This window comes from Ranitomeya imitator, chromosome 1 (genome assembly GCF_032444005.1).
Source record: "Ranitomeya imitator isolate aRanImi1 chromosome 1, aRanImi1.pri, whole genome shotgun sequence".
NCBI lineage: Eukaryota > Metazoa > Chordata > Amphibia > Anura > Dendrobatidae > Ranitomeya > Ranitomeya imitator.
In genome coordinates, this window is record NC_091282.1 from 634,136,567 (window position 1) to 634,424,924 (window position 288,358).

Sequence of the window (288,358 nt, forward strand, 5' to 3'; positions counted from 1 at the left end):
ACCACTTCTCCTGTCCTGTATACTGGGTGTAATTCTCAGTATCTGTATTATTCTGTATATACAAACTGCACAGCACCACTTCTCCTGTCCTGTATACTGTGTGTAATTCTCAATATCTGTATTATTCTGTATATATACACTGCACAGTACCACTTCTCCTGTCCTGTATACTGGGTGTAATTCTCAGTATCTGTATTATTCTGTATATATACACTGCACAATACCACTTCTCCTGTCCTGTATACTGGGTGTAATTCTCAGTATCTGTACTATTCTGTATATAAACACTGCACAGTACCACTTCTCCTGTCCTGTATACTGGGTGTAATCCTCAGTATCTGCATTATTCTGTATATATACACTGCACAGTACCACTTCTCCTGTCCTGTATACTTGGTGTAATTCTCAGTATGTGTATTATTCTGTATATATACACTGCACAGTACCACTTCTCCTGTCCTGTATAATGGGTGTAATTCTCAGTATCTGTATTATTCTGTATATATACACTGCACAGTAGCACTTCTCCTGACCTGTATACTGGGTATAATCCTCAGTATCTGTATTATTCTGTATATACACACTGCACAGTACCACTTCTCCTGTCCTGTATACTGGGTGTAATTCTCAGTATCTGTACTATTCTGTATATATACACTGCACAGTACCACTTCTCCTGTCCTGTATACTGGGTGTAATTCTCAGTATCTGTACTATTCTGTATATATACACTGCACAGTACCACTTCTCCTGTCCTGTATACTGGGTGTAATTCTCAGTATCTGTATTATTCTGTATATATACACTGCACAGTACCACTTCTCCTGTCCTGTATACTGGGTGTAATTCTCAGTATCTGTATTATTTTGTATATATACACTGCACAGTACCACTTCTCCTGTCCTGTATACTGGGTGTAATTCTCAGTATCTGCATTATTCTGTATATATACATTGTACAGTACCACTTCCCCTGTCCTGTATACTGGGTGTAATTCCCAGTATCTGTATTATTCTGTATATATATACACTGCACAGTACCACTTCTCCTGTCATGTACAGTATACTGGATGTAATTCTCAGTATCTGTATTATTCTGTATATAAACACTGCACAGTACCACTTCTCCTGTCCTGTATAATGGGTGTAATTCTCAGTATCTGTATTATTCTGTATATATACACTGCACAGTAGCACTTCTCCTGACCTGTATACTGGGTATAATCCTCAGTATCTGTATTATTCTGTATATATACACTGTACAGTACCACTTCTCCTGTCCTGTATACTGGGTGTAACTCTCAGTATCTGTATTATTCTGTATATACACACTGCACAGTACCACTTCTCCTGTCCTGTATACTGGGTGTAATTCTCAGTATCTGTACTATTCTGTATATATACACTGCACAGTACCACTTCTCCTGTCCTGTATACTGGGTGTAATTCTCAGTATCTGTACTATTCTGTATATATACACTGCACAGTACCACTTCTCCTGTCCTGTATACTGGGTGTAATTCTCAGTATCTGTATTATTCTGTATATATACACTGCACAGTACCACTTCTCCTGTCCTGTATACTGGGTGTAATTCTCAGTATCTGTATTATTTTGTATATATACACTGCACAGTACCACTTCTCCTGTCCTGTATACTGGGTGTAATTCTCAGTATCTGCATTATTCTGTATATATACATTGTACAGTACCACTTCCCCTGTCCTGTATACTGGGTGTAATTCCCAGTATCTGTATTATTCTGTATATATATACACTGCACAGTACCACTTCTCCTGTCATGTACAGTATACTGGATGTAATTCCCAGTATCTGTATTATTCTGTATATATACACTGCACAGTACCACTTCTCCTGTTCTGTATACGGGGTGTAATTCTCAGTATCTGTATTATTCTGTATATATACAGTGCACAGTACCACTTCTCCTGTCCTGCATAATGAGTGTAATTCTCAGTATCTGTATTATTCTGTATATATACACTGCACAGTACCACTTCTCCTGTCCGGTATACTGGGTGTAATTCTCATTATCTGCATTATTCTGTATATATACACTGTACAGTACCACTTCTCCTGTCCTGTATACTGGGTGTAATCCTCAGTATCTGTATTATTCTGTATATATACACTGCACAGTACCACTTCTCCTGTCCTGTATACTGGGTGTAATTCTCAGTATCTATATTATTCTGTATATATACTCTGCACAGTACCACTTCTCCTGTCCTGTATACTGGGTGTAATTCTCAGTATCTGTATTATTCTGTATATATACACTGCACAGTACCACTCCTCCTGTCCTGTGTAATGGGTGTAATTCTCAGTATCTGTATTATTCTGTATATATACACTGCACAGCACCACTTCTCCTGTCCTGTATACTGGGTGTAATTCTCAGTATCTGTATTATTCTGTATATATACACTGCACAGTACCACTTCTCCTGTCCTGTATAATGGGTGTAATTCCCAATATCTGTATTATTCTGTATATAAACACTGCACAGTACCACTGCTTCTGTCCTGTATACTGCGTGTAATTCTCAGTATCTGTATTATTCTGTATATATACACTGCACAGTACCACTTCTCCTACCCTGTCTACTGGGTGTAATTCTCAATATCTGTATTATTCTGTATATACACACTGCACAGCACCACTTCTCCTGTCCTGTATACTGTGTGTAATTCTCAGTATCTGTATTATTCTGTATATACACTGCACAGTACCACTTCTTCTGTCCTGCATACTGGGTGTAATCCTCAGTATATGTATTATTCTGTATATATACACTGCACAGTACCACTTCTCCTGTCCTGTATACTGGGTGTAATTCTCAGTATCTGTACTATTCTGTATATATACACTGCACAGTACCACTTCTCCTGTCCTGTATACTGGGTGTAATTCTCAGAATCTGTACTATTCTGTATATATACACTGCACAGTACCACTTCTCCTGTCCTGTATACTGGGTGTAAACCTCAGTATCTGTATTATTCTGTATATATACACTGCACAGTACCACTTCTCCTGTCCTGTATACTGGGTGTAATTCTCAGTATGTGTATTATTCTGTATATATACACTGCACAGTACCACTTCTCCTGTCCTGTATACTGGGTGTAATTCTCAGTATGTGTATTATTCTGTATATATACACTGCAAAGTACCACTTCTCCTGTCTTGTATACTGGGTGTAATTCTCAGTATCTGTATTATTCTGTATAAACAATGCACAGTACCACTTCTCCTGTCATGTATACTGGGTGTAATTCTCAGTATGTGTATTATTCTGTATATATACACTGCACAGTACCACTTCTCCTGTCCTGTATACTGGGTGTAATTCTCAGTATCTGTATTATTCTGTATATATACACTGCACAGTACCACTTCTCCTGTCCTGTATACTGGGTGTAATTCTCAGTATGTGTATTATTCTGTATATATACACTGCACAGTACCACTTCTCCTGTCCTGTATAATGGGTGTAATTCTCAGTATCTGTATTATTCTGTATATACACTGCACAGTACCACTTCTCCTGTCCTGTATACTGGGTGTAATTCTCAGTATCTGCATTATTCTGTATATACACTGTACAGTACCACTTCTCCTGTCCTGTAGACTGGATGTAATTCTCAGTATCTGTATTATTCTGTATATATACACTGTACAGTACCACTTCTCCTGTCCTGTATAATGGGTGTAATTCTCAGTATCTGTATTATGCTGTATATATACACTGCACAGTACCACTTCTCCTGTCCTGTATACTGGGTGTAATTCTCAGTATGTGTATTATTCTGTATATATACACTGCACAGCACCACTTCTCCTGTCCTGTACACTGGGTGTAATTCTCAGTATGTGTATTATTCTGTACATATACACTGCACAGTACCACTTCTCCTGTCCTGTATACTGGGTGTAATTCTCAGTATGTGTATTATTCTGTATATATACACTGTACAGTACCACTTCTCCTGTCCTGTATAATGGGTGTAATTCTCAGTATCTGTATTAATCTGTATATATACACTGCACAGTACCACTTCTCCTGTCCTGTATACTGGGTGTAATTCTCAGTATCTGTTTTATTCTGTATATATACACTGTACAGTACCACTTCTCCTGTCCTGTATAATGGGTGTGATTCTCAGTATCTGTATTATTCTGTATATATACACTGCACAGTACCACTTCTCCTGTCCTGTATACTGGGTGTAATTCTCAGTATGTGTATTATTCTGTACATATACACTGCACAGTACCACTTCTCCTGTCCTGTACACTGGGTGTAATTCTCAGTATCTGTATTATTCTGTATATATACACTGCACAGTACCACTTCTCCTGTCCTGTATACTGGGTGTAATTCTCAGTATCTGTTTTATTCTGTATATATACACTGTACAGTACCACTTCTCCTGTCCTGTATAATGGGTGTAATTCTCAGTATCTTTATTATTCTGTATATGTACACTGCACAGTACCACTTCTCCTGTCCTGTATACTGGGTGTAATTCTCAGTATCTGTTTTATTCTGTATATATACACTGTACAGTACCACTTCTCCTGTCCTGTATAATGGGTGTAATTCTCAGTATCTGTATTAATCTGTATATATACACTGCACAGTACCACTTCTCCTGTCCTGTATACTGGGTGTAATTCTCAGTATGTGTATTATTCTGTATATATACACTGCACAGCACCACTTCTCCTGTCCTGTACACTGGGTGTAATTCTCAGTATGTGTATTATTCTGTACATATACACTGCACAGTACCACTTCTCCTGTCCTGTATACTGGGTGTAATTCTCAGTATGTGTATTATTCTGTATATATACACTGCACAGTACCACTTCTCCTGTCTTGTATACTGGGTGTAATTCTCAGTATCTGTATTATTCTGTATATATACACTGCACAGTACCACTTCTCCTGTCCTGTATACTGGGTGTAATTCTCAGTATCTGTATTATTCTGTATATATACACTGCAAAGTACCACTTCCCCTGTCCTGTATACTGGGTGTAATTCTCAGTATCTGTATTATTCTGTATATATACACTGCACAGTGCCACTTCTCCAGTCCTGCATACTGGGTGTAATTCTCAGTATCTGTATTATTCTGTATATATACACTGCACAGTACCACTTCTCCTGTCTTGTATACTGGGTGTAATTCTCAGTATCTGTATTATTCTGTATATATACACAGCACAGTAGCACTTCTCCTGTCCTGTATACTGGGTGTAATTTTCATTATCTGTATTATTCTGTATATATACACTGCAAAGTACCACTTCTCCTGTCCTGTACACTGGGTGTAATTCTCAGTATCTGTATTATTCTGTATATATACACTGCACAGTACCACTTCTCCTGTCCTGTATACTGGGTGTAATTCTCAGTATCTGTATTATTCTGTACATATACACTGCACAGTACCACTTCTCCTGTCCTGTATACTGGGTGTAATTCTCAGTATGTGTATTATTCTGTATATGTACACTGCACAGTACCACTTCTCCTGTCCTGTATACTGGGTGTAATTCTCAGTATCTGTATTATTCTGTATATATACACTGCACAGTACCACTTCTCCTGTCCTGTATACTGGGTGTAATTCTCGGTATCTGTATTATTCTGTATATATACACAGCACAGTAGCACTTCTCCTGTCCTGTATACTGGGTGTAATTCTCAGTATCTGTATTATTCTGTATATATACACTGCACAGTACCACTTCTCCTGTCCTGTATACTGTGTGTAATTCTCAGTATCTGTATTATTCTGTATATATACACTGCACAGTGCCACTTCTCCAGTCCTGCATACTGGGTGTAATTCTCAGTATCTGTATTATTCTGTATATATACACAGCACAGTAGCACTTCTCCTGTCCTGTATACTGGGTGTAATTCTCAGTATCTGTATTATTCTGTATATGTACACTGCACAGTACCACTTCTCCTGTCCTGTATACTGGGTGTAATTCTCATTATCTGTATTATTCTGTATATATACACTGCAAAGTACCACTTCTCCTGTCCTGTACACTGGGTGTAATTCTCAGTATCTGTATTAATCTGTATATATACACTGCACAGTACCACTTCTCCTGTCCTGTATACTGGGTGTAATTCTCAGTATCTGTATTATTCTGTACATATACACTGCACAGTACCACTTCTCCTGTCCTGTATACTGGGTGTAATTCTCAGTATGTGTATTATTCTGTATATATACACTGCACAGTACCACTTCTCCTGTCCTGTATACTGGGTGTAATTCTCAGTATCTGTATTATTCTGTATATATACACTGCACAGTACCACGTCTCCTGTCCTGTATACTGGGTGTAATTCTCGGTATCTGTATTATTCTGTATATATACACTGCACAGTACCACTTCTCCTGTCCTGTATACTGGGTGTAATTCTCAGTATCTGTATTATTCTGTATATACACACTGCACAGTACCACTTCTCCTGTCCTGTATACTGGGTGTAATTCTCAGTACCTATATTATTCTGTATATATACACTGCACAGTACCACTTCTCCTGTCCTGTATACTGGGTGTAATTCTCAGTATGTGTATTATTCTGTATATATACACTGCAAAGTACCACTTCTCCTGTCTTGTATACTGGGTGTAATTCTCAGTATCTGTATTATTCTGTATAAACAATGCACAGTACCACTTCTCCTGTCATGTATACTGGGTGTAATTCTCAGTATGTGTATTATTCTGTATATATACACTGCACAGTACCACTTCTCCTGTCCTGTATACTGGGTGTAATTCTCAGTATCTGTATTATTCTGTATATATACACTGCACAGTACCACTTCTCCTGTCCTGTATACTGGGTGTAATTCTCAGTATGTGTATTATTCTGTATATATACACTGCACAGTACCACTTCTCCTGTCCTGTATAATGGGTGTAATTCTCAGTATCTGTATTATTCTGTATATACACTGCACAGTACCACTTCTCCTGTCCTGTATACTGGGTGTAATTCTCAGTATCTGTATTATTCTGTATATACACTGCACAGTACCACTTCTCCTGTCCTGTATACTGGGTGTAATTCTCAGTATCTGTTTTATTCTGTATATATACACTGTACAGTACCACTTCTCCTGTCCTGTATAATGGGTGTAATTCTCAGTATCTGTATTATTCTGTATATATACACTGCACAGTACCACTTCTCCTGTCCTGTATACTGGGTGTAATTCTCAGTATGTGTATTATTCTGTATATATACACTGCACAGCACCAGTTCTCCTGTCCTGTACACTGGGTGTAATTCTCAGTATGTGTATTATTCTGTACATATACACTGCACAGTACCACTTCTCCTGTCCTGTATACTGGGTGTAATTCTCAGTATGTGTATTATTCTGTATATATACACTGCACAGCACCACTTCTCCTGTCCTGTACACTGGGTGTAATTCTCAGTATGTGTATTATTCTGTACATATACACTGCACAGTACCACTTCTCCTGTCCTGTATACTGGGTGTAATTCTCAGTATGTGTATTATTCTGTATATATACACTGCACAGTACCACTTCTCCTGTCTTGTATACTGGGTGTAATTCTCAGTATCTGTATTATTCTGTATATATACACTGCACAGTACCACTTCTCCTGTCCTGTATACTGGGTGTAATTCTCAGTATCTGTATTATTCTGTATATATACACTGCAAAGTACCACTTCCCCTGTCCTGTATACTGGGTGTAATTCTCAGTATCTGTATTATTCTGTATATATACACTGCACAGTGCCACTTCTCCAGTCCTGCATACTGGGTGTAATTCTCAGTATCTGTATTATTCTGTATATATACACTGCACAGTACCACTTCTCCTGTCTTGTATACTGGGTGTAATTCTCAGTATCTGTATTATTCTGTATATATACACAGCACAGTAGCACTTCTCCTGTCCTGTATACTGGGTGTAATTTTCATTATCTGTATTATTCTGTATATATACACTGCAAAGTACCACTTCTCCTGTCCTGTACACTGGGTGTAATTCTCAGTATCTGTATTATTCTGTATATATACACTGCACAGTACCACTTCTCCTGTCCTGTATACTGGGTGTAATTCTCAGTATCTGTATTATTCTGTACATATACACTGCACAGTACCACTTCTCCTGTCCTGTATACTGGGTGTAATTCTCAGTATGTGTATTATTCTGTATATGTACACTGCACAGTACCACTTCTCCTGTCCTGTATACTGGGTGTAATTCTCAGTATCTGTATTATTCTGTATATATACACTGCACAGTACCACTTCTCCTGTCCTGTATACTGGGTGTAATTCTCAGTATCTGTATTATTCTGTATATATACACTGCACAGTACCACTTCTCCTGTCCTGTATACTGTGTGTAATTCTCAGTATCTGTATTATTCTGTATATATACACTGCACAGTGCCACTTCTCCAGTCCTGCATACTGGGTGTAATTCTCAGTATCTGTATTATTCTGTATATATACACAGCACAGTAGCACTTCTCCTGTCCTGTATACTGGGTGTAATTCTCAGTATCTGTATTATTCTGTATATGTACACTGCACAGTACCACTTCTCCTGTCCTGTATACTGGGTGTAATTCTCATTATCTGTATTATTCTGTATATATACACTGCAAAGTACCACGTGAGTCCCAGGGGGGTGGCCTTTGAATGGGATGCTCCCCGGTTCCAACCAGACGGGTCCCGACAGGAGGGCTCCTACGTCATCAGGCTCACCTGGGATCAGTATAGACGAAGCTTGATTTCACAATGGGAAGACCGGGAACGAATGGAACTGACTGTCCGACCAGAGGAACGGGTGCCCCTCGTCAATTGCTGCACTGAGAGTTTGGTGAAACGGGATTGTGCTGGCCTTCCACCGGGGGAGGTGTTGCGGCTTCATATTAGAACCAGGGCTGCTGACTGAAGTCTTTGTGACCAGCTGCAATGTGGAACCCCAGTCCCACAGTGTACCTCCACTCCGAAACTTGTACAGAGGGGACCATGTGACCTACACCCGCCACTGGAGTGAGCGAGGGTGGTATGCCAAGAGAGTCAAACGCTGCGCGCTCGTGGTCGCGCCATCTACGGTCACGACCGAAACTGGTGGCGGAACTCCACTGACCCCTGACCCCACAGAACCCAGCACTACCACCCCAGCGTGTGGTGTCCTGCTTGCGGAGTCTTCCACCGGCATCACCGCTGCTGATCCGATGAAGACGGTGCTGGACGGCGACACAGAGCCAGACCTTCCCCGGCTGGGACGTGGTCGCCACCGGCTGATGTCGTGTCACCTATTACAGCACTAAACCTCGAAGAACCGAAAAAGATGTAAATAGTTTACTGTTTCTTGTCTCTGCTCTAAACCCGTCTAGGGTTATTTCTTAAAGGGGTCCCTTCGTTTACCTGGGATCCCTAATGTTTTGCATTTCTTTTTTGCCCAAGTTTATCATTGTTTTCAAAGACTTCCGGATCATGAACAGTGAATGATTCCAAAACTGTTTTGTACATAGTTTGCACCTTCTTAAAGGTGCTCCCTACTGGTTTTACAAAAGAAAGAAGACTTTGCGAAGATAATGCTTTTGGACATGACGCAGAAGGTCTTGCTTTCATTGGACTTGCAGACAGAGAGAATCTGCACTACCTCCTAGAGACTTGGCTCCCTCTTAAAGGGAATGTTTACATGTTGCCTTAGGAAAGGTTGAAATGTTGATGATGTTGAAATTTAGAAAAGTTTGACAATGTTAATAGAGATTGAGGACAGGAAAGATTGAAAGTGAACCCGTAGGGGTTAGAGAGACAGTCCTCCTGAGAACCGTAGAACGACAGTTGGTTGCTGAAAGAGAGACAATGACAATAGGCCCAGCCCAGGAGCAAGGCGGTCCTGCATTGGTGAAGCTAGAAATGAAAGAAAAGTTGAGTTATTTTTATAGTATTTTATAATAGGCCTTTAGTGGGTTCAGCTTATACGGCCTTAAAGGAAAAGTTAAATTATTGTTCAGAATTTGCACTTAGTAGAATACCCGGCTGGGTAATAAGAGTTATTTATAGTATGTAGAATAGGATGTTATTTAAAAATATTTAACCTTGTTTTGTTTGTAACGTTCAAGTGTCCTCACCTCCCATAAAGGGAAGCATTGTTCTATTTACTTGTTTTAAGCATTTCAAAAATTTTGTATGTCTTTTGCTGAAATGTATTGTTGTTCTTCTTCCCAGTCCAGGAGTACTGGATTTAACTGGGGGGGAGTGCAGCGCCCCAGAGATCTGGTCATTGCAGTATTATGCTCTGCCACTAAGGGGAGTGATGGTACATCTGATGGCACTGAAGGAATTCTACTGACCAGGTATCACCAGCACACATTACACTTAAAACTCCGGCCACTAGGGGGAGAAAAAGGCTTTATTTATTGGGCCACTCCTCACACTGGTAAAACTAGGGGTTGGATAGGAAGTTAGTCAGAAGCTGACTGGGTTGGATTCAGGCAACATCCCGTGGCAGGGGGTGTTTCAGGGAGAAGACACAGGGTGGTCCCTGTCAGGCGTGGGAACCTGGCAGGTGCCTAGCGAACAGAGCAGAATGTTACGGAACCACGCCTGCACACCCCACGGTGGTATCCTAAGAAAGTGACATGAAGGGAAGGATATTGTGGAACAGTGAGAAACGAGATCAAGCACAAAGTGTAATTCTCAGTATGTGTATTATTCTGTATATATACACTGCACATTACCACTTCTCCTGTCCTGTATACTTGGTGTAATTCTCAGTATCTGTATTATTCTGTATATATACACTGCACAATACCACTTCACCTGTTCTGTATACGGGGTGTAATTCTCAGTATCTGTATTATTCTGTATATATACAGTGCACAGTACCACTTCTCCTGTCCTGTATAATGGGTGTAATTCTCAGTATCTGTATTATTCTGTATATATACACTGCACAGTACCACTTCTCCTGTCCTGTATACTGGGTTTAATTCCCAGTATCTGTATTATTCTGTATATATACACTGCACAGCACCACTTCTCCTGTCCTGTATAATGGGTGTAATTCCCAGTATCTGTATTATTCTGTATATAAACACTGCACAGCACCACTTCTCCTGTCCTGTATATTGGGTGTAATTCTCAGTATCTGCATTATTCTGTATATATACACTGTACAGTACCACTTCTCTGGTCATGTACAGTATACTGGATGTAATTCTCAGTATCTGTATTATTCTGTATATATACACTGCACAGCACCACTTCTCCTGTCCTGTACACTGGGTGTAATTCTCAGTATCTGTATTATTCTGTATATATACACTGCACAATACCACTTCTCCGGTCCTGTATACTGGGTGTAATTCTCAGTATCTGCATTATTCTTTATATATACACTGCACAGTACCACTTCTCCTGTCCGGTATACTGGGTGTAATTCTCAGTATCACTATTATTTTGTATATATACACTGCACAGTACCACTTCTCCTGTCCTGTATACTGGGTGTAATCCTCAGTATCTGTATTATTCTGTATATATACACTGCACAGTACCACTTCTCCTGTCCTGTATACTGGGTGTAATTCTCAGTATCTGTATTATTCTGTATATATACACTGCACAGTACCACTTCTCCTGTCCTGTATACTGGGTGTAATTCTCAGTATCTGTATTATTCTGTATATATACACTGCACAGTACCACTTCTCCTGTCCTGTATACTGGGTGTAATTCTCAGTATCTGTATTATTCTGTATATATACATTGCACAGTACCACTTCTCCTGCCCTGTATACTGGGTGTAATTCTCAGTATCTGTATTATTCTGTATATATACACTGCACAGTACCACTTCTCCTGTCCTGTATACTGGGTGTAATTCTCAGTATCTGTATTATTCTGTATATACAAACTGCACAGCACCACTTCTCCTGTCCTGTATACTGTGTGTAATTCTCAATATCTGTATTATTCTGTATATATACACTGCACAGTACCACTTCTCCTGTCCTGTATACTGGGTGTAATTCTCAGTATCTGTATTATTCTGTATATATACACTGCACAATACCACTTCTCCTGTCCTGTATACTGGGTGTAATTCTCAGTATCTGTACTATTCTGTATATAAACACTGCACAGTACCACTTCTCCTGTCCTGTATACTGGGTGTAATCCTCAGTATCTGCATTATTCTGTATATATACACTGCACAGTACCACTTCTCCTGTCCTGTATACTTGGTGTAATTCTCAGTATGTGTATTATTCTGTATATATACACTGCACAGTACCACTTCTCCTGTCCTGTATAATGGGTGTAATTCTCAGTATCTGTATTATTCTGTATATATACACTGCACAGTAGCACTTCTCCTGACCTGTATACTGGGTATAATCCTCAGTATCTGTATTATTCTGTATATACACACTGCACAGTACCACTTCTCCTGTCCTGTATACTGGGTGTAATTCTCAGTATCTGTACTATTCTGTATATATACACTGCACAGTACCACTTCTCCTGTCCTGTATACTGGGTGTAATTCTCAGTATCTGTACTATTCTGTATATATACACTGCACAGTACCACTTCTCCTGTCCTGTATACTGGGTGTAATTCTCAGTATCTGTATTATTCTGTATATATACACTGCACAGTACCACTTCTCCTGTCCTGTATACTGGGTGTAATTCTCAGTATCTGTATTATTTTGTATATATACACTGCACAGTACCACTTCTCCTGTCCTGTATACTGGGTGTAATTCTCAGTATCTGCATTATTCTGTATATATACATTGTACAGTACCACTTCCCCTGTCCTGTATACTGGGTGTAATTCCCAGTATCTGTATTATTCTGTATATATATACACTGCACAGTACCACTTCTCCTGTCATGTACAGTATACTGGATGTAATTCTCAGTATCTGTATTATTCTGTATATAAACACTGCACAGTACCACTTCTCCTGTCCTGTATAATGGGTGTAATTCTCAGTATCTGTATTATTCTGTATATATACACTGCACAGTAGCACTTCTCCTGACCTGTATACTGGGTATAATCCTCAGTATCTGTATTATTCTGTATATATACACTGTACAGTACCACTTCTCCTGTCCTGTATACTGGGTGTAACTCTCAGTATCTGTATTATTCTGTATATACACACTGCACAGTACCACTTCTCCTGTCCTGTATACTGGGTGTAATTCTCAGTATCTGTACTATTCTGTATATATACACTGCACAGTACCACTTCTCCTGTCCTGTATACTGGGTGTAATTCTCAGTATCTGTACTATTCTGTATATATACACTGCACAGTACCACTTCTCCTGTCCTGTATACTGGGTGTAATTCTCAGTATCTGTATTATTCTGTATATATACACTGCACAGTACCACTTCTCCTGTCCTGTATACTGGGTGTAATTCTCAGTATCTGTATTATTTTGTATATATACACTGCACAGTACCACTTCTCCTGTCCTGTATACTGGGTGTAATTCTCAGTATCTGCATTATTCTGTATATATACATTGTACAGTACCACTTCCCCTGTCCTGTATACTGGGTGTAATTCCCAGTATCTGTATTATTCTGTATATATATACACTGCACAGTACCACTTCTCCTGTCATGTACAGTATACTGGATGTAATTCCCAGTATCTGTATTATTCTGTATATATACACTGCACAGTACCACTTCTCCTGTTCTGTATACGGGGTGTAATTCTCAGTATCTGTATTATTCTGTATATATACAGTGCACAGTACCACTTCTCCTGTCCTGCATAATGAGTGTAATTCTCAGTATCTGTATTATTCTGTATATATACACTGCACAGTACCACTTCTCCTGTCCGGTATACTGGGTGTAATTCTCATTATCTGCATTATTCTGTATATATACACTGTACAGTACCACTTCTCCTGTCCTGTATACTGGGTGTAATCCTCAGTATCTGTATTATTCTGTATATATACACTGCACAGTACCACTTCTCCTGTCCTGTATACTGGGTGTAATTCTCAGTATCTATATTATTCTGTATATATACTCTGCACAGTACCACTTCTCCTGTCCTGTATACTGGGTGTAATTCTCAGTATCTGTATTATTCTGTATATATACACTGCACAGTACCACTCCTCCTGTCCTGTGTAATGGGTGTAATTCTCAGTATCTGTATTATTCTGTATATATACACTGCACAGCACCACTTCTCCTGTCCTGTATACTGGGTGTAATTCTCAGTATCTGTATTATTCTGTATATATACACTGCACAGTACCACTTCTCCTGTCCTGTATAATGGGTGTAATTCCCAATATCTGTATTATTCTGTATATAAACACTGCACAGTACCACTGCTTCTGTCCTGTATACTGCGTGTAATTCTCAGTATCTGTATTATTCTGTATATATACACTGCACAGTACCACTTCTCCTACCCTGTCTACTGGGTGTAATTCTCAATATCTGTATTATTCTGTATATACACACTGCACAGCACCACTTCTCCTGTCCTGTATACTGTGTGTAATTCTCAGTATCTGTATTATTCTGTATATACACTGCACAGTACCACTTCTTCTGTCCTGCATACTGGGTGTAATCCTCAGTATATGTATTATTCTGTATATATACACTGCACAGTACCACTTCTCCTGTCCTGTATACTGGGTGTAATTCTCAGTATCTGTACTATTCTGTATATATACACTGCACAGTACCACTTCTCCTGTCCTGTATACTGGGTGTAATTCTCAGAATCTGTACTATTCTGTATATATACACTGCACAGTACCACTTCTCCTGTCCTGTATACTGGGTGTAAACCTCAGTATCTGTATTATTCTGTATATATACACTGCACAGTACCACTTCTCCTGTCCTGTATACTGGGTGTAATTCTCAGTATGTGTATTATTCTGTATATATACACTGCACAGTACCACTTCTCCTGTCCTGTATACTGGGTGTAATTCTCAGTATGTGTATTATTCTGTATATATACACTGCAAAGTACCACTTCTCCTGTCTTGTATACTGGGTGTAATTCTCAGTATCTGTATTATTCTGTATAAACAATGCACAGTACCACTTCTCCTGTCATGTATACTGGGTGTAATTCTCAGTATGTGTATTATTCTGTATATATACACTGCACAGTACCACTTCTCCTGTCCTGTATACTGGGTGTAATTCTCAGTATCTGTATTATTCTGTATATATACACTGCACAGTACCACTTCTCCTGTCCTGTATACTGGGTGTAATTCTCAGTATGTGTATTATTCTGTATATATACACTGCACAGTACCACTTCTCCTGTCCTGTATAATGGGTGTAATTCTCAGTATCTGTATTATTCTGTATATACACTGCACAGTACCACTTCTCCTGTCCTGTATACTGGGTGTAATTCTCAGTATCTGTATTATTCTGTATATACACTGCACAGTACCACTTCTCCTGTCCTGTATACTGGGTGTAATTCTCAGTATCTGTTTTATTCTGTATATATACACTGTACAGTACCACTTCTCCTGTCCTGTATAATGGGTGTAATTCTCAGTATCTGTATTATGCTGTATATATACACTGCACAGTACCACTTCTCCTGTCCTGTATACTGGGTGTAATTCTCAGTATGTGTATTATTCTGTATATATACACTGCACAGCACCACTTCTCCTGTCCTGTACACTGGGTGTAATTCTCAGTATGTGTATTATTCTGTACATATACACTGCACAGTACCACTTCTCCTGTCCTGTATACTGGGTGTAATTCTCAGTATGTGTATTATTCTGTATATATACACTGTACAGTACCACTTCTCCTGTCCTGTATAATGGGTGTAATTCTCAGTATCTGTATTAATCTGTATATATACACTGCACAGTACCACTTCTCCTGTCCTGTATACTGGGTGTAATTCTCAGTATCTGTTTTATTCTGTATATATACACTGTACAGTACCACTTCTCCTGTCCTGTATAATGGGTGTGATTCTCAGTATCTGTATTATTCTGTATATATACACTGCACAGTACCACTTCTCCTGTCCTGTATACTGGGTGTAATTCTCAGTATGTGTATTATTCTGTACATATACACTGCACAGTACCACTTCTCCTGTCCTGTACACTGGGTGTAATTCTCAGTATCTGTATTATTCTGTATATATACACTGCACAGTACCACTTCTCCTGTCCTGTATACTGGGTGTAATTCTCAGTATCTGTTTTATTCTGTATATATACACTGTACAGTACCACTTCTCCTGTCCTGTATAATGGGTGTAATTCTCAGTATCTTTATTATTCTGTATATGTACACTGCACAGTACCACTTCTCCTGTCCTGTATACTGGGTGTAATTCTCAGTATTTGTTTTATTCTGTATATATACACTGTACAGTACCACTTCTCCTGTCCTGTATAATGGGTGTAATTCTCAGTATCTGTATTAATCTGTATATATACACTGCACAGTACCACTTCTCCTGTCCTGTATACTGGGTGTAATTCTCAGTATGTGTATTATTCTGTATATATACACTGCACAGCACCACTTCTCCTGTCCTGTACACTGGGTGTAATTCTCAGTATGTGTATTATTCTGTACATATACACTGCACAGTACCACTTCTCCTGTCCTGTATACTGGGTGTAATTCTCAGTATGTGTATTATTCTGTATATATACACTGCACAGTACCACTTCTCCTGTCTTGTATACTGGGTGTAATTCTCAGTATCTGTATTATTCTGTATATATACACTGCACAGTACCACTTCTCCTGTCCTGTATACTGGGTGTAATTCTCAGTATCTGTATTATTCTGTATATATACACTGCAAAGTACCACTTCCCCTGTCCTGTATACTGGGTGTAATTCTCAGTATCTGTATTATTCTGTATATATACACTGCACAGTGCCACTTCTCCAGTCCTGCATACTGGGTGTAATTCTCAGTATCTGTATTATTCTGTATATATACACTGCACAGTACCACTTCTCCTGTCTTGTATACTGGGTGTAATTCTCAGTATCTGTATTATTCTGTATATATACACAGCACAGTAGCACTTCTCCTGTCCTGTATACTGGGTGTAATTTTCATTATCTGTATTATTCTGTATATATACACTGCAAAGTACCACTTCTCCTGTCCTGTACACTGGGTGTAATTCTCAGTATCTGTATTATTCTGTATATATACACTGCACAGTACCACTTCTCCTGTCCTGTATACTGGGTGTAATTCTCAGTATCTGTATTATTCTGTACATATACACTGCACAGTACCACTTCTCCTGTCCTGTATACTGGGTGTAATTCTCAGTATGTGTATTATTCTGTATATGTACACTGCACAGTACCACTTCTCCTGTCCTGTATACTGGGTGTAATTCTCAGTATCTGTATTATTCTGTATATATACACTGCACAGTACCACTTCTCCTGTCCTGTATACTGGGTGTAATTCTCGGTATCTGTATTATTCTGTATATATACACAGCACAGTAGCACTTCTCCTGTCCTGTATACTGGGTGTAATTCTCAGTATCTGTATTATTCTGTATATATACACTGCACAGTACCACTTCTCCTGTCCTGTATACTGTGTGTAATTCTCAGTATCTGTATTATTCTGTATATATACACTGCACAGTGCCACTTCTCCAGTCCTGCATACTGGGTGTAATTCTCAGTATCTGTATTATTCTGTATATATACACAGCACAGTAGCACTTCTCCTGTCCTGTATACTGGGTGTAATTCTCGGTATCTGTATTATTCTGTATATGTACACTGCACAGTACCACTTCTCCTGTCCTGTATACTGGGTGTAATTCTCATTATCTGTATTATTCTGTATATATACACTGCAAAGTACCACTTCTCCTGTCCTGTACACTGGGTGTAATTCTCAGTATCTGTATTAATCTGTATATATACACTGCACAGTACCACTTCTCCTGTCCTGTATACTGGGTGTAATTCTCAGTATCTGTATTATTCTGTACATATACACTGCACAGTACCACTTCTCCTGTCCTGTATACTGGGTGTAATTCTCAGTATGTGTATTATTCTGTATATATACACTGCACAGTACCACTTCTCCTGTCCTGTATACTGGGTGTAATTCTCAGTATCTGTATTATTCTGTATATATACACTGCACAGTACCACGTCTCCTGTCCTGTATACTGGGTGTAATTCTCGGTATCTGTATTATTCTGTATATATACACTGCACAGTACCACTTCTCCTGTCCTGTATACTGGGTGTAATTCTCAGTATCTGTATTATTCTGTATATACACACTGCACAGTACCACTTCTCCTGTCCTGTATACTGGGTGTAATTCTCAGTACCTATATTATTCTGTATATATACACTGCACAGTACCACTTCTCCTGTCCTGTATACTGGGTGTAATTCTCAGTATGTGTATTATTCTGTATATATACACTGCAAAGTACCACTTCTCCTGTCTTGTATACTGGGTGTAATTCTCAGTATCTGTATTATTCTGTATAAACAATGCACAGTACCACTTCTCCTGTCATGTATACTGGGTGTAATTCTCAGTATGTGTATTATTCTGTATATATACACTGCACAGTACCACTTCTCCTGTCCTGTATACTGGGTGTAATTCTCAGTATCTGTATTATTCTGTATATATACACTGCACAGTACCACTTCTCCTGTCCTGTATACTGGGTGTAATTCTCAGTATGTGTATTATTCTGTATATATACACTGCACAGTACCACTTCTCCTGTCCTGTATAATGGGTGTAATTCTCAGTATCTGTATTATTCTGTATATACACTGCACAGTACCACTTCTCCTGTCCTGTATACTGGGTGTAATTCTCAGTATCTGTATTATTCTGTATATACACTGCACAGTACCACTTCTCCTGTCCTGTATACTGGGTGTAATTCTCAGTATCTGTTTTATTCTGTATATATACACTGTACAGTACCACTTCTCCTGTCCTGTATAATGGGTGTAATTCTCAGTATCTGTATTATTCTGTATATATACACTGCACAGTACCACTTCTCCTGTCCTGTATACTGGGTGTAATTCTCAGTATGTGTATTATTCTGTATATATACACTGCACAGCACCACTTCTCCTGTCCTGTACACTGGGTGTAATTCTCAGTATGTGTATTATTCTGTACATATACACTGCACAGTACCACTTCTCCTGTCCTGTATACTGGGTGTAATTCTCAGTATGTGTATTATTCTGTATATATACACTGCACAGCACCACTTCTCCTGTCCTGTACACTGGGTGTAATTCTCAGTATGTGTATTATTCTGTACATATACACTGCACAGTACCACTTCTCCTGTCCTGTATACTGGGTGTAATTCTCAGTATGTGTATTATTCTGTATATATACACTGCACAGTACCACTTCTCCTGTCTTGTATACTGGGTGTAATTCTCAGTATCTGTATTATTCTGTATATATACACTGCACAGTACCACTTCTCCTGTCCTGTATACTGGGTGTAATTCTCAGTATCTGTATTATTCTGTATATATACACTGCAAAGTACCACTTCCCCTGTCCTGTATACTGGGTGTAATTCTCAGTATCTGTATTATTCTGTATATATACACTGCACAGTGCCACTTCTCCAGTCCTGCATACTGGGTGTAATTCTCAGTATCTGTATTATTCTGTATATATACACTGCACAGTACCACTTCTCCTGTCTTGTATACTGGGTGTAATTCTCAGTATCTGTATTATTCTGTATATATACACAGCACAGTAGCACTTCTCCTGTCCTGTATACTGGGTGTAATTTTCATTATCTGTATTATTCTGTATATATACACTGCAAAGTACCACTTCTCCTGTCCTGTACACTGGGTGTAATTCTCAGTATCTGTATTATTCTGTATATATACACTGCACAGTACCACTTCTCCTGTCCTGTATACTGGGTGTAATTCTCAGTATCTGTATTATTCTGTACATATACACTGCACAGTACCACTTCTCCTGTCCTGTATACTGGGTGTAATTCTCAGTATGTGTATTATTCTGTATATGTACACTGCACAGTACCACTTCTCCTGTCCTGTATACTGGGTGTAATTCTCAGTATCTGTATTATTCTGTATATATACACTGCACAGTACCACTTCTCCTGTCCTGTATACTGGGTGTAATTCTCGGTATCTGTATTATTCTGTATATATACACTGCACAGTACCACTTCTCCTGTCCTGTATGCTGGGTGTAATTCTCAGTATCTGTATTATTCTGTATATATACACTGCACAGTACCACTTCTCCTGTCCTGTATACTGGGTGTAATTCTCAGTATCTGTATTATTCTGTATATATACACTGCACAGTACCACTTCTCCTGTCCTGTATACTGTGTGTAATTCTCAGTATCTGTATTATTCTGTATATATACACTGCACAGTGCCACTTCTCCAGTCCTGCATACTGGGTGTAATTCTCAGTATCTGTATTATTCTGTATATATACACAGCACAGTAGCACTTCTCCTGTCCTGTATACTGGGTGTAATTCTCAGTATCTGTATTATTCTGTATATGTACACTGCACAGTACCACTTCTCCTGTCCTGTATACTGGGTGTAATTCTCATTATCTGTATTATTCTGTATATATACACTGCAAAGTACCACTTCTCCTGTCCTGTACACTGGGTGTAATTCTCAGTATGTGTATTAATCTGTATATATACACTGCACAGTACCACTTCTCCTGTCCTGTATACTGGGTGTAATTCTCAGTATCTGTATTATTCTGTACATATACACTGCACAGTACCACTTCTCCTGTCCTGTATACTGGGTGTAATTCTCAGTATGTGTATTATTCTGTATATATACACTGCACAGTACCACTTCTCCTGTCCTGTATACTGGGTGTAATTCTCAGTATCTGTATTATTCTGTATATATACACTGCACAGTACCACGTCTCCTGTCCTGTATACTGGGTGTAATTCTCGGTATCTGTATTATTCTGTATATATACACTGCACAGTACCACTTCTCCTGTCCTGTATACTGGGTGTAATTCTCAGTATCTGTATTATTCTGTATATACACACTGCACAGTACCACTTCTCCTGTCCTGTATACTGGGTGTAATTCTCAGTACCTATATTATTCTGTATATATACACTGCACAGTACCACTTCTCCAGTCCTGCATACTGGGTGTAATTCTCAGTATCTGTATTATTCTGTATATATACACTGCACAGTACCACGTCTCCTGTCCTGTATACTGGGTGTAATTCTCAGTATCTGTATTATTCTGTATATATACACTGCACAGTGCCACTTCTCCTGTCCTGTATACTGGGTGTAATTCTCAGTATCTGTATTATTCTAATATAAACAGGAGGACAGTGAGTCAAAGAAATATGCCAATAGTAACAAATGTGAAAAAGCTTTATTAATAGTGAGATAAACAAAAAAAAAAAAAACAGAACTGTTTAAAAAGTATCTATAGTTCAAATGAGCAATCAGCACAGAATATGGCAATATTAACAACAGGTGTCACGCGAGATTCCAATTAAAATAATGAACGGTACACCAAACCTAGATAACTGCATAGGATGTGACATGCTCTGTCAAAAAATGTCCATTACTACGGTACTGAAGGTTATATGCACAAGGAATATATCAAAGTGCATCCATAGACCAGACAGAAACGTATGTCCATGAATATGGGCAAAGAGTAAAGCAGTGAAGCAGGGGTGTATATGTGGAAGGAGTTAAACTAGTCCTTAAGGAATTCCAGAAGTGGGAAAAAGATATCTGTACCACTAAGACCACAAAATTTCAACGGGATGTCGGAGATAGACAATCCAATACAGTTTATAGATGGAACAAGAAATCACGGAGACATGTAAGGGGGTTTAGGAGGAGATCTACATCTGCCTCTATGACCTCTCAGGCATCCAGTGAAGAATCAATAAGAGTGCAGCCTAAAATATCTGAAGCCTTTAAGATGGTTCCCAATAAGGATACTCAAGTGGTGAAACGCAAAGTTGGATATTCCAACAAGCAAGATAAAAAATATAGATCCAACCAACTAGAGGTAATTAACCTATCAGAACATACCCTCACTCGGGCTCAGCTGGAAGTTCTTTCTAAGGGGTTAACTTTTTCACCAACTAATAATTTTGATTCTTTTACAGCCATAAAGGATTTATTTTTATTTTCAAGAAAATTGATACTCAAAAAATTACATAACAAAGGAACAAATGAGCAACCATCAGATGACCATACAGAATTGGAAGCCCTTGGGGCCTTGGAGGAACTTCTAGCTGAGCAAGAATCGACGGTTACAGGTACGTTCCCGCGTTTCATATATCCACGTTCCACTCGTTTTCCCCCCTTGTCGGTTTGTCCTGCTGTAGATATATTTACGAGGTTAGTAATGAAAGATTTTCAACACATGGCTTCCTTTCGTAAATCTGATAACCTGACAGCACAGCAGCGGTTGGCCCTAAAGGACCTTCTAAGCTATAAGGACATAGTGATAAAACCAGCCGACAAGGGGGGAAACATAGTGATATGGCCACAGTGGATGTATGAGAAGGAGGCCTATAGACAATTGAGAGATAAGAACACATATTGTCGTCTTGACCGTAATCCTACATTGGCATTTTTGGCAGAACTGGAACTGATCCTTCAGCAGGCATTTGAAAAAGGTATTATTTCAAAAAGAGTAATGGAAGGTCTGCTCACTAGAACCCCTAAAGTCCCGACCATTTACTTTACACCTAAAATACATAAGAATTCGCAGATTCCGCCAGGCCGGCCGATTGTGTCGGGCCTGGGCGGGCTCTGTGAACCAGTGTGCAAGTTCATCGATTATTACCTCAAGCCCCTTGTGGAGTCACTTCCTTCATATGCACGTGATACCATGGATGTTCTGTCTAGAATTGACGGTATGTCCCTGGATAGGGAAATGTTACTCGTCACTGCAGATATCGAGTCACTGTACACGTGCATCCGACACGATGATGGTCTTCGAGCTTGCCGATTTTTTCTGACTAACAGTAACTGGGATGGCCCTCTGTGTGAGTTTATCCTGCAGCTGCTTCATTACATCCTCACCCACAACTTTTTTGTTTTCCGCGATATTTTCTATCTGCAGCGGTGCGGCACTGCCATGGGGGCGGCCTGTGCGCCCTCTTTTGCTAACCTCTTCCTTGGGTTTTGGGAGAGGGAGGTCTTCAGCGGAGAGGGTGCTCAGGCCGCGGACCATGTGCAGTGCTGGCTACGTTATATTGACAACGTTTTTATCATGTGGCAGGGTGATGAGAGGCAACTGCAGGATTTCATGGAGGGCTTGAACTCTAATGCATTTAACCCTCCGTCACATACAATATTCGGACTAACGAGTTCACATACAATGTGCCTGTCAGGCGCCTGCTGGAAAAATACCTATAATATCTAATGTTTGCAATTTCAGTGCTCTAAAAGTGATTAGTGACCTTCATAGGGATGTAATAAAAGAGACTACACATAATCAGTTGCAAAAAAAAAACATTTACTTAAAACTAATAACTATGAAATACAAACTTTTCAAAACTCCCGCCAAATAGTCCCCAGTTCGACTCTCTCAAAAAAATGTACAAAGAAAATTTTTGAACACAAACTTAATTTTAAGGTACCTTAGGTACCTTAAGTACTATTAAAAACATAGTTTCCCCAGAAAAGTCACACTTGCAGAGCAAATAGCAAGAATTACACACCATTTTTGCATGTGTCAGGCAAATTGCTTTATGACATTTGAGACATTCATAATTTGAAAGCCTTCTGGTTCCGCTTTCCGTTTGGCAGGTGGTGCATTTCCTTCTTTTGTGATGTGGTGCAGATGGTGACTTTTTACCATCATCTTCTGGGCGGAACCTTTTGAGCTGAACTTGAAGGCGAGAGGGGATACCGATTGTTTTCACGCTTCTCCTGCGTAGCTCTCCAAGTACTAGTTCATGGGCCAATTTTTTCAGATACAATCGTCTACGGAGTGGTTCAAGCTTGTTTTCAAGATAAATTACTTGTGAATTTATACCACCCAAATTCAACATAGCAAAAAATATGACCATTGGCCAGCGTTTGATGTTTCTGCTGACGTTGAAAGTGGAGCATATCTGATCTGCTGTATCCACACCCCCTTTGGTGGCATTGTAAAATGTAATTATCTCCGGGTTTTTTTCTGCCCCAGTCCCAGGATCGATGGCAGCATCATCATGAAGTGTTGATAGAAGAAGTACGATTTTTTTGGCATGTGGTACATAGGAAACTAAAGCCTTTCCATTATGGAATGGAAACATACTGCTGTACTGTTGTCTCTCTTTCACACTTACAAACTGTGGCGGCAATTCCCTTTTGTTTTTTCTTACAGTTCCCACATATGACAGCTTCTGAATTTTCAGATAATCAATCAGATCACAACTTGTAAACCAATTGTCAGCTGTAATATTGCGACCCGATCCAAATAAGGGTTCAGCCAGTCTTTTTACAACATCAATGGGTTTGTTGCTCACACAGTAAGGACCTTCTGGTTGTTTTCCTGCATAAACTTCCAGGTTGTAAGTGTAGGTCTTACTGGCATCAACAAGGGCATACATTTTTATTCCATATTTGTTTGGCTTTGATGGAATATATTGACGAAAGGCACATCTACCACGAAAACCAGGGAGCATTTCGTCAATAGTGAGATTCTCTCCAGGGTAATAACTTTGTTTACAGTTTACAACAAATCTTTGAAATATATCACGAATTGGAGCAAGTCGGTCATGTGTTTTGCGTTCGGTTCGGGTAGTTCTGTCGTCAAACCGAAGGCAACGAATTAGAATCTTGAATCTGTTTATGGACATAACAAGGCTAAATTTTTCAACTCCATCCTCATCTTTACCCCAAAGTTCCTCCAAACCTTGTCTATTTGCCCTATAAGCTCCTGCAAGGTACAGTAATCCAAAAAAAGCACGCAGTTCTATTTCATCTGTGGGCTTGATGGTTCTGTTGCAGATGTACTTGTCCTTTATAATGTCTATATATTGGTTGGTATATGTGGCAATAGAGTCCAGAATGTCATCTGTAAATATACTGTTCCAGCATTCAACTGCAGTTTTTGCATTACGTGCAGTTCCTATTACTGCAGGAAGGTGAGTAATAATGTTTAAAGGTTCCCTACGTTTTTTCTGGAATGGCTTCTTGTTCCATTTAGTATTTTTATCTTTTCCAATATAATATGATCCAACTTCTTCATCCTCACCACTGTCACCATCTTGCTCTGTTTCAGAATCTAGGACACATTCTTCCACCTCATCATGAGAATCAATCTCACTTTCCTCTCCTAAATCCTCATTCAGTGTGAGGTCTCTATCATCTAACAGCATGTTTGTTACTTCCTCAACATCAAGTTGTTTGGATAAATTGTACATTTTCCTCTCCATTTCAGCAGATAATCTGAAGCAAGAGAAGGAATATGTTAGGGAACTACTGTATATGCCTGAGCAGCACACTTTCTTTTATAAAATCTCCCTTATTTCTATGAAATATCCTCACATTTTGTACTATACATTCATAAAACAAGCTAAATAAACTATTGTGATGAATAAAAACATAAAATACCAACCTTACTGAATGTGACGTATTCACATACAATGAGCCTGAGAGATCTGTGCAGCTATATCCTCTCCCCTGAAGCTCTGAAATCCAACTGTGATATCAGGTTTCACAGACCTTCAAGAGACAGGAGACTACCTGGAGGGAGGGGGTTTCCTCACAATCTGGTGAGGAAGGAGAAATGAAAGTAAAAGAGAAGCGCCTGTCAGATCAGTTGTATGTGACGGAGGGTTAACATCAAACTGACTTATAAGTACAGTAAGACTGAGGTGGACTTCCTTGATATCAAAATTTCAACTGATGAACATTTGCAAATACACACTGACGTGTATCGGAAGCCCACCTCGGTCAATGCACTGTTGCATGCGAGTTCGAGCCACCCCACAGCCACCATTAGGGCCATCCCAGTAGGCCAATTCCTCAGGATGAGACGAGTGTGCTCATCAGAGGAGAAATTTGAGGCCCAGTCGGCTGACCTTCGTGATAGATTTCGGATGCGCGGGTACAGTGAACGTTGCATAAAGCGAGGTTATCTTAGGGCAAAACATAGTAACCGCTCTACTCTATTACACGGCCAGTTTAAAACCAATAAGAAAGATGAAAACCATATCAGATTTATTTCTACATATAATGGCCAGTGGATGCAGATGAGGGAAAGTTTGAAACGCCACTGGAATGTACTTCAGACAGATCCCGTTTTGTCTAGATACTTACCTGTGGTTCCTCTAATGACAGCCAGACGAAGTCAGAATCTGGGAGACATGCTGGTTGGTAGTCATTATGTCCCGGAAGCCAAAAATCCCTTTAACTCACGTGGGCCACCCTTGGGTTGTTTCCCTTGCGGGAAATGTATGGCATGTAAAAACACGTTGAGAACTGCCACCTTCACCTCATCCGATGGGAAACAGAAATTTGACATCAGACATCATATCACCTGTGCGACAACACAGGTGATATACTATGCCACGTGTGGATGTCAAAAAATATATATAGGTTTGACATCTCGACAATTGAGAATACGCACACGTGAGCATGTGCGTGATATAGTAGCATCTGCTTCAGCTATAGATGTGACCCAGCTTAAAACTATACCCAAGCATTTTCGCATATTCCATCAGAGTGATCCCAAATCCTTCATGGTCAGAGGCATTCAGCACATTCAACTTGGGATTCGTGGTGGGGACATTAAACGGATACTTGCCCAGAATGAATGTCGGTGGATTACCGTCCTGGGTACAATGTCCCCCCACGGTCTAAATGAGTCACATGGATTTGCTTCGTTCCTCTGACCTTTTGTGGTATAGTGATACTGTACAGTGTATTATGTATCTTCGGTTGCCTCATGTGTCTCTATTGCCCTGTCCGTCGTTGTTTTGCTTTTTTACTTTTTTGGTTTTGTTTTTTATTGATTTTAATGGATATTCTTTTATCATTATCTCTTTAGCCAGTTGCTATATTGCAACATGTTGATTTCAATATCTATGATCGATCCGTTGAAGATGTATCCCCTTATCCGGCCTGTTGATGTCACGTTTTTTACATCTGAGGGAGCGGAGTTCCTGAAGAATACTCTAACTACTATTGCACTGAGGAATGTGGAATTCCGGCATGGACTGAGTACCTCACAGCTATTCATACACATTTTTGTACTATGCGCTATGTGATTAATTAGTTATTGTTTATGTTGTTATAATTTTTATGTTGTTTTATTTAATACTATGCGGACAATTGTAACACTCATGGGCACATATTATTCTGTTGACATATGGTTATACTTTTGGCTCTATTTAGATTCCTTTAAGCTCCCTGTTTTGGCTTGTTGCACGGGTGAGGTCTGGCGCCGGCCTCCCTGTTGTAACTGGCCGTCTCTAGGGTGGCTTATGGATAATTGCCCTAGTTTGGGCTGAGCCCTTCATATTGTAGTATTTATATGTATATGCATGTGTACATATATCTGTTATATTGATATACTTTGTAGTTATGGTGATTTGTGTTCATGTGCATATACATAAATATTTCATCAATTTTTTTTTTTTTTTTTTTTTTTTTATTATGTGCTGCTGTCTGTATATTACCCTGCATTTCACTTTGTATGCCAGTGTGCGACTATTCCCCTAGTACGGCCGCCCCACCTGCTAGGTCTATGGGCGGTTCTTGGCGCCGTCCGTCCTATGGGTCCGTGCGGTGATGCGTCTGTCAGGGGGGAGTGTCTGTGCACCATCATCGGTTTGTGAACTTTTTATCTAGATTGCGGGATTGTGATGGCGGTGTATGTGAGCCGCTATAGTGTATATATATAGATATTGGCCTGCACTCTAAATCGGGTCGGGGTGCTGGTGCGACAGACCCTAAGGTCAAATAGCAAAATGGTGTGTAATCCACCGCACTCCCTATGTGGAATATCTTTGGACAGAAATGTATTCTTTTTCAAATTTGCTAATTTATTCAAAAGGTGAAATCAATAACATTGGATCAAAACATAAGGCAATTGTTACAAAATTGTGTATGCGACTCAGTATGGTGACGTTTCGACCCTCCCGGGTCTTAATCTCAGGTCGCACTAAGTCCAGGTTTTGATAGGAAATAATAGAAAGAACGATATCCCTGTGGTATCCAGGGGCAGATAGAGCTTTCTAATGCGTGTAGCCTACTGAGAGATCCGTCTCTAAGTGCCACCTTGAAGAGAATTACCAGTAGTGCGGCAGCGCCAGGCTGATAATGTGGTGATGAATATGGTCCACGGGGCAAACGAATTATGGATTTATCCTTAAGAATAAATAATGAAGGTGCATCTATTTCTTGAAGATCATAGGACCATAAACACAGTCTACAGAAGGATCCGTATATGGGAATAGTCTTGATTGTAAAAGGCAGCGGCGCTTCTACGTCTAGCTGGCGTTTAAATGAAAGACACGGCCGAATGGAAGATCCGTTATGGGGTAAAGCCTTAGTGGGGAGGAACAGCGGCGCTATTGCGTCTTGCTGGTGCAAAAGGCATGAAACCCTGGGAGGAGAGAGCAGCGCTCATACGTCCTGTGTGTTGGCCCAATGTTATGATCCAATGTTATTGATTTCACCTTTTGAATAAATTAGCAAATTTGAAAAAGAATACATTTCTGTCCAAAGATATTCCACATAGGGAGTGCGGTGGATTACACACCATTTAGCCGCTATAGTGTGACACCACATGTGCCGCTCAGTTGCTCTAAGCTGTGCGGTTTCCCTTTTGTCAGTGATGGCATGGACTGGATGTCATCACTCGCTGCTTTATGTGATTTAGCCAGGGTAATATGGGGTTAATATGAGCGGCTGTGCATTTCTGTGTAATAGTGTTGGTATCTCACTGTGATTGGTGGAAACCGCACCATGTGACACCTAGGGCCGGATATATAGGGAGGGTCTTGTGTTACCTTCAAAACCACGCCCCCCGAGGAAGGTGTACCCGCACCGAAACGTGCGTTGGGGACATAGGATCGGTTTCACCTGCCTTCTAACACATGGGTAACTACTAGCTGCTATTTTTTACTTCTTTGTCTCTGCGGTTTAGCTGGAGGACATACACTGTTGGTCTAGACCGACTCTTTATGCTCTGGGAGTTGTTTGTGGGTGGATAAGATATGGACTAATGGAGGACACATTATTTATGCTGCCTTAGGACTAGTTTAACTCCTTCCACATATACACCCCTGCTTCACTGCTTTACTCTTTGCCCATATTCATGGACATACGTTTCTGTCTGGTCTATGGATGCACTTTGATATATTCCTTGTGCATATAACCTTCAGTACCGTAGTCATAGACATTTTTTGACAGAGCATGTTACATCCTATGCAGTTATCTAGGTTTGGTGTACCGTTCATTATTTTAATTGGAATCTCGCGTGACACCTGTTGTTAATATTGCCATATTCTGTGCTGATTGCTCATTTGAACTATAGATACTTTTTAAACAGTTCTGTTTTTTTTTTTTTTTTGTTTATCTCACTATTAATAATGCTTTTTCACATTTGTTACTATTGGCATATTTCTTTGACTCACTGTCCTCCTGTTTATATTAGTTATGTTTTGAGTCGTCTCTTGCCTGTTGTCAAATATGCTATTTAGCCTATACATGCCACTGTATGCATGGTATTATTATTAGACTATAATGACTTCCGGACTATTTTCTATATCTGTATTATTCTGTATATATACACTGCACAGTACCACTTTTCCTGTCCTGTATACTGGGTGTAATTCTCAGTATCTGTATTATTCTGTATATATACACTGCACAGTACCATTTCTCCTGTCCTGTATACTGGGTGTATTCTTCAGTATCGGCATTATTCTGTATATATACACTGCACAATACCACTTCTCCTGTCCTGTATACTGGGTGTAATTCTCAGTATCTGTATTATTCTGTATATACACTGTACAGTATCACTTCTCCTGTCCTGTATACTGGGTGTAATTCTCAGTATCTGCATTATTCTGTATATATACACTGCACAATACCACTTCTCCTGTCCTGTATACTGGGTGTAATTCTCAGTATCTGCATTATTCTGTATATATACACTGCACAGTACCACTTCTTCAGTCCGGTATACTGGGTGTAATCCTCAGTATATGTATTATTCTGTATATATACACTGCACAGTACCACTTCTCCTGTCCTGTATACTGGGTATAATTCTCATTATCTGTATTATTCTGTATATATACACTGTACAGTACCACTTCTCCTGTCCTGTATACTGGGTGTAATTCTCATTATCTGTATTATTCTGTATATACACTGCACAGTACCACTTCTCCTGTCCTGTATACTGGGTGTAATTCTCAGTATCTGTATTATTCTGTATATATACACTGCACATTACCACTTCTCCTGTCCTGTACACTGGGTGTAATTCTCAGTATCTGTATTATTCTGTGTATATACACTGCACAGTACCACTTCTCCTGTCCTGTATACTGGGTGTAATCCTCAGTATCTGTATTATTCTGTATATACACTGTACAGTATCACTTCTCCTGTCCTGTATACTGGGTGTAATTCTCAGTATCTGCATTATTCTGTATATATACACTGTACAGTACCACTTCTCCTGTCCTGTATACTGGGTGTAATTCTCAGTATCTATATTATTCTGTATATATACACTGCACAGTACCACTTCTCCTGTCCTGTATACTGGGTGTAATTCTCAGTACCTATATTATTCTGTATATATACACTACACAGTACCACTTCTCCTGTCCTGTACACTGGGTGTAATTCTCAGTATCTGTATTATTCTGTATATATACACTGCACAGTACCACTTCTCCTGTCCTGTGTACTGGGTGTAATTCTCAGTATCTGTATTATTCTGTATATATACACTACACAATACCACTTCTCCTGTCCTGTGTACTGGGTGTAATTCTCAGTATCTGTATTATTCTGTATATATACACTACACAATACCACTTCTCCTGTCTTGTATACTGGGTGTAATTCTCAGTATCTGTATTATTTTGTATATATACACTGCACAGTACCACTCCTCCTGTCCTGTATACTGGGTGTAATCCTCAGTATCTGTATTATTCTGTATATATATATATACACTGCACAATACCACTTCTCCTGTCCTGTATACTGGTTGTAATTCTCAGTATCTTTATTATTCTGTATATATACACTGCACAGTACCACTTCTCCTGTCCTATATACTGGGTGTAATTCTCAGTATCTGTATTATTCTGTATATATATATATATATATATATATATACACTTCACAATACCACTTCTCCTGTCCTGTATACTGGGTGTAATTTTCAGTATCTGTATTATTCTGTATATATACACTGCACAGTACCACTTCTCCTGTCCTGTATACTGGGTGTAATCCTCAGTATCTGTATTATTCTGTATATACACTGTACAGTATCACTTCTCCTGTACTGTATACTGGGTGTAATCCTCAGTATCTGCATTATTCTGTATATATACACTGCACAGTACCACTTCTCCTGTCCTGTATACTGGGTGTAATTCTCAGTATCTGTATTATTTTGTATATATACACTGCACAATACCACTTCTCCTGTCCTGTATACTGGGTGTAATTCTCAGTATCTGTATTATTCTGTATATACACTGTACAGTATCACTTCTCCTGTACTGTATACTGGGTGTAATTCTCAGTATCTGTATTATTCTGTGTATATATACACTGCACAGTACCACTTCTCCTGTCCTGTATACTGGGTGTAATTCTTAGTATCTGTATTATTCTGTATATATACACTGCACAGTACCACTTCTCCTGTCCTGTATACTGGGTGTAATTCTCAGTATCTGTTATTCTGTATATATACACTGCACAGTACCATTTCTCCTGTCCTGTATACTGGGTGTAATCTTCAGTATCGGCATTATTCTGTATATATACACTGCACAATACCACTTCTCCTGTCCTGTATACTGGGTGTAATTCTCAGTATCTGTATTATTCTGTATATACACTGTACAGTATCACTTCTCCTGTCCTGTATACTGGGTGTAATTCTCAGTATCTGCATTATTCTGTATATATACACTGCACAATACCACTTCTCCTGTCCTGTATACTGGGTGTAATTCTCAGTATCTGTATTATTCTGTATATACACTGTACAGTATCACTTCTCCTGTCCTGTATACTGGGTGTAATTCTCAGTATCTGCATTATTCTGTATATATACACTGCACAATACCACTTCTCCTGTCCTGTATACTGGGTGTAATTCTCAGTATCTGCATTATTCTGTATATATACACTGCACAGTACCACTTCTTCAGTCCGGTATACTGGGTGTAATCCTCAGTATATGTATTATTCTGTATATATATACACTGCACAGTACCACTTCTCCTGTCCTGTATACTGGGTATAATTCTCATTATCTGTATTATTCTGTATATATACACTGTACAGTACCACTTCTCCTGTCCTGTATACTGGGTGTAATTCTCATTATCTGTATTATTCTGTATATACACTGCACAGTACCACTTCTCCTGTCCTGTACACTGGGTGTAATTCTCAGTATCTGTATTATTCTGTGTATATACACTGCACAGTACCACTTCTCCTGTCCTGTATACTGGGTGTAATCCTCAGTATCTGTATTATTCTGTATATACACTGTACAGTATCACTTCTCCTGTCCTGTATACTGGGTGTAATTCTCAGTATCTGCATTATTCTGTATATATACACTGTACAGTACCACTTCTCCTGTCCTGTATACTGGGTGTAATTCTCAGTATCTATATTATTCTGTATATATACACTGCACAGTACCACTTCTCCTGTCCTGTATACTGGGTGTAATTCTCAGTATCTGTATTATTCTGTATATATACACTACACAATACCACTTCTCCTGTCCTGTGTACTGGGTGTAATTCTCAGTATCTGTATTATTCTGTATATATACACTGCACAGTACAACTTCTCCTGTCCTGTATACTGGGTGTAATTCTCAGTATCTGCATTTTTCCTATCGCCACGACAGCACCCACAACGAGAGAGGGGATCCGCCCACCTTCCGGACAGGAACCTACAGGTTAAAAAGGGGCGGTCCCCCTCGCCCTCCAGTTTGGGTTCCTGTCCGGACGGCGGGAGCCTACAGGTCGTTTCACCTACCCGGGTCCGCCAAGCCTCTGTGCGGTGTCCAGGTGAGAACGGCAGAGTCGGGGGCCCGGAAGCAGCGTCGGGGGAAGTCCTGTGTCCAGCTTCCCCCCTCGTCTGGCAAGGAGCGGCTGAATGCCGAAGTGGCATTCCCAGGGGAAGGCACGCCGCCCTGGGTCATCCACACGTGCGCGACGCTGCGGGAGCAGGTCGGCGCTTATGACCCGGAAGTGATTGATCGACTTCCGGAGGAGACCGGGAGGAGGAGCGCGGGACTTTTGAAAAGGAGCAGCGCTCAGGTGAGATGTGTGTGCGGCAATATGTCTTCAGCAGGAGACGCTGAACACCGACAGGCAGGAGAGCACAGGTCTCATAGCGGCGAACGTGGGCAGCAGGATCCTGGCAAACCAGCGTCACGTCGCGCCTCACCCCCTCAAAAACCGGTACTCTACATTTTTTCAGCAGTGGTGAGTGTAATATGTAAACCATTGCCTGATACAGCCGTTTTCTACGCTATGCTTTATTATAGGGTAAAAAGGTCTCCAAATCCAAGCATAAGCAGTGTGCTGTATGCACAGAGCCTCTACCTGACACCTATGTTAAAAAGTTATGCCAATTATGCATATGTCGTATGTTAGAAGAAGAGGCCCCTCTCCGGGTATCGGATCTGAGGGAAGTAATTAGGGAAGAAATAAAATCATCCCTTAAAACCAGACGGCATGAAAAAAGCAGTGTGGAGTTGGTGTCCGATTCCAGCCCTTCAGTACAAGAAGGCGAGTGTTCGGAAAGTTCTTCGGCATCCTCTTCAGATGAGGAGGGAAGACCTTGCTTTTCCATGGAGGGTATGAAAACCTTAATTAAGGCAGTCCGTGCAACTATGGGGGTTGCAGAGAGTAAAGAACCAAAAACAACCCAGGAGATCATGTTCGCAGGGCTGAGCCAGAGAAGTCGGAAAGCTTTCCCAGTGGTGGATTCTGTTAAAGATCTGGTCAAACGGGAGTGGGACAAGCTGGATAAAGGGTTTTTACCTTCAGCTGCAAAAAGAAGGTACCCCTTTGAAGATGACACTTTGTCACAGTGGATGAAGGTTCCTAAAATAGATGCGGCAGTAGCCTCTACTTCAAAAACAGCCTCACTTCCGTTAGAAGATGTAGGGCTCCTCAAGGATCCTTCAGACAGAAAGGCTGACATGCTCCTTAAAAAAACTATGGGAGTCATCATCTGGAGCCTTTAAGCCGGCTATTGCAGGCACCTGTACGGCCAGATCAATCATGGTCTGGGTGACTCAGCTGGAGGAGCAGCTTAAAGCGAAGGTACCCAGGGATAAGTTGCTGAATTCCCTGTCTCAGGTCAGAGAAGGAGCAGCTTATCTAGCAGACGCCTCAATTGATTCTCTGAAATTGGCTGCAAGATCGGCAGGTCTTTCGAATGCAGCCAGACGGGCTCTATGGCTAAAGACATGGAAGGGGGATGCCCAGGCTAAGGCCAAACTTTGCTCCATTCCATGTAGGGGTGAGTACCTATTCGGCCCGGTGCTGGATGACATCCTTGCAAAGGCAGAAGATAGGAAGAAGGGATTTCCTAAAACGTTTAATCCCACTTTTAGGAACGCCTTCCGAAGACGCATGCCCTTCCCAGCCAGACCAGCAGGGATATAATCGCGATTCGGAAACATCAGATCATGAGAAGAAAGGTGGATACTATAAGAACCCTTCATCTTTCTCAAGACGTAGACGTAACTACAGATAGAACAGATCTACCAGTAGGGGGAAGACTAAAGTTCTTCTCAGATAGATGGAAAAAGATTACTTCTAGTGCCTGGATAATGGGGGTGGTTGAGTCCGGATTAAAATTAGAAGTTTTGAGAACCCCCCCCCCCCCAGATCATTTTGTGATAACATCACTGGACACTCCGGCCCAACAACAGGCCTTAGAATTAGAGATTCAACAATTGCTTACAAAGCGAGTTATTGAAGAAGTACCAAAACATCAGGAGAAGACAGGCTTTTATTCTCCGCTATTCTTAATCTCTAAACCTGATGGGTCCTTTAGGACTATCATAAATTTACGTAAATTGAATAGATATCTTCAGTACCACGCTTTTAAGATGGAATCCATTAAGTCAACAACTAAGCTTTTGTTTCCTAGGTGCTACATGTCGGTCTTGGAGCTAAAAGATGCGTACTACCATCTTCCAGTTCACAGAAATCACCAGCAATTCCTCAGGATGGCAGTATGGGTAAACCATCAGATTAAACATTTTCAATTTTTGGCAATGCCCTTTGGCCTGTCCATGGCACCTAGAGTTTTTACTAAGGTTGTTTCTGAAGTAATGGCCCATATTAGGGAAAGAGGGCACCACAAGGGTTTCTATCTAGACGATTTTTTGATAGTAGGAAATTCAATTGACCAGTGTACGTCTAGGGTAAATGCCATAATATCATCCCTACAGGATCTCGGATGGATAATCAACTGGGAAAAGTCAAAACTGGAACCCACAAGACGTCAAATGTTCCTAGGGGTTCTTCTAGACTCAGAAGATCAGTCATCCTTCCTACCAGAAGAGAAGAAGCGGAAGATCGTTCAAAGGATCACGGCCGTAAGAAAAGCTCCAAACTTAAGTTTAAGAGACGCAATGTCTCTACTAGGATCTTTGACTGCGTGTATATCGGCGGTAAGATGGGCTCAGGCTCATACCCGAATACTTCAGTACGAAGTTCTTCGAGCAGAAAAAGATCTTCACGGTGCTCTGAGCAGATATTTCAAATTATCACCCGCCACTCTTCACGATCTGAGATGGTGGCTCAATCCAGCACATTTGTCAAAAGGAGTTCTCTGGATCATCACTCCGAACAATATAGTTACAACAGATGCCAGCCCGTTCGGTTGGGGAGCCCATATGGGAGACATTCTAACCCAAGGGCGATGGTCGAGTCAGGAGTCCCAGAATTCCTCGAATCTAAGAGAGCTTACTGCAGTTTATCAGGCTCTTCTTTCCTTACTACCATCCCTGAGGAATACGCATGTACAGATACAAACAGACAATATGACTGTGGTAGCTTACATCAATCATCAGGGGGGGACAAGGTCTCGATCCCTGATGACCACTACAGCACAGATATTGTCCCTGGCCGAGAAACACTTACAATCCCTGTCGGCAGTACATATAAGAGGGGAACTCAATATAGAGGCGGACTACCTAAGTCGCCATTCCCTTCGTCAGGGAGAGTGGTCCCTAAACCAACAGATATTCGATCAGATAGTCAATCTGTGGGGGTTGCCGACAATAGATCTGTTTGCTACGAGGAAGAACAGGAAGGTCAGGAAGTTCGCATCCTTACACATAACAGACCAACCATTTATAGTGGATTCCCTTCGTGTTCGTTGGGACTTCCAGCTGGCATATGCCTTTCCCCCAATGTGTCTGATTCCGATAGTTCTCAGGAAGATCCGGGAGGAAAGAGCCAGAGTGATCTTAATCGCCCCCTTCTGGCCCAGGAGGCCTTGGTTCTCTCTCCTCATGACAATGTCTGTGACCGATCCCTGGGTATTGCCAGTGGTTCCGGAACTCCTCTCTCAGGGTCCATTTCATCATCCAAATTTGGAGACTCTTCACTTAACGGCGTGGAATTTGAGAGGGAGCTTCTGAGGGAGAGGGGGTTCTCTAACGCTTTAATAGCTACTTTATTGAAAAGTAGGAAGGAGGTCACTACAAAGATCTACTCGAAAATTTGGAAAAAATTCCTTTTGTTTCATCAGCAACCATTAGGAGATAGGGCTCCGATTTCAGCTATTTTAGAATTCCTTCAGAAAGGCTGGGAATTGGGCTTAGCGGTCAACACTCTAAGAGTTCATGTTTCAGCCTTGGGAACTCTATATAACAGTGATATAGCTGGTAATAGAGGGGTTGCTAGATTTATTAAGGCATGTCAGCGTTCTAACCCAATCCATATTGTAAGAATACCCCCTTGGGATTTAAATTTGGTACTTGAGGCGTTGACTGAACCTCCGTTCGAGCCATTAGACTCTATTTCAATAAAAAATTTAACCTTAAAAACAGCTCTACTCTTAGCATTAACATCTGCCAGGAGGGTCAGTGATATACATGCGTTATCAGTAGATCCTCCCTATCTAATAATTCTCCAGGATAAGATTGTCTTAAAGCCTGATCCTGCATATTTACCAAAAGTAGCATCTAAATTTCATAGAAGTCAGGAGATTTATTTACCATCCTTCTATGAAGATCCAGGTTCAGAAGAGGAGAAAAAATATCATACTCTAGATGTAAAGAGGGCGATATTAGAATACCTGGATAGGACACAAAGCTGGAGACAGAGTAGGGCTCTGTTTGTTTCTTTCCAGAATCGGAAAAAGGGTTCTGGTGTCACGAAGAACTCTATCGCTAGATGGATTAGAGAAGCGATATGTCTTGCCTATTCTGCCAGGGGAGTAACACCACCAGAAGGCATCAGGGCGCACTCCACTCGGGCCATGGCATCATCCTGGGCGGAGAAGGCAGATGTCCCCATTGAAATGATATGTAAGGCGGCAACTTGGTCATCACCTTCCACCTTTTATAAGTACTATCGCCTTGATCTATCTGCTAATTCCAGCTTACAGTTTGGCCGTTCAGTACTTAGTGCTGTGGTCCCTCCCAGTTAAATAGTCTTTGAAAGTCTCTCGTTGTGGGTGCTGTCGTGGCGATACGAAAACCGGTTTTTACATACCGGTAACAGGATTTTACAGAGTCCACGACAGCACCCATACATTCCCCCCCGTATTTAGTTCTTATTCCTGCACTCTGTTGGAAGGTGTGCTGTAGAGTTCACTCTATAGAGGTGGTGGTATTTAGTATTGTTTAATATGATGTTGTCATGTACTGATTCATTGGCGGTAACCCTTGTACTCTGGAACACAAACTGGAGGGCGAGGGGGACCGCCCCTTTTTAACCTGTAGGTTCCTGTCCGGAAGGTGGGCGGATCCCCTCTCTCGTTGTGGGTGCTGTCGTGGACTCTGTAAAATCCTATTACCGGTACGTAAAAACCGGTATTCTGTATATATACAATGCACAGCACCACTTCTCCTGTCCTGTATACTGGGTGTAATTCTCAGTATCTGTATTATTCTGTATATACACTGCACAGTACCACTTCTCCTGTCCTGTACACTGGGTGTAATTCTCAGTATCTGTATTATTCTGTATATATACACTGCACAGTACCACTTCTCCTGTCCTGTATACTGGGTGTAATTCTCAGTATGTGTATTATTCTGTATATACACTGCACAGTACCACTTCTCCTGTCCTGTATATATACACTGCACAGTACCACTTCTCCTGTCCTGTATAATGGGTGTAATTCTCAGTATCTGTATTATTCTGTATATATACACTGCACAGTACCACTTCTCCTGTCCTGTACACTGGGTGTAATTCTCAGTATCTGTATTAATCTGTACATATACACTGCACAGTACCACTTCTCCTGTCCTGTATACTGGGTGTAATTCTCAGTATGTGTATTATTCTGTACATATACACTGCACAGTACCACTTCTCCTGTCCTGTATACTGGGTGTAATTTTCAGTATGTGTATTATTCTGTATATATACACTGCACAGTACCACTTCTCCTGTCCTGTATACTGGGTGTAATTCTCAGTATCTGTATTATTCTGTATATATACACTGCACAGTACCTCTTCTCCTGTCCTGTATACTGGGTGTAATTCTCAGTATCTGTATAATTCTGTATATATACACTGCAAAGTACCACTTCTCCTGTCCTGTATACTGGGTGTAATTCTCAGTATCTGTATTATTCTGTATATATACACTGCACAGTACCACTTCTCCTGTCCTGTATACTGGGTGTAATCCTCAGTATCTGTATTATTCTGTATATATATATATATATACACTGCACAATACCACTTCTCCTGTCCTGTATACTGGGTGTAATTCTCAGTATCTGTATTATTCTGTATATATATATACACTGCAAAGTACCACTTCTCCTGTCCTGTATACGGGGTGTAATTCTCAGTATCTGCATTATTCTGTATATATACACTGCACAATACCACTTCTCCTGTCCTGTATACTGGGTGTAATTCTCAGTATCTGTACTATTCTGTATATATACACTGTACAGTACCATTTCTCCTGTCCTGTATACTGGGTGTAATTCTCAGTATCTGTATTATTCTGTATATATACACTGCACAGTTCCACTTCTCCTGTCCTGTATACTGGGTGTAATTCTCAGTATCTGCATTATTCTGTATATATACACTGCACAGCACCACTTCTCCTGTCCTGTATACTGGGTGTAATTCTCAGTATCTGTACTATTCTGTATATATACACTGCACAGTACTACTTCTCCTGTCCTGTATACTGGGTGTAATTCTCAGTATCTGTATTATTCTGTATATATACACTGCACAGTTCCACTTCTCCTATCCTGTATACTGGGTGTAATTCTCAGTATATGTATTATTCTGTATATATACACTGCATAGTACCACTTCTCCTGTCCTGTATACGGGGTGTAATTCTCAGTATCTGTATTATTCTGTATATATACACTGCACAGTACCACTTCTCCTGTCCTGTATACTGGGTGTAATTCTCAGTATCTGTATTATTCTGTATATAAACACTGCACAGTACCACTTCTCCTGTCCTGTATACTGGGTGTAATTCTCAGTATCTGTATTATTCTGTATATAAACACTGCACAGTACCACTTCTCCTGTCCTGTATACTGGGTGTAATTCTCAGTATCTGTATTATTCTGTATATATACACTGCACAGTTCCACTTCTCCTGTCCTGTATACTGGGTGTAATTCTCAGTATCTGTATAATTCTGTATATACACTGCACAGTACCACTTCTCCTGTCCTGTATACTGGGTGTAATTCTCAGTATCTGTTTTATTCTGTATATATACACTGCACAGTACCTCTTCTCCTGTCCTGTATACTGGGTGTAATTCTCAGTATCTGTATAATTCTGTATATATACACTGCAAAGTACCACTTCTCCTGTCCTGTATACTGGGTGTAATTCTCAGTATCTGTATTATTCTGTATATATACACTGCACAGTTCCACTTCTCCTGTCCTGTATACTGGGTGTAATTCTCAGTATCTGCATTATTCTGTATATATACACTGCACAGCACCACTTCTCCTGTCCTGTATACTGGGTGTAATTCTCAGTATCTGTACTATTCTGTATATATACACTGCACAGTACTACTTCTCCTGTCCTGTATACTGGGTGTAATTCTCAGTATCTGTATTATTCTGTATATATACACTGCACAGTTCCACTTCTCCTATCCTGTATACTGGGTGTAATTCTCAGTATCTGTATTATTCTGTATATATACACTGCACAGTTCCACTTCTCCTGTCCTGTGTACTGGGTGTAATTCTCAGTATCTGTATTATTCTGTATATAAACACTGCACAGTACCACTTCTCCTGTCCTGTATACTGGGTGTAATTCTCAGTATCTGTATTATTCTGTATATATACACTGCACAGTACCACTTCTCCTGTCCTGTATACTGGGTGTAATTCTCAGTATCTGCATTATTCTGTATATATACACTGCACAGTTCCACTTCTCCTGTCCTGTATACTGGGTGTAATCCTCAGTATCTGTATTATTCTGTATATATACTCTGCACACCACCACTTCTCCTGTCCTGTATACTGGGTGTAATTCTCAGTATCTGTATTATTCTGTATATATACACTGCACAGTACCACTTCTCCTGTCCTGTGTACTGGGTGTAATCCTCAGTATCTGTATTATTCTGTATATATACTCTGCACACCACCACTTCTCCTGTCCTGTATACTGGGTGTAATCCTCAGTATCTGTATTATTCTGTATATATATATATATATATATACACTGCACAATACCACTTCTCCTGTCCTGTATACTGGGTGTAATTCTCAGTATCTGTATTATTCTGTATATATATATATACACTGCAAAGTACCACTTCTCCTGTCCTGTATACGGGGTGTAATTCTCAGTATCTGTATTATTATGTATATATACACTGCACAGTACCACTTCTCCTGTCCTGTATACTGGGTGTAATTCTCAGTATCTGTATTATTCTGTATATATACACTGCACAGTTCCACTTCTCCTGTCCTGTATACTGGGTGTAATTCTCAGTATCTGTGTTATTTTGTATATATACACTGCACAGTACAACTTCTCCTGTCCTGTATACGGGGTGTAATTCTCAGTATCTGTATTATTCTGTATATATACACTACACAGTACCACTTCTCCTGTCCTGTATACTGGGTGTAATTCTCAGTATCTGTATTATTCTGTATATATACTCTGCACACCACCACTTCTCCTGTCCTGTATACTGGGTGTAATCCTCAGTATCTGTATTATTCTGTATATATACACTGCACAGTACCAGTTCTCCTGTCCTGTATACTGGGTGTAATTCTCGGTATCTGTATTATTCTGTATATATACACTGCACAGTTCCACTTCTCCTGTCCTGTCTACTGGGTGTAATTCTCAGTATCTGTATTATTCTGTATATATACACTGCACAGTGCCACTTCTCCTGTCCTGTCTACTGGGTGTAATTCTCAGTATCTGTATTATTCTGTATATATACACTGCACAGTACCACTTCTCCTGTCCTGTATACTGGGTGTAATTCTCAGTATCTGTATTATTCTGTATATATACACTGAACAGTACCACTTCTCCTGTCCTGTATACTGGGTGTAATTCTCAGTATCTGTATTATTCTGTATATAAACACTGCACAGTACCACTTCTCCTGTCCTGTATACGGGGTGTAATTCTCAGTATCTGTATTATTCTGTATATATACACTGCACAGTGCCACTTCTCCTGTCCTGTCTACTGGGTGTAATTCTCAGTATCTGTATTATTCTGTATATATACACTGCACAGTACCACTTCTCCTGTCCTGTCTACTGGGTGTAATTCTCAGTATCTGTATTATTCTGTATATATACACTGCACAGTGCCACTTCTCCTGTCCTGTCTACTGGGTGTAATTCTCAGTATCTGTATTATTCTGTATATATACACTGCACAGTGCCACTTCTCCTGTCCTGTATACTGGGTGTAATTCTCAGTATCTGTATTATTCTGTATATATACACTGCACAGTACCACTTCTCCTGTCCTGTGTACTGGGTGTAATCCTCAGTATCTGTATTATTCTGTATATATACTCTGCACACCACCACTTCTCCTGTCCTGTATACTGGGTGTAATTCTCAGTATCTGTATTATTCTGTATATATACACTGCACAGCACCACTTCTCCTGTCCTGTATACTGGGTGTAATTCTCAGTATCTGTATTATTCTGTATATATATATATACACTGCAAAGTACCACTTCTCCTGTCCTGTATACTGGGTGTAATTCTCAGTATCTGTATTATTCTGTATATATACACTGCACAGCACCACTTCTCCTGTCCTGTATACTGGGTGTAATCCTCAGTATCTGTATTATTCTGTATATATATATAGACTGCAAAGTACCACTTCTCCTGTCCTGTATACTGGGTGTAATTCTCAGTATCTGTATTATTCTGTATATATACACTGCACAGCACCACTTCTCCTGTCCTGTGTACTGGGTGTAATCCTCAGTATCTGTATTATTCTGTATATATACTCTGCACACCACCACTTCTCCTGTCCTGTATACTGGGTGTAATCCTCAGTATCTGTATTATTCTGTATATATATATATATATATATATATATATATATATATATATATATATATATATATATATATATATATATATATATATACACTGCACAATACCACTTCTCCTGTCCTGTATACTGGGTGTAATTCTCAGTATCTGTATTATTCTGTATATATATATATACACTGCAAAGTACCACTTCTCCTGTCCTGTATACGGGGTGTAATTCTCAGTATCTGTATTATTCTGTATATATACACTGCACAGTACCACTTCTCCTGTCCTGTGCACTGGGTCTAATTCTCAGTATGTGTATTATTCTGTACATATACACTGCACAGTACCACTTCTCCTGTCCTGTATACTGGGTGTAATTCTCAGTATCTGTATTATTCTGTATATATACACTGCACAGTACCACTTCTCCTGACCTGTATACTGGGTATAATCCTCAGTATCTGTATTATTCTGTATATATACACTGTGCAGTACCACTTCTCCTGTCCTGTATACTGGGTGTAATTCTCAGTATCTATATTATTCTGTATATATACACTGCACAGTACCACTTCTCCTGTCCTGTATACTGGGTGTAATTCTCAGTATCTGTATTATTCTGTATATATACACTGCACAGTACCACTTCTCCTGACCTGTATACTGGGTATAATCCTCAGTATCTGTATTATTCTGTATATATACACTGTGCAGTACCACTTCTCCTGTCCTGTATACTGGGTGTAATCCTCAGTATCTGTATTATTCTGTATATATATATATATATATATATATATATATATATATATATATATATATATATATATATATATATATATATATATATATATATACACTGCACAGTACCACTTCTCCTGTCCTGTATACTTGGTGTAATTCTCAGTATCTGTATTATTCTGTATATATACACTGCACAGTACCACTTCTCCTGTCCTGTATACTTGGTGTAATTCTCAGTATCTGTATTATTCTGTATATATACACTGCACAGTACCACTTCTCCGGTCCTGTATACTGGGTGTAATTCTCAGTATCTGCATTATTCTTTATATATACACTGCACAGTACCACTTCTCCTGTCCTGTATACTGGGTGTAATTCTCAGTATCTGTATTATTCTGTATATATACACTGCACAGTACCACTTCTCCTGTCCTGTATACTGGGTGTAATTCTCAGTATCTGTATTATTCTGTATATACACTGCACAGTACCACTTCTCCTGTCCTGTATACTGGGTGTAATTCTCAGTATGTGTATTATTCTGTATATATACACTGCACAGTACCACTTCTCCTGTCCTGTATACTGGGTGTAATTCTCAGTATCTATATTATTCTGTGTGTAACACCTGCACTGGGAACTGTTAGGGCAGCTACTGGTATACTGGTATTTACAGACACTAAGAAGAGCTTTGCAGCTGCTGTTATACCAGGACCTACAGACATTAGCAGATTTTCCTCTGAGCTGCAGTGGACTACAATTCCCAAGGACCCCTGGACTACAATTCCCAGGGATCCTTGTTTGAGTCAGATGACACAGCTTGGATTGGAGGAGGAGGGACTTGGAGGCAGGAGCTGGGAAGAAAGTGAAACTAAAAATACACAGGAAGTAAAGAGCGTGGTATCTTGTTGGGAGAGACGGAGCACGGGGGACTTGCCTGGCCCCATGCTGCAGGGTTGCTGTCCTCCCGGATATACTCATGTTGCTGGAGAGAGTGCGACTTTGTGTTACCCTCTGGAGCAAGTTGCATGAAAAACTTGGAGATTTCTGCCTGCACTCCCACCGTATAAAGGACTGAATCCGGCCGCCCCCAGCTGGTGTCCAGAGAACCATCCGACCGTTAGAGACGTGCCGTGAGTGACTTTCTGAGACTTGTGGTCCTACCAGCGTTATTTACAGTGAGTACATTACAGCTCAGACTATTGCCAGTTATATTCGTCTAAGTGCACCAACTGTTTTAATTTGCGCGCCTGCATCCGCGGCAACTGGGCCCCAACGTTTGGACTGAGTTAAACTAGAAGAAACAAACAAAAAACCCTACTACGTTATACTTGCAGGGTTGAAGTAGAATTAGAGTGAGATGTGTATATGACCTTGACAGAGCACAGTTATTTGTATTTCATGTTATTCTTTTAAATCCATCTAATTTATGCTGCATAGCAATAAACCTGTTAAACTGTTTTACTCCTGATCCCTGTGAGTGTGTACTGAGAGTGGCAGTGGTTTCCCGAATCAGCCCCTGGCAGAAGATAATAGCCCTTCTGCAGTCCCAGAGAGAGAACTCCAATCAAGATTCGGGTGGAGGCACTGCGCCCTGGAGAGGTGAGACCCCCCATAACACCCAGTGTACCGTGGTAGCCCTAAAGGGGTGTTACAGTGGAGGCACTGCTGAGATCCAGAACTAACACAGGAGTATTTACTATGGAGACTTTAACAGAACGAGAAGTGTATTTATGGTGTGAAGAGATGGATGTTCCCGCCAAACAAAGCTTTGCAGTGAGTGGTGAGCTCTGTGATGCGTCTGATGAAGAGATACTGGAAATAGTTAACCGACTCACTGAACTTGCCCACCCTAAAGTGGTTGATCGCCGGAAGGAAAAGGGGGGACAGTTACCCACAGCCCTGATTTCAACCGGGCAGATCTTGAGGAAAGAATACTTCCCCTCTATGGTAGTTGTGTCTTCAGAGTATGGTCGACAATGGCAGATCACTTGGCCTACTGAGTCCGAAGTTGAGACCCGGCAACAGGAATCAACCACTCAGCCTAGAAAGACTAGTATATCTCCACCTTCTACTCCACCTAGATTCCGTCCTGAAGAGACAGCGGCCCCTGCTGATGTGCTTATGACAGCTATGGAAAAGTTAGTCAGTCAGTTTGCCAAGATACAGCCAGAAGGGAACTACCGTCGTCTAAGAATTTTCTCGGGTGCCCTCCCCACCCCTACTGGAGAAGAAGGATATGATACTTGGAGGGATGTCACTTTACAGTGCCTAGAAGAGTGGCAGTGCACTGATGCTGTAAAGAGGCAGAGAATAGTAGAGAGCTTGAAGGGTACTGCTATGGAGGTAGTGCAGGCTGCTTGGCGGAGCAAGCCTCTGGCAACTTATCAAGATTATATGAATGCTTTAGAAGATGCTTTTGGATCCCATGAAGATGCTACTGATCTACTCTTTAAACTCCGTACCACCTACCAACAGCCAGATGAGAAGATGTCCGACTATTTATACCGACTAGATAAGCTGGTTCATAGAATAGTAGCTAAAGGTGGCATCAGCCCTCAAGAAGTTGATCAGTGTCGCCTGGAACAAGTACTCAGAGGAGCTCTCACTCATGATCCAATTGCCCAGCGGATGAGGTCTTGTGATAGAGAGAAGATTCCTGGATCTTTTCATGAGTTGCTTAAGGAAGTTCGGAAGGAGGAGGTTATTTTGGCCGCAAGAGAGAAGGCATCCCCTCGGGTGACTACTGTTGCCTTGAAGCCAGAAGCCGAATGCCGACACATAGAACTGTTGAAAGTCATCGAGAAACAGGGGGAGCAGATTACACAACTGTTAAGTGCTCAGGCCAAGACAATACAGCGACTTCAAAGTGTTGCGGAGGTAGCCGAGCAGAAAACACTGGTTTCAGGAAGAGAGAAAGAAGATCTCGGTAGAGTGGAGAGTAGGAAACCAGAAGGGTGCTTCGTCTGTGGGAGTCCAGGCCATATAGCTCGTCAGTGTCCAAAGAGGTGGAGCTTAAAGAACTCTTCACAGCTTCCCCATCACCCTCAGAGGCAGTCGGGAAACGGGAAAGGGGGCCAGTAGAACCCCATACTGAGCCCCATCAGCAACTAGGACCTACTCTACCGCCCCATCTAATAGTGCATCATCGAAAACCCTGCCTGAAGGTTTAGTGGGACCATCCCCACATGTCCCCGCATATATCAATGGTCAACCTTGCACAGTATTACTGGATAGCGGGTCTCAAGTATCTATCATCTTTGAAGGATGGTATAAGAGATATTTATCCAAAGTGCCTCTGAAACCGTTGTCTGGACTCGTGGTGTGGGGACTGAGTGAGCACAGCTACCCCTACAGAGGATACGTGTCCGTGATGCTACGATTCTCAGAGACTGTTGTCCAGAGGCCGAGGCAGATGAGAGACAAACACCTGTCATAGTGGGAACAAATGCCAACATCTTCCGTACGTTAGCTCAGTGGTGTCGGGAAGTTGGGGGAGAAAATTACTCGCAGACCCTATCCATCCACCCAGTCTGCCTGGAGGCCTATGTGAGAACGGAGGAGGAGAAGAGGGAACTACGGCCTGAAGGCTTTGACCCTTGTTTTGAAGGAAGCGAGCTAAAAGGAGAAGAGAGGGGGTTGGTCATTGATGGCCTGATGATGCGAGGTGCAGTTTTTTCTCTAGGTGAATGGGACATGGGCCTCGCTCATGGAGTGGAGCATCGCATTCGGTTGAAGGATCAAAAGCCTTTTCGAGAGAGGTCCCGAAGATTGGCTCCAGCAGATATCGAAGATGTCAGGCAGCATCTACGCGGTATGTTAGACACAGGAGTCATCATAGAATCTAGTAGCCCTTATGCTTCCCCCATTGTGATAGCTCGAAAGAAAAATGGAGCTATTCGGATGTGTGTGGATTATCGAACCTTGAATAAGCGTACGATCCCCGACCAGTACACTGTGCCCAGAATCGATGAAGCTTTGGACTGCTTGCAAGGGAGCCAATGGTTTTCTGTGTTAGATCTCCGGAGTGGCTACTATCAGATACCCATGTCAAAAGAAGATCAAGAGAAGACTGCTTTTATCTGCCCCATTGGGTTCTTCGAGTTTCAGAGACTGCCTCAAGGACTGACAGGTGCTCCGGCCACTTTTCAGAGATGTATGGACAAAGTAGTGGGGGACATGCACTTATGTGAGGTCCTGGTTTATCTCGATGATCTAATTGTTTTTGGGAAGACTCTGGAAGAACACAACCAGCTGTTGTTCAAGGTGCTGGATCGGTTGAAGGAGGCTGGGTTGAAGTTGTCCCTTGATAAGTGCCGGATTTGCCAGACGACTGTGAAATATGTGGGGCACATAGTCAGCAGAGAAGGAATTTCCACCGACCCCGCCAAAGTGGAGGCTGTTGTAAACTGGCCAAAACCCACCAAACTGAAGGAGCTTAGGTCCTTTTTAGGATTTTGCGGATACTACCGAAGATTTGTACCCCAGTACTCTCGGATTGCGAAGCCATTAACTGCCCTTACTCAGGGGTATCCCCCTTCTGGGAGGACAGCCCATTCCTCAAGGTCAGGAAAGAAGGTCTACTTCAAAGTTAACGAACTTTTTGGGGATAGATGGACACCGGCATGCGATGAGGCATTTGAGAAATTGAAGTCATGCTTGACCCAAACCCCAGTGTTGGCCTATGCAGACCCCAGCAAACCATATGTGTTACATGTAGATGCTTCTCTTGACGGGCTAGGAGGGATTCTTTATCAAGACCATGAAGGCTGTCTGCGTCCCGTCTACTACATTAGTCGAGGATTGACTCCCAGTGAACGCAACTACCCAGCCCACAAACTGGAGTTTCTGGCCTTGAAATGGGCTGTAGTGGACACGCTGCATGACTACCTCTATGGGGTACCCTTTGTGGTTCATACCGACAACAATCCATTAACCTACGTGAGAACCACGGCAAAACTGGATGCCACGGGGTACCGGTGGCTTGCCGCACTCTCTTTGTACGATTTCAGCTTAAAATATCGACCGGGGATCAGTAACATCGATGCAGACACACTCTCTCGCCTGCCTAGGGAACCCTTAAATGAAGGAGGATGGATAGAGGTCCCTGCCCCTGAGGTGAAGACTCTGTGCCATAGACATCAAACTAATGCTCTCCCTATGCAGGGTTGTGCTGAATTCCTAGGAGTATCCAGTGAAGCGCTCCCGTTGTTGTACTGCCAAGTGACAAATGTAACCCCAGACTTTCTCCCTCAACTGACTCGTAATCAAGTCCAAAAGGCGCAGCAGGAGGATCGATCAGTGGGGGTGGTCCGATGGTGGGTTAAGAGGGGCTGGAGGCCCGAAAAGAATGCATTACGAACAGAGGAATCTGTCCTGCTGACGCGGCAGCTAGAGTGTTGTGAATTCTGTGGCTGAATTCACTCCTGTGGTCACAAGTGGTACTGCAGCTTCTGAGCTTCCTCCCTCAGGTGTTCTGGTGAGCTCGTTAACTGCTTCATTACTTAACTCCGCCTGATGCTGCTATCCTTGCTCCTTGTCAATGTTTCAGTGTTGGATCTGAGCTTCTCCTGATTGTTCCTGTGACCTGCTGCTCTGTATAGCGAAGTGCTTTTTGCTTTTTTGTTGCTTTTTTTCTGTCCAGCTTGTCTTTTGTTTTGCTGGAAGCTCTGAGACGCAAAGGGTGTACCGCCGTGCCGTTAGTTCGGCACGGTGGGTTTTTTTTGCCCCCTTTGCGTGGTTTTGCTTTAGGGTTTTTTGTAGACTGCAAAGTTCGCTTTACTGTCCTCACTCTGTCCTAGAATATCGGGCCCCACTTTGCTGAATCTATTTCATCCCTACGTTTTGTCTTTTCATCTTACTCACAGTCATTATATGTGGGGGGCTGCCTTTTCCTTTGGGGAATTTCTCTGGGGCAAGTCAGGCCTATTTTTCTATCTTCAGGCTAGCTAGTTTCTTAGGCTGTGCCGAGTTGCCTAGGTAGTTGTTAGGCGCAATCCACAGCCGCTTTTAGTTGTGTTTAGGATAGGATCAGGTGTGCAGTCTACAGAGTTTCCACGTCTCAGAGCTCGTTCTTGTATTTTTGGGTATTTGTCAGATCACTGTGTGCGCTCTGATCGCTAAGCACACTGTGTTTCTGGATTGCCTTCATTACACCTGTCATTAGCAAGCATAACAGTACAAGGAGCCAACTAATGATTCTCAATAGAGGGAAAGAAAAAGTTCTGACATCATTTTTTTTTTTTTTTTTTTTTTCTGCTCTGTGTTCACTTTTTTTTTTCCCCTAGACATTTGGGTGATTCTGGACACAGGTGTGGACATGGATATTCAGGGTCTGTGCTCTTCAATGGATAATCTCGTTATAAATGTACAAAAAATTCAAGATACTATTGATCAGAAATCTATGTTAGAACCAAGAATTCCTATTCCTGATTTGTTTTTTGGAGATAGAACTAAGTTTCTAAGTTTCAAAAATAATTGTAAGCTATTTCTGGCCTTGAAACCTCATTCTTCTGGTAATCCTATTCAACAGGTTTTGATTATTATTTCTTTTTTGCGCGGCGACCCTCAAGACTGGGCATTTTCTCTTGCGCCAGGAGACCCTGCATTGAGTAGTGTCGATGCGTTTTTCCTGGCGCTCGGATTGCTGTACGATGAGCCTAATTCAGTGGATCAGGCTGAGAAAAATTTGCTGGCTTTGTGCCAGGGTCAGGATGATATAGAAGTATATTGTCAGAAATTTAGGAAATGGTCAGTACTCACTCAGTGGAATGAATCTGCGCTGGCAGCTTTGTTCAGAAAGGGTCTCTCTGAGGCTCTTAAGGATGTCATGGTGGGATTTCCTATGCCTGCTGGTTTGAATGAGTCTTTGTCTTTGGCCATTCAGATCGGTCGACGCTTGCGCGAGCGTAAATCTGTGCACCATTTGGCGGTACTGCCTGAGGTTAAATCTGAGCCTATGCAGTGCGATAGGACTATGACTAGAGTTGAACGGCAGGAATACAGACGTCTGAATGGTCTGTGTTTCTACTGTGGTGATTCCACTCATGCTATTTCTGATTGTCCTAAGCGCACTAAGCGGTCCGCTAGGTCTGCCGTCATTGGTACTGTACAGTCCAAATTCCTTCTGTCCATTACCTTGATATGCTCTTTGTCGTCGTTTTCTGTCATGGCGTTTGTGGATTCGGGCGCTGCCCTGAATCTGATGGATTTGGATTATGCTAAACGTTGTGGGTTTTTCTTGGAGCCTTTGCGGTGTCCTATTCCATTGAGAGGAATTGATGCTACACCTATGGCTAAGAATAAACCTCAATACTGGGCCCAGCTGACCATGTGCATGGCTCCTGCACATCAGGAAGTTATTCGCTTTCTGGTGTTGCATAATCTGCATGATGTGGTCGTGTTGGGGTTGCCATGGCTACAAACCCATAATCCAGTATTGGATTGGAATTCCATGTCGGTATCCAGCTGGGGTTGTCAGGGGGTACATGGTGATGTTCCATTTTTGTCGATTTCGTCATCCACCCCTTCTGAGGTCCCAGAGTTCTTGTCTGATTATCAGGATGTATTTGAAGAGCCCAAGTCCGATGCTCTACCTCCGCATAGGGATTGTGATTGTGCTATCAATTTGATTCCTGGTAGTAAATTCCCTAAAGGTCGATTATTTAATTTATCCGTGCCCGAACACGCCGCTATGCGCAGTTATGTGAAGGAATACCTGGAGAAGGGACATATTCGCCCATCGTCATCACCACTGGGAGCAGGGTTCTTCTTTGTAGCCAAGAAGGATGGTTCGCTGAGACCGTGTATTGATTACCGCCTTCTTAATAAGATCACTGTTAAATTTCAGTATCCCTTGCCATTGTTATCTGACTTGTTTGCTCGGATTAAGGGGGCTAGTTGGTTCACTAAGATAGATCTTCGTGGTGCGTATAATCTGGTGAGAATCAGGCAAGGAGATGAATGGAAAACTGCATTCAATACGCCCGAGGGTCATTTTGAGTATCTAGTGATGCCGTTCGGACTTGCCAATGCTCCATCTGTGTTTCAGTCTTTTATGCATGACATCTTCCGTGAGTATCTGGATAAATTCCTGATTGTTTACTTGGATGACATTTTGATCTTCTCAGATGATTGGGAGTCTCATGTGAAGCAGGTAGGAATGGTTTTTCAGGTCCTGCGTGCTAACTCTTTGTTTGTGAAGGGATCAAAGTGTCTCTTCGGTGTGCAGAAAGTTTCATTTTTGGGGTTCATCTTTACCCCTTCTACTATCGAGATGGATCCAGTTAAGGTCCAAGCCATCCAGGATTGGATTCAGCCGACATCTCTGAAAAGTCTGCAAAAGTTCCTGGGCTTTGCTAATTTTTATCGTCGCTTCATCTGCAATTTTTCTAGCATTGCCAAACCATTGACCGATTTGACCAAGAAGGGTGCTGATTTGGTTAATTGGTCTACTGCTGTTGTGGAAGCTTTTCAGGAGTTGAAGCATCGTTTTTGTTCTGCCCCTGTGTTGTCAGCCAGATGTTTCTCTTCCGTTCCAGGTCGAGGTTGATGCTTCTGAGATTGGAGCAGGGGCGGTTTTGTCACAGAGAGGTTCTGATTGCTCAGTGATGAAACCATGTGCTTTCTTTTCCAGGAAGTTTTCGCCCGCTGAGCGTAATTATGATGTGGGCAATCGAGAGTTGCTGGCCATGAAGTGGGCATTCGAGGAGTGGCGTCATTGGCTTGAAGGAGCTAAGCATCGCGTGGTGGTATTGACTGATCATAAGAACTTGACTTATCTCGAGTCTGCCAAGCACTTGAATCCTAGACAGGCCCGTTGGTCGTTATTTTTTGCCCGCTTCGACTTTGTGATTTCGTACCTTCCGGGCTCTAAAAATGTGAAGGCGGATGCTCTGTCTAGGAGTTTTGTGGCCGACTCTCCGGGTTTATCTGAGCCAGCGGGTATCCTCAAGGAAGGAGTCATTGTGTCTGCCATCTCCCCTGATTTGCGGCGGGTGCTGCAAAAATTTCAGGCGAATAAACCTGATCGTTGTCCAGCAGAGAAACTGTTCGTTCCTGATAGGTGGACTAATAAACTTATCTCTGAACTTCATTGTTCGGTGTTGGCTGGTCATCCTGTAATCTTTGGTACCAGAGAGTTAGTGGCTAGATCCTTCTGGTGGCCATCTCTGTCACGGGATGTACGTACTTTTGTGCAGTCCTGTGGGATTTGTGCTAGGGCTAAGCCCTGCTGTTCTCGTGCCAGTGGGTTGCTTTTGCCCTTGCCGGTCCCAAAGAGGCCTTGGACACATATTTCGATGGATTTCATTTCTGACCTTCCCGTTTCTCAAAAGATGTCAGTCATTTGGGTGGTCTGTGATCGCTTTTCTAAAATGGTCCATCTGGTGCCCTTGGCTAAATTGCCTTCCTCCTCTGATTTGGTACCTTTGTTCTTTCAGCATGTGGTTCGGTTGCATGGCATTCCTGAGAATATTGTTTCTGACAGAGGTTCCCAGTTTGTTTCAAGGTTTTGGCGAGCCTTTTGTGGTAGGATGGGCATTGACCTATCCTTTTCCTCGGCTTTCCATCCTCAGACTAATGGCCAGACCGAACGAACCAATCAGACCTTGGAAACATATCTGAGATGTTTTGTTTCTGCAGACCAGGATGATTGGGTGTCCTTTTTGCCGTTGGCTGAGTTCGCCCTTAATAATCGGGCCAGCTCGGCTACCTTGGTTTCTCCATTTTTTTGCAATTCTGGGTTCCATCCTCGTTTCTCTTCAGGACAGGTTGAGTCTTCGGACTGTCCTGGTGTGGATTCTGTGGTGGATAGGTTGCAGCAGATCTGGACTCAGGTAGTGGACAATTTGATCTTGTCCCAGGAGAAAGCTCAACTTTTCGCTAATCGCAGACGCCGTGTGGGTCCCCGACTTCGTGTTGGGGATCTGGTTTGGTTATCTTCTCGTCATATTCCTATGAAGGTTTCCTCTCCTAAATTTAAACCTCGTTTTATTGGTCCGTATAGGATTTCTGAGGTTCTCAATCCTGTGTCTTTTCGTTTGACCCTCCCAGACTCCTTTTCCATACATAATGTATTCCATAGGTCGTTGTTGCGGAGATACGTGGCACCTATGGTTCCATCTGTTGAGCCTCCTGCCCCGGTTTTGGTGGAGGGGGAATTGGAGTATATTGTGGAGAAGATTTTGGATTCTCGTGTTTCTAGACGGAAACTCCAGTATCTGGTTAAATGGAAGGGTTATGCTCAGGAAGATAATTCCTGGGTTTTTGCCTCTGATGTTCATGCTTCCGATCTTGTTCGTGCCTTTCATGCGGCTCATCCTGGTCGGCCTGGGGGCTCTGGTGAGGGTTCGGTGACCCCTCCTCAAGGGGGGGGTACTGTTGTGAATTCTTTGGCTGAATTCACTCCTGTGGTCACAAGTGGTACTGCAGCTTCTGAGCTTCCTCCCTCAGGTGTTCTGGTGAGCTCGTTAACTGCTTCATTACTTAACTCCGCCTGATGCTGCTATCCTTGCTCCTTGTCAATGTTTCAGTGTTGGATCTGAGCTTCTCCTGATTGTTCCTGTGACCTGCTGCTCTGTATAGCGAAGTGCTTTTTGCTTTTTTGTTGCTTTTTTTCTGTCCAGCTTGTCTTTTGTTTTGCTGGAAGCTCTGAGACGCTAAGGGTGTACCGCCGTGCCGTTAGTTCGGCACGGTGGGTTTTTTTTGCCCCCTTTGCGTGGTTTTGCTTTAGGGTTTTTTGTAGACTGCAAAGTTCGCTTTACTGTCCTCGCTCTGTCCTAGAATATCGGGCCCCACTTTGCTGAATCTATTTCATCCCTACGTTTTGTCTTTTCATCTTACTCACAGTCATTATATGTGGGGGGCTGCCTTTTCCTTTGGGGAATTTCTCTGGGGCAAGTCAGGCCTATTTTTCTATCTTCAGGCTAGCTAGTTTCTTAGGCTGTGCCGAGTTGCCTAGGTAGTTGTTAGGCGCAATCCACAGCCGCTTTTAGTTGTGTTTAGGATAGGATCAGGTGTGCAGTCTACAGAGTTTCCACGTCTCAGAGCTCGTTCTTGTATTTTTGGGTATTTGTCAGATCACTGTGTGCGCTCTGATCGCTAAGCACACTGTGTTTCTGGATTGCCTTCATAACACCTGTCATTAGCAAACATAACACTAGAGTCTCTGGTAGTAAGAAATGGACTACTATACCGGGAGGCAAAGCGCCAGAAGGAAGGAGTCCACCGACAGCTGGTGTTACCCACCCGATTCCGGAGGATGGTCATGAAGTCCCTGCATGATGACCATGGACATCTTGGCATCGAAAAGACCACGAGTCTTGTGGCTGACCGATTTTACTGAACTCGGATGGAAGCGGATATTGAAGACTACTGCAAATCATGCTCCCGATGTGTGTTGAGAAAAACCTTGCCTTTGAGAACAGCCCCCCTTGTGAACATTACCAGTGATGGCCCACTTGAGCTAGTGTGCATTGATTTCCTCTCCATCGAGCCTGATGAAAGCAATGTCAGTAATGTGTTAGTGGTCACTGACCATTTCACCCGATATGCCCAAGCCTTCCCCACCAAACATCAAAGGGCAACTACTGTAGCAAAAACACTATGGGAAAAGTTCTTCGTGCATTATGGGCTGCCTGCCCGCATCCATACCGATCAAGGAAGAGATTTCGAAAGTAGACTAATCAAGGAGCTATGCGCTATCTGTGGGATCAAGAAATCCAGAACCACCCCATATCACCCCCAAGGGGACCCTCAACCTGAGAGGTTCAACCGTACCCTTCTGAACATGTTAGGCACTTTGGATCCCAGGAAGAAGGGACAATGGAGCAGGCATGTGAGTCAGTTGGTTCATGCCTACAATTGCACCACAAATGAGTCAACGGGATACTCGCCCTATTTTCTCATGTTTGGAAGAAAAGCTCGGCTACCAGTGGATATTAGTTTTGGGACATCCTTTGAAAATTCTAATGGGAAGACCTATTTAAAATGTGTCCCAGCTAAAAGAAGATTTGGAAAAAGCGTACAGATTGGCAGAGCAGGCCTCTGGTCGGTCAGGGAAGCGCAATAAGACTCGCTACGACTGTAGAGTTCGGGAACAAGTTTTACTGCCTGGAGATAGAGTTCTTATCCAACTTCTAGGTCTTCCTGGGAAGCATAAGCTTGCTGATCGGTGGTGTACTGACCCTTATGTGGTGATGGAGAAGCTGCCTGGTGTCCCGGCCTACAGAGTGAAGCCCGAGAAAGGTTTTGACAGCTCCACTCCCTATCATCGACACCATTTGTTGCCTGTGGGAAAAAACATCCTGTTACCGCCATTGCCAACCCAAGGAGGTCATACAAACCTTCCATGCAATAGGAGAAGTCGTAGGTGTCAACAACCACCCCAGCCTGGAGTTGCTTCAGGAGGAAGTGACAGCGAGTCTGGGGATGAATGGGGATCTGAAGGTCAATGGAGCTACAGGTGGACTGAGGACCCATGCCCCATAGGGGGGGCCCTGAAAACCAGACTTCTGACGTGGAAGCACAAAAAAAGGACATTCGTCAGGAGGCGAGTGCGCTCTGCCCACCATTGGGGGAGAGTTCAGAAGAGGGACATTTATTAAATGAAGAGATCCACCTGGAGGAGCCCGTTCTTGACCGACAAGAGTCGGGAGCTGAGGAGGGGGCCCCCTCAGTACACACTCGTCCCAAACGGGACACTAGGCCACCCATGATGCTGACCTATGATAGAATGGGACATACCACTGAGGTCCCCCGGCTGATACCCTTTAATTCAAAATCTGTTTGGCCTTATTTCCCAGTATCTCCTATGTGTCCAGGAGGTGGTTTGCGTGCATGTAAATTTGGTGTTAGTCAGGATGCTTTAACCCCCATTCATGTTTCAGGTGGTGAGTCCTCATGTCGTGATGGGACACTTTCAATGACTCACCAGGGGGAGAGTGTAACACCTGAACTGGGAACTGTTAGGGCAGCTACTGGTATACTGGGATTTACAGACACTAAGAAGAGCTTTGCAGCTGCTGTTATACCAGGACCTACAGACATTAGCAGATTTTCCTCTGAGCTGCAGTGGACTACAATTCCCAAGGACCCCTGGACTACAATTCCCAGGGATCCTTGTTTGAGTCAGATGACACAGCTTGGATTGGAGGAGGAGGGACTTGGAGGCAGGAGCTGGGGAGAAAGTGAAACTAAGAATACACAGGAAGGAAAGAGCATGGTATCTTGTTGGGAGAGACGGAGCACGGGGGACTTGCCTGGCCCCATGCTGCAGGGTTGCTGTCCTCCCGGATATACTTGTGTTGCTGGAGAGAGTGCGACTTTGTGTTACCCTCTGGAGCAAGTTGCATGAAAAACTTGGAGATTTCTGCCTGCACTCCCACCGTATAAAGGACTGAATCCGGCCGCCCCCAGCTGGTGTCCAGAGAACCATCCGACCGTTAGAGACGTGCCGTGAGTGACTTTCTGAGACTTGTGGTCCTACCAGCGTTATTTACAGTGAGTACATTACAGCTCAGACTATTGCCAGTTATATTCGTCTAAGTGCACCAACTGTTTTAATTTGCGCGCCTGCATCCGCGGCAACTGGGCCCCAACGTTTGGACTGAGTTAAACTAGAAGAAACAAACAAAAAACCCTACTACGTTATACTTGCAGGGTTGAAGTAGAATTAGAGTGAGATGTGTATATGACCTTGACAGAGCACAGTTATTTGTATTTCATGTTATTCTTTTAAATCCATCTAATTTATGCTGCATAGCAATAAACCTGTTAAACTGTTTTACTCCTGATCCCTGTGAGTGTGTACTGAGAGTGGCAGTGGTTTCCCGAATCAGCCCCTGGCAGAAGATAATAGCCCTTCTGCAGTCCCAGAGAGAGAACTCCAATCAAGATTCGGGTGGAGGCACTGTGCCCTGGAGAGGTGAGACCCCCCATAACACCCAGTGTACCGTGGTAGCCCTAAAGGGGTGTTACATGTATATATACACTGCACAGTACCACTTCTCCTGTCCTGTATACTGGGTGTAATTCTCAGTATGTGTATTATTCTGTATATACACACTGCACAGTACCACTTCTCCTGTCCTGTATACTGGGTGTAATTCTCAGTATCTGTATTATTCTGTATATATACACTGCACAGTACCACTTCTCCTGTCCTGTATACTGGGTGTAATTCTCAGTATCTGTATTATTCTGTATATACACTGCACAGCACCACTTCTCCTGTCCTGTATACTGGGTGTAATTCTCAGTATCTGTATTATTCTGTATATATACACTGCACAGTATCACTTCTCCTGTCCTGTATACTGGGTGTAATTCTCAGTATCTGTATTTTTCTGTATATATACACTGCACAGTACCACTTCTCCTGTCCTGTATACTTGGTGTAATTCTCAGTATCTGTATTATTCTGTATATATACACTGCACAGTACCACTTCTCCTGTCCTGTATACTGGGTGTAATTCTCAGTATCTGTATTATTCTGTATATACACTGCACAGTACCACTTCTCCTGTCCTGTATACTGGGTGTAATTCTCAGTATCTGTATTATTCTGTATATACACTGCACAGTACCACTTCTCCTGTCCTGTATACTGGGTGTAATTCTCAGTATCTGTATTATTCTGTATATACACACTGCACAGTACCACTTCTCCTGTCATGTATACTGGGTGTAATTCTCAGTATCTGTATTATTCTGTATATATACATTGCACAGTACCACTTCTCCTGTCCTGTATGCTGGGTGTAATTCTCAGTATCTGTATTATTCTGTATATACACTGCACAGCACCACTTCTCCTGTCCTGTATACTTGGTGTAATTCTCAGTATCTGTATTATTCTGTATATATACACTGCACAGTACCACTTCTCCTGTCCTGTATACTGGGTGTAATTCTCAGTATCTGTATTATTCTGTATATACACTGCACAGTACCACTTCTCCTGTCCTGTATACTGGGTGTAATTCTCAGTATCTGTATTATTCTGTATATACACTGCACAGTACCACTTCTCCTGTCCTGTATACTGGGTGTAATTCTCAGTATCTGTATTATTCTGTATATATATATACACTGCACAATACCACTTCTCCTGTCCTGTATACTGGGTATAATTCTCAGTATCTGTATTATTCTGTATATATACACTGCACAGTACCACTTCTCCTGTCCTGTATACTGGTTGTAATTCTCAGTATCTGTATTATTCTGTATATATACACTGCACAGTACCACTTCTCCTGTCCTGTATACTGGTTGTAATTCTCAGTATCTGTATTATTCTGTATATATACACTGCACAGTACCACTTCTCCTGTCCTGTATACTGGGTGTAATTCTCAGTATCTGTATTATTCTGTATATACACTGCACAGTACCACTTCTCCTGTCCTGTATACTGGGTGTAATTCTCAGTATCTGTATTATTCTGTATATATATATACACTGCACAATACCACTTCTCCTGTCCTGTATACTGGGTATAATTCTCAGTATCTGTATTATTCTGTATATATACACTGCACAGTACCACTTCTCCTGTCCTGTATACTGGTTGTAATTCTCAGTATCTGTATTATTCTGTATATATACACTGCACAGTACCACTTCTCCTGTCCTGTATACTGGGTGTAATTCTCAGTATCTGTATTATTCTGTATATATACACTGCACAGTACCACTTCTCCTGTCCTGTATACTGGTTGTAATTCTCAGTATCTGTATTATTCTGTATATATACACTGCACAGTACCACTTCTCCTGTCCTGTATACTGGGTATAATTCTCAGTATCTGTATTATTCTGTATATATACACTGCACAGTACCACTTCTCCTGTCCTGTATACTGGGTGTAATTCTCAGTATCTGTATTATTCTGTATATATACACTGCACAGTGCCACTTCTCCTGTCCTGTCTACTGGGTGTAATTCTCAGTATCTGTATTATTCTGTATATATACTCTGCACACCACCACTTCTCCTGTCCTGTATACTGGGTGTAATTCTCAGTATCTGTATTATTCTGTATATATACACTGCACAGTACCACTTCTCCTGTCCTGTATACTGGGTGTAATTCTCAGTATCTGTATTATTCTGTATATACACTGCACAGTACCACTTCTCCTGTCCTGTGTACTGGGTGTAATCCTCAGTATCTGTATTATTCTGTATATATACTCTGCACACCACCACTTCTCCTGTCCTGTATACTGGGTGTAATTCTCAGTATCTGTATTATTCTGTATATATACACTGCACAGCACCACTTCTCCTGTTCTCTATACTGGGTGTAATTCTCAGTATCTGTATTATTCTGTATATATTCAATGCACAGTACCACTTCTCCTGTCCTGTATACTGGGTGTAATTCTCAGTATCTGTATTATTCTGTATATATACACTGCACAGTACCACTTCTCCTGTCCTGTATACTTGGTGTAATTCTCATTATCTGTATTATTCTGTATATATACACTGCATATTACCACTTCTCCTGTCCTGTATACTGGGTGTAATTCTCAGTATCTGTATTATTCTGTATATATACACTGCACAGTACCACTTCTCCTGTCCTGTGTACTGGGTGTAATTCTCAGTATCTGTATTATTCTGTATATATACACTGTACAGTACCACTTCTCCTGTCCTGTATACTGGGTGTAATCCTCAGTATCTGTATTATTCTGTATATGTACACTGTACAGTATCACTTCTCCTGTCCTGTATACTGGGTGTAATTCTCAGTATCTGTATTATTCTGTATATATACACTGCACAGTACCACTTCTCCTGTCCTGTATACTGGGTGTAATTCTCAGTATCTGTATTATTCTGTATATGTACACTGCACAGTGCCACTTCTCCTGTCCTGTATACTGGGTGTAATCCTCAGTATCTGTATTATTCTGTATATGTACACTGCACAGCACCACTTCTCCTGTCCTGTATACTGGGTGTAATTCTCAGTATCTGTATTATTCTGTATATATACACTGCACAGTACCACTTCTCCTGTCCTGTATACTGGGTGTAATTCTCAGTATCTGTATTATTCTGTATATATACACTGCACAGTACCACTTCTCCTGTCCTGTATACTGGGTGTAATTCTCAGTATCTGTATTATTCTGTATATATACACTGCACAGTGCCACTTCTCCTGTCCTGTATACTGGGTGTAATCCTCAGTATCTGTATTATTCTGTATATATACACTGCACAGTACCACTTCTCCTGTCCTGTATACTGGGTGTAATTCTCAGTATGTGTATTATTCTGTATATACACACTGCACAGTACCACTTCTCCTGTTCTGTATACGGGGTGTAATTCTCAGTATCTGTATTATTCTGTATATATACACTGTACAGTATCACTTCTCCTGTCCTGTATACTGGGTGTAATTCTCAGTATCTGTATTATTCTGTATATATACACTGCACAGTACCACTTCTCCTGTCCTGTATACTGGGTGTAATTCTCAGTATCTGTATTATTCTGTATATATACACACTGCACAGTACCACTTCTCCTGTCCTGTATACTGGGTGTAATTCTCAGTATCTGTATTATTCTGTATATATACACTGCACAGTACCACTTCTCCTGTCCTGTATACTGGGTGTAATTCTCAGTATCTGTTTGTATTCTTGATGTTGTCATGTGGTGTGTTCTTTATAAGGTGTGGTTCTTTCTAGGGCATGGCATGTGTCCGTAAAAAATTTGGGCTGTCCATAAATTTTCATCCAGTTATCCAGAAAAAATTGAATAGTAGGCTGGCAACCCTGAATAAGGGTTAACAAGGTGTCTCATGTTCTTAAATAGGAAAAATTGCACAGTGCTTGTAAAACCAAGCAACTTTGCAATTTGCCCCTTGTTAAAAATCCTCTCCTTTCTAAGCAGAGAGATTTTTAATTCCACAGTTTCCTGCTGGTTGCTTAGGCTCTCGGCCACCATAGTGTGTCAGGGTTGACCGTTGTTTAGCTAAGCATAACGCTTACATAGTACACTCTGATGCTGCACCAGGCAAGCTAGCAACTTGACAATGTTGTTGGTCCAAACTGTCAACCAATTAGGAATGCACTGTCCCCAGCAAGGAGGAAGCCAGGAGGCAGGTGGCTGTGTGCTCCTGAAAACTAAGACTTGACTTATCCTAAAGGATTGTTTTCACTTTACATCTTCAGGAGCGCACTGTTGCCCTTACTACCGGCTTTCTTTTCCCCAGCTCAGTGTGTCAATTTTCAATGCAAAAATACAAGCTTACAGATTGATCCATAAACTGAGAAATAAAAAAACTTATAAAAATGGACTGAATTCATATGACATATGAGAAATATATTGTCCGAGTTATTGTGGATGATTTTTTTACACGTTTATGTAAATTGTCTGTGCCCGATGCTGCATCTTACCTGTATTCAGTTGTTTATTCTGCTGATCAGTTGATTAGATGCCTCCGATCCTACACTAAAAGGTCTACCCTAAAAATGTGGTCATAAATGTAAAATGCACTCGAGCGTGGGAAAATATTCTGAAAAGTTCCCAGGCTCGAATTCATATGAGGACATCCAGCAGAGGGCGCATCACCGCGACTGAAGGTAACTGCAGGTCATTGACCTACATTCCATTCATTCGTTGGGGTTTTACAGGCAGGAGCACAGCTGCATTAGCAGGCTTCTGCTTGTAAAATTAGTTAACCCCTTCAGATGGATTTACATCGTTGTACGTGACAGAACGACGGAAGGTATGGGATATTCAAGACAAAAACCGACACTGCGGACGTAATTAGTGGTAAGAAACTCCCTTCTATAGGACATGCCCATCGCATTCCACCGGGGATAAATAGGGGCAAAAACTCCCCAATACTATGAACCTACAAATTCAAAAGAGCATCATGCCCCAAGACAAGAGAATAAATACAAAAATACCATAAAAAATCAATAAATTTATTAGACAAAAAATAGAACATACGTACAAATATGAGGATAAGGTGTATGATACAAAGCAGGACACATACACCGGAGAGTGCACATACAAAAATAGGCACCAAGTGCCATATAAAATAGTAAACGCAAAGTGCAAATCCTGGGCTACATGCCACACACGTGTGTGCAATTACGCTAGACCGTGTACTACAATGGCAGGAACACTATGCAAATGCCGCTCAAAAGAGCTGTGTTATAGAAGAGCAGGAGAGCTGCATGAACGTACCCGTACAAATACACATAATACATCTATATACATATGCTAGGCTACAGTGCCAGACATGAGGGTAACATAACATGAAGCTTAGTATAAATACTAGCGCACAAATATAAGCGGCACCTATCTATGAAACACCTGCCTAGATACAGCAAGCTGCCATAAGAGAGAACCCGCAGTCTGTCCAGCGCTTACCCATATGTGCAACAGTCCCGATGTGTCCTCCCGAAAGCCCCGACATGAGGGTAACATAACATGAAGCTTAGTATAAATACTACCGCACAAATATAAGCGGCACCTATCTATGAAACACCTGCCTAGATACAGCAAGCTGCCATAAGAGAGAACCCGCAGTCTGTCCAGTGCTTACCCATATGTGCAACAGTCCCGATGTGTCCTCCCGAAAGCCCCGACGCGCGTTTCGCGTATTATGTTGCTTCCTCGGGGGGCTGTATGGTCGCTCTAATACTCCCAGTCTTTATACTGTTTGCGCGGCTGTAGCTGATTAGCCGCAGTGACGTGCGGCGCATGCGGGTGGAGACAGTGGAGAGCGCTGCGTCATATCCGGCCTTCCCAGCGGCGCCGAGCAGAGAGGGAAATCCCTCATGATGTCATTATAGCTCGGCGTCGCGGTAAGGAAGCCTTCAGAGGCGCGGCGTCACCAAAGTACCACTGCGCATGCGCGCCACCGCGGCAGCCATGATGAAGAAGAGCAAATCCTACTGGCAACAGACATTGCTGGTAACAAGCACCGGATCACATAGTAGCGATGACAGATAGCATATAACATAAATCCCAAGTGGGTAGCAGTGTCAATAACACCATTGAATAGTCCTTTCCCCTTTAGTGGAGTGTTCCTGAGGCTGTAACTTCGGCGTCCACGTTGTTTCATATCGGGAGATATCAGGTCAAAGCAATGTGCTCCAAATCTTCCAAGGATTGCAGCCAGTAGGCGAACCAGACTACAGCCGTTTGTTCCAGACTCGCATCACGATAGTAACACCAATATACACAAAATATGAAAAATAAAAAACTCTGAAAAACACATGAAAAAACACAAACAATTAAAAACAATGAATATAAAACCAAGCGAACAGAGGATATAGCCCCCACGCCTATAGAAAGGGGACAAATGATAACTGCTCATTAAGACCATTAGGGACCATGGTACCCAGTGCAACTATCCATCGGCACTCCATTTGTGCCAGGATACGCTTAAGGTCCCCTCCTCTATTCCCAGCATGTACCCTGTCAATCCCGCGTACTTTAAATGATGCCGGGTTACAGGCATGATGAAGCCTAAAATGTCTCGGAATGGTATTAAGTTCCGATATCTCAGGCGCATCCTTCGCCGCTACAATACCCCTAACGTGTTCCCGGACCCTGACACGAAGCTCCCGTGATGTGAGGCCAATGTAAATAAGATTACACGCACAGGTGGCGTAATACACTACAAAAGTGGTGCTACACGATATATAACTCGTGATACGAAAGTCCCTACCTCCCCCTGCCGCCGAAAAGTTTGTAGCTCTGATGATATTAGCACAGGCCTTGCACGACCCACAAGGGTAGCACCCCCATCTCTGAGGTCCTGATCCAAAAATGCCAGAGGTAACGGGAACATAATGGCTCCTCACCAGTTGGTCTTTTAAACTCCTCCCTCTTCTTGCAGTGAGAAGGGGGCGGTCAGGTAGAATTTTCTTCAAAGTTGGTTCCGTCTTTAGCACCGACTAATGTCTCTGCAGAATCTCCCTAATATCATCCCACCTATTATTAAAGGTGGAAATAAATCTCAACGGTTGAGTTTTTTTAGATGCCGTGAGTCTAGGAGGTCTACAGAGGAGCCGATTCCTGGGTGATGCTTTGGCTCTTAAATATCCCTTTTTGATGACTCTGTTACTATAGCCCCGATCCTGGAATCGTCCGGCAAGGTCCCGAGCCTGCCTCTCGAAGACCTCATCCGCAGAGCATATTCTTTTCATTCTAAGAAACTGACCCACAGGTATAGCACGTATAGTGGACCTAGTATGTGCCGATGTAGAATGTAGGAGAGCATTGACCGACGTCTCCTTTCGGAAGACGTCGGTCTGTATCTCCCCATCGTCACATCTAATGATTTTAATGTCCAAAAAATCAATAACATCCCTCGCTATCCTGTGGGTCAGCCTGATGTTACGATTATTCTGATTGAGGTCGCGGATGAAATCCACGAGTGCCCCCTCGGGACCCTGCCAGATCATCAACACATCATCAATATAACGGTACCAGCACTGCACACGGGAGGCGGCGCACGCGCCCCCGCCAAACACCTCCCTCTCCCAAAGTCCGAGAAACAGGTTGGCGTACGAGGGCGCACACGCTGCCCCCATGGCAGTGCCACGTTTCTGCAAGAAGAACCGATCCTTAAACAGAAAAAAATTATGTGTTAGGATAAAATGTAACAACTCCAGGATCAGGGCCTGCATCAAGGGATCCAAATTACTCATACCCAGGAACAGTTCGACCGCCTCCAGACCATCCTCATGTTGAATACTAGTGTAGAGAGATTCTACATCGACAGTGGCAAACACCATATCCGGTTCCAAAGTCAAACCATCCATTTTCCTCAGGACGTCCGTCGTGTCCCGGACATAGGAGGGGAGCGACTCGACCAAAGGGTGCAAGTAGTGTTCAATAAATTTACAAACAGAGTCGCAAAGCCCCCCTATGCCCGAGACAATCGGACGCCCCGGGGGTGTAACAGGGTCCTTGTGAACCTTCGGCAGGAGGTAGAAGATAGGGACTATCGGATGTTCCACAAACAGCCCCTCAAATACTTTTTTTGGGATAATACCCCGTGTCAGGGCCCGGTCCAGAATCTCAAATAACTCACCCGAGAATCTGGATAATGCATTATTCATCAGGGGGGTATAGGCCTCACGATCTTTCAACTGGCGAAAGGCCTCCCTTTCATATTTCACCGTTGGCCAGATGACCACGTTCCCCCCCTTATCTGCAGGTTTTATTACCACATCATGCATGGCTCTGAGTTCTTTTATAGCCCTACACTGTGCAGGCGTTAGGTTATTACCCCTCTTGTCACTCGGAATTTTCTTCAAGTCCTCCAATACCAGTCTATTAAAGATGTCAATTTGGGGACAGAGTGAGAAGGGGGGAAACGTGGTGCATCTACGTGCGACCGAGGTAGGAAAGGTACCTGTAGCTGGTAGAGCCGCATCCTCCGCCAGTTCCTCAAGTGTGGCCAACGTCTCCTGTTCCAAAATTGTGTCAGGGTTATAATCATCCCGAGATTTAAAATGGAGTTTACGTAAGATGACCTTCCTGAGGAACAGTTGTGTGTCCTTCATGGCTGTAAAATAATTAAAACAATTAGTGGGGACAAAAGTCAATCCTAAGCCAAGGACACTCAACTGATCCTCGGACAGTACATGATCAGACAGATTTATTACCTCCAAAGGATTGGTAGGCTTAGCCTTTTTCTCAAGGGACTGTGGAGGAGTAAAGCGGCGTTTATTCTTTCCTCTACGGTTTCCCATTTTTCCCAATCCCAGTCTATCATTAAATGTATTATTGAGATGGCTGCTACAGGCTTGCTCTTCATCCATGGAGGATGCTGATGAAAAGGAGCCACGTTGGGAGGGTTTCAATTGTGCAGACTGTCTCTTCTTCCATTTATACACATGATTGTTTTTATAATCAAGAACGTCTCTCTGATATTTCTTCGTTTTAAACGCCACAATATCCTTCTCCCACTTTTGAAACTCACCCTCCAGTTCATCATTTAATTTTTTCTCTGCGGTTGCTGAGAGAGTACTGCACAGAGATTCCTGTATGATACCAATCTCTTTCTCAATCTCTAATAAGGAGGTAGTATTAGACTTAACCAGCAGTTCCATATAACCCTTGGAGCAGTTAGAGGATAATTCCTCCCATTCCTTTCTAAGGGACTCATCCTCTATCGTGAAAGAGGGAAACACTTGTATCCTTAAACCTCTAGGGATTAATCCCTTCGCCATATACCGCTCCAAGAATGCCCTGTTCCACCATAGGCGCGTTTTCTTGTTTAATAGATGTTTCAGTTTAGTGACAGAATCCTCTGTTTCCCTTGTATTAAAAGCCACCACATTATCATCACCGAATACCTCATCCAATTTTGTGAGCCACTTTTTTTCCCGGGCTCTATGGTCCATACGGTCAGTTGGCGAAGCTGTGAAAATACACAGTAAAAATATGATTTCAAGACAAAAACCGACACTGCGGACGTAATTAGTGGTAAGAAACTCCCTTCTATAGGACATGCCCATCGCATTCCACCGGGGATAAATAGGGGCAAAAACTCCCCAATACTATGAACCTACAAATTCAAAAGAGCATCATGCCCCAAGACAAGAGAATAAATACAAAAATACCATAAAAAATCAATAAATTTATTAGACAAAAAATAGAGCATACGTACAAATATGAGGATAAGGTGTATGATACAAAGCAGGACACATACACCGGAGAGTGCACATACAAAAATAGGCACCAAGTGCCATATAAAATAGTAAACGCAAAGTGCAAATCCTGGGCTACATGCCACACACGTGTGTGCAATTACGCTAGACCGTGTACTACAATGGCAGGAACACTATGCAAATGCCGCTCAAAAGAGCTGTGTTCTAGAAGAGCAGGAGAGCTGCATGAACGTACCAGTACAAATACACATAATACATCTATATACATATGCTAGGCTACAGTGCCAGACATGAGGGTAACATAACATGAAGCTTAGTATAAATGTTACCCTCATGTCTGGCACTGTAGCCTAGCATATGTATATAGATGTATTATGTGTATTTGTACGGGTACGTTCATGCAGCTCTCCTGCTCTTCTATAACACAGCTCTTTTGAGCGGCATTTGCATAGTGTTCCTGCCATTGTAGTACACGGTCTAGCGTAATTGCACACACGTGTGTGGCATGTAGCCCAGGATTTGCACTTTGCGTTTACTATTTTATATGGCACTTGGTGCCTATTTTTGTATGTGCACTCTCCGGTGTATGTGTCCTGCTTTGTATCATACACCTTATCCTCATATTTGTACGTATGTTCTATTTTTTGTCTAATAAATTTATTGATTTTTTTTATGGTATTTTTGTATTTATTCTCTTGTCTTGGGGCATGATGCTCTTTTGAATTTGTAGGTTCAAGGTATGGGATATTGTTGTTTTTTTATTTTACCTTTTTTACAGAACGAGGGTCTTCAGGTGGATTACCAGTATAATAAAATATTACAAAAACCTGTGTATTTATTTCATTAAAAGACTTTGTAATAATGTGTGTGTGTGTGTGTGTGTGTGTGTGTGTGTGTGTGTGTGTGTGTGTGTGTGTGTGTGTGTGTTTTTTAACCATTTCATACTATTGGATTAATAATGGACAGGTGTCATAATTGACGCCTCTCCATTATTAATCTGGCTTAATGTCACTTTACAATAGCAAGGTGACATTAACCCTTCATTACCCCATATCCCACCGCTACACGGGAATGGGAAGAGAGTGGCCAAGTGCCAGAATAGGCGCATCTTCCAGATGTGCCTTTTCTGGGGTGGCTGGGGGCAGATGTTTTCAGCCAGGGGGGGCCAATAACCATGGACCCTCTCTAGGCTATTAATATCTGCCCTCAGTCACTGGCTTTACCATTCTGGCGGAGAAAATTGCGCGGGAGCCCACGCCAATTTTTTCCGCGATTTAACCCTTTAATTTAATAGCTAGAGCGCCCAAATTTTGCACATACACACTACTAACATTAGTAGTGTGGAATATGCAAAAAAAAGGGATATGAGATGGTTTACTGTATGTAAACCATGTCTCATATCATGTCGGGTTTGAGAAGGAGATAGGAAAAGCCGGCAATTGAATTACCGGCTTTTAAGCTATCTAGCGCTGTATGATATATTAATATATATATATATATGTGCCTCACTGACATATATATATAGAGACAGTATATATGTTTTTACGATTTTTTGAGAACATGGATCCATTGTATGTCCGTATGTCGGTTTTGCAAGCCTGCGAGAAAATCGCGCAGTAAGGATGCCATACGGATTACATACGGAGGATGCCATGCGCAAAATACGCTGACACACCCTGCCTACGGATGAGATATGGACCACTATTTTGGGGACTTTTCTGCGTATTATGGCTGCAAATTACGGACCGTATTTTTATACGCTGAGCGTGAGGCTGGCCTTTAAAGCTTGCAAATTAATACCTTGAAGCCCTAATTCTACTCTAAATACAAATATCACATTGTTTCATGCATACAGTAGATGGCTGTTACATGACACAAAACTGGGAAAGAGTAATGGTTAATTGCAATATTAAAATTAAAGCTTTATTAATGTACAAAATCAAAAGGACACAGAAAATTGCTAATAACAGGATGCAGTAAACATGTAAACTAATGTTATGGATTTAGACATTTTATTTAGGGCAAAACCACTATATGAAACGTTATCTCTTGAGCATTATACCGTTTTAAAAGTTTGGCACACTCCACAAGCAGACATCACCCCTTAGACTCCTATCAGAGGCCTCTCATCCAGCCAAATCAAACTTTTTTCTTTGCACTGATGAGAGGCAAACACCCCTAACCGAGTGTCTCTAAATAGTGTCTGGGGTGGTTTTCATCATAAGTCATGTTGCAAGGTTCATTAAAGGATTGATATTGACTTTTAGAATTGCTACATACAATAAGGGGCACTAGAATTCAAGTACTTCTCCTCTTTGAAGGGACAATGTTAAAGCCAGTTGGGCGCCACCTCCAAACTACACTGTCATATAGGGGGCTTAGCACCAATAAAAGCATACCGTTAGTACATTATTGCTAGCCTTTAGTGCCCAGTGTTTGATTAGTGTGCAAATTAGGGTGCTTAGTGCCTTTTTGGCATTACCAAGAGGTCAATGCACCATTCCACCCTCTAAATTAGCATAACCACAGTCTGTATCTCGATTGACAACGCTTGACTGACTGTCTAAACAGAATCCTTCTGCATCCACTCACAGTTCAGGAGTCAGCACACGTGCACATTGACAGCTCGGATGAGGCCACTTGTTCTTCCAGGTGTATCAGTTCAGTGAGCAGCAGCAGAAGGATTCTGTTCGGGCAGTGCTCACTCTAACCAAAGTGATGCCAATTCAGGGGAATTATGCACCAAGCCCTGGACCATGTCAAGCCTGCATGGGCACCCTAATTGGCATACTCATTAAAAACACTATTCATCAGTAGAACCAAGGACGTTACATAATGGGCATTTGCCTACGGTTATCAGGAGCAAACTTTATATTCCAGTAAATGATACCTTCATCAGTGAATAATCAACATTTTTCAGAATCTGAAACTATCTGGTCTAGAAACGTGGACCTTTTACTGTAATGATGCCTTTCTTACTCCTTGTGCCATATTGTACCTACTACAAATGATGGACCACACTCAAGATCTCTTGAAAGCTGAGCCATGGAAAAAACTCTTTTCCCTCCGAACTTCTCTATTGTACTATGTATTGCTTTTGTAGAGAGAGACCTGGGTTATTTGACTTACTGAGGAAGGCAAACTGGTTGCACAGGGGACATAGTTTGTTTAAAGATTGGGAAGAGTTTAGCTGAAGAGGTGATAGAATTTAGATATAGATTAGGAGGTTTAGATTAACAGGGACATAGTTTTGATAAAGAGGGAGAAGAGTGAAGATAAAGAGGGGGCACAGTTTAGATATTGAGGGAGAAGAGTGAAGATAAGTGAAGATAAAGAGGGACATAGTTTAAAGGGAACCTGTCACCCTACCCAGGCGTTTGAAACTAAAAGAGCCACCTTTTGTTCAGCAGTAATGCTGCATTCTGACAAGGTGGCTCTTTTAGTTATTGGTGCTGTAAATGTAGAAATAATCAGTTTTGTAATTTGTCCTAAATACCTGTCTTCAGTCCTGGAGGCAGGTCTTTCCCCCCCTGCTTCAGACGCCTCACAGCCATCACTCAAGTCTTCTTGGCGCCGAGCGCCGCCTCCTCGGCGCTGTTTGTTTTGAAATCTGCAGACGCCTGCGCTCTTTTGTCCTGCCTGTGGCAGGCGCAGTGAGCGCTGCCCGTCTGTCCTCATATGCAGTCTCGCTGACTGCGCCTGTGCGGCCGCCCTGCTTGTGAATCCCAGCCCCTCAGTGTCTTCTGATTTATTCACATTGCGGGGCTGGGATTCCTGGGCATGCGCACGGCGTGTCTAAGCCACTCACCCAGGCCGCAGTGCGCATGCCCAGGAATCCCAGCCACGGACCCAGACAGGCTGCGCTCACTGCGCCTGCCCCAGGCAAGACAAAAGCGCAGGCGCCGGCAGATTTCAAAACAAGACTTGAGTGACGGCTGTGTGGCGTCTGCAGCAGGGGGGGAAAGGCCTGCCTCCAGGACTGAAGACAGATATTTAGGACAAATTACAAAACCGATTATTTCTGCATTTACAGCACCAATAACTAAAAGAGCCACCTTGTCAGAATGCAGCATTACTGCTGCACAAGGTGGCTCTTTTAGTTTCAAACGCCTGGGGGGGTGACAGGTTCCCTTTAAATACAGAGGGAACAGACTTTAAGATAAAGAGGGGGCAGAGTTTGGATAAAGAGGGACAGAGTTTGTATAAACAGGGGCAGAGTCTAGATAAAGAGGGAGAGTCTAGATAAACAGGGACATAGTTTAGATAAAGAGGGGGACAAGTTTATAATGCCCAATTATATAAATTTGCAGACTTTAGTTAAACAGGGAAATAGTTTCGATAAACAAGGGGAAGAGATCAGATCACCAGGGACATAGCTAAGATAAAGAGGGGGAAAAATTGATATAAAGATGGGACACAGTTTAGATATAGATTGAAAAAAAGTTTAAATATAGAGCGAGCAGAGTTTAGATAAGGATGGGGCGAAACTTAAAAAAGGATTGAGAATAATTTAAATAGGGGAAGAGTTTAGCTAATGAGGAGGCAAATATTATATAAAAAGGGAAAGAGTTTAGATAAAGATGGGGCAAAGTTTAGGTTACAACATTGGAAGGTGTAAAATTTATGATTACACTGATCATTATGATTTTGATTTTGGAATATATTCATTAGACACAATTGTGAATATGAATAGTATATATTCAGGCAATCATGTAGGATAGGAGAAGCAGAATTCATTTTGTAGAACATTAGCATTTCCTCTTCTTTCATATTGATAATTTTTTGATGTAATAATATTTCCATTTATATCACCGTAGAAATAGAAATACTGTGTTAATTTTGCCGGCGACAGAACAAAATCCCACATATTGACCTCACATATTTCACCTACAAAAGACTGGACTGCCTCAAATGTACCACCATAAGTGTCCTGATCTTGCCCAAGGATGACATTCATTTGGGGACCAATGGGAGATCTGGTTTTAGTGACTCTTTTAGGGTAACATTTTCCATTGATCCACAGTTGGAGCAGTCCTGTAACAGAATCCCAAGTGACACAAGTATGCTTCCAGTCTAGAACCTCAGGATCCACCTTGAACCGAATATCTTCCTGATTGACTGTAACAGATATTATATTTGGGGGCATCGAATAAATAAGAAATGTGTTATCATTTTTTGAACCAGGGGTGGCTATAGAGAACAGGGCATAATGGCGGCTGAGTTCAGTGTAGGAGCGCAGACATACGGTAAGTTGTTTCAAGGCGCTAGACAGTCTTGGCTTCAGAATCACGTAGTCAGTAGCTGTTTGCCAGGGAAATAGGATTACATTTTTTCCCACATCTAAAGAAAAAAAAGAGAGTAATAATATAATAATTACGAGGAAATTCACTACCATCATCAACATAAACATTATCGTAATTATGACAAGTATTGGCTTAAAACTTGTGACTCTTTACAAATTATCCTATGCTTTTTCAGTCACTTGAGGCCTAGGCCTCAGAACTGAATCTATAATATAATGCTAGGAGCATCACTCTGTCCGAAGCCTTTAACCCCTTCAAGACCCAGCCTATTTTGACCTTAAAGACCTTGCCGTTTTTTGCAATTCTGACCAGTGTCCCTTTATGAGGTAATAACTCAGGAACGCTTCAACGGATCCTAGCGGTTCTGAGATTGTTTTTTCGTGACATATTGGGCTTCATGTTAGTGGTAAATTTAGGTCAATAAATTCTGCATTTATTTGTGATAAACACGGAAATTTGGCGAAAATTTTGAAAATTTCGCAATTTTCACATTTTGAATTTTTATTCTGTTAAACCAGAGAGATATGTGACACAAAATAGTTAATAAATAACATTTCCCACATGTTTACTTTACATCAGCACAATTTTGGAAACAAAATTTTTTTTTGTTAGGAAGTTATAAGGGTTAAAATTCGACCAGCGATTTGTCATTTTTACAACGAAATTTACAAAACCATTTTTTTTAGGGACCACCTCACATTTGAAGTCAGTTTGAGGGGTCTATATGGCTGAAAATACCCAAAAGTGACACCATTCTAAAAACTGCACCCCTCAAGGTACTCAAAACCACATTCAAGAAGTTTATTAACCCTTCAGGTGCTTCACAGCAGCAGAAGCAACATGGAAGGAAAAAATGAACATTTAACTTTTTAGTCACAAAAATTATCTTTTAGCAACAATTTTTTTATTTTCCCAATGGTAAAAGGAGAAACTGAACCACGAACGTTGTTGTCCAATTTGTCCTGAGTACGCTGATACCTCATATGTGGGGGTAAACCACTGTTTTGGCGCACGGCAGGGCTTGGAAGGGAAGGAGCGCCATTTGACTTTTTGAATCAAAAATTGGCTCCACTCTTTAGCGGACACCATGTCACGTTTGGAGAGCCCCCGTGTGCCTAAAAATTGGAGCTCCCCCACAAGTGACCCCATTTTGGAAACTAGACGCCCCAAGGAACTTATCTAGATGCATAGTGAGCACTTTGAACCCCCAGGTGCTTCACAAATTGATCCGTAAAAATGAAAAAGTACTTTTTTTTCACAAAAAAATTCTTTTAGCCTCAATTTTTTCATTTTCACATGGGCAACAGGATAAAATGGATCCTAAAATGTGTTGGGCAATTTCTCCTGAGTACACCAATACCTCACATGTGGAGGTAAACCACTGTTTGGGCACATGGTAAGGCTCGGAAGGGAAGGAGCGCCATTTGACTTTTTGAATGAAAAATTATTTCCATCGTTAGCGGACACCATGTCGCGTTTGGATAGCTCCTGTGTGCCTAAACATTGGCGCTCCCCCACAAGTGACCCCATTTTGGAAACTAGACCCCCCAAGGAACTAATTTAGATGCCTAGTGAGCACTTTAAACCCTCAGGTGCTTCACAAATTGATCTGTAAAAATGAAAAAGTAATTTTTTTTCACAAAAAAATTCTTTTCGCCTCAATTTTCTCATTTTCACATGGGCAGTAGGATAAAATGGATCATAAAATTTGTTGGGCAATTTCTCCCGAGTACGCCGATACCTCATATGTGGGGGTAAACCACTGTTTGGGCACTCGGCAGGGCTCGGAAGAGAAGGCGTGCCATTTGACTTTTTGAATGGAAAATTAGCTCCAATTGTTAGCGGACACCATGTCGCGTTTGGAGAGCCCCTGTGTGCCTAAACATTGGAGCTCCCCCACAAGTGACCCCATTTTGGAAACTAGACCCCCCAAGGAACTTATCTAGATGCATATTGAGCACTTTAAACCCCCAGGTGCTTCACAGAAGTTTATAACGCAGAGCCATGAAAATAAAAAATAATTTTTCTTTCCTCAAAAATGATTTTTTAGCCTGGAATTTCCTATTTTGCCAAGGATAATAGGAGAAATTGGACCCCAAATATTGTTGTCCAGTTTGTCCTGAGTACGCTGATACCCCATATGTGGGGGTAAACCACTGTTTGGGCGCACGGCAGGGCTCGGAAGGGATGGCACGCCATTTGGCTTTTTAAATGGAAAATTAGCTCCAATCATTAGCGGACACCATGTCACGTTTGGAGAGCCCCTGTGTGCCTAAACATTGGAGATCCCCCAGAAATGACACCATTTTAGAAACTAGACCCCCAAAGGAACTAATCTAGATGTGTGGTGAGGACTTTGAACCCCCAAGTGCTTCACAGAAGTTTATAACGCAGAGCCATGAAAATAAAAAAAAAAAATATTTTCTCAAAAATGATCTTTTAGCCTGCAATTTTTTATTTTCCCAAGGGTAACAGGAGAAATTTGACCCCAAAAGTTGTTGTCCAGTTTCTCCTGAGTACGCTGATACCCCATATGTGGGGGTAAACCACTGTTTGGGCACATGCCGGGGCTCGGAAGTGAAGTAGTGACGTTTTGAAATGCAGACTTTGATGGAATGCTCTGTGGGCGTCACGTTGCGTTTGCAGAGCCCCTGATGTGGCTTAACAGTAGAAACCCCCCACAAGTGACCCCATTTTGGAAACTAGACCCCCAAAGGAACTTATCTAGATGTGTGGTGAGCACTTTGAACCCCCAAGTGCTTCATAGAAGTTTATAATGCAGAGCCGTGAAAATAATAAATACGTTTTCTTTCCTCAAAAATAATTATTTAGCCCAGAATTTTTTAATTTTCCCAAGGGTAACAGGAGAAATTTGACCCCAATATTTGTTGTCCAGTTTCTCCTGAGTACGGTGATACCCCATATGTGGGGGTAAACTACTGTTTGGGCACATGCCGGGGCTTGGAATTGAAGTAGTGACGTTTTGAAATGCAGACTTTGATGGAATGCTCTGCGGGCGTCACGTTGCGTTTGCAGAGCCCCTGATGTGCCTAAACAGTAGAAACCCCCCACAAGTGACCCCATTTTGGAAACTAGACCCTGAAAGGAACTTATCTAGATGTGTGGTGAGCACTTTGAACCCCCAAGTGCTTCATAGAAGTTTATAATGCAGAGCCGTGAAAATAATAAATACGTTTTCTTTCCTCAAAAATAATTATTTAGCCCAGAATTTTTTATTTTCCCAAGGGTTACAGGAGAAATTGGACCCCAAAAGTTGTTGTCCAGTTTCTCCTGAGTACGCTGATACCCCATATGTGGGGGTAAACCACTGTTTGGGCACACGTCGGGGCTCAGAAGGGAAGTAGTGACTTTTGAAATGCAGACTTTGATGGAATGGTCTGCGGGTGTCACGTTGCGTTTGCAGAGCCCCTGGTGTGCCTAAACAGTAGAAACCCCCCACAAGTGACCCCATTTTAGAAACTAGACCCCCCAAGGAACTTATCTAGATATGTGGTGAGCACTTTGAACCCCCAAGTGCTTCACAGACGTTTACAACGCAGAGCCGTGAAAATAAAAAATCATTTTTCTTTCCTCAAAAATTATGTTTTAGCAAGCATTTTTTTAGATTCACAAGGGTAACAGGAGAAATTGGACCCCAGTAATTGTTGCGCAGTTTGTCCTGAGTATGCTGGTACCCCATATGTGGGGGTAAACCACTGTTTGGGCACACGTCAGGGCTCGGAAGTGAGGGAGCACCATTTGACTTTTTGAATACGAGATTGGCTGGAATCAATGGTGGCGCCATGTTGCGTTTGGAGACCCCTGATGTGCCTAAACAGTGGTAACCCCTCAATTCTACCTCCAACACTAACCCCAACACACCCCTAACCCTAATCCCAACTGTAGCCATAACCCTAATCACAGCCCTAACAGCAACACACCCCTAACCACAACCCTAACCCCAACACACCCCTAACCATAACCACAACCCTAATTCCAACCCTAACCCTAAGGCTATGTGCCCACGTTGCGGATTCGTGTGAGATATTTCCGCACCATTTTTGAAAAATCTGCAGGTAAAAGGCACTGTGTTTTACCTGCGGATTTTCCGCGGATTTCCAGTGTTTTTTGTGCGGATTTCACCTGCGGATTCCTATTGAGGAACAGGTGTAAAACGCTGCGGAATCCGCACAAAGAATTGACATGCTGCGGAAAATACAACGCAGCGTTCCCGCGCGGTATTTTCCGCACCATGGGCACAGCGGATTTGGTTTTTCATATGTTTACATGGTACTGTAAACCTGATGGAACACTGCTGCGAATCCGCAGCCAAATCCGCACCGTGTGCACATAGCCTAATTCTAAAGGTATGTGCACACGCTGCGGAAAACGCTGCGGATCCGCAGCAGTTTCCCATGAGTTTACAGTTCAATGTAAACCTATGGGAAACAAAAATCGCTGTACACATGCTGCGGAAAAACTGCACGGAAACGCAGCGGTTTACATTCCGCAGCATGTCACTTCTTTGTGCGGATTCGGCAGCGGTTTTACAACTGCTCCAATAGAAAATCGCAATTGTAAAACCGCAGTGAAATGCGCAGAAAAAAACGTGGTAAATCCGCCATAAATCCGCAGCGGTTTAGCACTGCGGATTTATCAAATCCGCAGCGGAAAAATCCGCAGAGGACCAGAATACGTGTGCACATTCCTAACCCTAACCCTAGCCCTAACCCTAACCCTACCCCTACCCCTACCCCTAACCCTACCCCTACCCCTAACCCTACCCCTACCCCTAACCCTACCCCTAACCCTAACCCTACCCCTAACCCTACCCCTAACCCTAACCCTACCCCTAACCCTACCCCTACCCCTAACCCTATTCTAACAGTGGAAAAAAAAAAATTTCTTTATTTTTTTATTGTCCCTACCTATGGGGGTGACAAAGGGGGGGGGGTCATTTATTATTTTTTTTATTTTGATCACTGAGATAGATTATATCTCAGTGATCAAAATGCACTTTGGAACGAATCTGCCGGCCGGCAGATTCGGCGGGCGCACTGCGCATGCGCCCGCCATTTTGGAAGATGGCGGCGCCCGGGAGAAGAAGGACGGGACCACGGCTGGATCGGTAAGTATGATAGGGTGGGGGGGGACCACGGGGGGGGGATCGGAGCACGGGGGGGGGAATCGGAGCGCGGGAGGGGTGGAACGGAGCGCGGGGGGCGTGGAACGGAGCACGGGGGGGCTGGAATGGAGCACGGGGGGGTGGAACGGAGCACGGGGGGGGGTGGATCGGAGTGCAGGGGGGGTGATTGGAGCACGGGGGGGTGATTGGAGCACGGGGGGAGCGGGCACGAGCACGGGGGGGGAGCGGAGCACAGGACGGAGGGGAGCCGGAGCAGTGTACCGGCCAGATCGGGGGGGTGGGGGGGCGATCGGAGGGGTGGGGTGGGGGCACACTAGTATTTCCAGCCATGGCCGATGATATTTCAGCATCGGCCATGGCTGGATTGTAATATTTCACCCGTTATAATGGGTGAAATATTACAAATCGCTCTGATTGGCAGTTTCACTTTCAACAGCCAATCAGAGCGATCGTAGCCACGAGGGGGTGAAGCCACCCCCCCTGGGCTAAACTACCACTCCCCCTGTCCCTGCAGATCGGGTGAAATGGGAGTTAACCCTTTCACCCGATCTGCAGGGACGCGATCTTTCCATGACGCCGCATAGGCGTCATGGGTCGGATTGGCACCGACTTTCATGACGCCTACGTGGCGTCAAAGGTCGGGAAGGGGTTAAAGACTGCGCAAGCGTGACGCATCTGTGCAGTCTGGACCCCACAGAGTTACTCATCCGGCAGCAGTGTAGCTACCGGGGGGCAGAGGGGGCCCACCCGGAGCTACTCTACTGTAACTGCATTGGCGTGCACAGTGCGCCGATGCAGTTACATTCTGCGGCAGAGCAGGGAGAATCAGAGAGGGGTTACGATCACAGGGGGTGTGACGACGTCACAGCCCGGCGCTCGTGGCCCGGAGGTGAGCGGAAGCAGGGAGCAGCGCAGGAACCAGAAAGAAGAGAGTTGAGTATTTATTTATTGTTTTTCTTTATGGGGGCTACCTTATATACAGAGTCTGCCTGTGGGGGGTGCTGCCTTATACTACAGAGTCTGCCTGTGGGGGGGTGCTGCCTTATACTACAGAAACTGCCTGTGGGGGAGATTCTGCCTTATACTACAGGGTCTGTCTGTAGGGGGTGCTGCCTTATACTACAGAGTCTGCCTATGGGGTGCTGCATTATGCTACAGAGTCTGCCTGTGGGATGCTGTCTTATACTACAGGGTCTGCCTATGGGGTGCTGTCTTATACTACAGGGTCTGCTTATGGGGTGCTGCCTTATACTGCAGAGTCTGCCTATGGGGTGCTACCTTATACTACAGGGTCTGCCTATGGGGAGTTGCCTTATGTTACAGAGTCTGCCTATGGGGGCTGCCTTATGCTATATAGCAGTGCTTCTCAACTCCAGTCCTCAAGACCCACCAACAGGTCATGTTTTCAGGATTTCCTTAGTATTGCACAGGTGATAATTTCATTACCTGCTCAAGCATTAATTCCATCACCTGGGCAATACTAAGGAAATCCTGAAAACAGATCTGTTGGTGGGTCTTGAGGACTGGAGTTGAGAAACACTGCTATAGAGTCTTCCAGGAACCAGGAAGAAGAGAGGTGAGTATTTATTTATTGTTTTTCTTTATGGGGGCTACCTTATATACAGAGTCTGCCTGTGGGGGGTGCTGCCTTATACTACAGAGTCTGCCTGTGGGGGGGGGTGCTGCCTTATACTACAGAGTCTGCCTGTGGGGGGATTCTGCCTTATACTACAGGGTCTGTCTGTGGGGGGTGCTGCCTTATACTACAGAGTCTGAGTGTGGGGGGGATTCTGCCTTATACTACAGGGTCTGTCTGTGGGGGGGGGGGGTGCTGCTGCATTATACTACAGAGTCTGCCTATGAGGTGCTGCCTTATACTACAGAGTCTGCCTATGGGGTGCTGTCTTATACTACAGAGTCTGCCTATGGCGTGCTGTCTTTTTTACAGAGTCTGCCTATTGGGAGCTGCCTTATATTATAGAGTCTGCCTGTGGGTGGCTGCCTTATACTACAGAGTCTGCCTATGGGGGCTGCCTTATGCTATAGAGTTGACAGATTGGGGGCGCAGAATGGGTGCAGCACATGACAGAATGGGGTGCAGGATGGGAGCAGCACATTACAGAATGGGGAGCAGGATGGGAGCAGCACATGACAGAATGGGGGCCCAGGATGGGAGCAGCATGACAGGATGGGGACGCAGGATGAGAGCACTACATGACAGGATGGGGACGCAGGATGAGAGCACTAGATGACAGGATGGGGACCCAGGATGAGAGCACCACATGACAGGATAGGGGTGCAAAATTGGAGTAGCACATACCTGGATGGGGGCAGCACATACCAGAATTGGGGCGCAGGGTGGGAGCACATGACAGGATGGGGGCACAGGAAGAGAGTAGCACATGACAAGATGGAGGCGCACAAAACAGGGTGATGGTGCAGGATGGGGCTGCACATGACAAGAAAGGGGTGCAGGATGGGGGCTGCACATGACAGGAAGGGGGCACAAGATGGTAGCAGCACATGACAAGATTTGCGCGCAGGATGGAAGCAGCACATACCAGGATGGAGACCATCTAATATATAAAGCTGAATGTGTGTGTATGTGTGTATGTCCGGGATTGGCATCTGCACCGTCGCAGCTACAGCCACAAAATTTTGCACAGTCACGTCTGGACCCCGAGAGCGTCATAGGCTATGTTGTGAGGTGAAATTTTAACCCCGCGCGTTCCAATTCACCAAACAATTTTGCTCCTATCTACATAATGGGGAAAAAGTGGAAGGAAAAGTGATGGAGGCAAATTGACAGCTGCCAGATGTGAACAAGGGGGACTTAAAGAGTGAGAGCGATGGCGCCAAAGAGTATATACTGTATAGTTGCTAAGGTGGACACCCAGGTATATACTATATACAGGAGGAGATGACACACAGGTATATACTATATACAGGGGAGATGACACACACATATATACTATATACAGGGGAGATGACACACAGGTATATACTATATACAGGAGGAGATGACATACAGGTATATACGATATACAGGAGATGACACACACATATATACTATACACAGGGGAGATGACACACAGGTATATACTATATACAGGAGGAGATGACACACTGGTATATACTATATACAGGGGAGATGATATACAGGTACATACTATATACAAGGGAGATGACACACAGGTATATACTATATACAGGGGAGATGACACACAGATATATACTATGTACAGGGGAGATGACACAGGTATATACTATATACAGGGGGAAATGACACACAGGTATATACTATATACAGGAGGAGATGACATACAGGTGCATACTATATACAGGACGAGATGACACACAGGTATATACTACATACAGGAGCAGATGCCACACAGGTATGTACTATATACAGGAGGAGATGACTTACCGGTATATACTATATACAGGAGGAGATGACACACGTATATACTATATACAGGAGGAGATGACATACAGGTATATACTATATAAAAGAGGAGATGACACATAGGTATATAGAGGAGATGACATACAGCAGGTATATACTATATACAGGGGAGATGACATACAGGTATATACTATATACAGGAGATGACATACAGGTATATGCTATATATAGGAGGAGATGACATACAGGTATATAGTATATACAGAAGAGATGACTTACAGGTATATACTATGTACAGGAGGAGATGACACATAGGTATATACAATATACAGGAGGAGATGACACAGCAGGTATATACTATTTACAGGGGAGATGACATACAGGTATATACTATATACAGGAGATGATATACAGGTGTATACTATATATATATAAGGGAGATGACAAACATGTATATACTGAGGGGAAAATGAGAGGTGTGAGGTGAAAATGAGGGGTGTGAGGTGAAAATGAAAAGGTGTGAGTGCAAAATGAGAGGAGTGAGGGAAAATAGTGGAGTGATCGGAAAATGACAGATGTGAGGTCGAAATGACAAGTGTTAGGGGGGAATGAGAGGAGTGAGGGGGACAATAAAAGGAGTGAGGGGGAAAATGAGAGGTGTAAGGGAGAAAATGAGAGATGTGAGGGGGAAAATGTGAGGCGTGATGGGAAAATAAGAGAAGTGAGGTGCTATAACTAACCACAGATGTTTACTATGCCCAGGCAACGCCGGGCTCTTCAGCTAGTATACCAATATAAATGCTCACCACCCGGGCGTAAAACGGGTTCAGTAGCTAGTCTTTACTATAAGATTCCAACTTAAAGTGGTCACCATCTCATTGGGAGGCTCACACACGTTGGTCAAAATGTCAGGATCAGTCACACTTGATTCTGTCTTACGGAAAAGAAGGCACATCATAATGGAATCTGTCTTCACAGAAAGACAGAACAAAAGGATCTTATTGGATTGAAAAGATGTAACGAATAGTCATACTAGATTCAGTCTGCGGGGGAAAGATGTAACATTCATACTGGATTCTGTCTTTTGGGAAAGAAGGATCAGTCATTGAATTCGGCTTTTGAAAAAAGAAGAATCCGTCATACTGGATTGTGCCTTTGAGGAAAGAAGGAATGGTAATATTGATTTCACCCATCGGGGAAAGTTGGAATGAACGGTCATACTGGATTCTGTCTTCTGAGAAAAAGGGAACATTCAGACTGGATTCTGTCTTTGGGGAAATATGGAAGAAAAGGTCATATTGGATTCTATTTTCAGGAAAAGATGTAACGGTCATTCTGGATTCTGTCTTTGGGGAAAAACAGAACTGTCAAACTGAATACTGTCTATGTGGAAAGATGAAACATTCAGACTAGAATCAGCCTTCATGTAAAGATGGAACAGTCATATTGTATTCAGCCTTTTTGAAAAAGAAAAATCAGTTTTATTGGATTCTGCTTTTGAAGAAAGTATGATCAGTCACACTGGATTGTGTTTTCGAGGAAAGAAGGAACAGTCATTTTGGATTCAGTCTTTGCAAAAAGATGTAAAGAATGGTCATCCTAGGCTCTGTCTTCGGGGAAAGAAGGAACATTTAGACTGGATTCTGTGTTTTACGAAAGATGGAACTGTCATATTGGATTAGATTCAGTCTTTGGAAAAAAAGGATTAGTCATTTTGGATTAGTTTTTTGGAGAAAGAAAGATCAGCCATACGAGATTTTGTGTTCAAGGAAAGAAGGAGTGGTCATATAGGATTAGGTCTTCAGTGAAATAAGATAAGGTCATATTGAATACAATCCCCTGTCTGTATACTTTCTATGTTGATCATTCAAATTGCTGAAAACTGGAGCACTTATATGATGCCCCCACCATATGTTCAACCTAGCAGACCGAAGGGGGACACAGTAACGGCAGTCTGGGATGTGTGTATCATTTTAGTGTGGTGGATAATTCCAACTTTTATTGTACTGCAGATTTGAGCATTTTGATTGGCAGGACTGACTATTAGGCCCCTGTATACAGTGGCGTATCCCGGGGGGCGGGGGGGCAGCCGGGCCGACAGGGGGGCACCAGCGGGGCCGCCTGATGATGCAGCATTGCGGCGGTCCAAGCCAGGCTCCTCGTCGGCGCATTCTGCTGCCCCCACAGTAAGATAATCCCGTTTGTTCTCTGAGCTGGCTGTCAAATTGACAGCCGGCTCAGAGAAAGTGCTGCTGCTGCGCGTCGCTAGTACCCAGTACGGCTTACCTTGTGAGACGACAGTCCCTTCCCTTCTCAGTTTAAGCCAGTGCCTGCGCCCCTGACAACCGCTGAGAGGCGCTGACCGCCGCTGGCACTTCCGCATCAGGGAAGCGCCAGCAGCGGCTGACGTCACTGAGCGTTTGACAGGCTGCTGCTTCATTCGTTGCGCCAGTGTTCGGTTCGGGTCTGTAGTGTTGCGTTGGATAGTAACGTCGGTGCCGGTGGTAAGTGCTCCAGACCGCGGCCGCGGGGACCGGGTAATGGAGCTGAAGTCTGAACTTTGAAGACACCGACCGACCGAGTCACTGAACTTTCAGAATCATTTCTGAATGATTAACTTTGAAATGAGCCTGCCTGCATGCATGATAGGGGGAGGGGGAGGGAGCAGCGGCCAGGGGCAACAACGCAAAATGGGTATGTGTCACTTGTGAGTCTGAGGACTGTGAAGCAAAGGCAAAGCCTGAGCCAGGGGGGGCAGCTGAATGAAAGACTGAGGGAACATATCATGATATGGGGGGATGCGGATGGGGCAGAAATCAGGACATTAAGGGGGCACAACAAATCAGAACGGTATGGGGGCACAAATCTGGACATTATGGGGGCACAAATCTGGACAGTATGGCCCATAAATTTACAGGAATGTACCTTGGCTTGGTCATACAGTTTCAATAGAGTTATGGTTCAAATGGGGGGGGAGGGGGAAGGCGCCAAAACTGATCCTTTGCCCCGGGTGCAGGAAAGGCTAGATACACCTCTGCCTGTATAGTAAACATCATGACATTGCAGGGCCTAATAAGGAGAATAGGATGCCCGGGAAGACAGCATGTAGTTGGAAGTTTGAGGTGCTATGGTTTGTTTGTCACAGGGCACAGATGTAGTCCCTGGACCAGGGTCCTGCAAATCTTTTTGCTCTAATCTAATGCACTACAATGTTGAAAATCACATAAAACCCAAGTGTAAACATGTACTTAATGGTCTATAGTAGTCTAATAAAAATAATCCCAGAATCTGTTATGTTATTGTAATAAAATTTCTGATAGAACTTTACATACTTCCCTGTGAGAAGCTTTCATGAAGGATCACAAGAAACAGCACTATGCTTTTCACCTCTCTAGAAAAAAATAATGTACATGTGATATATAGTGTGACCGACAAATTGTACAGTTTCATTATAAAACAATATCCATTATCGGACATTTGATTTACACCAGACCTAATATGAACTAAAGACTCAAGAGGCTATGGCTGGCAAGTAAGCCTATTTCACTGCTTTAATCTTTACACTTTAAAATGACCCAATATGACTCTTAAAAAACCTTTTCACTTCCTCCTTATTCCTAAATGTGGGTTACTACCACAAATCTCAGTGGTCAAGGCAGGACCACCGATTCAAAATTGGGCTTGAAATTAACACTCAGTACCCTAATAACATTGAACTTCCTCCCTCTTACATTTCCACTTCATCACTTTCAGCATTAAGGTACCGTCACACTAAGCGACGCTGCAGCGATACCGACAACGATGTCGATCGCTGCAGCGTCGCTGTTTGGTCGCTGGAGAGCTGTCACACAGACAGCTCTCCAGCGACCAACGATCCCGAGGTCCCTGGTAACCAGGGTAAACATTGGGTTACTAAGCGCAGGGCCGCACTTAGTAACCCGATGTTTACCCTCGTTACCAGCGTAAACATTAAAAAAACAAACACTACATACTTACCTTCAGCTGTCTGTCCTCCGGCGCTGTGCTTTCCTCTGCACTGTCAGCGCCGGTCAGCCGGAAAGCAGAGCGGTGACGTCACTGCTCTGCTTTCCGGCTGGCTGGCGCTGACACAGGATGCAGGAGGAGTGCAGAGAAGCACAGCACCGGGGACAGACAGCGGTAGGTAAGTATGTAGTGTTTGTTTTTTTAACGTTTACGCTGGTAACCAGGGTAAACATCGGGTTACTAAGCACGGCCCTGCGCTTAATAACCCGATGTTTACCCTGGTTACCAGTGAAGACATCGCTGGATCGGCGTCACACACGCCGATCCAGCGATGTCAGCGGGAGATCCAGTGACGAAATAAAGTTCTGGACTTTCCTCAGCGACCAACGATCTCCCAGCAGGGGCCTGATCGTTGGTCGCTGTCACACATAACGATTTCCTTAACGATATTGTTGCTACGTCACAAAAAGCAACGATATCGTTAACGATAGAGAATCGGTACTTCCACCACAAAGACTAAAGAACATCACACCCAGCCAGATAGACTCTGCTCTTTGCTGATGAGGGGTAAATATCCAGAAACAAGCTTTCTATAAATTAATTTCTGGCTTGGCATTTATCCCTGATCATGTTGCAAGGGTCCTTAAAGGGAATCTGTCACCCCAAAAATCGTATATGAGCAAAGGCCACCGGCATCAGTGGCTTATCTACAGCATTATCTACAGCATTCTGTAATGCTGTAAATAGGCCCCCGATGTAACCTGAAAGGTAAGAAAAACAGGTCGTATTTTTGAGGTGACAGATTCCCTTTAAAATATCAAACACTCACTTATAGGGTAACCGCCTCTCCTTGATGGTAATTTGTGAGACAGCTTTCTTGCAGAACACACACTAATTAACCGATCATTTACTGAGCACAGGTGAGGATGTAAACTAGAATTGGTTGCATTATATGACCAGGCGACAAAACTTTTGTCTTGCCAAAATCTGACCATGTCCATTAACTGATCAATATTTCTGCATTGATGCCAATTTATTTTCTTAGCCTAAACCACATTTTGGAGGGTTTCAGCTTTCAAAAGAATAATTTATACAACCAATGGATGAATTTAACCTCAGGTTATAAGCTTTTATTTACATAACATGGATAAACGAGATAACTTCTGTCAGGGAGTGTAATCTTCATACATCTTTCTATCTCAGCAATAGCAACAAAGCAGAGAACTTACCTCATCTTTAATATAATGCCAGACTTTGGAAGTGATTTTCTAGTAAATGTTAAAAAAAATGAGATTAGTAAAATATAAAAAAAAGAAACAACATAATAAAAAATTAAAATCTTGATTTCTTTTTCTAAATTTGTGTTAATGAATAGCTACCTTTCTTCCAGCGTTGCTTCCTCTTGTGTTAGATTGTTTAAATGCCTTGTCTTTATATACTTTAAAGTCTCATATAATAAATATATTGCTATTTATTTAAAAGGGAGTTTCATTATATCATTCAGTTATGCAAATTTTTTTTATGATATCTCTTAGATGTAAAAGATAACAGGTCTAGTTTACAGAAATCATTAACACTTGATTGTGCAGGGCCACAAAAATCTTCTTAATTCCTTCTATTTATGCATATTAACCCCTTCAAGACCCAACCTGTTTTCACATTTCTGACCCGGCCAATTTTTACAATTCTGACCACTGTCCCTTTATGAGGTAATAACTCTGGAACGCTTCAGTGGATCCCATTGATTCTGAGACTGTTTTCTTGTGAAATATTGTACTTTATGATAGCAGTAAAATTTCCTCAATATGATGTTAAGGACCGGCGGAACGCACTAAGTATAGATAATAAGAAACTAGGTGCGTTCGCAGTCCGAGGTCCACCATGCAGGTAAAAGACCCTGCTGCTAGTAAGACGGACTATATGGCGGTACTAAGTATACACACATGGGTTAACTTCACCCTGCGTGAAGGAAGCGATCCTGTTGCGTCACAGGACCGCAGTACCGCACATAAAGCGCGAGCAAGAAGTCAGCGGACTCAACCCCTACACAGGATTGAAGTCCGATTAGACACTTGCTGGCACAACACCGCAACTGGGTGTGTCAGAGGAACATAAATAATAATATAAAGGCACAAGAGTGCGTGCGGTGCCGCACTGACGGACGCCACTAACCACCCAGGCTTGGGTCAGGAAAGCGCAGAGCAAGCGCACGGCGCCGTACTGGCGGACACAGCAACTGGTAGCTGTAATGTGTGTTTCGTGCTGTTGGATAAATCGGGCGCTAGATAGCAAACATACACCTTCCGTGAACAGACATTCAATAGGGAGGGTTATTTAAAGAGCGACTTTCACTCACAACACACACACATATTTACAAGACAATACTAGCGCATGGCCGTGCGGTCATGCGCAGTTTATATAGTAGCAGCACAGGAAGCAGCTCCAGAAGTTTTGTGGATGTGCTGCAATACCTGAGCATGTGACCCTCGATCTCCAACGGGAGATCCTGCCCTGGGCATGCTCAGACAGAGAAAAGCAGGACTTAGATCCAGAAACGTCCACTCGCCGCTGCCCAGCACTGGCTTCAATGGCAGAAGCAGGAAAAGCAGCAGTAACTCTTCGCACAGAGTCAGACTGAGCGAGACGCTGGGATCGACGTCCCTGCTGAGCAGACTCCACCGCGGCTGGAGAAGAATGGGAGACCGCAGCGGAGACGGATCGAGATTCCCCCAGTGCAGCAGAGGAAACTCGACTCCTAACATTACCCCCCCTCCTAGGGCCCCCCCCTCCTTGGGCATCACCACGTTCGAAGGCAGCAATGAGCTGCGGGGCCCGAATGTGCTCAACAGGCTCCCAGGACCTGTCCTCGGGGCCATAACCCTTCCAGTCCACCAAATAAAATTTTTTGCCACGTATCACCTTGCACCCCAAAATAGCGTTCACCTCATAATCGTCCGTAGACGAACCCGATGTCCCAGCAGATGACTCGGAAAACCGGGACATATACACAGGTTTCAAGAGGGACACATGAAAGGTGTCGGTGATACCCAGGCGTGGCGGAAGGGCCAAACGATAGACCACAGGATTAACCTGCTCGAGGACCTTGAACGGACCCAAGTAGGGAGGAGCAAATTTAGTGGACTCAACTCGCAGCCTGATGTTACGGGCGGAGAGCCACACCAAGTCGCCAGGAGCAAAGGTCGGAGCGGGGCGCCGATGAGCATCGGCGGAGGACCTCATTCTCTCCTTAGAGGCCCGAATGGCATCCTGAGTGCAGTCCCAAATATCCCGTGCCTCCACAGCCCAGTCTGCCACCCTGGAGTCGGCGGAAGACACGGGCATAGGCACAGGTACCCGTGGATGCTGACCATAGTTGAGGAGGAATGGGGTTTGTCCAGTGGAGTCGGCTACGGCGTTGTTCAGTGCAAACTCTGCCCATTATAGCAAGGATGCCCAGTCATCCTGCCTGGCTGAAACAAAATGTCGCAGGTATGTGACCAAGGTCTGGTTGGCCCTCTCTACCAACCCATTCGTCTCGGGATGATAAGCGGAAGAGAGATTCAACTCAATACTGAGAAGACGACAAAGCTCTCTCCAGAACCGAGATGCAAACTGGGGACCCCGGTCACTGACAATTTTGTCAGGCATACCATGTAGGCGGAAGATGTGTTTGATGAACAACGCTGCCAAGGCCCGTGCAGAAGGTAACCGTGGTAGCGGCACCAAATGCACCATTTTTGAGAAATGATCGGTGATGACCCAAATGATGGTACAGCCGCGAGACTTGGGTAAACCCACAACAAAGTCCATCCCGACCATCTCCCAGGGCCTATCTGCCACCGGCAAGGGATAGAGCAACCCAGCTGGCCTTTGACGCGGAGATTTCTTTTTGGCGCAGGAGACACACGCCAGAATATAATCCCTGACATCCCGGACCATATGTGGCTACCAGTACGTCCTCGCCAGTAGCTCAGATGTCCTCTTTGTCCCAAAGTGTCCACCCACCCTGGATGAATGAGCCCAAGAGAGAACCTCCGGTCGCAAATTAATGGGCACAAAAGTCTTGCCCGGAGGCACAGACTCTAGCAAAACCGGCGCTACGGTTCTCAGGCTCTCGGAAGGGACAATAAGCCGAGGCTCCTCTTCCTCCTCCTCAGTTGACATAAGGGAGCGAGAGAGAGCGTCAGCACGGATATCCTTCTCCCCGGTGAGATAATGAAGGGAAAAGTGGAACCGGGAGAAGAACAGGGACCATCTGGCCTGGCGAGAATTTAGCCGCTGGGCTGTTTGTAAATAGACCAAATTTTTGTGGTCCGTGTAAACTTGGAAGGGAAACCGCGCACCCTCCAGAAGGTGTCTCCACTCCGAAAAGGCCAACTTCATTGCTAGCAACTCCCTGTCCCCGATGGAGTAGTTTCTCTCCGCTGGCGTGAAGGTCTTAGAGAAGAAGAAGCATGGATGCTTCCGACCTTGAGCATCCTTTTGATAGAGGACTGCTCCAGCACCAACGGACGAGGCATCCACCTCCATTAGGAATGGCTTATCCACGTCGGGACGATGTAAGATGGGAGCGCTAGCAAAGTGGGACTTAATAGAAGTGAAGGCCTTGGAGACCTCTTCCGACCACAATTTGGGATTCGCTCCCTTCTTGGTGAGGGCCACCAAGGGAGCTACCAGAGTTGAGAAGTGGGGAATGAACTGGCGGTAATAGTTTATGAACCCCATAAAGCGCTGCACCGCTTTAAGAGAATGGGGCTCTTGCCAGTCCATCACAGCCTGTAGCTTGGCAGGATCCATAGCCAATTCCTGGGCGGAGATGATATAGCCCAGGAAAGGTAAGGACTCCTGCTCAAACACACACTTCTCCAACTTCGCATAAAGAGAGTTTGCCCGTAGGAGGTCGAAGACTCTGCCAACATCTCTCCGGTGGGAGTCAATATCTGGAGAAAAGATGAGGATATCATCCAGATAGACTACAACCGAGGTGGAAAGCATATCCCGGAAGATGTCGTTGACAAAGTCTTGGAAAACGGCAGGTGCATTACAGAGCCCGAAGGGCATCACCAGATACTCATAGTGCCCATCTCTGGTGTTAAACGCCGTTTTCCATTCGTCCCCCTCACGGATGCGAAACATGTTATAAGCACCCCGCAGATCTAGTTTAGTAAACACTCTAGCTCCCCGAAGCCTATCGAAAAGCTCAGATATCAAAGGCAAAGGGTACTTGTTCTTAACTGTGATAGCATTAAGACCTCTGTAGTCTATGCATGGACGTAGTTCTCCACTCTTTTTCTGCACGAAAAAGAACCCTGCCCCAGCAGGTGACACTGACTTCCTGATGAACCCTCTTGCCAAATTCTCTTGAATGTACTGAGACATTGCCTCCGTTTCCGGGAGAGATAATGGATAGACTCGACCCCGGGGAGGCTCAGCACCAGGCAAGAGATCAATAGGACAGTCATAGGAGCGATGGGGCGGAAGGGTCTCCGCTGCCTTTTTGGAGAACACGTCTGCATAAGACCAATATTGCTTGGGGAGCGAGGAAAGATCTGCGGGTACCTCTATAGTAGCAACCTGAACGCACTCTCGATGACACCTGTTCCCACAAGATTCACCCCATCCCAGAATTCTGCCTGAGGACCACTCGATGTGAGGAGAGTGGTACCGTAACCAAGGTATCCCTAAGAGAACCTCATCAATTCCCTCAGGAATGACGAGTAGAGATATAACCTCCTGATGAGATGGTGACATGGACAGAGTAAAAGGGATAGTTTGATGTGTAATCTGTGCGGGCAGTGTCGACCCATTCACCACTCGTACCGTTACTGGTTGAGATAGCATGACCAGAGGAATTGCGTGACGTTGGGCGAAGGCTGAAGACATAAAATTGCCCTCCGCCCCAGAATCCACGCAGAGTTCTACCGAGTGAGAGGATGAGCCCAATGTTATTGTCCCCTTAAAGGACAATTTGGAGGCAAACGTCGCCATGTCTAGTGCACCTCCACCAACTACCACTAGACGCTGACGTTTCCTCGACCGCTGGAGACATCTGGAGGCAAGATGCCCTGACTGTTGGCAAAGATGACAAATCTGGAGTGCCCGAGCGGTCCAGGACTTAGATCCCGCTTGTGACTCTACCACAGGCTCATGGCGCTCAGGAGCCTGGTCTGGAGATTCCAAAGGTTTGGCGAAGGTGGGAGCCAGCCGAAACCTCTGCCTACACTGGGCTCGTTCTAACCTCCGCTCGTGAAAACGGAGATCAATACGAGTGGATAGAGTTATTAATTCCTCCAGTGTGGCGGGAATCTCCCTAGTGGCCAGGGCGTCCTTAACATGGTCAGCCAGCCCCCTCCAAAATATTGGAATGAGAGCTTTATCCGACCACTCCAGCTCAGATGCTAAGGTGCGGAAGTGGACGGCAAAATGACTGACCAAGGACGAGCCCTGAGTCAATGCCAACAATTGGAGCGCCGTATCATGGGTGACACGAGGTCCTAAAAAGACCTGTTTCAGAGTGCTCAGAAACAACGGAGCACTCTGTACCACATGATCGTTACGCTCCCATAGCGGCGTAGCCCACTGCAACGCCCTGTCCGATAGAAGAGACACTATAAATCCCACCTTAGCCCGCTCTGTAGGGAAACGAGAGGCCAGAAGCTCGAGATGGATAGAGCACTGACTCACGAAACCCCTACAAGACTTACTGTCACCAGAGAATTTCTCTGGAAGCGGGAGGCGAGTTAGAGTCGGGAGAGGAGCGGCAGTGGACAAGGTGGCTGCAGCAACACTAGCAGCCTGAACAGCGACAGCAGTGACATCCACAGCTGAGGTTGAACGCTCAAGAGCCGCCAACCTTCCCTCCAGCTGCTGGATGTACCAATGTGAACGCTGATCGTCCATCATTTACTAGCCAGACCTTGGCGCTAGTATTATGTTAAGGACCGGCGGAACGCACTAAGTATAGATAATAAGAAACTAGGTGCGTTCGCAGTCCGAGGTCCACCGTGCAGGTAAAAGACCCTGCTGCTAGTAAGACGGACTATATGGCGGTACTAAGTATACACACATGGGTTAACTTCACCCTGCGTGAAGGAAGCGATCCTGTTGCGTCACAGGACCGCAGTACCGCACATAAAGCGCGAGCAAGAAGTCAGCGGACTCAACCCCTACACAGGATTGAAGTCCGATTAGACACTTGCTGGCACAACACCGCAACTGGGTGTGTCAGAGGAACATAAATAATAATATAAAGGCACAAGAGTGCGTGCGGTGCCGCACTGACGGACGCCACTAACCACCCAGGCTTGGGTCAGGAAAGCGCAGAGCAAGCGCACGGCGCCGTACTGGCGGACACAGCAACTGGTAGCTGTAATGTGTGTTTCGTGCTGTTGGATAAGTCGGGCGCTAGATAGCAAACATACACCTTCCGTGAACAGACATTCAATAGGGAGGGTTATTTAAAAAGCGACTTTCACTCACAACACACACACATATTTACAAGACAATACTAGCGCATGGCCGTGCGGTCATGCGCAGTTTATATAGTAGCAGCACAGGAAGCAGCTCCAGAAGTTTTGCCCTTTCAGGACCTGCCAAGAGGACCAATGGGATGTGCTGCAATACCTGAGCATGTGACCCTCGATCTCCAATGGGAGATCCTGCCCTGGGCATGCTCAGACAGAGAAAAGCAGGACTTAGATCCAGAAACGTCCACTCGCCGCTGCCCAGCACTGGCTTCAATGGCAGAAGCAGGAAAAGCAGCAGTAACTCTTCGCACAGAGTCAGACTGAGCGAGATGCTGGGATCGACGTCCCTGCTGAGCAGACTCCACCGTGGCTGGAGAAGAATGGGAGACCGCAGCGGAGACGGATCGAGATTCCCCCAGTGCAGCAGAGGAAACTCGACTCCTAACATATGACTTGTGTTTTTTTGTGAAAAAAATGGAAATTTGGTGAAAATTTCGCAAATTTCCAAATTTTAATTTTTATGCCCTTAAATCAGAGAGTTATATGACACAAAATAGTTAATAAATAACATCTCCCACACATCTACTTTACATCAGCACAATTTTGAAACCAAATTTTTATTTTGTTAGGAAGTTATAAGGGTTAAAAGTTGACCTAATTTTTTCAACAAATTTTACAAAAACATTTTTTTAAGGACCACATCACATTTGAAGTCACTTTGAGGGGTCTATATGATAAAAAATACCCAAAAGTGAAACCATTCTAAAAACTGCACCCCTCAAGGTGCAAAAAACCACATTCAATAAGTTTATTAACCCTTTAGGTGCTTCACAGGAATTTTTGGAATGTTAAAAAAAATGAACATTTAACTTTTTTTCACAAAAAATTTACTTCAGATCCAATTTGTTTTATTTTACCAAGGGTAACAGGAGAAATTGGATGCCAAAAGCTGTTGTACAATTTGTCCTGAGTACACCGATACCTCATATGTGGGGGTAAACCACTTTTTGGGCGCATGGCAAAGCTCGGAAGGGAAGGAACGCCGTTTGACTTTTTTAGTGCAAAATTGGCTGGAATTGAGATCGACCACCATGACACATTTGGAGAGCCCCTGATGTGCCTAAACACTGGTAACCCCCACAAGTGACACCATTTTGGAAAGTAGACCCCCTAAGGAACTTATCTAGATGTGTGGTGAGCACTTTTAGCCCCCAAGTGCTTCATAGAAGTTTATAATGTAGAGCCGTAAAAGTAAAAAAATCAAATCTTTTTCACAAAGATTATTTTTACGCCCCTAATTTTTTATTTTCCCAAGGGTAACTGGAGAAATTGGACCCCAAAAGTTGTTGTGCAATTTGTCCTGAGTACACTGATAACCCATATGTGGGAGTAAACCACTTTTTGGGCGCATGGCAGAGCTTGGAAGGGAAGGAGCACGTTTGACCTTTTCAACGCAGAATTGGCTGGAATTGAGATCAGCCCCCATGTCGCGTTTGGAGAGCCCCTGATGTACCTACTCAGTGGAAACCTGCCACAAGTGACACCATTTTGGAAAGTAGACCCCCTAAGGAACTTATCTAGATGTGTGGTGAGTAACTTTAGCCCCAACCCTAACCCTAACTTTAGCCCTAACCTTACCCTTAGCCCTAACCCTAATGGGAAAATTGAAATAAATTAAATAAATTCATTTTTTGTATTTTATTATTTTTCCCTAAATAAGAGGTTGATAAAGGGGGGTTTGATTTACTATTTATAGTGGGCTGTATCATTTTCGGGCACATGACATTTTTTGATCGCTTTTTATTCCGATTTTTGTGAGGCAGAATGAACAAAAACCAGCAATTCATGAATTTCTTTGGGGGGGGGGGGGAACGTTTATACCATTCCGCGTTTGGTAAAATTGATAAAGCAGTTTTATTTTTCGGGTCAGTAAGATTACAGCGATACCTCATTTATTCATATTTTTTATGTTTTGGCACTTTATACAATAAAAACTATTTTATAGAAAAAATAATTATTTTTGTATCGCTTTATTCTGAGAGCTATAACTTTTTTATTCTTTTGCTGATGATGCTGTGTGATGGCTCATTTTTTGCGGGCAAGATGACATTTTTGGTGGTACCATGTTTATTTATATGTGTCTTTTTGTTCACGTGTTAGTCCACTTTTTGTTTGGCGGTATGATGATAAAGCCCTTTTTTTGCCTTTTTTTAAATGGTGTTCACTAAAGGGGTTAACTATTGGGACAGTTTTATAGGTCAGGTCATTACGGACGCGGCGATACCAAATATGTGTACTTTTATTGCTTTTATTATTATTTATATTTACATAAATAAATGGATTTATGGTAAAATATTTATTTATATTATTTAATTATTTATTTGGTGATTTTTAAAAAATATTTTTACACATCATATTTTTTTTTTCCTAACTTTATTACATTGTCCCAGGTTGGGTCATCACTATATAAGGTCAGATCGCTGATCTGACACTTTGCATAGCACAGGCAGTGTAGGAGGCTGGCTGGCGCCTGCTCTTAGCAGGCGCTCACAAGCCACCTCACTCCAGGACCTGAAAGGACCCCCGTGGCCATCTTGGCGATGATCGCGTTGTTCCGGTGGGAGAGCGCAGAGAGCCTCCGTCCCTGCGCGATTGTCCTCCCTGCCGCTGTCAGTACTGGGGGTTAAATGCCCGCGATCGGTGCTAGCACCGATCGTGGGCATTGCGGCGGGGTGTCAGCTGTCACATACAGCTGACACCCGCACACGATCACCGCTGCGCTCAGCGTGAGGCCGCGGTGATCGTGCCGCCATACACCGTACTAGTACTGCGCTGGTCAGAAATGCACCTCCCACAGCGCAGTACTAGTAGTAGCCCTTAAAGGGGCTGTTTGGGATTTTAAAAGATTACAGGGGTTTCCCTTGAGATAAACACCACTGACTTGATCACTGAGTGGTGGCTGTGTAGACCAAAACTGATGGTAAGAACACCATTGCTTTCATCCATAGTGGGGAGTCAATTTAAAGGTATAGCTTTTTTATATTGTTTTAGTACCATGACCCCCCCACTGTCAAATTGTGAAATAAAATGGAGAATCATTTAATCAATAACTTAGATGCACCCATACATTGGGTAACTGTGACAAACAGAAAGTAGTTCAAGCGACAAGACACAACAAAGCATACGGTGTTTGTTCTGCAACTACAAGTAAATATTGAAGGAGGTGGACACCAACTTTTTTTTTACTATAATTATTTCCCAGGAACATATAATGTTAGGCACACCGGCGCTCCCAAAAGTTTTAGATATGGGGTAAAGCTGCTGGTGCCTAGACAGCTGCTGTGCTCAGTCTGTCAATACCAAAGAAAAATGAATAAAGTTAAGACAAAGGTCAACGTGCTACCATATTCAGAATAGAATAAATAAATAGTTGGTTAAAAAGATCGTTTCTGTATTAACCTTGAGGCTTTGGTGCTTTGCATACATACCAATTAATAAATAACCAATCTTAATAGATATACTAATTACCAATCGCTAACAACCACCGGTAATAGCATTTATGCACCAAGAAAATAATAGCACAATGGGTCCCAGTAACAAAAAGTAAGAAAGAACACTTACTGGTGTTGCGCCGCTGCAGTGCTGGTGCTGTGTCTTTTTTGCATCATAATGTGCCAGCGAAAAGACCAGTAGGCTGAATCCAAGTGTGTGGAGACAATTAGTGCTTGAGAAGGACAAATGTGCACGCTGCTGCATGAAACACACTGACATGCAATGCCTCCGTGAGTCCAGAGTTGGGGGTCAAAGCGGCGATGCAGGGTGGTAGAAATCCGGGGAGCGTCCTCCACTATTGGAATTGTACCGCTGCGCTCGCCAGGAAGACCGACAAGAGGCGTGCCTCGGCCGAAGGCGCCGCTAGACTGTAGCGTTGTGTGAGGGGGGCGTGGTCTGGGTGACGTCACCTAGAGCTGAAAGCATGGAGCAGAGGACGGAAGCTGAACAGGGCCAATTGCCAACGCATTTCGAAGGTCACCGGACCTTCTTCGTCAGGGCTGTTGGACCTGGCTGTCATCTGCTCCTTATATAGAGCCCGCCCACCGCTACTAGTCATGAACTGAGCCAAAACGAACCCCCAAGGGAGAGGACTAGAGACCTAGTTGTAAATTGAATATGGCTGGGTTTGCATTGAAAATAAGTTACGTTATCTGATATAAAATCCCCCTTTGGGTTATAATTTCACCACTATTATATCCCAATTTACATCTTTTAAAATATGAAACATACATATATGAGACCTTTATTAAACTAATTTAAAAATTATGTGTAATTAAGCTAAAAGTTGGATTTCTTTACCTATAAAGAGTATGTAACCATACTTTATGGTAGAAGCTGGGTGGCCCAATAGGTAGTGAAATCCACCCAGGAACAAAAGGGAAGAAAGGAAAAGACAAAGAAGGAAAAACGCTACTATGAGCTGTGGAGTAAGTAAGAAACTATAATTTATTTATTCGTTAAAATGTACCTCGATTATTATTTAAAAGAATATAATTCTAACTCATGGTTAAGGCCCCTAGGGACTAAACTGTCCAGCATAAAAATCCACTTGGATCCAGTGCGTGACATTAATTTTAGTTAGTCACCTCCCCTCCAATTCTTATGCACCACTTGAATACCACAAAATGTCAACATTTTGTTGACCTCCCGTGGTGCTTCCTAAAATGCGTGGAGAGGGGATGGCTGAATTTTAGTCCCAGTCCGACCCTGGGGCTGTGCTGTATTACATTCTATGGGGGCTGTGCTGCATTACATTCTATGGGGGCTGTGCTATATTACATTCTATGGGGACTGAGCTGTAATGCTGGATACAGCTGTAATTATGTTATATAGTCGTGTTACACTCCCCTCACTTCTTGTAGCCTACAAGAGTACAAAGATATTATACAGTCACCATGCGACAAGTGGGCCTGTGTAACTTCAAATGCCAGGGCTGAATTTTAGTCCCAGTCCGGCCCTGCCTAGAGGTATTGGCAGGAGAGGTAGAGGAGACCCCGGCGATCCCTGAGCTGGAAGTATCACCTGATACATTTGAGACAGCTCAGCTCCAGGATCCCACCCTGGCCCGGGCACAAGTGAGGGTGGTGGAAATAAATGGGGTGGCTCAGCACCCGGGTGCAGAAATGTTTTTTCTCCACATGGCTGTCAACCAAAAATTGTTTTATAGGATTGATAAAATTCGAGATGAAGTGGTAGAACAGCTAGTGGTGCCCCAGTCATACCATCAGGCCTTGACAAAGATGGCACACACACACATGCTGGGGGGACACTTAGGGGTAAAGAAAACCCAAGAACGAATATTGCAGCAGTTCTTTTGGCCCGAGAATTATGCTGCGGTCCAGAGGTATTGTGAGTCATGTCCCGAGAGTCTGGTAGGGATGATAGTAAAGTCCTCCTGGGGCTACCAACATACAGTTAGGTCCATATATATTTGGACAGAGACAACATTTTTCTAATTTTGGTTATAGACATTACCACAATGAATATTAAACAAAACAATTCAGATGCAGTTGAAGTTCAGACTTTCAGCTTTCTTTTGAGGGTATCCACATTAAAATTGGATGAAGGGTTTGCAAGGTTAATCTATCTCCCCTCTCTCAGTCCAGCATTCAACCTCTGCCCTATGCTGTAAAAGGAGCATAAATCACACACTGACTCAGGCCACACACCCACTTGTCACACCGTTAACGGCGATAAAGGGGCAGGACGGCGTACTGGGACCTGCACCTGTCCCTGCCAATATAATGGGCTTTCCCTTATCTCAGGGGTACCTATTATAGTTAAACAGGTTTAACAAGCAACCAAAACAGCAGACAACAATCTCTGTAGATAAACCTCCAAGCTCCTAACACCACGCTCCTTCCCACTTCAAGCCAGGCAGCAGAACTGATCACTGACAACTGTTGTAGTCAAAGCTGAGTCTATATAGGAGCGGAGATTACAAAAACCAATTCAGCTGAGAGACCAAGTTCTCAGCAACTTCAGTAACAAGGTTTAACTCCTGCCCTGCTGGCACAAGACAGCCAGGTCAGAATTCAGAAGAGCTTCTGTTCATCGTGTGTGAACGAGGCCCAGAGTGCTACGGTTCTCTGAAACCTCTCTGTCGCGGTGGCCCCGTGACACCACTCATACATGCTGCCACCACTCACCGAACACACGGGTGAAATATTACTACTACTGTCTGCCAATCATAAGGCTCACGCAGTTTAAGGCAATGGATTCTTTTGAACATACAAGTTTCAACTAGTTAAAGTTTTATGCTTTAATACAAAAGGTACAGTGCTTACAATAAAAATGGTATAAAATATGGTAATAAAAAGACATACAAATATGAAAAACAGTTATAAAAATAAACAGGAGAAAACTTACAGAAATAGCTAACTTTGTAGTCTGCTTTCTGCTCCCTGAGGGGGAGTGGATCTGGACTGGAGCACATCAGCTTGGCTGCCCTCAATCTGTGAACAACTTTGTACGCGTAGAAGCCTAATTGATAGAGTTAAGGTAACTTCACACATAACGATTTTGTTAACGATATCGTTGCATTTTGTGACGTAGCAACGATATCGTTAACGAAATCGTTAAGCGTGACAGCGACCAACGATCAGGCCCCTGCTGGGAGATCGTTTGTCGCTGGGAGTGATCAGGACCTTTTTTTGGTCGCTGATCACCAGCTGTCATCGCTGAATCGGCATGTGTGACGCCGATCCAGCGATGTGTTCACTGGTAACCAGGGTAAATATCGGGTTACTAAGCGCAGGGCCACGCTTAGTAACCTGATATTTACCGTATTTTCTGGCGTATAACTTTTCCATATAAAATATGGAATTTGGGATATGCCCGCCGTATAAGACGGGGGTCATCTTATACGCCCAGTCATCTTATACGGCGTGTGGTTCCCAGGGTCTGGAGGAGAGGAGACTCCTTCAGGCCCTGGGATCCATATTCATGTTAAAAATAAAGAATAAAAATAAAAAACATGGATATACTCACGCTCGGACGGGCCCTGGATCACAGCGCTGCTAGCGTCTCCCTCTGTTCCTTAGAATGCGGTGAGTGAAGGACCTTCGATGATGTCGCGGTCCGAGGGTGAGTATATCTATGTTTTTTATTTTTATTCTTTATTTTTTACATGAATATGGATCCCAGGGCCTGAAGGAGAGTCTCCTCTCCTCCAGACCCTGGGAACCACACGCTGAAATGCAGGATCGCTCCCTGCACACGCCGTACCCGGTATATAAGACGACCCCCGACTTTTGGGACAATTTTTAGGGGTCAAAAAGTCGTCTTATACGCCGGGAAATACGGTACCCTGGTTACCATTGTAAAAGTTTAAAAAACCAAACAGTACATACTCACATTCCATTGTCTGTTACGTCCCCCGGCGTCAGCTTCCCGCACTGTGTCAGCGCCGGCCGGCCGTAAAGGAGAACACAGTGGTGACGTCATGACGTCACCGCTGTGCTCTGCTTTACGGCCGGCCGGCGCTGACACAGTCAGTGCGGGAAGCTGAAGCCGGGGGACGTGACAGACATCGGAATGTGAGTATGTACTGTTTTTTTTTTTTTTTACTTTTACAATGGTAACCAGGGTAAATATCGGGTTACTAAGCGCGGCCCTGTGCTTAGTAACCCGATATTTACCCTGGTTACCCGGGGACTTCGGCATCGTTGAAGACAGTTTCAATGATGCCGAAGTCTTTCCCCTGATCGTTGGTCGCTGGGAGAGCTGTCTGTGTGACAGCTCCCCAGCGACCACACAACGACTTACCAACGATCACGGCCAGGTCGTATCGCTGGTCGTGATCGTTGGTAAGTCGTTAAGTGTAACGGTACCTTTACTCTGGAGGTCAAATTTCTAGACCAGCCTCTCAGGTTAATATTATAATTGCTTGTTTTTGATTGGACCACAGCCGCTCCTCCAAATGAATATATTATTTTCCTCTGAACACTCTTTACCTAAATGTTCTCACAGATAGATAGTGTCAGGCTGCAATTGACGGTGCATTCATGCACTATTATTCGTGTACATTTATTCAAAGTACTTTTTCTAAGTACTGGCACTTATAACATGGATGAATATAACAAGCATCTCTTTTCTCTTCATACAGGTAAACTTATCATTCATTCTCTGAACTGAAATACCCTGCATGTCTATTGCTCCAGTCCCTGACAGCAAGCAGCCCGAATGGTAAACTTACCATTCATTCTCTGAACTGAAATACCCTGCATGTCTATTGCTTCAGTCCCTGACAGCAAGTAGCCCGAATGGTAAACTTATCATTCATTCTCTGAACTGAAATACCCTGCATGTCTATTGCTCCAGTCCCTGACAGCAAGCAGCCCGGATGTTTCTAGATTTGTTGGTACTAAGATGTAAGCACTTGTTTTTGTTTATAGATATTTAACTTACTTCTGCTTGTCCTCATGCAGAGAGATCACGTAACTATTTCAAAGCGATTTATGATCCATGTAGACCTGGACATTTGTTTATCTGTTCACTACATTTATTGTGTCCTGCTGTCTCAACTGAGTTAGATTGATTGCTAACGAGAGGGAAAAAAAAGTGAGATCTAAGAGCTAGCCTTCCTTAAATGTGGACATACTTTGGGGACGCATTCTTGCAGGGGTGCATTTGTGCACTATTATTCATGTACATTTATTCAAAGTACTTTTTCGAAGTACTGGCAATTATAGCATGGCAGTTAGACAGGGCAGGAGACAGGTATGACAATCTAAATCACTTAACCATCTGCTTACTCTTTCTATCCTCCTTCTCCTAGTCGCTGGAGACATCTCTCCCAACCCCGGCCCCCCATGTTATAGCCAGTCAAATCTCCCAACTGCTACACTCAGAAACCCCTCTAACCTTATTAATATTCCCTGCATGCCTTCTGTCTCTTTGAATTGTGCCCTTTGGAATTCTCGCTCTGTGTGTAATAAGCTCTCCTTCATCCATGGCTTCTTCCTTTCTAATTCTCTTAATCTCCTGGCTCTTACTGAAACCTGGATCCAGCAGTCAGACACCACCGCTGCTGCTGCTCTTTCATATGGTGGACTACACTTTTCTCATACCCCAAGATCGGACAACAGAGCAGGTGAAGGCGTTGGTCTGCTCCTTTCACCCAAATGTACCTTCCAAGTTATCCTCCAAGCACCCTCACTTGTATTTCCTTCCTTTGAGGTCCATGCTGTCAGACTCTACATCCCTTCTCCATGCGAGTGGCAGTGGTGTATCGTCCTTCTGGCCCCTCTCATCAGTTCCTGGATAACTTTGCCACCTGGCTTCCACAGTTTCTCTCCTGTGACACCCCCACCCTCATCACGGGTGATTTCGACATCCCCATTGCTTCTCCCCTCTCCCCATCTGCTTCTCACCTTTTATCTCTAACCTCCTCTTTCGGCCTCTCACAGCATACTAACTCTCCAACGCATGAAGATGGAAACTCCCTCGACTTGGTCTTCTCCCAGTTTTGCTCAGTGGATGATTTCACAAACTCCCCTCTCCCGCTCTCTGACCACAACCTTCTTTCATTCTCTATCAAGAACTGCCATCCTGCTCAGGTCACCCCCACTTTCCACACTTATAGAAACATACAGGCCATTAACACCCAGAAACTTATGAAGAACTTGCAGTCCTCATTGGCCCCATTCTCCTACATCTCATATCCTGATTCTGCTCTAAAGCATTACAATGAAACCCTGCAAAGTGCCCTAGATGAAGCTGCACCCCCTATACATAGAACAACTCGGCACAGACGGCGACAACCGTGGCACACGCTGCAAACACGTTTCCTGCAGCGGTGCTCCAGGTGCGCCGAACGTCTGTGGGCAAAATCTAATCTACCCGAAGATTTCATCCATTATAAGTTCATGCTAAAAACATACAGCCCTTCACCTCTCCAAACAAACCTATTTCAACACCCTCATCACCTCGCTATCCAATAACCCTAAACGTCTCTTTGACACTTTCCAGTCCCTACTCAACCCAAGAGTGCAGGCCCCAACAACGGATCTCCGCGCTGACAATCTGGCCAATTAATTCAAAGAAAAAATTGAGACCACATTTGACAGGAAATTATCTCCCAATCCCTTCATACCATGCACTGTCCTCCCTCCCCCACTGCATCTAGTTCACTCTCTGACTTTGAACCAGTTAAAGAAGAAGAAGTAATCAGGATCCTTGCATCTTCTGCCAACCACTTGCACCAGTGACCCCATTCTGTCACATCTCCTCCAGTCCCTTTCCCCGCCTGACACATCTCACCTATCAAAAATATTCAACCTTTCTCTCACTTCCGATATTTTTCCCTCCTCATATAAGCATGCCATCATAAATCCATTACTTAAAAAACCATCCCTCTATCAAAACTGTGCCGCTAATTATAGACCTGTCTCTAATCTTCCCTTCATCTCTAAACTCCTCGAACGCCTGGTCCACTCCCGTCTTACCCGCTATCTCTCAGATAACTCTGTTCTCGACCCTCTTCAATCTGGTTTCCGCTCTTTACACTCTACTGAAACTGCCCTCACTAAAGTCTCTAATGACCTACTAACAGCTAAATATAATGGTCACTACTCCATGCTAATTCTCTTGGATCTCTCCGCAGCATTCGACACTGTGGATGATCAGCTCCTCCTCACTATGCTCCGCTCCATCGGCCTCAAGGACACCATTCTCTCCTGGTTCTCCTCCTATCTCTCTGACCGATCCTTCACTGTATCTTTTGCTGGTTCCTCCTCCTCTCACCTTCCCCTTACTGTAGGGGTTCCTCAAGGATCAGTCCTAGGCCCCCTCCTCTTCTCTTTGTATACTGCCCCTATTGGACAAACAATCAGTAGATTTGGTTTCCAGTACCATCTCTATGCTGACGACACCCAATTATACACTTCTTCTCATGATATCACGCCAACCTTTTTAGAAAACACCAGTGATTACCTTACCGCTGTCTCTAACATCATGTCCTCCCTCTATCTGAAACTAAACCTGTCAAAAACTGAACTCCTCGTGTTTTCTCCCTCTACTAACCTACCTTTGCCTGACATTGCCATCTCCGTGTGCGGTTCCACCATTACTCCAAAGCAACATGCTCGCTGCCTTGGGGTCATACTTGGTTCCGAGCTTTCATTCACCCCCCACATCCGATCACTGGCTTGCTCTTCTTATCTGCATCTCAAAAACATTTCTAGAATTCGCCCTTTTCTTACTTTCGACTCTGCAAAAACTCTTACTGTTTCACTTATTCATTCTCATCTGGACTATTGTAACTCTCTACTAATCGCCTCCCTCTTACCAAACTCTCCCCGCTCCAATCTGTCCTGAATGCTGCTGCCAGGATCATATTCCTCACCAACCGTTACACCGATGCCTCTACCTTGTGCCATTCCACAAAGCACTCCATGGCTCAGCACCACCCTACATCTCCTCTCTGGTCTCAGTCTACCACTCTACGCGTGCCCTCTGCTCCGCTAATGACCTCTGGTTAGCATCCTCAATAATCAGAACCTCCCACTCCCATCTCCAAGACTTTACACGTGCTGCGTCGATTCTTTGGAATGCACTACCCCGGTTAATACGATGAATCCCCACAGTTTTAAGCGTGCCCTAAAAACTCATTTGTTCAGATTGGCCTACTGCCTCAATGCATTAACCTATCTATCCCTGTGTGGCCCATTCAAAAACAAACAAACAAAAAACCTTAAACCATAATCAGGTTCCTCGCATCATGTTCTCATACACTTTATACAGTTAATAGCCCTCTGTGTCGGTACTGCTACATACTTAGGCAGTTAACTGGTTCATGCATCTTTACATGAACACCCGAGCCTTACACTATGGCTGGTCCGAATAACTAAAGCAATTGTTACCATCCACCTCTCGTGTCTCCCCTTTTCCTCATAGTTTGTAAGCTTGCAAGCAGGGCCCTCATTCCTCTTGGTATCTATTTTGAACTGTGATTTCTGTTATGCTGTAATGTCTATTGTCTGTACAAGTCCCCTCTATAATTTGTAAAGCGCTGCGGAATATGTTGGCGCTATATAAATAAAATTATTATTATTAATTATTATTAAAAGAGCTAGGTGTGAAATGTTTCCCATTCTTCCTGGTTCCCAGCCAGACCCCCTGGTGAGATTGGAGACAGTAGACTGCCTTCTCAAGATACATATGTTGTGACCTTTGTGAGACCTGCAGTTTCAGGGCAGATGTTAAACTACTGCTGGTTACACATATAAACCTATGCATATTTCACTACAGACATCAAGGAAAATAGCAATCGTCATGATACATATCTCGCCTCACATACCTTGTCAGTGACCCTGTCACAAGTAGTTGAAGTTTATTCTTTATTTTTATATTCCTTTGTTTATTATAGGATTATTGTTTTTAGTAACTTTAGTGCTATGATGTTTTTAATTGTTTTTTTCTCTACGGAAGGTGATGGAAGTTTTTTAATTAGTTTAATCAGAACTGAATCTTTCTTAACATGTACCAGTATTTATTTAATATTTTTCTGATCACCTGATTTCTCCTATTCTGTGTTGTAGTGATAAAATTGTACTTCCATTGTATTATACTATTGGATCGATTAGCTTGATGCATCAGTCTATTTTAATTAGTAAAAGACTCCTCCGGTTTCAGGTAGAGATTATTTTCAAAGGCCATTTGTATTAATTCTTTAGGGTATCTTTTTTCGATGAACCTGTTTCTAAGAATTTCTGAATGATTGACATAATCTTCTCTGTAAGTACAATTTTTACTAATATGGCGGAATTGGCTTGGGGTGATATTTTTCTTCCATTTTAAGAAGTGTGCACTATAATAATCAAGGGATCCATTCACATCCACTGGTTTAAAATGTATTCTACTTTTGAAATAACGGTCCTCGTTATACAATTCCAAATCCAGATATACTATACTGACCCTGGCAATGTGTGCTGTGAATGATAGACCCCATATATTGCAGTTCAAAATTTTTACGAAAGATGCAGCTTTGACATCCGTACCATGCCAGATGAGAAATCGCTCCTGTCAAACCAATCTAATCAGTTTTTATGAAGAGGTAAGCTATAGGCTGGACCACGGTGAGTCATTGGACGTGGTATATCTCGATTTTTCCAAAGCGTTTGATACCGTGCCGCACAAGAGGTTGGTACACAAAATGAGAATGCTTGGTCTGGGGGAAAATGTGTGTAAATGGGTTAGTAACTCGCTTAGTGATAGAAAGCAGAGGGTGGTTATAAATGGTATAGTCTCTAACTGGGTCGCTGTGACCAGTGGGGTACCGCAGGGGTCAGTATTGGGACCTGTTCTCTTCAACATATTCATTAATGATCTGGTAGAAGGTTTACACAGTAAAATATCAATATTTGCAGATGATACAAAACTATGTAAAGCAGTTAATACAAGAGAAGATAGTATTCTGCTACAGATGGATCTGGATAAGTTGGAAACTTGGGCTGAAAGGTGGCAGATGAGGTTTAACAATGATAAATGTAAGGTTATACACATGGGAAGAAGTAATCAATATCACCATTACACACTGAATGGGAAACCACTGGGTAAATCTGACAGGGAGAAGGACTTGGGTATCCTAGTTAATGATAAACTTACCTGGAGCAGCCAGTGCCAGGCAGCAGCTGCCAAGGCAAACAGGATCATGGGGTGCATTAAAAGAGGTCTGGATACACATGATGAGAGCATTATACTGCCTCTGTACAAATCCCTAGTTAGACCGCACATGGAGTACTGTGTCCAGTTTTGGGCACCAGTGCTCAGGAAGGATATAATGGAACTAGAGAGAGTACAAAGGAGGGCAACAAAATTAATAAAGGGGATGGGAGAACTACAATACCCAGATAGATTAGCGAAATTAGGATTATTTAGTCTAGAAAAAAGACGACTGAGGGGCGATCCAATAACCATGTATAAGTATATAAGGGGACAATACAAATATCTCGCTGAGGATCTGTTTATACCAGGGAAGGTCACGGGCACAAGGGGGCATTCTTTGCGTTTGGAGGAGAGAAGGTTTTTCCACCAACATAGAAGAGGATTCTTTACTGTTAGGGCAGTGAGAATCTGGAATTGCTTGCCTGAGGAGGTGGTGATGGCAAACTCAGTCGAGGGGTTCAAGAGAGGCCTGGATGTCTTCCTGGAGCAGAACAATATTGTATCATACAATTATTAGGTTCTGTAGAAGGACGTAGATCTGGGGATTTATTATGATGGAATATAGGCTGAACTGGATGGACAAATGTCTTTTTTCGGCCTTACTATGTTACTATGTAGATGATAGAGCGGTCGTTTATGAAGCAGTGACTGTATTTTATATATTTTGTTTACATGTTGGACATAATCAGTGATAGGCACTCGAATCTCTCCATGAACAAATTAGCAAAACTAGGGGTGACCCGAGTCCCCATCACTGTATCAATCAATACAAAGCGTGTGAGAGACACTGCTAGCAGAGATGTAATTACAGAAAAGACTGTAGAAGTAATGAACGAGTGGACAAATGCAGAAGTGTGCCCTTTTACAGCATGGCCGAAGTGTGCTGCATTGACTATAAATATCTTGACTGTAATGTTTAAGTGAAGAACCTTAATATAGTACATAGTACAGTAAAAGTTTGTTCAGTGTTCCTTGGTCTCATCTCTTCTTCTGCACTGCCCAGAAAGAGGAATCTTCAGAAAACGCAAGTTATATATTAAAGGGGTCATTGTCATGATCCAGGTCGGGGTTTGCTTCTTGCTTTTCCTTCCCCGGCCTGGTTATGGTAGGGTTAACCTTTCCTGCCTCTCTTTGGTTCGTGGGTGGCTATTTATTGGTGCAACTCCTGGTAGCATTTGTCAGTGATAGTTCCAGTCCCTGGCTTGAGCAGCAGACCCGTATACCCTAGTGATCCTTCTGCCTCTGATTACCTGTACTTGTGCCTGACCCGTTCCCTGTCCCTGACTTAGTATGTGTTTGGTGGTTTCCTACAGTGTATGACTCGGCTTGTATTTTGAACCCAGCCTCCTGCTTTCCGTCTCTGTTACTACGTTTCCCATCTGGCTTGGACTCTCTGGCTTGTACCCCGACTACATCTTTAGTCTCACGTTTTGGATCCTGCACTTCCATCTGGTTCCGATTTCTAGCTCGTCTCTGACCTCGTGCATTGCCGTGACCTCTGGTACTTTGTCTTCCTGTTTATTGCTGACCTGCCTATCTGACTACTCTGCTGCCTCCTGTTGGCTCTCCTCAGTTTGCACTGTGGTGCTACACGGTCCTACCTTTTTCCCCTTACCTGCGCCCCCTGGTGGAGGTTGCGTGCAACTGCCTTACAGTTGCATTACAGTTATCCGCAACTTCTTTTTTTTCCTATTGGGGTAAGAACTTACAGGCCTGTTTTGTCCTATTCTGATTCAGATCAGTTATGGACTGCCGGCAATTCTCCATCTTCCAGTGACGTCTCATTGACAGAGCAGCTTCTTCTATTCCGCTCTGCTCTGTCGACGAGGCGTCTGGGCTGACATGCTGATTGACAGCCGACTTCTCGTAGTGATGCCCCGTCAACCGAATGGATTAGGAAGATCTGCTGTCACGAGCTTACTGTGTCAGAGAGGAGCCAGAAGACCGCAGCATCTAATTTCTCCTACGCCTGCACTTTGCCTTCAAATTAAACGGTGTAAATTTCATTTAGCAGTGCAGGGGTTAATCTGTTCAGTTGCGAGCTCCTGTAAGCTTCCCTGCATTAAGGCTCTGAGCTGTTCACTGTTAGCCACTCCCCTCTCCTATATGATCTTGGCCCTGGCTAGCACTCACTGTCAGAGAGATAGCTGATGCTACATCACTGTAGTTTGTTGGTTATTATTGGAGAAGGCGTTCGGTGGATTTATCTGTGACTGTTGCTAGATTTTGAGTGTGTCATAATTCCCTCTCTCCTACTTTGGTTTAACCCCATCTTTCACTCACCGCTGTACTCCTCTGTTATATGTGTGAGTATATTTGTATGTTTGGTATTTTTCGTTACCCTTGTTTGTATTACCTTGTTAGTCTGGTTGGTGTACTACAGTACACTACTACTACTATCCTCTTCCCTGGGTGGGAGAAGGTTACAGACTGAGGGAGGATTCAGGAGCTAAGGCAAGGTACATGGCCCCAGCGTCTTCACCATTAGAAGTAATCTGGAGAGCAAGGCGAAAAACAACGCCTCTAGCGTTAGGCACAGGGAAGTAGCCCCTGGTCCTGGTGGAGTGCTACCCTCAAAATTTCAAAGGGTTGTTGGAATGAATACCTGTAGATCTCAGTTATTTACACAGTTGCCGATATGTTTGTCAGACACTGTTATACCATATCGTCACAGCAGTGGCTACTGTCAGGGCTGCCATCAGGGCATTACTGCCCTGACTGGAGTTTGGGGCCCGGTGGGCAGAGGGGGCCCGCATCGGGTCCCGTCTCATCTGCGCATCGAGCCCAGGCCTCAGCGGCATGCATCTGGCGGTACACTGAACCTGTGTCTGAGACGCAAGATCAGTTAGTCTATTGCCTTGTGGGCCCACAAGACAGTAGTTAAAGCCGCCAGCCAACCAGAGGCTGGCTGCTGACGTCAGCGAGCACGTCGCCGGCGTATGACATCATTGTCATTCACTGGTGAGTCCGCGCCGAAATGCCTGGGAGGGACGTCGGTGCTGGACAGCGGCCAGGTAAGGAGAAAGGTGTTTTTTTTTACTGAATGTGGCAAGCCCGGGGCAGAATGGAGACACAGGGGCTTGATAGAGACATAGGGGCAGGAATGGAAACACAGGAGGCAGAAATGGAAACAACACGGGACAGGAATGGAAACACAGGAGGCAGGAATGGAAACAAACCAGGGGGCAGAAATGGAAACAACACAGGGGGCTGGAATGGAAACAACACAGGGGGCAGGAATAGAAACAACACAGGGGGCAAAATGTGAGACACAGGGGACAGGAATATAAACAACACAGTGGGCATAATGTGAGACACGGGGCAGGAATGGAAACAACACAGGGGGCAGAAATGGAAACAACACAGGGGGCAAAATATGAGACACAGGGGGCAGGAATGGAAACAACACAGTGGGCATAATGTGAGACACGGGGCAGGAATGGAAACAACACAGTGGGCAGAAATGGAAACAACACAGGGGGCTGGAATGGAAACAACACAGGGGGCAGGAATAGAAACAACACAGGGGGCAAAATGTGAGACACAGGGGACAGGAATGTAAACAACACAGAGGGCAGAATGTGAGACACGGGGCAGGAATGGAAACAACACAGGGGGCAGGAATGGAAACAACACAGGGGGCAGGAATGAAAACAACACAAGGGGCAGTATGTGAGACACAGGGGGCAGTATGTGAGACACAAGGGGCAGAATGGAGGCACGGGGCAGAATGTGAGACAAGGGGGCCATATGTGAGACACGGGGGCAGTATGTGAGACACTGGGCAGTATGTGAAACACAGGGGGCAGGATGTGAGACACGGGGCAGGATGTGAGACACAGGGGGCAGGATGGAGACACAGGGAAGAATGTGAGACACAGGGGCAGAATATGAGACACAGGGCAGAATATGAGACACAGGGCAGAATGTGAGTGTTATGGCTGGCAATCAGGCAACACAGCGTGCAGTAATCAGCGCACATACAGAGATCTGGCAATAACCAAAAACAATAGGACGAGCTCTGAGACGTGGAATCTCTGTAGACTGCAGTACCTGATCTATCCTCACACAACTATAAGCAGCAGTGGATTGCGCCTAACAACTACCTATGCAACTCGGCACTGCCTGAGGAGCTGACTAGCCTGAAGATAGAAATACAAGCCTGACTTACCTCAGAGAAATACCCCAAAGGAATAGGCAGCCCCCCACATATAATGACTGTTAGCAAGATGAAAAGACAAACGTAGGAATGAAATAGATTCAGCAAAGTGAGGCCCGATATTCTAGACAGAGCGAGGATAGCAAAGAGAACTATGCAGTCTACAAAAAACCCTAAAACGAAAACCACGCAAAGGGGCAAAAAGACCCACCGTGCCGAACTAACAGCACGGCGGTGCACCCCTCTGCTTCTCAGAGCTTCCAGCAAAAGACAATAGCAAGCTGGACAGAAAAAAACAGAAAACAAACTAGAAGCACTTATCTAGCAGAGCAGCAGGCCCAAGGAAAGATGCAGTAGCTCAGATCCAACACTGGAACATTGACAAGGAGCAAGGAAGACAGACTCAGGTGGAGCTAAATAGCAAGGCAGCCAACGAGCTCACCAAAACACCTGAGGGAGGAAGCCCAGAGACTGCAATACCACTTGTGACCACAGAAGTGAACTCAGCCACAGAATTCACAACAGTACCCCCCCCTTGAGGAGGGGTCACCGAACCCTCACCAGAACCCCCAGGCCGACCAGGATGAGCCACATGAAAGGCACGAACAAGATCTGGGGCATGGACATCAGAGGCAAAAACCCAGGAATTATCTTCCTGAGCATAACCCTTCCATTTGACCAGATACTGGAGTTTCCGTCTAGAGACACGAGAATCCAAAATCTTCTCCACAATATTCTCCAATTCCCCCTCCACCAAAACAGGGGCAGGAGGCTCCACAGATGGAACCATAGGTGCCACGTATCTCCTCAACAACGACCTATGGAATACATTATGTATGGAAAAGGAGTCTGGGAGGGTCAGACGAAAAGACACCGGATTGAGAATCTCAGAAATCCTATATGGACCAATAAAACGAGGTTTAAATTTAGGAGAGGAAACCTTCATAGGAATATGACGAGAAGATAACCAAACCAAATCCCCAACACGAAGTCGGGGTCCCACACGGCGTCTGCGATTAGCGAAAAGCTGAGCCTTCTCCTGGGACAAGGTGAAATTGTCCACTACCTGAGTCCAGATCTGCTGCAACCTGTCCACCACAGAATCCACACCAGGACAGTCCGAAGACTCAACCTGTCCTGATGAGAAACGAGGATGGAACCCAGAATTGCAGAAAAATGGAGAGACCAAGGTAGCCGAGCTGGCCCGATTATTAAGGGCGAACTCAGCCAACGGCAAAAATGACACCCAATCATCCTGGTCAGCGGAAACAAAACATCTCAGATATGTTTCCAAGGTCTGATTGGTTCGTTCGGTCTGGCCATTAGTCTGAGGATGGAAGGCCGAGGAGAAAGATAGGTCAATGCCCATCCTACCACAAAAGGCTCGCCAGAACCTCGAGACAAACTGGGAACCTCTGTCAGAAACAATATTCTCAGGAATGCCATGTAAACGAACCACATGCTGGAAGAACAAAGGCACCAAATCAGAGGAGGAAGGCAATTTAACCAAGGGCACCAGATGGACCATTTTAGAAAAGCGATCACAGACCACCCAAATGACCGACATTTTTTGAGAAACGGGAAGGTCAGAAATGAAATCCATCGAAATATGTGTCCAAGGCCTCTTCGGGACCGGCAAGGGCAAAAGCAACCCACTGGCACGTGAACAGCAGGGCTTAGCCCTAGCACAAATTCCACAGGACTGCACAAAAGCACGCACATCCCGTGACAGAGATGGCCACCAGAAGGATCTAGCAACCAACTCCCTGGTACCAAAGATTCCTGGATGACCGGCCAGCACCGAACAATGAAGTTCAGAGATAACTTTACTAGTCCACCTATCAGGGACGAACAGTTTCTCGGCCGGACAACGATCAGGTTTATTAGCCTGAAATTTCTGCAACACTCTCCGCAAATCAGGGGAGATGGCAGACACAATGACTCCTTCCTTGAGGATACTCGCCGGCTCAGATAACCCCGGAGAGTCGGGCACAAAACTCCTAGACAGAGCATCCGCCTTCACATTTTTAGAGCCCGGAAGGTATGAAATCACAAAATCAAAACGAGCAAAAAATAACGACCAACGGGCCTGTCTAGGATTCAAGCGCTTGGCAGACTCGAGATAAGTCAAGTTCTTATGATCAGTCAATACCACCACGCGATGCTTAGCACCCTCAAGCCAATGACGCCACTCCTCGAATGCCCACTTCATGGCCAGCAACTCTCGGTTGCCCACATCATAATTACGCTCAGCAGCAGAAAATTTCCTGGAAAAGAAAGCACATGGTTTGAACACTGAGCAACCAGAACCTCTCTGTGACAAAACCGCCCCTGCACCAATCTCAGAAGCATCAACCTCGACCTGGAACGGAAGAGAAACATCAGGTTGACACAACACAGGGGCACAGCAAAAACGACGCTTCAACTCCTGAAAAGCTTCCACGGCAGCAGAAGACCAATTAACCAAATCAGCACCCTTCTTGGTCAAATCGGTCAATGGTCTGGCAATGCTAGAAAAATTACAGATGAAGCGACGATAAAAATTAGCAAAGCCCAGGAATTTCTGCAGACTTTTTAGAGATGTCGGCTGAGTCCAATCCTGGATGGCCTGAACCTTAACCGGATCCATCTCGATAGTAGAAGGGGAAAAGATGAACCCCAAAAATGAAACTTTCTGCACACCGAAGAGACACTTTGATCCCTTCACGAACAAGGAATTAGCACGCAGTACCTGGAAAACCATTCTGACTTGCTTCACATGAGACTCCCAATCATCTGAGAAGATCAAAATGTCATCCAAGTAAACAATCAAGAATTTATCCAGATACTCACGGAAAATGTCATGCATAAAAGACTGAAAAACAGATGGAGCATTGGCAAGTCCGAACGGCATCACCAGATACTCAAAATGACCCTCGGGCGTATTAAATGCCGTTTTCCATTCATCTCCCTGCCTGATTCTCACCAGATTATACGCACCACGAAGATCAATCTTAGTAAACCAACTAGCCCCCTTAATCCGAGCAAACAAGTCAGAAATCAATGGCAAGGGATACTGAAACTTAACAGTGATCTTATTAAGAAGGCGGTAATCAATACACGGTCTTAGCGAACCATCCTTCTTGGCTACAAAAAAGAACCCTGCTCCCAATGGTGACGACGATGGGCGAATATGTCCCTTCTCCAGGGACTCCTTCACATAACTGCGCATAGCGGTGTGTTCAGGTACGGACAAATTAAATAAACGACCCTTAGGGAATTTACTACCAGGAATCAAATCGATAGCACAATCACAATTCCTATGCGGAGGTAGGGCATCAGACTTGGACTCTTCAAATACATCCTGAAAGTCCGACAAGAACTCTGGGATGTCAGAAGGAATGGATGACGAAATAGACAAAAATGGAACATCACCATGTACTCCCTGACAACCCCAGCTGGTTACCGACATAGAGTTCCAATCCAATACTGGATTATGGGTTTGTAGCCATGGCAACCCCAACACGACCACATCATGCAAATTATGCAGTACCAGAAAGCGAATAACTTCCTGATGTGCAGGAGCCATGCACATGGTCAGCTGGGCCCAGTACTGAGGCTTATTCTTGGCCAAAGGTGTAGCATCAATTCCTCTCAACGGAATAGGACACCGCAAAGGCTCCAAGAAAAATCCACAACGTTTAGCATAATCCAAATCCATCAGATTCAGGGCAGCGCCTGAATCCACAAACGCCATGACAGAATACGATGACAAAGAGCACATTAAGGTAATGGACAAAAGGAATTTGGACTGTACAGTACCAATAACGGCAGAGCTATCGAACCGCCTAGTGCGTTTAGGACAATTAGAAATAGCATGAGTAGAATCACCACAATAGAAACACAGTCTGTTCAGACGTCTGTGTTCTTGCCGTTCTACTTTAGTCATAGTCCTGTCGCACTGCATAGGCTCAGGTTTACTCTCAGGCAGTACCGCCAGATGGTGCACAGATTTACGCTCGCGCAAGCGACGACCGATCTGAATGGCCAAGGACATAGACTCATTCAAACCAGCAGGCATAGGAAATCCCACCATTACATCCTTAAGAGCTTCAGAGAGACCCTTTCTGAACAAAGCCGCTAGTGCAGATTCATTCCACAGAGTGAGTACTGACCATTTCCTAAATTTCTGACAATATACTTCTACATCATCCTGACCCTGGCATAAAGCCAGCAGATTTTGCTCAGCCTGATCCACTGAATTAGGCTCATCGTAAAGCAATCCCAGCGCCTGGAAAAATGCATCAACATTACTCAATGCAGAATCTCCTGGTGCAAGAGAAAACGCCCAGTCCTGTGGGTCGCCGCGCAAAAAAGAAATAATAATCAAAACCTGTTGAATAGGATTACCAGAAGAATGAGGTTTCAAGGCCAAAAATAGCTTACAATTATTTCTGAAGCTCAGGAACTTAGTTCTGTCACCAAAAAACAAATCAGGAATCGGAATTCTTGGTTCTAGCATCGATTTCTGATCAATAGTATCTTGAATCTTTTGTACATTTACAACGAGATTATCCATTGAGGAGCACAGAGCCTGAATATCCATGTCCACAGCTGTGTCCTGAAGCACTCTAATGTCTAGGGGAAAAAAAAGACTGAAGACAGAGCTAAGAAAAAAAAATGATGTCAGGATTTCTTTTTTCCCTCTATTGGAATCATTGGTGTGGCTCCTTGTACTGTTATGGCTGGCAATCAGGCAACACAGCGTGCAGTAATCAGCGCACATACAGAGATCTGGCAATAACCAAAAACAATAGGACGAGCTCTGAGACGTGGAATCTCTGTAGACTGCAGTACCTGATCTATCCTCACACAACTATAAGCAGCAGTGGATTGCGCCTAACAACTACCTATGCAACTCGGCACTGCCTGAGGAGCTGACTAGCCTGAAGATAGAAATACAAGCCTGACTTACCTCAGAGAAATACCCCAAAGGAATAGGCAGCCCCCCACATATAATGACTGTTAGCAAGATGAAAAGACAAACGTAGGAATGAAATAGATTCAGCAAAGTGAGGCCCGATATTCTAGACAGAGCGAGGATAGCAAAGAGAACTATGCAGTCTACAAAAAACCCTAAAACGAAAACCACGCAAAGGGGCAAAAAGACCCACCGTGCCGAACTAACAGCACGGCGGTGCACCCCTCTGCTTCTCAGAGCTTCCAGCAAAAGACAATAGCAAGCTGGACAGAAAAAAACAGAAAACAAACTAGAAGCACTTATCTAGCAGAGCAGCAGGCCCAAGGAAAGATGCAGTAGCTCAGATCCAACACTGGAACATTGACAAGGAGCAAGGAAGACAGACTCAGGTGGAGCTAAATAGCAAGGCAGCCAACGAGCTCACCAAAACACCTGAGGGAGGAAGCCCAGAGACTGCAATAACACTTGTGACCACAGAAGTGAACTCAGCCACAGAATTCACAACAGTGAGACACAGGGGGCAGAATGTGAGATGGGGCAGAATGTGAGACACAGGGGGCAGGATGTGAGACACAGGGGGCAGTATGTGAGACACAGGGGGCAGAATGTGGGACACAGGGGGCAGGATGGAGACACGGGGGCAGGATGGAGACACGGGGCAAAATGTGAGGCATGGGCAGAATGTGAGACATGGGGCAGAATGTGAGACAAAGGGGGGAGAATGTGAGACACAGGGGCAAAATGTGAGATACATGGGGCAGGATGTGAGACACAAGGGGCAGAATGTGAGACACGGGGGCAGGATGTGAGACACAGGGCAGGATGTGAGACACAGGGGGCAGGATGTGAGACACAGGGGGGCAGAATGTGAGATACATGGGGCAGGATGTGAGAGTACAGGAGCAGGATGTGAGACACGGGGCAGGATGTGAGACACAGGGGGCAGGATGTGAGACACAGGGGGCAGGATGGAGACACAGGGAAGAATGTGAGACAGGAGGCAGAATATGAGACACAGGGGGCAGAATGTGAGACACAGGGGGGCAGAATGTGAGACGGGGCAGAATGTGAGACACAGGGGGGCAGAATGTGAGACACAGGGGACAGAATGTGAGACACGGGAGGCAGAATGTGAGGCGGGGCAGAATATGAGACACAGGGGCCAGGATGTGAAACACAGGGGGCAGGATGTGAGACACAGGGGGCAGGATGGAGACACAGGGAAGAATGTGAGACAGGAGGCAGAATATGAGACACAGGGGGCAGAATGTGAGACACAGGGGGGCAGAATGTGAGACGGGGCAGAATGTGAGACACAGGGGGGCAGAATGTGAGACACAGGGGACAGAATGTGAGACACGGGAGGCAGAATGTGAGGCGGGGCAGAATATGAGACACAGGGGGCAGGATGTGAGACACATGGGTTAGGATGTGAGACACAGGGGGCAGGATGTGAGACACAAGGAGCAGAATTTGAGACACTGGGCAGATGTGAGACACAGGGGGCAGAATGTGAGACACAGGGGGCAAGATGGAGACACGGGGGCAGGATGGAGACATAGGGCAGAATGTGAGACACGGGGGGCATAATGTGAGACATGGGGGCAGAATGTGAGACAAGGGGGCAGAATGTGAGACGGGGCAGAATGTGAGACACAGGGGGTAGAATGTGAGACACAGGGGACAGAATGTGAGACACAGGGGGGCAGAATGTGAGGCGGGGCAGAATATGAGACAAAGGGGCCAGGATGTGAAACACAGGAGTTAGGATGTGAGACACAGGGGGCAGGATGTGACATAGGGGGGAGTATGTGAGACACAGGGGGCAGTATGTGAGACACAGGGGGCAGAATGTGAGACACAAGGCAGATGTGAGACACAGGGGGCAGAATGTGAGACACAGGAGAGGATGGAGACACGGGGGGCAGGATGGAGACATGGGGAAGAATGTGAGACACGGGGGGCAGAATGTGAGACATGGGGGGACAGAATGTGAGATGGGGCAGAATGTGAGACACGGAGCAGGATGGGAGACATGGGGCAGGATGGAGACAGATGGGGCAGGATCATGGTGCAGGATGGATACGATGGAGACAGATGGGGCGGTAGGATCATGGGACAGATTGGTCAGGATCATGGGACAGATGGGGCAGGATCATGGGACAGATGGGGCAGGATGGGGAGATCATATGGGGGCAGAATGGGAGAACATATGGCTGGAGCCAGGAATGAAATACATGGGGCCAGGATGGGAGATATTATTACCATATGGGCTAATTAAGGGATATTATTACTGCAGTGATGGATTTATTTTATTTTTTGAGGATACTGTTTTAAATGGGGGAGCGGTCCTGTTACTGTGCAGAGCGACACTATCTCGCCTTTTTTTCTTCATCTGGTGTAGTGTAGAAGTTGGGAAAAAATTAAGTAATGTGTTCTGCAAGCGGAGCTCTAGATAACTGTGTTATTTCCTGCAGAGTCAAGTCCTGGCTGGAAGACGTGATGGCGGTCTGTGCTGGATGAAGATGAAAAACGAAGCTGAAGGACTTCACCTAGAGATGTCAATGGTGAGTCAGTGTGTTACCTATACACTATATGCAGAGTTCCTGTGTACAATGTCACCAGTGATCACTGTATTACTTGTACACTGACACTATAAACAGAGCTCCTGTGTATATTGTCAATGGTGATCACTGTATTACCTGTACACTGTCACTATATACAGAGGTCCCGTGTATAATGGCACTGCTGATCACTATATTACCTGTACATTGGCACTATATATAGAGGTCCTGTGTATATTGTCACGGTGATCACTGTATTACCTGTACACAGACACTGCATAATTAATGATCAGTATTGTATTCAGTCACTATGTGGTGGTAATATGTTGTCCGGCCATGGTGTGGTGGTATTTGTCCCTTGTATGTGCTATTATTCAGTCAGTGTGGTTGTAATATGTAGTCTGGTCATGGTGTGGCAGTATTTGTTCCCTGTATGTGGTATGATTGGTCACCATGTGGTGGTAATATGTGGTCTGGCCATGGTGTGGCAGAATTTCTTCCTTGTATGTGGTATTATAGGTCACTATGTGGTGGTACTATGTGATCTGTTCATGGTGTCGTGGTATTTGTTCCCTATATGTGGTATCATTAGTCACCATGTGGTGGTAATATGTGATCTGGACATGGTGTGGCGGTATTTGTTCCTTGTATGTGGTATTATAGATCACTATGTGGTGGTAATATGGTGTCTGGTCATGGTGTGGTAGAAGTTGTCCCTTTTGGATGTGATATTATTGGTCACTTTAAAAATTGAAAAATAAATAAAAATATACCTAAATTGTATTGCATGTTTTAGCACATTTTTAATAGGTTAGAGTATAGTAGGGCTCAGCCAAAAAAGTCTACTTTGTTGTGGTGGCAGATTAGCAAAATCTTTTGGCCAAAACAAAAGCTGCTGGCTATGTATGTGGTGATGGGAACTGTTAATGTGTGATTGGTGAGAAGTGGAGTTTTTCCAAGAGAGAGCGGTGGGACTGTGGACAGTTCGAGGGGTGGAGGCGGGGCTGGGTTTGGAGTCTCAAGAGGGCCCCGAAAATTTTGCCAGTATGGGACCCCAAAATTCCTAGTGGCAGCCCTGGATATTGCAGAAGAAAAACTGTAACTGTTGTGTCTTATCACAGCAGATTTGGTGACTGAAACCCCTAATAGATAAGCTAAATCATATTACTTCCTATAAGTGAATACATTTTTCTCCTAATGTTAAAAAATTACAAAAATTGTACCAAGAAATGTAAACTGATAAAAAGCAAAGACCAAGCCGGAATCACAAGATAGCATCTGTTGTTTGTACTGCTAATGTCAGCAAATATTGATGGAGGTGGATACGGACATTTGTTCTTACGACATTAATTTCCAATGAACATCAAGTAAAAAACATGTACATACTGTATATTACACACTTTATGATATCTATCTTAGGCAAGATAAGCGCTGATTCCACAAAGCTCAATAAAATAACATTTGATTATGCAAAAAAATATTTTCTTTTCTGATTCCTTCTGTTTTTGCATGTTGAAGATCATCAACTAGAATTTTAAGTTGATGCCTTGTCAAAAAAACCCTTGTAAAAATTCTCTGTTAGGGTACCACTCTACCAGGCAGAATCTCAAAGACTCCCGTCATACAAATATTTCAAATATTTCATTGATGGCCATGGTTCTGTGGACATTACTCAATCATAGTTTTTATCCCATTTTATAAACAGAATTTCTCTTGAAGAATACCAATGGGTGTCCCTTGGTCGCCTCTACTTTTATCTCTATAGTGTAATTTTCTAAAAGCATGTGCTGAAATCATAAGGCTTCATAGCAGCTGAAACCCCAGAAGATCAGTGGTCAGCTAAATCAGCGGATCCATATTTACTTGCTACTGCAAAGAAGATAGAGACTGAAGACATAACCTGGCATGTGCCTTTGAGATGGACATTAAGGGGTATTCCTGTAGGTAGAAGTCATCACCAGTCCAAACGATGAGTGGCAAGATCTAGTTTAGTGAGGGTTCGACTGCTGGCAACCCCACTAATCACAACAATGGGCACTTTTATACAGGTTAGAATTGTTGGAAGCAGTCGGCAATTCAATATAGTATGAATGGAGCGCGCTCAGACATGCGCAGCACCACTCTCTTCTAACTTGGATAAAAGTGGCCCTGGACCCCCAACAAAAGTGCAATATAAAAACAATGAAGAACACAATCGGCGTTTGGTGGTAAAGATAAATATTTAAATTTCAAATTTTTGATCGAGTGCTGATGAAATAAAAAATAAAAAATAAAGGGAATTGACCCCTTTAGGTTAGATGTGTATGATTATCCCCTTGCATAATAGAGTACCAGGTAGCCATGACGATCAATCATATCAGTTTATGCTGTCTATATGATATTTTTACCGCCAGATATAACCATAAGCAGGGATTATCCCTGCCATCAATGAACATGGCATAGAGGATTTGTAGTACTCATCTGTATGCCACCCACCAGTTCCGTCACAGCACGTTTCGCCCCTCTGGCTCATCAGGAGGCCCGATATAAAGAATGTGTCCCAATCTGGATGTGATGTCTGGATGAGATCTAGTTTACTGAGGGTTCGATTGCTGGCAACCCCACTAATCACACCAATGGGCACTTTTATCCAGGTTAGAATTGTTGGAAGCATTTGGCAATTCGATATAGAATGAATGGAGCGCGCTCAGACATGCGCAGCACTGCTCTCTTCTAACTTGGATAAAAGTGCCATTTCTGGTAATTGATGTGGGTCTGACCCCAGAGTTAGGCTAAGTTAACACTTGCGTGTGGCTGGTCTGCGTATGGCTGCGTAGTTCTTTCCTTCCTCTGCCTACGGTCCGCCTACTTCCACATGCGTCCTGCGTGGTCCTGTGTACAACGCATGTCCCTGCGTACCCAATGTTAAGAATAGATATGCAGGACGCATGTGGAAGTAGGCGGAGCATAGGTGGAGCTTAAGGGAGGAACTACGCTGCCATACACAGACTAGCCACACGCAAGTGTGAACCCGGCCTTAGTAAGTGTGCTGTGAAAAGGTTGTAGGGATGTGGGCTGTCTTACCCCTTTCCTTCCCCTCAAGACCACAAACACACTATGTGAATACCGTTGTGCGGTTTTATATGTGAAAGTAATGTGTGTCTAATGTAATGTGATATATTGTATTATGGTGATGTACAAGATAAAAAGTGCTAATGCATAATGTGAATATAGCATAAGGGTAAGCTTAGGACAGCATAGAATATAGCATAATATAGGTTACCCTGTTAGATAGGAAATGGTTAAGGTTAAGATTAGCCCAGTGGGAGGGCACTAGGGCTGATAAGATGGGAGTGGGAATAACTGGTTAGAGGGAGTTCAGTGTAAGCCAGTGAAGTGTGCAGAGACATAAAGTTCAGGTGGGGTGGTGGGTTGCTGGGGGCAGCATGAGCCAAACGTTCAGGGCAGTGGGTGGCCAAATGGAGATGCCTGATGGACATTCCAAGGTCTGGAGCCTAGGGCTTGAGACATGTACCATAGATCTGGCCTGGTCTTCCGACATCACGAGGTTACATGGGGGGCAAGTGGCCAGTCCCGTGTGCACTGTCGGAGTGGACAACAAATCCCTGAGGCTGATGGAGTTAGCGGGCTTCAGGGCAGTGCAGGACAAATGGGTGGCAGAACAGAAGAGGAGGAAGGAGATGTGAATTGCTGTGCTGTATCCCACCTGTATCCACCTGATGAACTTGGACTGTTTAGTAAACATTTACCTGCTGCAAAGAACCTGGTGTCCCATGTATTGCGTGCAGCAGCTCCTGAGGACGGAAGCCTTGTAACAGGGCCAGTGTTAGGCAAAGTGGGACCCTGCGCAAAAGTTTAAAGTGGGGCCACAAATCCTCACATATTGGACCATCACACAGAAACATTTCTGTTGCATTTACATGCATTGACTTCAGGCTGCTACATGAGTGCAATCGACAATATTGAAGTTGTTCGATACTTGTTTCCTGGCCTCTTTACTCCAGCTGAGGAAGAAAGATGGGGACAGATAGTCCTCCATACAGTATAATGCAGGTCCCAAATAGTACACATAGTAGAATGCACTCCCCATGGTCCTTGATAGAGTATAATGTAGCCCCCTCTGTTATGACCTGGTGGTCAGGACAAAAATGGACCTCGTGGTTAAGAGCACACGGAATGACCTGATAGTTACTGATAATAAGGACGAGCTCTGGGACGTGGGAACTCTGCTGACCGCAATCCCTAAACCTATCAAACACACTAGAAATAGCCGTGGATTGCGCCTAACGCTCCCTATGCAACTCGGCACAGCCTAAGAAACTAGCTAGCCCTGAAGATAGAAAAATAAAGCCTACCTTGCCTCAGAGAAATTCCCCAAAGGAAAAGGCAGCCCCCCACATATAATGACTGTGAGTAAAGATGAAAATACAAACACAGAGATGAAATAGATTTAGCAAAGTGAGGCCTGACTTACTGAACAGACCGAGGATAGGAAAGGTTACTTTGCGGTCAGCACAAAAACCTACAAAAAGACCATGCAGAGGGCGCAAAAAGACCCTCCGCACCGACTCACGGTGCGGAGGCGCTCCCTCTGCGTCCCAGAGCTTCCAGCAAGCAAGACAACAAATTAAATAGCAAGCTGAACAGAAAAATAGCAAACCAAAGAAATACAAGCTGGAACTTAGCTTCTGATGGGAAGACAGGTCATAAGAACGATCCAGGAGTGAACAGACCAATACTGGAACATTGACAGGTGGCATGGAGCAAAGATCTAAGTGGAGTTAAATAGAGCAGCAGCTAACGAATTAACCTCGTCACCTGTGAAACTCAGAAACACCCACCAGGGGAAGTCCATGGACAGAACCAGCCGAAGTACCATTCATGACCACAGGAGGGAGCCCGACAACAGAATTCACAACAGTACCCCCCCTTGAGGAGGGGTCACCGAACCCTCACCAGAGCCCCCAGGCCGACCAGGATGAGCCAAATGAAAGGCACGAACCAGATCGGCAGCATGAACATCAGAGGCAAAACCCAGGAATTATCTTCCTGACCATAACCCTTCCACTTGACCAGGTACTGGAGTTTCCGTCTCGAAACACGATAATCCAAAATCTTCTCCACCACATACTCCAACTCCCCCTCAACTAACACCGGGGCAGGAGGATCAACGGATGGAACCACAGGCGCCACGTATCTCCGCAATAACGACCTATGGAACACATTATGGATGGCAAAAGAAGCAGGAAGGGCCAAACGAAATGACACAGGATTGATAACCTCAGAAATCTTATACGGACCAATGAAACGAGGCGTAAACTTAGGAGAGGAAACCTTCATAGGAACATAACGAGACGACAACCAAACCAAATCCCCAACACGAAGTCGGGGACCCACACAGCGCCGGCGGTTAGCGAAATGTTGAGCCTTCTCCTGGGACAATGTCAAATTGTCCACCACATGAGTCCAAATCTGCTGCAACCTATCCACCACAGTATCTACACCAGGACAGTCTGAAGACTCAACCTGCCCTGAAGAGAAACGAGGATGGAAACCAGAATTGCAGAAAAACGGCGAAACCAAAGTAGCCGAGCTGGCCCGATTATTAAGGGCGAACTCAGCCAACGGCAAAAAGGACACCCAATCATCCTGATCAGCAGAAACAAAGCATCTCAGATATGTTTCCAAAGTTTGATTAGTTCGTTCGGTTTGGCCATTTGTCTGAGGATGGAAAGCCGAGGAAAAAGACAAATCAATGCCCATCCTAGCACAAAAGGATCGCCAAAACCTTGAAACAAACTGGGAACCTCTGTCAGAAACGATGTTCTCCGGGATACCATGTAAACGAACCACATGCTGGAAAAATAATGGCACCAAATCAGAGGAGGAAGGCAATTTAGATAAAGGTACCAGATGGACCATCTTAGAAAAGCGATCACAAACCACCCAAATGACCAACATCTTTTGAGAGACGGGGAGATCCGAAATAAAATCCATAGAAATATGCGTCCAGGGCCTCTTCGGGACCGGCAAGGGCAAAAGCAACCCACTGGCACGAGAACAGCAGGGCTCAGCCCGAGCACAAGTCCCACAGGACTGCACAAAAGAACGCACACCCCGCGACAAAGATGGCCACCAGAAGGATCTAGCCACCAAATCTCTGGTACCAAAGATTCCAGGATGCCCAGCCAACACTGAACAATGAATCTCAGAGATAACTCTACTAGTCCATCTATCAGGGACAAACAGTTTCTCCGCTGGGCAACGGTCAGGTCTATCAGCCTGAAATTTTTGCAGCACCCGCCGCAAATCAGGGGAGATGGCAGACAAAATTACCCCCTCTTTGAGAATACCCGCCGGCTCAGGAACACCCGGAGAGTCAGGCACAAAACTCCTTGACAGGGCATCAGCCTTCACATTCTTAGAGCCCGGAAGGTACGAAACCACAAAATCAAAACGGGAGAAAAATAATGACCATCGAGCCTGTCTCGGATTCAACCGTTTGGCAGACTCAAGATAAGTCAAATTCTTGTGATCTGTCAAGACCACCACCCGATGCTTGGCTCCTTCAAGCCAATGACGCCACTCCTCGAATGCCCACTTCATGGCCAACAATTCACGATTACCAACATCATAGTTACGCTCAGCAGGCGAAAACTTTCTAGAAAAGAAAGCACATGGCTTCATCACCGAGCCCTCAGAACTTCTTTGCGACAAAACAGCCCCTGCTCCAATCTCAGAAGCATCAACCTCAACCTGAAACGGAAGCGAAACATCTGGCTGGCACAACACAGGGGCAGAAGAAAAACGACGCCAACTCCTGAAAAGCCTCTACAGCCGCAGAAGACCAATTGACCACATCAGCACCCTTCTTGGTCAAATCAGTCAACGGTTTAGCAACAGTAGAAAAATTAGCGATGAAGCACCGATAAAAATTAGCAAAGCCCAGGAACTTTTGCAGGCTCTTCACAGATGTCGGCTGAGTCCAATCGTAAATGGCCTGGACTTTAACAGGGTCCATCTCGATAGTAGAAGGGGAAAAAATGAACCCCAAAAATGAAACCTTCTGAACTCCAAAGAGACACTTTGACCCCTTCACAAACAAGGAATTCGCACGAAGGACCTGGAACACCATTCTGACCTGCTTCACATGAGACTCCCAATCATCCGAAAAGACCAAAATATCATCCAAATACACAATCAGGAATTTATCCAGGTACTCTCGGAAGATGTCATGCATAAAGGACTGAAATACTGATGGAGCATTGGAAAGCCCGAATGGCATAACCAGGTACTCAAAATGGCCCTCGGGCGTATTAAATGCAGTTTTCCATTCATCGCCTTGTTTAATACGCACAAGATTATACGCCCCTCGAAGATCTATCTTGGTGAACCAACTAGCCCCTTTAATACGAGCAAACAAATCAGACAGCAACGGCAAAGGATACTGAAATTTGACTGTAATTTTATTAAGAAGGTGGTAATCAATACAAGGTCTCAAAGAACCATCCTTCTTGGCCACAAAAAAGAACCCTGCTCCTAACGGTGATGACAACGGGCGAATATGGCCTTTCTCCAAGGATTCCTTTATATAACTCCGCATAGCGGCGTGTTCTGGCACAGATAAATTGAACAATCGGCCCTTAGGAAACTTACTACCAGGAATCAAATTAATTGCACAATCGCAATCCCTATGAGGAGGTAGGACACTGGCTTTGGGCTCATCAAATACATCCCGATAATCCGACAAAAACTCTGGAACTTCAGAAGGAGTGGAAGACGAAATAGACAAAAATGGAACATCACCATGTACCCCCTGGCAACCCCAGCTGGACACAGACATAGATTTCCAGTCCAATACTGGATTATGAACCTGTAGCCATGGCAACCCCAAGACGACCACATCATGCAGATTATGCAACACCAGAAAGCGGATATCCTCCTAATGTGCAGGAGCCATGCACATGGTCAATTGGGTCCAATACTGAGGCTTATTCTTGGCCGAAGGCGTAGCATCAATTCCTCTCAATGGAATAGGATACTGCAAGGGCTCCAAGAAAAAACCACAGCGCCTAGCATACTCCAAGTCCATCAAATTCAGGGCAGCGCCTGAATCCACAAATGCCATAACAGAATAGGATGACAAAGAGCAAATCAGAGTAACAGACAATAGAAATTTAGACTGTACCGTACCAATGGTGGCAGACCTAGCGAACCGCTTAGTGCGCTTAGGACAATCGGAGATAGCATGAGTGGAATCACCACAGTAAAAACATAGCCCATTCCGACGTCTGTGTTCTTGCCGTTCAGCTCTAGTCAAAGTCCTATCACATTGCATAGGCTCAGGCCCATGCTCAGATAGTACCGCCAAATGGTGCACAGCTTTACGCTCACGCAAGCGTCGATCGATCTGAATGGCCAAGGACATAGACTCATTCAGACCAGCAGGCATGGGAAACCCCACCATGACATCCTTAAGGGCTTCAGAGAGACCCTTTCTGAAGATTGCTGCCAGGGCACATTCATTCCACTGAGTGAGCACAGACCACTTTCTAAACTTCTGACAATATATCTCCGCTTCATCCTGACCCTGACACAGAGCCAGCAAGATTTTCTCTGCCTGATCCACTGAACTAGGTTCGTCATAAAGCAATCCAAGCGCCAGGAAAAACGCATCAACATCACGCAATGCCGGATCTCCTGGCATTAGGGAAAATGCCCAGTCTTGAGGGTCACCACGCAACAAAGAAATAATGATCCTTACTTGTTGAACAGGGTCACCTGAGGAGCGAGGTTTCAAGGCAAGAAACAATTTACAATTATTTTTGAAATTCAAGAACTTAGATCTATCACCAAAAAACAAATCAGGAATTGGAATCCTAGGCTCTGACATCGGATTCTGAACCACAAAATCTTGAATGTTTTGTATCCTTGTAGTGAGATTATCCATCCAAGAGGACAGACCTTGAATGTCCATGTTTACACCAGTGTCCTGAACCACCCAGAGGTAAAGGGGAAAATAGAGACAAAACACACTGCAAAGAAAAAAAAATGGTCTCAGAACTTCTCTTATCCCTCTATTGAGATGCATTAGTACTTTGGGCCACCTGTACTGTTATGACCTGGTGGTCAGGACAAAAATGGACCTGGTGGTTAAGAGCACACGGAATGACCTGATAGTTACTGATAATAAGGACGAGCTCTGGGACGTGGAAACTCTGCTGACCGCAATCCCTAAACCTATCAAACACACTAGAAATAGCCATGGATTGCGCCTAACGTTCCCTATGCAACTCGGCACAGCCTTAGAAACTAGCTAGCCCTGAAGATAGAAAAATAAAGCCTACCTTGCCTCAGAGAAATTCCCCAAAGGAAAAGGCAGCCCCCCACATATAATGACTGTGAGTAAAGATGAAAATACAAACACAGAGATGAAATAGATTTAGCAAAGTGAGGCCCGACTTACTGAACAGACCGAGGATAGGAAAGGTTACTTTGCGGTCAGCACAAAAACCTACAAAAAGACCACGCAGAGGGCGCAAAAAGACCCTCCGCACCGACTCACGGTGTGGAGGCGCTCCCTCTGCGTCCCAGAGCTTCCAGCAAGCAAGACAACAAATTAAATAGCAAGCTGGACAGAAAAATAGCAAACCAAAGAAATACAAGCTGGAACTTAGCTTCTGATGGGAAGACAGGTCACAAGAACGATCCAGGAGTGAACAGACCAATACTGGAACATTGACAGGTGGCATGGAGCAAAGATCTAAGTGGAGTTAAATAGAGCCGCAGCTAACGAATTAACCTCGTCACCTGTGAAACTCAGAAACACCCACCAGGGGAAGTCCATGGACAGAACCAGCCGAAGTACCATTCATGACCACAGGAGGGAGCCCGACAACAGAATTCACAACACCCCTCATAGGCTATAATGCAGCCCCCCTCATAGAGTATATTGCAGCCCCCCTCATAAAGTATATTGCAGCCCCCTCAGAGTATACTGCAGCCCCCTCAGAGTATAATGTAGTGTCCTCAGAGTATGATGCAGCCCCCCTCAGAGTATAATGCAGCCCCCCAAGTAGAAAGCAGCCCCCTCGGAATATAATGCAGCACTCTCAGAGTTTAATGCAGACAGTGTAATGCAACCCCTCAAACACACAGTATAATTCAGCCCCCCCCACAAACACACACAGTACCGTGCAGCCCCCACACAGTATAATGCAGCCCCCTCAGTATAATGCAGCCCCACACACAGTACAGTGCAGTCCACCCACACACAGTATTGTGAAGCCCACACACACAGTATAATGCAGCCCCCACATACACAGTGTAGGGCAGTCCCCCATACAGTATAATGCAGCCTCCCCACATACAGAGTACAACGCAGTTCCCCACACAGTATAATGCAGCCCACCCCCCAGAGAATAAAGCAGCCCCTCAGACTTTGGCTTTGAGAAAGAACAAGCTATTGTTCGAAACGCGTAACCTGTTACTCATTATCATGTGAATTCATTCTACTGGACTTCATGTTTTATTCACAATAAATTTGGAATTTTTTGGGAAGCTAGATTTTCCTTTTTTGCTATATATAATGCAGCCCACCCCCCAGAAAATAAAGCAGCTCCCTCAGAGTATAATTCAGCTTCCCCACACACACAGTACAGTGCAGCCCCCACACACAGTATAATGCAGCCCCCCATACACACAGTATAGTGCAGTCACCCCACAAACACACACAGTACAGTGCAGCCCCCCACACAGTATAATACAGCCCCCTCACAGTATAATGCAGCCCCCCCACACACAGTATTGTGCAATCCCCCCACACAGTATTGTGCAGCCGACACACAGTATAATGCAGCGCCCCACATACACAGTATAGCACAGCCCTCCACACAGAATAATGCAACCCCCCACAAACAGTATAGTGCAGTCCCCCCACACACAGTATAGTGCAGCCCCCACACACAGTAGGGTGCAGCCCCCAACACACAATATAATGCAGTCCCCACACACAGTGTAATGCAGTCCCCCAAACACACAGTATAATTCACCCCCGCACAAAAACACATACAGTACAGTGCAGGCCCCCACACACACACAGTATAATGCAGCCCCCCTCATTGTATAATGCAACCCCCACATACAGTATAGTGCAATCGCTCCACACACAATATAATGCAGCCTCCCTACATAAATAGTATAGCGCAGCCCCCCTCACTCAGTATAATGCAGCCCCACCCCACACACACAGAATAGTGCAGTCCCCCCACACAGTATAGTGCAGCCCCCACACAGTAGGGTGCAGCCGACACACAGTATAATGTAGCACCCCACATACACAGTATAGCACAGTCCCCCACACAGTATAATGCAGCCCCCCACACAGTATAGTGCAGTCCCCCCACACACAGTATAGTGCAGCCCCCACACATAGTAGGGTGCAGTCCCCACACACACAGTGTAATGCAGCCCCCCCAAACACACAGTATAATTCACCCCCCCACAAAAACACATACAGTACAGTGCAGGCCCCTCACACACACAGTATAATGCAGCCCCTCTCACAGTATAATGCAGCCCCTCCACACACAGTATTGTGCAGCCCACACACAGTATAATGCAGCCCCCTCATTGTGTAATGCAACCCCCCACATACACAGTACAGTATAGTGCAGTCCCTCCACACACAGTATAATGCAGCCTCCCTACATAAATAGTATAGCGCAGTCCCCCTCACACAGTATAATGCAGCCCCACCCCACACGCACATTATAGTGCATCTCCCCACGCACAGTATAGTGCAGCCCCCACACACAGTATAATGCAACCCGTTCACATACCAGTACAGTGCAGTCTCTCCACATACAGTATAATGCAGCCCCACAAAGAATAATGCAGACCCCCACACACAGTATAATGCAGCACTCCATACACACAGTATAATGCAGCCCCCCACACACAGTATAATGCAGCCCCGCACACAGTATAGTGCAGCCCCCCACATCCACAGTATAGTAGTACACTCACCCCACACACAGTAAAATACAGCCTCCACTCACAGTATAATGCAGCCTCCACACACACAGTATAGTCCAGTCCCCACACACACAATATAGTGCAGCAGCCACACACACACACACTATAATGCATGCACACACACTATAATGCATACACACACACACTATAATGCGCACATACACACACACTATAATGCATACACACAACACTTACCTCTCCTCATTCCCCCGCTGCTCTGGCTTCTGCAGAGTGTCTCAGCATCTCATCAGCTCCACTGCTGGCACACGCTGAGTCAGAGGGGGAGTGATGGGAGAAGGAGCGTCATGTGACACTCTCTCTTCCATCACTGCTTTCTACTGTATCGGCATCTATGATGCTGATAAGTTGAATGTGCAGGGGGGCTGCGCCAGGCCCCGCTTACTCACGAGCCTCATAGCGGTCGCATGGTGTGCCGCTATTAGTGGCATGCCACTGGCTGGGGGTCCCTGGAGGAGCAGGGGCCCTAGGCAGCTGCCTGGTCTCCCTGCCCCTGCCTGGAGGCAGCGGAGGCCTGCAACCTACAAGGGAGTGTGATGTACAGCAGCTCGGTCTCAACTTGGAAATCACAAGCTGTACATTCCTTACACTCAGGAGCCGTAAACTGAACCCCAAAAACATTTAAGTTGGCGTTATGACTGCTCTAACACATAACAATGTCACACCAGTCCCAGGAAACATGGTGCAACATCAGTGGAATAATGCCATTGGTGTTTTGACATTGCTGATTTTTTTTGCTGTTTAAATAGGGGAACCCAGCATTTAAGAAGTAATAGCTAAGTAGAATAATAATTCTACATATTCACATACTGCAGACAGTTTTTGTGCACAGCAAAAATAAAAGTCGAATCTTCTTACTGGCATATATATTCATATCCAGGAGTCTGATCCAGACGTAGTCTGATCCATGCATCTTTCAAATTCCATCTTTCCAATTACATACTTTTAATTACTTTGCATTAGACTGAATTGGACTGGAATTGACTGGAAGGAAACGGAATACCAAACCACTACAATTTTTCGGTTTCTTTTCTCTTTCACCCCCATACTAATTTCCTTCTTACAATCTCCTGCAAACCCTCCACCTAGTAAAGAACTACTCATTTCTCCCTCCATACTCCCTAGCCATCTCACCTTCTCAGAACTGTTCCTCCACATACAATCCTCTTTCTCAAGACACATACAGCCGCATCATTTCCTATCCTGCTCCCACCTTCTAACGCTCTGTCTGCTACTCTTCATCTCTGGTGATGTATCCCAAAATCCCGGCCCCCCTCAACACATCCCCACGCTCATTTCTAACCCCCCCGCCACGATCCTCATGCACATTTTCCCAACTATGATAACCTCATACCCATTCATCCAGCCCCCATTCCCCCGGTTCCCCGACGTGGAGCACTATGGAACGCACGCTCTATCTGCAACAAACTGCAATTTATCCATGACCTCTTTATCACCAACAAACTCTCCTTCCTTGGCATCACTGAAACCTGGCTCACCCACTCTGACTGAGCCTCTCCAGCCGCGCTTTCCTATGGTGGATGCCACCTCTCTCACACATCTCGCCCCAGCAACAAACGTGGTGGAGGATTACCCAACAAAAGAATGAATCACAGAGCACAATTCATATTAAATATGTTCATTTTTAATAAATAGTTAACCCCTTGCCGACCTGTGATGCCACGTAGGCGTCATGAAAGTCGGTGCCAATCTGACCTGTGACGCCTATGTGGCGTAATGGAGGGATTGCGTCCCTGCAGATCGGGTGAAAGGGTTAACTCCAATTTCACCCGATCTGCAGGGACAGGAGGAGTGGTACTTTAGCCCGGGGGGGTGGCTTTGCCCCCACGTGGCTACGATCGCTCTGATTGGCTGTTGAAAGTGCAACAGCCAATCAGAGCAATTTGTAATATTTCACCTATGTGATTTGGTGAAATATTACGATCCAGCCATGGCCGATGCTGCAATATCATCGGCCATGGCTGAAGACCGCCATCTGACCCCCCACCGACTGACAGCGGCGATCTGCCGCCGCTGTCAGTCTTTCTTCCCCTCCGTTTTGTGCTCCGCTGCCCTCCGCTGCTTTCCTCTCCCCTCCGGTGCCCACCCCGCTGTTCAATCCCACCCCCCGTACCGCTGGAGTCCCGGGGACCCTCCGGTGTCCGTCCGGCATCTTCGATGGGCGCTGCCATCTTCCAAAATGGTGGGCGCATGCGCAGTGCGCCCGCCGAATCTGCCATCCGGCAGATTCGTTACAGGTACATTTTGATCACTGTGATAGGTTATATCACAGTGATCAAAATAAAAAAAATAGTAAATAAAGCCCCACCTTATCACCTCCATAGGTAGGGAGAATAATTAAATAAATAAAATATATTTATTTTTCCACTAGGGTTAGGGTTAGAACTAGGGTTAGGGCTAGGGTTACGGCTAGGGTTGCAATTAGGGTTGGATTTAGGCTATGTGCACAGGGTGCGGATTTGGCTGTGGATCCGCAGCGGATTGGCTGCTGCGGATTCGTGGCAGTTTTCCATCATGTTTACAGTACCATCAGTAGCATAGCTACCGGGGGGGCAGAGGGGGCCATCGCCCCGGGCCCCGCGCTCTGAAGGGGCCCACCCGGAGCTGCGCTACTGTAACTGCATCGGCGCGCACAGCGCGCCGATGCAGTTACATTCTGCGACAGGGCAGGGAGAATCGATCTCCCTGCTCTGCCGCTATTGGGCCCCTGAGCAGGTGGGGGGGGGGGCCCGGTGCCAGCAGTGGGCCCCCCGCCCACTATCGTAATGTGAGCTGTATCGGCATCTAGCCGATACAGCTCACCTCAGTGATGAGGGATGGAGCGCTCCTTCTCCCATCATCCCCCACACTGACAGCGGGCGCGATGACGTCACTGTCCGGCGCCCGCTGTCAGTGTAGATGAGCGGGAGCAGGGAGTGCCGCTGGAAGAACAAGGAGGAAGACAGGTGAGTATTTGTTTATTTATAGGATTAGGATCTGTCTATTGGGGGGTGTGCTGCCTTATTTATAGGATCTGTCTCTTAGGGGGGGTGCTGCCTTATTTACAGGATCTGTCTATTGGGGGGTGTGCTGCCTTATTTATAGGATCTGTCTATTGGGGGGGTGTGCTGCCTTATTTATAGGATGTGTCTATTGGGGGGGTGCTGCCTTATTTATAGGATCTGTCTATTGGGGGGGGGGTGCTGCCTTATTTATAGGATCTGTCTATTGGGGGGTGCTGCCTTATTTATAGGATCTGTCTATTAGGGGGGGTGCTGCCCTATTTACAGGATCTGTCTATTGGGGGGGTGCTGCCTTATTTATAGGATCTGTCTATTGGGGGGGGTTGCTGCCTTATTTATAGGATCTGTCTATTGGGGGGGTGCTGCCTTATTTATAGGATCTGTCTATTGGGGGGGTGCTGCTTATTTATAGGATCTGTCTATTAGGGGGGGTGCTGCCTTATTTACAGGATCTGTCTATTGGGGGGGGTGCTGCCTTATTTATAGGATCTGTCTATTGGGGGGGAGTGCTGCCTTATTTACAGAATCTGCCTATTTGGGAGGGGTGCTGCCTTATTTACAGGATCTGCCTATTGGGGGGGTGTTGCCTTATTTATAGGATCTGTCTATTGGGGGGGTGCTGCCTTATTTATAGGATCTGTCTATTGGGGGGGTGTGCTGCCTTATTTATAGGATCTGTCTATTGGGGGGGGTGCTGCCTTATTTATAGGATCTGTCTATTGGGGGGGTGTGCTGCCTTATTTACAGGATCTGTCTATTGGGGGGGGGGGTGCTGCTTTATTTATAGGATCTGCCTATTGGGGGGTGCTGCCTTATTTATAGGATCTGTCTATTGGGGGGAGTGCTGCCTTATTTATAGGATCTGTCTATTGGGGGGGGGTGCTGCCTTATTTATAGGATCTGTCTATTGGGGGGGTGCTGCCTTATTTACAGGATCTGTCTATTGGGGGGGTGCTGCCTTATTTATAGGATCTGCCTATTGGGGGGGTGCTGCCTTATTTATAGGATCTGCCTATTGGGGGGGTGCTGCCTTATTTATAGGATCTGTCTATTGGGGGGAGTGCTGCCTTATTTATAGGATCTGTCTATTGGGGGGGTGTGCTGCCTTATTTATAGGATCTGTCTATTGGGGGGTGCTGCCTTATTTACAGGATCTGTCTATTGGGGGGGTGCTGCCTTATTTATAGGATCTGCCTATTGGGGGGGTTCTGCCTTATTTATAAGATCTGTCTATTGGGGGGGGTGCTGCCTTATTTATAGGATCTGTCTATTGGGGGGGTGTGCTGCCTTATTTATAGGATCTGCCTATTGGGGGGGTGCTGCCTTATTTATAGGATCTGTCTATTGGGGGGGTGTGCTGCCTTATTTACAGGATCTGTCTATTGGGGGGGGTGTGCAGCCTTATTTACAGGATCTGCCTATTGGGGGGTGCTTCCTTATATACGGGATCTGCCTATGGGGGTGCTGCCTTATATACGGGATCTGCCTATGGGGGGTGCTGCCTTATATACAGTATCTGCCTATGGGGGATTCTGCCTTATATACAGGATCTGCCTATAGCAGGGGGTGCTGCCTTTTTCTACAGGATCTGCTTATGGGGGGAGTGCTGCCTTATATACAGGATCTGCCTAGAGGGGGATTGCTGCCTTATTCTACAGGATCTACCTATAGGGGGGAGTACTGCCTTATTCTACAGGATCTGCCTATGGGGGGAGTACTGCCTTATATACAGGATCTGCCTATAGGGGGAGTGCTGCCTTATTATACACGATCTGCCTATGGGGGAGTGCTGCCTTATTCTGCAGGATCTGCCTATGGGGGGGTGCTGCCTTATACTACAGGGTCTGCCTATGGGGAGTGCTTTAAACTACAGGGTCTGCCTATAGGGGTGCTGCCTTGTGCTATATTGAGGACTATCTGACACATTATACTATATGGCGTTTATCTATGGGGCCATCATACAGTATGGGGATTACAGTGTTGGAGCCATCAAACAGTTTGAAGGCTACTAAGGCGTCAGTATACTGTGTCGGTGGTACTATACAGTTAGGGGGCATTATACTGTGTATAGGGGAGCTGTACGGGGGGGAGACTCGGGACATTATTAAATGTAAAGTGGGCACTTATTGAAATAGGGGAACTCAGGTTACTGTGACTATCAAAGGGGCACACAGAGGGCATTATTACTTTCTAGGGGGCAAAATGTGGGCTCTGTTTTCTAGGGCACTTGCACCCGGCATTACTATATTATAGAGGGGTGCTTTAGAATTTAGAGGGTACAGAGAACCACAGAGTAGGTGCAGTAATAGGGTTACATACGGCAGCAGCGGCTCAGTATTGGGGTATCAGGTGCAGTAATAGGGACACATACGGCAGCAGTGGCTCAGTATTGGGGTATCAGGTGCAGTAATAGGGACACATATGGCAGCAGCGGCTCAGTATTGGGCTATCAGGTGCAGTAATAGGGACACATACGGCAGCAGCGGCTCAGTATTGGGGTATCAGGTGCAGTAATAGGGACTCATGCGGCAGCAGAGGCTCAGTATTGGGGTATCAGGAGCAGTAATAGGGACACATACGGCAGCAGCGGCTCAGTATTGGGGTATTAGGTGCAGTAATAGGGACACATACCCCAATACTGAGCCGCTGCTGCCGTATGTGTCCCTATTACTGCACCTGATCCCCCAATACTGAGCCGCTGCTGCCGTATGTGTCCATATTACTGCACCTGATACCCCAATACTGAGCCGCTGCTGCCGTATGTGTCCCTATTACTGCACTTGATCCCCCAATACTGAGCCGCTGCTGCCGTATGTGTCCATATTACTGCACCTGATACCCCAATACTGAGCCGCTGCTGCCGTATGTGTCCATATTACAGCACCTGATACCCCAATACTGAGCCGCTGCTGCCGTATGTGTCCCTATTACTGCACCTGATACCCCAATACTGAGCCGCTGCTGCCGTATCAGGTGCAGTAATAGGGACACATATGGCACCAGCGGCTCAGTATTGGGGTATCAGGTGTAGTAATAGGGACACATATGGCAGCAGCAGCTCAGTATTGGGGTATCAGTTGCAGTAATAGGGACACATATGGCAGCAGCGGCTCAGAATTGGGGTATCGGGCAGTAATAGGGACAAATAGGGCAGCAGCGGCTCAGTATTGGGGTATCAGGTGTAGTAATAGGGACACATACGGCAGCAGGGGCTCAGTATTGGGGTATCAGGTGTAGTAATAGGGACACATACGGCAGCAGCGGCTCAGTATTGGGGTATCAGGTGCAGTAATAGGGACACATACGGCAGCAGCGGCTCAGTATTGGGCTATCGGGCAGTAATAGGGACACATAGGGCAGCAGCGGCTCAGTATTGGGGTATCAGGTGTAGTAATAGGGAAATATATGGCAGCAGGGGCTCAGTATTGGAGTATCAGCAGGATTAGGGGTTTGTGCAGGTTGAGAATAGATGGTGATGGCTGGAATGTGAGAAGTGAAACGTGTCTTTGTTGTTTTCTCTGCAGACAAGTTGTAGCTGGAAGAAGTTGTCATGTCGGTCTGGGCTAGATGGAAAAGACGGGCAAAGTGACGATTCCATCATAAAGAACGTCAATGGTAAGTCCTTATCTGTAACTGTGCTGTGATCTCTTATATGCTCTGTAGGGCTGGTATTTACCACTGACCATATGGCGGTAATATCCATGTTGGTCGTTATATAAAGATTATCTTCAGTAACAGCGCGGTCATCTGCTGAGGTTCTCCACTATTAGGGGGCGTCATCGAGTTGTAATCAAGGTTACCTGGTTAGGGGCCCACTCAGAAGCTTCGCCCCCCCCTGGACCAAAACCCTAGCTACGCCTCTGAGTACCATGTAAACCTATGGAAAACCAAATCCGCTGTGCCCATTGTGCGGAAAATACCGTGCGGAAACACTGCGTTGTATTTTCCGCAACATGTCAAATCTTTGTGCGGATTCCGCAACGTTTTACACCTGTTCCTCAATAGGAATCCGCAGCTGAAATCCGCACAAAAAACACTGGAAATCCACAGTAAATCCGCAAGTAAAATGCAGTGCGTTTTACCTGCAGATTTTTCAAAAACGGTGCGGAAAAAGCTGCAACGTGGGCACATAGCCTTAGGGTTAGGGCTGGAACTAGAGTTAGGGTTGGAATTAGGGTTAGGGTTGGAATTAGGGTTAAGATTAGGGTTAGGGGTGTGTTGAGGTTAGGCTTAGGCTTGTGGTTAGGGTTATGGTTAGGGTTGGGATTAGGGTTGGTTGTGTGTTGGGGTTAGGGTTGGGATTAGGGCTAGGGTTGGGATTAGGGTTAGGGGTGTGTTGTGGTTAGGGTTGTGGTTAGGGGTGTGTTGGGGTTAGGGTTGTGATTACGCTTATGGTTAGAGTTGGGATTAGAGTTAGGGGTGTGTTGGGGTTAGTGTTGAAGTTAGAATTGAGGGGTTTCCATTGTTTAGGCACATCAGGGGGTCTCCAATCACGACATGGCGCCACCATTGATTCCAGCCAATCTTGCATTCAAAAAGTCAAATGGTGCTCCCTCCCTTCCGAGCCCCAACGTGTGCCCAAACAGTGGTTTACCCAAACATATGGGGCATAAATACTCAGGAAAAATTGTACAACAATTATGGGGGTCTAATTTCTCCTGTTACCCTTGGAAAAATTAAAAAATGGGGATAAAATTATTTTTGTGGGGAAAAAAAAGATTTTTTTATTTTCACGGCTCTGCGTTATAAAATTCTGCGAAACACTTGGGGGTTTAAAGTGCTCACCACAAATCTAGATAAGTTCCTTGGGGGGGTCTAGTTTCCAAAATGGGGTCACTTGTGGAGGGTTTCTACTGTTTAGGCACATCAGGGGCTCTGCAAACGCAACGTGACGCCTGCAGACCATTCCATCAAAGTCTGCGTTTCAAAACGTCACTACTAGGGTTGAGCGGCTTTTACTTTTATAGGATCGGGTCGGGTTTCACGAAACCCGACTTTTTCAAAAGTCGGGTCGAGTGAAATCGGCCGATCCTATAAAAAACTCAGGGTCGGGGTCGGCCGAAACACGAAACCTAATGCAGTGCATTGGGTTTCCAATGGTTCCCGGGGTCTGAAGGAGAGGAAACTCTCCTTCAGGCCCTGGGATCCATATTTAAGTGTAAAATAAAGAATTAAAATAAAAAATATTGCTATACTCACCCTCTGACGCGCCCTGGTATTAACCGGCGGCCTTCCTTCCTTAGAATCAGCGCGTGAAGGACCTTAGATGACGTCACGGCTTGTGATTGGTCGCGCGACCGCCCATGTGACCGCTCGCGCGACCAATCACAAGCTGCGACGTCACCGAAGGTCCTTCAAGCGCTAATTCTTAGGAAGGAAGGCTGCCGGAAAGAAGCAGGGCGCGTCCGAGGGTGAGTATATTCCTATTAGGTATATACTCACCCTCGGACGCGCCCTGCTTCTTTCCGGCAGCCTTCCTTCCTAAGAATCAGCGCTTGAAGGACCTTCGGTGACGTCGCGGCTTGTGATTGGTCGCGCGAGCGGTCACATGGGCGGTCGCGCGACCAATCACAAGCCGCGACGTCATCTAAGGCCCTTCACGCGCTGATTCTAAGGAAGGAAGGCTGCCGGTTAGTACCAGGGCGCGTCAGAGGGTGAGTATAGCAATATTTTTTATTTTAATTCTTTATTTTTAACTTAAATATGGATTCCGATACCAACTTCCGATATTGCAAGCATATCGGAACTTGGTATCGGAATTCCGATACCAGATTCAGAAGATCGCCGACCTCATGGCCGACCCCACACAGGGGTCGGGTCGGGTTTCATGAAACCCGACTTTGCCAAAAGTCGGCGACTTCTGAAAATGGCCGACCCGTTTCGCTCAACCCTAATCACTACTTCCTTTCCGACCCTCGACGTGTGCCCAAACAGTGGTTTACCCCCACATATTGAGCTTCAGCGTACTCAGGACAAACTGGACAACAACTATTGGAGTTCAGTTTCTCGTGTTACCCTTGTGAAAATAAAGAATTGCGGGCTAAAAAATCATTTTTGAGGAAAAAAATTATTTTATGTTTTCATGGCTCTGCGTTAAAAACTTTTGTGAAGCACTTGGGGGTTCAAAGTGCTCACTACACATCTAGATAAGTTCCTTGGGGGTCTAGTTTCCAAAATGGGGTCACTTGTGGGGGATTTCTACTGTTTAGGTACATCTGGGGCTCTGCAAACGCAACATAACGCCCGCAGACCTTTCCATCAAAGTCTGCATTTCAAAACATCACTACTTCCTTTCCGAGCCCCGACGTGTGCCCCACAGTGGTTTACCCCCACATATTGGGCATCAGCGTACTCAGGACAAACTGGACAACAACTATTGGGGTTCAGTTTCTTGTGTTAACCTTGTGAAAATAAAAAATTGCAGGCTAAAAAAATCATTTTTGAGGAAAAAAAAATTATTTTTTATTTTTACGGCTCTGCGTTATAAACTTTTGTGAAGCACTTGGGGGTTCAAAATGCTCACCACACATCTAGATAAGATCCTTGGGGGTCTAGTTTCCAAAATGGGGTCACTTGTGGGGGGTTTCTACTGTTTAGGCACATCAGGGGCTCTGCAAACGTAACATGACACCCGCAGACAATTCCATCAAAGTCTGCATTTCAAAAAGTCACTACTTCCCTTCCGAGCTCTGCCATGCACCCAAACAGTGGTTTACCCCAACATATGGGGTATCAGCGTACTCAGGACAAACTGGACAACAACTTTTGGGGTCCAGTTTCTCCTGTTACCCTTGGAAAAATAAAAAATTGAAAAAAAAGAAAAATTATTTTTTATTTTCACGGCTCTGCGTTATAAACTTCTGTGAAGCACTTGGGGGTTCAAAGTGCTCACCACACATCTAGATGAGTTCCTTGGGGGTCTAGTTTCCAAAATGGTGTCACTTGTGGGGGAGTTCAAATGTTTAAGCACACAGGGGTTCTCCAAACACGACATAGTGACAGCTAACGATTGGAGCTAATTTTTCATTCAAAAAGTCAAATGGTGCTCCTTCCCTTCCAAGCCTTGCCGTGTGCCCAAACAGTGGTTTACCCCCACATATGACGTATCTGTGTACTCAGGAAAAATTGCCCAACAAATTTTAGGATCCATTTTATCCTGTTACACATGTGAAAACAAAAAAAATTGATGCTAAAAGAATTTTTTTGTGAAAAAATACTTTTCAATTTTTACGGATCAATTTGTGAAGCACCTGGGGGTTGAAAGTGCTCACTATGCATCTAGATAAGTTCCTTGGGGGGTCTAGTTTCCAAAATGGGGTCACTTGTGGGGGGAGCTCCAATCTTTAGGAACACAGGGGTTCTCCGAACGCGACATGGTGTCCGCTAAAGATTGGAACCAATTTTTCATTGAAAAAGTAAAACGGCGCTCATTCCCTTCCGAGCCCTGTCGTGCGCCCAAACAGTGGTCCCCCCACATATGGGGTATCGGCGTACTCATAACAAATTGTACAATATCTTTTGGGGTCCAGTTTCTCTTTTGACCCTTGGGAAAAGAAAAAAATTGTTGCTAAAACATTTTTGTGACTAAAAAGTTAAATGTTAATTTTTTCCTACCATGTTGCTTCTGCTGCTGTGAAGCACCTGAAGGGTTAATAAACTTCTTGAATGTGGTTTTGAGCACCTTGAGCGGTGCAGTTTTTAGAATGGTGTCACTTTGAGGTATTTTCAGCTATATAGACCCCTCAAAGTGACTTCAAATGTGAGGTGGTCCCTAAAAAAATGGTTTTGTAAAATCCGTTGTAAAAATGAGAAATCGCTGGTCAAATTTTAACCCTTATAACTTCCTAGCAAAAAAAATTTTGTTTCCAAAATTTTGCTGATGTAAAGTAGACATGTGGGAAATGTTATTTATTAACTATTTTGTGTCACATAACTCTCTGGTTTAACAGAATAAAAATTCAAAATTTGAAAATTGCTAAATTTTCAACATTTTCACCAAATTTCCATTTTTTTCACATATAAACGCAAAAATGATCGACCTTAATTTATCACTACCATGAAGCTCAATATGTCACAAAAAAAACTATCTCAGAATCGCTAGCATCCGTTGAAGCGTTCTTGAGTTATTACCTCATAAAGAGACACTGGTCAGAATTGCAAAAAATGGCCAGGTCATTAAGGTCAAAATAGGCTGGGTCATGAAGGGGTTAACAAAGAAAATGAAAAAAAAAAAATACATACAACAAATATCATAGAGGCTAGTGACACCTATAAACCATGTCAGGCAAGATTAGGGTACATTAATAATCATAAGCAAATCCCTCCACAACTATTCAGATAACTGTGTAGGTAGTATAAATAGGCAGACACTTAAACAGGTAAATCAATAAAAGGCCCAGAGATAAATACCAATGCATGAAAGCAATACAAAGTATTAAGGGAGCCAAAATGTACTTAAACGTGTCTAATGTAAATACCACCATCACAGATATACTATCCACAAAGTGAGAACGACGCAAGCAGTGAATAGCCAGGCCTTTCCCCGGGAAGGAAACTAAAACTTCCCGGGGAAAGGCCTGGCTATTCACTGCTTGCGTCGAGAAACACGTGATGGTGTCTCCGCAGCTTCTTTACTTGCATCTGCATATTTCCCATAAGGGATGGGGGCAGTGTTCTGGAATCACTGCGTTGAGAAACACGTGATGGTGTCTCCGCGGTGTTGGATGTTTTGGTCTCCCCGAGGCCAATCATCTGTGCCTTTATAGCCTTTTTACTAGGCACTGCTCCTAATAGCCAGATTCCTACTCCACACTGATGAGGGGCAAAAACCCCGAAACAGCTGTCTGTGGATGGATACCATGCTTGGCATAGGTGGCTTTCCTTCATAGGATGCTGCCCTTCCCGTGGTTGTTCCTTCCCGGGGAAAGGCCTGGCTATTCACTGCTTGCGTCGAGAAACACGTGATGGTGTCTCCGCAGCTTCTTTACATGCATTTTTAATAAATAGTTAACAAAGAAAATGAGACTTGTGCCTGTTTGAAAGACGCACACTGTCAGAAAAAAGTACAAGCGGAGTCCATTTGTGTCACTGCACTTTATGACTGTGTCAGAGGTCATATCTGAAACCTTTTTTGGGGTATTTGGATGGAACAGCCGATGCGAGGGTCAAAATGCAGTGTGAATGGGGCCCATCACAAGAAATCTACCAACTCTTCCTTTTTTTTCCAGTAACTTGCCTGACAGGGACATGAATAAAAATCTTGGGACACCCCACCATAGTCAAATTCGGGACCTCCATCTAACAACCAATCGGGTTGAAATTCTGTCTGAATCACTTTATTTTCAGGGTGATTCAGACCAATCACTGAGGGTAAAGAGTGTTAAATGGCCTTCAGAAAGATGGTTTGGGGCATCTGGCGCTCAATCATTCTGGTGCGTGTCTGAGGTGTGGAGGAGAGTGGTGTAAAAAAGGCTGCATTAAAGGGAACCTGTCACCCCGTTTTTTGAGATTGAGATATAAATACTGTTAAATAGGGCCTGTGCTGTGCGTTACTATGGTGTATGTAGTGTACCCTGATTCCCCATGTATGCCGAGAAATACATTACCAAAGTCGGCGTTTTCGCCTGTCAATCAGGCTGGTCTGGTCAGGTGGGCGTGTTCACAGCGTTCTTTTCTTCCCCAGGTTTCCGTTGGTGGCGTAGTGGTGTGCGCATGTCCAAGGTCCGGATTCCCTGTGCCCACGTGAAGACACAGCGCGCGATCTGCGCTGTCATTCCTTTCATCGGTGCGGGCGGCCATCTTCCTGGGGCCGCGCGTGCGCAGATGTAGTGCTCTGCTGCACGGGGCTTCAGGAAAATGGCCGCGGGATGCCGCGCGTGCGCAGAAGAGATCGCGGCGGCCATTTTCCCAAAGCCGAGTTTGCATCTCGGCTTTGGGAAAATGGCCGCCGCAATCTCTTCTGCGCACGCGCGGCATCCCGCGGCCATTTTCCTGAAGCCCCGTGCAGCAGAGCACTACATCTGCGCACGCGCGGCCCCAGGAAGATGGCCGCCCGCACCGATGAAAGGAATGACAGCGCAGATCGCGCGCTGTGTCTTCACGTGGGCACAGGGAATCCGGACCTTGGACATGCGCACACCACTACGCCACCAACGGAAACCTGGGGAAGAAAAGAACGCTGTGAACACGCCCACCTGACCAGACCAGCCTGATTGACAGGCGAAAACGCCGACTTTGGTAATGTATTTCTCGGCATACATGGGGAATCAGGGTACACTACATACACCATAGTAACGCACAGCACAGGCCCTATTTAACAGTATTTATATCTCAATCTCAAAAAACGGGGTGACAGGTTCCCTTTAAGGTAAAGTGATGTCCCCCATCAGCGTTCTCCTTTTACTATGAAGCGTTATAATTTTTTGTGCGCTTTCCTGAAAAGAAGTCATACCAGTTACTATGCGTGCTGTATATGTGTATAAATTATATCCAGATTTTTTATTATTATTTACAACAAAGCTCTCAGCTGCTTCCAAGACAAGCTACTTCCACTCCAGTCTGTCTTAACGTTTTATCAGCAATACTTAAAGATCAAACCATGTGTAACAGCCAAAAGGAAAAAAAAAAAACAACTATTTCCACTCTGACAGGACGCCATCTTGCGAGCTACACTACAACACAGCCAGCACCACGTGACCTCGCCTCATAGCAGCAGCTGTTTCCCGCCTTGTGAGAACCAGCGTCACGTGACCTGCTCTGTGACGCGGTCTCACCGCGCTACTGTGGCGACCTCTGCTTCACGCCTTGTGAGAAGGAGCAGCGGCGTCACGTGACCTGCTCCACAGCGCGACTTCGGCATCCTGCTTTGTGAGAAGACGCGCAGCGTCACGTGACCTGCTCTGTGGCCTCAGCTTCCCGCCTTGTTAAGGAAGCAGCGTCACGTGACGTCACCCGTCTTTGCTGACAACGTCGCTCCCCTCACACACAGCCTCTTTCTGCCGCCATTTTGAATCCAGTTAAGTAGAGTGTAAACTGCGTCATCGCCGTGCATAGGACCTCCCTGACTGGATTTCTATACTCTAGGAAGAGTCAGCTGCCTGTTTCTGAGGTGGACAGATCATTTTACACTGACTACACTAGAAATAAAAGTGATTTTCAAAGTGTTTTTTTATTTACAAGTAATAATTTACGTTGTTATTACCATAAATACAAGCATGAGGAAAAATAAGGGGTTCCATTGCATCTGCTGAAGGAAGCCCCTCTTGGACCCATTTGAAGGACACAATCGTAGCACTAAAGTGTCGCTGTGCGCACCAGCTGCCATATTGTTTGAAACGCTTGTGAAGGATGTGCATCAATTGCAAAAATTCTAACCAGTTGGTGTTCTCTTACAGCCTTCCCTGCCGGGCGATTTTTCTTTCTTGCACTTTCGTTTTTGATCCCTGTTTTCCCAAGAGCCGTCATTTTTTGTTTTTTTTCCGTCCTTAGAAGTCTCTTTTTTTTCCTGGACGTTGAATGACATTAATTTTACCATATAATGTACTGAGAAATGGTAAGAAAATTCGACTTGTGTAATAGTGAAAAAAGAGCACAAACCCACATTTTTTTTTTACCCGCTCATTGCCTGGAAACGTGATTATCCAGGACTTTATGATTACGCTGATACCTAATTTATACATTTTTATATATATTTTAATAATTAAAACACATTTGTAAAAAATATGTACAATTTTTGTTTTGTGTCACCATTTTCCGAGAGCCATAACTTTTTTATTTTTCTGTTGATGGAGCTTTTTTGTTTTTTTTAATTAAATGTACATTTTTTGTCTCCCTAATAAAAAAAATAAGTCTACAGGTCAAGTAATTGGTTGTACCATGTACCACGCACCACAATTGCAGTAAATTTAATAGTCAAAATAATGATCTCCAAGATGGCGGCGAGCCCTTCGGAAAGGCCACCAGCTGCCATTGTGACACATCAGCCTTGGAAATTATACATACATGCTGCAGAAAATCTGAATGAAATCTGCAATCGGTGCATTTAGCCAAAACACACCTTCCTACAGGAACGTTTTTAATGCGGAGGTTCTGCGGTGATATTGGATATCATTGAGAAGAAACCAGATATTTCACCCCTTGAATCTCACACACATCCATGATCTAAACCCACAGCTCTTTTTATATACGTTGTCATTTTTTTGAAATTTTGTTAAAATCTCGTACACTGTAAAACGCGTTGGCTTTCAAGCAGATGAATACGCTGCATTTTCGTTAGGTGGGAACATTGCCGATTTTCTCAACTTTCTTTTGCAACAACAATATTGAAATGAAGAATTGATTTTTCCCTCACAGAACTTTTCACAACAATTCCTAAAAGGGTGAAAAGAAAAATCGGCCCAGTGGGTCAATTTGGGCTTGATATAAAATTTGGCAGGACAGTAATGAGATTCGTTGTAATTGAGGTCCGTTGTGACGAGTTTCCATCTGCAAATTTGCATGAACAACCTTCATAACACAGTATTTTCAATTTCTATTTGGCAGCGTGAAATGCGTCAGAAAATATTTATTTTTATGACCATGCTCTTTCCAACTTGCCAGGCCCCATCTATGTCCATTGAATGGGTTTTTGGTACCTGGGCAAAGAAAACTATTGGGGATTCCCTGCTTTCTTGGGACTTTGTACCCTCTTCCCAAAGTTTTCTCTCATTTTTCCTGTAGACTTGACATGTATGCATTGCATGTGTATTTTACTATGCTGAATTGTAAAACATGTCCTGTACTTTCATATACAGCCAGGCACATCATAGATTTGTGATGGCTGTGTTTAGATGATGAGTTGCTGAAGGATTTTGCGGAAACCCGATAATATTGCTCTGTTTTTGCCGCATTTTAAAAACATGAGATAAAAAACGCAACGTGTGAAAAAGGCATAACACCCCTTTCTTCATTGCGGTACACAGGAGCCATGGTTGGCAGCAGCATACACCCATGGTTCCTGTGTCCCCCAATAAAGTATCTGAGAAATGCTGTTTTTCTTCACATTTGTGCTGGATTTGCTGACAATTTTTCCTGGTTCATTTTGAATCTTCAATAAAATCTATGATGTAAATCTGGAAGTTTCATAAGTTCCTCCGCTGACTTGTAAGCACAACCTTGACCGGACCGTGATTTACAAACTGGTCACAGTTCTCCCAACCCAAACTCATCATCCTCATCTATGCCTATGAGGCTATCAATTTCAGGTTGGGGGACCAAAAGGTCGGTCTGTACGTGGACTGTGTTTCACCGACGTCTGAATGAGATTTTAATGCTATGTGCACACGTGAATAAAGGGATGCTGAAATTTCTGCACCATTTCTGCATCTATTGGCGAGAAAAACGCAGCTGCAAAAATGTATTTTTGTTATGCGTTTTTGTCCTGCATTTTTTTTATTGACTTGAGTGAGGTCAATGCTGAAAAACGCTGTCAAAAAGGCACAGAGAATTGACATGCTGCAGATTATTTTCTTCATGAAATATGCAAGTCAAAAATACTCAATGTGTGCATGACATGTCAGGTCTCTCATTCATATTGCTGGCATCTGGATTGCTTTAGGTTTTGCTAGCAAATCTGCATAGCAAAAACGCACCAAATCTGCAACGTGTGTACAAGCTCTAATGTAGTATTTGGGTCTGTAAATTGCCAGCAGCTCTAATAATCTGGGTTTCATTTCAGGTTGTGGACAATAATTGGCAATGGCGACTGCTCAGATGCAGCGAAGCTCTGTGGTAAGTCAAATTTTCCTGCCATATGTACTGGTGTCTTCATATCCTTTTGTTTCTGTAACTGTAATCTATCCCATAGCTTATATGGGCTGTCGCATAATTATTTATAACGGGAAATCATAGTTTTAACCCCTTAGTGACGGAGCCAAATTTTTGAAATCTGACCAGTGTTCCTTTACGTGGTAATAACTCTGGAACGCTTCAACAAAGCCCAGTGATTTTGAGATTGTTTTTTCGTGACACATTATACTTTATGATAATGGTAAATTTAGGTTGATAGGTTTTGTGTTTATTTATAAAAAATATCAGAAATTTGAAAAAAATGTTAAAAAATTAGCAATTTTCAAACTTTGAATGATTATCCCTTTAATTCCGATAGTCATACCATAGCAAAACATTAATAAATAACATTTCCCACACGTCTGCTTTACATCAGCACCATTTGCAAAATGTTATTTTATTTTGTTAGCATTTTAGGAGGTTTAAAAATGTAGCAGCAATTTAAATTTTTTTCAAGGAAATTTACAAAATGTATTTTTTTAGGGACCTATCCATGTTTGAAGTGAATTTGGGGGTCCTATATGTAGGGAAACCCCTACAAGTGATACCATTTTAAAAACAGCACCCCATGACATATTGAAAACTGCAGTCAGGTAGTTTGTTAACCCTTCATGTGATTTTCAGGAATTAATGCAAAGTGGCGAGACAGAAATGAAAAAGTGTATTTTTACCACCTAAATGTCACTAACTTCTGAGCAGATTACTACAGCCGTCAGACTCTAAAGCCGCTATTAGGTCATGAATTGCCATGGCAAACATCAGGACCACACAATCATGATCTGAGACCACCAATTGGGATAAAGAGGAAGCCCCCACACTCTATTAACCATTTACAATGATGTAGTCACTACTGACAGCAGCAACTAAGGGGTTAAATAGATTTGGATGGTGCAAAAACTGATCATGGCTGATGCAGCAAGTTGTCAGCTATAATGTACAGCCGACAGCTGCTGGATTGTCACCTGTATGGGGATATAAGTCTCTTATATCTCAGGTCAGTTAAAAGGCGTATTGGCGGTCATTAAGGGGTTAAGGTTGAAGGTAGACAAGTCCATTGAGTTTAATCCATACGCTTTCACATCTACCGCGGTAAAATTATTCTAGCTGCACAAAGTCATCTTCATCTTTTGTCTTCAGAGTACAGTGACTTTACCAAACCGCGTCGCTACAGAGCAGCAGTCCATGGTTCTTGTGAAGAGGTTGCTTGCTGTCTCCGTGTCATGTATCACCTACTTGAGGGGCTTATTCCCTGAATATGCATATGGGACAAGATACCTTGAAGGTAAGATCCCTTAAAATGGGTATAAAGGGTGGATCATTTATATTTATACACCTAAATAAAATGGGAATGGTTGGTGATATCAACTTCCTGTTTGTGGCACATTAGTATATGGGAGGGGGAAAACTTTTCAAGATGGGTGGTGACCATGGCAGCCATTTTGAAGTCGGCCATTTTGGATCCAACTTTATTTTTTTCAATGGGAAGAGGGTCATGTGACACATCAAACTTATTGAGAATTTCACAAGAAAAACAATGGTGTGCTTGGTTTTAACGTAACTTTATTCTTTCATGAGTTATTTACAAGTTTATGACCACTTGTAAAATGTGTTCAAAGTGCTGCCCATTGTGTTGGATTGTCAATGCAACCCTCTTCTCCCACTCTTGACACACTGATAGCAACACCGCAGAAGAAATGCTAGCACAGGCTTCCAGTATCTGTTGTTTCAGATGCTGCACATCTCGTATCTTCACAGCATAGGCAATTGCCTTCAGATTACCCCAAAGATAAAAGTCTAAGGGGGTCAGATCGGGAGACCTTGGTGGCCATTCAACTGGCCCACGATGACCAATCCACTTTCCAGGAAACTGTTCATATAGGAATGCTTGGACCTGACACCCAAGATGGTGCACCACCATTAACTATGTTACTATGAACAATATTGTATCATACAATTATTAGGTTCTGTAGAAGGTCGTAGATCTGGGTATTTATTATGATGGAATATAGGCTGAACTGGATGGACAAATGTCTTTTTTCGGCCTTACTAACTATGTTACTATGTTACTATGTTACTATATTATGGGTGTCAGATCCAAAATGGCCAACTTCAAAATGGCCACCATGGTTACCACCCATCTTGAAAAGTTTTCTCCCTCCCATATACTAATGTGCCACAAACAGGAAGTTGATATCACCAACCATTCCCATTTTATTTAGGTGTATCCATATAAATAGCCCACCCTGTATATAACCCGATTTTGCAGTGTAGAAGTTCTTTGTGATGATTTTTCTTCTGCTCTTCCAGACATATGTGTGAAGATCTTGAGGGAAGATAAAAGCTGCCCTGGCTCCACTCAGCTTGTGAAATGGTGAGATATACAAGAAACAGGATTTCAGAACTTAAAAGCAAAAAAAACATAGTGATTTTCATTTTGTTCAATATTTTCCCCCTAATAGATGTACTAAACACCTAATAAAGTAGATTTTAAAAAATCTTGGAACCCTACATATATAGAATCATTTTGATGATATTTTTAGAGTTAGTCTTTTTAATTGAAAATTGCTCTCCAGAAATCAACATTAAAATAATACCAGTCTCCGTCATGCCTGGAAAAGAAAAGAACATGTTTTTAACATTTCGGGTCAGAATGGGTCTTACTTTCTTAATTAATGCACTGAATATCAAGACTGCCCTTACCTTAACATTTCTCCCCTATTCCCCCGACACCCGGAAAGAAAACACACAAAATTGATTCATAACTTTTATTTGGAGAGTACCATAAAAACATCTATCATCTTAAATCTTCAACAACCCTGTTTACCATCGGAAGTTGTGGGGATATGCCACCGGACTACCGGCACATGTTACCCAACTTACTCTTCCGACAAACACTGCGACTTCATAACTTCTATAACTCACTAAACAAATTCAACCATTTCATCCCTTGAATGAAAAAACCTTGGGAGGGTGGGCGGACAGCTAAATCAATCCTATATTGAAAGCGTCCGGAATCGCCTCAGGCACCACCTCGCACGCTGCCAGCTGACTCCGCTTAAACTGGCACCGGAAGTGACGCACACACAGCCGGAGGGGGGAGGAAACCACTGAATTGTTAACCCTTTCCGTGCATTCCGGAGAACAGGGGCAGGAAAACAATAACAACTTGGCCGGCCCGTCAGGGGGCCTCCGGCATATAAAAGCCGGGCCCCCGCATTTTGTCATCTTTTGCAACTTCGGTTAATGAACAAACCACTCAGACAAGACAAGCCAAAGATGAAATTGACAGAAAGACATTGCTTAATATGCACCTAAAAAATTAATTATGGATAAGTTTCAAGTGCGGCATGCCCTCTTCGCAGCCCTGGTGGAGAAGACCTTCCCGACCCTCACAGGTAAGGCCCCGTCTTGACCCTGACAGACAGGGCCCGCTTCCCAACCCCCACAGGCAAGGCCCCTGTCCCTACCCGCACAGACAAGGCCTCTGTCCCGACCCTCACAGACAAGGCCTCTGTCCTGACCCTCACAGACAAGGCCTCTGTCCTGACCCTCACAGACAAGTGCCTGTTCTGACCCTTACAGACAAGGTCTCCAGCTCAACCCTCACAGACAAGGCCTCTGTCCTGACCCTCACAGACAAGTGCCTGTTCTGACCCTCACAGACAATGTCCCCACCCCGACCCTCACTGACAAGGCCCTCATCCCGACCCTCATAGACAAGACCTCTGTCCTGACCCTCACAGACAAGGTCCCCATCTCAACCCTCACCCGCAAGGCCCCCATCCCGACCTTCACAGACAAGGGCCTTTTCTGACCATCACAGACAAGGTCCTCGTCCCGACGCTCACAGACAAGGCCTCTTTCCCGACCCTCACAGACAAGGCCCTGTTCTGACTCTCTCAGACAAGGTCCCCGTCCCTACCCGCACAGACAAGGCCTCCATCCCGACCCTCACAGACAAGGCCTCTGTCCCGACCCTCACAGGCAAGGCCCCGTTCTGACCTTCACAGATAAGGTCCCCATCCCGAAACTCACAGACAAGGCCTCTCTCCCGGCCCTCACAGACAAGGCCGCTATCCAGACTCTCACAGACAAGGCCCCTGCCCAGTCCCCACACACTAGTGGTGGGCAGTCCAGCTCTTTTTGGTGATCTGGATCACGTGGTTCTTCTCACCAAAAAGGTCTCCTATTAAATAGGTAACACATATTTAAGATGAAATGAATGCAGCTGAAACCCCGCATACCTGCTGCCAGCCATTGAAATCCCTGGGTGGACAAGGTTTTGGCTGCTGAAAACCATCATTTTACCCCCAGTGAGGGTCATTCAGAGACTTTTGGTGGCTACCATCATTTGCAGCAGGGAGTAGGCAGTTTATAAACGACTCATGACTTCCACATGCAAGTCTCCTGACCCAAGCAGACAGGGCCTCTGACCCGTCCTCGGTTGAGAAGGCCTCCGTCCCCAAGGCTCCTATCACAGCCTCAGTGGACAAGGCCCCCAGTCCTTAATTTGGCCCTGACAGACCGTGTACCAGGTGCTAATTGTATAAGGCCCGTGTCCTGGCCCTGACAGACATGGCCCCTGCAGAGAAAGCCCCAGGCCAAAATTGATGTCCTTTAGCTTAATACATTATCATACCTATTGCATAGTCTGCTAAAATGCATCAGATGGGGCTGACAATCTTTGTTTTGTTTTTTTAACGTAGATTGATCCATTGGAAGACCCCAAGCGCATCATATCAGCAAAGGATGCGATAGGGGGCTCTCCTGCATTCAACAAATTCTGCTCTGGCAAACTCAATGTGACCATGTATTAAGCTATGTGTTGCAGATGCACGGCGTTTTCCACCCTGTGCCTATATACTTCTGCAGTGTGAACACTGCCTTGCTTTCTTTGTAATGCTCAATTTTATCCCTAGCAGCTGCTTGAAGCTTATAAGGCCAGACTTGAGTAACAGTAATGCTACACGCATTTTTGTTAAATTTCACCTTTTGTTGCAGGATGCTGGGGTGTTACGATGCCTTACAGAAAAAGTATGTAAGTATTGATATCAGTATAGGAAACAAATCAGAAATATGACGAGCTCTGCCCTCTCCATGGCGATTGGTAGAACACAATCACCTAACAAGGGGCAATCGCACCTGAACCCTGGAGCCAAGGGGCCCATATGAGCAGACTATTACTGGTAAAGATGTGCCATAGTTGGGGCCCTTGCTAGATATTTTGCAACAAGTTGTGCTACTGGATCACAACAGGTGCATACTGTACATTGGTGGGGCACTCTTTACGCATTAGGAAGATGAGTCTTATGGATGTCTTCCCAGGCTTCAGAGTCTAAGCGTTACCGGCCATGCTGGCTGGGCTACTAGAACATACTGTACATGCATGATTTTCTAATGTAGTAATATAGTATAGTAACACAATTTAGTAACATATCATTCTGATCTTATTGCTTTGTACAGCTAAGAATGGTGGTATTGGCAGTAAGTATTGCAACTTGTTTTTGTTTTGCGTGTTTTTTTGCCTCAGAATTGCCATTTTATACTAGAACCAGTAACTTAAGGGTTAAATCAAGAGTGGACAAGCCCAGAATATAATAATATAACATGTAGAGGTGACACTATTTTTTTTGCTTCTGTTATACCTTGGTATTGTGTGGAATAAAGCCAAATTACATTTTTGAAGTAGCCCTAAAAAAATAATAATATTTATAAAAATTGTGTGTATGGAAATACTGTATATATATATATAAGGTACAGATCTGATGTCCGGAGAAGAGGGCATACTACTACTACTACCCACACTTGTTCTGGATTATTGCACCTGTTTATGATTTCTCATGGTTTTCTGAAATGTTTTGCAGTCAGCAGTACTAAAATGTGCGTTTTTATTGCATTTTTCAGCTATATACTAACATTGAAGATCCTCAGGTGGGTATTGTCAGCACTTACCATACAGCTTTGGCTCTGCTTCTCCAATGTGTAAAGAGTTGTGCAGAACAATGGAAAAGATTCATTGAAATGCACTGGATCTCCCTGACTTCACTTAAAGAAGAATCCTCATTAAAATCCCTCTTAATAACTAAATATTTAGAATTGAGAGTCCTCAGTGGTTGATACCTTTTAATGGCTAACTGAAAAGATGGTAACAAATTGCAAGCTTTCGAGACTACACAGGTCTCTTCATCAGGCAAAGACTAAAACAAATTCTGAAGATTATTTTTCTATCCACTGGCTAACACGGTACCAAGATATATTTCTTTCCTGTATCTTAATAACTATGCACTGATGTGTAAGTGCACTACTGATTGCCGTCTTCTCCCGTTTCCAGCGCAGCTCCAGTCTCCTTCTGAACCGCGTGACTGCTATTAGGCTTCTTTCACACTTGCGTCGGTACGCGGCCGTCGCTAAGCGTCAGCGCGACGTACCGACGGACGTTGTGAAAATTCGGCACAACGTGGGCAGCGGATGCAGTTTTTCAACGCATCCGCTGCCCATTGTAAAGTTCTGGGGAGGAGGGGGCGGAGTTCCGGCCGCGCATGCACGGTAGAAAATGGCGGATGCGACGTATGAAAAAACGTTCCCTTGAATGTTTTTTCATGACAAAGGTCCGCAAAACACGACGAATGCAGTGCACGATGGACGTGATGTATGGCCATACGTCACGATCCGTCGGCAATACAAGTCTATGGGAAAAAAACGCATCCTGCGAGCACATTTGCTGGATGCGTTTTTTTTTACTCCAAAATGACGCATTGCGACGGAGGCCAAACAACGCAAGTGTGAAAGTAGCCTTAGTTGGCTCACACAGCACCTACTGTGCAAAGAGGCAGATGCCTCCCTAATGTAAGTCTAGACTCCATAAACTCATAGTTAAGAGGCTAACAATGATGGCCTGTCCTTAGGACAGGTCATAAATGTCTTATCAGTGGGGCACCTCTACCACTCAGCAGTTCCCGGTATCTGCACAACTCCGCCTACTGTGTAGTGGCGGTAGCAGGGTACTGCACATCCACCCTTCAAATCAATACAGAGCAGATGTGCAGTAACCAGTTGTGGTCACCATGCTGTTGACGGAGCTATGCTGAGAAGTTCCAACTGTTGCCAACATCGGGAGCAGCTGATTGGTGGAGGTGCCCCACCGATCAGACATTGGTGACCTATCCTAAGGACAGGCCATCATTGCTAAAGTCTTGGACAGCCCCTTTAAAAAAGCTGCTCCTGGATGATACGCAAACCCCCATGTTTCCAGGTCACATGGGCCAAAAGAGGAATGGAGAAAAAGAATTGTAATGCACTTACACTTCATCACATAGGTAAAAAATAAGCAAAACGTTGTGCCCCCAAAATGGTGCTAATGAGAACGACGGATACAAAAATAAATATTTTTTTTTTGTAGTGGGTTAAGTGGCTCGTCATTCTCCATCAGTGACAGTGGAGAGCTGCACTGTTACAAGGTGTACACACCAACAGCCATAGTATATGATTGGCATTGGCAGGTTTTCCAGCAGTGGGACTTTCACGCTGTCCCCGATCCCTGATGGAGGGAGCACTGAAATAAAGAATTGTCAAAGGCTTTGTATTAGGGTGCAGTAAGACGGCAGAATAACACGGACGACTATCACATCGGACTGATCGGACTGACTCGCGGCTCTCCTGACCCTAGTATGACAGCTGCATAGGAGTACATGAATCTGTCAGACTCGGATCAGGAGAGCTTCTGGCCAGTCCGAGCATTGCGATGTGATAGTCGTCTGTGTTATATGACCGTCTCACCCAGTGTACCCAGGCATGTGCAGGGGCACTGAGCAGGCGGGGAGGACCCACTTGCCGTCGGGGATGCCAGTGCACTATGCGGGTCCGGTGCCAGCTCCTGCGAGTGGGCCCCACCCCGCTTGCCCAGGGCCCAAGTGCTTGCAATATTTACCTCTCCTGTTCCTCCGCAACTGAGGTGTCTTCTGACTCTGATGTTTCAGATCAGAGGGCACAATTACGTCACTACACTGCGCTCTCTGCTCTGAACAGTCACAGTACAGAGAGCCTGAAGACGGCGACGCTGAGGAGTCCGGACCCGCGGCCAGCGAAGAGAGGTGAGTATTTCATTTTTTTTTTTAAATGTTTGGAACAGTATATGGGGCCCATTCTGTATGGAACATTATATTGGGCCCTTTCATATACTGTATGGAGCATTATATGGGTCTCATTATATATGGAGCAATATATGGTGCCGATCATATACTGTATGGAGCATTATATGGAGTCCATTATGTGTGGAGCATTATATATGGGGCCCATCATATACTGTATGGAGCATTACATGAGTCCCATTATGTATGGATAATTATATGGGGCCCATTATGTATGGAGCAATACATGGGGCTCATTATTCTGTATGGAGCATTATGTGGTGTCCATAACACTGTATGGAGCAATATTTGGGGCTCATTATTCTGTATGGAACTTTATGAGGTGCCTATAATACTGTATGAAGCAATATATGGTGTTCCTACTGTATGGAGCTCTGTATGGTGCCCATAATACTGTATGGAACAAAATATGGGGCTCATTATCCTGTATGGAGAAATATGTGGTGTCCATAATACTGTATGAAGCAATATATAGGGCTCATTATTTTGTATGGAGCTCTATGTGATGCCCATAATACTTTATGGAGCAATTTATGGGGCTCACTATTCTGTTTGGAGAATTATGTGGTACCCATAATACTGTATGGAGCAATATATGAGTCTCATTGTTCTGTATGGAGTGCTATGTGGTGCCCATAATACTGTATGGAGGTTTATGTGGTGCCCATAACACTGTATGGAGCAGTATATGGTGCTCATTATTCTGTGTTGAGCACTATATGGTACCCATAATACCGTATGGAGCACTATGGTACTTGTGGTGCCCATAACACTGCATGGAGCAATATATGGGGCTCATTATACTGTATGGAGCTCTATGTTGTGTCCATAATACTGTATGGAGGAATATAATAGGGTGCTCATTTTTCTGTATGGAGCAATATGTGTTGCCCATAATACTGTATAGAGGACTATGTGGTGCCCATAATACTGTATGGAGCAATACATGGGGCTTATTATACTGTATGGAGCTCTATGTGGAGTCCATAATACTGCATGGAATAATATATGGGGCTTATTATTCTGTATTGAGCACTATGTGGTGCCCATAATACTCTATGAAGCAATATATGGTGCTTGTTATTCTACATTGAGCACTATGTGGTGCCCATAATGCTGTAAAAAACTATCTGGTGCCCATAATACTGTATGGAGGACTGTGCTGCCCATAATACTGTATGAAGCAATATATGGGGCTCATTATTCTGTATGGAGCAAAATGTGGTGCCCATAATACTGTATGGAGCAATATATGGGGCTCATTATAGTGTATGGAGCACTGTGTGGTGCCCATAATACTATATGGAGAAATATATGGGGCTTATTGTCCTGTATGGAGCAATATGTGGGGTCCATAATACTGTATGAAGCAATATGTAGAGCTCATTATTTTGAATGGAGCTCTATTTTGTGCCCATGATACCGTATGGAGCATTGTATTGGGCTCATTATACTGTACGGAGCACTATGTTGTGCCCATAACACTGTATGGAGGACTATATGGTGCCCATAATATTGTATGGAGCATTATAAGGGGCTCATTATTCTGTATGGAGTAATATGTGGTGTCCATAATACTGTATCAAGCAATATATAGAGCTCATTATTTTGAATGGAGCTCTATTTTGTGTCCATAATACTGTATGAAGCAATATATAGAGCTCATTATTTTGATTGGAGCTCTATTTTGTGCCCATAATACTGTATGGAGCAATATGTGGGGCTCATTATAGTGTATGGAGCACTGTGTGGTGCCCATAATACTGTATGGAGAAATATATGGGGCTTATAGTTCTGTATGGAGCACTATGTGGTGCTCATAAAACTGTATGGAGAACTATGTGGTACCCATAATACTGTACGGAGCAATATATGAGTCTCATTATTCTGTATGGAGTGCTATGTGGTGCCCATAATACTGTATGGAGGTTTATGTGGTGCCCATAACACTGTATGGAGCAGTATATGGTGCTCATTATTCTGTGTTGAGCACTATATGGTACCCATAATACCGTATGGAGCACTATGGTACTTGTGGTGCCCATAACACTGTATGGAGCAATATATGGGGCTCATTATACTGTATGGAGCTCTATGTTGTGTCCATAATACTGTATGGAGGAATATAATAGCATGCTCATTTTTCTGTATGGAGCAATATGTGTTGCCCATAATACTGTATAGAGGACTATGTGGTGCCCATAATACTGTATGGAGCATTGTATTGGACCCATTATACTGTATGGAGCACTATGTGGTGCCCATAATATTTGTATGGAGCAATATATGGGGCTAATTATTCTGTATGGGGCAATATGTGGTGTTCATAATACTGTATGAAGCAATACAGGTCCTTCTCAAAAAATTAGCATATAGTGTTAAATTTCATTATTTACCATAATGTAATGATTACAATTAAACTTTCATATATTATAGATTCATTATCCACCAACTGAAATTTGTCAGGTCTTTTATTGTTTTAATACTGATGATTTTGGCATACAACTCCTGATAACCCAAAAAACCTGTCTCAATAAATTAGCATATTTCACCCATCCAATCAAATAAAAGTGTTTTTTAATAACAAACAAAAAAACCATCAAATAATAATGTTCAGTTATGCACTCAATACTTGGTCGGGAATCCTTTGGCAGAAATGACTGCTTCAATGCGGCGTGGCATGGAGGCAATCAGCCTGTGACACTGCTGAGATGTTATGGAGGCCCAGGATGCTTCAATTGCGGCCTTAAGCTCATCCAGAGTGTTGGGTCTTGCGTCTCTCAACTTTCTCTTCACAATATCCCACAGATTCTCTATGGGGTTCAGGTCAGGAGAGTTGGCAGGCCAATTGAGCACAGTAATACCATGGTCAGTAAACCATTTACCAGTGGTTTTGGCACTGTGAGCAGGTGCCAGGTCGTGCTGAAAAATGAAATCTTCATCTCCATAAAGCATTTCAGCCGATGGAAGCATGAAGTGCTCCAAAATCTCCTGATAGCTAGCTGCATTGACCCTGCCCTTGATGAAACACAGTGGACCAACACCAGCAGCTGACATGGCACCCCACACCATCACTGACTGTGGGTACTTGACACTGGACTTCAGGCATTTTGGCATTTCCTTCTCCCCAGTCTTCCTCCAGACTCTGGCACCTTGATTTCCGAATGACATGCAAAATTTGCTTTCATCAGAAAAAAGTACTTGGGACCACTTAGCAACAGTCCAGTGCTGCTTCTCTGGAGCCCAGGTCAGGCGCCTCTGCCGCTGTTTATGGTTCAAAAGTGTCTTTACCTGGGGAATGCGGCACCTGTAGCCCATTTCCTGCACACGCCTGTGCAGGGTGGCTCTGGATGTTTCCACACCAGACTCAGTCCACTGCTTCCTCAGGTTCCCCAAGGTCTGGAATCGGTCCTTCTCCACAATCTTCCTCAGGGTCCGGTCTCCTCTTCTCGTTGTACAGCGTTTTCTGCCACATTGTTTCCTTCCAACAGACTTACCATTGAGGTGCCTTGATACAGCACTCTGGGAACAGCCTATTTGTTGAGAAATTTCTTTCTGGGTCTTACCCTCTTGCTTGAGGGTGTCAATGATGGCCTTCTTGACATCTGTCAGGTCGCTAGTCTTACCCATGATGGGGGTTTTGAGTAATGAACCAGGCAGGGAGTTTATAAAAGCCTCAGGTATCTTTTGCATGTGTTTAGAGTTAATTAGTTGATTCAGAAGATTAGGGTAATAGGTCGTTTAGAGAACCTTTTCTTGATATGCTAATTTATTGAGACAGGTTTTTTGGGTTATCAGGAGTTGTATGCCAAAATCATCAGTATTAAAACAATAAAAGACCTGACAAATTTCAGTTGGTGGATAATGAATCTATAATATATGAAAGTTTAATTGTAATCATTACATTATGGTAAATAATGAAATTTAACACTATATGCTAATTTTTTGAGAAGGACCTGTATATAGAGCTCATTATTTTGAATGGAGCTCTATTTTGTGCCAATAATACTGCATGAAGCAATATATGGGGCTCATTATTCTGTATGGAGCACTATGTGGTACCCATAATATTGTATGGAGCAATATATGGGGCTCATTATTCTGTATGGAGCACTATGTGGTGCCCATAATACTGTATGGAGTAATATATGGGACTCATTATAGTGTATGGAGCACTGTGTGGTGCCCATAATAATGTATGGAGAAATATATGGGGCTTATTGTTCTGTGTGGAGCACTATGTGGTGCTCATAAAACTGTATGGAGCACTATATGGGGCTCATTATTCTGTATGGAACACTCTGTGGTGCCCATAATACTGTATGGAGCACTATGTGGTACCCATAATACTGTATGGAGCAATATATGAATCTCATTATTCTGTATGGAGCACTATGTGGTGCCCATAATGCTGTATGGAACAGTATATGGCGCTCATTATTCTGTGTGGAGCACTATGTGATGTCCATTATGTGTGGAGCATTATATATGGGGCCCATCATATACTGTATGGAGCATTACATGAGTCCCATTATGTATGGAGCATTATATGGGGCTCGTTTTTCTGTATGGAGGACTATGTGGTACCCATAATACTGTATGGAGCAATGTATGTTGCTCATTATTCTGTATGGAGCACTACGTGGTGCCCATAATACTGTATGGAGGACTATGTGGTGCCCATAATACTGTATGGAGCAATGTATGGGGCTCATTATTCTGTAAGGAGCACTATGTGGTGCCCATAATACTGTATGCAGCACTATGTGGTGCCCATAATACTGTATGGAGGACTATATGGTGCCCATAATACTATATGGAGCAATATAAGGGGCTCATTATTCTGTATGGAGTAATATGTGGTGTCCATAATACTGTATGAAGCAATATAGAGAGCTCATTATTATGAATAGAGCTCTATTTTGTGCCCATAATACTTTATGAAGCAATATATAGAGTTCATTATTTTAATTGGAGCTATTTTTTGTGCCCATAATACTGTATGGAGCAATATATGGGGCTCATTATAGTGTATGGAGCACTGTGTGGTGCCCATAATACTGTATGGAGAAATATATGGGGCTTATTGTTCTGTATGGAGCACTATGTGGTGCTCATAAAACTGTATTGAGCACTATGTGGTACCCATAATACTGTACGGAGCAATATATGAGTCTCATTATTCTGTATGGAGAACTATGTGGTGCCCATAATACTGTATGGAGGTTTATGTGGTGCCCATAACACTGTATGGAGCAGTATATGGTGCTCATTATTCTGTGTTGAGCACTATATGGTGCCCATAATACCGTATGGAGCACTATGGTGCCCATAATACTGTATGGAGCAATATATGGGGCCCATTATACTGTATGGAGCTCTATGTGGTGTCCATAATACTGTATGGAGGAATATGATAGGGTGCTCATTATTCTGTATGGAGCAATATGTGTTGCCCATAATACTGTATAGATGACTATGTGGTGCTCATAATACTGTATGGAGCATTGTATTGGACCCATTATACTGTATGGAGCACTATGTGGTGCTCATAATATTGTATGGAGCAATATATGGGGCTCATTATTCTGTATGGGGCAATATGTGGTGTTCATAATACTGTATGAAGCAATATATAGAGCTCATTATTTTGAATGGAGCTCTATTTTGTGCCCATAATACTGTATGAAGCAATATATGGGGCTCATTATTCTGTATGGAGCAATATGTGGTGCGCATAATACTGTATGGAGTAATATATGGGGCTCATTACAGTGTGCGGAGCACTGTGTGGTGCCCATAACACTGTATGGAGGAATATATGGGGCACTATATGGTGCTCATAAAACTGTATGGAGCACTATATGGGGCTCATTATTCTGAATGGAGCACTATGTGGTGCCCATAATACTGTATGGACCACTATGTGGTACCCATAATACTATATGGAGCAATGTATGGGGCTCATTATTCTGTATGGAGCACTATGTGGTGCCCATAATACTGTATGGAGCAATGTATGGGGCTCATTATTCTGTATGGTGCACTATGTGGTGCCTATAATACTGTATGGAGGACTATACTGTCCGGTTTCTGAGCTATTGTAGAATTTACAGTAGATATCACTCAGGTTTTGTAAGAAGTGACTGAAATCTTTGGCATTGTACTATACCTACAGTATATTTCTCTGCCGTATCTGTGCATCATGAATCGTGGTAAGTGTTAAAGGGGCCCACTGAGACTCTTTCTCCCGGCGCCCACGAAAACCTGGAGCTGGCCCTGGTCTCACTGCCTCCTAACATACCGTAGATAAAGCAGTCGCAATTTTGTTCTTTTTTATGTTTGCTGCAAAACAGCAAAATGACTGCTACTGTATGTCTGAAAAAACACTAATGTGACTTGGAAGGTAAAATGATAAAATGAAGACAGTGTTCATTAATTGTGTATTTCTGTGTGTTTTAGACTATTACAGAGTGCTATCAGTTCAAGTTTAAGTACACCTCTAGCGGGCCCATCATGGACTTCACTAGGTATGGCTTTCCTAATGCTGATATTGTTTTTTAGGCTACTTTCTCACTTCTATCTTTTGTCCTCCGTCGGTTTGGGCAAAAAACGGATCCTGGAAATGTGCTTGCAGGATGCGTTTTTTGCCCATAGACTTGTATTAGTGACGGATCGAGACGGATGGATACACGTCGCATCCGTCGTGCGACGGATCCGTCATGTTTTGGCGGACGCGACACACAAAAAAAGTTCAATGTAACTTTTTTTATGCATCGCGTCCGCCATTTTCGACCGCGCATGCGCGGCCGAAACTCCGCCCCCTCCTCCCCTGACTGCAGAATGGGCAGCGGATGCGTTGAAAAACTGCATCCGCTGCCCACGTCGTGCAGTAATTTCACAACGTCCGTCGGTACGTTGGCCCGACGCATTGCGACAGGCCCGTACCGACAGAAGTGTGAAAGTAGCCTTAGGCCGGCGTCACACTACCGTGTTTTACGGACGTAAGAGAAGTGCTGAAAATACGGATTGCATATGGTACAATGCTTCTCTATGCCCCAGCTCCGTATTATACGGTCTTCTACGGCCGTAGAAAATCGCAGCATGCTGCGTTTGTCACCGTATTGCGCAATAAATACGCCAATGAAAGTCTATGGGGGCGAGAAAAATACGGATTACACACGGACCAGCAGTGTGACTTGCGAGAAATACGCAGCGGTGTTAGAGAGAAAAGCCAGCAACTCAGTGTGGTGTACAGTAAAATCACACTGACAGCCCCCCGAAGAAGCCTATTCTAAACGCGCGTAGGTGCTGGCGCTGCCACATACACACCACGACTAATATGGGTGAGGTCCAGTCCTGTATACTGTTGTAGATCTACACTTATCAAAGGGCCCGTAGTGGGACTTGTTATGTATTACCATTTATAATAGACTTTGTTTAAGGGCAGTCTCACACGTCCAGATAATTCCGGTACCGGAAAAAATCGGTACCGGAATTATTAGTTTTTGGGGCACATCAGTGTGGCACATGAGCGGCACACGTGTGCCGCCCGTGTGCCCACTGGGTACCACACGCACCGTGCTGGGTACCACACGTACCAGCATCTGGTGCTGAAGCCGCGATTCATATCTTCCCTGCAGCAGCGTTTGTTCTGAAAATACTCACCCGGCTCCCTTGTTGGCTGTCGCTTCTTCCTGTTCTGGCCGCATCTTCTCCTGTATGCGGTCACGTGGGGCCGCCGATTACAGTCATGAATATGCGGCTCCACCCCTATGGGAGGTGGAGCCGCATATTCATTACTGTAAATGAGCGGCCCCACGTAACCGCATACAGGAGAAGATGCGGCCAGGAGAGGAAGCAGCGCCGGCGAGGGAGCGAGCCGGGTGAGTATTTTCAGAACAGCGGGGGAAGGGGGGGGGGGGGTAGGAGGGCGGGGGGCACATAGATCTTTATTTTAAAACACTATTATTCATATCTTCTCTACGGCAAACGCTGCTGCAGGGAAGATATGAATCGCTTCAGCACCAGTGGGGGGGACAGCGCTTATATATATATATATATATATGTGTGTGTCTCACTGACATATATATATATATATATATATATATATATATAGACAGTATATATGTTTTTATGTTTTTGGGAGCACATGGATCCATTGTCCGTATGTCGGTTTTGCAAGCCTGCGAGAAAATCTCGCAGTACGGATGCCATACGGATTACATATGGAGGATGTCATGCGCAAAATACGCTGACACACCCTGCCTATGGAGGAGATGCGGACCACTATTTTAGGGACTTTTCTGCGTATTACGGCCGTAAATTACGGACCGTATTTTTATACGCTGAGTGTGACGCCGGCCTTAGACACAACATGCTGTCTGTTTGCTAATAGTTTTCCACACGGATCGATTATATGATCGTCTGTATGAGGCGACTCGAGATACAGTTTCATGTCATCTGGGGGGTTTATGCCTAGCAGCTATATGGGGTTTTGGGCTAATAATAAGGGGACCACAGGAGTGGTTAGATGTGTCAAGGACCCCGGGTCCGGGCACATGATATGGAAATGGCTTGGATCCTCAGGAGACAGCAAGGGAAAAGGACAGTAGGGGTTTAAGTAAGAAGAGTGCTTACATTTTTTATTTTTTTTCTAAAGATGCTTTTTTTGGGAAATGTGTTGTTGTACACACTATGGATTACCGAGGGTGACTTTTTAGTATTTCACTAATAGTCTTCAAGAGTTATGCTACATTTTTACATGACTTTACATTCAGTCTCCAGAAACAGAGCTGGAAGTCCGCAGCAGCCTGATACGTGTATATGTGGCTCCCGGACAACACGTGTTGGATGCGACTTTGCTTTAACTTTGTAATTTTTTTTACATATGTCATGCATTTTCATGTAATAAACCTGGCTGCTCAGTGACTCGTATCATCCTTTTTACCCACAGCAACAAAGGAAGCATTGTTTCTCCTTGCACAGATATAAAGAAGTCCAGTATCTTGCTGGTCCGCAAGCTGTACATATTGATGCAGAATTTGGGTCCTCTGCCAAATGACGTCTGTCTGACCATGAAGCTATTTTATTACGACGAAGGTAAATGTTAGTAATGAATTAAGTTCACATGGGGACGAAAGTCTCTGATACTGATGTAAAATACTGACCAAATACTAAGGCTGCCGTCACACTAGCAGTATTTGGTCAGTATTTTACATCAGTATTTGTAAGTCAAAACCAGGAGTGGGTGATAAATGCAGAAGTGGTGCATATGTTTATATTATACTTTTCCTCTATATGTTCCACTCCTGGTTTTGGATTACAAATACTGATGTAAAATACTGACCAAATACTGCTAGTGTGACTGCAGCCTAACTTTTAAGGGTCTTTTATATATTTTAGTGATCAAAAATTTTAACTTTGTAACAAAGAAAACTTACCTTATGTCTCCATTTTCTGAGACCCATAACATTTAATTGTTAATGGAGCTTCACAAGTGCTTGTTTTTATGCGCTGAGCTGTCATTTTTATTGATACCATTTTAACGTACATACAACTATTTTATCTCTTTTTATTGTATTTTTGTGGGGAGATCCGTGACCAATATAAAAGTCATTCTTGCATTTCAAGATATATAACAAAGATAGATATTTATACAGTATATATATATATATTTTTTTTTTTCTTTTACTTTATTTTTTAGTCCCCTCAGGGAACGTCAACCTGCGAACGTTTGATTGCTTATGCTATCTTGCAGTACAACAATGTGTAGCTGAGCCTCAGAGAAGGGCCAATATGGCAGTTGCCTGAGTGTTCAGCAAGCCTCCGTCCGGCGTGACAAACCATCAATTCTCCGTGGTCATCATGTAAATGCCACTATGAGTGATTGACAGCGGCACATATATAGTTGTACAACAGCGATATGAGCAAACTCTGTTTGCTGCTGTTGCTGGCAGATACCGGCTATACCGAAGTTCCTGATCCTGATCCATACTGTACATCTGCCTCACCCATATGACGTAAATTAACGATATCTGGTCACGAAAGGGTTATATGGCCAATTTCTGCTTGTTTTTTAAGAATATTTATTTATTTTATTCGTGGAGAAAACCTTTATTTATCTGCCAAATATTGTTTAAATGTGAATTTCGGTTACATTTGATTTTTTTTTCCCCTTAATTTCAGTTACCCCATTAGATTATCAGCCTCCGGGCTTCAAAGAAGGGACCTGTGATGGTATGATGTTTGAGGGGGAACCCATGTACCTGAATGTGGGCGAGGTGGCTACACCTTTTCATACCTTAAAAGTAAGAGTTACTACTGAAAAAGACAGGATAGAGAACATTGAAAAGAACATACTAAGGAATGCAGAAATCAAAACCCCCCTAGGAACCACCGAGATGGATGTGGATGAAACTCCAGAGGAAGCTTTAAGTGAAACCAGGGTAGGTATCGGTTTGGGATTGTTACACCTTTTTGAATAGCTGAGCTTCAGCAGGAGCTTACACCAGAGATGTACTCTAGTCCCCAAGTGGAGTAGATTTGTTTGCATCCAGAAGATGCAGCAAAAAAAGGCCCACCCGTCTTGATGAAACGTAGCCCGAGAGTATTATTTTTCTGATGATTTTTTTTTTATTTAATCAGAACTGTGGTGATTTGGCTTTTATTAATAGACAATTGTATTTTAATTGAGCTTCACATTTATTGAAGGCTGCATTTCTGTGAATTAAATAGTGAAACCTGGTTATTATCTTCCAGGCAATGTCCTGAAATTAGATTCCTCAAGCTTATTCCGTTCTACTAAACCAAAAAAAAAACCGAAATCAATAAAAGCCAAATGAAATCTGTTGCAGGAAGAATAAACTTGCTCTTTTTTCTTTTTACCTTCGTAAAGGACGAGACGCTTTGTGATTATTCGGTTGATTTGGAGAAAAATGACATCGCAGATTTGAAGGTTGACGGTAAGAAGTGCAAAATGGATGAATGTCATGGCGTCTGCGCTATTACGAAGGTGTCGGGTAGTTGTACTGTATGAGTGTTTTCTAGCTGGGATTAGTTGATCCTGCTTTTTCCTAGCTAATAAATGCAAGTAGTAATATGTATGCTTGGAAAGCCCACATAATGTGCATTATATAGCGTATAGGCTGATGAGTGGATGCTGTGTTTTCAGTTATTTTAATGGGTGGAAAAGGGAAAAATTGTTTGATTACCATCAAAATAAATATATATATTATCTCCTTTATAGCTCAGGGAAGAACTTGAATTGACTGCAAAATACACTGAACATGGTTAATGTCAATTTGCTCTTTTAACCCCTTCATGACCGGAGGTATTTTCGTTTTTGCGTTTTCCTTCTTTGCTCCCCTTCTTCCCAGAGCTATAACTTTTTTATTTTTCCGTCAATTTGGCCGTGTGAGGGCTTGTTTTTTGCGGGATGAGTTCTACTTTTGAACGACACCATTGGTTTTAACATATCACATACTGGAAAAGGGATAAATCCAAGTGCGGTGAAATTGCAAAAAAAGTGCAATCCCACAATTGGTTTTTGTTTTGCTTTTTCATTATGTTCAGTAAATGCTAAAACTGACCTGCCATTATGATTCTCCAGGTCATTACGAGTTCATGGACACCAAACATGTATAGGTTTTTTTTTATCTAAGAGGTGGACAAAAATTCCTAAGTTTGCTTAAAAAAAATTGTGCCATTTTCCGATACCCAGAGCGTCTCCATTTTTCGTGAGCTCGGGCTGGGTGAAGGTTTATTTTTTGCGTGCCGAGCTGACGTTTTTAATGATACTATTTTGACGCTGATAAGATCTTTTAATTGCCTGTTATTGCAACGGAATTCTGGCGTTTTTACTTTTTTTCTCGTTTAGCATCCAGATTTATTCTTTTTTTAATATCGATTGATAGATCGAACGATTCTGAACTAGGCGATACCAAATATGCGTATTTTTTTTTTTTATTGTTTTATTTTGAGTGGGGCGATGATTTTAACTTTTATATATTTTTCTTTTTTTTTATAGTTTTAAAAACATTTTCTTTTACTTTATTTTGCTTCAATAGTCTCCATGAGAGATTAGAAGCTGCCATAACCCGATCGGCTCTGCTGCATACAGGCGGCGCATGTCAGCTGTTAGCGGCGCATGTCAGCTGTTCAAAACAGAGCCAGAGCAGTAAATCCCTATAGAAATGGCTAGTACTGACGGCCTTTAACCCCTTTCTAATGCAGGATATAATGGGACAGCCTATGTTTGTTCCTCACTTATGAAGCGGATACAAGAGCTGAGCCCCACCATACTGGGCAATTGAGCCCACTGTTGCAACTGCAGCAAGCTCCAATCTCTGCATATTGCACTGACATTGGCATGCATGTGTAGCCAAGGCTTCATAGGAGAACGTCATTGTCTCTATATACAACAGTACTCTACAAAAACATACTATCACTGCCCCCTAATGTCAGCCAGCTGTCTGTGCGCTGCTGTAGGGGCCAGGGACTACGACAATACTGTACAAGAACACGTGGTCAGACCATACATGCCCTCCACAATGCTCCCTAATGTCAGCCAGCTCTCTGTGCACTGCTGTAGGGGCCGGGTATTACAACAATACTGTACAAGAACATGCGGTCAGACCATCCCGCTCCTCCGCAGTGCCCCCTAAAGTCATCCAGCTATCTGTGCACTGCTGTAGGGGCCAAGGACTACAACAGTACTGTACAAGAACACGTGGTCAGACTATGCCAGCCCTCTGCAGTGTCCAATAATTTCAGCCAGCTATCTGTTCACTGCTGTAGGGGCCGAGGACTACAACAGTACTGTACAAAAATAAACGGCCAGACCATCCCAGCCCTCCGCAGTGCCCCCTAATGTCAGCCAGCTGTCTGTGCACTGCTGAAGGGGTTGGGGACAGCTCAGTAGTAATGCCAGTGCCTGGGCTATCAGGACAAATATTTCACCAAGGTTTTCTGGAAAGAGCACAGAGCTAAATAATATAAAGCTCTTGTGTAATCTACTGCTATATTTCTGTATTCTCAGAACTTAACCTTACCTGCCAAGAAGATGACAGCATGAAGTGCGAGGAAACAACTAGTCAGAAATCACAGGTGCCTGTGCCATAATCTTATGTCATCAGAAAATAACTAATTGTTCAAATTAACGTTATGTAAAATGCATTTTTAGTTTGGATGATAGCACGATATCAGGCTGCGCTGCTGTAATAAAGAATCCTTGGGACCAAGATGAGTTAAACGGTTTCTTTTTCCACACCGCTTCTCAATGGTGGACTAACGTCTTTTTCGGATGCAATTGTTTTTCTTAGGCTGGTTTCACACTCAACGTAGGGAAATACGGTCCATTTTTTACAGGCGTAATACGCAGGAATGATCCCAAAACAGTGATCCGTATGTCATCCGTAGGCAGGGTTTGGCTGCGTATTTTACGCATGTCATCCTCCGTATGTAATCCGTATGGCATCCGTACTGCGAGATTTTCTTCCCGGCTTGCAAAATGGACATAGAATAGATTCATGGGCTCAAATATTTGTGAAAATATATATATACAGTACAGACCAAAAGTTTGGACACACCTCAGATTTTTCTGTATTTTCATGACTATGAAAATTGTACATTCACACTGAAGGCATCAAAACTATGAATTAACACATGTGGAAGAATATACTTAACAAAAAAGTATGAAACAACTGAAAATATGTCTTATATTCTAGGTTCTTCAAAGTAGCCACCTTTTGCTTTGATGACTGCTTTGCACACTCTTGGCATTCTCTTGATGAGCTTCAAGAGGTAGTCACCGGGAATTGTTTTCACTTCACAGGTGTGCCCTGTCAGGTTTAATAAGTGGGATTTCTTGCCTTATAAATGGGGATGGGACCATCAGTTGTGTTGTGCAGAAGTCTGGTAGATACACAGCTAATAGTCCTACTGAATAGACTGTTAGAATTTGTATTATGGCAAGAAAAAAGCAGCTAAGTAAAGAAAAACGAATGACCATCATTACTTTACAAAATGAAGGACAGTCAGTCCGAAAAATTGGGAAAACTTTGAAAGTGTCCCCAAGGGCAGTGGCAAAAACCATCAAGCGCTACAAAGAAACTGGCTCACATGAGGACCGCCCCAGGAAAGGAAGACCAAGAGTCACCTCTGCATCTGAGGATAAGTTTATCCGAGTCACCAGCCTCAGAAATCGCAGGTTAACAGCAGCTCAGATTAGAGACCAGGTCAATGCCACACAGAGTTCTAGCAGCAGACACATCTCTACAACAACTGTTAAGAGGAGACTTTGTGCAGCAAGCCTTCATGGTAAAATAGCTGCTATGAAACCACTGCTTAGGACAGGCAACAAGCAGAAGAGACTTGTTTGGGCTAAAGAACTCAAGGAATGGACATTAGACCAGTGGAAATCTGTGCTTTGGTCTGATGAGTCCAAATTTAAGATCTTTGGTTCCAACCACCGTGTCTTTGTGCCATGCAGAAAAGGTGAATGGATGGACTCTACATGCCTGCTTCCCACCGTAAAGCATGGAGAAGGCGGTGTGATGGTGTGGGGGTGCTTTGCTGGTGACACCGTTAGGGATTTATTCAAAATTGAAGGCATACTGAACCAGCATGGCTACCACAGCATCTTGCAGCGGCATGCTATTCCATCCGGTTTGCGTTTAGTTGGATCATCATTTATTTTTCAACAGGACAATGACCCCCAAACACACCTCCAGGCTGTGTAAGGGTTATTTGACCAAGAAGGAGAGTGATGGGGTGCTACGCCAGATGACCTGGCCTCCACAGTCACCAGACCTGAACCCAATTGAGATGGTTTGGGGTGAGCTGAACCGCAGAGTGAAGGCAAAAGGGCCAACAAGTGTTAAGCATCTCTGGGAACTTCTTCAAGATTGTTGGAAGACCATTCCCGGTGACTACCTCTTGAAGCTCATCAAGAGAATGCCAAGAGTGTGCAACGCAGTTATCAAAGCAAAAGGTGGCTACTTTGAAGAACTTAGAATATAAGACATAATTTCAGTTGTTTCACACTTTTTTGTTAAGTATATAATTCCTCTCACAGACATAAGTTCCATACACAATGCAGATGACGCTGCCGCTCTATATAACACCACAATAGCTGTAGCTTTGGAATCTGCTGCCCCACTTACACATACCAAAGCTCGCAAAATCAACAGACAGCCCTGGCACACCAGCCTGACCAAACAACTGAGGCGAGCTTCCAGGGCTGCTGAGCACAGATGGAAAAGATCCCACTCCTACGAGCACTTCATCGCATTCAAACAGTCCCTCACTACTTTCAAGACCACACTCCCCACAGCTAAACAAACCTACTTCTCATCTCTCATATGCTCTCACAACCCTAAACAGTTATTCAACACCTTCAATTCTCTCCTCCGTCCCCCAGCACCTCCCCCCTCCCCACTTATCTTTTCTAAAGACTTTGCCTCATTTTTCAAGCAGAAGATTGATAGCATCAGAGACAGTTTTGGCCTACAACCCCCAGAGCCCTTCCTCCCGACTTCCCAGCCCTCCACCTCCAAAACCAACTTCTCCACCATTACAGAAGATCAACTCTCCTCTCTACTCTCAAGATCGCATCTCACCACCTGTGCACTTGACCCGCTCCCATCCCACCTCATCCCAAACCTCACCACAGTCTTCATCCCAACCCTAACCCATCTCTTCAACCTATCACTAACAACTGGTGTTTTCCCCTCAAGCTTTAAACATGCCTCCATCACACCTATCCTCAAAAAGCCCTCTCTTGACCCATCCTCTGTATCTAGCTATCGCCCTATATCACTTCTCCCTTATGCCTCCAAACTAGTGGAACAACACGTTTACCTTGAACTGTCCTCCCATCTCTCTTCTTGCTCCCTCTTTGACCGCTTACAATATGGCTTCCGGTCACACCATTCCACTGAAACTGCCCTAACTAAGGTCACCAATGACCTCACCGCCAAGAGCAAGCGACACTACTCTGTCCTCCTCCTCCTCGACCTGTCGGCTGCCTTTGACACAGTGGACCATTCCCTATTATTACAGATCCTCTCATCCCTTGGCATCACAGACTTGGCCCTATCCTGGATCTCATCATACCTAACAGACCAGACATTTAGCGTCTCCCACTCACACACCACCTCATCACCTCGCCCCCTATCTGTCGGAGTCCCACAAGGTTCAGTCCTTGGGCCCCTGCTCTTCTCCATTTACACCTTTGGCCTGGGACAGCTCATAGAATCTCATGGCTTTCAGTATCACCTCTATGCTGATGACACACAGATCTACATCTCTGGGCCAGATATCACCTCCCTACTAACCAGAATCCTTCAATGCCTGTCCACTATTTCATCCTTCTTCTCCGCTAGATTTCTGAAACTTAACATGGACAAAACAGAATTCATCATCTTTCCCCCATCTCATGCGAGCCCCCCAACGAACCTATCCATTACAGTAAATGGCTGCCCACTCTCCCCAGTGCCACAAGCTGCCTCGGGGTAATCCTTGATGCTGATCTCTCCTTCAAACCACATATCCAAGCCCTTTCCACTTCCTGCCGACTTCAACTCAAAAATATTTCACAAATCCATTCATTCCTCAACCAAGAATCTGCAAAAACCCTAGTCCATGCCCTCATCATCTCTCGCCTTGACTACTGCAACCTCCTGCTCTGTGGCCTTCCCTCTAACACTCTCGCACCCCTCCAATCTATTCTAAACTCTGCTGCCCGACTAATCCACCTGTCCCCCGCTATTCCCCGGCCTCTCCCCTCTGTCAATCCCTTCACTGGCTCCCCATTGCCCAGAGACTCCACTACAAAACCCTAACCATGACGTACAAAGCCATCCTCAACCTGTCTCCTCCATACATCTGTGACCTCGTCTCCCGGTACTTACCTACACGCAACCTCCGATCCTCACAAGATCTCCTTCTCTACTCCCCCCTTATCTCCTCTTCCCACAATCGTATACAAGACTTCTCTCGCGTATCACCCCTACTCTGGAACCCTCTACAACAACACATCAGACTCTCGCCTACCATCGAAACCTTCAAAAAGAACCTGAAGACCCACCTCTTCCGACAAGCCTACAACCTGCAGTAACCACCGATCGACCAAACCGCTGCATGACCAGCTCTACCCTCGCCTATTGTATTCTCACCCATCCCTTGTAGATTGTGAGCCTTCGCGGGCAGGGTCCTCACTCCTCCTGTACCAGTTATGACTTGTATTGTTTAAGATTATTGTACTTGTTTTTATTATGTATACCCCTCCTCACATGTAAAGCACATTGGAATAAATGGCGCTATAACAATAAATAATAATAATAATAATAATTTCACATGTGCTAATTCATAGTTTTGATGCCTTCAGTGTGAATGTACAATTTTCATAGTCATGAAAATACAGAAAAATCTTTAAATGAGAACTTTTGGTCTGTACTATATATATATATATATATATATATATATATATATATATATATATATATATATATATCAGTGAGACACATACATATATGTATGTATATATATATATATATATATATATATATTTCAAACAGCGCTAGATAGCATAAAAGCCGGTAATTCAATTGCCAGCTTTTGCTATCTCCTTATTAAACCCGACAGGATATGAGACATGGTTTACATACAGTAAACCATTTCATATCCCTTATTTTTTTACATATCCCTCACTACTAATGTTAGTAGTGTGTATGTGCAAAATTTGGGGGCTCTAGCTGTTAAAATAAAGGGTTAAATGCTGGAAAAAACTGGCGTGGGCTCCCACGCAATTTTCTCCACCAGAGTGGGAAAGCCAGTGACTGAGGGCAGATATTAATAGCCTAGAGAGGGACCATGGTTATTGCCCCCCTCCCCCCGGCTAAAAACATCTGCCCTCAGCCACTCCAGAAAAGGCACATCTGTAAGATGCGCCTATTCTGGCACTTAGCCTCTCTCTTCCCACTCCCGAGTAGTGGTGGGATATGGGGTAATAAAGGGTTAATGTCCCCTTGCTATTGTAAGGTGACATTAAGCCTGGTTAATAATGGAGAGGTGTCAATGAGACACCTATCCATTATTAATCCTATATTAATAAAGGGTTAATAATACACACACACTGTGAATAAAGTATTCTAATGAAATAAATACACATGGGGTTGTAAAATCTTTATTATACGCTTAATCCACCTGAAGACCCTCGTTCTGTAAAAGAAAAAAAAGAAAAACGCAACAATATCCCATACCTCTCCTGCGTTTAGTCATGTCCTACTCTGTAAATCCATCTGAAGGGGTTAAATACATGTACAACCAGGAGCCTGCTAATGCAGCTGTGCCCCTGGCTGTAAAAAACTGGGAAATGAATTGAAAGCAGGGGAACGTAGCTACCTAGACTTGCGGTGCTGCTCCCCTGTTGGCATAACCTCATATGAACTCTAGTGTGGGAATTTTTCTGAATATTTTCTCATGCTAGAGTTCATATGAGTTTATGCCAGCAGGGGGCGCAGCACCGCAAGTCTACGATGCTACGTTCCCCTGCTTTCAATTCATTCCCCAGTTTTTACAGCCAGGGGCACAGCTGCATTAGCAGACTTCTGGTTGTAAATTATTTAACCCCTTCAGATGGATTTACAGTGTGGGACATGACTGCGTTCCAGAGAGGTATGGGATATTGTTGATTTTTTTCTTTTACAGAACGAGGATCTTCAGGTGGATTAAGCGTATAATAAAGATTTTACAACCCCACGTGTGTATTTATTTCATTAAAATACTTTATTCACAATGTGCGTTTATATTATTAATCCTTCATTAATATATGATTAATAATGGATAGGTGTCTTATTGACATCTCTCCATTATTAACCAGGCTTAATGTCACCTTACAATAGCAAGGTGACATTAACCCTTTATTACCCCATATCCCACCACTACTCGGGAGTGGGAAGAGAGTGGCCAAGTGCCAGAATAGGCGCATCTCACAGATGTGCCTTTTCTGGGGTGGCTTGGGGCAGATGTTTTTAGCCGGGGGGGGGTGGTGTAATAACCATGGTCCCACTCTAGGCTATTAATATCTGCCCTCAGTCACGGGCTTTCCCACTCTGGCGGAGAAAATTGCGCGGGAGCCCACGCCAGTTTTTTACGTGATTTAACCCTTTATTTTAACAGCTAGAGCCCCCAAATTTTGCACACATACACTTGTAACATAATTAGTGAGGAATATGTTAAAAAAATAAGGGATATGAAATGGTTTACTGTATGTAAACCATGTCTCATACCCTGTCGGGTTTGATAAGGAGATAGCAAAAGCCTGCAATTTAATTACCGGCTTTTAAGCTATCTAGTTCTGTATTAAATATATATATATATATATATATATATATATATATATACTGTACATATATATATATGTGTCTCAATGACACATATATATATACATATTTATATACCTATACCATGTGTAGACCTTTATTCTATCTATTCTATTCTAACCTGTCAGTGTGATTTTACTGTACACCGCACTGAATTACCGGCTTTTCTATAGAACACCGCTGCGTATTCCTTACAAGTCACACTGTTGGTCCGTGTGTAATCCGTATTTCTTTATCGCTTCATTGGGGGACACAGATAACCGTGGGTGTATGCTGCTGCTGCTAGGAAGCTGACACTATGCAAAAAGAAAAGAACCATAGCTCCTCCCCGGCAGTATACACCCCCGACAGGCACTGAGCATCCCAGTTTGTGCTTTGTGTCTGTAGGAGGCGGACCTGGATGTTGTTTTTTACTAATTGTTTATTTTGTTTTCCAGATTCAACTGGTAGGGAATCAGGGTGTTAATTCACTCTGCCTTCCCATTATTAGCGGCTGAGCTAATAATAGCCGAGTGTGGTGTCACCCGCATCGCAACACTCAGGCCTGCTGGCAGGACATTTCTCCCCTGCGCCTTCATTGGTGCCTCAGGGTGAGCTTGGTGGTCGGTCCTTGCTGAATTTCCTCCTCATCCCTCTCCTCGGACAGGGCTGAGAGGGAGACGGTAGTCACCAGCGGTGACCCTCCCCCCTTTTTTCCATAATGGGGTTGATGCCGTCTCCAGGAAGAGGGTTCTACTCTCCAGCGTCCCTGCCTTCCCTTGGGCCCCTGGCCGACCCTTACCATACAGCGCTGAAGAGCAAGGTAATGAAGATATACCGGGGGGAAGGGGATTGTGTTTGAATTACGCGGGATCCCTTCCCTCCCCTGGACCTGTCTGCGCTGCCCTGCCGTCTATTCCATGCGCGCAGGCTCTAGTAAATCATGGGCACCGCGGCTTCCCTTTTTTACTTTCACCTCAGTTCGGGCCGATCGGCCACACCTCCTAATCGCCCGCGTTTTCTTGGCGCCCAGCGATATTTTAATGCGGCTCCACCCCCCCCTTCTACAGCTGGACCTATCAGGGGTTTTCTTTCTCTTACCGGTCATTGGCTGTGCGCTTATCCACTCCCCCCTTCCCCACGAGGCCTCTATTCCTGCCTCCATCTTGGTTTCTGCTTCCTATCAGGACGCCACACCACTCGGGGGGCACAGATACCGGCTCGTCTGCAGCTCTTTCCTTCCTGTACGGTAGGCTCTCATCCGTACCCTAGCATCCTCCCCTGCAGTATGTCATTCTCCAGAGGCAGCGCTGCAGTAGTTTAGACTTACACAGGCAGGGCTTTCCAACCTTTTTTCTTACTATAAGCTCACTGCCTACATATGTCCAACTCTATTGGGGCTTCTGTTTCCAAACCCACCATCATTCATTACGCTTGCTCATGCTGCAAGAAAAAGTGGTCAGCAGGTCAGTCGTCACCCTTCTGCCAATCCTGTAGTCCGCCTACCATGTCTGCCCTGCAGGAAGCTTCCGAACCTCGGGATGAGTGCACTCCCCCTCCCCCAGAGTGGGCTGTTGCTATGTCTCAGTCAGTCTCCGACTTGACTAAAGTATCCCAATCTCTGGTCCAGGTGTTTAAACGTCTTCCGCATCTATCTACAGCCACCAGTGCGCCGACCGTCTCTCATGGCGAGTCGCACGCCCCTGTTATCGACCCTCAGAAGAACGCTCCGGCCGGCCGTTCTAGAAAGAGGTCCCTGTCTGACTCCTCTTCCAGCTCTCCTTGTCCCTCAGCAGTTCCCAAGCTGCTCACCTCTTCCCAATTCCCCTCTTCGGAGTAGGACCTTGGGTCGGACATATATTCCCAGTCCGGGTCTGACTCTGACTCAGACCAGACGTCCGGCATAAAGACTATTGTAGATAGCCAAGATAAGACTATCTCCCAAACTCTTAAACTTAAACAGGACGAGATTCCCTCACAGGATCCTTTTGTCTCCTTCAAACGGGTCAAGCGTTCTTCTCGCTCCTTTCCCAATCACGAGGAATTTGAGTCTACCCTGTCTACACACTGGGAACATCCTGAGAAGCGTTTCCCAGGTAGAAAACACCTGGACGTATTATACCCTTTTAGTGCTGACCTTCTTGCCAAATGGGCAGAATCCCCAAAGGTGGACCTGCCGGTTTCCCGTCTTTCATCCAAGACGGTCCTGTCCTTACCTGACGGTGCGTCTCTTAAAGACGCTACAGACAGACAGATTGAGACTCTAGCCAGATCAGCTTTTGAGGCATCAGGAGCTTCCCTCTGCCCCAGTTTCGCCTCCACCTGGGTGGCAAAGGCCATTTCCGCCTGGGCCAAGATTCTTCGATGAGGCATTTTGGCTTCGGCTTCCCCACAGGAACTGGCTGATTTGGCGGACCAGATTGGCCACGTGGGCAAATACGTTTTGGCTGCCTCCTTGGATACAGCGGCCTGCTCTGCAAGGGCAAGTAGCAACATCATTGCTATACGCCGCATTCTTTGGCTCAAAGCATGGAGCGCAGATACAACTTCTAAGAAGTCTCTTACCAACCTAGCCTTTCAGGGTTCCAGACTATTTGGCTCTCGGTTAGACCAGATCATTTCTGATGCCTCGGGAAGAAAAAGTACTTCCCTCCCTCAGTCTAGACCAAGACGTTTTTTCAACAAGAAGGGCCCTAGGCCTTTTAGGCACTTTCGTCAATTTCAGACCTCTGACTCCTCTTCCCAGCAGGAGCAACCTTCCGCTTCAGGAGAGCGGAGGAGACCCTCTTACAAGCCAGCCCCCAGATGGAGAACTAAGAGCCAACCTTTCAGGTCCTCTGGCTCCCGTTCCGATAGATTTCATTCCAAGTGACGGGTCGCCCCCACCTGGAATGATTTCCAGGGTGGGAGGCAGACTTCTTTCCTTCCGGGACCTGGTTGTCGGTAGTCAGCAACGCCTGGGTCAGAGAGATAGTTACCTTCGGTTACAAGATCGAATTTTCTTCCCTTCTGGAAAATCGTTTCTTCCTCACTCGTCCACAAAGGCAACCGTCTCAACTGCCCGGTTTTCTTAAGGCCGTCTCTTCCCTGGTCACAGCTGGTATAGTCATTCCTGTCCCTTCAAACGAGCATTTTTCGGGGTTCTACTCGAACCTCTTTGTAGTTCCCAAGAAGGACGGTTCCCTTCGCCCAATTCTGGATCTCAAGTTTTTGAACCGCCATGTTCGACTCCGCCACTTCAGGATGGAGTCCATGCGGTCTGTGATTGCCGTCATGGAGCCTGGGGAATTCCTGTGCTCGGTGGACATTCAGGATGCGTACCTTCATGTTCCTATCTGCGTACGGAACCAGAGGTACCTTCGGTTTGCTATCCAGGAAGAGCACTACCAATTCACGGCCCACCCGTTCGGCCTGGCGTCGGCCCCCAGGCTCTTCACCAAGATCATGGCGGCGGTCATGGCCATCCTTCGTTCCAGGGGGGTACTCATCATCCCCTACCTGGACGATCTTTTGATCAAGGGTTCATCTCATCGAGACTGTGCGCGAAGCCTCCAGATCTCTCTAGACACTCTGACTCGCCTCGGCTGGATCATCAACCGGGACAAGTCCTCTCTAATTCCCTGCCAGAGTCTGTCCTTCCTGGGCATGGAATTCGACACGAACTTGGCTCGGGTCTTCCTCCCACTGGACAAGTTCTCCGGTCTCCGCAAGGCAGCCCGATCTCTCAAACACCCAGCTCCTCGCTCGCTTCGGTTCTGCATGGCAGTCCTGGGAAAGATGGTTGCCTCCATGGAGGCCGTTCCCTTTGCCCAATTCCACACCCGTCCCCTCCAACTGTTTCTTCTCTCCACTTGGAACAGATCTACGACCTCACTGGACCGCCCCGTTCGTCTGCCTCTCCAAGTTCTGCAGTCACTGACCTGGTGGACCCTTTCTTCATCGCTCCTCAGAGGGAGGTCTTTCCTTCCGCTTCAGTGGCAGGTCATCACCACAGATGCCAGCCTGCTCGGTTGGGGAGCGGTCTTCCGACATCTCACAGCGCAGGGTCGCTGGACCCCTCAGGAGGCTCTTTTTCCTATCAACTTACTGGAGATCAGAGCAATCTTCCTTGCCCTACTCCACTGGCAATCACTCCTGGCGGGTCGTCCCGTCCGCATCCAGTCGGACAACGCCACGGCCGTGGCGTACTTAAACCACGAGGGCGGGACGCGCAGCAGTCAGGTGATGGCAGAAGCAGCAAAGATACTTCATTGGGCAGAACGTCACGTTCCGGTCATTTCAGCTGTCCACATTCCAGGGGTCGAAAATTGGGCAGCCGACTTCCTCAGCCGTCAGGGCCTGGCGGCGGGCGAGTGGTCTCTCCATCCCTCAGTATTCGACCAGATTTGTCTTCGTTGGGGAACCCCAGACGTCCACCTCATGGCGTCTCGGATGAACCACAAGGTTCCTTTATTCGTGGCCAGATTCCTTGATCCTCTGGCCATCAGCCACAACGCCCTGGTAATCCCATGGTCGCAGGTTCAGTTTCCTTACCTGTTTCCCCCTCTCCCCTTGATCCCAAGGGTAGTGAAAAAGATAAAGTTAGAGGTGATTCCGGTCATACTCATAGCTCCAAACTGGCCAAGGCGCCCCTGGTACGCGGAGCTCGTCAACATGCTCTCGGATACCCCTTGGAGACTCCCAGACCGCCCAGATCTTCTCTCACAGGGCCCACTCTTCCACCATAGTTCTCAGTCCCTGCATTTAACGGCATGGCTGTTGAGGCCGCGGTTCTGAGCGAGTCTGGTTTTTCTCATCACGTCATACAGACCATGATCAGAGCCAGTAAGCCAGCTTCTTCTCGCATTTACCACAGGTACTGGAAGGCTTTTTTCTGGTGGTGTGAGACACACAACGTCTTTCCGATGATTTTTTCCCTTCCGGACTTTCTGGGTTTCCTGCAGTCGGGTCTCGACTCGGGTTTGTCCTTCAGTACCCTAAAGGGTCAAGTTTCCGCCTTGTCCATTCTTTTCCAAAGGGACTTGGCTTCCATCTCTCAAGTGAAGACCTTTCTGCAAGGAGTTGCTCATCTTGCTCCTCCTTTTCGTCCTCCGCTGGAACCTTGGGACCTTAATTTGGTTCTCAGTGCCCTTCAGACCATTCCTTTTGAACCGCTTCAGGACGTCGCTTTTTCCTTTCTTTCCTGGAAGGTGGCCTTCCTCATTGCCATCACTTCAATTAGAAGAGTTTCCGAGTTGGCAGCATTATCCTGCCGCTCCCCTTTCCTGATTCTTCATCAGGACAAGGTCGTTTTAAGACCTGTCCCCGAGTTTCTTCCCAAGGTGGTTTCCACTTTCAACATCAATGAGGATATCATTCTTCCTTCTTTTTGCCCTTCTCCTGTTTACCCCTTGGAGAAGTCTCTCCACAAGCTTGACATGTCAGGGCCGTTCGGATCTATCTTTCTAGAACTGCCCATTTTCGCAAATCCGACTCTCTGTTTGTCATTGCTGAGGATCGCCGGAAAGGCCTTCAAGCGTCCAAATCCACAATTTCTCGCTGGATTTGTTCTGCTATAACGAAATCCTACCGTGCTCGAGAGACACAGCCCCCTCCTGGGGTACGGTCCCACTCCACCAGAGCTGTCGGTGCTTCCTGGGCTGTTCGTCACCAAGCCTCCTCTTTGCAGGTTTGCAAGGCTGCCACCTGGTCGTCTTTGCATACGTTCACGAGGTTCTACAGGGTTCATACCCAGACCTCGTCAGATGCAGGTTTTGGTAGGAAGGTACTGCAGGCGGCGGTCGCACATCGGCCAACCTGAGACCTTTTCTCATTTCCTTTCTACCCACCCTTTTCTGGGACTCCTTTTGGATGTCCCACGGTTATCTGTGTCCCCCAATGAAGCGATAAAGAAAGAGGGATTTTTGGTACTCACCGTAAAATCTCTTTCTTGGAGCCTTCATTGGGGGACATGGCACCGTCCCTGGTTATTTGTTCTTGGTACCGTTTTTTGGGCCTACAAGCCCCGATTGAGTTGGTACGCATGTGTTTTAAGTCATAGTTGTTTCTCCTACTGCTTTTTTTCACCAACTGGGATGCTCAGTACCTGTCGGGGGTGTATACTGCCGGGGAGGCACTATTGTTCTTTTCCTTTTTGCATAGTGTCAGCCTCCTAGCAGCAGCAGCATACACCCACGGTTATCTGTGTCCCCCAATGAAGGCTTCAAGAAAGAGATGTTACGGTGAGTACCAAAAATCCCTCTTTTTCTGACCCCCATAGACTTTCATTGGCAGATTTTTTGTGCAATAAGCTGACAAACGCAGCATGCTGTGATTTTCTACGCGCGTAAAATACGGCAAAAAAATATACGGCAGATAGGACCTGCCCCATAGAGAATCATTGGTCCGTGTTTAATGTGTTGTTTTTGCGCCTCTTATACGTCCGTAAAACTCTCTAGTGTGACCCCGGACTTACTTGAAAAAGAAGCTAGTCCAGCGTTGGTACGCGTTGTGGAAATACACACCATTTAACTCATCTTGTTCCCAAGGATTCTTTATTATAGCCGCACAGCCTGATATCGTGTTATCATCCAAACTGGTCAACTATCCTGGAGGAGATAATCCCCCAGCCACTAGGCGGCAACAGCTGATATCATCAGGTGTTCATAGTAGTTGTGCCACCTTCCTTTTCTTTTCCTTTGTAGCTCAAAGGGTAGGATGGTTTTGTGTGCTTATTCTTCCCCCACAGCTTTTATACCAAATGTATTTTTGAAATATTTTTGATATACGATATGCATTTTTTACTACACCTAATATTAGTATAGAGTATAGAGTGTTTTTTCTACAGAAGCCTTTGGAGCATGCTCCGAATTGGACAAACGTAATAGAGAAGGGAGGGGGTGGAGGTGAGCTGTAACATCACCTATTGTGAATGGTGGCTCCTGTGTTATCAGCTGTATATACACTGTGTGCATAATTATTAGGCAAGTTGTATTTTGATCACATGATGCTTTTTATACATGTTGTACTACTCCAAGCTGTTCAGGCTTGAGAGCCAACTACCAATTAAGTAAATCAGGTGATGTGCATCTATGTAATGAGGAGGGGTGTTGTCTAATGACTTCAAAACCCTATATAAGGTGTGCTTAATTATTAGGCAGCTTCCTTTCCTTTGGCAAAATGGATCAGAAGAGAGATTTGACGGGCTCTGAAAAGTCCAAAATTGTGAGATCTCTTGCAGAGGGATGCAGTAGCCTTGAAATTGCCAAACTTTTGAAGCGTGATCACTGAACAATCAAGTGTTTCATGGCAAATAGCCAACAGGGTCGAAAGAAGCATGTTGGGCAAAAAAGGCGCAAAATAACTGCCCATGAATTGAGGAGAATCAAGTGTTGTAACAAAAAGCACAAGGTGTGCGATACTCAGTGACATGGCCAAGGTAAGGAAGGCTGAAAAACGACTACCTTTGAACAAGAAACATAAGATAAAACGTCAAGACTGGGCCAAGAAATATCTTATGACTGACTTTTCAAAGGTTTTATGGACTGATGAAATGAGAGTGACTCTTAATGGGCCAGATGGATGGGCCAGAGGCTGGATCAGTAAAGGGCAGAGAGCTCCACTCCGACTCAGACGCCAGCAAGGTGGAGGTGGGGTACTGGTATGGGCTGCTATCATCAAAGATGAACTTGTGCGACCTTTTCGGGTTGAGGATGGAGTGAAGTTCAACTCCCAGTCCTACTGCCAGTTTCTGGAAGACAACTTCTTCAAGCAGTGGTACAGGAAGAAGTTGGTATCGTTCAAGAAAAACATGATTTTCATGCAGGACAATGCTCCATCACATGCCTCCAACTACCCCACACTGTGGCTGGCCAGTAAAGGTCTCAAAGAAGAAAAAATAATGACATGGCCCCCTTGTTCATCTTATCTGAAGCCCATAGAGAACCTGTGGTCCCTCATAAAATGTGAGGTCTACAGAGAGGGAAAACAGTACACCTCTCGGAACAGTGTCTGGGAGGCTGTGGTGGCTGCTGCACGCAGTGTTGATCGTAAACAGATCAAGTAACTGACAGAATCTATGGATGGAAGGCTGTTGAGTGTCATCATAAAGAAAGGTGGCTATATTGGTCACTAATTTTTGGGGGTTTTGTTTTTGCATGTCAGAAATGTTTATTTCTAAATTTTGTGCAGTTACATTGGTTTACCTGGTGAAAATAAACAAGTGAAATGGGAATATATTTGGTTTTTATTAAGTTGCCTAATAATTCTGCACAGTAATAGTTACCTGCACAAACAGATATCCTCTTAAGATTGCAAAATCTAAAAAAAAACACTCCAGCTTCCAAAAATATTAAGCTTTGACATTTATGAGTCTTTTTGGTTGATTGAGAACATAGTTGTTGATCAATAATAAAAATAATCCTCTAAAATACAACTTGCCTAATAATTCTGCACACAGTGTAGAGGTGTTATCAGTCGTTATACAGGAGGAGGAGGTGAGCTTTGACATTACCTATTGTGAATGGTGGATCCTGTGCAGTCCTCTGTATTTACAGTTGTTATCAGTCATTGTACAGGAGGAGGTGAGCTGTGATATCACCTATTGTGGATCCTGTATATTGTGACGCTGGTGGATGTGGACCCACTGCGCCACTCTGGAGGGGTGTAACTAAGCGACTACCTGGTCTTCACTAGAGCCTCTGATGGTGAGATTAGACTTGAGCTGCAGGTAGCTGCCAGGTACCACTCCAGGGCAGTCCCCGATACTAAGGCAGGACCGGATACTCATGCTGGTTCAAACAGTACATATTCGGGAACACTAAACAGGATGTACACTGGTGCTGATTCAGACAGTGCATGTTTTGATACAGGTATTAAAAGGACAGATAACAGTTTTAGGTGCTGACTTTAGGTTCAGACTAGACAGGTTGCATAAGGCAGTACTGGTTTAGGTCCAGAGTAATAGATGTTAGCACCACGCCGGATCCCTGCTGTGACAGGCAGGGTCTCCGGCATGTCACTTCACTCACCTGCGCTGCGGTCGGGTCTCCCCTTTCTAGTGCGCCGCATGCTTCCAGCAGTGCTTCCAACCAGGCCTCTTGCCATGTCCTTAGAGCATGCGCGCGCTCCTACCCTCTTAAAGGGCCAGCTCATGTACTTGCTATTTCCTTCCCAGCCAATGGCTGTGGGGCAGTATGTATATATTGCTTCCTCCCCACTGGAGAGGTGCCTGAGTAAACTTCCTGTTTTGCAGTCTAAGTTGCGTAAGGTTGCGTACCAGTCCTTTCTGCACTCTGGTGCAGATCCGGCCTGCTGCACTCTGATACGAACTCTGCCTACTGCACTCTTCAAGCTTGAGGAGGCTAATTTGCATATTCCAGGTGCCTTCTGGGAGAAGCGAAGTCTCCCTAAGCTAGAAGATCGTTGGGTACAGCCGGGACCAGCTGCTTCGAAAGCATCACCAAACCAGGGATTCAAGCTTCAGGAGGCTAATTTGCATATTCCAGGTGCCTTCTGGGAGAAGCGAAGTCTCCCTAAGCTAGAAGATCGTTGGGTACAGCCGGGACCAGCTGCTTCGAAAGCATCACCAAACCAGGGATTCAAGCTTCAGGAGGCTAATTTGCATATTCCAGGTGCCTTCTGGGAGAAGCGAAGTCTCCCTAAGCTAGAAGATCGTTGGGTACAGCCGGGACCAGCTGCTTCGAAAGCATCACCAAACCAGGGATTCAAGCTTCAGGAGGCTAATTTGCATATTCCAGGTGCCTTCTGGGAGAAGCGAAGTCTCCCTAAGCTAGAAGATCGTTGGGTACAGCCGGGACCAGCTGCTTCGAAAGCATCACCAAACCAGGGATTCAAGCTTCAGGAGGCTAATTTGCATATTCCAGGTGCCTTCTGGGAGAAGCGAAGTCTCCCTAAGCTAGAAGATCGTTGGGTACAGCCGGGACCAGCTGCTTCGAAAGCATCACCAAACCAGGGATTCAAGCTTCAGGAGGCTAATTTGCATATTCCAGGTGCCTTCTGGGAGAAGCGAAGTCTCCCTAAGCTAGAAGATCGTTGGGTACAGCCGGGACCAGCTGCTTCGAAAGCATCACCAAACCAGGGATTCAAGCTTCAGGAGGCTAATTTGCATATTCCAGGTGCCTTCTGGGAGAAGCGAAGTCTCCCTAAGCTAGAAGATCGTTGGGTACAGCCGGGACCAGCTGCTTCGAAAGCATCACCAAACCAGGGATTCAAGCTTCAGGAGGCTAATTTGCATATTCCAGGTGCCTTCTGGGAGAAGCGAAGTCTCCCTAAGCTAGAAGATCGTTGGGTACAGCCGGGACCAGCTGTTTCGAAAGCATCACCAAACCAGGGATTCAAGCTTCAGGAGGCTAATTTGCATATTCCAGGTGCCTTCTGGGAGAAGCGAAGTCTCCCTAAGCTAGAAGATCGTTGGGTACAGCCGGGACCAGCTGCTTCGAAAGCATCACCAAACCGCGCGCCGTAATTTTTGCCTGTAGGACATTATTGCAAGAGAGCTTGGCTGAGTAGATTACACAAGAAGTCAAACACACAGCAAGTCAGCAGGATCTAGGAGCAACATGGCAGATGTGACAACCTACATGGTGAGCTGCAGCATGTGCTACATGTTCACAGATCGACCAGAAGAAGAATCCAATTTCACCTGTCAGAAGTGTAGACTAGTGGCCCTTTTAGAAGAAAAGGTGCGGGGTCTGGAAGAAAGAATAGCAACTTTGAAACTCATCAAAGAGAATGAAGACTTTCTAGACAGAACAGAAGCATCTCTACTGGTCACAGAAGGTGCAAAAAGTGTCAGAGAACCTCCAAAAGCAGATGAGTGGAAGCATGTGACCAAAAGAAGCAAGAAGACCATGGAGAAATCACCAACCACACAACTGAAGAACCGATATCAAATCTTTGTAGAGGATGAAGATGGCACACCTAAGAATGAAGCAATACCAGCAAGCAAAAAAGAAAAGGGCACACAGCAACAAGTGACAGCAAAAAGTACAGCCAAGAAGCAACGAAGAGTGGTGGTGGTGGGAGACTCACTACTGAGAGGCACCGAAGCAGCCATCTGCAGACCGGACATAACTGCAAGAGAAGTATGCTGCCTTCCAGGTGCGATGATCAAGGATGTGACCGATAGGATACCAAAGCTCTTCAGCTCCAAGGACGTCCACCCATTTCTTCTGATACATGTTGGCACCAATGACACGGCAAGGAAGGACCTACCGACAATCTGCAAGGACTTTGAAGAGTTGGGGAAGAAAGTAAAGGAACTGGATGCACAGGTAGTTTTTTCTTCTATCCTTCCAGTAGACGGGCATGGCACCAGGAGATGGAACAGGATCCTTGATGCAAACAACTGGCTAAGACGATGGTGCAGACAACAAGGATTTGGATTCCTGGACCACGGTGTGAATTACTGGTATGATGGACTCCTCGCCAGAGACGGACTACACCTCAACAAACCTGGGAAACACACATTCGCCAGAAGACTCGCTACACTCATCAGGAGGGCGTTAAACTAGAAGAAGAGGGGACGGGAAGAAAAACATTAGACTCGAACAAAGACGACCCAGGAAAACATACTCAGAAGGGAGGTAAGAACATTTCTAAAACAATCCACAGTGAGGAGATTGGAACAAAACAAAATCCTCTAAACTGCATGCTCGCAAACGCCAGAAGCCTGACAAACAAGATGGAAGAACTAGAAGCAGAAATATCTACAGGTAACTTTGACATAGTGGGAATAACCGAGACATGGTTAGATGAAAGCTATGACTGGGCAGTTAACTTACAGGGTTACAGTCTGTTTAGAAAGGATCGTAAAAATCGGAGAGGAGGAGGGGTTTGTCTCTATGTAAAGTCTTGTCTAAAGTCCACTTTAAGGGAGGATATTAGCGAAGGGAATGAGGATGTCGAGTCCATATGGGTTGAAATTCATGGAGGGAAAAATGGTAACAAAATTCTCATTGGGGTCTGTTACAAACCCCCAAATATAACAGAAAGCATGGAAAGTCTACTTCTAAAGCAGATAGATGAAGCTGCAACCCATAATGAGGTCCTGGTTATGGGGGACTTTAACTACCCGGATATTAACTGGGAAACAGAAACCTGTGAAACCCATAAAGGCAACAGGTTTCTGCTAATAACCAAGAAAAATTATCTTTCACAATTGGTGCAGAATCCAACCAGAGGAGCAGCACTTTTAGACCTAATACTATCTAATAGACCTGACAGAATAACAAATCTGCAGGTGGTTGGGCATTTAGGAAATAGCGACCACAATATTGTGCAGTTTCACCTGTCTTTCGCTAGGGGGACTTGTCAGGGAGTCACAAAAACACTGAACTTTAGGAAGGCAAAGTTTGACCAGCTTAGAGATGCCCTTAATCTGGTAGACTGGGACAATATCCTCAGAAATAAGAATACAGATAATAAATGGGAAATGTTTAAGAACATCCTAAATAGGCAGTGTAAGCGGTTTATACCTTGTGGGAATAAAAGGACTAGAAATAGGAAAAACCCAATGTGGCTAAACAAAGAAGTAAGACAGGCAATTAACAGTAAAAAGAAAGCATTTGCACTACTAAAGCAGGATGGCACCATTGAAGCTCTAAAAAACTATAGGGAGAAAAATACTTTATCTAAAAAACTAATTAAAGCTGCCAAAAAGGAAACAGAGAAGCACATTGCTAAGGAGAGTAAAACTAATCCCAAACTGTTCTTCAACTATATCAATAGTAAAAGAATAAAAACTGAAAATGTAGGCCCCTTAAAAAATAGTGAGGAAAGAATGGTTGTAGATGACGAGGAAAAAGCTAACATATTAAACACCTTCTTCTCCACGGTATTCACGGTGGAAAATGAAATGCTAGGTGAAATCCCAAGAAACAATGAAAACCCTATATTAAGGGTCACCAATCTAACCCAAGAAGAGGTGCGAAACCGGCTAAATAAGATTAAAATAGATAAATCTCCGGGTCCGGATGGCATACACCCACGAGTACTAAGGGAACTAAGTAATGTAATAGATAAACCATTATTTCTTATTTTTAGTGACTCTATAGCGACAGGGTCTGTTCCGCAGGACTGGCGCATAGCAAATGTGGTGCCAATATTCAAAAAGGGCTCTAAAAGTGAACCTGGAAATTATAGGCCAGTAAGTCTAACCTCTATTGTTGGTAAAATATTTGAAGGGTTTCTGAGGGATGTTATTCTGGATTATCTCAATGAGAATAACTGTTTAACTCCATATCAGCATGGGTTTATGAGAAATCGCTCCTGTCAAACCAATCTAATCAGTTTTTATGAAGAGGTAAGCTATAGACTGGACCACGGTGAGTCATTGGACGTGGTATATCTCGATTTTTCCAAAGCGTTTGATACCGTGCCGCACAAGAGGCTGGTACACAAAATGAGAATGCTTGGTCTGGGGGAAAATGTGTGTAAATGGGTTAGTAACTGGCTTAGTGATAGAAAGCAGAGGGTGGTTATAAATGGTATAGTCTCTAACTGGGTCGCTGTGACCAGTGGGGTACCGCAGGGGTCAGTATTGGGACCTGTTCTCTTCAACATATTCATTAATGATCTGGTAGAAGGTTTACACAGTAAAATATCGATATTTGCAGATGATACAAAACTATGTAAAGCAGTTAATACAAGAGAAGATAGTATTCTGCTACAGATGGATCTGGATAAGTTGGAAACTTGGGCTGAAAGGTGGCAGATGAGGTTTAACAATGATAAATGTAAGGTTATACACATGGGAAGAAGGAATCAATGTCACCATTACACACTGAACGGGAAACCACTGGGTAAATCTGACAGGGAGAAGGACTTGGGGATCCTAGTTAATGATAAACTTACCTGGAGCAGCCAGTGCCAGGCAGCAGCTGCCAAGGCAAACAGGATCATGGGGTGCATTAAAAGAGGTCTGGATACACATGATGAGAGCATTATACTGCCTCTGTACAAATCCCTAGTTAGACCGCACATGGAGTACTGTGTCCAGTTTTGGGCACCGGTGCTCAGGAAGGATATAATGGAACTAGAGAGAGTACAAAGGAGGGCAACAAAATTAATAAAGGGGATGGGAGAACTACAATACCCAGATAGATTAGCGAAATTAGGATTATTTAGTCTAGAAAAAAGACGACTGAGGGGCGATCTAATAACCATGTATAAGTATATAAGGGGACAATACAAATATCTCGCTGAGGATCTGTTTATACCAAGGAAGGTGACGGGCACAAGGGGGCATTCTTTGCGTCTGGAGGAGAGAAGGTTTTTCCACCAACATAGAAGAGGATTCTTTACTGTTAGGGCAGTGAGAATCTGGAATTGCTTGCCTGAGGAGGTGGTGATGGCGAACTCAGTCGAGGGGTTCAAGAGAGGCCTGGATGTCTTCCTGGAGCAGAACAATATTGTATCATACAATTATTAGGTTCTGTAGAAGGACGTAGATCTGGGTATTTATTATGATGGAATATAGGCTGAACTGGATGGACAAATGTCTTTTTTCGGCCTTACTAACTATGTTACTATGTTACTATGTTACTCTGATATGAACTCTGCCAGCCGCACCATCCAGTCTGTCCTTGCGGGTCCAGCTGCCGAGTGTCCGTTGGTCTGTCCTGGAGTGGCACCTAGCATGCATCGGGAGCCAAGCCTAACCTCACCATCAGTGGCTCTAGTGAACAGTCCAGTGCTCAGTCACTCCCCTCTAGGCTCTCCGTGGTCCGAGGTACAGTGGTTCCTCAACCACGTCCATGACAGTAGGACAGGTACAAGAACAGGGAGCTGACAATTGACAACAGACTTAGCAGCTTGCTGACAATGCAGTTACTCAGGCACCTCCCTACAGGCGATGATGCCTTAAATACCTAGCACCTCCCAGCTATTAGTTGGGGACACATCAGGACTGCACGCTACCTCTTTAAGAAGCAGAGAGCGCACGGTCCCTTAGCATGCTACTAGGAGATCTGCGCAGCGTTCACAGGCCTTTGGAACGGGAGCCGGAGCAGAGCACAAAGCTGGGTGGTTGAGGCAGTGAGCAGACATGAACCATGCAGGGATACTGGTGTTACAGTACTTCCCCCGTACGCCTCCTTTTCAAGCCAGTAAGGAATCTTTCCAGAATCAGTGGGGCATGAATACTCTCCTTGGGCTCCGACTATCTCTTTAAGAGACTGAACCCGTTTCACTCCACATGAAAAAAGGTCTTACCTATCATCCATTGCCAGAATGCTCTCTGTTATGACCTGGTGGTTAAGAGGCCACACTGAAATGACCTGGTGGCTAAAACGCAACATGGAACGAGCTCTGAGAAGGTGGTATCTCTACTGACCGCAGTCCCTAATCCTAACAACACAACTAGAAATAGCCGTGGGATGTTCCTGACACTCCCTAGACACCTCGTCACAGCCTAAGATATAACTACCCCTAAAGAAGGAAATAGAAAGCAATCTTGCCTCAGAGAAAACCCCCAAAAGGAAAGATAGCCCCCCACAAATATTGACTGTGAATGGAGAGGGAAATGACGTACAAAGAAATGAAATTAGAATTCAGCAAAGGGGAGGCCAATACTAAACTAGATAGACAGAGAGCAAAGGATACTGTGCGGTCAGTATTAAAAACTACAAAATCCACACAGAGTTTACAAAAATGAACTCCACACCGACTCACGGTGTGGAGGGGCAAATCTGCTTTCCCAGAACTTCCAGCTAGCCTAAATAAGACATAGTGACAAGCTGGACAAAAGAGACAAAATGCAAAGCAATAGAGTCCAAACAAATGGACAAACAAACTAGCAAAACTTATCTTTTGCAGACAAGGACTGGCCATATGAGAAATCCAAGGGAAGAATCAAATCCAACCAAGAACATTGACAGCAGGCATGGACTAAAGCCCAGAGCAGGTTTAAATAACAAACCCAGGCAAGGCGATTAGTGAAGGCAGCTGCTACAGCTACCTAACGGAGCAGCAGTTCCTCTCGAAACCACCAGAGGGAGCCCAAGGGCAGAGCTCGCAAACATACCATTAGCAACCGCAGGAGGGAGCTCCAGAACGGAACTCACAACAGCTCTCCATCTCAAAGAGATCCTCAGAGCTGACTGCTGCAGGAGTAGAACCAGGATCCTTGAAGAAGTGGCTTAAGACGACTGGTTTGAGGAGAGATACAGTACGTGAAAAGAGTTAGGCACGTTTATTGAGGGACAGATAAAGCGAGGACCCAACTTATAAGATGGAACCTTGAGACAGATGTTCTTAAAGGAGAGCCACACCTTATCTCCTGCCTGATAACATGGTGGATCCATGTGTCTTTTGTCGCCATGTTTTTCATGACAAAAAACAGTGACCACCTAGCTTGGTGCGGGTTCTGCCTTTGTGCAGACTACAGGTAGGACAAGTTCTTATAGTCGGAGGATATGACAACTGGTTGGATTGCCCCCTTGAGTAAGTAAGGCCATTCCTTTAGAGCCATCTTAATTGGCAATAACTCTTGATCGCCTATCGAGTAGTTAAGTTCAGGGGCAGAGAAGGCCTTGGAGAAGAAAAAGCAAGTTACCATTCGATCAGAGGAAGGCTTCTACGTCAGAACTCCACCTGCTCCAGAGAATGAAGCATCTAGTTCCAGAAAGAACTGTTTGCTGATCTTAGGTCTGTATAGCACTGAAGCTGAAGAGAAGGCCTATATTAGAGAGAGAAATGCATCCTCAGCCTCCAAAGTCCAGATTCTCAGATTGGCCCCTTGCAGATTATTGCTGAAATGGGAGCGGTACGACGGTACGAGATGAGAAATGAGAAATAAATTGGCTGTAATAGTTGGCAAATCCCAAAAATCGCTAAATTGCCTTAGCGCCAGATAGACTCGGCCATTTGAGAATAGAAAACAACTTCTCAGGATCCATCTTCAATCCTGTGGCAGAGATGATATAACCTAGGAAAGGTAGAGTGGACTGTTGAACGATGCATTTTTAACATTTCGTGTACAGGCGATTCTCCCTACATCTTTGCAAGACCTGGCGAACGTTCCTTCTAGGAGAGGGCAGATATGAAGAAAAGATCAAGATTAGAGTTGAGCGAATTTGCTCGGGTCCCTGCTTTTTCGGCAAGCTATAGCGCTTATCAGCTGTTCGGCTCCATAGCTGCATGTGTCTCTGCTGTGTGACAGTCACGAAACATGCATGGAGAGCCCAACAAACAGGCTCTCCATGCATGTGTTTGACTGTCACACAGCCACGAGTCCACGACACATGCAGCTGCAGTGCCGAACAGCTGATCGGCCAGAGCGATCCAGGAAGCCTGGCCACCTCTGCAGCTTATTCGGTAAGCGCTATATCTTGCCAAATAAGCAGGGACACGAGCAAATTCACTTAACTCTAATCAAGATATCACCAAGCTAAACCACCACAGAACAGTAAAGGAGATCTCTGAAGATGTCATTCTTGTATTCTTGGACATAACACAGTACTCGTAGTGACAATCTCACGTGTTGAAAGTGGTTTTCCATTCATCTCCTTGGTGTATGCGGATTAGGTTGTATGCTCCTCTTAGATCGAGCTTGGTGAAGATCTTAGCACCCCCCCTAAGAAGATCATACAATTCCAGAATCAGTGGCAACGGATATTTGTTTTTGCTCATGTTCTGGTTAAAACCTTTGTAATCTGTACAAGGCCGGAGAGTTCCATCATTCTTCTTGACAAAGAAGAAACCAACTCCTACTGGTGAGGACGACTTCTGGATGAATCCCCTTGCCAGATTCTCTTTAATGTAATCGGATATTGCTCGAGTTTCAGCCTGAGACAAAGTGTAGATACAGCTTCGATAAGGCGAAGATCCCGGTAGGAAGTCAATGGGACAATCATACAGCCTGTGTAGATGTAACATCTCTGCTTCTTTGTTATCAAAGACATCAGCATACGATCAGTTAGCAGGTAGCAAGCTCAGCAGGCTAGATGGAGTCACCATCAGCTTAACTGGACGTATAGGGGCAAGACACATCTCGTAGCAAGACTTTCCCCGAGGAGGCACTTCACTGGATCTCCAGTCTAGGACAAGTTTGTGGAGACATAACCATGCCAGGCCCAGGAAAAGAGAATGCGACAGGCTAGGAAGCATATAGAAAGCGATTCTCTGCATATGCAGAATTCATACCCAAAGCTCCACCTACTCAGTAACAAAATGAACGACTTCAGATGCCGCCCTTCCATCGACAGACAACATCATCAAAGGATTCTGAATTCTTCAGACAGGAATCTGGTGCCAATCCACCACAACCTGCTATATGAAGTTTCCAGCCAATGCAAAATCTAGGTAGGCCGTCTCAGTGAACTGGGTATCTCCACTTGACATGGATACGAACAGAGTCAATGGAAAAGAGGAATTACTTTCACCTTGGGTAGCCTCTCCAACAAAGCCTAGACTACCCTAGGACAAGAGCGGATCATGTGTCCCGTGCTACCACAGTAGTGGCACTATCCCTTGGCTCAACAGATCTCCTGCCTTTGCTTGTCGAGCTTTACATGGTCAACTTGTATAGCTTCAGGGGAGACAGCTGACGCAGACTGCTGATGAAAGAGAGGCCTCTGGAAAGACGGAGCCAGACATAGCGTTTTTCTCTCACGTGCCATCTCTCTGGAGTGTCCTTGGAACTTGAGGTTGATAGGGATAGCCAGTTTCGGAAACGGACTGCACTGATTGATGAACAAATGGCATTGCTTGGGATCTCCATCATATTGTGGTGGAGCAGATAGACCAGGACCAGCTCCGGGTGCATTGGTTGCTGGCTGCTCAGTCACTGCTGCAACTCGGGCTGGAGCAGATGAAGCAATCGATGTCTGGGTGTACAAACAGGTGTTAAAAGACTGTAAGTAGGCCAAGATTTTATCCTGCTGATCCCTTTGATGGGTTATCTCCTGGAATAACTCAAAGCGCAGGGGGTACGGGGGGGGGGGGTATTGGGGTCAGCGGGGTCCATGGCCTGAGCAAACTGTCGTGCTGGTGGAAGTGGGCCCACTGAGCCACGGGCCGAGCTTATCTTGGAAGAGTGTAACTAAGCAACTACCTTGTCTTCACTAGAGCCTCTGATGATGAGGTTAGAATTGAGCTGCAGGTAGCCAGTAAATACCTCTCCAGGGCAGTCCCTGGTACTAAGGCAGGACCAGATACTGATGCTGGTTCAGATTCAAGACCACTAGACAGACGGACATTGGTGCTGGTTCAGACGGTAAGGATTCTGGTACAGGTGTTGAATGGACAGGTAAAAGGTTCAGGTGCTCCTTCAGACTGGATGGATTCAGGAAGGCAAAACTGGTTTAGGTTCAGAGTAACAGGACAGGTACGAGAACAGGGACCTGATAGAGGACTTAGCAGCTTTGCAGACAAGCTAAACACTGATGTTCTCAGGCACCTCCCAACAGGTGAAGGTGCTTTAAATACTTATGCTGCCAGGAGACCTGCGCATCGTGCACATGCATACCCAGGCCCTGGGACACGGGAGCGGCAGCGTGAGCTGGAGAAGAGGACACAGCTGGGCGGTCGAAGTGGTGAGCATGTCAGGAGGAGGGAGGGTAACCATGCAGGAACACCGGCGTTACATATATAGATGTGTTATCAGTCATTGAACAGGAGGAAGAGGTGAGCTGTGACATCACCTATTCTTAATGATGGCATAAGTGTTATCTACTGTATATAGAGGTGTTATTAATCATTGTATAGGAGGAGGTGAACTGTGACCATCTATTGTGAATGGTGGATCCTGTACTATCTACTGTATATAGAGGTGTTATCAGTCATTGTACAGGAGGAGGAGGTGAGCTGTGACATCACCTATTCTTAATGATGGCATAAGTGTTATCTACTGTATATAGAGGTGTTATCAATCATTGTACAGGAGGAGGTGAGCTGTGACCATCTATTGTGAAAGGTGGATTCTGTGTTATCTAGTGGAGCACCCCGTCAGGTCAAGGGGGTACTCGGTACCGGGTCCTGCAGTTCACAGGGGGATGTCATGGTGGCTGACCCGGTCCGTGGCACTGGGACATCCGTGTAAAAGGGAAAGGTCTTTAAAGGGATAGAGTTTATGTTCGTGACGCCACCTGTGGTATTCGGTCAGGGTGACCGATGCTGCACTAAGGGGTCCGCCGGGGTGATGTTATGGCAGCTAGATGGTATACCTTCCCACAGGTGAAGTATGGCGTCCCAGTGTGTAGACGGTGGATGGTGAGAGGCGTAGAGAAGAACTAGGACACAAGATTGCAGTCTCTTTACCTTTACTGAAGACTTCAGCATCCCCAGTCCAGGGCACCAGATCACAGGGCAGGCAGAGTCCGGCCAGTTTGGAGGCAAGTCCGGAGTCCCACGTCCAGGTGGAAATCAGTAGCCTTCCTTTGCGCTGCGGTGGTGTAGTCCCTTACTGCCTATGGCTTCACATAAGGGTCTCACAGATGTGGTGTTTCATTCTCTCTGTCCCCCATATAGGATAGGACAATACCCGTATTACTGGTGACTTGAGCCTGTTTATAGGGTCTCTTAGATAACCCGGCTCTGTAGGTGTCACCGTGCCTCCTGGGTGTAGGTGCGGACAGGTAACCTGCAATTAGCTGTCCTGACGGTCTCTGAAATAAGGTGTAGAGGTTCTTACTCCCTCGGTGTTCTGGCTACCGGGATGTTGTGCCTCAGAAGGAGCCAGCTTGAGCGGGGCTGGTCCCCTTCTGGTATCCTCTCCTTTGCTTTGACTTCCTTCACGCTCGCTGCAATACAGTTCTGTCTTTCAATGTCTCTTTCTGGGAGCTGCAGCTCTGAGGGCATGCACAGCTCCTTTAACCTTCCATCCTCCTCAGACTCTGGTCTGGAACTACAGAACTCCTGTCTGGAGCTCTGCTAGGAACTGACTCCTGTCTGGAACTTACTAACTTTCCCTACAGACTACCAGTTATATCTATATATGGGGAGTGACCTAATAAATAGGAGAAGAAGCTCCCCCTGGTGGTCTGAAGTAACATAGTAACATAGTTAGTAAGGCCGAAAAAAGACATTTGTCCATCCAGTTCAGCCTATATTCCATCATAATAAATACCCAGATCTACGTCCTTCTACAGAACCTAATAATTGTATGATACAATATTGTTCTGCTCCAGGAAGACATCCAGGCCTCTCTTGAACCCCTCGACTGAGTTCGCCATCACCACCTCCTCAGGCAAGCAATTCCAGATTCTCACTGCCCTAACAGTAAAGAATCCTCTTCTATGTTGGTGGAAAAACCTTCTCTCCTCCAGACGCAAAGAATGCCCCCTTGTGCCCGTCACCTTCCTTGGTATAAACAGATCCTCAGCGAGATATTTGTATTGTCCCCTTATATACTTATACATGGTTATTAGATCGCCCCTCAGTCGTCTTTTTTCTAGACTAAATAATCCTAATTTCGCTAATCTATCTGGGTATTGTAGTTCTCCCATCCCCTTTATTAATTTTGTTGCCCTCCTTTGTACTCTCTCTAGTTCCATTATATCCTTCCTGAGCACCGGTGCCCAAAACTGGACACAGTACTCCATGTGCGGTCTAACTAGGGATTTGTACAGAGGCAGTATAATGCTCTCATCATGTGTATCCAGACCTCTTTTAATGCACCCCATGATCCTGTTTGCCTTGGCAGCTGCTGCCTGGCACTGGCTGCTCCAGGTAAGTTTATCATTAACTAGGATCCCCAAGTCCTTCTCCCTGTCAGATTTACCCAGTGGTTTCCCGTTCAGTGTGTAATGGTGATATTGATTCCCTCTTCCCATGTGTATAACCTTACATTTATCATTGTTAAACCTCATCTGCCACCTTTCAGCCCAAGTTTCCAACTTATCCAGATCCATCTGTAGCAGAATACTATCTTCTCTTGTATTAACTGCTTTACATAGTTTTGTATCATCTGCAAATATCGATATTTTACTGTGTAAACCTTCTACCAGATCATTAATGAATATGTTGAAGAGAACAGGTCCCAATACTGACCCCTGCGGTACCCCACTGGTCACAGCGACCCAGTTAGAGACTATACCATTTATAACCACCCTCTGCTTTCTATCACTAAGCCAGTTACTAACCCATTTACACACATTTTCCCCCAGACCAAGCATTCTCATTTTGTGTACCAACCTCTTGTGCGGCACGGTATCAAACGCTTTGGAAAAATCGAGATATACCACGTCCAATGACTCACCGTGGTCCAGCCTATAGCTTACCTCTTCATAAAAACTGATTAGATTGGTTTGACAGGAGCGATTTCTCATAAACCCATGCTGATATGGAGTTAAACAGTTATTCTCATTGAGATAATCCAGAATAACATCCCTCAGAAACCCTTCAAATATTTTACCAACAATAGAGGTTAGACTTACTGGCCTATAATTTCCAGGTTCACTTTTAGAGCCCTTTTTGAATATTGGCACCACATTTGCTATGCGCCAGTCCTGCGGAACAGACCCTGTCGCTATAGAGTCACTAAAAATAAGAAATAATGGTTTATCTATTACATTACTTAGTTCTCTTAGTACTCGTGGGTGTATGCCATCCGGACCCGGAGATTTATCTATTTTAATCTTATTTAGCCGGTTTCGCACCTCTTCTTGGGTTAGATTGGTGACCCTTAATATAAAGTTTTCATTGTTTCTTGGGATTTCACCTAGCATTTCATTTTCCACCGTGAATACCGTGGAGAAGAAGGTGTTTAATATGTTAGCTTTTTCCTCGTCATCTACAACCATTCTTTCCTCACTATTTTTTAAGGGGCCTACATTTTCAGTTTTTATTCTTTTACTATTGATATAGTTGAAAAACAGTTTGGGATTAGTTTTACTCTCCTTAGCAATGTGCTTCTCTGTTTCCTTTTTGGCAGCTTTAATTAGTTTTTTAGATAAAGTATTTTTCTCCCTATAGTTTTTTAGAGCTTCAATGGTGCCATCCTGCTTTAGTAGTGCAAATGCTTTCTTTTTACTGTTAATTGCCTGTCTTACTTCTTTGTTTAGCCACATTGGGTTTTTCCTATTTCTAGTCCTTTTATTCCCACAAGGTATAAACCGCTTACACTGCCTATTTAGGATGTTCTTAAACATTTCCCATTTATTATCTGTATTCTTATTTCTGAGGATATTGTCCCAGTCTACCAGATTAAGGGCATCTCTAAGCTGTTCAAACTTTGCCTTCCTAAAGTTCAATGTTTTTGTGACTCCCTGACAAGTCCCCCTAGTGAAAGACAGGTGAAACTGCACAATATTGTGGTCGCTATTTCCTAAATGCCCAACCACCTGCAGATTTGTTATTCTGTCAGGTCTATTAGATAGTATTAGGTCTAAAAGTGCTGCTCCTCTGGTTGGATTCTGCACCAATTGTGAAAGATAATTTTTCTTGGTTATTAGCAGAAACCTGTTGCCTTTATGGGTTTCACAGGTTTCTGTTTCCCAGTTAATATCCGGGTAGTTAAAGTCCCCCATAACCAGGACCTCATTATGGGTTGCAGCTTCATCTATCTGCTTTAGAAGTAGACTTTCCATGCTTTCTGTTATATTTGGGGGTTTGTAACAGACCCCAATGAGAATTTTGTTACCATTTTTCCCTCCATGAATTTCAACCCATATGGACTCGACATCCTCATTCCCTTCGCTAATATCCTCCCTTAAAGTGGACTTTAGACAAGACTTTACATAGAGACAAACCCCTCCTCCTCTCCGATTTTTACGATCCTTTCTAAACAGACTGTAACCCTGTAAGTTAACTGCCCAGTCATAGCTTTCATCTAACCATGTCTCGGTTATTCCCACTATGTCAAAGTTACCTGTAGATATTTCTGCTTCTAGTTCTTCCATCTTGTTTGTCAGGCTTCTGGCGTTTGCGAGCATGCAGTTTAGAGGATTTTGTTTTGTTCCAATCTCCTCACTGTGGATTGTTTTAGAAATGTTCTTACCTCCCTTCTGAGTATGTTTTCCTGGGTCGTCTTTGTTCGAGTCTAATGTTTTTCTTCCCGTCCCCTCTTCTTCTAGTTTAACGCCCTCCTGATGAGTGTAGCGAGTCTTCTGGCGAATGTGTGTTTCCCAGGTTTGTTGAGGTGTAGTCCGTCTCTGGCGAGGAGTCCATCATACCAGTAATTCACACCGTGGTCCAGGAATCCAAATCCTTGTTGTCTGCACCATCGTCTTAGCCAGTTGTTTGCATCAAGGATCCTGTTCCATCTCCTGGTGCCATGCCCGTCTACTGGAAGGATAGAAGAAAAAAAGTGTGAAATGTGTTGTATGTTTGTGATACTTGGATGCAGGTATCCTTCTTTGCCTCCAAACGTAGCATCACTCTCCCCGAGAGGAAAGCAATACCACTGCGACGATCAGGACCCTGGGGAGCCGCACTAGTGTATAGAGATTTTATCAGTCATTGTGCAGGAGGAGGGGGGAGGTGAGCTGTGACATACACCCGGCACCTTCTAGTCCAGTCAAAATACGATGAAAAAAATACTTTACCCTGAACAAATTCCAAGAAAGCGTTTTATTGTGTTTTTTTTGGTAGTATTACATGTAGGGAAAAACATACTAAAAGTTTACCAAGATAGGGTTACCACAAAGGGTCCAAATGTGACGTCAAAGAATATGGCCACCAAAGCTGTAAAATGTTAAATGCGACTCGCCTTTCAGTGTCTATCAAATTGTCCACCTCTTGTCCACCAAAAGAAACGGATTATCCGCTCACTCTCGCACCAGTAAACTATGGCTGAATTACCAACAGATGGTTGGAATTGCAAGTGAGCTTATCGAGGACGATCGTACAGGATCCTGGCTGATGCACCTTTATGCTGCAGCCGAATGTTTGCCCATTCTTGCAGCTGCTGGGCATGGGAACTATGTGAAGACCGCCTACCTTTACCTCCAGTCTATGACCACTCTGGAAGATGATATGCCATCAGTCTTCCATAGATTTATGAATGGCTTACATGTTGTAAGGCGGACTGATCAGTACTGGGCAGGCCTGGGTTGCGACCTAGTCATCGAGCAAGCTCTGACGCGCTCCCTAAAAACTGCAGGAGGACTCACCAGAGGAAGTGGAGTGTCCGAACATCAGAGGGCCTTGTGGACTCTGTCTGTACCAGTGTCCTCTTCCTACAGTGATGCAATGCAGGGTTTCACTCACCAGAGCTTTGTCACCAGTGAACAACACAAGGAGGCAAGAACGTCAAGGACGAGAAGAGATCGTGAAGACCTGGAGAAAATTGCAGATAAACTCAAGACCTTTTCACCTTTCTCTGATGAAGTGTCTCTTCGCAACATTATCACCGGTGTCAATGCAAATAAGGATGTGAATGTCCATAACCTGTTCACCACTGGCAGAGAAATAGTGGCAACAATGGAGGGTCAATCACTGTTTTCAGTTAAGTACAAGCGGTCAATGAAAGGACAAAACAATAGACCCCGCTCTTTTGTTCCAAAGGTTTCTTGTGGTGTCTCAAACTGCTGATCTTTCCCTTGATGAGGTGATGGCCTATGAACTTTCACCATACCCACCATCCCTCTTTGAGGCAAAACATCTCTTACGCAAACCAAACAAAGCACAACTGATGGCTGCTATAAAAGAACAGAGTTCAGATGATGCAGTACTCAAGGATGTACCAGAAGTGGAACATTATGTTCTTGACGGAGGTTCTCTTCTCCATCGACTGAAGTGGTCAGAAAGAAAGACATATTGTTCAACCGCTGAAGACTATGCATCTTTCACGCTAAAGCGCTATGGTAAGGCTACGATAGTATTTCATGGTTACATTGGAGGACCAAACACAAAGGACATTACCCATCAGCGACAGCGCAAAAAACGAACAAGTAACAAAGTGAACATTGCTGAAGGAACGAAATTTGTCGGGAAAAGGAGGACTTCCTTTCGAATGTGGAGAACAAACAGTCTCTTATCAATCTCGTTTCACAGCGCATGAATGACAGAGGTTGCCACGTAATACAATCAGAGGGGGATGCAGATGTGGAGATTGTTAAGGCAGCAGTATCAATGTCATTCAACAAAAGTACTAGTCTCATTGGCGAAGATACAGATCTTTTGGTGTTGTTACGTCATCACGCGTCAACCAGCGATGGCAACAAGCTTTATTTCTACTCGGATAAAGGGAGTCCTGCAACAGTATATGACATTAAGGTTATGAGGAAGTTCCTGGGAAACCATGTCTGCAGCAGTCTTCTGTTCCCTCATGCATTCACAGGTTGCGATACTGTTACACCACTCAAAACTTACCCCTCCGGCCGGCGCGCTCCCGACGCTCCTCCTCGCTCCTCTCCGTCTGGATTCCCTGGTGTTCGTCCCTTCGGCGGTCCGCGCATGCACAGATGTGCTCCTCTCACCGCCGGGGCTTCTGGGAGGTCGTGACCCACTGGCTCCGCCCCCAATATGGCGGCACCCGTCGGGTATTTCTCTCCTGCATCTGACCAGGTAAGACGCCTTTGCGTCTATTGCATTTGCTGGTTATTACCAACATCACCTTAGGTTCCTAGGCTCCGTTCATCTCTTGCTTTGTCTCTAGATTGTCTCTGTTTGCTGTGCCTTCCAGTCCCGCGTTCCTGCTGTGCCTTCCAGTTCCGTATTCCTGCTGTGCCTTCCAGTTCCATGTTCCTGCTGTGCCTTCCAGTCCCGTGTTCCTGCTGTGCCTTCCAGTTCTGTGTTCCTGCCGTGCCTTCCAGTTCCGTGTTCTTGCTGTGCCTGCTAGTTCTAAGTCTTCGTTGTTTTCGTCTACGTGTGCCTTCATCCTTCCGGTCAGTACTTTGTCGTTTGCTGCCTCTATCTGTCCAGTGCCTCCGCCATTCTAGCCTCTTCAGTAGCTCCATCTTCCCTCCGTCCTCCGTTCTCTCTCTGTTCTATCTTCAGTCGTCCCTTTGGCTCCGGCAGTTGGGGCTTCACCCTCCTTGGGCCTGTCCCTAACACTCCCTGTACAGGGGGTGGCACCATCTGGTTCACTCACCCTCGGGGGGCTCTGAAGTCGTGACCCAGAGGGTCCACTTCCTAGTCCTGATAGATACCTCTTCCACGGTTTTTGGAATCGGAAAAAAACTCGGTCTACACAAGGTTTTGAAGGGAGACTCGGTCTTAAATAGCTGTGCTAAAATCTTTTCCACACCTAACAAAAACGGAGCTGAGATTGAAGACGCTGGGTGTAAAGCGATGGTGGCATTGTTCGGGGGCAAACCTAGAGACAATCTGTCTGCAATGAGGTATTCTATTCTCTGCAAAAAAAGTTGGTTCAGCCAAAATCTTTGTTACACCTGAACGACTGCCACCGACCTCCTCTGCAACAAAGTATCATGCCCTTCGGAGTTACCTCCAAGTGATGCTTTGGGTGGACAATGGTGAGGCCATGGACACTACTGAATGGGGATGGGAATTGCAGAACAACAGTCTAGCTCCAGTGATGATGGATACACCCGTGCCAGAAACACTTCTGAAAATAATTCACTGCAATTGTTCTCGTGGTTGTAGTACACTTCGGTGCACTTGCAAAAGACACGGACTTACCTGTTCACGGGTATGCGGACCATGTCAAGAAGGGCATTGTGACAATATGAGTGAGGAAGCAGTGTCTGATGATGAAAATAGTGACTATTAACCTGACACGCTTATTCAGTGATGAAGTAGGTCTTAAAATGCACTGTGTATTCTATAATTTCTAGAAATGTACATATACTGTATGTCATAACGTCATTGATGACGTCATGATCTTTCCTGTCCATGTAGTTAGTATAAAACTTTGTGTAAAAATTGTTATATGAAAATATATAGTATCCAAAATGCAAACTCTCCTGTAACCTAAAGCTACAGCTTTGAAATAGGGAAATATTCGTTATTTTTAGTGCGATTGCTGTCATCGTCTTATGACGTCATAGTTAGGACCTTTGTGGTGATCAATTTTTGGAAAACTTTTAATATGTTGTTCCCCACATATAATAGTAATAAAAAAAAATCATAAAACGCTTTCTTGGAATTTGTTCCAGGTCAAACCGTATTTTGACTGGACTAAAAGACATACTGATAGCGAATCTAGATTGTGAGCTTCATTGGGGACAGTGATGATAATGTATGTAAAGTGCTGCAGGATAAGAGTGCAATATAAGCAAAGCATCATAAATAAAAAAAATAGATCCGCAGTGACCGGAGCTACCTCTGGTCTGATCTCTCCCGTTTTACCTGTAAACGAGCGCCATTTAGAAGTGCAATTCAGGTGTCATGCCATTTCAGGTGTCAGCTGTGGGAAAGTTGTGAGGTGCCCATAGATTTCCATGGTAGCTGGATGCTTGCTGTGGCCCACCACTCCACGGCTGCTGCCTTGGCACTACTATGTGGCTGGGCTTCTGCTATTGTGTATTCTCCAACAAATGATAATATCTAATAAGTCTTTACTATGGTTTCTTTAGCAAAATGTGTCCATGCCAGCCGCTTCCACCTCAACCACGGATGGCCGAAAGACTCGGAGCGGACGAATTGTTCCAGACACGGTCAGTCAAAGTCACAGTAATCAAAGGAAGCTTAGTGATTTCTTATTGATCACAATCAATGAATGGGTTTTTGATAAATTAGTCTGGTACGTGAATATCACTATTGATAGATCAAGCAAAATGTGGGAAACATATTCTAAATATTGCCAGAGGAGTTCAAGATATAGGCCGGCGTGTGCAAAATCAGTCCGAGTCTCCCTCCCGAAAGTCACACGAGTGTTCTCCGTATGGTCATCCGTGTGTAATGCGTTTGCACAGCAGTGATGCAATTTTCTCACACCCATGTATCTGTATGACATCCGTATGACATGCTTATGGCTTTACATTTCTCACTGATTTTCCCCATTTAATTATAATGCTCAGTGGGCTGAAATGAAGAAAATGTGTGCATATTTGTCGCCACCTGGAAGGATGGTCCGTGTGGTGTCTGAGGTTTTCTTGCACCCACAGGCTTGCATGGGCAAGTACAATTGCAGCATGCTGTGATTTTACACTCACGTCAAATATGCCTGAGGAAAAATACGGTGATGTGCGCTGCCCCATAGATTAACACTGGTCCGAGTGCTATGCGATATTTTCTCGCATAGCACTCGCCCATATTCTACGGTAGTGTGACACCTACCTTAAAGAAAGTACCTCTCCTAAATATGTAAGTGCTCTGCGCTGGACCCTGGCATATGGAGGCTGAAAATAATACCTGTAAAAAACAAAAGCCATAAAATAATGAAAGAGGCAATAACAGTTAATCAACATTTCCCAATTTTTTTTTCTTCCAATGCACGGTCTATAATATTCCTGCAAAATCAGATTGATCCAAACCTAGACAAAATACTACATTACGCACATTCTATTTTTGTGTTTCGTGTTCTGCCACAACATGCTTTTCCTCTTAAGTGTAAAATATTTACACCCAACTATTCTACACCCATGTACACTGATAGTGAGTGGGACGGGCTTAGAAACGTCATGGGGGTTATTGTTCTCGTCAAATGCCTGACAGTGATATCATACTGTTTATAGGAGCTCTAACATTGCAGACTTGGATCCTGACTGCACTGGCAGTCCCATCAGACCAAGATGGAGCACCACCATATTATGGGTGTCAGGTCCGAGCATTCCTACATGAGCAGTTTCCTGGAAAGTGGATTGGTTGTCGTGGGCCAGTTCAATGGCCACCAAGGTCTCCCGATGTGACTCCCTTAGACTTTCCAACAATCCAACACAATGGGCAGCACTTTGAACACATTTTACAAGTGGTCATAAACTTGTAAATAACTCATGAAAGAAAAAAGTAATGTTAAAACCAAGCACACCATTGTTTTTCTTGTGAAATTCTCAATAAGTTTGATCTTTCACATGACCCTCTTCCCATTGAAAAAAATAATGTTGAATCCAAAATGGCTGATGTCAAAATGGCCTCTGTGGTCACCACCCATCTTGAAAAGTTTTCCCCCTCCCATATACTAATGTGTCACAAACAGGAAGTTGATATCACCAACCATTCCCATTTTATTTAGGTGTATCCATATACAACCGTACTAGTATGGCGGCACGATCGCGCGGTCTCACTAGCTAGCGCCGATCGTGGGCATTTAATTCCTCTGATGCTGCTGTCAGTAGTGACAGCAGCACAGAGAACAATCGCGCAGGGAGGGGGCTCCCTGCGCTCTGCTACCGGAACAACGAAATGAGATCGCGTTGTTCCTGTAGTCTCCATGGAGACCCCGGATCCAAAATGGCCACGAGGCTCCTTCCTGGTCCTTCACTGAGGTGGCATGCCATCAAGCCTCCTGCACTGCCTGTCAGATCGCAGATCTGACACAATGCTATGCAAAGTGTCAGATCAGCGATTTGACTTTATATAGTAATGTCCCAACCTGAGACAATGTTATAGTGTGAGAGAGGCTTTAGGCTACTTTCACACTTGCAATGACAGAATAACGACTGGCACATCCAAACTAGTGTGAATAGGTGCTTACCAGGAGCAGCTAACTCCATATACAAAAAAAGGTTGCACTCTATCGTGCCAAAGCATTGTCTAATATGAAATACATGAAATATGAATAGCAAAATGGCTTTTGAACATTAGGAAAAATATTTGAGAGACGCTTTGCACAGGATTTGGCCAAATAGTGTGAGCCAATCAACCATCGTCAAGGTGGTCTCATTAGACTGATGGGTCCCTGACCTCCCTGTCCAAATGTGAACAATATTTTTCCTAATGTTCAAAAGCCATTTTGCTATTCATATTTCATGTATTTCCTATTAGACAATGCTTTGGCACGATAGTATACAAGAAAAGGTTGCACTCTTTCACACTTGCGTCGGTACGGGTCCGTCGCTAAGCGTCGGGGCGACGTACCGACGCACGTTGTGAAAATTATGCACGACATGGGCAGCGGATGCAGTTTTTCGAAGCATCCACTGCCCATTCTAAGGTCCGGGGAGGAGGGGGCAGAGTTCTGGCTGCGCATGCGCAGTAGAAAATGGCGGACGCGACGTACGAAAAAATGTTACATTGAATGTTTTTTCGTGCCAACGGTCTGCCAAAACACGACGGATCCATTGCACGACGGATGCGACGGATGGCCATACAATGCGATCCGTCGGCAATACAAGTCTATGGGGAAAAAACGCATCCTGCGGACACATTTGCAGGATCCGTTTTTTCCCAAAACGGCGGATTGCGACGTACGTCACAAGACGCAAGTTTGAAAGAAGCCTTAGACCTCAGTCCAGAGCCTCTCACCTAGCCAAATCAGTTCTCATACTTCGCCCTGATGAGGGCCAACAGCCGAAACACCACGTCTGCAAACTGAGATACTGATTTGGCTTTTGTCCTAAGTCATAGTACAAGACTCATGACATTGCTCCAGCCCTGGCTAATCAAATGCCGCGAAGTTAAGAGATTCGCTGCTTCCCTCCAGCCGCCAGGACACTGGACCTAGACACTGGACCAGAACCCGTAAATCCATTCCGCTCATCTCTAGTCCCTACTGTCCTAGATGCAGCGGACAGACCCAGATTTGGGTCTACGCCATGCAGTCTCAGGCGTCTGCTGAAAGTCCCTCACTGCCAGCGCCCCTCTGACAACTCCTCCTGCCAGGGGAGAAAGAAATGGTAAATTAGCGTGGATTAAGATGTGGCAAAATGTTGCCTCAGAGGGCGTAGCACTCCTCATAATTTGGTCCCTCTTTCTGTTTTGTAAAGTTTGGGAGTTTTAGTGAATGGTGTCAAGTACTTTCAAAGTTAAGGCTATCGGGAAAAGGAGGGAAATAAAGAAAGCGCAAAATAAAAAATTGGATTACCGGTAAATTTTCAAGTGATAAACAAAAGAGGCAGCTGTCAAGAAAATCTTGTTTTAAATAGTTTCCACAAGGGGGCAATGCTGTGCCTCTTTGTATAATTACTAGCTTCTGGCATTCACGTTCTAGAAGTCATAGATAACATTGTGTTGTGAAAATTTATTCTCTTCTTCCTTCTTTATAACAATGCATCCACACCCAGGCAGAGAGAAAGTGTCTTCTGCTGTAACGTAACCTGGGTTATTGCAGAAGGCTCAGGACTAACAATGAAGCAAGATTTCATGTTTCACCTGACTTTGGAAAGTACCTCATTGGAGAACCTGAAATGAAAGAAGAAGACATATCAGAAAATATCGAATTTTGACATTTCATTTACTCGCTTATATAGCGCCATAGGCTCACAGTATTAATACCCTCAAAGCTGTAGGAGAGATAAGCGCAACATAGGGCCTTAGGCCGGAGTCACACTAAGGCTACGTTCACATTAGCGTTGCGCGACGGTGCAACGGCGACGCAACGCACGATGCACAAAAAACGCGCGCAAACGCACGCAAAAACGCTGCGTTTTGCGACGCGTGCGTCGTTTTTTGACGAAAATCGGACGCACGAAAAATGCAACTTGTTGCATTTTCTTGCGTCCGACGCTAGCGTCGGAAACGACGCACGTGTCGGAAAATGCGACAAAAAAACGCACGCGTCCCCCATGTTAAACATAGGGGCGCGTCGCCGCTGCGTCGCCGACGCAACAGCGACGCACATTAGCGGAACGCTAATGTGAACGTAGCCTTAAACGTATGAAAAAATCTTTACGAGATTCCCTGCTGAGAGTCGCACAAGTGTAATGCGAGTGTCATGCGAGTACAATCCGATTTTTCTCACCAAGCATCCGATTAACATCCGAGTGCAGTGTGATTGCTATCTGATTTTAACATGAGCTTTTACATACTGCAATTCTCTGTCATTTACACATCGTTTTCAAAGGAAATATTCGTCAAAACACACTATATATACACAGTGAGAACGGAAAGTATTCAGACCCCCTGTCTGTATAAGACCTCACAGCTCACAGTGCATGTCAGACCAAATGAGAATCAAGAAGTCAAAGGAACTGGCCAATGAGCTCAGAGAATTGTGGCAAGGCGCAGATCTGGCCAAGGTTAAGGTACCTTCACACTGAACAACATTACAACGATAACGATAGCGATCCGTGACGTTGCAGCGTTCTGGATAGCGATCTCGTTGTGTTTGACATGCAGCAGCGATCTGGATCCTGCTGTGACATCACTGGTCGGAGCTAGAAGGCCAGAACTTTATTTCGTCGCTGGATCACCCGCTGACATCGCTGAATCGGCATGTGTGAAGCCGATCCAGCGATGTGTTCACTGGTAACCAGGGTAACCAGGGCCGCGCTTAGTAACCCGATGTTTACCCTGATTACCATTGTAAATGTAAAAAAAAAAAACAAAAAAACATTCCGGTGCCTGTCACGTCCCCGGCGTCCGCTTCCCTGCACTGCTCCTGCATCCTGTGTGAGCGCCAGCCGGCCGTAAAGCAGAGCACAGCGGTGACGTCACCGCTCTGCTTTACGGCCGGCTGGCGCTTATACAGGATGCAGGAAGAGTGCAGGGAAGCGGACGCCGGGGACGTGACAGGCACCGGAATGTGAGTATGTGGTTTTTTTTTTACATTTACAATGGTAACCAGGGTAAACATGGGGTTACTAAGCGCGGCCCTGCGCTTAGTAACCCGATGTTTACCCTGGTTACCCGGGGACTTCGGCATCGTTGGTCGCTGTGACAGCTCTCCAGCGACCACACAAGGACTTTCCAACGATCACGGCCAGGTCATATCGCTGGTCGTGATCGTTGGAAAGTTGCTGAGTGTGACGGTACCTTTACAAAAGAATTTCTGCAATAATCAAGGTTCCTAAGAGCACAGTGGCCTCTATAATCCTTAAATGGAAGAAGTTTGGGACCACCAGAAGTCTTCCTAGACCTGACTAGGAGCCCATGCCATTTTTTTTTTTTTTTCAAAAAAATAATCTTTTAATAATTAAATACATGTACAGTAAATTGCACACACACTGTACGAATTGTATTTGTCACTGACATCTATATATCTATTTATTCTACATGTATTTACTGTATGTAATCCATCTCTTCTATCCTGACGGCTTCTGCAGTGATTTTACAGTACACGGCAGATGAATTGCCGGCTTTTCTTCTATCTAAGTAATATATATTGTAGTGTCGCGGTAGCGCACTTATGCAGTGAGGAGGCAGTGACCCAACAAAGTTTCAGCATAAACTCTTTAACGCGGTTACTTCTCAGCATCAACTTCATTCACACAAGTATGTATCATTAATGTCCAATTCACAGCACTACATAGTACCCGGTATCCTCCAGATTGCTGCCAGGAACCATAGTCTCCAGATTACAGTCACCAAACACACCAGTCCTCCTTCAGGCACAGGAGAGTCCACCCCCGAGACTTGTTGACGTGGGCGACTTGCACCACCGTGTTACTGCCTCTTTACTCACAGCTTTCCACAGTACACGATATCCTTCAGTTTACAGTCACTAAACACTCCAGTCCTTCTCTGACTAGTTACCGTGGGCGATTGCACCGCTGTGCAGGCTGTGGGTGTCAGGCGTCTCAGCTCCCTTGGCTGTTTGGCTCCGTTTGTTTGTGTTGCCTCACATGTGTTGCCTCACATGTGTTCTGCAGAGCCGCTTGCTCTGCCCTCTAGCATACACCTCACTGATACAGACTTTGACCCTGACACACCCAAACCCTTTACAGCAGGGGTTTTAACTGGGATCTGTGGCCTTCAGCCGCATGGAGAACCAAGGCCTGGAATGAAATGGACTGCACGACTATCATCCGGCAGTCTGTTTCAGAATACAAAAACCCCATAGCAGGTTTTCCCTAAATTTGCCTTGGACAACCAGCGTGTCCAAGACTAACACTTATTTTTAGTCTGCATTGCCATCACAGCTATGCCTGTGACTGCAATGCACCCCCATGGCCTCCATACGCTTCCATGCGCATCCTGCGGAGAACATACAGTGACCCCTACCTGTGACACCGGTCACTGCCTCACAATATACATACAGTATATAGATGTCAGTGGCACACACATATATACATCTATATATATATATATATATATATATATATATATATACATATAAATATATATATATATATCTACTGTATTCTATCTATTCTAACCTGTCAGTGTGATGTTACTGTATGCGGCACATGAATTGCCGGCTTTTGAAAGGACACCGGTGCGTAAAAATCTGACAGCACTCGCATGGTCCAATTGCTGTGCGATTTTTTTTTCTCGCTCCCATAGGCTTGCATTGGCGAGTCTCGGACGATATACGCGTACAATCGCAGCATGCTGTGATTTTACATGCACGTCGAATACGCTGGAGAAAATAAATGGTGATGTGAGCTTCCCCATAAATTAACACTGGTCCGAGTGCTAAGCGATGTTTTCTCACATAGCACGCGCCCGTATTCTACAGTAAGGTGACACAGCCTTATCCAAGAAGTATGCCAGGTGATAAAAATCAAAATTACACTCACATTTTATGAGTTGCAGCAGATCCCCGGGTCAGTAAATGACCAAACGATATCCAGGAAAGAAAGGAGAGTTTTGTGGATGATTTCAGGTCATTCCTGATGAAGAAGTCTTTTGTACTTTGAAACATGTAGAATAAACCACTATCCATTTGACAATCTGGGATATATGTCTCATCATTGATCAGCAAGTGCTGAAATCATCCACAAAACTCTTCTTTCTTTCCAGTATAAATACCCTATCAGTATTTCTTTGGAGCAAAACACGGAGAACGTAGACACTCCTTGCAGATGTTGTCCTTGGTAGGATATAAACCCAGGACCCCAGCACTGCAAACCCACAGTGATAACCACTGATCCACTGTATACAGTGCTAACCACTGAGCCACTGTATATAGTGTTAACCACTGAGCCACTGTGCTGTCCTTAGTGATGATGTAATATGCCCACTGTAATATGTGTTATATAGCTGAGGAGAACAGTAGTCTCTACACAATACTCAGCTGATATTTCAGCCCCCATGTGCAACAACGGTGACTGTACAGTGTGCATGAGGATCACTGATCTCATTTACTTCCTAGAAGCGTGCAGCAGTATCTGAGAAGAAACAGAATAAAGGAGGCAAGAAACGACAGCAGCTCAAAAACCAGGTAACATAAGACAACTGTGATAGGAATGACAAGCCCTGGCATATATCCAGTATGTGTAAATATGGGGTAACACCAGCCGGTTTGCACTGATCAATAAATATTTACCGATTGTGTAATAGATCATTCAGGGCACATAAACTGCTATTGTTCTCTGCAGCACAGGTCCTGTTTACACAGGATGATCTTTTCTGCAGCACAAAAGATCCTTTCACCCAAGGAATGGCTGTTTTAAATTTAGGTGTTTGTATTGGGAGTGTGTCCCAACATGCTGTGACACTGTCCGATCTGTGATGCTAATACAGACTCCCTATGTTAGCTCATTCTAGTCATCCACTGTACGTCAAAAGGAAATCTACTGGAATTTCTAAGCTACATTATATTGATCAATTGATTTTCATTCCTTACATTTTATGTTCTCCTTCCACTTGGCCATAGATTTTATGTTTTAATCATCCTCTCACTCTCTTTTACCTTTTTACAATATAACTATATGTAAATAGCCTATAGCCTCGCTAGAAAGAAGAAAACCAAAACTCTAGTGCCACCTAGTGGAGAAATCAATCATATAAATCAATATTGACCACTTAACAAGCCTTGCCGCATGACATAGAATTATACTCCTCGTCATCAGTGTAAAGTACTGGGAAGTCTAAAGTGGCTAGGTGAAAGATCTCTGACAGGTTGTTCAAGGGTGAAAGTGTCTCCTTATGGAGAGTGCAAAGACAGCATGAGGAGACTTACTTGCCAAGCAATGCTCCTCTGAGAAATTAAATATGCAAATCGCCTATTCAGAAAGAAAGAAAACAAACTAGTGGTACCTATTGAAGGTATAAATCCTAATAATCAATATTGACCTTTTAACAAACCTTGCCAAATGACTTAAGGTACCTTCACACATAACGATATCGTTAACGATATCGTTGCAACATCACGCTTTGTGACGTAGCAACGATCTCGCTAACGATCTCCTTATGTGTGACAGCGACCAACGATCAGGCCCCTGCTGGGAGATCGTTGGTCATGGGGAATGATCAGGACCTTTTTTTGGTCGCTGATAACCAGCTGTCATCGCTGGATCGGCGTGTGTGACGCCGATTCAGCGATGTGTTCACTTGTAACCAGGGTAAATATCGGGTTACTAAGCGCAGGGCCTCGCTTAGTAACCCGATATTTACCCTGGTTACCATTGTAAAAGTAAAAGTCAGTGCGGGAAGCTGACGGCGGGGGACGTGACAGACATCAGAATGTGAGTATGTAGTGTTTGTTTTTTTTTTTTTTACTTTTACAATGGTAACCAGGGTAAATATCGGGTTACTAAGCACGGCCCTGCGCTTAGTAACCCGATGGTTACCCGGGTGCTGCAGGGGGACTTCGGCATCGTTGAAGACAGTTTCAACGATGCCGAAGTCTTTCCCCTGATCGTTGGTCGCTGGAGAGAGCTGTCTGTGTGACCGCTCCCCAGCGACCACACAACGACTTACAACGATCATGGCCAGGTCGTATCGCTGTTCGTGATCGTTGGTAAGTCGTTTAGTGTAATGGTACCTTTAGGGTGGTTTTACATTGTGTTAAACACCATGCAATACTACTGTGGGAAATTAAATATGCAAGTAAGGCTATTTGCATATTTAAGAGGACAAAGACTTGAACTGTATTTCCACCTTTTGGAGGTAATAATCCTAGAAGTCAATATTGACCTTTTCACATACATCATGTAACTCAAGTTAAAAAGCCAAACCACACTCTACATTTAAGGTACCTTCACACATAACGATATTGTTAACGATATCGTTGCTATTTGTGACGTAGCAACGATATCGTTAATGAAATCGTTCTGTGTGACAGCGACCAACGATCAGGCCCCTGCTGGGAGATCGTTGGTCGCTAAACAAAGTCCAGAACTTTATTTCGTCGCTGGACTCCCTGGAGACATCGCTGGATCGGCGTGTGTGACACCGATCCAGCGATGTCTTCACTGGTAACCAGGGTAAACATCGGGTAACTAAGCGCAGGGCCGCGCTTAGTAACCCGATGTTTACCCTGGTTACCATGCTAAAAGTAAAAAAAAACAAACACTAGATACTTACCTACCGCTGTCTGTCCTCCAGCGCTGTGCTCTGCTCTCCTCCTGTACTGGCTGTGAGCCGGAAAGCAGAGCGGTGACGTCACCGCTCTGCTTTCCGGCTCACAGACAGTACAGGAGGAGAGCAGAGAAGCAGAGCGCAGCGCTGGAGGACAGACAGCGGTAGGTAAGTATGTAGTGTTTTTTTTTTTTTACTTTAAGCATGGTATCCAGGGTAAACATCGGGTTACTAAGCGCGGCCCTGCGCTTAGTTACCCGATGTTTACCCTGGTTACCGGCATAGTTGGTCGCTGGAGAGCTGTCTGTGTGACAGCTCTCCAGCGACCAAACAGCGACGCTGCAGCGATCCGAATCGTTGTCGGTATCGCTGCAGCGTCGCTTAATGTGAAGGGGCCTTTAGGCTATGTGCACACAGCGCGGATTTGGCTGCGGATTGGCAGCCGTTTTCCATGCGGTTTACAGTACCATTTAAACCTATGGAAAACCAAATCCGCAGTGCACATGCTGCGGAAAATACCGTGCGGAAACGCTGCGTTGTATTTTCCGCAGCATATAAATTCTTTGTGCGGATTCCGCAGCGGTTTACACCTATTCCATTTTAGGAATCCGCAGGTGTAAAACCGCAGATGGAATACGCAGAAAAACTGCAGGAAATACGCAGTGCGTTTTACCTGCGGATTTAGCAAAAATGGTGCGGAAAAGTCTGCACACGAATCTGCACCGTGTGCAAATAGCCTTATAGACACATGTTTTCATGTTTTACCCCTCATCAATGCAGAACAAAGATTTGATTTGGCCAGGTGAAAGGCCTCTAACCAAAAATCTAACTGGGAACATTTCTCCTTATTCAGGGTGTTTGTCACTTAGCAGTGTAGTAAAGGTACCGTCACACTAAGCGACGCTGCAGCGATACCAACAACGATCCGGATCGCTGCAGCGTCGCTGTTTGGTCACTGGAGAGCTGTCACAAAGACAGCTCTCCAGCGACCAACTATGCCGGTAACCAGGGTAAACGTCGGGTTACTAAGCGCAGGGCCGCGCTTAGTAACCCGATGTTTACCCTGGTTACCAGCGTAAAAGTGAAAAAAAAAAACCACTACATACTTACCTTCCGCTGTCTGTCCCTCGGCGCTCTGCTTCTCTGCCCTGTGTAAGCACAGCGGCCGGAAAGCACAGCGGTGCTTACACAGGGCAGAGAAGCAGAGCGCCGAGGGACAGACAGCGGAAGGTAAGTATGTAGTGTTTTTTTTTTTTTACTTTTACGCTGGTAACCAGGGTAAACATCGGGTTACTAAGCGCGGCCCTGCGCTTAGTAACCCGATGTTTACCCTGGTTACCAGCGAAGACATCGCTGAATCGGCGTCACACACGCCGATTCAGCGATGTCAGCAGGAAGTCCAGCGACGAAATAAAGTGCTGGACTTTCTGCAGCGACCAACGACATCACAGCAGGATTCTGATCGCTGCTGTGTGTCAAACTGAACGATATCGCTAGCCAGGACGCTGCAACGTCACGGATCGCTAGCGATATCGTTTAGTGTGACGGTACCTTTAGTCTGATTTGTATCAGTGAGAGGCCTCTGATATGAGGTTAAGGGGGGGAACATTTTTCCTCATCATGCACCATGTTCAAAATTATTATGCAAATTGGATTTAAGTGTCATAGATTTAATTTTTGTTTTTCAAATAAACTCGTGGATGGTATTGTGTCTCAGGGCTCAATGAATCACTGAAATCAATCTTAAACACATGTGATAATTAGTTTTCCAGGTGATTCTAATTAAAAGAAAACTACTTAAAATGATGTTCCACATTATTAAGCAGGCCACAGGTTTCAAGCAACATGGGAAATAAAAAGTATCTCTCTGCTGCTGAAAAGCTTTAACCCCTTAGTGACGGAGCCAAATTTTTGAAATCTGACCAGTGTCACTTTATGTGGTAATAACTCTAGAACGCTTCAATAAATCCCAGTGATTTTGAGACTGTTTTTTCATGACACATTATACTTTATGATAATGGTAAATTTAGGTCAATATGTTTAGTGTTTATTTATAACAAATATCTAAAATTTGAGAAAAATGTAAAAAAATTTAGCAATTTTCTACATTTGAATAATTATCCCTTTAATCCAGATGGTCATACCACAGCAGACCATGAATAAATAACATTTCCCACATGTCGGCTTTACATCAGCACCATTTGTAAAATGTTATTTTATTTTGTTAGCATTTTAGGAGGTTTAAAAATGTAGCAGCAATTTTTCATTTTTTCAAGTAAATTTACAAAATTTATTTTTTTAGGGACTTATCCATGTTTGAAGTGACTTTAGGGGTCTCATATATTGGTAAACCACCAAACGTGATACCATTTTAAAAACAGCACCCCCTGACATATCGAAAACTGCTGTCAGGTAGTTTATTAACCCTTCAGGTGCTTTACAGGAATTAATGCAAAGTGGTATGACAGAAATGAAAATGTGTATTTTTACCACCTAAGGCCGGCGTCACACACAGCGTAAAACAATACGGTCCGTATATTACGGCCGTAATACACTGAAAAGTCCCGAAAAAAGTGGTCCGTAGCTCCTCCGTAGGCAGGGTGTGTCAGCGTTTTTTGCGCATGGCATCCTCCGTATGTAATCCGTATGGCATCCGTACTGCGTGGTTTTCTCGCAGGCTAGCAAAACCAACATACCGCTATAGAAGTGATCCATGTGTCCCAAAAAGAAAAGAAAATATATATATACTGTCTATATATATATATATATATATATATATATATATATATATATATGTCAGTAGACACATATATTAGAGAGAAAAGCCGGTAATTCAGTGCGGTGTACAGTAAAATCACACTGACAGCTTACAGTAGAATAGGTAGAATAAATGTGTACACATAGAATAGGTATATATATATATATATGTCAGTGAGACACATATATGTATATATATTAATATTTATTCCAGCGCTAGACAGCTTGAAAGCCGGTAATTCAATTACCGGCTTTTTCCTTCTCCTTCCTAAAACCCGACATGATTTGAGACATGGTTTACATACAGTAAACCATGTCTTCTCTCCATTTTTTTTGCAGATTCCACACTACTAATGTCAGTAGTGTGTATCTGCAAAATTTGGCCGTTCTAGCTCTTAAAATAAAGGGTTAAATGGCGGAAAAAATTGGCGTGGGCTCCCGCGCAATTTTCTCCGCCAGAGTAGTAAAGCCAGTGACTGAGGGCAGATATTAATAGCCTGGAGAGGGTCCATGGTTATTGGCCCCCCCCTGGCTAAAAATATCTGCCCCCAGCCACCCCAGAAAAGGCACATCTGGAAGATGCGCCTATTCTGGCACTTGGCCACTCTCTTCCCATTCCCGTGTAGCGGTGGGATATGGGGTAATGAAGGGTTAATGCCACCTTGCTATTGTAAGGGGACATTAAGCCTAATTAATAATGGAGAGGCGTCAATTATGACACCTATCCATTATTAATCCAATTGTAGTGAAGGGTTAAATAAAACACAAACACATTATTTAAAATTATTTTAATGAAATAAAAACAATGGGTGTTGCAGTATTTTATTCAACGCCCAATCCAGTCACTGAAGACCCTCGTTCTGTGAGTAAAAAAACATAATAAACCAACAATATACTTACCCTCCGCAGATCTGTAACGTCCAACGATGTAAATCCTTCTGAAGGGGTTAAAACATTTTGCAGCAAGGAGCTGTGCTAATGCAGGCTGCTCCTCGCTGCAAAACCCCAGGGAATAAGGCTAAAAATAGATCAATGATCTATATTTAGCCAGGGAAAGCCAGGGAGCTTTCTAGGTAATTTCCCACGATCTATGAACAGCCAGCAGAGGGCGCCTCACCGCAAATAAAGCTAAATATAGATCATTGATCTATTTTTAGCCTTATTCCCTGGGGTTTTGCAGCGAGGAGCAGCCTGCATTAGCACAGCTCCTTGCTGCAAAATGTTTTAACCCCTTCAGAAGGATTTACATCGTTGGACGTTACAGATCTGCGGAGGGTAAGTATATTGTTGGTTTATTATGTTTTTTTACTCACAGAACGAGGGTCTTCAGTGACTGGATTGGGCGTTGAATAAAATACTGCAACACCCATTGTTTTTATTTCATTAAAATATTTTTAAATAATGTGTTTGTGTTTTATTTAACCCTTCACTACAATTGGATTAATAATGGATAGGTGTCATAATTGACGCCTCTCCATTATTAATTAGGCTTAATGTCCCCTTACAATAGCAAGGTGGCATTAACCCTTCATTACCCCATATCCCACCGCTACACGGGAATGGGAAGAGAGTGGCCAAGTGCCAGAATAGGCGCATCTTCCAGATGTGCCTTTTCTGGGGTGGCTGGGGGCAGATATTTTTAGCCAGGGGGGGGCCAATAACCGTGGACCCTCTCCAGGCTATTAATATCTGCCCTCAGTCACTGGCTTTACTACTCTGGCGGAGAAAATTGCGCGGGAGCCCACGTCAATTTTTTCCGCCATTTAACCCTTTATTTTAAGAGCTAGAACGGCCAAATTTTGCAGATACACACTACTGACATTAGTAGTGTGGAATCTGCAAAAAAAATGGAGAGAAGACATGGTTTACTGTATGTAAACCATGTCTCAAATCATGTCGGGTTTTAGGAAGGAGAAGGAAAAAGCCGGTAATTGAATTACCGGCTTTCAAGCTGTCTAGCGCTGGAATAAATATTAATATATATACATATATGTGTCTCACTGACATATATATATATATATATATACCTATTCTATGTGTACACATTTATTCTACCTATTTTACTGTAAGCTGTCAGTGTGATTTTACTGTACACCGCACTGAATTACCGGCTTTTCTCTCTAACAGCGCTGCGTATTTCTCGCAAGTCACACTGCTTGTCCGTGTGTAATCCGTATTTTTCACGCTTCCATAGACTTTCATTGGCGTATTTCTTGCGCAGTACGGTGACAAACGCAGCATGCTGCGATTTTGTACGGCCGTAGAAAGCCGTATAATACTGATCAGTAAAATACGGCAGATAGGAGCAGGGGCATAGAGAATAATTGTGCCGTATTTTTTGCGAGTTTTACGGACGTAGATTCTGCGCTCTTACGTCCGTAAAACTCGCATGTGTGACGCCGGCCTAAATGCCGCTAACTTCTGAACAGATTACTTCAGCCGTCAGACTCTAAGGCCGCTATTTGGTGATGAATTGCCATCGCAAACATCAGGACCACACAATCATTATCTGAGGGCACCAATTTAGATAAAGTGGAAGCTCTCACACTCTGTTAACCATTTATAATGATGTAGTCACTATTTACAGCAGCATCCAAGGGGTTAAACAGATTTGGGTGGTGCAAACACTGATCATGTACAAGTCCCCTCTATAATTTGTAAAGCGCTGCGGAATATGTTGGCGCTATATAAATAAAAATTATTATTATTATTATTATCATGGCTGACACAGCAAGTTGTCAGCTATAGTGTACAACTGACAGATGCTAGATTGTTACCTGTATGGGGAGGCTATTCTCTTATATCTCAGGTCAGATAAAAGACGTATTGGCTGTCATTAAGGGGTTAAATAGTGCATTGCCTTGGACAAGGTATGAAAACATTAGATATTTCATGAAAACTTAAGAGTGATCATCATACTGTGAAGAGATTTGTGACTGAAGCAGAGCACAGACAGAGTTCATGCAGATAAAGTCATAATGAGGAAGGTTTCTGCCAGACAAATTCATTGGATTAAGACGGTGTTCCCCAACTCCGGTCCTCAAGAGCCACCAACAGGTCATGTTTTCAGTATTTCCTTAGTATTGCATCACCTGTACAGGCAATAATTCCATCACCTGTGCAATACTAAGGAAATCCTGAAAACATGACCTGTTGGTGGCTCTTGAGGACCGGAGTTGGGGAACACTGGATTAAGAGAACAGCTGCCAAAATACCGTTGCAAAGCAGCAAACAGTTATTTGAAGCTGCTGGTGCCTCTGGAGTTCCTTGAACCAAAAGGTGTGGGATCCTTCAAAGGCTTGCTGTGGTTCATAAACGTACTATTCGGTCACCCCTAAACAGTGTTCACAAGCAGAAATGGTTGCAGTGGGCCCAGACATACATGAACACTAATTTTCAAACAGTCTTGTTTACTGATGAGTGTCGGTCCAGATAGATGGAGAAGTGGATGGTTGGTGGATGGCTACCATGTCCCAACAAGGCTGCAACATCAGCAAGGAGGTGGAGGAGTCTTGTTTTGGGCCGGAATCATGGGGAAACAGCTGGTAGGGCCCTTTAAGGTTCCTGAAGGTGTGAAAACGACCTCTGCAAAGTATATGGAGTTTCTGACTGACAACTTTCTTCCATGGTATAAAAAGCAGAAACGTGCCTTCAGAAGCAAAATCATCTTCATGCATGACAATGCACCATCTCATGCTGCAAAGAATACCTTTCATATTTGATATCACCTTCACAATTCTTGCATCCATTGAACTTATGAGTTTTTGGAGAGTCTCTGCTTGTATTTCTTTGCATGAAGTCAGAATAGCCTCCCAGAGCTGCTGTTTTGATGTGAACTGCCTCCCACCCTCATAGATCTTTTGCTTGATGATACTCCAAAGGTTCTCTATAGGATTGAGGTCAGGGGAAGATGGTGGCTACACCACGAGTTTCTCCTTTAATACCCATAGCAGCCAATGGCTCAGAGGTAATATAAATTACAGAGATCTTTCCTGGTTCAGGCTTTGATTTTCTTGCTTTTTTTGACCTCACAGCAACAATGCAGGTGTCATGGCTCTGTTGTCGGGTGTCCCAGAACCAGGGGCTCCTTCCCTGTCTTTAACACTAGGGATGGCCTAACTCGCCTTGCTCCCTGGATTACTTCTGATGGTGAAGACGCTGGGACCACGTATCTTGACTTATCTCCTGAATCCGCCTTCAGTCTGTATGGAGAGTAGTAGTGTACTGTATTAGACAAAATAAGGTAATATGAACAGGGATTCAAATATACACATAAACAGAGGTAAATCACAGATAAATCCACTAAACGCCTTCTCCAATAATAACCATCGACAACCTCCAGCCATGCAGCAAAAGCTATTTCTGACAATGAGTGCAAGACAGGACCCAGATTATATAGGAGAGGGGAGTGGCTAACAGTGCGCAGCTGACAGCCTTAATGCAGGAAAGCTTCCAGGAGCTCTCAACTGAACAGATTAACCCCTGCACTGCTAAAAGAAACCTGCACCATTTAATATGAAGGTGAAGGGCTTCTAATCAGTGCAGGAGTAGGAGAAATCAGACGCTGCAGTCCTCTCGCGGCAAACCTCTGACAATGCATCTGTAAGGGTACGTTCACACTAGCGTTGCGCCGCCCTGCGTCGGCGACGCAACGCGCGACGCATCGAAAAACGCGCGCAAACGCGCGCAAAAACGCGCGCGTTTTGCGACGCGTGCGTCGTTTTTGACCAAAATCGGACGCACAGAAAATGCAACTTGTAGCGTTTTCGTGCGTCCGACGCCAGCGTCGGAAACGACGCACGTGGCGAAAAACGCAACCAAAAAGACGCACGCGTCCCCTATGTTAAACATAGGGGCGCGTCGCCGCTGCGTCGCCGACGCAACAGCGGCGCAACGCTAATGTGAACTTAGACTAAATGTAGTGTGTGGTTTGGCTTTTTATTGTAACTCATATGGCAGTTTGTTAAAAGGTCAATATTAACTATTAGGATTTCTACCTCAAATACAGCAGGTGGTGCTAGAGTCCAAGTCTTGTTTCTCTTGGAATAAGCAATTTGCATTTTTAAATTCCTAGAGGAACATTGCATGGCCTATTAGTCTCCTTATACCATCTTCACTTTCTCCATAAGGAGAAACGTTCTCCCTTGAACTGCCTGTCAGAGGCCTTCCACCTACCTAAATTAGATCTCCTACCTTACACTGATGAGGAATACATTTCTAGAGTCATGTGCTTGTAAATGCAATGTTTGCTTTGGCTTCTAATTCTAGGTCATGTGCCAAGTCTTGTTAAAGAGTCAATAATGTTTTCTTGGATTCTTCCTCCAATAGGTTGGACTAGAGTTCAAGTGCTGTGACTCTCTAAAGCGCTGTGAGGGGTAAACACCTTGAATTATGTGTCTGCATATTGCGTGTTTGGTTTGACTTTTTATCCTAAATGATGAGACAAGTCGCATTATAGGATCAATATTATTGTTTAAGATAAGTGACATTAAAGTTCAAGTACTCTTCCTCTTTGAAGAGGCTATTTGCATATTTAAATTAGCAGATAAGCATTACATGGCATATCCAGTAAGTCTCCTTACTAATGAGCTGTGAAAACCCTGAAACACCTGTCTGCAAATGCATATCGTAACGCTAGTCACTTCTCACGGTCAAGCCGTGAGGCAGAGTGGTCAAGGAGTCCAAGGTGAGAAGCCAGGAGGGTACCTCATAAACAGAAGGAAGAGACAAAAGCATAGGCAGGTAACGTTCCGAGGTCAGAGTTTCTGGAGGATAACAGATCAGAGCTGAAGAGGTTAAACAGGCAGGTAGTAAGAACAAAGCCCAAGGCCAGGCAAGTGGCAACAGATCAAACATATAGAACTCAAGGCACAGAGAGCACAGCACAAACCTCACAGGCTGAATGTATGTCTGGCAGTGTTCTGGGAAACTCAGAGCTCAGTTAAAGGGAACCTGTCACCCCGAAAATCGCGGGTGAGCTAAGCCCACCGGCATCAGGGGCTTATCTACAGCATTCTGTAATGCTGTAGATAAGCCCCCGATGTTACCTGAAAGAGGAGAAAAAGACGTTAGAATATACTCACCCAGGGGCAGTCCCGCTGCTGGTCAGGTCGGATGGGCGTCTCTGGTCCGCTGCGGCGCCTCCCATCTTCATTACAAGACGTCCTCTTCTGATCTTCAGCCACGGCTCCGGCGCAGGCGTACTTTGCTCTGCCCTGTTGAGGGCAAAGTACTGCAGTGCGCAGGCGCCGGGCCTCTGACCTTTCCGGCGCCTGCGCACTGCAGTACTATCCTCTGCCCTCAAGAGGGCAGAGCAAAGTACGCCTGCGCCGGAGCCGTGGCTGAAGATTAGAAGAGGACGTCTTGTAATGAAGATGGGAGACGCCGCAGCGGACCGGAGACGCCCATCCGACCTGACCAGCAGCGGGACCGCCCCTGGGTGAGTATAATCTAACGTCTTTTTCTCCTCTTTCAGGTAACATCGGGGGCTTATCTACAAGCATTACAGAATTCTGCAGATAAGCCCCTTATACCGGTGGGCTTACCTCACCCGCGATTTTCGGGGTGACAGGTTCCCTTTAAGAGGCATGGTCATTAACTGGAATAATGAACACATGGAGACAGCCGACGCCTCACAGTCTCAGATTGGTTAGTCGAGCTAACACACAGCTTCAGCACACTCCTATACCAGATTGGACGGCCAAGCTGTCAGTAACTGCATCCCAGACACCCTGAGAGTATGTGCACACGTTCAGGTTTTTTTGTGTTTTTTTTCGCGTCTTTTCACGATAAAAATGTATTAAAAACGCAGACATATGCATCCTATCATTTAGAATGCATTCTGCAATTTCTGTGCACATGATGCGTTTTTTCCGCAAAAAAAACTCATTGCGGTAAAAAAAGCAGCATGTTCATTAATTTTGCGGATTTTCCGTGTTTTTCCCACTTTTTAATGCATTGGGAAAAAACGGTCAAAAAGGCGCAAAAAACGCGTCAAAACGCATAAAAAAACACAAAAAAAACGACTGCGGATTTCTGGCAGAAATGTCCGTTTTTTGTCAGGAAATTTCTGCAAGAAATCCTGGCGTGTGCACATACCTTGATGGGTGGAACCATGCCACATATATTTCCAAGCAATTCATTGTATGGTATGTAAGTATCCTTAAAGATTGGCACTCCATAAGGAGAAATGTTCCCCCCTTAAGCCTTATGTCAGAGGCTTCTAACTGAGCAAACTTTCATTTAGCCAAATTAGATCTCTAGTCTGGATGGATGAGAAGTGAAACATGGAACTACATGTCTGTAAAGGTAGAGTGTGGTTCGTCTTTTCATCCTTAGGCTGCGGTCACACTAGCAGTATTTGGTCAGTATTTTACATCAATATTTGCAAGCCAAAACCAGGAGTGGGTGATAAATGCAGAAGTGGTGCATATGTTTCTGTTATACTTTTCCTCTAATTGTTCCACTCCTGGTTTTCGCTTACAAAAACTGATGTAAAATACTGACCAAATACTGCTAGTGTGACCGCAGCCTTAGTCATATGGCAAGGTTTGTTAAAAGGGTACTATTGACCAATACTATTGTTATCTCCAGTAGGTGGCACTAGAGTTCAAGTACCGTGTCTTTCTAAAGAGGATATGAGGGGAAAACACCTTGAAACATGTGTCTGCATATGGTGTGTCTGTTTTAGCTGTACAGTGGGGGAAATAAGTATTTGATCCCTTGCTGATTTTGTAAGTTTGCCCACTGACAATTCTATAATTTTAACCCCTTTCCGGCATTGGGCGAAATAGTACGCCGATGTCAGACTCCCTGCCTGCCTATAAAAAAGTTATAGTCCTCAGAATAAAGCGATGCACAAATAATTATTTTTTCTATAAAATAGTTTTTATCGTATAAAAGCGCCAAAACATTAAAAAAATGATATAAATGAGGTATCGCTGTAATCGTACTGACCCGAAGAATAAAACTGCTTTATCCATTTTACCAAACGCGGAACGGTATAAACGCCACCCCCCAAAAGAAATTCTTGAATAGCTGGTTTTTGGTCATTCTGCCTCACAAAAATCGGAATAAAAAGCGATCAAAAAATGTCACGTGCCCGAAAATGTTACCAATAAAAACTCGTCCCGCAAAAAACAAGACCTCACATGACTCTGTGAACCAAAATATGGAAAAATTATAGCTCTCAAAATTTGGTAACGCAAAAAATATTTTTTGCAATAATAAGCGTCTTTTAGTGTGTGACGGCTGCCAATCATAAAAATCCACTAGAAAACCCACTAGAAAAGTAAATCAAACCCCCCTTTATCACCCCCTTAGTTAGGGAAAAATTAAAAAAATGTATTTCAATTTTCCCATTAGGGTTAGGGTTAGGGCTAGGTTTAGGGTTAGGGCTAGGGTTAGGGTTGGGCCTACGGTTAGGGTTGGGGCTAGGGTTTGGATTACATTTACGGTTGGGATTAGGGTTAGGGGTGTGTCAGGGTTAGGGGTGTGGTTAGGGTTATGGTTGGGATTAGGGTTAGGAGTGTGGTTAGGGTTGGGATTAGGGTTAGGGGTGTGTTGGGGTTAGGGGTGTGTTTGGGGTTAGGGGTGTGTTTGGATTAGGGTTTCAGTTATAATTGGGGGGTTTCCACTATTTAGGCACATCAGGGGCTCTCCAAACGCAACATGGTGTCCCATCTCAATTCCAGTCAATTTTGCATTGAAAAAGTCAAATGGCGCTCCTTCCCTTCCGAGCTCTGCCATGCGCCCAAACAGTGGTTTACACCCACATCTGGGGTATCAGCGTACTCAGGACAAATTGCACAACAACTTTTGGGGTCCAATTTCTCCTGTTACCCTTGGTAAAATAAAACAAATTGGAGCTGAAGTAAATTTTTTGTGAAAAAAAGTTAAATGTTCATTTTTTTAAACATTCCAAAAATTCCTGTGAAACACCTGAAGGGTTAATAAACTTCTTGAATGTGGTTGTGACGCTATCAGAGGCAAGAACAAGAGTGGACCCTCTGGACCGTGGAAAAGACCTATCCCTGGGCGAGCTGACCTAGTGTTAACCAACCCCTATACAGGGGCCGTCAGGAGCAGGCCCAGAGGTCACCTGTCCACAGTAGCAGATACCAAGAGGGACGGCTCAGAAGGAGGAGAAACAAAAGAAGAAAAACACAAAAACCAGAGACTTAGGAACGAGGAAGGTGGGACCAACAGCGCGCCGGGACCCAGAAGAAGAGCGGCCAAGGTGAGCAGGGAGAGCAGCCACAGCAGCGGAAACAGGAACAGCGCGCCGGGAGCCAGGAGCGGAGCGACGAAGGTGAGCAGCAGCGGTAACAGTACCCTCCTCCTTAAAATCCCCTCTCCCAAAACTGGAGAGGAATTTGTTTAGAAGACGAGGTGCATTGATATTCTCTAACGGCTCCCACGATCTCTCTTCAGGACCAAAACCCTTCCAATCCACCAAGAAAAAATCTCTCCCACAAACCTTTTTCATGGCTAAAATATCCCTCACCTCAAAAATGTTATCGGCACGGACAGGCTGAGGAGAGGTACAGGAAGAATGATGGAAGCAGTTAAGGATAACGGGTTTGAGCAGAGACACATGAAAGGTATTGGGAATACGGAGCGAGGCAGGCAACTTCAGCTTGTAGGCGGCATCGATGACTCGACTCAGAATCTCAAAAGGACTGATGTAGCGAGGAGCAAGTTTATAAGATGGTATCTTGAGTCTAATGTAACGTGAGGAGAGCCAGACCTTGTCGCCGGGTAAAAACGGAGAAGAATCTAAACGCCTCTTGTCAGCATGTCTTTTCATCCTAAGGCTAGGTTCCCATTGCGATAATGGGACTGCGCTAACGGACAGCGTTGCACGGCGAAATTAACGCCGTGCAACGCGTCCGTTAGCGCGTCCATTAACAGCAATAGGGACACGCATCACTAGCACGTGCCATTTTCGGCACGCGCTAGCGATGTGCCGGTGTTTTGTGGCGCGCCGCGGATGCTGCTTGCAGCGTCCGAGGTGCGCCCGCGCTCCGTTCCCCGCTCTCGCAGATCGTAGATCTGCGAGAGCGGGGACGTTTAACGCGACCCCTTTACAACACATTGCTAGCGCTAGGCACTAAACGGATTGCACTAACGCAATCTGAACCTAGCCTAACAGATGCCTTTTTGAGTGCTTCTTTAACCTCTCCCCATATTGTAGAAAAGTCCGAAGTCAAAGAATCAGCTGCCGGTACTCCAGAAGTTGAGGAAATCGGAAGAGGCATATTCGGATGCTGTCCAAACACGATGAAGAAAGGAGACTTTGCTGAGGATTCATTGGAATGATTATTATAGGCAAACTCAGCCCAAGGCAGAAGACTGACCCAATCATTTTGGTGGGCATTAGTGAAGTGTCGAAGATAGGCAGCCACAATTTGATTCGTTCGCTCAGCTTGACCATTGCTTTGAGGGTGGTAGGCTGATGAAAAATCTAGAGAAACCTTCAAGAGTTTGCATAACGCCCTCCAAAAATGAGACGTAAATTGTACTCCTCTGTCGGACACGATGTGTTGAGGAAAACCGTGAAGTTTGAAGATATTCGAAATAAAAATTTTCGCCAATTCTGGAGCCGAGGGTATACCGGGCAGGGAAACAAAATGGGCCATTTTGGAGAACCGATCTACTACCGTAAGGATGACTATACAACCTGAGGAACTCGGTAGATCGGTAATAAAGTCCATGGTGATATGCTGCCACGGGACAGAAGGAACTGGAAAAGGAAGCAGGCCTCCACGAGGTAACTGTCTTGGCACTTTGTTCTTGGAACAGGAAGGACAAGAGGCGACAAACTCTTCGATATCTTGACGTAACATAGGCCACCAATAGTAGCGGGCGATGAGAAGGAAGGTCTTCTTAATCCCCGCATGGCCTGCCAATTTCGAAGAATGACCCCAGCGAAGCACCCTCTCTCTGTCACCCTCTGCCACTAGGGTCTTACCCGAAGGAGGACAGATCATCCTTAAAGGGGCCACCGTGACGATCTTGGAGGGATCCAAGATATGTGCTGGTTCTTCGTCGACATCCTCCGGTTGGGAAAGCCTAGACAGTGCGTCGGCTTTGACATTCTTGTCGCATGGCCGAAAACAAAGCTCGAAGTCGAAGCGGGCAAAAAACAAGGACCAACAAGCCTGCCGTGGATTAAGTCTCTGCGCAGTCTGAAGATAGGCCAAATTCTTGTGGTCAGAGAAAATTACAAATGGATGAGCAGCTCCTTCTAGAAGATACCTCCATTCTTCCAGAGCCAGCTTTATGGCCAAGAGTTCTCGGTCTCCAATGGTATAATTGCGTTCTGATGCAGAAAATGCTTTAGAAAAGAATCCACAAGGAACCATTCGACCCACAGGGGAGAGAGCACCGCTCCGGCACCCGTGTAGGAGGCATCCACCTCGAGAACAAATGGCTTGTTAATCTCAGGATGTTGGAATACAGGGACGGAGGAAAAAGACTGCTTCAGGAATCAGGAGCACAAAGGCATTTTCGGCCTCCGGGGTCCAAATCTTCGGGTTGGAACCTTTATGAGTGAGAGATGAGTGAGAGATGAAAGAGGTTGAATTACAGAGGAGAAATGAGATATGACCTGCCTGTAGTAGTTAGCGAATCCAAGAAACTGCTGGATGGCTTTTACTCCGTAGGATCGCGGCACATTGAGAATGGCATTCACTTTTTCAGGGTCCATCTTAAGTCCAGAATCCAAGATGATGTATCCAAGAAAGTGCAGAGAAGTTTGCTCGAAGTGACATTTCTCGTACTTAGCATAAAGACGATTTTCTGTCAAACGTTGCAAAGCCAAACAGACACTTCTTCTGTGGGTCGGTAAATCTGCCGAAAAAACTAAGATGTCATCTAAATACACCACAACACAGGAGTAGAGGAGGTCTCGGAAAATGTAATTGACGAATTCTTGGAAGACTGCGGGAGCATTGCAGAGGCCGAACGGCATGACCAAGTATTCATAATGACCGTCCCGGGTGTTAAAGGCGGTCTTCCATTCATCACCGATGCGGATACGGACGAGACTGTAAGCACCCCGATCAAAGAGCTCTGGAATGAGAGGTAGAGGGTACTTGTTTTTGACCGTGATGTTATTCAAACCTCTGTAGTCAATGCAAGGACGAAGCGAACCGTCCTTCTTCTTGACGAAGAAAAATCCTGCACCTGCAGGTGAAGATCTCCGAATGAATCCTTTAGTTAAATTTTCTTGGATGTATTCAGACATTGCCAGGGTCTCAGCAGGAGAAAGTGGGTAAATTCTCCCTCTAGGTGGTGTGGAACCGGGAAGAAGTTCGATCGGGCAATCATAGGAACGACGTGGAGGAAGACTCTCAGCTTCTTTCTTATCAAAAACATAAAACATCAATGAAGGACCAGTAAGGAGAAGGTAACATAGTAACATAGTAACATAGTTAGTAAGGCCGAAAAAAGACATTTGTCCATCCAGTTCAGCCTATATTCCATCATAATAAATCCCCAGATCTACGTCCTTCTACAGAACCTAATTGTATGATACAATATTGTTCTGCTCCAGGAAGACATCCAGGCCTCTCTTGAACCCCTCGACTGAGTTCGCCATCACCACCTCCTCAGGCAAGCAATTCCAGATTCTCACCGCCCTAACAGTAAAGAATCCTCTTCTATGTTGGTGGAAAAACCTTCTCTCCTCCAGACGCAAAGAATGCCCCCTTGTGCCCGTCACCTTCCTTGGTATAAACAGATCCTCAGCGAGATATTTGTATTGTCCCCTTATATACTTATACATGGTTATTAGATCGCCCCTCAGTCGTCTTTTTTCTAGACTAAATAATCCTAATTTCGCTAATCTATCTGGGTATTGTAGTTCTCCCATCCCCTTTATTAATTTTGTTGCCCTCCTTTGTACTCTCTCTAGTTCCATTATATCCTTTCTGAGCACCGGTGCCCAAAACTGGACACAGTACTCCATGTGCGGTCTAACTAGGGATTTGTACAGAGGCAGTATAATGCTCTCATCATGTGTATCCAGACCTCTTTTAATGCACCCCATGATCATGTTTGCCTTGGCAGCTGCTGCCTGTCACTGGCTGCTCCAGGTAAGTTTATCATTAACATTAGGTAATCCGGAGGGAACAGAAACCGCCAGTGGAGGGACAACAGGACAAACGGACTGTAAGCATTGTTTTTGACAAGTGGATCCCCAACGAAGCACGTCTCCCGAACGCCAGTCAAGAGTAGGTTCATGAGCTCGGAGCCACGGTAACCCAAGCAACAGAGCATGGGCGAGGTTAGGCAGGACGTAAAAAGTGATCTTTTCACGATGTAGAGCCCCGAACTGCATTTCAACCTCTTCCGTAACCATGGTGATGGCGTCTTGCAAAGGTCTCCCATCTACGGAGGCAATCAGACGTGGAGTGTCCAAAGAGAGAACTGGAACGCGAAGCCTCCAAACCACCTCAAGACTGATAAAATTGCCTGCCGCGCCGGAATCCACATACGCGACCTCGGAAAAACGCTTCAGATTAAGAACTAGTATGACAGACAGAAACAAAGGTTGAGAGGAATCAGGAACACCTAGGTGGCCTCTCTTACCTGTCCTAGGCGGAGGAGTTTTCCGGTCTCTCAGAGCAAGACTGCAACAAGTGAGAAGCGCTACCGCAGTAGAAACAGAGTCCTTGGGAACGTCTCTCCCGACGACGTTGCTCCGCCACCTTGACACGATCTACTTGCATAGGCTCAGGAACGGATGCAGTAGGAGACATCAAAGGCCGCGGACTTCCAGACCTGCGGACAGATGGTGTGGAACGAATAGGCCTCCTCTCTCTAGCGAACTCACGAGATCGCTCTTGGAAGCGTAGGTCAATGCGCGCAGACAGGGATATGAGATCTTCTAAAGAGGTTGGGGTATCCCGTCCAGCCAGCTTATCCTTTATCCGACTAGACAGGCCTAGCCAGAAGGTGCCAACCAAAGCCTCATTGTTCCACCCTAGCTCAGAGGCTAGGGTGCGAAAGCGGATGGCATATTGGCCACCAGTTAGAGAGCCTTGTTGAAGGTTGAAGAGAGATTCCATCATGGAGGCTAAGCGTCCGGGCTCATCAAAAACCCTGCAAAAGGTCTCCAGGAAAAATGCCAATTGAGAGACTATGGGATCCTCCCGCTCCCACAGGGGATTGATCCAAGCCAAAGCCTCCCCCTCTAAATGGGACACTATAAAAGCCACCTTAGCCCGATCGGTGGGGTATTGTTGGGGAAGAAGCTCGAAGTGGAGACGGCACTGGTTCAGGAACCCCCTACAGAGTTTGAAATCCCCGCTAAACCTAGGAGGTTTGTCAAGGTGAGGTGGCAGATGGGGCAAAAAAGTAGAATTAGAGTCTTGTGAGACTACCTGAGTGGAGGCTGCTGAGACGGAGGGCAATCACGGTATCACGCTGCTGGAGGAGCTCTGGCTGAAGACCCGCTAATTGAGTAGCATTAACTGGGTCGGCTGCCTGTAACGAAGTCAGATGAGACTCTATGATCTTCATAAAGGACATAATGCGCGGCTGGTTGTTGCGCAAGTGCGCCAATTCCTTCTGGTCAGAAAACGCGGTACCTGCGGGGTCCATGGCCTGATTGTACTGTGATGCTATCAGAGGCAAGATACAAGAGTGGACCCTCTGGATCGTGGAACGTGGAAAAGACCTACCCCTGGGCGAGCTGACCTAGTGTTAACCAACCCCTATACAGGGGCCGTCAGGAGCAGGCCCAGAGGTCACCAGTCCACAGTAGCAGATACCAAGAGGGACGGCTCAGAAGGAGGAGAAACAAAGAAGAAAACAAAAACCAGAGACTCGGGAACGAGGAAGGTGGGACCAACAGCGGCGGACACGGAGAATGGACGTCAGACTTGAACTGTAGGGAAGCTGAGATGGAGGAGAAACTGTAGGGAGAGAGAGAGAGAGCAAGATAAGCGGAGGCACATAAAAGCGCAAGACAAAGTGTAGAGCACAGGGGTGCCAAACACGGAGCGGAAAGTGGGGGGAGACAGAAGCAAAAGCTAATGACAATCAGGCACCTCTTAGCAGGGGAGGTGGCCTGAAATATCGTAGGCCTTACCCGGATTGGCTACTGAGGCTCTCTGGATCCAAGCATCCGGAAGCAGAAGGTCCAGGACTGGTGCACATGCGTCTACTGATGAACCCAGCGCGCCTGCGCAGAATCCGGACTCCTCCAGCAGAGTGAGAAGCAGGAAGTGGAGGAGGAGCCTGCCGAGGATGAACGCGCCGCCTCCCGGAAGCAGGACAGCGGGGACGGGCAGCGGCAGAAGGAGCTGGTGCCGCTAAAGAGGAGAAGAGAACAGTGCATCGGGACCCAGAAGAAGAGCAGCCAAGGCGAGCAGGGAGAGCAGCCGCAGCAGGGGAAACAGGAACAGTGCGCCGGGAGCCAGGAGCTGAGCGACGAAGGTGAGCAGCAGCGCTAACAGTGGTTTTGAGCACCTTGAGGGGTGCGGTTTTTAGAATGCTGTCACACTTGGTTAGTTTCTATCATATTGACCATACCATTTGTTCGATGGGGTCCTCTGACATGAGGTCTCTCATGGATTGTCATGGTAATCTAGTGATGCATCATATTTCGCATCTTTATTTATCTTTTAATATTGACCATACCATTTGTTTGATGGGATCCTTTGATATGAGGTCTCTCATGGATTGTCATGGTAATCTAGTGATGCATCATATTTCACATCTTTATTTATCTTTTAATATTGACCATACCATTTGTTCGATGGGGTCCTCTGATATGAGGTCTCTCATGGATTGTCATGGTAATCTAGTGATGCATCATATTTTGCATCTTTATTTATCTTTTAATAGTTTCTATCATATAGACCCCTCAAAATGACTTCAAATGTGATGTGGTCCCTAAAATAAAAAATGGTGTTGTAAAAATGAGAAATTGCTGGTCAACTTTTAACCCTTATAACTCCCTAACAAAAAAAAATGTTGGCTCCAAAATTGTGCTGATGTAAAGTAGACATGTGGGAAATGTTACTTATTAAGTTTTTTGTGTGACATAACTCTGTGATGTAAGGGCATAAAAATTCAAATTTGGAAAATTGCAACATTTTCCAAATTTTCGCAAAATTGCCGTTTTTTTCACAAATAAACGCAGGTAATATCAATGAAATTTTACCACTATCATGAAGTACAATATGTCACGAAAAAACAGTGTCAGAATCACCAGGATCCGTTGAAGCGTTCCAGAGTTATAACCTCATAAAGGGACAGTGGTCAGAATTGTAAAAATTGGCCTGGTCATTAACGTGCAAACCACCCTTGGGAGTAAAGGAGTTAATGTCCTGGCAGAGGGAAAGAGGTTTTCACTCAGGATTTTATGGTACATGGCTCCATCCATTCTCCTATTGATGTAATGAAGTAGTCCTGTGCCTTTAGCAGAGAAACACCCCCACAACATAATGTTTCCACCTCCATGCTTGACAGTGGGGATGGTATTTGGGTCATAGGCAGCATTTCTCTTCCTGCAAACACGGCGAGTTGAGTTAATGCTAAAGACCTCAATTTTTGTCTCATCTGACCACAGCACCTTCTCCCAATCACTCACAGAATCATCCATGTGTTCATTGGCAAACTTCAGACGGGCCTGCACATGTGCCTTCTTGAGCAGGGGGACCTTGTGGGCACTGCAGGATTTTAAACCTTTACGGCGTAATGTGCTACTAGTGGTTTTCTTGGTGACTGTGGTTCCAGCTGCCTTGAGATCATTAACAAGTTCCCCCATGTGTTGTTTTAGGGCTCATACTCACCTGTGAGAAACTTGGATGAGTCTCGCACGTGAATACCCGGCACTGCACCCGGCACTCAGGAGCGGAGCGTGCGGCCGCGTAGCAATACATGCAGCCGCACGCTCCGCTCCTGAGTGCCGGGTGAAGTGCCGGGTATTGACATGCAAGACTCATCCGAGTTTCTCGCAGGTGAGTATGAGCCCTTAGACTGATCTCTCACCTTCCTCATGATCAATGATACGCCATGAGGCTTTCAGTAAGCTATCCCCAGAGCTCCTGCCCATACAAGGGCAGTCCACAGCTACCCCTGTATCAACATGCCCTGCACTCTTCCTGTGGTCAGTCCCTTACTGATAGCCCCATAGGGAATGACAGGGTATTGTCATCTCTTTTCATCAAACTCCGGAGTATTCCCTGACCAGAGGTTTTCTGGTGCTCCTGCTCATGCATCTTGGAATCGGTGAGATCGTTCCTTTTCCATTTTTACTCTAACAATTATTAGTGACACCGTTCTATAGGTGCCATACTTTGTCATTTAGTGATAATTGTTTCACATGCAACCAATTGTATGGAGTTTTGCTCTGCTATTCATATAAATTTGTTTCTGGCAGTTATTGTTTGAACCATACCTTGGTCTGCTTTCTTTCCGCAAGTGCCTCTGCAGGCGGAGTTTTTGAATCCTAAAGGGGGTCTCTTAGGTTTCATGGTGGAGACCTTACCCCATGTGTTTTATATCACTTTGGGTGACTTCGTTTTGACTTTTATCCATTTATTATTAGTAAAAGTTATGTTTTATTTTCACTTATGCTGTATTTTCTGGTCTGTAGGAGCCAGAACTCTTAGGCTGCTGTCACACTAGCAGTATTTGGTCAGTATTTTACATCAGTATTTGTAAGCCAAACCCAGGAGTGGAACAAATAGAGGTAAAGTATAATAGAAACATATGCACCACTTCTGTATTTATCACCCACTCCTGGTTTTGGCTTACAAATACTGATGTAAAATACTGACCAAATACTGCTAGTGTGACGGCAGCCTTAATGGTTGGTAGGGGATCAAATTCTTATTTCTCACTGCAAAATGCAAATAAATTTATATAATTTATACAATGTGGTTTTCTGAATTTTATTTTTGATATTCTATCTCTCAATGTTAAAATTAACCTACCCTTCTATAATTACAGACTGTTCATGTCTTTGTCAGTGGGCAAACTTACAAAATCAGTAAGGGATCAAATACTTATTTCCAGCAGTGTATGTCCTAAAAAATTTGATGACTCCTGTCAGAGGGTAAATATTGTTGTTTAGGATTGTTACCCCAATGGGGGTGCTAGAGTTTAAATTCTCTTCCTCGCTGAAGAGGCTATTTGCATATTTAAATTTGCAGATAATCGTTGCATGGCCCATGATAAGTCTTCTTACTAATGAGGGTTAAAAATCCTTGAATAAGTGTCTTTAAGTGCAATAATTTCACAACGGCGCATTGTATGATATATAAGTATTCTTACACCAGATTAGCTCTCTCCATAAGGAGAATCGTTCCCCATTAAGCTGCATGTCAGATTTTTTTCTGTGCTCAGTTGCAAGCATCTGAGAAATGAGAAATGTTTCCTGATCAACCCTAGGTTGGAGGGCTTTTATCTAACCATAGTAGATTTCTGACTTGCGTTGATAAGAGGAATTTCATGGAAACTGGAGACCAGTGTCTGTAAATTTAGTGCATGGTTTTGGATTTAGTGTATGGTTTGGCTTATTATCCCAAGTCATATAGCGAGGTATTTTAAAAGGTCAATATTGACTTTCAGGATTGCTACCTTCAATAGGTGGCGATAAAGTACAAGTCTTTTTACACTTTGAAAAGGTTATTTGCATATTTAAAGTTCCAGAGGAACATTGTATGCCATGTAAATCTCTATACATCAGCTTTGTACTCTCCAAAAGGAAAAACGTTCCCTCTAATCCAGTCAGAGACCTCTCACATAGCCAAATCAGATCTTCTGTGCACTGATAAGGGTCCAATACCTTGAAACGCATGTCAGTCAGTGTGTTATTTGGTTTGGCTTTGTGCCCTAAGGTATGTAGCAAGTTTTGTTAAAGGATCATGAATATTTATGTTTAGGATTGTTACCCCAAAAGGTGGTGCTAGGGTTCAAGTTTATCTTTCTTTTTTGAAGGGGCTGTCTGCATAATTAAATTCCCTGAGGAGCATTTAATTGCCTATATGTCTTATTACGCTTGACACCATTTAAAGGGACAAATGTTCCCTTTAATATCCATTATAACTGTGTGACGGGAGCTGTCTAGTTATCATGTGCAACTGAGAAAGGAGTTTCTGTTGTCCTTGTGATGCAATATATGTACTGTATGCCTAAGATGGTGGTCTGCTTCAGAGAACATACATGCTTGTAATCCCCATGAAATAAACATATATACAGTGTATGAAAATTTATGGTATACTTCTTTACATCTGGGTCCTGTGATACAACAGGGATTACATGAATTTATTTTGTCACCATCTCAGTAACCCGACCTGTATATATGATGACACTGCCAGAGAATTTCCTATCACAGTTGCAGATGTGATGATTACATAGCTCCTGTGACACCGTTATTATGAGCTGCCCTGACCGTATACGTATTATCTATTAAATTATTTAGATGACTATAGCAGGAAGATCGGTAAGAAGCAGTGGCAGCGAACTATTCACACTATGAATTGGGGCACAGTGGTAACAACTTCCATATTTTTCTTGCAGACTCAGGTTTTGGAACTTTCCTGTAGTCAGGATGAACCAACTGTACCAAAAAGAAAAAGATTCAGCGAGCCGAAAGATCCGATATAGATGATCTGCCTCCTCCCATCACCACTGTTCCTAAGGCTCGTTACAAGTTATCCCAACCCACAGTTAATTCAATGTTAAATTTAATTTGTTAGTTCTGACACCTTTTTCCTTAATGAATGAAATAATATTCTGTTATTGTCAGGAGAAGTCACTGATGTGCTGCGACTCAAGATTGAAAAAGAAAAATATTAAAAGTGGAGTAGCTGCACAGTGAGCCATTCGTGTCCCTCCTTGATTGTCTAATCTCCATTCCCTTCTGCATTGTGGTTTCTCTTATAGACAGAAACCACAAATCTGTACCCAAGCCTTTGGCTAACAAAGCCTCCAGCACAAGTGTGAACATAGCCCAAGACACTGAAATGTATAAGGATCTCAGGGAAACCCTCTTGGCCATATACTGCTCTTTGTTATCCTCATATGTGCCTTTGTATGAGTTCCTATCACCGTGTACATTAGTGATTACGTGTGTGAGTGTGTGTGTGTGTGTGTGTGTGTGTGAGCATATTGTTGTGAATGGTGATTTAAGTGTACACAGTGTCCTTATCAGAAAGATGAGCAAAGACAGAACAGGCAGTTGATGTCATGAAAATTTGCCTGCAGTGTAGCACCTGAAGGAACCTGGTATCACTCACCTGTCCTGGTTCTACACTAATAGCTACATCGTGTCCCCTCTTCGATTGGTCTTGTCACGTCTTTTGATCACCGAGCTAGGAGGGCAACCCAATAAGCACCGATGACATTATCCTTTTGAGCCAATTCAACCTGACTACGACAACAGGACGTTACACTTTGCCACCACTGCAGACACAAATCTGCTATGCAGCTATTTATTGTTCCAGCACTGCTTCATCACACATAATTGGTACAACTGATATTTCAGTTACTGTTGTTCCAACTTTGCTATATCAGTCATTGCTGTTCCAGTTCTGCTAAACCCGTTTTGTATCTCCTTTATAACCCGTCACATCTTAAACAACACTTCATCCCCGTCTCTGCTGTCCCGCTGAAACACTACCACATTTTTTTGTGAATCCACCTCACTAAGTAAGATGTATCACATTACTGTAGTGTAGGGTCTGTCATAAGGACTTAGCAATAGTGTAGGACAAGTCACAAGTGTCACTGCACAGCTGTCGGGTGACCTGGGACCAGGGGTTCCTTCCCTGTCCCTAACACTAGGCTCCCTAGCTGGGCCTGCTCCCCGGGATACTTCAGATGGCGAATATGCCAGGGCCTCAGCCTTTGCTTAATTTCCTGAGTTAGCCCTCCATCTGTTCTCTTCCCCCACTCAGGGAAGAGGAGGTGCTACTGTACACTGTAGTACACCAACCCGACAAACAAGGCAACAGGGACAAGGGTTAACAGAAAACTCCAGACATACAAAATATTCACTCACATGTAACAGAGGAATACACCAGGGTGTGAAAGTAGGTATCAGGACAAAGGAAGTGGACCCTTGCAATAGTGTATGATCAGTAATGAGATCCTAGCAGTAGTTTAAGACCAGCCATGATAATCTTGTAACAGTGTGGGGCCAGTCATGAGAACCTTGCAGTAGTGTAGGACCTGTCAGGAGAACCTGACAGTAATGTGAGACCAGTCACGAGAACCTGACAGTAGTGTGGGACCAGTCATGAGAACCTTGCAATAGTGTGGGACCAATCGTGAGATCCTAGCAGTAGTGTACGTCCAGTGATGAGAATCTGACAGTGGCATCCTAGCTACATGTAGTGGAAAAAATCTACATGGAAATGTATATGCTGAATTGGTGGAATGGTTCCTTTATTCTCAGTATTGGTGGAGGTCCCAGAGGTCAGATCGCTACTGATCTAAGCAGTAGTTCATCACTTTTAGTGATGAGCGAGTGTATTCGTTGCTCGGGTTTTCCCGAGCACGCTCGGGTGGTTCTGAGTATTTGTTAGTGTTCGGAGATTAAGTTTTCATCACCGCAGCTGAATGATTTACAGCTATTAGCCAGTTTGATTACATGTGGGGGTTCCCTAGCAACCAGCTAGAAAAACCCGAGCAACTAGTATACTCGCTCATCACTAATCATTTTGTGTTCTGTGCTCTACCCCTCTAAAGACTAATGCAGGGACTGGTGATCTCATGAGATAAAAATAACTTAGAAAACCAGTTTCACTTGTCCACCAGAACCGGTTACCGTAATTGACCTGGAAAACAAAAGAAAGGAGTTCCTATGTGCAGGTGACAAATGCTTGACTCCAGTCCACCACATTATTTCTATGAACAATTTATTACACAGGACTGTGATAAACTGGGAATAAAAGACTGTCCTCCAGATGCTATAATAAGTAAGATATCAGGTAGCTATCTCACTGAATAAGTGAACCTGGCAGTAGTGTAGGACCAGTCACAAGAACCTGGCAGTATTGTAGGACCAGTCACAGGAACCTGGCAGAACTGTAGAACCAGTCACAAGAACCTGACAGTAGTGCAAGACCAGTCACAAGAACCTGGCAGTTGTGTAGGACCAGTCACTAGAACCTGGCAGTAGTGTAGGATAAGTCATGAGGACCTGGCAGTAGTGTAAGACCAGTCACAAGAACCTGGCAGAAGTTGAGGAACAGTCACAAGAACCTCGCAGTATTGTAGGACCGGACACAAGAACTTAGCAGTAGTGTAGGATCAGTCATGAGGACCTGGCAGTAGTGTTGCACCAGTCACAAGAACCTGGCAATAGTGTAGGTCCAGTTACAATAACCTAGCAGTAGTGTAGGACCAGTCAAGGATGGATATCAGGAATGCAGCAAGCAAAGTGTATGCCTGTGTACACAACAAAATATAGGTCGGCACCACCGTCAGGGATCACCTATAACATGCTACAAAAGAGCTAAGACCAACAACAAAAGAAAAAGAGTAGCATGCATGATAAAGGGATCACCACAAAATATATAAGAAAATATAACAAATTTATTGAAACACACTTGAGTACACCACAAAAAAGTTTAAAAACACTTAAAATAGCAGCATAGAGCAAATATGAAAAACATGGCCCATAATAGGGTCAAGCCACAGTGTCACCCCACACACACTACCAGGGAAAATTGCAAGTATAGGAGATATAGGGATATAATGGAACCCAGCAAATAGGGCCTCTGTAGCTATAAATAGCCAAACAGATAACCCATCCTATACTACCTGACGTGAATAGACCAGGCCTCCTAGGTAGCGTTCCTGCATAATAAATCAGGGCTGATGAAAGATGACAATAGACAGGGGTGGCACCGGGCTAAGATGCCCAACGCGTGTCGCCAGTAAACTGGCTTCTTCAGGGGCAGTATCAGCAGTGTCCCAAGTATACGGTTTAATTACCTTGATAATGGTGTGCAAAATCAATACAGCTGGAGACCAGGGGGGGTCGAGAACGCGGTATGTGCAGGTGAAACCGGAAGTATAGAACAACGCCGGCGCCTGCGCAGTGAAAGGGCAGAGCCGGGGTCCCCGCCTCAAAGCGTCCGTCCAGACGCAAGCGCGCAAGCTCCAAGAGCGGCGTCTGCGCACTGCAGTCCAGGCAGGCGCCTGGCAGAGACAGGACACCGCGCCACCATCCCCCAACACGCCGGCGCCTGCGCAGTATGAGGCATGAAGGCCGAGCCACCCGTTCCAAGATGGCCGCCCGAAGCTCAGTGCGCACGCGCAAGTGCGCAAATAGAGCAAGGGGCGGGCATCCAGCGAGCAGGGTGCCCGGTGACGTAAATGCCAGCGAAGGAAGCCAGAGGGGGAAGGAGGGAAGGAGGGAACTGAGAGAGGGGTGGGAAGGAACAGAGATCTCCATATTGCGTAGCAGATCCCCACCACCCATATATCTAGAGGCCAGACAGTGGAGTCTCAAAAAGGGGGGGGGGGTGCCCTGAAAGTATGCAAGGGTATATTAAACCAACTAAAGGTCTCAAAGAGGTTATGTACAGAAAAAAAATATATATAAAGAAAAATATAAACAATAACACTTCAAGTATAATGAACATATATATAATAGCAAAAAAGCATTAGTTAAAGAGACAAAAATATATATAATACTTGAAAAAAAAAAAAATTCAAATACACCCTTTACGAAAACCATGGTTTTCACGGATAGAAACTAGTTCATCCGTATTTGGACATATATATAACGAGGTACAGATATAGGTCACAGAAAAAGAATTAAAGTAAACAAACAGCATTAACATATTCTATAGTTGTTTATAGTAGCCAGTGAAAAGTAATTCCTCATTCAGTCCATGTGGAGTGAGGGTGTTGAGATTATGAATCCACTTGGACTCACATCTTAGCAATTTTCTTGCCACATCACCACCTCGGATATTCTGTAAGACTCCCTCTAGTCCCATGACCTTTAACCCCCTTGGCTTTCCATTATGACAGTCCAAAAAATGCGCAGCCACAGATGAGATGCCCCTGCCCCTTGCACGATCCCTTGACGCCATAGCGATATTGGATAAATGTTGCTGAGTTCTTCTACGCAATTCCTGCGTGGTCTGTCCCACGTAGATCAACGGACAGTCACAGATTAAAGCATAAACAAGGCAGCGAGTTTTGCAGTTGAAAAAGGCTTTTTTCGGTGTAACCTGAAAAGGAGAGGCAATGAGCGTGAGTCCATCCTGTGCCACCATATATTGGCACACATTACATCCGCCACATGGGAATGTTCCAACAATCCTCACTCCCCTATTCAGTCTAACCGTAGGGCGTACATAATGGCTATGGCAAAGCAAATCCTTAAAGGGACACTGTCACCTGAATTTGGAGGGAACAATCTTCAGCCATGGAGGCGGGGTTTTTGGGTTTTTGATTCACCCTTTCCTTACCCGCTGGCTGCATGCTGGCTGCAATATTGGATTGAAGTTCATTCTCTGTCTTCCATAGTACACGCCTGTGCAAGGCAAGATTGCCTTGTGCAGGCATGTACTACGGAGGACAAAGAATGAACTTCAATCCAATATTGCAGCCAGCATGCAGCCAGCGGGTAAGGAAAGGGTGAATGAAAAACCCAAAAACCCCGCCTCCATGGCTGAAGATTGTTCCCTCCAAATTCAGGTGACAGTGTCCTGTTATGTTTGCTAATGACAGGTGTTATGAAGGCAATCCAGAAACACAGTGTGCTTAGCGATCAGAGCGCACACAGTGATCTGACAAATACCCAAAAATACAAGAACGAGCTCTGAGACGTGGAAACTCTGTAGACTGCACACCTGATCCTATCCTAAACACAACTAAAAGCGGCTGTGGATTGCGCCTAACAACTACCTAGGCAACTCGGCACAGCCTAAGAAACTAGCTAGCCTGAAGATAGAAAAATAGGCCTGACTTGCCCCAGAGAAATTCCCCAAAGGAAAAGGCAGCCCCCCACATATAATGACTGTGAGTAAGATGAAAAGACAAAACGTAGGGATGAAATAGATTCAGCAAAGTGGGGCCCGATATTCTAGGACAGAGCGAGGACAGTAAAGCGAACTTTGCAGTCTACAAAAAACCCTAAAGCAAAACCACGCAAAGGGGGCAAAAAAAACCCACCGTGCCGAACTAACGGCACGGCGGTACACCCTTTGCGTCTCAGAGCTTCCAGCAAAACAAAAGACAAGCTGGACAGAAAAAAAGCAACAAAAAAGCAAAAGGCACTTAGCTATACAGAGCAGCAGGTCACAGGAACAATCAGGAGAAGCTCAGATCCAACACTGAAACATTGACAAGGAGCAAGGATAGCAGCATCAGGCGGAGTTAAGTAATGAAGCAGTTAACGAGCTCACCAGAACACCTGAGGAAGGAAGCTCAGAAGCTGCAGTACCACTTGTGACCACAGGAGTGAATTCAGCCACAGAATTCACAACAGTACCCCCCCCTTGAGGAGGGGTCACCGAACCCTCACCAGAGCCCCCAGGCCGACCAGGATGAGCCGCATGAAAGGCACGAACAAGATCGGAAGCATGAACATCAGAGGCAAAAACCCAGGAATTATCTTCCTGAGCATAACCCTTCCATTTAACCAGATACTGGAGTTTCCGTCTAGAAACACGAGAATCCAAAATCTTCTCCACAATATACTCCAATTCCCCCTCCACCAAAACCGGGGCAGGAGGCTCAACAGATGGAACCATAGGTGCCACGTATCTCCGCAACAACGACCTATGGAATACATTATGTATGGAAAAGGAGTCTGGGAGGGTCAAACGAAAAGACACAGGATTGAGAACCTCAGAAATCCTATACGGACCAATAAAACGAGGTTTAAATTTAGGAGAGGAAACCTTCATAGGAATATGACGAGAAGATAACCAAACCAGATCCCCAACACGAAGTCGGGGACCCACACGGCGTCTGCGATTAGCGAAACGTTGAGCCTTCTCCTGGGACAAGGTCAAATTGTCCACTACCTGAGTCCAGATCTGCTGCAACCTATCCACCACAGAATCCACACCAGGACAGTCCGAAGACTCAACCTGTCCTGAAGAGAAACGAGGATGGAACCCAGAATTGCAAAAAAATGGAGAAACCAAGGTAGCCGAGCTGGCCCGATTATTAAGGGCGAACTCAGCCAACGGCAAAAAGGACACCCAATCATCCTGGTCTGCAGAAACAAAACATCTCAGATATGTTTCCAAGGTCTGATTGGTTCGTTCGGTCTGGCCATTAGTCTGAGGATGGAAAGCCGAGGAAAAGGATAGGTCAATGCCCATCCTACCACAAAAGGCTCGCCAAAACCTTGAAACAAACTGGGAACCTCTGTCAGAAACAATATTCTCAGGAATGCCATGCAACCGAACCACATGCTGAAGGAACAAAGGTACCAAATCAGAGGAGGAAGGCAATTTAGCCAAGGGCACCAGATGGACCATTTTAGGAAAGCGATCACAGACCACCCAAATGACTGACATCTTTTGAGAAACGGGAAGGTCAGAAATGAAATCCATCGAAATATGTGTCCAAGGCCTCTTTGGGACCGGCAAGGGCAAAAGCAACCCACTGGCATGAGAACAGCAGGGCTTAGCCCTAGCACAAATCCCACAGGACTGCACAAAAGTACGTACATCCCGTGACAGAGATGGCCACCAGAAGGATCTAGCCACTAACTCTCTGGTACCAAAGATTCCAGGATGACCAGCCAACACCGAACAATGAAGTTCAGAGATAAGTTTATTAGTCCACCTATCAGGGACGAACAGTTTCTCTGCTGGACAACGATCAGGTTTATTCGCCTGAAATTTTTGCAGCACCCGCCGCAAATCAGGGGAGATGGCAGACACAATGACTCCTTCCTTGAGGATACCCGCTGGCTCAGATAAACCCGGAGAGTCGGGCACAAAACTCCTAGACAGAGCATCCGCCTTCACATTTTTAGAGCCCGGAAGGTACGAAATCACAAAGTCGAAGCGGGCAAAAAATAACGACCAACGGGCCTGTCTAGGATTCAAGCGCTTGGCAGACTCGAGATAAGTCAAGTTCTTATGATCAGTCAATACCACCACGCGATGCTTAGCTCCTTCAAGCCAATGACGCCACTCCTCGAATGCCCACTTCATGGCCAGCAACTCTCGATTGCCCACATCATAATTACGCTCAGCGGGCGAAAACTTCCTGGAAAAGAAAGCACATGGTTTCATCACTGAGCAATCAGAACCTCTCTGTGACAAAACCGCCCCTGCTCCAATCTCAGAAGCATCAACCTCGACCTGGAACGGAAGAGAAACATCTGGCTGACACAACACAGGGGCAGAACAAAAACGACGCTTCAACTCCTGAAAAGCTTCCACAGCAGCAGAAGACCAATTAACCAAATCAGCACCCTTCTTGGTCAAATCGGTCAATGGTTTGGCAATGCTAGAAAAATTACAGATGAAGCGACGATAAAAATTAGCAAAGCCCAGGAACTTTTGCAGACTTTTCAGAGATGTCGGCTGAATCCAATCCTGGATGGCTTGGACCTTAACTGGATCCATCTCGATAGTAGAAGGGGTAAAGATGAACCCTAAAAATGAAACTTTTTGCACACCGAAGAGACACTTTGATCCCTTCACAAACAAAGAGTTAGCACGCAGGACCTGAAAAACCATTCTGACCTGCTTCACATGAGACTCCCAATCATCTGAGAAGATCAAAATGTCATCCAAGTAAACAATCAGGAATTTATCCAGATACTCACGGAAGATGTCATGCATAAAAGACTGAAACACAGATGGAGCATTGGCAAGTCCGAACGGCATCACTAGATACTCAAAATGACCCTCGGGCGTATTGAATGCAGTTTTCCATTCATCTCCTTGCCTGATTCTCACCAGATTATACGCACCACGAAGATCTATCTTAGTGAACCAACTAGCCCCCTTAATCCGAGCAAACAAGTCAGATAACAATGGCAAGGGATACTGAAATTTAACAGTGATCTTATTAAGAAGGCGGTAATCAATACACGGTCTCAGCGAACCATCCTTCTTGGCTACAAAGAAGAACCCTGCTCCCAGTGGTGATGACGATGGGCGAATATATCCCTTCTCCAGGGATTCCTTCACATAACTGCGCATAGCGGCGTGTTCGGGCACGGATAAATTAAATAATCGACCTTTAGGGAATTTACTACCAGGAATCAAATTGATAGCACAATCACAATCCCTATGCAGAGGTAGAGCATCGGACTTGGGCTCTTCAAATACATCCTGATAATCAGACAAGAACTCTGGGACCTCAGAAGGGGTGGATGACGAAATCGACAAAAATGGAACATCACCATGTACCCCCTGACAACCCCAGCTGGATACCGACATGGAATTCCAATCCAATACTGGATTATGGGTTTGTAGCCATGGCAACCCCAACACGACCACATCATGCAGATTATGCAACACCAGAAAGCGAATAACTTCCTGATGTGCAGGAGCCATGCACATGGTCAGCTGGGCCCAGTATTGAGGTTTATTCTTGGCCAAAGGTGTAGCATCAATTCCTCTCAATGGAATAGGACACCGCAAAGGCTCCAAGAAAAACCCACAACGTTTAGCATAATCCAAATCCATCAGATTCAGGGCAGCGCCCGAATCCACAAACGCCATGACAGAAAACGACGACAAAGAGCATATCAAGGTAATGGACAGAAGGAATTTGGACTGTACAGTACCAATGACGGCAGACCTAGCGGACCGCTTAGTGCGCTTAGGACAATCAGAAATAGCATGAGTGGAATCACCACAGTAGAAACACAGACCATTCAGACGTCTGTATTCCTGCCGTTCAACTCTAGTCATAGTCCTATCGCACTGCATAGGCTCAGGTTTAACCTCAGGCAGTACCGCCAAATGGTGCACAGATTTACGCTCGCGCAAGCGTCGACCGATCTGAATGGCCAAAGACAAAGACTCATTCAAACCAGCAGGCATAGGAAATCCCACCATGACATCCTTAAGAGCCTCAGAGAGACCCTTTCTGAACAAAGCTGCCAGCGCAGATTCATTCCACTGAGTGAGTACTGACCATTTCCTAAATTTCTGACAATATACTTCTATATCATCCTGACCCTGGCACAAAGCCAGCAAATTTTTCTCAGCCTGATCCACTGAATTAGGCTCATCGTACAGCAATCCGAGCGCCAGGAAAAACGCATCGACACTACTCAATGCAGGGTCTCCTGGCGCAAGAGAAAATGCCCAGTCTTGAGGGTCGCCGCGCAAAAAAGAAATAATAATCAAAACCTGTTGAATAGGATTACCAGAAGAATGAGGTTTCAAGGCCAGAAATAGCTTACAATTATTTTTGAAACTTAGAAACTTAGTTCTATCTCCAAAAAACAAATCAGAAATAGGAATTCTTGGTTCTAACATAGATTTCTGATCAATAGTATCTTGAATTTTTTGTACATTTATAACGAGATTATCCATTGAAGAGCACAGACCCTGAATATCCATGTCCACACCTGTGTCCAGAATCACCCAAATGTCTAGGGGAAAAAAAAAGTGAACACATAGCAGAAAAAAAAAAAAAATGATGTCAGAACTTTTTCTTTCCCTCTATTGAGAATCATTAGTTTGGCTCCTTGTACTGTTATGTTTGCTAATGACAGGTGTTATGAAGGCAATCCAGAAACACAGTGTGCTTAGCGATCAGAGCGCACACAGTGATCTGACAAATACCCAAAAATACAAGAACGAGCTCTGAGACGTGGAAACTCTGTAGACTGCACACCTGATCCTATCCTAAACACAACTAAAAGCGGCTGTGGATTGCGCCTAACAACTACCTAGGCAACTCGGCACAGCCTAAGAAACTAGCTAGCCTGAAGATAGAAAAATAGGCCTGACTTGCCCCAGAGAAATTCCCCAAAGGAAAAGGCAGCCCCCCACATATAATGACTGTGAGTAAGATGAAAAGACAAAACGTAGGGATGAAATAGATTCAGCAAAGTGGGGCCCGATATTCTAGGACAGAGCGAGGACAGTAAAGCGAACTTTGCAGTCTACAAAAAACCCTAAAGCAAAACCACGCAAAGGGGGCAAAAAAACCCACCGTGCCGAACTAACGGCACGGCGGTACACCCTTTGCGTCTCAGAGCTTCCAGCAAAACAAAAGACAAGCTGGACAGAAAAAAAGCAACAAAAAAGCAAAAGGCACTTAGCTATACAGAGCAGCAGGTCACAGGAACAATCAGGAGAAGCTCAGATCCAACACTGAAACATTGACAAGGAGCAAGGATAGCAGCATCAGGCGGAGTTAAGTAATGAAGCAGTTAACGAGCTCACCAGAACACCTGAGGGAGGAAGCTCAGAAGCTGCAGTACCACTTGTGACCACAGGAGTGAATTCAGCCACAGAATTCACAACAGTGTCCCTTTAAGATTTTTCGCCCGTCGCGCAATCAATTTAGGCATAGCCGAGATATGTGATGTCAACCTCGGTTCACTTAATAATATGCCCCAACTGCGGTCAAGAATCTTATAGATGTCCCGCCACTGATTGTTAAAAGTAGTCACAATACCAAGTGGTATATTGGACTCACGTGCCTGTCTCTGAAGCAGATCTGGTCGTGCACTAGTCCGGGCCCTCTGGTATGCAGACCAGATTACCTTCTTGGGATAGCCACGATATCTGAAGCGGTCCGTGAGTATCCTTGCTTCATCTTGAAAGTCAGACATTAGGCTGCAGTTCCTCTTTAGGCGCAGAAACTGGCCGGTTGGTATGCCATTCTTGAGGTGCCTAGGATGGAAACTTGAATAGTGTAACAAACTATTCGTCGCTGTCGGCTTACGATAGAGTGTAGTGACGACATTTGGACCTGCCAAACTCACTTTCAGGTCTAGAAACTCCACCGAGGTTCGTGAGATATGTGAGGTCAGCCTGATATTGTGGGGGTTGTCATTCAAATCAGCAATAAACCGCTCACAGTCCTCTTCGGTGCCTGCCCAAAACATTACAATGTCGTCAATAAACCGAAGCCACTTAAGGCACCGTTCCCTAAACGCCACATGTTTGTACACAACCGACTCCTCCCACCACCCTAAAAATAAATTCGCATAAGAAGGTGCACACCTAGCCCCCATGGTGGTCCCCTTGACCTGTCTATAAAAGAACCTATCAAAAACAAAATAATTTTTATCGAGGACAAAGAACAGTAGATCAAGAAGGAATTGATCATGCTCCCTGTCACCCGTGGTGCACAGGTCCAAGAAAAAGGATACCGCCTTCAAACCTAAATCGTGATTGATGTTTGTGTAAAGGGACTCGACATCTAAAGTAATCAAGATCGTATCTGGTGGTAGACAGAGATCTTGGAGAAGTTGGATAAGATGTGTCGAGTCCCTAAGAAACGATTTAAGCTTTATGGCCAATGGTTGGAGAAAGAAGTCTACATAGGTACAAGGCTTTTCAAATAGGCCATTGATGCCGGAGACTATCGGCCTACCTGGGGGATTAACCAACGATTTGTGCACCTTCGGAAGAAGGTAGAAGGTCGGTGTGACCGGGAACTCCGTTGTAAGGAAGTCCACCTCCTTTTTGCTCAATATGCCACGGTCCGCTGCTTGTCCAATAAGCTGGTCCAATTTCCCCTTGAAGAAGTCCGTAGGATCCGCTGGAAGGCGCAAGTAGCAAGTAGGGTCTCCCAGTTGGCGACCAACCTCCTGTAGATAGAGTGAATTAGGCCACAGAACAATATTGCCCCCCTTGTCCGCTTCACGGACCAGGAATTCCCTATTGCCCTGCAGATCCCCAAGTGCCCTACGTTCAGATGAATTTAAGTTGTTATTGCTATTACCGTCAATGCGGAGAGCCTGGATTTCTCTGCAAGTTTGATTAAAGAAGATCTGGACCGCCGGAAAGAGGGAGAAGGAAGGGGTGGCCTGTGAGGGTAGTCTTCCATCAAAACTTTTCGTTGCCGATGTCGTCTCATTTTCAAGAAGAAGGTCCATCAGATCCCTGAGGACTTGCCGTTCGTCATTCGGGAGCAGATCTACTGAGGAAGGGTGATGATACAAAAGCTTGAATGTAAGCTGACGGCAAAACAAATATACATCTTTCCCCAAAATAAACTTGTCCAAGCTGTTCATGGGAGCAAAAGAAAGACCCTTTCCCAAGACATGTTGTTCAATTGGAGTCAAAACATGCGTGGAAAGATTAATGATTTGTAGGTTACCCGAATCATCCTGTAGGTTTTGCTGCTCCGAAGAAACACAGGGGGCTGGGTCTAACGTCTCCTGTAGTTGTATCTCGTTTCCCATTTGTATGCAGGGGACGAGTTCTTGAACCCCCTGGTGCGTTTTTTGGTTGTTGTGCCTCCTAGTCTTACGTCTGCCCCTCCTGCAGCCCCTTCTAGATCGCTTGGATCTGACGATAAAAAATCGCTGGACGATACTTCCAGTCTATTGTTGGTGGTAATGTGAGTGTTAGTCTCTGGAGGTGTTACCCTTCTATTACCACGGTGTCCCCATCTATAGGCCCGACCACCTGTAAAGTCCATCTTGTCCCTATGGAATTTACGTCTTTTTCCCTCAGTTATTTCCTTCTCAAATTTATCGATGGTACTTTTGAGTTGTTGTTTAAACGCTGCCACTGAGGACGCTTCAAAGGTGGCAAGTTGAATCTCCCTACTCTTAATGTCCTCCTTCAATGTGGCTAGGAGGGCCTGGTCATGGGCTATTAGCATATCCATTAGGATTGATGAGCATTTCATTAAGCCGGTCTCCCAAGTATTTTGAAATGCTGTATCCACTTCCCAAGCAGGGAAGATCTGTACCCTAAGGCCTCAGGGGACATAACCTGTTATTTTATACTCCTCCAGGCTTCTAATATTCCACCATACCTTGGTGAGTGTTTTATGCAAATTAGTTAATTCATTAGTCACCCTAGAGAAACCCCCGTCACTACTAGCTGTTTCAGTAGTACAACTCCCACCATTATCAAAGATCCCCTGAGCCCTCTGGCTCCAAGCCGTTTCCCTGGTCTGCAGATCCATATAAATACCACGGTCCACAAATTAGTAAATAACAGTGTGCCGTACACCAAGAAACGAGGAACCACAAGGTCCCCAAACAACAACCTGTGTACACAACAAAATATAGGTCGGCACCACCGTCAGGGATCACCTATAACATGCTACAAAAGAGCTAAGACCAACAACAAAAGAAAAAGAGTAGCATGCATGATAAAGGGATCACCACAAAATATATAACAAAATATAACAAATTTATTGAAACACACTTGAGTACACCACAAAAAAGTTTAAAAACACTTAAAATAGCAGCATAGAGCAAATATGAAAAACATGGCCCATAATAGGGTCAAGCCACAGTGTCACCCCACACACACTACCAGGGAAAATTGCAAGAGCGGCGTCTGCGCACTGCAGTCCAGGCAGGCGCCTGGCAGAGACAGGACACCGCGCCACCATCCCCCACCACGCCGGCGCCTGCGCAGTATGAGGCATGAAGGCCGAGCCACCCGTTCCAAGATGGCCGCCCGAAGCTCAGTGCGCACGCGCAGGTGCGCAAATAGAGCAAGGGGCGGGCATCCAGCGAGCATGGTGCCCGGTGACGTAAATGCCAGCGAAGGAAGCCAGAGGGGGAAGGAGGGAACTGAGAGAGGGGTGGGAAGGAACAGAGATATCCATATTGCATAGCAGATCCCCACCACCCATATATCTAGAGGCCAGACAATGGAGTCTCAAAAAGGGGGGGGTGCCCTGAAAGTATGCAAGGGTATATTAAACCAACTAAAGGTCTCAAAGCGGACAAGGGGGGCAATATTGTTCTGTGGCCTAATTCACTCTATCTACAGGAGGTTGGTCGCCAACTGGGAGACCCTACTTGCTACTTGCACATTCCAGCGGATCCTACGGGCTTCTTCAAGGAGAAATTGGACCAGCTTATTGGACAAGCAGCGGACCGTGGCATATTGAGCAAAAAGGAGGTGGACTTCCTTACAACGGAGTTCCCGGTCACACCGACCTTCTACCTTCTTCCGAAGGTGCACAAATCGTTGGTTAATCCCCCAGGTAAGCCGATAGTCTCCGGCATCAATGGCCTATTTGAAAAGCCTTGTACCTATGTAGACTTCTTTCTCCAACCATTGGCCATGAAGCTTAAATCGTTTCTTAGGGACTCGACACATCTTATCCAACTTCTCCAAGATCTCTGTCTACCACCAGATACGATCTTGATTACTTTAGATGTCGAGTCCCTTTACACAAACATCAATCACGATTTAGGTTTGAAGGCGGTATCCTTTTTCTTGGACCTGTGCACCACGGGTGACAGGGAGCATGATCAATTCCTTCTTGATCTACTGTTCTTTGTCCTCGATAAAAATTATTTTGTTTTTGATAGGTTCTTTTATAGACAGGTCAAGGGGACCGCCATGGGGGCTAGGTGTGCACCTTCTTATGCGAATTTATTTTTAGGGTGGTGGGAGGAGTCGGTTGTGTACAAACATGTGGCGTTTAGGGAACGGTGCCTTAAGTGGCTTCGGTTTATTGACGACATTGTAATGTTTTGGGCAGGCACCGAAGAGGACTGTGAGCGGTTTATTGCTGATTTGAATGACAACCCCCACAATATCAGGCTGACCTCACATATCTCACGAACCTCGGTGGAGTTTCTAGACCTGAAAGTGAGTTTGGCAGGTCCAAATGTCGTCACTACACTCTATCGTAAGCCGACAGCGACGAATAGTTTGTTACACTATTCAAGTTTCCATCCTAGGCACCTCAAGAATGGCATACCAACCGGCCAGTTTCTGCGCCTAAAGAAGAAATGCAGCCTAATTTCTGACTTTCAAGATGAAGCAAGGATACTTACGGACCGCTTCAGATATCGTGGCTATCCCAAGAAGGTAATCTCGTCTGCATACCAGTGGGCCCGGACTAGTGCACGACCAGATCTGCTTCAGAGACAGGCACATGAGTCCAATATACCACTTGGTATTGTGACTACTTTTAACAATCAGTGGCGGGACATCTATAAGATTCTTGACCGCAGTTGGGGCATATTATTAAGTGAACCGAGGTTGACATCACATATCTCGGCTACGCCTAAATTGATTGCGCGACGGGCGAAAAATCTTAAAGGGACACTGTCACCTGAATTTGGAGGGAACAATCTTCAGCCATGGAGGCGGGGTTTTTGGGTTTTTCATTCACCCTTTCCTTACCCGCTGGCTGCATGCTGGCTGCAATATTGGATTGAAGTTCATTCTTTGTCCTCCGTAGTACATGCCTGCACAAGGCAATCTTGCCTTGCACAGGCGTGTACTATGGAAGACAGAGAATGAACTTCAATCCAATATTGCAGCCAGCATGCAGCCAGCGGTTAAGGAAAAGGTGAATCAAAAACCCAAAAACCCCGCCTCCATGGCTGAAGATTGTTCCCTCCAAATTCAGGTGACAGTGTCCCTTTAAGGATTTGCTTTGCCATAGCCATTATGTACGCCCTACGGTTAGACTGAATAGGGGAGTGAGGATTGTTGGAACATTCCCATGTGGCGGATGTAATGTGTGCCAATATATGGTGGCACAGGATGGACTCACGCTCATTGCCTCTCCTTTTCAGGTTACACCGAAAAAAGCCTTTTTCAACTGCAAAACCCGCTGCCTTGTTTATGCTTTAATCTGCAACTGTCCGTTGATCTACGTGGGACAGACCACGCAGGAATTGCGTAGAAGAACTCAGCAACATTTATCCAATATCGCTATGGCGTCAAGGGATCGTGCAAGGGGCAGGGGCATCTCATCTGTGGCTGCGCATTTTTTGGACTGTCATAATGGAAAGCCAAGGGGGTTAAAGGTCATGGGACTAGAGGGAGTCTTACAGAATATCCGAGGTGGTGATGTGGCAAGAAAATTGCTAAGATGTGAGTCCAAGTGGATTCATAATCTCAACACCCTCACTCCACATGGACTGAACGAGGAATTACTTTTCACTGGCTACTATAAACAACTATAGAATATGTTAATGCTGTTTGTTTACTTTAATTCTTTTTCTGTGACCTATATCTGTACCTCGTTATATATATGTCCAAATACGGATGAACTAGTTTCTATCCGTGAAAACCATGGTTTTCGTAAAGGGTGTATTTGAATTTTTTTTTTTCAAGTATTATATATATTTTTGTCTCTTTAACTAATGCTTTTTTGCTATTATATATATGTTCATTATACTTGAAGTGTTATTGTTTATATTTTTCTTTATATATATTTTTTCTGTACATAACCTCTTTGAGACCTTTAGTTGGTTTAATATACCCTTGCATACTTTCAGGGCACCCCCCCCCTTTTTGAGATTCCATTGTCTGGCCTCTAGATATATGGGTGGTGGGGATCTGCTACGCAATATGGAGATCTCTGTTCCTTCCCACCCCTCTCTCAGTTCCCTCCTTCCCCCTCTGGCTTCCTTCGCTGGCATTTACGTCACCGGGCACCCTGCTCGCTGGATGCCCGCCCCTTGCTCTATTTGCGCACCTGCGCGTGCGCACTGAGCTTCGGGTGGCCATCTTGGAACAGGTGGCTCGGCCTTCATGCCTCATACTGCGCAGGCGCCGGCGTGGTGGGGGATGGTGGCGCGGTGTCCTGTCTCTGCCAGGCGCCTGCCTGGACTGCAGTGCGCAGACGCCGCTCTTGGCGCTTGCGCGCTTGCGTCTGGACGGACGCTTTGAGGCGGGGACCCCGGCTCTGCCCTTTCACTGCGCAGGCGCCGGCGTTGTTCTATACTTCCGGTTTCACCTGCACATACCGCGTTCTCGACCCCCCCTGGCCTCCAGCTGTATTGATTTTGCACACCATTATCAAGGTATTTAAACCGTATACTTGGGACACTGCTGATACTGCCCCTGAAGAAGCCAGTTTACTGGCGACACGCGTTGGGCATCTTAGCCCGGTGCCACCCCTGTCTATTGTCATCTTTCATCAGCCCTGATTTATTATGCAGGAACGCTACCTAGGAGGCCTGGTCTATTCACGTCAGGTAGTATAGGATGGGTTATCTGTTTGGCTATTTATAGCTACAGAGGCCCTATTTGCTGGGTTCCATTATATCCCTATATCTCCTATACTTGCAATTTTCCCTGGTAGTGTGTGTGGGGTGACACTGTGGCTTGACCCTATTATGGGCCATGTTTTTCATATTTGCTCTATGCTGCTATTTTAAGTGTTTTTAAACTTTTTTGTGGTGTACTCAAGTGTGTTTCAATAAATTTGTTATATTTTGTTATATATTTTGTGGTGATCCCTTTATCATGCATTCTACTCTTTTTCTTTTGTTGTTGGTCTAAGCAAAGTGTATGCCATCTCACCCTGCTTGCGGCATGTCCTGATTCCTGGCTGTTGCTTCACACAGGTCCTCCTTCACATGAAAGAGATTTTTCGATTTACATTATTTCTCTAAGGCTACGTTCACATTTGTGTTGTGCGATGTTGCGTCGGCGACGCAAAACGCAAACAAAAACGCACGCTAAAACGCATAGTTTTGCGACGAATGCGTCCTTTTTTGCCAAATTTTGGACGCAAAAAAAATGCATCTTGCTGCGTCCTCTGCGCCCTAACGCTTGCGGCAAAAAAAAAGCATGCATCGCAAAACGCATGCAAACACATGTCCATGCGCCCCCATGTTAAATATAGGGGCACATGTGTCGCCGCGGCTGCGCCCGACACAGCCCGGCAGAACACAAATGTGAACGTAGCCTAATAGATTTCTACCTACCTGCACGCACAACAGATGTCCTTGACACAGACCACTCCTGGTCGAAACGTTGGACCATATCTGTTTTTGACTCATTGCCAGATCAAAACAAAATTTACACTTGTGAGGCAGGGAGGGGAACATATGCGAGGGTCGATGTGTATCCCTGAAGATGCTGATGGAGTCCTATTAGACCCGCTGGAGTGCCTTGTGATCACAGCAGGACGACTGTAAGTCACAGGGCAATATAAAAGTAAGCGTGGATCTGGTCAAGCTATTTGGCCTAGGCATTGTTCAGAAAAATCTGGTATGGGCTTTTATTTTTTAAATGGACTGCAGGAACGAAGTGGGGCTGGTATGTTTCCTCCAGGCCGGGTCTTACAGGTGGCCTATGGCCACAGATTGCAGTTTGAGAGAAAAACCCTGCTGAAAGCATTTGGGTGTGTCAGTTTTGATCTTGCATGCAGACAGAGCAGTAAGCACTAGGGTTGAGCAACTTTTACTTTTTCAGGATCGAGTCGGGTTTCGCGAAACCCGACTTTGTCAAAAGTCGGGTCGGGTGAAATCGGCCGATCATTGCGAAAAGTCGGGGGGCCGACTGAAACACGAAACCCAATGCAAGTCAATGGGGAATAAAAGTCGGCAGTGAGTGGAGGACAGAAAAACACCTGGGGACAATACAAATATCTCGCTGAGGATCTGTTTATACCAAGGAAGGTGACGGGCACAAGGGGACATTCTTTGCGTCTGGAGGAGAGAAGGTTTTTCCACCAACATAGAAGAGAATTCTTTACTGTTAGGGCAGTGAGAATCTGGAATTGCTTGCCTGAGGAGGTGGTGATGGCAAACTCAGTCGAGGGGTTCAAGAGAGGCCTGGATGTCTTCCTGGAGCAGAACAATAGTGTATCATACAATTATTAGGTTCTGTAGAAGGACGTAGATCTGGGGATTTATTATGATGGAATATAGGCTGAACTGGATGGACAAATGTATTTTTTCGGCCTTACTAACTATGTTACTATGTTACCTACAGAGCCCATTTTAATGTCAAAACCATCAATTCTTGTTACTTAAGCTTGTCAATCTTTATTAACCTTATAATAATAGTTAGGTATTGAAAATTGGGGGTCATTTGGTTAAAGTTGTGGGGGGGGGAGGGCTGGCTCAATTTTTTCTTGGGCCCAGGAAATGTGGAATACGTCACGGCGGTGGAGCAGGGAGAGGTAAGTATTTCAACTTTGCAAGTGCTGTGATCCTGAGCAAGCAGGGGGGGCACACTCGTTCGCATTGCCACTGGCACAGGGCCCCTCAAAGTACGGCGTTGTGATTGACAGCGGGGGCGCCTCCCACCGGCAGAAACACTTTTGCGTACTATGAGGGACCCTGTGCCAGTGACGTCGCCAATGAGTATGCCCCCCCACCTGTTGAAGGAACCTGCACTTTCATCTGCACCTTCCTCTTTGTCCCCATGTAAGGTGGTATAGTATGCGGGAAGGGGAACCTGAGTTTCAGCAGGGTCAGATTCAGGCTGTGTAGAGTGCAAGGGGAATGTAGTGGTCTGTGTCAATGTACCAGCAGACTCATCTAGCAGTGGCTGGGCAATGGGCAGGAATGAGGAGGAAACACAGATATAGGCCCAAAATAAAAAAAAAGTAGGCTAAAAGCTGTTAAAAATTGGTAACAGGAGTAAACAGGCGGCATTGGTTTGTTCAGTGGAGGAGAACAACAATCAGCGGCAGACACCGTTAGTAGGCCCAACCAAACAAGTAGGCCAAATGCAGTTTCATACTCTAAATATAGGCCCGAAAGCCTGAAGATTGAAGCTCAGCTTTGTGTAGTAGAGGAAAACAAAAGGCAGCAGCAGACAATGTTACTAGGCCCAAACCAAGAACTAGGCCAAATGTAGTTTCATATTGTTGTTACAGGCCGAAAGCCTGAAGCTTCAAGCTCAGCTTTGTTTAGTAGAGGAAGACAAGAGGCGGCAGCAGACAATGTTACTAGGCCCAACCCAACAAGTAGGCCAAATGCAGTTTAATATAAAAAATATTTAAACGAAAGCCTGAAGATTGAAGTGCAAGAAAAATCAACCAGGAGAACACCAAGGAGCGGCAGACACCGTTAGTAGGCCCCAACCCAACAAGTAGGGCAAATGCAGTTTAATATTTGAAACGGGACAACAGTTGAAGTTCAGCTTTGTTCAGTGAAGGAAAAAAAAGATGCAGCGGCAGACACCATTATTACGCCCAAATAATAAAGACAGTGGTAGTAGGCGCAAAGTATTAAATGGAGTCCAGGGCCCCTGTATATTTTAACTTTCATCTATCATTTCAAATAATTTGTATTGGCAGTGCCATTTCAGGTTTTACCCGCACAGACTACACAGTGGTGGAGCTAGGAGAGGTAGTATTGCAAGTGGTAGAGCACAGTTCAATCTGGGGGGGGAACACTCTCTCGTGGGCGGCGGTACTGGCACAGGGCCCCTCATATTACGACGGTGTAATATGAGTTGTGGTTCAGTGTCTCCCCCCCAAAAATGAGGAAGTCTGGTGGAAGAGGCCGTGGGCGGGGGTTGCCAGCTGGTACTGATGGTGCTGGTGGTGTTGCATCTCATGGTAGTGGCAAAAGCACAGTAGCACCGAAGGCTGGAGGTGTTCAGCCTGCATCATCGTCTGGCTACACAAGGCCTCGAAGGCTCCCTTACCTGGGAGTAGGAAAACAGCTTTTAAAGCTGGAGAAGCAGGAAAAAGTGTTGTCTTTCCTTGCTGACTCACCCTCTAGCTCTTTCGCCTCCTCTTCTGTTGTGAATTCTGTGGCAGAGCTCCCTCCTGTGGTCACAAGTGGTACTTCGGCTGATTCTCTCTGTGAGCTTCCGTTGGTGGAGGAAAGTGGTACTGCGGCTTCTGAGTTTCCTTCCTCAGGTGATGTGGTGAAGTCATTAGGTGCTGCTCTATTTAACTCCACCTGGTGCTTTGATCCTGGCCTCCAGTCAATGTTCTAGTATTGGACCTTTTTCCTCCTGGATCGTTCCTGTGGCCTGCTGCTCTGCATAGCTAAGTTCTGCTTTGCTATTTTGTTTGCTGTATTTTTCTGTCCAGCTTGTCTATTTGTTTTTTCCTGCTTGCTGGAAGCTCTGGGACGCAGAGGGTGTACCTCCGTGCCGTTAGTTCGGTACGGAGGGTCTTTTTGCCCCCTTTGCGTGGTTTTTGTAGGGTTTTGTGTTGACCGCAAAGTTACCTTTCCTATCCTCGCTCTGTTCATAAAGTCGGGCCTCACTTTGCTGAATCTATTTCATCTCTACGTTTGTCTTTTCATCTTAACTCACAGTCATTATATGTGGGGGCTGCCTTTTCCTTTGGGGTATTTCTCTGAGGCAAGGTAGGCTTATTTTCTATCTTCAGGCTAGCTAGTTTCTCAGGCTGTGCCGAGTTGCATAGGGAGCATTAGGCGCAATCCACGGCTGCCTCTAGTGTGGTTGGAGAGGATTAGGGATTGCGGTCAGCAGAGTTCCCACGTCTCAGAGCTCGTTCTATGTTTTTGGGTTATTGTCAGATCACTGTATGGGCTCTGACTTCTATGTCCATTGTGGTACTGAATTACCTCATCATAACAGTACTGGAGGCCCAAAGTACTAATGATTCTCAATAGAGGGAAAAAAGAAGTTCTGAGACCATTTTTTTTTCTCTGCACTGTGTTTTGCCTTTTTTTTTTTGCCCCTAGACATTTGGGTGGTTCAGGACACAGGTGTAGCGATGGACATTAAAGGTCTGTCTTCATGTGTGGATCAGCTCACGGCAAGAGTACAAAATATTCAAGACTTTGTGGTTCAGAATTCTATGTTAGAACCGAGAATTCCTATTCCTGATTTGTTTTTTGGAGATAGAACTAAATTTCTGAGTTTCAAAAATAATTGTAAACTATTTCTGGCTTTGAAACCTCGCTCCTCTGGTGACCCAGTTCAACAAGTTAGGATCATTATTTCTTTTTTACGTGGCGACCCTCAGGACTGGGCATTTTCTCTTGCGTCAGGAGATCCTGCATTAAGTAATATCGATGCGTTTTTCCTGGCGCTCGGATTGCTGTACGATGAACCTAATTCAGTGGATCAGGCAGAGAAAAATTTGCTGGCTCTGTGTCAGGGTCAGGATGAGATAGAGGTATATTGTCAGAAATTTAGAAAGTGGTCCGTACTCACTCAATGGAATGAAGGTGCGCTCGCAGCTATTTTCAGAAAAGGTCTCTCTGAAGCCCTTAAGGATGTCATGGTGGGATTTCCTATGCCTGCTGGTCTGAATGAGTCTATGTCTTTGGCCATTCAGATCGGTCGACGCTTGCGTGAGCGTAAATCTGTACACCATTTGGCGGTATTACCTGAGCTTAAACCTGAGCCTATGCAGTGCGATAGGATTTTGACCAGAGTTGAACGGCAAGAACACAGACGTCTGAATGGGCTGTGTTTCTACTGTGGTGATTCCACTCATGCTATCTCTGATTGTCCTAAGCGCACTAAGCGGTTCGCTAGATCTGCCACCATTGGTACGGTACAGTCAAAATTTCTTCTGTCCGTTACCTTGATCTGCTCTTTGTCATCGTATTCTGTCATGGCATTTGTGGATTCAGGCGCTGCCCTGAATTTGATGGACTTGGAGTATGCTAGGCGTTGTGGGTTTTTCTTGGAGCCCTTGCAGTGTCCTATTCCATTGAGAGGAATTGATGCTACGCCTTTGGCCAAGAATAAGCCTCTGTACTGGACCCAGCTGACCATGTGCATGGCTCCTGCACATCAGGAGGTTATTCGCTTTCTGGTGTTGCATAATCTGCATGATGTGGTCGTGTTGGGGTTGCCATGGCTACAAGTCCATAATCCAGTATTAGATTGGAAATCCATGTCTGTGTCCAGCTGGGGTTGTCAGGGGGTACATGGTGATGTCCCATTTCTGACTATTTCGTCATCCACCCCTTCTGAGGTTCCAGAGTTCTTGTCTGATTACCGGGATGTATTTGATGAGCCCAAGTCCGATACCCTACCTCCGCATAGGGATTGTGATTGTGCTATCGATTTGATTCCTGGTAGTAAATTCCCAAAAGGACAACTGTTTAATTTATCTGTGCCTGAGCACGCCGCTATGCAGAGTTATGTGAAGGAGTCCTTGGAGAAGGGGCATATTCGCCCGTCATCGTCGCCATTAGGAGCAGGGTTCTTTTTTGTAGCCAAGAAGGATGGTTCACTGAGACCTTGTATAGATTACCGCCTTCTAAATAAGATCACGGTTAAATTTCAGTACCCCTTGCCGTTGTTATCTGATTTGTTTGCTCGGATTAAGGGGGCTAGTTGGTTCACCAAGATAGATCTTCGTGGTGCGTATAATCTTGTGCGTATTAGGCGAGGCGATGAATGGAAAACTGCATTTAATACGCCCAAGGGCCATTTTGAGTATCTAGTAATGCCATTCGGACTTGCCAATGCTCCATCAGTGTTTCAGTCCTTTATGCATGACATCTTCCGAGAGTACCTGGATAAATTCCTGATTGTGTACTTGGATGACATTTTGATCTTCTCGGATGATTGGGAGTCTCATGTAAAGCAGGTCAGAATGGTGTTTCAGGTCCTGCGTGCTAATTCTTTGTTTGTGAAGGGATCAAAGTGTCTCTTTGGTGTTCAGAAGGTTTCATTTTTGGGGTTCATCTTTTCCCCTTCTACTATCGAGATGGACCCTGTTAAGGTCCAAGCCATCCATGATTGGACTCAGCCGACATCTCTGAAAAGTCTGCAAAAGTTCCTGGGCTTTGCTAATTTTTATCGTCGCTTCATCTGCAATTTTTCTAGTATTGCTAAACCATTGACCGATTTGACCAAGAAGGGTGCTGATGTGGTCAATTGGTCTTCTGCTGCTGTGGAGGCTTTTCAGGAGTTGAAGCGTCGTTTTTCTTCTGCCCCTGTGTTGTGTCAACCAGATGTTTCGCTTCCGTTCCAGGTCGAGGTTGATGCTTCTGAGATTGGAGCAGGGGCTGTTTTGTCGCAGAGAAGTTCTGATTGCTCGGTGATGAAACCATGTGCCTTCTTTTCCAGGAAGTTTTCGCCTGCTGAGCGAAATTATGATGTGGGCAATCGAGAGTTGCTGGCCATGAAGTGGGTATTCGAGGAGTGGCGTCATTGGCTTGAAGGGGCTAAGCATCGCGTGGTGGTCTTGACTGATCATAAGAACTTGACTTATCTCGAGTCTGCCAAGCGGTTAAATCCTAGACAGGCTCGTTGGTCGCTGTTTTTTGCCCGTTTTGACTTTGTGATTTCGTACCTTACGGGCTCTAAAAATGTGAAGGCGGATGCTCTGTCTAGGAGTTTTGTGCCCGACTCTCCGGGTTTATCTGAGCCGGCGGGTATCCTCAAAGAGGGAGTAATTGTGTCTGCCATCTCCCCTTATTTGCGGCGGGTGCTGCAAAAATTTCAGGCTAATAAACCTGATCGTTGCCCAGAGGAGAAACTGTTTGTCCCTGATAGGTGGACGAATAAAGTTATCTCTGAGATTCATTGTTCGGTGTTGGCTGGTCATCCTGGAATCTTTGGTACCAGAGAGTTAGTGGCTAGATCCTTTTGGTGGCCATCTCTGTCGCGGGATGTGCGTACTTTTGTGCAGTCCTGTGGGATTTGTGCTCGGGCTAAGCCCTGCTGTTCTCGTGCCAGTGGGTTGCTTTTGCCCTTGCCGGTCCCGAAGAGGCCTTGGACACATATCTCTATGGATTTTATTTCAGATCTTCCCGTCTCTCAAAAGATGTCAGTCATTTGGGTGGTCTGTGATCGCTTCTCTAAGATGGTCCATTTGGTACCCTTGTCTAAATTACCTTCCTCCTCTGATTTGGTGCCATTGTTCTTCCAGCATGTGGTTCGTTTACATGGCATTCCAGAGAATATCGTTTCTGACAGAGGTTCCCAGTTTGTTTCGAGGTTTTGGCGAGCCTTTTGTGGTAGGATGGGCATTGACTTGTCTTTTTCCTCGGCTTTCCATCCTCAGACTAATGGCCAGACCGAACGAACCAATCAGACCTTGGAAACATATCTGAGATGCTTTGTTTCTGCTGATCAGGATGACTGGGTGTCCTTTTTGCCTTTGGCTGAGTTCGCCCTTAATAATCGGGCCAGCTCGGCTACCTTGGTTTCGCCGTTTTTCTGCAACTCTGGGTTCCATCCTCGTTTCTCTTCAGGGCAGGTTGAGTCTTCGGACTGTCCTGGTGTGGATACTGTGGTGGACAGGTTGCAGCAGATTTGGACTCATGTAGTGGACAATTTGACCTTGTCCCAGGAGAAGGCTCAACGTTAATCGCAGACGCTGTGTGGGTCCCCGACTTCGTGTTGGGGATTTGGTTTGGTTATCTTCTCGTCATATTCCTATGAAGGTTTCCTCTCCTAAGTTTAAACCTCGTTTCATTGGTCCGTATAGGATTTCTGAGGTTCTTAATCCTGTGTCTTTTCGTTTGACCCTTCCACATTTTTTTTCCATACATAACGTATTCCATAGGTCATTGTTGCGGAGATACGTGGCACCTATGGTTCCATCTGTTGATCCTCCTGCCCCGGTTTTGGTGGAGGGGGAGTTGGAGTATATTGTGGAGAAGATTTTGGATTCTCGTGTTTCAAGACGGAAACTCCAGTATCTGGTTAAGTGGAAGGGTTATGCTCAGGAAGATAATTCCTGGGTTTTTGCTTCTGATGTCCATGCTCCCGATGTTGTTCGTGCCTTTCATATGGCTCATCCTGGTCGTCCTGGGGGCTCTAGTGAGGGTTCAGTGACCCCTCCTCAAGGGGGGGGTACTGTTGTGAATTCTGTGGCAGAGCTCCCTCCTGTGGTCACAAGTGGTACTTCAGCTGATTCTCTCTGTGAGCTTCCGTTGGTGGAGGAAAGTGGTACTGCGGCTTCTGAGTTTCCTTCCTCAGGTGATGTGGTGAAGTCGTTAGGTGCTGCTCTATTTAACTCCACCTGGTGCTTTGATCCTGGCCTCCAGTCAATGTTCTAGTATTGGACCTTTTTCCTCCTGGATCGTTCCTGTGGCCTGCTGCTCTGCATAGCTAAGTTCTGCTTTGCTATTTTGTTTGCTGTATTTTTCTGTCCAGCTTGTCTATTTGTTTTTTCCTGCTTGCTGGAAGCTCTGGGACGCAGAGGGTGTATCTCCGTGCCGTTAGTTTGGTACGGAGGGTCTTTTTGCCCCCTTTGCGTGGTTTTTGTAGGGTTTTGTGTTGACCGCAAAGTTACCTTTCCTATCCTCGCTCTGTTCAGAAAGTCGGGCCTCACTTTGCTAAATCTAATTCATCTCTACGTTTGTCTTTTCATCTTAACTCACAGTCATTATATGTGGGGGCTGCCTTTTCCTTTGGGGTATTTCTCTGAGGCAAGGTAGGCTTATTTTCTATCTTCAGGCTAGCTAGTTTCTCAGGCTGTGCCGAGTTGCATAGGGAGCGTTAGGCGCAATCCACGGCTGCCTCTAGTGTGGTTGGAGAGGATTAGGGATTGCGGTCAGCAGAGTTCCCACGTCTCAGAGCTCGTTCTATGTTTTTGGGTTATTGTCAGATCACTGTATGGGCTCTGACTTCTATGTCCATTGTGGTACTGAATTACCTCATCATAACACTCTTCCCAAAGTTCTAAATGTAAGAGCAGTCAGTCGTCAGTGGATGCTCCCGGTCAGGAAAAAGACGTTTCCTTGTGTCCTTCTCCCAAACCAAAAGTGAAGGATGCAGCAGGCGACACTACAGGTTACTCCATGAAGCTCTTTACACATACCGTGCCTGGGTTTGAAAGGGAAATTGTACACTGCCAATTACAAGAAGAATAGGACATGGAGTGCACTGATGCACAGCCACAGCTAGATTGTGATGCTGTTCCATTGACTGTGATCACTACATTGCTCTCGCAGTTTACTGAGCCAGAATGTGACCCTGATGAGACTATGGTGCCCTGTCCCGAACGCTATAGCACCTTACACGGTGACACTGAGGAAGGTGCACATGACATTGAGGAGGAGGTGATAGATGACCCAGTTGTTGAACCAGATTGGCAGCCATTGGGCGAAGAGGGTGCCACTGCCAGTAGCTCAGAAGCGGAGGAGGATGATCCGCATCAGCCATCTACATTGCAACAGCTGTCATCTGGCAGGCCCGTATCAGGCCAAAAATGTATTCGATAAACAAAAACAGTGTTAGGAGAGCGTGGTCATTCGGTGAAAGTAGCACAGCGCACAATGACTGAAAAGGTTTTCGATAGTAGGAAGAGTGTAGCGTAGCAATTTTTTCACCAAGATCAGAATGATCAGTCAAAAGTTATCTGTAAGAAATGCTCCAAGACCTTTAGCAGAGAGAAGAATCTTCAAAATTTAAATACATCGTGCATGCTTAGACATTTAACCACCATGCACTTGCAAGCCTGGACTAACTACGAAACGTCCCGTACCGTTGGTTCACCTGCTCGGAGTGAAGGTAGTCAGCAATGCTATATTGCTTCCCTCACTGTAAGCCCACCGGTTAGGACACCAACAGCAGCAAATGTGGAGGTATCGTCGTAAGGCCAAAGCAGTCAGGGAATCACAAGGTTATTGGTAGGAAAGACTCTATGTTGGGCAACAACAAGAATACCATAACAAACTCTCTCTCAATCCACCATGTCCACCACCACCACCACCGCTAGTTCCGCCATATGCAGCTCTCCAGTCCAGCTCACCCTACAAGAGACTCTCGTTAGGAAAAGAAAGTACTCATCCTCTCATCCGCGTACACAGGATTTGAATGCCCACATTGCTACACTAATCTCATTACAGATGATACCCTACCGTTTGGTTGAAAGCAAAGCTTTCAAAGACCTGATGGCCCACGCAGTACCACGCTATGACCTACCCAGTCGACATTTCTTTGCGAGAAAAGCCATCCCAGCCCTCCACCAGCATGTGAAAGACCGCATTGTCCATGCCTTGAGGCAATCAGTCAGTGGAAAGGTGCACCTCACAACAGATGCATGGACCAGTAGGCATGGCCAGGGACGTTACGTGTCCATCACGGCGCACTGGGTTAATGTGTAGGATGCAGGGTCCACAGGGGGCAGCCATAGTGCGACAGTTCAGCCTATCCCACAGTCTCAGGAAAAAGTTGGCATACGGCGTTCGCAACTCCTCCTCCTCCTCCAGAAGCGAAAGCTCGTGCACAGAGCGCAGTCGCCCTACCACTCCATCCGCAGCTGCCAGTGTTGCACATGGGGTGTCCCATTATCGAACAGCTAGTGGTAAGCGTCAGCAGGCTGTGTTGCAAATGAAGTGTTTGGGCGACAACAGACACACCGCGGAAGTACTGGTGGAGTACTTGCAGCAACAAACTCAGTCATGGCTGGGCAGTGTACATCTTGAGGCAGGCAAGGTATTCAGTGATAACGGAAGGAATTTTATGGCTGCCATAGCCCTTTCAGAACTGAAACACATACCTTGCCTGGCTCACACCTTTAACCTGGTGGTGCAGGGCTTCCTCAAAAATTATCCAAAGTTACCAGCCCTGCTCCTGAAGGTGCGAAGACTTTGCTCGCACATCCGCCGGGTGCCCATACACTCCAGCCGTATGCTGAACCATCAGCGATCGCTGAATCTTCCCCAGCACCGCCTAATAATCAACGTTGCAACAAGGTGGAACTCCACACTGCACATGATTCAGAGGCTGTGCGAACAGAGGCATGCTGTTATAAATTTGTGGGAGGATACACGGGCAGGCACTTGGATGGCAGACATGGAGTTGTCTGGTGTGCAGTGGTCGACGCCATCATAAGCATTAACATCCCACTTATGCGTCTGCTGATGCAAAGTTTGACGCACATTAAGGAGCAGGCGTCTGCAGCCGAGGAGGAGGGAAGCCTTGATGACAGTTAGCCATTGTCTGCTCAGGGAAGTATGCCTTGCGTATCCTAAAAAGGGACCCCCGCATTTTTAAAATGATGACCAATGACGACAACCGGTTGGCCTGCCTCCTGGATACAAGATATAAAGGAAAACTGCAAAATATCATGCCACATGAGAACCTAGGTCAAATATTGGCTACCAAACAAGCAACTCTTGTAGACCGTTTGGTTCAGGCATTCCCAGCACACAGCGCCGGTGATGGTTCTCACACGAGCTGCAGGGGGCAACATGGCAGAGGTGCTAGAGGTGCAGAAATCCGAAGTGGCGTTGGACAGAGGGGTTTTACGACAAGGTTGTGGAATGACTTCGCAATGACCGCTGACACGACAGGGACAGCTGCATCGATTCAAAGTGACAGGAGACAGCATTTGTGCAGTATGGTTACAAACTACTTTTCCGCCCTTATCGATGTTCTCCCTCTCAGGTCATTCCCCTTTGATTACTGGGCATCTAAACTAGACACCTGGCCTGAATTACCAGAATATGGATTACAGAACCTCGATTGCCCTGCTGTCAGTGTGCTTTCAGAAAGAGTCTTCAGTGCTGCTGGTTCAATACTGACCGAAAAAAGGACACGTCTGGCTACCAAAAATGTTGATGATCTAACCTTCATTTAAATTAACCAATCATGGATTTCACATTCTTTTGCCCCACCTTCCCCTGCTGACACGTAGCTTGCCTGAAAGATGATTTGCTTTTGGGGGGAGACACAGAACCCCAACTCTGGCCCTGTGGTATAACACAACACTATGAACGTGGAAGAAAGTGTCTGCCTGATATAGGACGCACTAGCAGTACAGCTGAATATACACTGTGTGAGAATTTGAATCTCCATTTTTGGGGGGGAGACACTGAACCCTAAGGCTTCTTTCACACTAGCGTCGGAATCTCCCCGTCGCAATGCGTCGGGGAGAGATTCCGACGCTAGCGTTTGCTGCATTGCACAATGGGTGCAGCGGATGCATTTTTCCGGCGCATCCGCTGCCCCATTGTAAGGTGCGGGGAGGTGGGGGCGGAGTTCCGGCCGCGCATGCGCGGTCGGAAAAAGCGGTCTGTCAGGAGAAAAAACGTTACATGTAGCGTTTTTTACTCCCGACGGTCCGCCAAAGCACGACGCATCCGTCGCAAGACGGATGCGAAGTGTGGCAATCCGTCGCAAATGCGTCGTCAATAGAAGTCTATGGGGAAAAACGCATCCTGCAAGCACTTTTGCAGGATGCGTTTTTTCTGCAAAACGACGCATTGTGACGGATTTAAAAAAACGCTAGTGTGAAAGTACCCTAACTCTGGCCCTGTGGGATAACACAACACTATGAACGTGGAAGAAAGTGTCTGCCTGATATACGATGCACTAGCAGTACAGCTGAATATACACTGTGTGAGAATTTGAATTTCCATTTTTGGGGGGGAGACACTGAACCCTAACTCTGGCCCTGTGGGATAACACAACACTATGAACGTGGCAGAAAGTGGCTGCATGATATACGACACACTAGCAGTACAGCAGAATATAAACTGTGTGAGAATTACTATCTCACTTTTGGGGGGAGACACTGAACCTTAACTCTGGCCCTGTGGGATAACACAACACTATGAACGTGGAAGAAAGTGGCTGCCTGATATACGACGCACTAGCAGTACAGCTGAATATACACTGTGTGAGAATTTTAATCTCCCTTTTTGGGGGGGGGAGACACAGAACCACAACTCTGGCCCAGTGGTATAACAGTAAACTATGAACGTGGCAGAATGTGGCTGCCTGATATATACGACACACTAGCAGTACAGCAGAATATACACTGTGTGCGAATTTTAATCTCCCTTTTTTGGGGGGGGAGACACAGAAGCACAACTCTGGCCCAGTGATATAACAGTAAACTATGAACGTGGCAGAAAGTGGCTGCCTGATATATACGACACACTAGCAGTACAGCAGAATATACACTGTGTGCGAATTTTAATCTCCCTTTTTTGGGGGGGGAGACACAGAAGCACAACTCTGGCCCAGTGATATAACAGTAAACTATGAACGTGCCAGAAAGTGGCTGCCTGATATATACGACACACTAGCAGTACAGCAGAATATACACTGTGTGCGAATTTTAATCTCCCTTTTTTTGGGGGGGAGACACAGAAGCACAACTCTGGCCCAGTGGTATAACAGTAAACTATGAACGTGCCAGAAAGTGGCTGCCTGATATATACGACACACTAGCAGTACAGCAGAATATACACTGTGTGCGAATTTTAATCTCCCTTTTTTTGGGGGGGAGACACAGAAGCACAACTCTGGCCCAGTGGTATAACAGTAAACTATGAACGTGCCAGAAAGTGGCTGCCTGATATATACGACACACTAGCAGTACAGCAGAATATACACTGTGTGCGAATTTTAATCTCCCTTTTTTTGGGGGGGAGACACAGAAGCACAACTCTGGCCCAGTGGTATAACAGTAAACTATGAACGTGGCAGAAAGTGGCTGCCTGATATATACGACACACTAGCAGTACAGCAGAATATACACTGTGTGCAAATTTTAATCTCCCTTTTTTTTGGGGGGGGGGGGGGAGACACAGAACCACAACTCTGGCCCAGTGGTATAACACAACACTATGAACGTGCCAGAAAGTGGCTGGAATTCTTATTTAAAAAAAAAAAAATAAGCTCCCTACAATGAGCTCAGGACAAGTATGGCAGCAATAAAAAGGACTGCTAAACACAAAAATGTGGACAAATAAACAAGATAGGTAACTGTACAGAAAGGAGCAACAGGAATTTTGCTTTTAAAAAAGCAGTTGGTTTGCACAGCACCGTGCACACAGCTATGCAGCTGCTGCACTAAAATACGACCTCCACTGTCCCTGCACAAAAAGGTGGTGTGGGACAGTGAAAATCGCTCCAGCACAAGTAGTTTGGGGGTTTATATTTCCTCCCTAACTCTGTCCCTGCTTCTGACTAACTGCAGCAACACCTCTCCCTATGCTCAGATCGGCAGAAGTAAGATGGCGGTCGGCGTGCACGCCTCTTTATACCCCCTGTGACGCCACAGACAGCAAGCCAATCACTGCCATGCCCTTCTCAAAGATGGTGGGGACCGAGACCTATGTCATCACGCTGCCCACACTCTGCGTCCTCCTTCATTGGATGAAAAACGGCGGTGACAGCGTCATATGAAACGCGACTTTGGCGCTCTGATCGTGTACCGCATGGCCGATCCCACTGTAGGATCGGTTCGGGTTTCATGAAACCCGACTTTGCCTAAAAGTCGCCGATTTATGAAAATGACCGATCCGTTTCGCTCAACCCTAGTAGGCACTGCAGAGATAATAATAATAATAATAATCTTTATTTTTATATAGCGCTAACATATTCCGCAGCGCTTTACAGTTTGCACACATTATCATCACTGTCCCCGATGGGGCTCACAATCTAAATATTCTATCAGTATGTAATTGGAATGTGGGAGGAAACCCACGCAAACACGGAGAGAACATACAAACTCTTTGCAGATGTTGTCCTGGGTGGGATTAGAACCCAGGACCCCAGCGCTGCAAGGCTGCTGTGCTATCCACTCAACTGTGTGAAGCAACACAGGGCCAAACGAAGCCAAAGGCCTGACACCCTCAGCATACACGGCAGCGCAGTCATCCACGGCAACAAGTCACGGACTGTATTGTTTCCGGGCTGTGATACGGATGATCTGATTTACTTCCTTTGTGAGTACGCTGTTTATTAAAAAAGACTTTACTTTGAACTTTTCTTGGGTCACTTCCTCATACCTGCACAGTGTGGACACCGCTGCACTACACACTGCAGCAAGACTTAGGCTGTGTGCACATGGAGCGCCCCCATGGGGCTGTGGAGTACTCGGTACCGGGTCCTGCGGTTCACGGGGGGATGTCACAGTGGCTGACCCGGTCCGTGGCCCTGGGACGTCCGTATAAAACGGAAAGGTCTTTAAAGGGATAAAGTTTATGTTTGTGACGCCACCTGTGGTATTCGGTCAGGGTGACCGACGCTGCTTTAACCCCTTTCTGACATTAGACGTACTATCCCGTCGAGGTGGGGTGGGCCCCTATGACCACCGACGGGATAGTACGTCATATGCGATCAGCAGCGCTCACGGGGGGAGCGCCGCCGATCGTGGCCGGGTGTCAGCTGCTTATCGCAGCTGACATCCGGCACTATGTGCCAGGAGCGGTCACGGACCGCCCCCGGCACATTAACCCCTGGCACACCGCGATCAAAGATGATCGCGATGTGCCGGCGGTATAGGAAAGCTTCCCGCAGGGAGGGGGCTCCCTGCGGGCTTCCCTGAGCCCCTCGCAGCAACGCGATGTCTTACCTCCCTCCCTGCCTGCTCCAGCCCCGGATCCAAGATGGCCGCGGATCCGGGTCCTGCAGGGAGGGAGGTGGCTTCACAGAGCCTGCTCAGAGCAGGCACTGTGAAGCCTGCAGCACTGTAAGTCAGATCAGTGATCTGACAGAGTGCTGTGCAAACTGTCAGATCATTGATCTGTGATGCCCCCCCCCCCCCCCGGGACAAAATAAAAAAGTTAAAGAAAAATGTTTCCAAATGTGTAAAAAAAAAAAAAAATATTCCTAAATAATGAAAAAGAAAAAAATATTATTCCCATAAATACATTTCTTCATCTAAATGAAAAAAAAAAACAATAAAAGTACACATATTTAGTATCGCCGCGTCCGTAACGACCCGACCTATAAAACTGGCCCACTAGTTAACCCCTTCAGTAAACACCGTAAGAAAAAAAACGAGGCAAAAAACAACGCTTTATTATCATACTGCCGAACAAAAAGTGGAATAACACGCGATCAAAAAGACAGATATAAATAACCATGGTACCGCTGAAAACGCCATCTTGTCCCGCAAAAAACGAGCTGCCATACAGCATCATCAGCAAAAAAATAAAAAAGTTATAGTCCTGAGAATAAAACGATGCAAAAATAATTATTTTTTCTGTAAAATAGTTTTTATTGTATAAAAGCGCCAAAACATAAAAAAATGATATAAATGAGGTGTCACTGTAATCGTACTGACCCGAAGAATAAAACTGCTTTATCAATTTTACCAAACGCGGAACGGTATAAACGCCTCCCCCAAAAGAAATTCATGAATAGCTGGTTTTTGGTCATTCTTCCTCACAAAAATCGGAATAAAAAGCGATCAAAAAATGTCACGTGCCCGAAAATGTTACCAATAAAAACGTCAACTCGTCCCGCAAAAAACAAGACTCTGTGGACCAAAATATGGAAAAATTATAGCTCTCCAAATGTGGTAACGCAAAAAATATTTTTTGCAATAAAAAGCGTCTTTCAGTGTGTGACGGCTGCCAATCATAAAAATCCGCTAAAAAACTTGCTATAAAAGTAAATCAAACCCCCCTTCATCACCCCCTTAGTTAGGGAAAAATTAAAAAAATGTATTTCCATTTTCCCATTAGGGCTAGGGTTAGGGTTAGGGCTAGGGTTAGGGCTAGGGTTAGGGCTAGGTTTAGGGTTAGGGCTAGGGTTAGGGTTAGGGCTAGGGTTGGGGCTACAGTTAGGGTTGAGGCTACAGTTAGGGTTAGGGTTTAGATTACATTTACAGTTGGGAATAGGGTTGGGATTAGAGTTAGGGGTGTGTCAGGGTTAGAGGTGTGGTTAGGGTTACCGTTGGAATTAGGGTTAGGGGTGTGTTTGGATTAGGGTTTCAGTTATAATTTGGGGTTTCCAACTGTTTAGGCACATCAGGGGCTCTCCAAACACGACATGGCGTCCGATCTCAATTCCAGCCAATTCTGCGTTGAAAAAGTAAAACAGTGCTCCTTCCCTTCTGAGGGGTTTACCCCAACATATGGGGTATCAGCGTACTCAGGACAAATAGGACAACAACTTTTGGGGTCCAATTTCTCCTGTTACCTTTGGGAAAATACAAAACTGGGGGCTAAAAAATAATTTTTGTGGGAAAAAAAAAGATTTTTTATTTTCACGGCTCTGCGTTATAAACTGTAGTGAAACACTTGGGGGTTCAAAGTTTACAACACATCTAGATGAGTTCCCTGGGGGGTCTAGTTTCCATTATGGGGTCAATTGTGGGGGGTTTCTACTGTTTAGGTACATTAGGGGCTCTGCAAACACAATGTGACGCCTGCAGACTATTCCATCTAAGTCTGCATTCCAAATGGCACTCCTTCCCTTCCGAGCCCTCCCATGCGCCCAAACGGTGGTTCCCCCCACATATGGGGTATCAGCGTACTCAGGACAAATTGGACAACAACTTTTGGGGTCCAATTTCTCCTGTTACCCTCGGGAAAATAAAAAATTGGGGGCGAAAAGATAATTTTTGTGAAAAAATATGATTTTTAATTTTTACGGTTCTGCATTATAAACTTCTGTGAAGCACTTGGTGGGTCAAAGTGCTCACCACACCTCTAGATAAGTTCCTTAGGGGGTCTACTTTCCAAAATGGTGTCACTTGTGGGGGGTTTCAATATTTAGGCACATCAGGGGCTCTTCAAACGCAACATGGTGTCCCATCTCGATTCCAGTCAATTTTGCATTGAAAAGTCAAATGGCGCTCCTTCGCTTCCGAGCTCTGTCATGCGCCCAAACAGTGGTTTACCCCCACATATGGGGTATCGGTATACTCAGGACAAATTGTACAACAACTTTTGGGGTCCATTTTCTCCTGTTACCCTTGGTAAAATAAAACAAATTGGAGCTGAATTAAATTTTTTGTGAAAAAAAGTTAAATGTTCATTTTTATTTAAACATTCCAAAAATTCCTGTGAAGCACCAGAAGGGTTAATAAACTTCTTGAATATGGTTTTGAGCACCATGAGGGGTGCAGTTTTTAGAATGGTGTCACACTTGGGTATTTTCTATCATATAGACCCCTCAAAATGACTTCAAATTAGATGTGGTCCCTAAAAAAAAAATGGTGTTGTAAAAATGAGAAATTGCTGGTCAACTTTTAACCCTTATAACTCCCTAAAAAAAAATTTTGGTTCCAAAATTGTGCTGATGTAAAGTAGACATGTGGGAAATATTACTTATTAAGTATTTTGTGTGACATATCTCTGTGATTTAAATGCATAAAAATTCAAAGTTGGAAAATTGCGAAATTTTCATAATTTTCATCAAATTTCCGTTTTTTTCCACAAATAAACGCAGGTACTATCAAATAATTTTTACCACTATCATGAAGTACAATATGTCACGAGAAAACAATGTCAGAATCACTGGGATCCGTTGAAGCGTTCCAGAGTTATAACCTCATAAAGGGACAGTGGTCAGAATTGTAAAAATTGGCCCGGTCATTAACGTGCAAACCACCCTTGGGGGTAAAGGGGTTAAGGGGTCCGCTGGGGTGATGTTATGGCAGCTAGATGGTATACCTTCCCACAGGTGAAGTATATCCCCAGGGCTTCCCAGTGTGTAGATGATGGATGGTGAGAGGCGTAGAGAAGAACGAGAACACAAGGTTGCAGTCTCTTTACCTTTACTGAAGACTTCAGCATTCACAGTCCAGGGCACCAGATCATAGGTCCATACCTTATATGGCTACAGGTCCATACCTTATATGGCTACAGGTCCATACCTTATATGGCTATAGGTCCGTACCTTATAGTGCTATGCGTCCATACCTTAGGGCTATGTGTCCATACCATATATGGCTACAGGTCCATACCTTATATGGCTATAGGTCCGTACCTTATAGGGCTATGCGTCCATACCTTATATGGCTATAGGTCTGTACCTTATAGGGCTATGCGGCCATACCTTAGGGCTATGTGTCCATACCTTATATGGCTATAGGTCCATACCTTATATGGCTATAGGTTCATACCTTATAGGGCTATGCATCCATACCTTAGGGCTATGTGTCCATATGTTATATGGCTATAGGTCCGTACCTTATATGGCTATAGGTCCATACCTTAGGGCTATGCGTCCATACCTTATATGGCTACAGGTCCATACCTTATATGGCTATAGGTCCGTACCTTATAGGGCTGTTAAAAGAAAAACTCAAGACAAGGGATACGAAAATTCCTAATACTCTCAGTATAATGGTAGGTATAAACTATGCAATTTGCATGTATGATATTATATATATCCCATGATGAACAAAATAAAGGACAAATCGGAAGGAAACATATAAGAAAGAAAAAGAACACAAAAAACCGAACTAATGCCCAAATGATAAATATAAGTAAATTTATTTTGGAATAAGTACACCAAATGGTAGGGGGGGAAGGAAACCAAAAAGAAGGCACAATACCAAGAAGACGGGGCGATAAATAATCCTACTGTAATAATGGACACATAGTACAATTATGTTTATATATAGCCCTGCAGCACTAAAAAAATATGTACACAAAAAAAAAAAAAAATAAATAAATTGCACAAAATACAAAGAAGCAAGTTATAATATATCATGCATGGCCGTGCACCTTTAAAAATGGCCTGGGATACTAAATAGGCTAAGGTGCATTATAAAGGAATAACAAATGCCATAAAATATATATATATATATGTGTGATTTTACACTGGCATAAAGTGCAACTAGTGCTTAACAGGTGCAGCCAAGATATAAATATATATGAATATAAAGTGCTGGTGTGCGGCCACCGATAATTGTGTTGATAATATAGATAGAGACAGGTACCTGCTGAGTAAACACAGGCCACTAGAATTAACATATAATTATAATAATCTCTATGAGAAAATAGTAATGGGCCGGGAGCAGGTATTACCTGTGGTGCTGCCGTCTCTTGGATGTGCCGCTCCCCGACGCGCGTTTCAGCTTAAGCCTTCGTCAGGGGGTGGCGTCATCCAGCAGAGGAGAGGTATAAATAGGGGGAACACTCCAATGAACGGAGGGCGTGGGCGTGTAGCGACGCGCACTGTTGTTAGAACTCACCATGGCAACCCCCGCCGCCAGCCCATGTGGTCCCCGACGTTGCGTACATATGACGCAGCACCGAGGGACATGGAGCCGGAAAGCAAGGACGCCAAGGAACCAACCGCAATGTGCGTACCGCCCCGCCCACCGTCATTGGTTGAAACAGGACACATGACCCGCAGGTCCTAAAAAGTAAAGGAAAAAGATGAACAAAAGGTCCTGGAAGTGCTATAACTAAGCGGGCATTATGTGGATCTAGGTAATAAGGAGAAAACTAACATGGGAACTGGCAATTAAATAAGAAAAGAAAAGAGTGATAAAGGAAAAAATACCGTATATACTTGAGTATAAGCCGAGATTTTCAGCCCAAATTTTTGGGCTGAAAGTGCCCCTCTCGGCTTATACTCGAGTCACGGTAGCGGTGGGGTCGGCGGGTGAGGGGGTGAGGGCGCTGAGGTATACTTACCTAGTCCCAGCGATCCTGGCGCTCCACCTGCCCTCCCACGGTCTTCTGTGCTGCAGCTTCTTCCCCTCTTCAGCGGTCACGTGGGACCGCTCATTAGAGAAATGAATAAGCGGCTCCACCTCCCATAGGGGCGGAGCCGCCTATTCATTTCTCTAATCAGCGGTGCCGTTGACCGCTGATAGAGAAAGAGGCTGCGGCACCGAAGACCGTGGGACGGCAGGGGGAGCCAGACGTCGGGACCAGGTAAGTATGTAATATTCACCTGTCCGCGTTCCAGCCGCCGGGCGCCGCTCCATCTTCCCGGCGTCTATCTGCGCTCTGACTGTTCAGGTCAGAGGGAGCGATGACGCATATAGTGTGCGCGGCGCCCTCTGCCTGATCAGTCAGAGCGGAGAGACGCTGGGACCGGACGCTGTGAGCTGCCATCAAGAGAGGTGAGTATGGCTTTTTTTTTTATTGCAGCAGCAGCAGCGGCACAGATTTATACCGAGCATCTATGGGGCAGTATGAACGGTGCAGAGCACTATATGGGGCAGATATGGGGCAATATGAACAGTGCAGAGCACAATATGGGGCAGATATGGGGCAATATGAACAGTGCAGAGCACTATATGGGGCAGATATGGGGCAATATGAACAGTGCAGAGCACTATATGGGGCAGATATGGGGCAATATGAATGGTGCAGAGCACTATATGGGGCAGATATGGGGCAATATGAACGGTGCAGAGCACTATATGGGGCAGATATGGGGCAATATGAACGGTGCAGAGCACTATATGGGGCAGATATAGGGCAATATGAACAGTGCAGAGCACGATATGGGGCAATATGAACAGTGCAGAGCACTATATGGGGCAGATATGGGGCAATATGAACGGTGCAGAGCACTATATGGGGCAGATATGGGGCAATATGAACGGTGCAGAGCACTATATGGGGCAGATATGGGGCAATATGAACGGTGCAGAGCACTATATGGGGCAGATATGGGGCAATATGAACGGTGCAGAGCACTATATGGGGCAGATATGGGGCAATATGAACGGTGCAGAGCACTATATGGGGCAGATATGGGGCAATATGAACGGTGCAGAGCACTATATGGGGCAGATATGGGGCAATATGAACAGTGCAGAGCACTATATGGGGCAGATATGGGGCAATATGAATGGTGCAGAGCACTATATGGGGCAGATATGGGGCAATATGAACGGTGCAGAGCACTATATGGGGCAGATATGGGGCAATATGAACGGTGCAGAGCACTATATGGGGCAGATATAGGGCAATATGAACAGTGCAGAGCACGATATGGGGCAATATGAACAGTGCAGAGCACTATATGGGGCAGATATGGGGCAATATGAATGGTGCAGAGCACTATATGGGGCAGATATGGGGCAATATGAACGGTGCAGAGCACTATATGGGGCAGATATGGGGCAATATGAACGGTGCAGAGCACTATATGGGGCAGATATAGGGCAATATGAACAGTGCAGAGCACGATATGGGGCAATATGAACAGTGCAGAGCACTATATGGGGCAGATATGGGGCAATATGAACGGTGCAGAGCACTATATGGGGCAGATATGGGGCAATATGAACGGTGCAGAGCACTATATGGGGCAGATATGGGGCAATATGAACGGTGCAGAGCACTATATGGGGCAGATATGGGGCAATATGAACGGTGCAGAGCACTATATGGCAGAGCTATGGGGAAATATGAACGGTGCAGAACACTATATGGCAGAGCTATGGGGAAATATGAACGGTGCAGAGCACTATATGGCAGAGCTATGGGGAAATATGAACGGTGCAGAGCACTATATGGCACATAATAATGATCTATTTTTATTTTTGAAATTCACCGGTAAATGCTGCATTTCCACCCTAGGCTTATACTCGAGTCAATAAGTTTTCCCAGTTTTTTTGTGGCAAAATTAGGGGGGTCGGCTTATACTCGGGTCGGCTTATACTCGAGTATATACGGTAATACAAAGTAATGAAAACAAAATAATAATCATGAAAGTGTGAAAATGTGAATGTGTGTATATTGTGTGAATGGAGAGTGAGGCAAAAAGAAAAACTAACAGGGAGGGGTCGAAGTGAATATAAATATATATATATATATATATATATATATATATATATACAAGTGGAAAATCCTGGCTGCAAATATATAAATAACAGGATAAGTGGCAAAAAGAAGTGCATAATGGACATATGCGATAGTAATGTATGTAAAGGTGTGTATAAGGTATTAACCCCTTCCCGACCTTTGACGCATACGCTGCGTCATGAAAGTCGGTGCCATTCCGACCCATGACGCAGCATATGCGTCATGGAAAGATCGCGTCCCTGCAGGCCGGGTGAAAGGGTTAACTCCCATTTCACCCGATCTGCAGGGACAGGGGGAGTGGTAGTTTAGCCCAGGGGGGGTGGCTTCACCCCCTCGTGGCTACGATCGCTCTGATTGGCTGTTGAAAGTGAAACTGCCAATCAGAGCGATTTGTAATATTTCACCTAAAAAACTGGTGAAATATTACAATCCAGCCATGGCCGATGCTGCAATATCATCGGCCATGGCTGGAAACACTTATGTGCACCCACCCCACCCCTCCGATCGCCCCCCCAGCCCCCCGATCTGTGCTCCGCTCCCCTCCGTCCTGTGCTCCGCTCCCCCATCCTCCTGTCCGCTTCCCCCGTGCACCAATCACACCCCCCGCGCTCCAATCAAACCCCCCCGCACTCCGATCCCCCCCCGCACACAGCGACCCCCCCCCGTGCTCCGATCCACCCCCCCGCACAGCGATCCCTCACCCCGTGCTCCAATCCTCCCTCCCGTGTTCCGATCCACCCCCCCCATGCTCCGATCCACCCCCCGTGCTCCGACGCCCCCCCGTGCCCTGATCTCCCCCCCCTTATACTTACCTGGCCGCCCGAGGTCCGTCCGTCTTCTTTCCTGGGCGCCGCCATCTTCCAAAATGGCGGGCGCATGTGCAGTGCGCCCGCCGAATCTGCCGGCCGGCAGATTCGTTCCAGAGTGAATTTTGATCACTGAGATATAACCTATCTCAGTGATCAAAATAAAAAAAATAGTAAATGACCCCCCCCCTTTGTCACCCCCATAGATAGGGACAATAAAAAAAATAAAGAATTTTTTTTTTTTTCACTAAGGTTGGGGTAAGAACTAGGGTTAGGGTTAGGGGTAGGGTTAGGGGTAGGGTTAGGGGTAGGGTTAGGGTTAGGGGTAGGGTTAGGGGTAGGGTTAGGGCTAGGGTTAGGGTTAGGGGTAGGGTTAGGGTTAGGGTTTCGGTATGTGACCATGTATTCTGGTCCTCTGCGGATTTTTCCGCAGAGGATTTGAAAAATCCACAGTGCTAAACCGCTGCCGATTTATCGTGGATTTACCGCGGTTTTTCTGCGCATTTCACTGCGGTTTTACAACTGCGATTTTCTATTGGAGCAGTTGTAAAACCGCTGCGGAATCCGCAGAAAGAAGTGACATGCTGCGGAATGTAAACCTCTTCGTTTCCGTGCAGTTTTTCCGCAGCATGTGTACAGCGATTTTTGGTTCCCATAGGTTCACATTGAACTGTAAACTCATGTGAAACTGCTGCGGATCCGCAGCATTTTCTGCAGCGTGTGCACATACCTTTAGAATTAGGCTATGTGCACACGGTGCGGATTTGGCTGAGGAGCCGCAGCAGTGTTCCATCAGGTTTACAGTACCATGTAAACATATGGAAAACCAAATCCGCTGTGCCCATGGTGCGGAAAATACCGCGCGGAACGCTGCGTTGTATTTTCCGCAGCATGCCAATTCTTTGTGCGGATTCCGCAGCGTTTTACACCTGTTCCTCAATAGGAATCCGCAGGTGAAATCCGCACAAAAAACACTGGAAATCCGCGGAAAATCCGCAGGTAAAACGTAGTGCCTTTTACCCGCGGATTTTTCAAAAATGGTGCTGAAAAATCTCATACGAATCCGCAACGTTGGCACATAGCCTTAGGGTTGGGTTGGAATTAGGGTTGTGGTTAGGGTTAGGGGTGTGTTGGGGTTAGGGTTGTGGTTAGGGGTGTGTTGGGGTTAGGGTTGTGATTAGGGTTATGGCTACAGTTGGGATTAGGGTTAGGGGTGTGTTGGGGTTAGTGTTGGAGGTAGAATTGAGGGGTTTCCACTGTTTAGGCACTTCAGGGGGTCTCCAAACGCAACATGGCGCCACCATTGATTCCAGCCAATCTTGTATTCAAAAATTCAAATGGTGCTCCCTCACTTCCGAACCCCGACGTGTGCCCAAACAGTGGTTTACCCCCACATATGGGGTACCAGCATACTCAGGACAAACTGCGCAACAATTACTGGGGTCAAATTTCTCCTGTTACCCTTGAGAAAATAAAAAATTGCTTGCTAAAACATCATTTTTGAGGAAAGAAAAATGATTTTTTATTTTCACGGCTCTGCGTTGTAAACGTCTGTGAAGCACTTGGGGGTTCAAAGTGTTCACCACATATCTAGATAAGTTCCTTGGGGGGTCTAGTTTCCAAAATGGGGTCACTTGTGGGGGGTTTCTACTGTTTAGGCACACCAGGGGCTCTGCAAACGCAACGTGACGCCCGCAGACCATTCCATCAAAGTCTGCATTTCAAAACTCACTACTTCCCTTCTGAGCCCCCACGTGTGCCCAAACAGTGGTTTACCCCCACACATGGGGCATCAGCGTACTCAGGAGAAACTGGACAACAACTTTTGTGGTCCAATTTCTCCTGTAACCCTTGGGAAAATAAAAAATTCTGGGCTAAAAAATTATTTTTGAGGAAAGAAAACGTATTTATTATTTTCACGGCTCTGCGTTATAAACTTCTGTAAAGCACTTGGGGGTTGAAAGTGCTCACCACACATCTAGATAACTTCCTTTGGGGGTCTAGTTTCCAAAATGGGGTCACTTGTGGGGGGTTTCTACTGTTTAGGCACACCAGGGGCTCTGCAAACGCAACGTGACGCCCGCAGACCATTCCATCAAAGTCTGCATTTCAAAAGTCACTACTTCCCTTCTGAGCCCCCACGTGTGCCCAAACAGTGGTTTACCCCCACACATGGGGTATCAGCGTACTCAGGAGAAACTGGACAACAACTTTTGGGGTCCAATTTCTCCTGTAACCCTTGGGAAAATAAAAAATTCTGGGCTAAAAAATTATTTTGAGGAAAGAAAACGTATTTATTATTTTCACTGCTCTGTGTTATGAACTTCTGTGAAGCACTTGGGGGTTCAAAGTGCTCACCTCACATCTAGATAAGTTCCTTGGGGGGTCTAGTTTCCAAAATGGGGTCACTTGTGGGGGGTTTCTACTGTTAAGCCACATCAGGGGCTCTGCAAACGCAATGTGACGCCCACAGAGCATTCCATCAAAGTCTGCATTTCAAAACGTCACTACTTCACTTCCGAGCCCCAGCATGTGCCTAAACAGTGGTTTACCCCCACATATGGGGTATCAGCGTACTCAGGAGAAACTGGACAACAACTTTTGGGGTCAAATTTCTCCTGTTACCCTTGGGAAAATAAAAAATTGCGGGCTAAAATTCATTTTTGAGAAAATAATTTTTATTTTTTATTTTCATGGCTCTGCGTTATAAACTTCTGTGAAGCACTTGAGGGTTCAAAGTGCTCACTACACATCTAGATTAGTTCCTTTGGGGGTCTAGTTTCCAAAATGGGGTAATTTGTGGGGGATCTCCAATGTTTAGGCACACAGGGGCTCTCCAAACGCGACATGGTGTCCGCTAATGATTGGAGATAATTTTCCATTTAAAAAGCCAAATGGCGTGCCTTCCCTTCTGAGCCCTGCCGTGCGCCCAAACAGTGGTTTACCCCCACATATGGGGTATCTGCATACTCAGGACAAACTGAACAACAACATTTGTGGTCCAATTTCTCCTATTACCATTGGCAAAATAGGAAATTCCAGGCTAAAAAATCATTTTTGAGAAAAGAAAAATTATTTTTTATTTTCATGGCTCTGCATTATAAACTTCTGTGAAGCACCTGGGGTTTTAAAGTGCTCAGTATGCATCTAGATAAGTTCCTTGGGGGGTCTAGTTTCCAAAATGGGGTCACTTGTGAGGGAGCTCCATTGCATAGGCACACAGGGGCTCTCCAAATGCGACATGGTGTCCGCTAACAATTGGAGCTAATTTTCCATTCAAAAAGTTAAAAGGCGCGCCTTCCCTTCCGAGCCCTGCCGTGTGCCCCAACAGTGGTTTACCCCCACATATGAGGTATCAGCGTACTCGGGAGAAATTGCTCAACAAATTTTAGGATCCATTTTATCCTGTTGCCCATGTGAAAATGAAAAAATTGAGGCGAAAATAAATTTTTTGTGAAAAAAAAGTACTTTTTCATTTTTACGGATCAATTTGTGAAGAACCTGAGGGTTTAAAGTGCTCACTAGGCATCTAGATAAGTTCCTTGGGGGGTCCAGTTTCCAAAATGGGGTCACTTGTGGGGGAGCTCCAATGTTTAAGCACACAGGGTCTCTCCAAACGCGACATGGTGTCCGCTAACGATGGAGATAATTTTTCATTCAAAAAGTCAAATGGCGCTCCTTCCCTTCCGAGCCTTACCATGTGCCCAAACAGTGGTTTACCCCCACATGTGAAGTATCGGTGTACTCAGGAGAAATTGCCAAACAAATTTTAGGATCCATTTTATCCTGTTGTCCATGTGAAAATGAAAAAATTGAGGCTAAAAAACTTTTTTTGTGAAAAAAAAAGTACTTTTTCATTTTTACGGATCAATTTGTGAAGCACCTGGGGGTTTAAAGGGCTCACTATGCATCTAGATAAGTTCCTTGGGGCGTCTAGTTTCCAAAATGGGGTCACTTGTGGGGGAGCTCCAATTTTTAGGCACACGGGGGCTCTCCAAATGTGACATGGTGTCCGCTAAAGAGTGCAGCCAATTTTTCATTCAAAAAGTGAAATGGCGCTCCTTCCCTTCCAAGCCCTGCCGTGCGCCCAAACAGTGGTTTACCCCCACATATGAGGTATCAGCGTACTCAGGACAAATTGGACAACAACTTACGTGGTTCACTTTCTCCTTTTACCATTGGGAAAATAAAAAAATTGTTGCTGAAAAATCATTTTTGTGACTAAAAAGTTAAATGTTCATTTTTTCCTTCCATGTTGCTTCTGCTGCTGTGAAGCACCTGAAGGGTTAATAAACTTCTTGAATGTGGTTTTGTGTACCTTGAGGGGTGCAGTTTTTAGAATGGTGTCACTTTTGGGTATTTTCAGCCATATAGACCCCTCAAACTGACTTCAAATGTGAGGTGGTCCCTAAAAAAAATGGTTTTGTAAATTTCGTTGTAAAAATGAGAAATCGCTGGTCAAATTTTAACCCTTATAACTTCCTAGCAAAAAAAAATTTTGTTTCCAAAATTGTGCTGATGTAAAGTAGACGTGTGGGAAATGTTATTTATTAACTATTTTGTGTCACATAACTCTCTGGTTTAACAGAATAAAAATTCAAAATGTGAAAATTGCGAAATTTTCAAAATTTTCGCCAAATTTCCATTTTTATCACAAATAAACACAGAATTTATTGACCAAATTTACCACTAACATGAAGCCCAATATGTCACGAAAAAAACAATCTCAGAACCGCTAGGATCCATTGAAGCGTTCCTGAGTTATTACCTCATGAAGGGACACTGGTCAGAATTGCAAAAAACGGCAAGGTCTTTAAGGTCAAAATAGGCTGGGTCATGAAGGGGTTAAGTGGAGTCATAAAAAACGAAAAATACAATGTATAACAATAGTGAAATATACACAGGATAAAATATATGTGTATAGCATAATATAAATGCTATGGAGATAGTGATGCATGGAAAAAAAATAATAATGAAAATTGAATAATAATGAATGAATAAATAAAAGAAAAAAAAATATAAAAATAAATAGTAATAAATAAATAATAAATAAATAATAAAAAAATATAAAAATAAATAATAAATGATAAATAATAATGCATAAATAAAATAAAAAATAATAATATTAAATAATAATTAATAATAAAATAAAAAATACAAAAATTGAAGAATGTGGACAAAATGTATATATGAATATATACATGTATATGTATATGGAAAAAATACACAAAAATAAATATGAAAAACGTATTATTATTGTTGATGCGCCAAATCAACGGATCAGACTACACTAGTGCAAGAAATGAATAGGTTGAATAGTCCATATAATTTTCTCCCTTTTCTTTTTCATCACAGAAAGCCGAAAGGAATCCACCGATTGTCTTCTCCAACAGTAGTGAGGATATACTGATGGGCGAATATAGCCATAATCTTCGATGACGAAAATTGCCCTGCATGTCGGACCTTTTTTCAATGGAATTACAGGTGAATGGTGACTACAAAGTAGCTGAAACAATAAATGAATACCATAAGTATAAGGCCGGGATCACACATGCGAGAAACACGTCCGTGTCTCGCATGTGAAATCCAAGCTCTGGCGCTGGCACTCCAGAGCGGAGCGTGCGGCCGCATAGCAACACATGGAGCCGCACGCTCCGTTCCCAAGTGCCGGCGCCAGAGCTTGGATTTCACATGCGAGACACGGACGTGTTTCTCGCATGTGTGATCCCGGCCTGAGGCAATAAATAGTAAACCCCATATGAACATACCTGTGAAAAAAGGGGGGAAGAGGGGGGGTGAAAAATCAAAATCATGATGAGTGTGTATATATACATACACCCAAAAAGTGCTACCTTAAAAACTTGTTTAAAAACAAATAAAAATAATGAAGTTTATTAATAAAAACATATCTATATAAAAAATACATCTGAATAAATTACACATAAAACTCTGCATAGAATAACATGGTGGAACAGGATATCGAAAAAAATAAATAAATATTTACTTATAAAAATGGAACAAAGCTGATATTTTCATTTAGACCATGGGGTTGTATAGTGTTAAGTGACCATATCCATCTAGATTCCATTTGCGCCAATTTCTGGCTAACATTACCTCCGCGCATGGATGGATTAATTTTGTCAATACCTCTGAATTTTAAACCAGATGGGTCACAATTGTGGAACTGCCTTAAATGTTTTGGGATAGTTTTAAGGGTACACGGATCAATTTCATTATTTTGTGCAGCAACAATGCCATTGACGTGTTCTCGTACCCTCACCTTAAATTGGCGGATGGTGAGGCAAACATAGATTTTTGGGCAAGGGCACGTGGCATAATATACCACCGCCTTAGTTTCACAATTGATAAAATGTTTAATAGTGAACTGTTTCGTCCCTGAAGAGTCGTATGCGTTTGTGGTGGAACAAAGCTTTCTTACAGAATTACATCACTAAAGACCTAATTCCTAGGGGTCTAAGGGTTAAAGTGATACCCTCGTTCCCTATAGAAGATGAGGAATTCATAAAATGTTGGGAGGACGTCTGTAACAATACATCTAAAAAATTCATGGAATTATTAATTAATTTAAATACTAAGAGTATCCAGTCCATTGACCAACAATTGGAGAATACGTACACTTTAGCAAAAACCCAATTATCGGAAGATGATTTCCAATCAATTAATCTGGCCATGGATAAGGAGTTGGACATCTGGGTAAAAGAAATCCAGGACAATCATGCCAGTAAACTATCCCGGGATCAGAAAGATGTCCAAATGAATAGAGTATATAGATGGAGAAGACCCTCTACCCTTGATCCTCCCCGTACTCGGATCACATCCGTATCATCTACTCCGTCGCTGAGTGAGTACTCCGACGCTTCAGCTTCATCATCGACATCGTATAAGGACACGTCTAAACGTAAACGACATTTGCGCAATACACCCTACAGACGCAATTTTGACTACTCAGATGACAACCGTTTAAAGGTAATTAACCTTAGTACTCATTCTTTGTCCCAAGTTGATCTTAATGTACTACACAAAGGTCTTTCATTTTGCCCTGATTCTCAATTTGATCCGTTTTCTGCAATCAAGGACTTGCACATTTTTTCAAGATCCCTTATGTTCAAAAAGTATTTCCATGATGAGGCTACTTATGAATTATTCCCTACAGACTCGGAACTAACGGCATTACAAGCCCTAAACGAATTGGCGCAAGAGAATTCTTTACCAGAAGGAGGTAAGATACCACCGTGCATTGCACCACGCTCAAAGAAATTTCCCTCTTTCATTACCTGTTCGAACATTGATTTGTTCGTCAAAATTGTTAGTGAGGAATTCAAAAAGATTCCCCGCCATATTGTCAATGGGAATTTAAATTTCGAAGAACGCAAAAGTCTTAAAAAACTGAGTAGTCTACCTGGGGTCGTAATAAAACAGGCAGACAAAGGGGGCAATATTGTCATCTGGCCTTCTATTATGTATGAAGCAGATGTTTTCAGACAGTTAAAAAATAAAACCTGTTACAAAAAACTGACCTTCAAACCGCTGTCTACATTTACATCAGAGTTAAATTCTATTTTGAATAAGGCCAATAGTGAAGGTATTATATCCATTGAACTCCGCCAAGCCCTTGTCGTCAAAGAACCATGTATACCCACATTGTACCTACTTCCAAAGGTGCACAAAGACCCTAAGTTACCTCCTGGTAGACCTATCGTCTCCGGCAATCGCAATTATGTAGAGAATGTGGGCAAATTCATTGATTGCAAACTCCAACCTCTTGTGGAATGTCTACCCTCTTTCACACGTGATACAGGGGATTTTTTGAAAAAAATCGACGGCCTACACATCGAAGATGATACGATTTTAGTCACGTGTGACGTCGAATCCCTTTATACCAGTATAAAACACACAGACGGTATATGTGCAACGAAATGGTTCCTTACTACATCTGACTACCCTGCCACTATGAATGATTTCATTATTGAAATTTTAGAATTCAGTCTGAAACACAACTTTTTTATTTTTAAAGAGTCCCTCTACCTACAGCTCCAGGGCACCGCAATGGGCACATCATATGCGCCCGTATATGCAAATCTATTCCTGGGGCTGTGGGAGAGGGACTTGTTTATGTCAGACAGTCATCAATATATGTGCCGTGTCCTATTTTGGACACGGTACATTGATGACATTTTTTCATTTGGCAAGGGAACATTGAATTGCTGGATTCATTTATTTCTCATCTCAATGACAATAATCTGAACATCCGGTTGACATATCACCATCATAAATCTCAAATTGAATTCTTGGACGTAATGGTAAAACGGGATGGTGATAACATTCTACAAACCGATATATTTCGGAAAGAGACCTCTACCAACTCACTATTACATGCCTCATCTGCCCATCCAAAATCCTTAATCAAATCAATCCCGGTAGGTCAATTTTTAAGACTTAGACGTTTATGTTCCACGGACAAGGATTTTGAAACTCGGGCACAAGAATTGAAATCTAGATTTTTGGATCGCAGCTACAGTCATCGTAGTATAAAAAGAGCTTACAATAGAGCCAAACATTCATCTAGAAATGATCTTCTTTACTCAATCACGAAACCTTCTAATACTATGAAAGTACGCTTCATTACCGACTACCACTCAGAAAATCAAAAAATGAGACAAGTATTAGAAAAGGCGTGGCCCATCTTACTTGCGGATGAAACACTTTCTAAGTACCTTAATGAGCAACCCAACATTACTTTCCGTCGATCAAAAAATATTAGAGATACATTGGTAAGAAGTCATTACGAGAGTAGTCCTAAAACTTTCCTTTCACAGATCAAACCAAGGAAAGGATCCTTTCAATGTGGTCATTGTAAGGCATGCCCCAATATGGAAAAAACTGACACATTCAGCGACTCTTCAGGGACAAAACAGTTCACTATTAAACATTTTATCAATTGTGAAACTAAGGCGGTGGTATATTATGCCACGTGCCCTTGCCCAAAAATCTATGTTTGCCTCACCACCCGCCAATTTAAGGTGAGGGTACGAGAACACGTCAATGGCATTGTTGCTGCACAAAATAATGAAATTGATCCGTGTACCCTTAAAACTATCCCAAAACATTTCAGGCAGTTCCACAATTGTGACCCATCTGGTTTAAAATTCAGAGGTATTGACAAAATTAATCCATCCATGCGCGGAGGTAATGTTAGCCAGAAATTGGCGCAAATGGAATCTAGATGGATATGGTCACTTAACACTATACAACCCCATGGTCTAAATGAAAATATCAGCTTTGTTCCATTTTTATAAGTAAATATTTATTTATTTTTTTCGATATCCTGTTCCACCATGTTATTCTATGCAGAGTTTTATGTGTAATTTATTCAGATGTATTTTTTATATAGATATGTTTTTATTAATAAACTTCATTATTTTTATTTGTTTTTAAACAAGTTTTTAAGGTAGCACTTTTTGGGTGTATGTATATATACACACTCATCATGATTTTGATTTTTCACCCCCCCCCCTTCCCCCCTTTTTTCACAGGTATGTTCATATGGGGTTTACTATTTATTGCCTTATACTTATGGTATTCATTTATTGTTTCAGCTACTTTGTAGTCACCATTCACCTGTAATTCCATTGAAAAAAGGTCCGACATGCAGGGCAATTTTCGTCATCGAAGATTATGGCTATATTCGCCCATCAGTATATCCTCACTACTGTTGGAGAAGACAATCGGTGGATTCCTTTCGGCTTTCTGTGATGAAAAAGAAAAGGGAGAAAATTATATGGACTATTCAACCTATTCATTTCTTGCACTAGTGTAGTCTGATCCGTTGATTTGGCGCATCAACAATAATAATACGTTTTTTATATTTATTTTTGTGTATTTTTTCCATATACATGTATATATTCATATATACATTTTGTCCACATTCTTCAATTTTTGTATTTTTTATTTTATTATTAATTATTATTTAATATTATTATTTTTTATTTTATTTATACATTATTTATCATTTATTTTTATATTTTTTATTATTTATTTATTACTATTTATTTTTATATATTTTTTTCTTTTATTTATTCATTCATTATTATTCAATTTTCATTATTATTTTTTTTTCCATGCATCACTATCTCCATAGCATTTATATTATGCTATACACATATATTTTATCCTGTGTATATTTCACTATTGTTATACATTGTATCTTTCGTTTTTTATGACTCCACTTAATACCTTATACACACCTTTACATACATTACGATCGCATATGTCCATTATGCACTTCTTTTTGCCACTTATCCTGTTATTTATATATTTGCAGCCAGGTTTTTCCACTTGTGTATATATATATATATGTATATATATATATATATATATATATATATATATATATATATATATATATATACATATATATATATATTTTTTATATTCACTTCGACCCCTCCTTGTTAGTTTTTCTTTTTGCCTCACTCTCCATTCACACAATATACACACATTCACATTTTCACACTTTCATGATTATTATTTTGTTTTCATTACTTTGTATTATTTTTTCCTTTATCACTCTTTTCTTTTCTTATTTAATTGCCAGTTCCCATGTTAGTTTTCTCCTTATTACCTAGATCCACATAATGCCCGCTTAGTTATAGCACTTCCAGGACCTTTTTGTTCATCTTTTTCCTTTACTTTTTAGGACCTGCGGGTCATGTGTCCTGTTTCAACCAATGACGGTGGGCGGGGCGGTACGCACATTGCGGTTGGTTCCTTGGCGTCCTTGCTTTCCGGCTCCATGTCCCTCGGTGCTGCGTCATATGTACGCAACGTCGGGGACCACATGGGCTGGCGGCGGGGGTTGCCATGGTGAGTTCTAACAACAGTGCGCGTCGCTACACGCCCACGCCCTCCGTTCATTGGAGTGTTCCCCCTATTTATACCTCTCCTCTGCTGGATGACGCCACCCCCTGACGAAGGCTTAAGCTGAAACGCGCGTCGGGGAGCGGCACATCCAAGAGACGGCAGCACCACAGGTAATACCTGCTCCCGGCCCATTACTATTTTCTCATAGAGATTATTATAATTATATGTTAATTCTAGTGGCCTGTGTTTACTCAGCAGGTACCTGTCTCTATCTATATTATCAACACAATTATCGGTGGCCGCACACCAGCACTTTATATTCATATATATTTATATCTTGGCTGCACCTGTTAAGCACTAGTTGCACTTTATGCCAGTGTAAAATCACACATATATATATATATATATATATATATTTTATGGCATTTGTTATTCCTTTATAATGCACCTTAGCCTATTTAGTATCCCAGGCCATTTTTAAAGGTGCACGGCCATGCATGATATATTATAACTTGCTTCTTTGTATTTTGTGCAATTTATTTCTTTTTTTTTTGTGTGTGTGTGTACATATTTTTTTAGTGCTGCAGGGCTATATATAAACATAATTGTACTATGTGTCCATTATTACAGTAGGATTATTTATCGCCCCGTCTTCTTGGTATTGTGCCTTCTTTTTGGTTTCCTTCCCCCCTACCATTTGGTGTACTTATTCCAAAATAAATTTACTTATATTTATCATTTGGGCATTAGTTCGTTTTTTTGTGTTCTTTTTCTTTCTTATAGGGCTATGTAGCCTCACCTTAGGGCTATGCGTCCATAC

The 288,358-nt window shown here is 44.4% G+C and overlaps 2 protein-coding genes across 3 annotated transcripts; one reads left to right on the forward strand and one right to left on the reverse strand.

Annotated features, from left to right (window-relative positions):
• The first annotated feature begins 29,214 nt into the window (after nucleotides 1–29,214).
• Nucleotides 29,215–235,480, forward strand: HORMAD1 (HORMA domain containing 1). Of its 2 annotated transcripts, none has more exons than XM_069726982.1 (15): nucleotides 29,215–29,289; nucleotides 147,130–147,182; nucleotides 148,377–148,521; nucleotides 149,547–149,610; nucleotides 152,241–152,277; nucleotides 152,703–152,723; nucleotides 153,144–153,170; nucleotides 161,849–161,916; nucleotides 164,343–164,488; nucleotides 165,575–165,834; nucleotides 166,284–166,350; nucleotides 168,426–168,493; nucleotides 203,172–203,252; nucleotides 210,731–210,799; nucleotides 235,180–235,480. In XM_069726982.1, the coding sequence occupies exons 2-15, from the start codon at nucleotides 147,150–147,152 to the stop codon at nucleotides 235,264–235,266; spliced, it is 1,173 nt and encodes a 390-aa protein (XP_069583083.1). In that variant the 5' UTR covers nucleotides 29,215–29,289; nucleotides 147,130–147,149; the 3' UTR covers nucleotides 235,267–235,480. The 2 variants fall into 2 exon arrangements, with proteins under 2 accessions (XP_069583083.1, XP_069583075.1); XM_069726974.1 differs by lacking the exon at nucleotides 29,215–29,289 and adding an exon at nucleotides 144,364–144,522.
• Nucleotides 71,781–86,731, reverse strand: LOC138657985 (jeltraxin-like). Its single transcript, XM_069745569.1, has 3 exons — nucleotides 86,697–86,731; nucleotides 84,816–84,874; nucleotides 71,781–72,968 (listed from the first exon to the last, which is right to left on the reverse strand). The coding sequence occupies exons 1-3, from the start codon at nucleotides 86,699–86,701 to the stop codon at nucleotides 72,337–72,339; spliced, it is 696 nt and encodes a 231-aa protein (XP_069601670.1). The 5' UTR covers nucleotides 86,702–86,731; the 3' UTR covers nucleotides 71,781–72,336.
• Nucleotides 235,481–288,358: the final 52,878 nt, after the last annotated feature.

Excerpts from the sequence above, each read along its gene's own strand:
- LOC138657985 (XM_069745569.1), bottom strand. Across the intron at positions 72,969-84,815 it reads TGAAAGCTTCTCACAGGGAA|ATGTGGGAAAAAATGTAATC; the intron begins GTATGTAAAGTT and ends TTTTTTCTTTAG.
- HORMAD1 (XM_069726982.1), top strand. The coding sequence starts at position 147,150 with ATGGCGACTGCTCAGATGCAGCGAAGCTCTGTG. Across the intron at positions 152,724-153,143 it reads TAAGAATGGTGGTATTGGCA|CTATATACTAACATTGAAGA; the intron begins GTAAGTATTGCA and ends TGCATTTTTCAG. Across the intron at positions 166,351-168,425 it reads CGCAGATTTGAAGGTTGACG|AACTTAACCTTACCTGCCAA; the intron begins GTAAGAAGTGCA and ends CTGTATTCTCAG.